The 282,979-nt window shown below is 41.4% G+C and overlaps 5 protein-coding genes, 1 long non-coding RNA gene and 4 pseudogenes across 7 annotated transcripts; 3 read left to right on the forward strand and 7 right to left on the reverse strand.

Annotated features, from left to right (window-relative positions):
* The first annotated feature begins 27,649 nt into the window (after positions 1-27,649).
* LOC130135839 (protein FAR1-RELATED SEQUENCE 7-like) lies at positions 27,650-140,935 on the forward strand (annotated as a pseudogene).
* On the reverse strand, positions 29,060-48,272 carry LOC115693019 (uncharacterized; annotated as a pseudogene).
* Positions 114,246-154,195, reverse strand: LOC115693022 (putative disease resistance protein RGA4). The gene is made up of 2 exons (XM_056305641.1): positions 153,782-154,195; positions 114,246-117,473 (listed from the first exon to the last, which is right to left on the reverse strand). Exon 2 carries the CDS (start codon positions 117,438-117,440, stop codon positions 114,246-114,248), a length of 3,195 nt encoding a protein of 1,064 aa, XP_056161616.1. The 5' UTR covers positions 117,441-117,473; positions 153,782-154,195.
* LOC130135880 (protein FAR1-RELATED SEQUENCE 12-like) lies at positions 141,514-142,618 on the forward strand. The gene has a single exon (XM_056305703.1). The coding sequence runs from the start codon at positions 141,646-141,648 to the stop codon at positions 142,564-142,566; it is 921 nt and encodes a 306-aa protein (XP_056161678.1). The 5' UTR covers positions 141,514-141,645; the 3' UTR covers positions 142,567-142,618.
* Positions 145,086-146,749, reverse strand: LOC115663903 (glutamine synthetase, chloroplastic-like). The gene is made up of 3 exons (XM_056305704.1): positions 146,448-146,749; positions 146,277-146,337; positions 145,086-145,471 (listed from the first exon to the last, which is right to left on the reverse strand). Exons 1-3 carry the CDS (start codon positions 146,571-146,573, stop codon positions 145,416-145,418), a joined length of 243 nt encoding a protein of 80 aa, XP_056161679.1. The 5' UTR covers positions 146,574-146,749; the 3' UTR covers positions 145,086-145,415.
* LOC130135879 (putative disease resistance protein RGA3) lies at positions 149,116-191,586 on the reverse strand (annotated as a pseudogene).
* On the reverse strand, positions 149,334-152,699 carry LOC130134385 (disease resistance protein RGA2-like). The gene has a single exon (XM_030620003.2). The coding sequence runs from the start codon at positions 152,697-152,699 to the stop codon at positions 149,334-149,336; it is 3,366 nt and encodes a 1,121-aa protein (XP_030475863.1).
* A 56,483-nt stretch (positions 191,587-248,069) lies between the features above and the next one.
* Positions 248,070-252,708, reverse strand: LOC115693444 (glutamine synthetase leaf isozyme, chloroplastic). Of its 2 annotated transcripts, none has more exons than XM_056305652.1 (14): positions 252,393-252,708; positions 250,972-251,227; positions 250,723-250,762; positions 250,548-250,651; positions 250,422-250,470; positions 250,189-250,295; positions 250,010-250,097; positions 249,777-249,905; positions 249,619-249,693; positions 249,450-249,503; positions 249,339-249,376; positions 249,092-249,251; positions 248,908-248,968; positions 248,070-248,528 (listed from the first exon to the last, which is right to left on the reverse strand). In XM_056305652.1, exons 2-14 carry the CDS (start codon positions 251,223-251,225, stop codon positions 248,389-248,391), a joined length of 1,299 nt encoding a protein of 432 aa, XP_056161627.1. In that variant the 5' UTR covers positions 251,226-251,227; positions 252,393-252,708; the 3' UTR covers positions 248,070-248,388. The 2 variants fall into 2 exon arrangements, with proteins under 2 accessions (XP_056161627.1, XP_030476294.1); XM_030620434.2 differs by having other exon boundaries at positions 250,972-251,236; positions 252,393-252,707.
* A 3,630-nt stretch (positions 252,709-256,338) lies between these two features.
* Positions 256,339-257,341, reverse strand: LOC130135852 (uncharacterized). Its single transcript, XR_008815040.1, has 2 exons — positions 256,875-257,341; positions 256,339-256,725 (listed from the first exon to the last, which is right to left on the reverse strand). It is a non-coding gene; the product is annotated as an uncharacterized LOC130135852 (long non-coding RNA).
* An 8,738-nt stretch (positions 257,342-266,079) lies between these two features.
* LOC130135851 (uncharacterized) lies at positions 266,080-280,210 on the forward strand (annotated as a pseudogene).
* Positions 280,211-282,979: the final 2,769 nt, after the last annotated feature.

The raw sequence follows: 282,979 nt of genomic DNA on the forward strand, positions 1-282,979 counted from the left end.
CTATTTTCAAAATACTTCCTTCACAAAACTTGTTGGAGACATTTTTCTCTATGACATATAAAAATTTCAAATCGTTCTAAGGAGATTTGGTTACTACTTGAAATGCATTTTGGAAGCCGGATGGCCAGTCCGAATGAAATGTTTTATGTCCGACTTTGGATGACAAAAAGAGGTGGTTCTAGACAGAAATGGATTTTGCGTTCTGCATGAAAAATGTTCATCAAGATGTTTTGTATAACATATGCAAATTTCAGAATTTTTGGAGTTGAATTACTATTTATTTCAAAGAGATTTCGGTTGTTGCGCAAACTGCCCAGAATAGCCCGAATGTGTGCAATTCCGGTTTTCTCTCTCTCGAGGACTATTCGATATTATCGTGGCGTTTGACGGATTTAGTTGACATTGGGCTAATTTACAAAGATAAGAATTGATAATGATTGCTGAGGTGTGTGCATGGTCACGACACGTTCCGTCTAGGCGGGAGTTCTAGACGATGCCGTTGGGTACCCGGCTTGCCGGGGGGTGTTCGATCCCCAACGTTGCCGTCTGGTAGCCGGCTTGCCGGGGGGTGTTCGATCCCAAACGATGCCGATCGCGGTGGAGGCCGGATCGATGCTCCTAAGTGGAATGCCGTTGGGTACCCGGCTTGCCGGGGGGTGTTCGATCCCCAACGTTGCCGTCGCCGACGTAGCGGGACGATGCCTGGTTACGCCAGAAGACCGGCGGGAGTTCGGTGGCCCGAGGGGTCGTTAATAATCTGGACATTTATAAACGTGTGCTATGCATTGGAGAATGCCATGATTGAATTTAATGTTGAGCACGTCTGGGTTATTAACCGTGTTATGCATGATTATGCCTTGAATTGCATTGTACAAGCTTGATGAGCAATTGGCCGTGTTATGGCGATATTCTAATGTGCAGGGCTTGTGTATGTGCCGAGGCGAGGTAAGGACGCCTGTGATTGTTTATGGCACGTCGATTGTTTGAATCGCATGTTTAGAATTGTTCGGAAGTACGCTTTGGCCTAAGCGAGGCTTAGGTAGTTGCTTATTGAGAAGTGTTCTCATGGTTGTATAACCAAACCATTTCGAGACCGCGACCGTGATTGATCCGGAGACGCCGCCGGAATACTACGGGGATTGAGGATAGGTCGAGTTAGCTCATCTTTTGAGTGCCCCTTTTTGTAGAGGAGTTAAGCTTACCAACCACCCGATCCTTGTTGTTGTGCGTGGTTCGTAGATAGTGGCCTCGTAGATGGCTTGCAAATGTATGTGTTGTAATCGATGTTATGTTTATAAAAGTGTCTTGTTAATGTGTATTCTTTGTCTCTCTACTATCCCGTTGTTTATATGTTGTTTGGAGAGTTCGAGGTTGCTTCCGCATGCGTTGCTCGTTAGTGTTTTGATTGGGTCGGCGACAAGTCCTGGGATGTCGCGTACATTACGACCACAAAGGGATGATCGCGCGCTCGTTCGGGTTCGGGGCGTGACATACGAGGTCAAGTTTGCAAGGTTGTCTAAGTACGCACCAAGGATGGTCAAAGACCATGTGGATAGGACAAGGAGGTTTCGGGATGGATTGAAATCGGAATTCCGCAGTTAGTTAGTACTTTTGAGTCTTAAGGGATTACAATGAGTTGTATGAGAGGGCTCGATGGTTGAAAGGGATATGAATGAGAGGGTTACCGTATATGGATCGCGGTACACACCAGCTAGGGACAATAGGAACTTTGGAAAGAAGTCTATGACAGAGAATCAGAGGATTTGTCTTGAAAGTTTGGATACGTTATGTGATGATAGTGGGTGCAATAAGAGAGGATTTTGAAATTATAACTTGAATGGTCATGTAAGACTTATAATCACTTATGGTGAATAAGCGCAATCATTTTGAGGATTTCTGAATTACTGATGACATTTTTGGATGGGTTTGGAACGATGAGTGTTGCTTAGAAATTTCAGATTTTGTAAAGAACCGATGTGATTTGTTTTGGGAGACTGTTAGATTGAAATTGGATGGATTGAGTTTTGTCTTTGAGGTATGGAAAGATAATTATTTTGTGATTGACTAGTTGGTTGAGGAACCCAGGCTAAAGGACATAGCCGAGGTGTGTAATCTTCCCGATGTTTTTCCTCAGGAATTGTCGGGATTGCCACCTGATAGTGAAGTGGAGTTTATGATTGAGTTGGCCCTAGGGATGGAACCAATTTCGAAAGCGCCCTATAGGATGTCGCTGTCAGAATTGAAGAAATTGAAGGTTCAAATGCAGGAGTTATTGGATAAAGGCTTCATTCGCCCGAGTGCGTCTTCATGGGGAGTGCCAATGTTATTCACGAGGAAAAAGGATAGATCATTGAGGTTGTGCATTGACTACAGACAATTGAACCAGGTGACCATTAAGAATAAGTACCCGTTGCCAAGGATTGATGACCTTTTTGATCAGTTACAAGGGGCGTCAATGTTTTCTAAGATCGATTTGAGGACTGGCTATCACCAATTGAGGATCGAGAAGGAGGATGTGCCGAAGTCGGTAGTTAGGACGAGGTATGGACACTACGAGTTCACGGTGATGCCGGTTGGACTGACGAACGCCCCTGCAGCCTTTATGGATTTAATGAATCGGGTATTTAAGGAATTTCTGGATCAGTTTGTAATCGTATTCGTAGACGATATCTTGGTATACTCAAAGAGTTCCGCCGAGTGTGAGTTACATTTAGAAAAAGGTTCTACGAACCACAAGGGGACACGCACTCTTCGCTAAGTTTAATAAGTGCGAATTTTGGCTTCATTGAGTGGCGTTCTTAGGACATGGGATACTCGGGGAATGAATTGCAGTGGACCCAATGAAGATTGAGGCCATCATGAATTAGCCAAAATCGACAATGGTAATCGAGGTTCAGAGTTTCTTGGGTCTGGTAGGTTATTACAGACGTTTGTGGAAAGGTTTTTAACGTTAGCGACACCGTGGACGCATTTGCTAAAGAAGGAAACGGAATTTGAATAGATGGATGAGTGCAAAAGGAGTTTCTAGGAGTTAAAACAGAGGTTGACGACCGCGTCAGTGTTAACGATCCCTTCATGACCGGGAGGATATGAGATTTATAGCGATACTTCGCTCAAGGGATTGAGATGCGTGCTAATGCAACATGGAAGGGTGGTTGCTTATGCATCGCGTCAGTTAAGGCCTCATGAGATGAACTACCCAACTCATGACTTGGAACTAGCAGCAATCGTTTTCGCACTTAAGATTTGGAGGCACTATTTATATGGAGAAAGGTTCCACATTTATACGGACCATCAGAGCCTCAAGTATTTATTTTCGCAGAAAGAATTGAATATGAGGCAAAGGCGTTGGATGGAACTCCTTAAGGACTATGACTATGAGATTATGTATCATCCCGAAAAAGCTAACAAAGTGATGGATGCACTGAGCTGGAAATCAAGCATTGCCATATGATGGTCAAGGAATGGACTCTGTTGGAGGGAGTTCGGGATTCAGAATTTAAATTTGAGGTGACTCAGATCTCAAGTTTGCTTGCAGCATTAGGGATTGAGTCAGAAATCCAGATTAAGATCAAGGCCTTACGGTCGATAGATCCAGAGATTCAAAAGATTCTGAGTATGGACACCACAAAAAGGAAACCGGACTTTCAGTTATCCGAGGATGGGATTATGAAGTTCCGCGGACAGCTATGTGTACCCAGTGATGCAGAACTTAAGGGAGAGATTTTGTTTGAAGCACATCGTAGTAATTACAGTATTCAGCCGGGTAGTACGAAAATGTATCAGAACTTGCGGCAATATTATTGGTGAAACGGCATGAAAGTGGACGTAGCTAAGCATGTGGCTAAGTGTTTAACATGCCAACAAGTGAAGCGCAACATTACAAGCCGGGTGGAATGTTGCAGCCATTGGGAATCCCCGAGTGGAAATGGGAACCCATCACGATAGACTTTGTCATGGGATTACCGAGGAGCCAGAGGGGCCATGATTCGACTTGGGTGATAGTGGATTGGTTGACAAAGTCAGCACATTTTCTGCTAGTGCGAAAGGACTTCGCTTTAGAAAGGTATGCCGAGATTTACATGCGACAAATAGTCTATTTGCACGGAGTGCCAGCGACGATTACCTCAGACCGTGATCCCAAATTCACTGCCGCTTTTTTTTTGGAAAAGTCTTCATACGGCGTTAGGGACAAAGTTACAATTTAGCACAGCCTATCACCCCCAAACAGATGGTCAATCTGAAAGGACAATTCAGACCTTGGAAGATATGCTACGGGCATGCGTATTGGATTTTAAAGGTAGCTAGGAGGAACAGTTGCATTTGGTTGAATTTGCCTACAATAATAGCTATCAATAGAGTATCGGAATGGCCCCGTTTGAAGCGTTGTATGGCAGAGCTTGCAGAACACCGGTGTGTTGGGACGAAGTTGGTGAGAGGAGCATCACGGGTCCAGAGTTGGTTCAGCAGTCAGTTGAGACGGTCAAAGTTATTCGGGACAGACTTGAAACTACTCAGAATCGCCAAAAGAATTATGCAGACCGGAGACGTAGGCCTTTGGAATTTCAAGTGGGGGACCACGTTTTCCTCAAAGTATCACTGATGAGAGGATTGGCACGGTTTGGCAAGAAAGGAAAATTGAGCCCGAGGTACGTGGGTCCATTCGAGGTCTTAGAGAGAATCGGCACTTTGGCCTATCGTCTCGCGTTACCGCCGAATTTATCTCAAGTGTATAATATATTCCACGTGTTGATGTTAAGGAAGTATAAACCGGACCCGACCCACGTGCTAAATTATGAAGAAATAGACATGGACGACAGAGTGTCATACGTGGAAAAGCCAGTAAGGATCGAGGACAGAATGGAATGAGTGTTGCAGAATAAGATAATTCCGATGGTCAAGGTGATTTGGGTGTACCATGGAACCGAAGGTGGGACGTGGGAAAGTGAAGAATTGATGCGACACCAATACCCCCATTTGTTTGAATAGTTGGGTTGGATTGTAAATTTTGAGGACGAAATTTTTGTAAGGGGAGAAGAGTTGTGACATTCCGAATTTCAGCCCATTTTTGGGATTTATAAAACGTGTAATTCGTCAGTGTGCTTATAGTAAAATCTCGCCCGAGAACTGATCACTCTCGGTTATTATTTTTAAATTAGAGATTTCGCTAGAATCGCACTCGATCGAATTTGGCCGTTATTTAGAGGCCAAACTTTGGTGTCGAATTTTTCGGAGTTCCGGGACGAATTTAATTAGACGGTGTCGATATTATTGTGGCCAGCGTCGCTATTGCCAAGAATATGTGAAAAGTAGATTTTTTACCGGGTGCGGATTTGGACTAGTAGACCTCCCTCGTAGTATGTTTTGGATTAATTTCTTTTGGCCCTTTTTCCTATAATATTAATTAGGACTTTTGTGGACAGTTAGATCGTTTTCGAGTTTGAGCGTAGGCTATTGGATCGCGATCATTAGATTTGACTTTATGGCTCTCTCTCTCTCTCTCTCTCTCTCTCTCTCTCTCTCTCTCTCTCTCTCTCTCTCTCCTCTGCCGCGCACATCCCTTCCCCCGTTTCCCGCGCGTCCCTTCTCCCCCTTCTCTCTCTCCTTCTTTCTCTCTTTCTTCTTCCTTCTCTCTCCTTCTTCTTTCTTCTTCCTTCCCCGACCCCGACTGGTTTTGCTTCGTTTCTACCCTGCTCACCGACCGCCGTTCGACCACCCCTCCACCTTCGCCCGACGCCGCGATCTTCCTCACGCTGCCGTCACGCCGACCGAGCCGCGTCGCCATTCATAGCCGAGACCGCCTGTCGCCGGCCTGCTCGCATGGCGCCCGAGCAGCAGCTCGTCACTGGGTCCGCCACGGCCCGACGCTGCCCAGCCGCCCGCCGGCCTGTCCTCAGTCGCCCGGCCACCCATGACGCCGCCGTGCCGCCTCCGGCCGCCGCGCGACCAGTCCCTCCCCCTGTTTCTCTCATCCTCGGTCTCTCCCCTGTTTTGGCTCTGCCCTGTCCAGCCACCGCTTGCCGCCGCGTCCGGCGAGTCCCAGCCGCCGCCCAGCCATCCGGTCAGCTCCCCAGCATCGCCCCGATGCCTGAACTCCTCCGTCGCCGCCGGTCCGCGCCCCTTCAGCTCCCATCTCCCTCTCTCTCTCGCCCTCACCACCCCGCTGAATTTCCCCTCCCCTCCACGCCGTCGCCGCCACGTCACCGTCGCCGCCGCAGCTCGCCGGCCAGCCAGCCCCGTCGGGTAGCCAGCCCAACCGAGCCATTGCCCGCTCGCCTAGGCCGCGTGCCCAGCGCCTTGCCTGTCCAGCCCGGCGCCTCGCCCATCCAGCCCGCCCATGCGCGCCAGGCACGCCGTTCAGCCACCGCGCCCGCACGCTAGGCACGCCGTTCGGCCACCGCGCCCGCACGCTCGGCACGCCGTTCGGCCACCGTGCCCGTGTTGGCCGGTCAGCGCTCCCGTTTGGCCCGCGCCCATGCCTAGTCTAGCACTGTTCACCCGGGCCATTTTAGACCCGAGCCCATTTTCTCCGGGCCAAAACCTAGTAAGTGACATTTTAACCCCTATTTAATACAATGGGTATTATTAGACTTGTTTAGAGATTAATTAGAATTAATTTAGTGACTAAGTTAGAAAATGAATTAGTTGGTTAGAATATGATTAGTACTTGAATTATGTGATAAGTGGTAGATTAAATTGTGATGATTGCATGGCAAATTGTGGCGTGCTAAATAACCATACTGTCGTGGCGTGTGTGGCTGAATTGGGATGGTTCGGAATGCTCATTAGTGGCTGATGTTTGTGGGCCAATGATTGGCTTGGTGTGGCGTTCGTGGGTGGATTTGATGTTTGAAAGTGATCAACTTGAAGGTCGGGTTGGTGGAATGTTGTGGCGAGCATGATTGAATTTGAATTGTACGACGTGTTGATTGGCGAGTTGTGATGTGTTGAGCTTGCCTTGAGTTTGATTGGTACGACTTGTGTGAATGGCGAATTGTGTTATGGTGCATGTGCATGAGAAAAGCCCGGATTGATCGGAGGGCTGCCAACCTGCGGCGTGGTTACGCGGGTGTGGCGAGAAAGGCATGACTAGACTTGAGGCGTAGGTTACGCGGGTCATTGGAAGGGGAAAAATGTCTTGAGGCGTGGTTACGCGGGACGGAGCCCGGCTTGATCTAAGGGCTGAGCCTAAGGCGCAGTAGCGTGGGCTGTGAGATTGGGCCTGAGGCGTAGTGGCGTGGGCAGTGTGAAAGGACCTGGGAGGTCATGGAAAGTTGTTCGGCCATGCATGCGAGTTGAGTGTGATTGAATTGATTGAACTGATTGGGCTGGCTGATTGAATGCGTGATTGAATTGGTTGGATTGATTGAGTGCTAGTGTGATTGGTGCTTGAGTGATTGTGATATGCAATTAGGCTATTAATATTGCATTATCACGTTTAACTAACGTGCAGAGCATGCGTTTGATGGGGAGGTAAGTACCATGACGTGAATTCTCTGTGTTGAGGGTTATATTGTTTGTACGACTTGTCTGGGTACGCATTGGCCTACGTAGGGTTTAGGGTGTTGCTTATTGAGACTCGTTCTCACGGTTATTATATAACCACTTTCAGATCCGAGACCATGATCGACTCGGAGATGCCGCCAGAATACTACAGGGATTGAAGGATAGATCAAATTTACCCTGTCTTTTGAGTATATTTTTGTAGAGGAGATAAGCTTGTCAACCACCGCCCCCTTTTGAAAAGTGTAGTTTGAAATTGGTAGCCTGGGTTATCGTTCTGTAATAGTGACTACTTTATAATGTTATGCAATTATTGTTTCCTGCTATCCTTTGGTCATCATGTTGGTTGTCTGGGTTGTTTTATTTCGCTTCCGCTTGCGTAGTTCATTTAGGTCGGCGACGCGTCCTGGGACGTCGCGTTCAATTCGACCATGGACGGGATGTCGCGGGCTCAGTAAGGTCCGGGGCGTGACACGTATTGTACCTCAATGGATTCCGAGTCTCGCGTGTATGCGGAAAATGGATTGACGAACGAAGCCTACATGATGTTGACAATCGAAATCAAATCCAGCAGAAATAAGTCAAGCGAGATCCGAGCACTTCGGTCTTCTCGATAGGGAAACAGAGCAAAACAAAGAGGCCACGGCATGGAGTTTAAGGCAACGAACAGCGATGGCACAAGTAGCTATTAGTCGCCTGAATTCGATGAATAAAGTCTGCGAAGTCAAATAAACCAGCGAGATCGTTTCCTCTATACTCCCCGCAGCTTCAAAAAAAAATGATTCTCTGTTTTCCGATCCTATTATGGCCGACCTCAAAGCAGTTGGAGATGGAGGTGCGACGGTCAACGGCGACGATCAGCAGCGGCAAACAGCATCCGGAGGGCGACGGTGGATGAAAATCGATGAAGGAGCCTCTGAAAATTCAGGAAGAGACCGAGAGACCAGTGTTACTGACTGTACCGAAATCGGAAACCAAAGGAAGGTAGAGAGAACTTAGCTTTTGCGGTGATTGGCCAAAGAAGAACTGAGTTCCGATCGTCTGAGCAGAACTGAGGAATGTCGGATTCGGGATTGGATATCGTCGGAGACTGGATCAACACGGAATAGTTGGAACTCGGTGCTTCCGGAGGAGCTATGGAGTTCTAGAGAGCTATCCGTGAACTCAGGGATAGATGGAATTGGCATTTTGTAATAGATCCTTGTTACGAAATTGTAGTATTACATGAGCTCTTACCAATTACTCAAAACTCGGTTGATTCGATCATTTTTAGAGTGAGAACCGAGCACATGAAGTTGGCACCTCTTGTAACGTCGCACAGATTCTTTTGGCGACTCGTGCGGTCCATCCAGAAGTCGAATTGCTGCCCTGTTTTCTCCGTTAAACCTGAAAAAAGAGAGTACTTTGTTCTGTGAAATTTTCATAATTTTCGAAAATATGAAAATTTTCTGTTGTTTATCGGAAATTAGGGAAATTGCGAAAATTATGGACGATGGTTTTCTCAAGATTCAAAAATTTTCAAGTCGATCTTGTGTGTTTGGATATAAATATTGGTGGTGGAAAATTCTAATTCATAGCCTTTGAAAAGTGCAATTGTTATAGGAAAAAGTTAGCACATGTAATATTTTTAAAAATCTAGTTACCGATTTTCTAAAAAGTGTATAAATTGTATTGTGCAAAGAATGATTGTTTCGGATGATTAACAGAGTTTAAGTAATTTTTGGGTCATTGCAGTGCATATCGGGGCTGTGACATTCCGAATTTTGACCCATTTTTGGGATTTATAAAACGTGTAATTCGTCAGTGCGCTTATAATAAAATCTCGCCCGGAACTGATCACTCTTGGGTTATTATTTTTAAATTAGAGATTTCGCTAGAATCGCACTCGATCGAATTTGACCGTTATTTAGAGCCCAAACTTTGGTGTCGAATTTATCAGAGTTCCGGGACGAATTTAATTGGACGGTGTCGATATTATTGTGGCTAGCGTCGGTATTACCCGGAGTATGTGAAAAGTGAATTTTTGACCGGGTGCGGATTCGGACTAGTAGACCTCCCTCGTAGTGTGTCTTGGCTTATTTTATTTTGATCTTTTTTCCTATATTATTAATTAGGATTATTGTGAACCATTAGATCGTTTTCGGGTTTGAACCGTATCCGTTGAATCGCACTCGAGTGAGAGGTTTGACTTTGAGTCTCTCTCTCTCTCTCTCTCTTCTGCACGCCGCGTCCCCTCCCCCCCTACGCGCACATCTCTTTCCCCTCCCCCCCCATGCAAACTTTCTCTCTCTCTTCTCTCTCCTCCCTTTTCTCTTCCTTCTTCTCTTTTCTTCTTCTTCCTCTTCCTTCTCCGTCGCGTCTGGTTCTACTTCGTCCCCGCTTCTGCTTGCCCAGCCGACGCCGCCCGAGCCCGCCTGACCACCGAGCGCCGCCGCTCGTCGCCACTAGCCTGATCGCCACCACGCCGTCCGTCGCCGCCGCCCGAACCAACTGTCCTCTCCCTACCCTCGCTCGCACAAGCGTGAGCTCGCCCCGTGACCGCCGCGTGCCCAATCCCCGTCGTCGTCGCGCTCGCCGGCCGCTCCGCTATCCGGCTACGCCGCCGTTGCCTGGTCGCTGTCGCCGGCCGCCAAGCCGTCGTCGCTTGTCGCCCATGCCAGCCGGCTCAGCGCCGCGTAGTAGCTTCGCTAGTCTTTGGCCGGCTCGGCCGGCCTCGCGTCGCTGGTCCACGCCGCCGCATCACCGTGCCGCCCTGCTCGCCCAGCTGCGCGCCGATGGTGCGCCCCCGGCCAGCTAGCCAACCCCAGGCCAGCCACCCGTGGCCGTGGCCGGCCCGTTGCCCAGCGACCGGGCCGCGCGTCCGCCGCCAGCCGTGGCCCATCGCCGTGCCCGTCGCTCGGGCACATCGCCCATTCAGCCAGGCTGTCGCCCGAGCACGTTGCCCATTCCCCACGGCCATGTGCCTCGGGCACGTCGTTCGGCCACCGCGCCGCGCGCCGGCACTGTGATCGGCCATTGTGCCCGCGTTGGCCGGCCACCGCGCCCGTTGGCCCGCGCCCGCGCCCGCGCCTAGTTCGGCACTGTTCACCCGGGCCATTTTAGGCCCAAGCCGACTTTTCCCGGGCCAAACTTAGGTAAGTGACTTCCTAAATCCTATTTAGTATAATGGGTATGTTTAGACTTGTTTAGGGTGTAATTTAGTACCGGCTTAGGAATTTGAATTAGGCGTGGATTAATTAGATTAATTGTTCTTGATTGGTATATTATTGTGGTGGTAATTGTGTGGCAAATTTAGGGATTGACTGAGATAAATAGCATGACTGAATTGTCATGGCGATTGTGGGTGAATTGGATTAATTGAATGTGTTGACTTGAATGTTGGGCCGGTGGGCCGATGTGGGGAGTATGAATTAAATTGGTTGTTAGAGTGTGCCAGATTGACATTGGTGTGAGCTTGATGATTTGATTGTGAAATGTACGACGTGTTAGAGGACAGATTGTGTGGTGGTGCATGTGCATGAGAGAAATGTCCTGAGGCGTGGTTACGCGGGACTGAGCCCGGCTTGATCTGAGGGCTGCCAACCTGAGGCGTGGTTACGCGGGTGTGGCTAGAAAGGCAAGAATGACCTGAGGCGTGGTTACGCGGGTCAAGAGAAATGTCCTGAGGCGTGGTTACGCGGGACTGAGCCCGGCTTGATCTGAGGGCTGGCCTGAGGCGTGTTGACGTGGGTCGTGTGAAAGGACTCGGGAGGTCGTGAGAAAGTTATTCGGCCACGCATGCGAGTTGAGTGTGATTGAATTGATTGAACTGATTGGACTGGCTGATTGAATGTGTGATTGAATTAGTTGGATTGATTGAGTGCAAGTGTGGTTGGAGTTTGAGCGATTGTGATGTGTTATTTAATTACTATTATTGTATTATCACGTTGTGATTAACGTGTAGAGTTGGCATGGGCTTGATGACGAGGTAAGTACAATGATGCGAATTTTATATGTTATGGGGTAGATTGCATGTACGACTTGTCTGTGCACGCATTGGCCTACGTGGGGTATAGGGGGTTGCTTATTGAGACTCGTTCTTACGGTTATTATATAACCATTTCAGATCCGCGACCATGATCGATTTGAAGATGCCACCAAAGCACCACAGGGATTGAAGGATAAATCATTTACCCTGTCTTTTGAGTACCCTTGGTAGAAGGGATAAGTTTGTCAACCACCGCCCCCTTTTGAAAATTGTGGTTTGAATTTGGTAGCCTGGGTTATCGTTTTGTAATAGTGATTGCTTTATGATGTTATGCAATTATTGTTTCGTGTTATCCTTTTTGTCATCGTATTCATTGTCTGGGTTGTTTTATTTTGCTTTCGCTTGTGTAGTTCGTTTGGGTCGGCGACGCGTCCTGGGACGTCACGTTCAATACGACCGTGGAAGGAGTGTCGCGAGCCCGTTGGGGTTCGAGGCGTGACATCCCCGTTGATTTGGTATCAGAGCAAGGTCAGCTTGATCCAAGTGGTCAAAACCTGGAGTGATAAGGAGCGATGACTTTGGGGTAGTCAGTTAGGGAGTCTTGTGTGCCATGCGTATCCCAGACTGTGTGATTGTGATTGCTGAGTGGTTTTTATGCAATATTATGTGAGGTGCAGGTGCGTCGGGATTTGAGGTAAGTGCACGAACTCTATTGGTTGTGATTGGGTGTTGTTGTGGTTGGCTGCCTGCTTAATGAATTGTGTTGTGATTCACTGCCTAGGGTTTAGACTGGTATAGTTGGCCTAGGTTTCTAATTCCTGCGTGGAATTTAGCAGGTGAGCCTTTGTGAGGACCGGTAAGATGAGCGGTCGAGGTCGAGGTAGAGGTCGAGGTCGTGTAGCCCCGCAAGCTGGAATGGTGGGAGATCCTAGATTGGATGAAATGTGGAGGGTACTGAGGAAGCGAGGATTATTATCGGGTAGACAGACGGGGGAAAGGAGCGCTACATCCATTGCTGCCGGTGCCGGTGAGATCATAGGAAATAATGGGAATCAGGGGAATGATGTGATTGGTGGAAATCCTGGTATAGTGCGAGTGAATGTGAACAGGCCTATGTCCAAGTTAGTCGAGCAGTTTTTGAGGTTGAAACTCCCGAAGTTTGATGGGAGAGGCGATCCCGAGGCTGCACCAAGATGGGTGGAAGAGCTAGAGAAAGCTTTTGAGGTACTGGGATGCAAGACTATCCAAATTTGCCCCCAGGATGGTGGAGGACCTGATGGACAAAGCTAGGAGGTTCCGGGATGGGCTGAAGCCGGACCTTCGTAGTCAGATGATTTCGTTGAACTTGAGAGGCTACAATGAGATATATGAAAGGGCTCAGGCCATTGAGCGAGATCAGACGGATCGGGCCGTCGCTTCTGGATCGCGGTATGCCCCGGCTAGGGACAATCGTCAATTTGGGAAAAGACCCATGATGGGAAATAGTCACTTTGTCCCGCCCGCTCGGAGGAATATCGAGAAGCCAAACCGTTACCAGAACGCCCCGTGTAGGCTGTGTGGTGGAAAACACGGGAATGGACCTTGCCCAAATAGGGGCGGAACATGTTTTACATGTGGTGGAAGGGGCCACCAGATGAGGGAATGTCCTAACAACAGGCAGGCTGGGTCACCTGCACTTTTGCCGCCGCCGCCGCCCCGGAATGGAAATCAAACTAGAGCTATCCAGCCGGCCAATCAGAATAGGCCGCCGGCCCAAGGACGGGTGTATGCAATGGCAAGGAGGGAGGCTCAGGACGCGCCTGGCATGGTCACAGGTACGGTCTCTCTCTGTGATCATGCTGCATATGCCTTGTTTGATCCGGGGGTGTCGCATTCTTTTATATCTGAGCAGTTCGTTGAATTATCTGGGATTGAGCCAAAATTGCTTGATGTTATGCTATGTGTGACTACTCTGCTGAATGATAAAGTGCTGATTGCGTTTGGATGTCCTGATTGTAAGATAGTGATTGGCGATAGAGAAGGAAGGATAGATTTGGCGGTATTATGTATGCATGACTTTGATGTGATTGTCGGTATGGACTGGCTAGTCAAACATCGAGCTGTTATGGACTGTAGTAGCAGGGTGATCCAATTTAATCCAATTGGACATCCTAGATTTGAGTTTGTGGGAAACCGAGGAGGAACCTCGATCCCTTGTATTTCATCGCTAGAGGTAACAAAGCTGTTGGATGAAGGGTGCCAAGGATTTCTGGCAAATGTAGTTGATTCGACGACTGGAGAGCCGAGGCTAGAAGACATAGCCGTGGTGTGCAACTTTCCCGATGTCTTTCCTCAGGAATTGCCGGGATTGCCACCTGATAGAGAAGTGGAGTTCGCGATTGAGTTAGCCCCAGGGACAGAACCGATCTCGAAAGCGCCTTATAGGATGTCACTGTCGGAATTGAAGGAATTGAAAGTCCAAATGCAAGAGTTATTGGATAAAGGCTTCATTCGCCCTAGTGCGTCTCCATGGGGAGCGCCAGTGTTATTCGTGAGGAAAAAGGATAGATCCTTGAGGTTGTGCATTGACTACAGACAACTGAACCAAGTGACCATTAAGAATAAGTATCCGTTGCCAAGGATTGATGACCTATTTGATCAGTTGCAAGGGGCGTCAGTATTTTCTAAAATCGATTTGAGGACTGACTATCACCAATTGAGGATCAAGAAGGAGGACGTGCCGAAGTCGGCATTTAGGACGAGGTATGGACACTATGAGTTTACGGTGATGCCGTTTGGATTGACGAACGCCCCGGCAGCCTTTATGGATTTAATGAATCGGGTATTCAAGGAATTTCTGGATCAATTTGTGATCGTGTTCATAAATGATATTCTGGTGTATTCGAAGAGTTCCGCCGAGCATGAGGTACATTTGGAAAAGGTTCTACGGACCTTAAGAGAACATGCACTCTACGCTAAGTTCAGTAAGTGCGAATTCTGGCTTCACCGAGTGGCGTTCTTAGGACATGTGATATCCGGAGAAGGAATTGCGGTGGACCCGACAAAGATTGAAGCCGTCACAAATTGGCCGAGACCAACAACAGAAACCGAGGTTCGGAGCTTCCTAGGACTAGCAGGTTATTATAGACGCTTCATGGAGAAGTTTTCGGCATTAGCGACGCCGTTGACACGGTTACTAAAGAAGGAGACGAGGTTTGAATGGACGGATAAGTGCGAGAGGAGTTTTCAAGAATTAAAACAGAGGTTGACGACCGCGCCAGTGTTAACGATCCCGTCAGGTCTAGGAGGATATGAGATTTACAGTGACGCGTCGTTAAGGGGATTGGGATGCGTGCTAATGCAACACGGAAAAGTAGTGGCATACGCATCGCGACAATTGAGGCCACACGAGCAGAATTATCCGACGCATGACTTAGAATTGGCCGCGATTATTTTCGCTCTTAAAATTTGGAGACAACTACCTGTGTGGGGAGAAATTTCAGATTTATACGGACCATCAAAGTTTAAGGTACTTGTTCTCCCAAAAGGAATTAAATATGAGACAGCGCCGTTGGATGGAGCTCCTTAAGGATTACGACTGCGAGATGTATCACCCTAAAAAAGCTAATAAGGTAGCGGATGCACTGAGTCGGAAATCGAGCATCGCGCATATGATGGTCAAGGAGTGGACTCTGTTGGAGGGAGTTCGGGATTCGGAATTTAAGTTTGAAGTGAGTCATGTCTCGAGTCTGCTTGCAGCATTGAGGATTGAACCAGAAATACAGACTAAGATTAAGGCTTTACAATCGACGGACCCGGAGATTCAAAAGATTTTAAGCATGGATGCCACAAAAAGGAAATTGGATTTTCAGGTATCTGAGGAGGGGATTTTAAAGTTCTGTGGTCGGTTATGTGTACCTGGTGATGCAGAACTGAAGGAAGAGATTTTGTCTGAAGCACACCGTAGCAATTACAGTATTCACCCGGGTAGTACGAAAATGTATCAGAACTTGCGACAACATTATTGGTGGAACGGCATGAAAGTGGACGTAGCCAAGCACGTGGCCAAGTGTTTAACATGTCAGCAAGTGAAGGCGCAACATTGCAAGCCGGGTGGAATGTTGTAGCCATTGGAAATTCCCGAGTGGAAATGGGAACACATCACGATGGACTTTGTAATGGGATTACCGAGAAGTCAAAGGGGTCATGATTCAATTTGGGTGATAGTGGACCGATTGACAAAGTTAGCGCATTTTCTGCCAGTACGAAAGGACTTCGCCTTGGAAAGGTATGCCGAGATTTACGTGCGACAAATAGTCTGTCTGCACGGAGTACCAGTGACAATCACTTCAGATCGGGATCCTAAATTTACTGCCGCCTTTTGGAAAAGTCTTCATGCGGCATTAGGAACGAAGTTACAGTTTAGCACGGCCTATCATCCCCAGACGGATGGCCAGTTTGAAAGGACAATTCAGACCTTGGAAGACATGCTGCGAGCATGTGTTTTGGATTTTAAGGGTGGTTGGGAGGAACAGCTACATTTGGTTGAATTCGCCTACAACAACAGCTACCAGCAGAGTATTAGAATGGCACCATTCGAGGCACTCTATGGCAGTGCTTACAGAACACCGGTTTGTTGGGATGAAGTTGGTGAGAGGAGCATCACGGGGCCCGAGTTGGTACAGCAGTCAGTAGAAACAGTCAAGGTGATTCGGGATAGGCTTAAGACCGCTCAAAGCCACCAAAAGAATTATGCGGACCGGAGACGTAGGCCTTTGGAATTTCAAGTGGGGGAGCACGTTTTACTCAAAGTATCGCCTATGAGAGGGTTATCTCGGTTTGGTAAGAAAGGGAAGTTGAGCCCGAGGTACGTGGGCCCATTCGAGGTCTTAGAGAGAATTGGCACCTTGGCTTATCGTCTCGCGCTACCGCCAAATTTGTCTCAAGTGCATAATGTATTCCATGTGTCAATGTTAAGAAAGTATGAACCGGACCCGACCCACATATTGAATTACGAAGAAATAGATGTGGACGACAGAGTATCGTACGTGGAAAAGCCAGTTCAGATCGAGGACAGAATAGAAAGAGTATTGCGGAACAAGAAAATTCTGATGGTCAAGGTGATTTGGGAGCACCATGGAACCGAAGGTGCAACGTGGGAAAGTGAAGAGTTGATGCGACACCAGTATCCCTATTTGTTTGAATAGTTGGGTTGGATTGTAAATTTCGAGGACGAAATTTTTGTAAGGGGGAAGAGTTGTGACATTCCGAATTTTGACCCATTTTTGGGATTTATAAAACGTGTAATTCGTCAGTGCGCTTATAATAAAATCTCGCCCGGAACTGATCACTCTTGGGTTATTATTTTTAAATTAGAGATTTCGCTAGAATCGCACTCGATCGAATTTGATCGTTATTTAGAGCCCAAACTTTTGTGTTGAATTTCTCGGAGTTTCGGGACAAATTTAATTGGACGGTGTCGATATTATTGTGGCCAGCGTCGGTATTACCCGGAGTATGTGAAAAGTGGATTTTTGACCGGGTGCGAATTCGGACTAGTAGACCTCCCTCGTAGTGTGTCTTGGCTTATTTTATTTTGATCTTTTTTCCTATATTATTAATTAGGATTATTGTGAACCGTTAGATCGTTTTCGGATTTGAACCGTGTCCGTTGAATCGCACTTGAGTGAGAGGTTTGACTTTGAGTCTCTCTCTCTCTCTCTCTCTCTCTCTCTCTCTCTCTCTCTCTCTCTCTCTCTCTCTCTCTCTCTCTCTCTCCTCTGCACGCCGTGTCCCCTCCCCCCCTGCGCGCACATCTCTTTCCCCTCCCCCCATGCAAACTTTCTCTCTCTCTTCTCTCTCCTCCCTTCTCTCTTCCTTCTTCTCTTTTCTTCTTCTTCCTCTTCCTTCTCCGTCGCGTCTGGTTCTGCTTCGTCCCCGCTTCTGCTCGCCCAGCCGACGCCGTGCCCGTTGGCCCGCGCCCGCACCTAGTTTGGCACTGTTCACCCGGGCCATTTTAGGCCCAAGTCGACTTTTCCCGGACCAAACTTAGGTAAGTGACTTCCTAAATCCTATTTAGTATAATGGGTATGTTTAGACTTGTTTAGGGTGTAATTTAGTACCGGCTTAGGAATTTGAATTAGGCGTGGATTAATTAGATTAATTGTGCTTGATTGGTATATTATTGTGGTGGTAATTGTGTGGCAAATTTAGGGATTGACTGAGATAAATAGCATGACTGAATTGTCATGGCGATTGTGGGTGAATTGGATTAATTGAATGTGTTGACTTGAATGTTGGGCCGGTGGGTTGATGTGGGGAGTATGAATTAAATTGGTTGTTAGAGTGTGCCAGATTGACATTGGTGTGAGCTTGATAATTTGATTGTGAAATGTACGACGTGTTAGAGGACAGATTGTGTGGTGGTGCATGTGCATGAGAGAAATGTCCTGAGGCGTGGTTACGCGGGACTGAGCCCAGCTTGATCTGAGGGCTGCCAACCTGAGGCGTGGTTACTCGGGTGTGGCTAGAAAGGCAAAAAATGACCTGAGGCATGGTTACGCGGGTCGAGAGAAATGTGCTGAGGCGTGGTTACGCGGGACTGAGCCCGGCTTGATCTGAGGGCTGCCAACCTGAGGCATGGTTACGCGGGTGTGGCTAGAAAGGCAAGAATGACCTGAGGCGTGGTTACACGGGTCGAGAGAAATGTCCTGAGGCGTGGTTACGCGGGACTAAGCCCGGCTTGATCTGAGGGCTGGCCTGAGGCGTGTTGACGCGGGCCGTGTGAAAGGACCTGGGAGGTCGTGAGAAAGTTGTTCGGCCACGCATGCGAGTTGAGTGTGATTGAATTGATTGAACTGGCTGATTGAATGTGTGATTGAATTAGTTGGATTGATTCAGTGCAAGTGTGGTTGGAGTTTGAGCGATTGTGATGTGTTATTTAATTACTATTATTGTATTATCACGTTGTGGTTAACGTGTAGAGTTGGCATGGGCTTGATGACGAGGTAAGTACAATGATGCGAATTTTATATGTTATGGGGTAGATTGCATGTACGCCTTGTCTGGGTACGTATTGGCCTACGTGGGGTATAGGGGGTTGCTTATTGAGACTCGTTCTCACGGTTATTATATAACCATTTCAGATCCGCGACCGTGATCGATTCGGAGAAGCCGCCAGAGCACCACAGGGATTGAAGGATAAATCATTTACCCTGTCTTTTGAGTACCCTTGGTAGAGGGGATAAGTTTGTCAACCACCGCCCCCTTTTGAAAATTGTGGTTTGAATTTGGTAGCCTGGGTTATCGTTTTGTAATAGTGACTACTTTATGATGTTATGCAATTATTGTTTCGTGTTATCCTTATTGTCATCGTATTCGTTGTCTGGGTTGTTTTATTTCGCTTTCGCTTGCGTAGTTCGTTTGGGTCGGTGACGCGTCCTGGGACGTCGCGTTCAATACGATCGTGGAAGGGGTGTCGCGAGCTCGTTGGGGTTCGGGGCGTGACAGGGGCCATGGACTTGGAATCAAGCTTCGGAGGGCATTCACATAATTTTACATCTGGAAGGGGTTTTTAGCCCAACTGCATTTAGCCATTGTTTAGAATTACTAATTTCTATTAACGGCATTAAATTACGTTTGGGGGCTGAGGAAATTTGAGATTGATTTGTGCGGCTTGAATTAGCGATTTATCGAGGTAAGTAATTTCTAAACACTTCTATATATTCTTAAAAATTACATGACACGATTTGCTAAGAAAAAGCTATATTGCGATATGGCGTGTATATTTTAAGTATAGAAATAAATATTATTTCATGGCATGCTCTTTTTGAATCAAGCATTGGATACTTTTGAACCTATCATGAATATTATTTGGAAATATTTTAAGCTGAAATGCTCTCTCTTTCTCTCTCTATTAAATATATATATTTATTTATATATATATACATATATATATTTGAGGCTTAATCAAGGCCGACATGATTTATGGGCTTATTCATAGCTGATGTGATTTTCAGGGCTTAACCAATAATACTTTTGGGCTTCGTCATGTGGCGGAGTGTGGCTGTAGGACTTTTTGACCTTGAGTTTGATATATATATATATTACATGGGTTTATCATATATTTTCGTAATTTATGATTCTTGATACATTGATGCATGCTTGTTTCCAAAGGTACACTATTCTTTGCTTGATCCCATAGAAGTGGTGTCTGTCACTTACTGAGCTGTGGTTTTCCTCTCTCATTTTTACTACCATTTCAGGTTTCGAACATGAGAAAGTTTAATCAAATGCACATGAAGAGTGATTCAGGAGCGGCATTGGAATTTGCTGAAGACTACTAGAGTAAAGTTTATCAAATTGGATTTATGCATTTCTTGTAATTGGTTAATTCATGATTCACTAGACTTTGTTATAGTTATCAAGGTTTTGCTTAGTCAATATATATTTCTTTAAAATCACTATTTTAGGTTGAAGGCTTGGTCCTTCATATTTTTTAAAAAGGATGGTCGGTCATTTCCTAAGTTCTCAGTATATATGTGGGTTATGACAACTATGAAGAGAAATGAAAAAGATAGTGAGTATTTTCTGGACTACATATGCAGATCGATGCGCTATGGGGACTATGAACGGACTCGACTCAGACATTTATAGTTCTCTATGTGTTATTCGCAAAGGAGACTGAACTTGGAGGTATGTCAAAAGTTTTTTGAATTGAAAATCCTCCAAATTATTGAATTCCTCTGATATAATAAGATAAAATGCAAGTTGGCCTTTGGAAGCGATGGTCTCTGTACGATACGGGATCTGGAGTGTCGCCCTCCTTTAATTCAAAAGGAAGTCGAAATTGCTAAATAAATCAGAATCCCTACAATTAGTAAATTCAAAGTTCGAAAACGTGCATGAGCCTTTGAAAAACAATTACAGAGAATTTCCAGACTATATTGTTTCAAACCTGCTAGTTTTTTTTTTTTTTTGGTGGGGGAGGGGGGGGTTCAAAAAACATTCCAGTTAAACACCCACGATTAATCTAAAAGAAGTCATTCTAGCGAATAATCTAGTAACTAATAAGAGATAACTGGCAAATGATAAAAATTACTAAGAAAGTGTTCATTAGGTAATGATTTCTATGAGAATAAATGAAGTTGTGCATCCTTTTGAGTGCACATAGTTATATTGACTTCTCACAGGACTTACCTGTTTTAGTTAAACTATCAAAATAGGTTTGATTAATTTTAGATTAGACTAACATTTTACATTGAGAATGTATCTAAGCTACCTTCTCCATCATTTGTGTAACACAACTCTAGTATATTAAAGCACATATTAATAGGTGAACTATTTGTATTATGAATTTGTGATAATAACTGTTTTCGATTATTTTATTACCAAATTGGATCTGTTAATAACAACTTTAAATCATGACAAGCCTTATATTTCTTTTGCTGTCTACTTTAACCTTCTATCACTTAGCTCATTATTTAAGAATGTAAAATTTGTACTCAATAGTATTCATATATCTACAGTTTGCCTGCGTGGCACAATAAATTACAATTAATAGAATTGTTTTTGTACTAGGGATAATACATGAATTTTGATTTGTTAGGCAACATTTGAAATGGGACAAATACACAACATTTAGAACCGCTTAGCTCCGCCGCTATTGCTGTGCTGGGGTTGGTGACTAGTTGAAGGCTAGGGTTTTTTGAAAAAAGGGTGAATTGGTTTTTAGAACTTCAGGTTTTGTCTAGAGATGGAAAGTGTAGATTTCAAAAAGTGGAGATGCAAATTGATATGGATGCAAAAGCAGAAGATGATTTTCCCTTCAAAATGTCCCTTTTATTGAAGAGTATAAACAAACTTTTGAATATAATTTGCTAATACCTTTGTAAATTATTAACTTCATTGGCAATATTTTTTTAAAATAGTAAAAATGAGTTGATAATCTACTTTTGAGTTTAACTTTCGTAAATTCCTACCTTGTTGCCAACTAACTACCATAAAAGTGGGTTTACATTGGTTGCTTTGCCAAACCTTGGTAATATTGAAGTGCATGTTGGTAAATGAATACAAATTGCTAAAACTTTTTGTATGTTACCAACGTAAGAATTTGGTATAATTCTAAATTTCTAAATTGGCTGATAACTTACTATTGATCTTTGCATGTTAAATTTCTTACATTGTTGGCAACTTATCGCCTACCTCGATAAGTTACTAATTTGACTAGTAAAATTTTGTTTTTAATGGTTAGTTTCTAAAGTGGTTGATAATTTACTACCCTTAAACTGGGCCAACTTTTGTAACTTTGTCAAATCCTAAGCATCTAGATGGCACATCTAGCAACTTGTAACCTAAATCTATGGGCGATGATAGAGTGGGAATGATATTAATGTGGAATAAACATGCTCCCTTTTTTATCATAATTTTTACATTATAACTATGAATTATCCATCCTAAATGCATGTCACGCCCCGAACCCCATCGACGCGCGACACCCCTTCAACGGTCATATTTAACGCGACGTCCCAGGACGCGTCGCCGACCCAAACGAACTACGCAAGCGGAAGCGAAATAAAACAACCCAGACAACTAACAAGATGACAAAAAGGATAGCACGAAACCATAAATGCATAATTTCATAAAGCAGTCGCTATTACAAAACAGTAATCCAGGCTACCAATTTAAAAACCACAATTTTTAAAAGGGGACGGTGGTTGACAAGCTTATCTCCTCTACAAAAAAAAATATACTCAAAAGACAGGGTAAATTGATCTATCCTTCAATCCCTGTAGTACTCTGGCGGCATCTCCAAGTAGATCATGGTCGCGGATCTGAAAGTGGTTATATAATAACCGTGAGAATACATCTCAATAAGCAAACAACCTAAACCCCACATAGGCCAATGCGTACCCAGACAAGTCTAAAAATGCAATCTAATTATTCACATAACAAATTTCATATAATGTACTTACCTTGCCTCAAATCACACGCTAGCTCTACACATTAGCCAAATCACTATAATACAATAACACTTCACGTACATATCACAATCACTCGAATGTCATTCACACGTACATTCACCAATTCCATTAGGTACAATACACCTGCGCATTCATCTAACTTTTTCATAACCCGGGTCAACACCCCCACAGGTCCTTTCTCGCCACCTGCGTCAACACGCTCCAGGCTGGCAGCCCTCCGATCAATCCGGGCTTTGTCCCGTGTCAACACGCTCCAGGACCATTCTCACGACCCGGGTCAACACTCTACAGGTCCTTTCTTACAACCCGGGTCAACACCCTACAGGTTGGCAGCCATCCGATCAATCCGGGCTTGTTCAAGCAACCACACACACCATACAATTCACTCAAACCAAGCGTCAGTCACATGTCAAGCTAACACAAGCACCACATCTATCATTGCAATTCAAGCTCACATAGAGTGTGTCAACCCAATCACAAGTGACCAACGCGAATGACAGCCAATCGAGCATTGAATCACACACAAACAACCAATGCTCTTGACATAGATTCCACCGTCAAATAAGTCATAAAATCAGTCATAACCCGCCACAAAATCAGCCACACCTAGCACATCAAACAACCGAGATTCTAACAACTAAAGATACAAATGCGCACCCACGACCGATCATCTCAAGGCAACAACAACCAGCCATAGAAACACCGAATATTATACACTAATCGTGTGTCAATTCAACCTACTAACCCGGCATTAATTCACCGCGACACGACTCGCCACTCCGACACATATTAATCCGCATTTCATTCAATAACCCAACCAACGTTACTTTTTCATCCCGCTAAAATCCAGCCATCAAAATAACCATCGACATATGCGATTCGGGCACCAAATCAGCCCACACATCTAGCAACGCTCAACCGAAACATAACTCACCATTCCAACACGATTTAACACACATTTCACTCGATAATCCAACCGATGTCACTCCACCAAACCAACCATCGAGGCCCGCCATAATCTATCACCGAATCAGCCATAAACAATTTAAATTCCAGCCATAATCAGTCCTCAATTTTAGCAACTCAATGAGTCCTCAAACAGCCCTCAAACCACCCTAATTAGTCCATAAATAAGTCTACTAGTACCCAATGTCCTAGATAAGGTTTAGGGTATCGCTTACCTCGATTTGAGCAATAAAATGAGGCTGGACAGCGGGGAAGTCGTCGGAACGGCGGCGGCGATTGGCGAGGTTCTCAGCCACAGCCGGGCGGCAAAGAGGTCCGGCTGAGGTGGCAGCAGCTCCGCGGCAGCAAGGGAGAACCGGGGCCTCGCCGGAACGGCAGCAGCTCCGGCGTTCGAGCGGTAGCCCACAGCGGCGACGGGAACAGGGGCGGTGAGGGCAGAACAAGGGAGGGGAGCGGTGGCCAGAACAGGGGAGGGGGTGGTGTCGGGTGGCCGGCCAGGCGGTGGGGTGGCGGTCGGTGGATGAAGCGCAGGCGTCAGCTGGCCGGCGGCGAGCAGCGCCGACACGGCCAGATCTAGCCCGAGCCGGAGGGAGAGAGAGAAGGGAAAGGAGTGACGGGAACGGTCTGCTCGGGACGATCGGCGGCACGGACAGCGGCTCCAGGTCGACGGGAACACCGGCCAGACGGGCGGTGAGGCGCTGGCGGCGCATGGGCAGCGGCGCAGTGGAAGACACGCGCGCGTAAGGGGTCGGGAAACGAGATCGGAACGAGGGGGAGACCCGCCCAATGGCTTGGGGCGGCGATCAGCGGACGGCGGCGCGGCGGTCGAGCTAGTTGGCGACGGCGGCACGCACGGCGGCTAAAGGCGAGCTCAAAGGCGGTCGGCGTCGGCGACAGACACACGAGCGAGAACCTAGTCGGGGGCGGGGGAGAAAGAAAGGAAGAAGAAGAAGAAGAAGAAGAAGAAAGGAGGAAGAAGGAGAGAGAAAGGAGGAGAGAGAGGAGAAGAGACGTGCAGGCAGAGGGGGAGAGAACGCGCGCGTAGGGGAGGGGCGCGGCAGAGGGAGGAGAGAGAGAGAGAGAGAGAAAAAATCCTAAGTAATGATCGCGATCGAACGGCTCTCGTTCAAACCCAAAAACGATCCAACGGCCCACAAAATCCTAATTAATATTATAGGATCAATGGCCAAAATAAAACAACTCAAAACACACTACGAGGGAGGTCTACTAGTCCAAATTCGCACCCGGTCCAAAATTCCACTTTTCCACTATTCCTGGCAATAGCGACGCTGGCCATAATAATATCGACACCGTCCAATTTATTTAGTCTCGAAACTCCCGAAAATCGACTGCCAAGTTCGGGGTCTTAAATAACGGCCAAATTCGATCGAGTGCGATTCTAGCGAAATCTCTAATTTAAAAAATAATAACCGAGAGTGATCAGTTCCCGGGCGAGATTTTACTATAAGCACACTGACGAATTACACGTTTTATAACTCCCAACTATGGGCCGAAATTCTGAATGTCACAATGTATGCTGTACATTACTAAAATAAACAAGATCAAATAGAAATCGACGGTCTTCAAATATCACGATAAGGGAAATGCCGCTGGAAACGAGCGATTCCGGCGATTTCGTAGCAAAAGAAATGTTAGCTCATGAAATACGATTATATAATAAATGCAAACATGATGCACCTTGACTTGAAGCGATTGGATGCGACCCGAATCATACAAGCAAAAGGACATACATTACGGATCGAACTTTTGAAACTAGCTCATCGTCCTAAGGCATTTTACTTCCGATGACAATGAAACGTACGATAGAAAAATCCACTCGAAGTTTCACTATCTCAAAGTAAAAATAAAAATCTTTATGCAAAGAGGTGAGAATTCACATTATCGCACGATTGCTATGAAAAAAATAAGAACGACTTCGCTAGAAACCTTCTTCGCACTGGACTATCATGAAATTGTCTTAGCATATATAACGTTTGAATGCTCCAATGTTGTCAACACAAAACATACATCATCCATTTGGATAATACCATTCTATAGGAAAATTTAGATCTTGTTACTGTGGACAAAAACAAACTGGGCTCAATTTGCTTCAATTTTTCTTTCTTTTTTGGGTTAATATCACAAAAAATCTCAAACTAGTACACTTATGCCAAATTTAACTCAAACTAATTGTTCTTTCACAAAAAATCCCAAACTGATACCCATGCCGCATTTATCTCGTATTAATTTTCGAATCACAAAAAATTTGATCCGGTACACTTATGCGATATTTACCCAAACTGGTTTGTGTATTACAAAAAATCTCAATGTTTAAGATCAACGTGGCACGAGTGTACTAGATTTGAAGTAAATATGACATGAGTATACCAATTTGACATAAAAATCAATTTGTCAGAAATATGTCATATGTATATCAGTTTAGGGTTTTTTGTAATACAAAAATTAATTTCCGTTTAGATTTTTAGTGGAATTAACCCTTTTTTTTGTGCTTTCCTTCCTTTCCTTTTCGGCCCCTCACCTCATATATACAAATACAATGAGTTTCTCACCTCTTCAGACCTACCTTGCTCTATTTATTTTTTTCGTTCTTTCTCAACCCTCTCTCTTTTGTCCTACTCTTCTCACCGATCTATTCCCCACACACAATGTTCACTTGCACGAACCTGTTCATTCTTTCTTTCTTTATTTTCTTTTTTTACTTCCTTTTCTGTTCTCGATTTCTTCCTTCTTTATTTACTTGTGCCTTCTTCTTCTTCTTCTTTTTCCTTTTGCACTCCCACGCATACATGAACGGCTCTCTGTTTTTATTCAATATCCACGGAATGCCTCACTATTCTCTGTTTTTGCTTTCTACCCGCACCTCCCAATGATTGTTGATTGTTGTTTTCATTTCGAAAGCTCAGCATTGTTAAGCACCATCACCAACCAAAAAAAATCCACTAAACTCGGCCCTTGATTTTTTAACAACACTTTCAATTGAACAAGAGCTCCTGCATCGTTGAGTAATTTGGACGATCGGTCCGGTAACGCAATGGGACGGCTTGGTTGGTCCTCGACGACGGCCTGGATGCATGTCCGCGATGACTTGGTATCAAGCAAGCTGGGCATCAGTCACAGATTGGGCTGCTCTTGAGGGTGATGACTGAATGAAGGGGCCAAACTCAACTCGGCTGAATGATGGAAGAACCGCCGGAGTGGGAGAGCTTGAGAAAGATCCGGAGAATAAGAGAGGAGCTCCTGATGGTGTATTGTGCCTTATTGGATTTAGAGTCTTTGTGTGTATGGGAGACTCTCTACAGAATATCAAGGGAAAAGACTTGCTTGTTAACAATTATGATGCCAACATTATACCTCTCAATTCGAAACTCTTCTTCATATTGTCACATGACATTGTTGCTATTATTTTTCTATGACTATGGAAGTTCACTCTCCTCGCTAATCTCTCGAATTTATATGCTTCCTATGAATAAATGCTGCTACATAATTTCTTGAATAAATGCTGCTACATAATTTCTTTCTTTCTTTATTTTTGCCAATTCTCTAAATAAATAAGAATTACCTCAAAAATCTCTCCACCCATTATGCAATACCAGAACTTGCACGTTTATGCACAAGTACAATCCTATATTTATGCATTTTATGCATGTCACTCATTTCTCGGAAATACCAAAAGGATTTCATGCTGGGGCAAAATGACGGACATACCCCTCAATTTTTTCTTGCATATTACAATTTGGACACAATCGTTTACTATTTCTATTTCCTATTGTAATGATATCGATTAGTTTGAAATATCCTTTAATTCAAAGTCATAAACTTTTCTTTGTCAATTTCTACAAGACAAATTATTTCCATTATCAAGTCTGAATCTCATTTTTATCTCCTAACGTATTCCTCTTCTAATTAAGCTCTATTCGATATATACAATCAAACTTTTCATGAATTTCCTATTTGATCATACTATTAACGGCTGCTAACTTTTAATCTAAAGTTTCTTTTTTGTTTTTACATTTTTTATTAATGGCTAATAGATGAACTCTCTATCGTATTTATTAGCCGTCTCTGTCATACTTTTTACATTCTCTATTAACCGTCACCAATAATCATTAGTCATGTAGGTCACATGTCTACTTTTTGTTAAATTGTTGAAATCTGAATTTTTACGGACTAATTGAATATGCATTTTAAAAAAAATTAATAAATAGAGAAGAGAGAGTAAAAGGCAAAAACAATAGAAACAATAATGACAATCCAATTCCAAATTCACCCCAAATTCACAAACGACAGCGCTCAACTTGGTGAAATCCAAATTCCGTTAAGAAGAGCTCGCTCAATGATCATCTTCTTCCATGGAAGCCTTCGATTTTCCTCAGAGAGATCAATCAAAACCAGAGCGGAGATGGTGGAGTTGTGCGAGAAGCGAGCGAGAGGCGACCCGATGCTGTCCGGACGCTGTGATCGTGAGCACTCGGCAGGAGAGTTGACGAGGGTCATCGCAAGAGTGATTGAAGCAGAGACGGATTCGCACAAATGGAGAGAGCCACTCGGCCGGAGAAGGAGGACTGAAACGTACCTCAAAACGCACAGCAATTGGAGCCGAAAAAGGCCTCTCTCTTTCAATCTTCTACGTGTTCCCGAAACTTCTCCGCCGCTGATCGGTGCCGGAATCCACCGCTCACCTCGCCACATCCGTTGCTCTTCCAATCACCATGTTCTCGCGCTTGAGCTTCGAATCTCTGTGCGCTCCATCAATGAACTCCAGTTTATTATTGAGCCCAAGGAGAATTTCTTCAACCTTCGACAACTTGCAGCCTTCGAGCTTTCCAATTTTCATTCGAGTGTGCAAGTTCAGAACATCATTCCATTTCCGCGTGTAAAAATAGAAACCGAGAGAGCTTTGTTGTTGCTAGCACTAAAATTGTTCACGTCTGAGATTATGTTAATAACTGCGATTCAGTATTGATGATCCCGTGCCGATTGGGTTGTGATCCTCCCTATCGCAGTGCTGCATTGTGCCATTTGATCGAATGCACATTAAGTGTTTGGTGAAATGCCTGAGTCGTATTAGTGAAAGTACGACTTCGAATCTGTTGCTGCACCATTGGAAAGGGTTTAAGCCACGCACAAGAAGTAATGATGATTAAGATTTGATATCCAAGGCAGCTCATTTTGATCAAATTTCAGAATCTTTATAATTCCATTTCGAGACATCTGGAAAAATTGAGACGGACTAGTCTTACTAATAAGTTGATGATGGAATCGATTCACAATTCGGAATTCGTATGTAAGCTCGTGTTTCGGATGAGATCAAGTATGCAACCTAATGTTTCGTGGCACATGTTATTTGTGGGCGCTTTGATCTCGTGGAATGAGCATAGGCTGTATTACTAAGTCAATCTTTTAGGGTTCGAGCAATAATGGAAGTAATGTAACGAAAAGTGAAATCTTTCCAATGTGCAATAATGGAGGCTCGAAACTCTATCGAAGAAACCTGTACAGGTAACGATTTTCATTTTCCTTCCCAAGCGCTTGATTCTCCATTGCACTCTCGAAGCTCTCTCGCGCACGACTCATCATTGTTCGTGTCAATCGGTTCAAACTTGTCTCGCTTGTGTGGAATGCTCGCTTGTTCTCCGGCTCTTCAGGTACTGAAGAAGAGCTCGAGCGTCGAAGGAACGTTGAAGAAGTCGATCAATCCAATCTCCGTCTCTGAAATTTCGGACATTAATCGCAATGATGAGACTGCCGAGGTAAGGATTTGCTTCTTCTTGGAAATTTCCGAATAGGTACATCGTTTGACTGATTAGGATGATCTGCGTGAACTTAGCCGCAGCGGATTTCAGCGACACCATTGTTCATTCACAAGGGAGACACGTCCAGTGAACATAACATTTTAAGCACTAGCTGAAAAAGATGACAAATCTAATCCAACAAGAAGAGTATATAACAAGTTTAATCCAACAACAAACATATGAACAGCACCAGCGGAATCAACACGGTTCCACTCGAATTTGGCGAACATACTTCGGTAATGATTTAGTTTCATATAGGACTCATGTGCAAGAATGGACGACGACCAATTCACCACCAATAAAACGAGGACTGATATTTTTACGATCTCAAAGCATAAATAGTAAACAGAGAAGATGTTAGCATGGCGCTGTGAAGATTTAGCTAAAAAAATACTCACTTCTCTACTCTTCACTCATTCACACACATATAAGCACAAGCACTCGCCAAACATCTCATTGCTCTCTGTTTTTATTCCTTCCTCATACTTTTCAATGTTAGTTCATGCAAAGAAGTAATCCATCTAAGGTAAGACCTTCCAGGCTCCCAATAGATTCAAGAGTAAGACATCTCTCCTCTTTACCCGGTCAGAATTCACCAGTCCATGTACTTTGCGCGATAAACGGTCAAAATAATAATATTAGGATATCTATTTGATTCTGTATATCTCTTGAGATTATGCATATATCTTTTTCGATATTGTAAATCCTTGATTGATTTAGATTTGATATTATGTTTATCCTGTTACCCTAATCGGTTATTTAATAAGCCTATAAATAAGCTCTTTATGTACTCTTTTCAATATATCGAAATATATACAATTTCTCACATTGCTCTGATGAAAGATTTTAGTGAAACTACAACCAACTGTTCTAAAAATTAAGCTTTTAAAACGGTTGGTTATGGTTCCATAAAATTTCACAGAGATTGTGATTGCGGAGAAGAAGACGGCTCCATAGGAAGGAACTTCGGTCCGCGTGGCTGATGAAACCCGGAGCTCGAGAGTCATCCTGGTGTGCTGCATGTGTTTTTTTTTTTGTACGTAAGCGTGTGCCCCCGTGACGTCCCCTCCCCGAAGGAAGAAAACCCAAAAAAATTTCCCTTTTAATACTCCCATATATATATATAAAGACGAAAATGCCCCTCTGATGAAAATCCGATCTTGCTCACGTGAGTATGCATGTGCGTGAGTTATTATTATTATTATTATTATTTTGGCCGCACGTATGTGGGTGAGTTAGTTATTGAAACAAACGAAAAATTTGTTACAAGAGAGAGAAACCTCAAGATTTCTAGAAGCTTCTAAAAATCTTAGAAAATATCATAATCCCTAATTTGGGAATTAATTTTTCACCAAAAAAAAATGTATTGCGATATTGGCTAGTTTAGAGGATTATGCTGTTATTGGCCTTCGTATCTGCGCCTTGCCCACCTTTACCAAAAATACCATTTCAAAGACTAGTTGAACATCTTTTTTCCCGGGAAAATTTTGGTGTCTTATTTATTAGTTTTAGCGTAGCGTTATTTTTAACATACAAATTTGTTATATTTGCCCCCAAAAAGAATACGAAGTAGTAGAACCTGAACGGAACTTACAGAGTAAATTGTCACTGTTGTGATTTTTAAATTAGATATGTTAGAATATTAAAATACAAACCGCGACTTCACATAATAGTTTAGGCTTTTACAACAATAGAATATAGGTAGTCCCACAAAATGTATAAGAAAATTTAAACTTTTAGAACAATCAGTAGTGATCCTACGAAACCTGCAAAGATATATTAAATTAGGTAGAGCCTACATTGTTAATAGAAAAGACGTAACACTTATCTACTTGGAGATTTTTGCTAGGGCAAATCCTTAAAGACGTTAGCCCAGGTTGACGAGTTTGGAGTTGGATGAGAAGGAATGCGAATTTTCATTGCTTGTCTTGCAGCTGTGGGGATATGGCGAGAACTTAGTTTAGGGCCATCGTGAAGAAACAACATGGATGGTGATGTTTCCACACCATGTAATTGCCTGCATCCATGATATCTGATCGTCTAGAGCTTTCGCCGATCTCTCCATACGTCCCCTGAAGACTAATACAAGATGAAGCCTAAATCAACAATTCAAACGGGATCCGCCACGGTTGTAACTCTCGTCCTTCGATCGAGTTTCCGAAAATCTTGTGTTTGAACTTGTTCTTCGGTTGCATGTGGCAAATTTAATTTGAATGAGTTGTTTGCCGCCCTCGGCGTCTTATCTTCTAAGGGAAGACTTCAGCTATTAAATGTGCTCGCAGTCGCAAAGATATATACACACACGTCGCCTCGCCTCGCCTCGCCGTCGCCTGGGTCGCGACGGTGAGGTCGAGCCTCGCCAGATCTGGGCGAGGCTCGACCTCGCCTCGCCTCACCTCGCCCAGCCAGGGGCCGGCGGGGCGAGCTGAGGCCTCGCCGGCCCTCCCCTCTGGCCGGCCGCCGGTCGCCGGACCGGCCAGGGGGGAGACAACAGAAAAAAAAAAGAAGAAAAAGAAAAAAAAAAGATTAAAAAATTGAAAAAAATAATTAAAAATTGCCACGTCAGCGTTGACCGGACGGCCGGCGGCCACGTCAGTGCCAGCCGGCCAAAATTGGCCGGAAGGACTGAACTGGCAAGAATTAAAAAGGTTTAGGACTGAATTGGCAAAATTAAAAGGTTTAGGACTGAATTGGCCGCCGTATAATAGGTTTAGGACTGATTTGATAATTTTCCCTAGGATGCTATGGACAATTAAACAGATGTGAGTCGGTCCCCATTGAACATCTTAGATTAGCCCTTTTCATTTGAAACAATCAAATGTTTAAAAGTCTCGGACTCTTTGAGTTTTCTTTATGCAAGTGTAATACTCTGTTGAGTGGTCTAGCTCTCGAGTATCATGAAATTCTTGTAACGATATTCCTATACACGAATATGACTAGAATAACTGTAGTTTGTTGAAAAGTAGTCATTAGAATCACTCATTCCAATTCTCTGTTCCATTTCTTGTTGTTCAGGTTGATTGGACAAGGATTCTCCCAAATTTCCAAACATTCTAGTTTTTGGTTAGTTCACGATTCACTAGACTTTGTTATAGTTATCATCCAAGGAAAGGTTTTGCTTCGTCAATATATTTTTTTTTTAAATCACTATTTTTGTTGAAAGCTTGATCCTTCGTTTTTTTTTCAAAAGGATGCCCGGCCATTCCCTAAGTTCTCGAAATGTATGTGGGTTTTGACAACTATCAAGAGAAATGAAAAAGATCGTGAGTATTTTCTTGGAATGCATATGCAGACTGATGCGCTAAGGGGAATATTACTTGAACGGACTCGACTAGTACATTTATACTTCTCTATGTGTTCTTAGAACGGCGGAAAGGAGATTGAACTTGGAGTTATGTCTAAGGTTCTTTGAATTGAAAATCCTTGCTAAAGAAATCAAAATCCCAACAATTAAAGCATTCAAAGTTCGAAAATGCGCATGAGCCTTTGAAAACATTTGCAGAGAATTTCCAAACTATGTCGGTTTCAAACGTGCCAGTTAAACACCCGTGATTAATCTAAAAGAAGCCATTTTAGCTAATAATCTAGTAACTAATAAGATAACTGGCAAGTGATAAAAATTACTAAGAAAGTGTTCATCAGCTAATGATTGTTGTAGTATCATATGAAGTTATGCATCCTTTTGAGTGCACAAAGTTATATTGACTTCACAGGACTTACATGTTTTAGTTAATTGAATATTTAACCATCTAAATATGCTTAATTAATTTTAGATTAGACTAACATTGTCACTGAGAATATATCTAAACTACCTCATCTATCATTCGTGTAATACATCTCCAGTATATTAAAGCACAAATTAATAGGTGAACTATTGGTATTATGATATGAATCTGTGCGGAAGATGATCGTTCTACAAAGATCTGTGAGTTACGAATTGCTGACCTCGACCCCCAATCGAACCTGTGATTGGTAATCTCGGTATGAACGTGACCTATTGACGAACCTGTGTAAACCAATCCACGCTATAACGCCACGAACAAGAGAATTCGCGATCTTGCTCGATAAGTTGAATTTGATCGCCACAAGGGAACCTTGATAAGATCTAATCCTCAAGAGAACTCAAGAAGAAAAATTCTCTATATAAAATTCTATCTCTTCTTAGAAATCTATAAGCAACCTTATATAGGGTGCTAACCCTAATCCTAATCCTACTAGTATTAAAATTACAAAAATAACCTTAATTACCAAAAATTCGTCCAAAAATGGAAAAAGGCCTAAAAGTTCATCTAAACGACTCCAAATCACTAAAAAACGTCATCAATCACTACTAAAGTAGTGTGTATTGATCAGCGGCCCGTTTCCAAGCATCCATCCAAATTTGAGCCAATTCGGAGTTTGTCAATTCTAAGCTCCTTCGGAATTCGCTGGACCAAGAGTAATCATGTTGCGCCAAGAAGCTTCAGAATCTTCAAGTTTCGAATCCAGATTGTCTCCATTCCAAATATCTTGAACCATGATGCCGATAGCTTGTTTGAATTCCTTCGCTCTCGCTCGAGTGATCGGGCCTAGCAGATAGAACAACGGGTCCCTAGCACCTCCTCCTCGATAGGGTTCGATATCCACATCATTCCCTCCTCCGTGCAAAGGATTTGCCCTCAAATCAGCGTCTGCATCAAAAAGAGTCAAATCAGAAATATTGAAAGTAGCACTAATACCATACTTACCTCGAAGGTCAAGCTTGTAAGCATTATCGTTGACTCTTTCCAACACCATAAATGGTCCATCCCCTCGCGGTAGCAATTTAGAGCGTCGCTGTTTGGGGAAACGCTCTGTGCGCATATGAACCCAAACTCAATCACCAGGCTCAAACACCACTTTCTTGCGCCCTTTGTTGGCTTGCTTTGCATACTGCTCTGTCTTAAGCTCAATATTCAGCCGCGTCTTCTCATGCAAAGTCTTCACAAATTCAGCTTTCTTAGTACCATCTAAATCCACACGCTCAGCAACAGGCAAAGGGGTTAAATCTAACGGAGTTAAGGGATTAAAACCATAGACAACCTCAAACGGTGTGAATTTAGTAGCAGAATGCACGCTCCTATTATAAGCAAACTCAACATGCGGTAAACAATCTTCCCAAGACTTAATGTTCTTTTTAATGATAGCACGCAATAATGTCCCTAAAGTCCTATTAACTACTTTAGTTTGACCATCAGTTTGTGGATGACAAGTAGTAGAGAATAAAAGTTGTGTACTTAACTTCTTCCACAATGTCTTCCAAAAGTAGCTTAGAAATTTAGTATCTCGATCAGAAACAATGGACCTAGGCATGCCATGCAAATGCGCAACCTCACGAAAGAACAATTCAGCAACATTCGATGCATCATCAGATTTATGACAAGGTATAGAATGAGCCATCTTTGAAAATCGATCAACAACCACAAAAATAGAATCATTGACATGCTTAGACCTAGGCAATCCTAACACAAAATCCATAGAGATATCAACCCAAGGATGCATCGGGATAGGCAAAGGTGTATACAAACCATGTGGTTTAATCGTAGACTTAGCCTGCTTACATGCGATACATCTCTCGCAAACTCGTGTGACATCTCGTTTCATGTATGGCCAAAAAAAATGTTCATGCAGCACTTCATAAGTCTTATTGATTCCAAAATGCCCCATTAAACCACCACTATGTGCCTCTCGCACTAATAACTCGCGCAAAGAGCATCTAGGCAAACACAACTTATTTTCACGAAAGAGATATCCATCATGCCTATAAAACTTTTCAAATGCAGCATGCTCACAAGCTTCAAATACTCTTCCAAAATCATCATCGTCAGCGTATAAACCTTTGATATGCTCGAAACCTAGACACTTTGCTCCTAGAGTAGTTAGAATTGCGTACCTTCGAGAAAGTGCATTAGCTACCACATTTTCCTTACCTTTTTTTGTACTTGATTAGATATGGAAAAGTCTCAATGAACTCCATCCATTTGGCATGTCTTTTGTTCAACTTTTGATGCCCCCTCAAGTACTTTAAGGTCTCGTGGTTGGTGTAGATCACAAACTCTTTTGGCCACAAGTAATGTTGCCAGGTCTCCAAAGCTCGCACCAAAGCATACATTTCCTTATCGTAAGTCGGATAATTCAATGTCGCTCCGCTTAACTTCTCACTGAAATACGCTATGGGACGTCCTCCTTGCATCAACACAGCTCCAATTCCTGTACCAGAAGCATCGCATTCTATCTCAAAAGTAGTACTGAAACTCGGTAAAAATAACAAAGGAGCATTAGTCAACTTATCCTTTAACAGATTGAATGCTCTCTCTTGCTCTTCTCCCCATGTGAAACCCACGTGCTTCTTGATAACCTCGGTTAAAGGTGCGGCGATGGTGCGGAAATCTTTTACAAATCTACGATAGAAACTGACTAAACCATGAAAGCTGCGCACCTCTCCTACTGTCTTAGGTGTCGGCCATTCACGGATTGCTTTCACCTTTTCTTCATCAACCTGTATTCCATCAGTACCAACAACAAAGCCTAGAAATACTAATTTGTCAATTACAAAACAGCACTTCTTTAGGTTAGCATATAATTGCTCAGCCCTTAAAACCTGCAAAACAGCTCGCACATGCTCAATATGGTCATCAATGCTTCGACTATATATCAGGATATCGTCAAAATAGACAACTACAAATCGACCAATAAAAGCACGCAGAACATGATTCATAAGTCGCATGAAAGTACTAGGTGCATTAGTTAAACCGAATGGCATGACTAACCACTCATATAACCCGTACTTGGTCTTAAATGCAGTTTTCCATTCATCCCCCTCTTTCATCCTAATTTGATGATAACCACTTTTCAGATCAATTTTAGTAAATATGCAAGCTCCATGCAATTCATCCAACATATCATCTAGCCTAGGAATAGGATGTCGATACTTTACCGTTATGTTATTGATTGCTCGGCAATCAATACACATTCGCTAAGACCCATCCTTCTTTGGCACTAACAAAACAGGAACAGCACATGGGCTAAGAGACTCTCTTATATATCCTTGCTTTAGTAATTCGCTAACTTGCTGCTGAAGTTCCTTTGTCTCTTCAGGATTGCTTCGATATGCGAGTCGGTTAGGCAATGGTGCACCAGGAATTAAATTGATTTGATGTTCTATGCCTCGAATCGGTGGTAAACCTCCAGGAAGCTCATCAGGAAAGACATCTTCAAATTCCTGCAACAAAGACACGACAGAACTTGGCAAATTCGGGTCAAGTTCGTTAGTAGTAAACAGTGCCTCCTTGTACAAAAGTACAAGTATCGGTCGGTCCAGAATCAAAGCTCTCCTCACTTCACTCGATTTTGCATAGAAATTATTTTCTCTCTTTTCTTTTCTCTCTCCTTTTCTCTCGATTTTTACCACTCTACTCTTATCTTCCTCTCCTTTTACTTGCGTCTCAGAGTTTCCACGCAGGCCCTCAGTTTTATCACTTTTTCTCTCTCTCTCAGCCTCACGTTGTAGTTTCAATTGATCTTCATACACCTCAGTAGGTGTCATTGGCACCAATGTGTATGTCTTCTGATTCATCACCAATGAATATCGGTTAGTGTACCCGTCATGATGTACTTTTCGATCATACTACCATGGCCTACCAAGTAAAAGATACCCTGCTTGCATAGGTATAACATCACACATCACCTCATCCTTATATCGCCCTATCTCAAATGGAACTCGGACTTGCTTCGATACTTTTACTTCACCACTATCATTCAACCACTGCAATCTATATGGTCTTGGATGCTTTGCAGTCTTCAATCCCAACTTCTCCACCATGGTACAACTTGCTACATTTGTACAACTACCTCCATCAACAATCAAGCTACAAATCTTACCATTCACCAAGCATCTTGTATGGAACAAGTTATCGTGTTGCTGGTGATGCTCCTCCTCTTTGACTTGAACACTAAGAGAACGCCTAACCACCATCAATTCACCCTTTGCTGGCATCTCAACATCACTACAATCCTCCAATGGTAGCATGTCATCATCCTCTTCCTCCCTCTCACTTTCTGATTCAACATCATTATGTCTAGTCATGATCATCACCCTCCTATTAGGGCACTGATTTGCCATATGACCCCTGCGCAAACACTTGAAACATTTAATATCACGAGTCTTAGTGTTAGGGTTTTCAGTTTTACCTGAAGCCGGATTCGAACCAACTTTGCCATCCTTCTCCTTCTCCTTCAAAGTTTCAATCTTGATATTGTTTCCCTTCCAATTCGGCTTCTCGTCTCTCTTCCAATTAGACTTCCAAATCGAGCTTGAACCTCCACCACTCTTGTAATTTCGATCCAACTTCAATTGCCGCTCAACTTTGATGGCTTTGTCCACTAATTCCTCCAATTCAACGTAGTGTTGTAGCTCTACCACCCTTGCTATATCTCGGCTTAAACCACACAAAAATCGTGACATTGTGGCCTCACGGTCTTCCACCACATTAGCACGGATCATAGCAATCTCCATCTCTTTATGGTATTCTTCCACACTCCTATTACCTTGTGTGAGATTTTGCAGCTCATGGAACAAGTCTCTGTGGTAATGACTAGGTATAAAGCGCCTCCTCATCACTGCTTTCATCTCATCCCACGTTTCTATTGATCTTTCACCATTGCGTCTCCTGCTAGTCACAAGTTGATCCCACCAAATTATAGCATAATTAGTGAATTCAACAGCTGCAATTTTTACCTTTTTGAGCTCCGAATATCGCTGGCAATCAAATACCATCTCCATCCGTTTCTCCCATTCTAGATACGCATTAGGATCATTCTTTCCTTGAAAAGATGGAATCTTCATCTTGATGTTGCCAAGCTCATCATCTTCTCGACGTCTAAATCCTCGGCGTCCGTTTCTCCTCTCAAACCTGCCATCTCTATCATCTTCTGTATCGGACACATATGCATCATCAAATTGCCGCTGCCATCTAGGTTGTGCCCTAGGCTCCTCTCGCTGATTTTGTGGCCTCCCTCGTGGTGGCTCTCTGTCATCTTCAAGTCTCGTCTCACATCTTGCAACTCGGCTGCTAAGTGCTTCAATTTGTAAACTCAATTGCTGGATGCCTGCTAGAATCGCATCATCCCTTGGATGAGTGCGATCCTCCCTTTGATTCACACTTCCCTGGCATGAGCCTAACATTTTTTTTTTAAACCTGCAAGAAAATGTTAGAGATAAAAAGAAATCTCACTAGTCACTCCCTCACGTTTTCTGCTCAAAGTGTTTGTCACTCCTCTCGTGTTTAACTCAATGTCGGCTTTTTCTTCCCTCAATTAAACTCACACACTCTTGCCTTTTACCTCTCGTTTCCTTCTAGCAAGCTCTTTTTTTTAGACTTGAATTCAGTCTCACAAGCTCCTCACAACAATCGATAAACCACCAAGCAAGATCAAATTCAGCAATATACCGCTCAACTCAGCGATTCAAGAAATTTTCGCTAGATTCGGATTCAGATTCAATTTCTGCTACTGAAATTATTTTTTTTCTATTCGGTCCAACTATCAATGATAAAAAAAAAAAACGAGTCGTCCTCTTGAATTTTTTTTTTTTGGCCGAAACTTTTTTTTTGGCTTTTTTTTTTTTGCCGATTTTTTTTTGGTTTTTTTTTGACGAACTCAAGTACAATATATAAAAAAACAACTAGGACCGAAAACCCTAAATCAAAATTGAAATCACAGCAAGAACAAATTCAGAACCCTAATTCGATTAATAACGAAACCCTAATTCTATAAACCCTAGTTTCTATAAACCCTAGATTGATGAATGAAAAACAATAAAAGTAGGATAACTAGACCTTGTAGAACTAGCTTTGATACTAGATGATATGAATATGTGCGGAAGATGATCGTTCTACGAAGATCTGTGAGTTACGAATTGCTGACCTCGACCCCCAATCGAACCTGTGATTGGTAATCTCGGTATGAACGCGACCTGTTGACGAACTTGTGTCAACCAATCCACGCTATAATGCCACGAACAAGAGAATTCGCGATCTTGCTCGATAAGTTGAATTTGATCGCCACAAGGGAACCTTGATAAGATATAGTCCTCAAGAGAACTCAAGAAGAAAACTTCTCTATATAAAATTCTATCTCTTCTTATAAATCTATAAGCAACCTTATATAGGGTGCTAACCCTAATCCTAATCCTACTAGGATTAAAATTACAAAAATAACCTTAATTACCAAAAATTCGTCCAAAAATGGAAAAAGGCCTAAAAGTTCATCTAAACGACTCCAAATCGCTAAAAAACGTCATCATTCACTACTAAGTAATGAGTATTGATCAGCGGCCCGTTTCCAAGCATCCATCCAAATTTGAGCCAATTCGGAGTTTGTCAATTCTAAGCTCCTTCGGAATTCGCTGGACCAAGAGTAATCATGTTGCGCCAAGGAGCTTCAGAATATTCAAGTTTCGAATCCAGATTGTCTCCATTCCAAATATCTTGAACCATGATGCCGACAGCTTGTTTGAATTCCTTCGCTCTCGCTCGAGTGATCGGGCCTAGCGAATAGAACAACGGGTCCCTAGCACCTCCTCCTCGATAGGGTTCGATATCCACATCATATTATGAATTTGTGATACAACCTTTTGTGATTAGTTTTATCACCAAATTGCGTCTGTAAATAAATAGTTTAAATTATGATGAGCCTAATATATCCATAGTTTGCCTGTGTGGCACAATAAAACAATTGTTTCTGTGCAAGGGGTAATACATGAATTTTTATTTGTTCGGCAACATATGGGACAAAGAATACACACCCATTATAGAGCAATCATAAGGGAAGAACAAAGTCAGATGGATCAAAGCTGGCCCCAAATTCATTCCCAGTTTTAGGACTGCTAGCTCCGTCGCTATTGCTGTGCTGGGGTTGGTGAGTAGTCGGAGGCTAGGGTTCTTGAAAGAAGGGTGAATTGGTATTTAGAGCTTGAGGTTTTGTTGGGAGATGGAAAGTGTAGATTTTCAAAAAGTGGGATGCAAATTGATGCGGGTGCAAAATTCGAAGATGATTTTCCCTTCAAAATTTTCCTTTTATTGAAGAGTATTTAAAAGCGATTGAATGCAAATTGCTAATACCTTTGTAAGTTATTAACTTCATTGGCAATATTTGTTTTAAATAGTAAAAATGAGTCGATAATCTACTTTTGAGTTTAACTTTAGTAAATTCCTTACCTTGTCACCAACTAACCACCGCGAAAGAGGGTCCACATTGGTTACTTTGCCAAACCTTCAGTAATATTGAAGTGCGTGTTTGTAAGCGAATACAAATTGCGAAACCACTTTCTATGTTGCCAAAAGTAAGAATTTGGTATAATGCCAAATTTCTAAGCCGGTTGATAACTTACTATTGAACTTTGCATGGCAAATTTCTTACATTGTTGGCAACTTATTTTCCCTAAAAGCGAGCCTACCTCGATAAGTTACTAGTTTGACTAGTAAAATTCTGTCTTAAATGGTTAGTATCTGAAGTGTTTGATAATTTAGTACCCTAAAACTGGGCCAACTTTTGTAACTTTGTCAAATCTTAGTATATAGGAATGAATCTGGATAAGCTGATTGCAAATTGCTAAATCTCTTTGTAAGTTATTAATTTCACTAGTAAGATTTTGTTTAGGTGGTAAATTTTCTGAACATATTGATAACTAATTATTGGATTGGACGATTATAATTTCCTTATATTGTTGGTAAAATTGCCAATAGCGGTTTACCAGTTATCTAAATCAATCAGTAGGACTTACAGCTTATCAACTATTAGTATTGAAATTCACTGCCCAAGAATGAAGTAGCACCAGAAAAGATATAGGTGTGTTGCACTGAATAAGCTAACTCATTTGTTGAGCTTGAATGTGACTAAACTCTCCTTACGAAAGTTCCCCCAAGCAGGTCCCACAAAGGGCATTTGAATGCTTGTACAGTTAACAAATTTGAATGTCAATTTGTATGAACCGAGCGGTTAAAAATATACACCCAAAGATTAAATTAAGAGCGGTGACAATTGAACATTAGAGGTGCATGAATCTATGTAGTTGCATGCAAATCAACAAAGGAGAGAGAAGCATGGAGATCAATTCTACAATAAACAAAGTACGGGAGACATCCAGCAAGCAGGGTTGAGGTACCTATGTATACGTACGCGAGATGAACATATTTGATTTCTTGTAAATTGTATTTGTTGGTTTGATTTGATCACTATATTTACTTACACGTAATACCATTAGCAAGACAAACTCTCTTTATCGCTCCAAATCGCTCCAACTTTAGCAAGCCTGAATAAATGATTCTACATAATTTCTTTCTTCCTATTATTTTTGCCTATTCTCTAGATAAATAAAAATTGCCTTAAAGATCTCTTTAGGCACTAGGCAATACCAGAACTTGCACATTTATGTAATGTACAATCCTATATCTAGGCATTTTATGCATGCCACTTCTTTCTCATAAATACCAAAAGGATTCCACGTAAGGGCAAAATGACTGACATACCCCTCAATTTTTTTGGCATATACAATTTGGACACAATCTTTTACTATTTCTGTTTCCTAGCGCAATGACATCGATTAGTTTGGAATACCCTTTATTTCAAATTCATTCTTTTTCTAATTCATCTCTATTCAATATACATAATCAAACATTTTCTAAATTTCCTATTTGATCATGTTTTTAGCTGCCTCTATCTTTTTAATCTAAAGTTTTTTTTTTGCATTCCCTATTAATGACTAATAGATAAGCTTTCTATCGTATTTATTAACTACCTCTATCGTACTTTTACATTCTTTGCTAGTCACCACCAATAATCATTAATCATGCACGTCACGCGTCTACTTTTGTTAAGTTTCAACACGCTCGCCATTTGTTGACACCTGAAATTTTTACAGACTAATTGAACATGTATTTTTTTTAATAAAAAAATAATAAATAGAGAATAGAGAATAAAAGAAGACAAAAACAATAAAAAAAAAACAATAATTGATCAATGAAAGATCCATCTATGGAGTCCGGCCCACATTCATTCCGTTTGTTGGCTCAACTCAAGGCAATCCAGCCCATCATCATCCAGCTCATGATATCGTCTTCTACAACCGTGGAAGCCTTTCAATTTCCTCAGAGAGATCAATCAAAACCAGAGCGGAGATGGAGTCGTGCGAGAAGCGAGCAAGAGGCGACCGGATGCTGCCGGACGCAGTGATCGTGAGCTCTCGAGAAGAATGACGGAGGTCATCGCACCAGCGACTGAAGCAGAGACGGATCCGCACAAATGGAGAGAGAGAGCAACTCGGCAGGAGGAAGGAGAACTGAACCGCGCCTCAAAACGCACAGGAATTGGAGCCAAAAAATCCCCTCTCTCTCTCGAGATCCTCTACGTGTTCCAGAAGCTTCTCCACCGCTGATCGGCGCCTGAATCCACCGCTCACCTCGCCGCATCCGTTGCTCTTCCAGTCACGATGTTCTCGCGCTTGAGCTTCGAATCTGTGTGCTCCATCGATGAACTCGAGCTTATTGAACCCAAGGAGAATTTATTCAAACCTTCGACAACTTGGAGCCTTCGAGCTTTCCAATTTTTCATGGAGCGTGGAAGTTCCGAGCATCATTCCATTTAATCGGGTGAACATTGTTCACGTCTGAGATTTTATTAGTAACTGCGATACAGTCTCGATGATCTCGTGCTGATTGGGTGAACATTTAATCGGGTGAACATTGCTCACTATCTCATTGCCGCATTGTGCCATTTAATCGGGTGCACATTGAGTGTTTGGTGAAATGCCTGAGTCGTATTAGCATAAATACGACTTTGAATCCGACGGAGATCATCTTTACCTGCTTGAATGATTCACCGTGCCAGTTGTATGGGTTAAGTGAATCTAAATTGATATTCAACTTTTGAGTCCATTCCAGAAGGTCTCGCTCTTGATAGAAATGTTGATGTGATGAATTGCAAATACTAAATACTCGGTCGACGGTCGCTGGTGCGTTCATTGAAGCATAGACTGATCATGTAGACTAATAATACATTGAAATGCAGATCCCATTTGCTGTACATATCTTTTTCTAATAGCGAATTCCTCCGGATCATGTTTTCTCTGTGAATGTATTCCGAATCTGCGTTGTGGTTCATTTCTGTGCAATTTATAGGCGAATGAAATTGCTCTGTCGCTAGGGTTGATGACTAAAGAATGCATGCCTCAGCAGATAAAAGCTCCGAAACAACTTGGGGGAAAAAGAAAAACGAAAGCGAGTTTGAAGTGGGGGTGATCACTCTGTTGCTGCACCATTGGAGAAGGTTTAAGCCACAGATGTTTCTTCTATTTCATTGAGCAATGAAAACAAATGTCCATTGAACGTTAACATAGGGACATAAAGTTAACCTTAATGGAAGTAAACAAGAAGCCGCTCTCCAAGGACGGATATTATCACTTCATGAAAGAGAGTTGGTCCTGTCAGCTTTCAGAGTTCGTTGGACTACTCAGATTTCACACTGAATTTACAGCATGAGTCACGAGCCCAGGTTGACGAGTTCGGAGTTGGATGAGAAGGAATGCGAATTTTCATTGCTTGTCTCGCAGCTGTGGGGATAAGGCGAGAACATAGTTTAGGGCCATCCTGAAGAAACAACATGGATGATGATGTTTCCACACCATGTAATTGCCTGCATCCCTGATATCCAAGTGTCCAGAGCTTTCGCTGAACTCTCCATATGTGCCCTGATCCAATCAAGTATGATCGCTCGTACTATCAATGAAGCAAAAGCTGTTGATATACAATTTGAAAGCAGATACTAATGTGACTATTGAAATGAAACGGTCCAGATACCATGAGAAGGAAAACTGGAGAATCTCTGGTCATTATTGATATCTTTCGCTCATAGCAAGTGAGCTCGTGAATGGTGTGGGACATGAGCAATCTTGTACTAGTTCTCCCTAGCATCAATTTTTGCGCCTCTCTTCCAAGTTTGGGCAAGCTGCGGTTTTTAGGTGACTAAGGGATGCAAATTCTCCTTTCTCTAGCATCATTGAGGAACCAGATTAGCAACGATCTTCCCAGCAATGCTTACGATGACAGCTTCCCCCATCCTTGTTCTCTCTATCTATCTATCTTTCTCTGTCTCTCCACGGATCAGAAGATATTAGTCCAGTCGTTCCAGAACTAGATGAAGACTGATACAAGATGAAATCTTACTCTCGTCCTCCGATCAAGTTTCCGAAATCTTGTGCTTGAACTTGTTCTTTGATTGCTAACCAATTGAAATCCTCTTCGTCTTTTTGCACTTGTTCGAATGTGGCAAATTCGAATAGAATGCACTTTTGCCGACTCAGTGTCTTAACTTCTAAGAGAAGTCTTCAACTATTAAACCAGCTCCAAATTGTAACAACCATCGCAAATATAAGCAAATTTCAGAAAACTAGACGCCTCATCTCTTTCCTCTAGCCTCTCGTCTAGCACAGTAGTGAAATTCCGGATAGAAGAAATAGAGACTCGTGCATTGCTTCAGTCATAGCGCTCAAGATCATTCTTAGCAGGTGAAACTTATATGTGAAATGTTAGAGAGAGCATACGTCTGCAGGATCAAGTTCTATGTTCATAACAACGCCTGTAGGATCATTATGGGATCAAGCATACAATTAAATTGATCGTATGTCTTTCCGTATGTTAGATCTCGAATAAAATTCTAGCAATATTGTAAACAAAGGTGTCAGACTCTCCGAGTTTCTTATTACAAGTGTAATACTCTATTGTGAGGTCTAGCTGTCGCCTATCATGAAATCCTTAAAACCATATAACTATACATGAGTAAGATAAAGATAACTGCTACACTTAAAAAGAAGAAGATAAAAATAACTGCAGTTCATTGAGAAGTAGTCATCAGAGTCACCCGTTCCAGTTCTCTGTACTATTTCTTTTTCTTCAGGTTTATCCCTAAGCAGTTTATAACTGTTAAAATGTTGATCCAATTTCTAGAGTCTAGAGAAGCCTAGAAAAATCCTGCAAAAAAAATCTTGTGCTGGGGCGGCAAAAGTAGTGACCAGAGTTCGCTAATTCGGTGTAGAAGTCTCTAGTCCTACACGTGGGAAGCAAGAAAAGCCAGCTGTAGAAGTCTTAGGCAAAGAAAAGTTACTAAATGCCTTCTTGTTGTCCAGCTGTCTAAGTCAGTCGAGAAGTGGCGGTGGAGAAGTAAAAAATATCATGCTTGTAGTCGGTTAAGCTTGCCCATAAATAGGCAAGAGTTCTCAGGCTTGTATGTATCAGATCAACTAAAAAACTTCTCCTCCTTCGATTGTTTTACCAATTAATAAAAGCCTTTTATTTTTCTTCCCTTGTGCTTCCTTGCGGCCACTCTCATGTAGCCTTAGTTCCTTGATATATTTCACACACACTTGCACACACGCTTCCGCAAATAATCAACACTAACAACCATTCCATAACTCAGCCTGATTGGATAGGGATCTCCCAAATTTTCAAACATTGGTGTAATCCTCAATTTTTACTCTTAATACACGTGGAGAGCGATCCGGAGTGTTTATTGAATTTCTAGTTTTTGATTTAAGTCGTGATTTACAGAATTTTGTTATAATTATTCTTTCAATGGAAAGATCAGCTTAGTCAATGCATTTTGCTAACAAACATTATGCCAACCTTTTACCTCTCAATTCGAAGTATTCTTCATATTGTCACATGACATTGTTGCTATTATTTTCCTATAACATTGCATTTCGACTAAGGAAGTTCACTCTCCTTGCTAATCTATCGAATTTATATGCTTCCTATGAATAAATGCTTCTCCATAATTTCTTTCTTTCTTTACTTATGCCTAATCACTAAATAAGTAAAAATTGCCTTTCAGATCACGCATCAGGCAATACCAAAACTTACACATTTATGAAATGTACAATCCTTTAATTAGGCATTTTATGCATGTCACTCCTTTTTCATAAATACCAAAAGGATTCCATGCAAGGGCAAAATGATGGACACACCTCTCAATTTTTCTGGCATATACAATTTGGATGCAATCTTTTACTATTTTTGTTCCCTATTGTAATGATATCGATTAGTTTGGAATATCCTTTATTTTAAATTCATAACTTTTCTTTATCAATTACTATGAGACCACTTATTTCTATTAGGGTTAATACCACGAAAAACCCTAAACTGGTACACTTGTGACACATTTACCCCAAACTATTTTTTTGACCATAAAAAACCCCAAACTGGTACACCTGTGACAATTTTACCCCGAACATACAACAAAAAAACCCCGAGTAACAGATTTGTGACAATTTTACCCCGAACTAATTTTTAATATTATTTTTGAATTTTTTCTTTTTTCTTTTTTTCTTCACCTTCAACCTTTGGCCAGGTCGCTTTGTCAGAGCGACCCGGCCAAGGGCGGAAGCCGGCATTAGCCGCCCTCGCGGCGTCGAGCAAAGGCTGCCCTCGCCGGCGTCGAGCGAGGGCCGCCCTCACCGGCGTCGGGCGGCCCTCGCTTGACGCAGCGAGGGTCGCCTTCATCGGATTTGGCGAGGGCGACCCTCGCTGCGTCGGCGAGGGCGACGCGGGCGAGGCATTGCCGCCGGCGCGCTGGCGGGCTGCCCGCCGGCGCGGCGAGGACGGCCTCGTCCGGCCGGCGAGGGCCGTCTTCGCCAGATTCGGCGAGGGTCACCCTCACCGGATCCGGCGAGGGCGGCCCTTGCCAGCTTCCGCCTCTGGCCGGTCGCCAGAACGGCGACCGGCCAGAGGTTGAAGATGAAAAAAATAAAAATAAAAATTCGAAGAAAATAAAAAAATAATATTAAACTTTTAATTCAAGGTAAACTTGTCACATATGTACCAGTTTGGGATTTTTTGTAGTAAGTTCAGGGTAAAATTGTCATAGGTGTACTAGTTTGGGGTTTTTGGTGGTCAAAAAAATTGTTCAGGGTAAAATTGTTACAGGTGTACCAGTTTGGGGTTTTTTATGATCAAAAAAATAGTTTAGGGTAAATGTGTCATAAGTGAACCAGTTTAGGGTTTTTCGTGGTATTAACCCTTTCTATTATCAAGTCTAGCTCTCGTTTCCATCCCCTGACATATCCCTCTTCTAATTTAGCTATATTCGATATACACAATCAAACCTTTCATGAATTTCCTATTTGATCATACTATTAGCTGCCTCTATCTTTTAATCTTAGTTATTTTTTTAAACATTCTGTATTAATGACTAGTATATAAGCTTTCTATCCTGTTTATAAGTTGTCTATATCATACTTTTACATTCTCTATTTGCCGCCACCAATAATCATTAATCATGCATATCACATGTCTACTTTTGTTAAATTGCAACATGTTCACCGTCCGTTGACACCTGAATTTTTTACCGACTAATCGAATATGCAATTTTTTTTAAAAAAATTAATAAATAGAGAATAGAGAATAAAAAACAAAAATGATCAATGAAAGATCCATCTATGGAGTCCGGCCCACATTCATTCCGTTTGTTGGCTCAACTCAAGGCAATCCAGCCCATCGTCATCCAGCCCATGATCATCTTCTTCCATGGAAGCCTTCGATTTTCCTCAGAGAGATCAATCAAAACCAGAGCCGAATCGGAATTCAAGGAAGCGGAGATGGTGGAGTTGTGCGAGAAGCGAGCAAGAGGCGACCGGATGCTGCCGGACGCAGTGATCGTAATCTCTCGAGAGAATGACGGAGGTCATCGCACAAGTGACTGACGCAGAGACGGATTCGCGCAAATGGAGAGAGAGAGAGCAACTCGGCAGGAGAAAGGAGAGCTGAACCGCGCCTCAAAACGCGCAGCAACTGGAGCCAAAAAATCCCCTCTCTCTCTCTCTCGATGTTCCGGAAGCTTCTCCACCGCTTACCTTGCCACGTCCGTGCTCTTCCAATCACGATGTTCTCGCGCTTGAGCTTCGAATCTGTGTGCTCCATCATTGAACTCGAATTTCTTGAACCTAGAAATTCCTTCAACCTTCGACAACTTGGAGCCTTCGAGCTTTCCAGTTTTCATCGAGCGTGCAAGTTGAGAACATCATTCCATTTACGCGTGCAAAATAGAAACTCAGAGCTTTGTTGTTGCTAGCACTAGGGGTGTCAAAAAAACCCGGGTCGGCCCTGCGCGATCCGGCCCGGCCCGACCCTACTCAGAAATTTGGGGTATTTTAGGGTCGGGCCTTGATCTTCTTTGGATAGGGCCTTTTAGGAGTGGGTAATGTTAGGATTGGGCCGGGTCGGGCTGGCGCGGGTTTTTTTACACCGCTGCCCAAAAACACCTCTGTCCCTTTTTGAGCCCTAATTTCCACCCTCCTTCTCGTCCGTTCCTTCTCGCGCCTCGCTTGCTGTCATCCTCTCCTCTTCCTCGTCCATTGCATTCACTCAAACACCATCTCTGCATTTGAAGGCCTCGACTGATGTGGTTCCTCAGGGGGAGATCTTCGGCGAAGACGACGGCCACGACGGAGACGAGGGGGCAGCGAGCTTCTAGAAGAAGGGGTGAGGTGGGGTGAGGCGAGGCGAGGCGAGGCGAGGAGATAAGAGAGGGGCGCGTGCGCAGGGGGGACGGGGTGGGGGGGTGGGGGCGGAGATCCACGGCAAGGCGGACCGGGAGGATCCCAAGGCCCTCCTCGATGGGGTCGCCGTCGCCGGCCTCGTCGGGATCTTGCGCCAGCTTGGCGATCCCGCCGAGTACGTCTCTCCCTCTCTCTGTCTCTCACTCTCTCTGGTTGTTTCTTTTTTTTCTTTTGATGCTTCGTCGGGATCTTACGCCAGCTTCGGAGGTCGTCATGTCGGCGCTCTTGATGACGGCAGACCACCTCCGGGGCGGTGTCGGCTGGGGTCCCGCAAGCCGTGTGGAGGAGCCCGTCCCGGAGCTGCTCAAGAAGTGCCGAGAGGCTGAAGTCAGAGACCTTGAGCGCGCCTGCAGCATCTGGGAGTAGGTTCTGTGGCTTGATGTCGCGGTGGAGAAGAGCTCGCCGCGGCCAGTGAGCTCCATGATGAGGTGGATCTTGGGCCGATCACCGTGGTAGCGCCGGGGGTCGGAGGAGGGGGAGCCGGCGGCGGGGGACTTAGCTGGCCACCGTCCAGTTCATGCCCTCCCGGAAGTTGGGAGCTGCTGGAAACGGCGGCGCGAGGCGGAGGAGCCGCCCCGTCCATAGACCCTTCAAGCCAGAGAAAGGGGTGCTGGCGCCGGACAGAGACTGAGCAGGAGGATGTTTTGGCGTTGTGGCACTGGCACTGACCCGACCCTACCCGACCCATCTCCTGAGCTAAATGCTGAATAGGGTTTTGGGTAGGGACGGGGCGGGTCAAGCACGACCCTCTACGTTTCGGGTCGGGTCGGGTATCAGGAAAGCCCGACCCAACCCGACCCATTGACACCCCTAGCTAGCACGAATATTGCTCGCGTCTGAGATTTATTTTAGTAACTGCGATTCAGTCTTGATGATCTCGTCCTGATTGGGTCGGGATTCTTGCTATCTGATTGCTGCATTTGGACATTTAATCGAATGCACAGCAAGTGTTTGGTTAAATGCCTGAGTCGTGTTAAACATGACTTCGAATCTGACTGACATCATCTTTGTCCGCTTGAATGATTCACACTGTACCAGTTGTACAGGTTAAGTCAATCTGATTGATATTCACTTTTGAGTCCATTAACGAAGGTCTTGGTCTTGATAGGCTTCCAGTGTCCTATGGCGATAAACTCGACTCTGTGAAATTAGCTAAAAATGTTAGAACTGCTGAATTGTAAATACTCGTCGATTCGTGAAGAGTAGACTGATCATGTATACTAATACATTGGAGTGCAGATCCCATTTGCTGTACATATGTTTTCTAATAGTGAATTCCTCCGGATCATGTCTTCTCGATGAATGTATTCCGAATCTTTACTCGGTGTGTGATGGCATTGTGGTTCGTTTCTGTGCAATTTATAGGCTAATGAAATTGATCTGTCGCTAGGGTTGGTAACTAAAGAATGCATGCCTCAGCAGATAAAAGCTCCGAGACAACTTGGGGAAAAGAAAAACAAAAGCTTTAGGAATTGATCCGTCAGTTTTGGCCATTCAATGCCAAACATATAGAAGAGGGTGGTTTATTGTTTAAGCCATTCAATGGTCATATCGATCCACATAAAGGGCTAGTTCTCATCTGCTGTGCCCTGTGCCTTCACTATATTTCACAAATAACGAAACAGAAAGCTTTAGGAATTGATTTGCCAGTTTTGGCAAATTCTTGTGTGATGTTGTGTAGGGAAAGAAACTATTAAGCGACTCTTCTTTTCTATCAACTAGCACAATTATGAGTTTTCGGTATATATTGTGGCCCGTGGGGTTGCAAATCAATAATGAAGTCGTGTTTAGACTTTCAACTGGTCCTTCTTTGTCTTGTTTAATTTAGGCGGGTCTTCCGGTACGTGGAGATGACTAGTGCTTATTGTCTGAACATGTCCAGATATGCTGCAGAACCAAAATTTCCAGTGCTCTTGGAGCTAGGCATCCCGGACTTCCGACAGAATCCGAAACTCATGGGAAAAGAGGAGCGTGTGTCGCCATGCACAGTCGGAATATAGAGAGATGATGAGTTCCTCGCAGATCAACGAAACACGAACAACAAGCGTTGCCAGTGGTGGATTTGGATCCTTTCCGGAATTCTTTCACTTGGGAAAAGGGTTCAAACTTGAGAGATGTTCTGACAAATTCATTTGCATGCATAAGTGGGGGTCACCTTCTTCCCCGTCCCAGACCGATGAGAAAGTTGAAATTCGAGTTAATTGCCGACCGATGACCGACGTTTTTTTTTTCTCTTCCAGAAACGAGATTCGACCCGGAGATATTGACATGCCCGGCGCTGCATTCATTGGAGCGGCGAAGGTACTTCTACCTTGCCGAGAAGGGATTTCGGTTACAATTTCTGGTTACCCTAACACCAAGAGCTCCTGGGCGCCTCGCCGATGATGATGAAAGCTAGGAATGGAACCTTTACTGAGAATGCATCACTTCGAGTCCTCTCGGTTGAATTATAGAGTGAAACAGGGGAGATTTGGGGTTGTAAGGTAATGGAGAAAAACGGCATCGGATGGTGTTCAATGGGCACCGTAACAACTCCAACTAGACTCAAATTGGCGATGAGGAGTGTTGTGATAGCAAAGACGAGTGAGAAAGAAGAGTCAAAGATCGTTGAAGGGCTGGACACACCAAGAAGCAGACCTTGGCAGCAGCATTGTCCTTGAGAGACCTGATTTGATGCTGCTGCAGAAAAATGAGGGTTCGAGGATGTTTTGTTACGACCAGGACAGAAGACGAAGCCGTCGGATGCGATGCTGATTGGAGAGGATTAGCGGGATCCAGCGACCGAAGCTCAACGCTGTGATTGAGAGCGATGGAAGGACGAGCAAGGAGGAGGAGATAGGCTTCTCAGTTTTTAATAAAAAAAAATATGACGTGGACTCGTTTTTAATATAAAAAATGCTAAGTCAGAAAAAATTTAATTATAAAAGCCATGTAATCACTTTGATCAGAATTCCTCGTCGGTGGCACTTAATGATTGTTTTTTGTCCGATTTGGTAAAGTGGTCCGAAGAAAACTTTTAGCACTAAAATGAGTGCCGTACACAACTTTTGACACTTCTGATGTCCTTCTGCCCTTTGTCTCGGTGCTGGCTTGGCAGCTTGCATCGGCCATCTTTGAGAAAGGTATTGCCTGCTTGTCCAAATTTGTTCGGGGTTAGGATAGTTTAAGACTTTGGAGTGATTTGTCCGTGCTTCATTTTCTCTTTATATTTTTACCTTTTTATAATGTGAGTAGCACATAAAATGCTTCTAAGTTCAGTTGTTATAATTTTAGTTCATACTTCTAAAGGAATTTGTAGGAGTTATCGGCCCTGTCCATCTTAGAGTAATTGAATAGGCAACACATGATCTTAGGTGGTTGTCAAGATGACTACGATAACTACTTGTCGGAAGGAAATGGCCTCAGTCCGACTAAATGGCGCTCTTTGGCGTCATGCCCAGTCACCTCTTACCATGGAAATTGTTTGGTTGTGCTCAATGGGGGCACTATCGTGAGCCTGTTGGATTTGTTGTGTGCACTAGAATGCCTAACCCAATTGGCAAATTTTTTAAGGTTTAGGACTTTGGCAATTCATCAAAATGTTTAGGATTAGATTGGCATAATTGAAAGGTTTAGAACTACGTTAGTAAGTTGTCAAAAAGTTTAGGATTGAATTGACACAATTGAAAAGTTTAGAACTGAATTGGCTATCTTATAATAGGTTTAAAAAATTTTGGACAAATTTTCTCGTGAAATCATATTTGGATGTATTGTTATAAATATATTGTTCTGGCTCTATAAGCTGTTGGGATTTTGGAACCAAAATCCCATAGAATTGAATGAGAAGTGTGTGGTTGAAAGTGTCCCACATAGGATAGAAGAGAGATGGGAGATGGGTTCAAATAGTTGAGCCTCTCAAATGGGTTTGGGCCTCAAGGGGTACCCTACTTTTGTGGAAGAGAGAGGACCTACGTTAGGTCGGTCCCCCCCCCACCCCCCGCCCGCGCCGCCTGCTCGGTTCGGTTCCGGTCTACTCTCTATCGGTTTTTTTTTATTTTTTCCGAACAGACACGTTTAGAAATTATTTATTTATTTATTTGGACAAACAAACAAGTCTGTTCGTGAGGTTCGGTTTACCCGAACGAAAAACCGAAGCCCCTTCGCGCCTGTTCACGAACCAAACCAAACGAAATTGTCCGGTTGGTGACTCTTTAGTTTCATCCTTCTATATCCGAAATTCCTTGGTGACTATTCATTTTTTACATCTGACCGAAAGAAGCTTGCTTTTTCCAAAATTCCGAAAGTCATATTGCTGTGCTGCACTCTCATTCATCGTCGTTGTCATTTTCTTGTGCGATTATTCTGCAAAATTGCGTTCGAAGGAGTCCTCTGAATACGTACCGCTTCGGAGGAACGAGATCCGTTCTATTCTGGGAAACGATTGTCCAATATCCTCGGGTACTAATTGAGGGGCCAAATTCGTCTTAAGGACACGACGTTATTTCGTTGGGCTCGGATCAATATTCTGCTTATTTGGTTGTACTGCTTTCAGGTTCGTTTTTCCTAACGTTTGATTTTAATTTATGGTATACGAACTTAGCCGACAACAATCTTAAGACGAATTTGCTTCGGTTCTGTTCGTATATTCTTATGTGTTGTTCGTTGAGTTTTTCTGTCAAATATCGGTTTGCCGTTCCTTTAAGTCGAACCTTTGTTGTTTGTATGTTCGCTTAGTTTTTGCCGAATTTCTATCACATCGTTCAATTCTGCTTGTGTCGAAATTCTATTACAATATTCGGAAATTTTCGTATTCAGAATACGATTCTCTTCATACAATTTTTCGTTATAATTTTTCGATTCTATTCGTGAACAGATTTTTCGTTTCTCTTTATATTAAAATTTTCAATTCTGTTCATGAACAAACGATTCTGTTCGTAGTCATATATTTCCGATTCTGGTCGTGAATATGTTTTGTTTTTATATTTCAGAAATGGCTTCAGCTTCGACTCCGGTTAACCCTATTCCGAATCATGGAGAAAAGCCAGAAAAGTTCAATGGTACAGATTTCAAGAGATGGCAACAAAAGATGTTGTTCTATCTCACGACCTTGAACTTGGCTAGATTCCTCAATGAGGATGGTCCTAAATTGGATGTTGGAGAGACAAATAAAGAAAAGGTTGCTGCTGTGGATGCATGGAATCATTCTGATTTCCTGTGTCGCAACTATGTCCTCAATGGTCTGGACAATACTCTCTATAACGTCTATAGTCCGCTAAAACGGCTAAGGAGTTATGAGATAGTCTGGACAAGAAATACAAAATCGAAGATGCCAGATTGAAGAAATTCATTGTCGGTAAATTTCTGGACTTCAAGATGGTTGATTCAAAGACCGTCTTAAGTCGGGTTCAAGAGCTTCAAGTGATTATGCATGATATTCATCTTGAAGGAATGACTCTAAGTGAGACATTTCAAGTAGTCTGCCTTCATTGAAAAACTGCCACCATCCTGGAGAGATTTCAAGAATTATCTCAAACACAAGAGAAAGGAGTTGTCACTTGAAGACTTGATTGTTCGGTTGAGGATAGAGGAAGACAATAGAAATTCCGAGAAGAAAGTTGGCAGCAATTTGGCGGTCTCAAGAGCCAATGTTGTTGAAGAAGGATCAAAACCCAACAAGAAGAGGAAAATGCCTAGCAAGTCTGGAGAGGGATTCACCCAAGGCCTGAAGAAGTTCGTTGGCAAGTGCTTCAACTGTGGCAAGTCTGGACATCGAGCCAAAGACTGCAGAGCCAAGAAAAGACAGAAAACTCAGGCTAATGTGGTGGAAGAAATTTCCAATGGTGTTGATGATATCAATCTAACTGCCATGATATCCGAGTGTAATATGGTGGGAAACCCCAAGGAGTGGTGGATTGATACTGGAGCAACTCGTCATATCTGTGCAAACAGATCGATGTTCTCGTCCTACACAAGTGTGGGGGGTGATGAAAAACTTTATATGGGTAATTCATCAACCTCTAAGGTTGAAGGTGTTGGAAAGGTTGCTCTAAAGATGACATCTGGGAAAGTTGTGACACTAAATAATGTGCTACATGTGCCAGACATACGCAAGAATTTAGTGTCCGGATCTCTTCTTAGCAAGAATGGCTTCAAGTTGATTTTTGTATCCGATAAATTTGTACTCTCCAAGAATAAGATGTATGTAGGAAAGTGTTACCTCAGTGATGGTCTTTTCAAGTTGAATGTAATGACTGTTGTACCCAATGATGTTATGAATAAAGTTGTTTCTGCTTATGTGCTTGAGTCTCCTAATTTATGGCATGCTAGAGTAGGACACGTTAACTATAAGTCGATAAAGAAATTAATGAACATGGGGTTATTGCCAAAATTTGATTGTTCAAGTGAGAAATGCCAAGTGTGTGTTGAATCTAAATTTTCTAAGCCTCCCTTTCATTCTGTAGACAATAGAGTCTCAGAACCTTTAGATTTAATACATACAGATATATGCGATATGAAATCAATACCGTCAAGAGGTGGTAATAAGTATTTTATTACTTTTATAGATGACTGCTCGAGGTATTATTATGTTTATTTGCTTAGTAGCAAAGATGAGGCTGTGAATACTTTTAGAACTTATAAGTCCGAAGTTGAAACTCAGTTGAATAAGAAAATTAAAATCATAAGGAGTGACAGAGGAGGTGAATATGAATTTCCTTTTGAGGAAATTTGTACCGAGTTTGGTATCGTTCACCAAATGACTGCTCCTTATACACCACAATCTAATGGAGTGGCGGAAAGGAAAAACCGGTCTTTAAAGGAAACAATGAATGCATTGTTGAATAGTTCCGGTTTACCACAGAATTTATGGGGGGAAGCTGTTTTGACGGCGAATTTTATTTTTAAATAGAGTGCCCCACGAGAAAAACAGAACAAACTCCCTATGAGAAATGGAAAGGCAGAATGCCTAACTTGAATTATCTCAAAGTGTGGGGGTGTTTGGCTAAGGTTGCGGTTCCTAAGCCTAAAAAGGTTAAGATAGGACCAAAGACTGTTGACTGTATTTCTATCGGATATGCTCAAAATAGCAATGCATATCGTTTTCTTGTTCACAAGTCAGAGATCCCAGATATACATGTTAATACGATCATTGAATCAAGGGATGCTTCGTTCTTTGAAAATATATTTCCGTATAACATAGTATATGAGCCAATTGATAATAATAAGAGGTCTCGAGATACTATATCTAGAAGTGATCCAATGGAGGATGAACCTAGACGTAGTAAAAGACAAAGGACTTTCACGTTTTTTGGACCTGATTTCTTAACGTATCTGTTAGAGAATGAGCCTCGGACATTCAAAGAAGCTGTGACTTCGCCAGAAGCCCTGTTCTGGAAAGAAGCTATCAATAGTGAAGTTGAATCCATCTTATCAAACCATACATGGGAATTGGTTGACCTTCCTCCTAGTAATAAACCACTACAATGTAAGTGGATTTTCAAGAGGAAAATGAAAGCAGATGGTGCTATTGATAAATATAAGGCTAGGCTTGTAGTAAAAGGATACAAGCAACGAGAAGGTTTTGATTATTTTGATACTTATTCACCTGTTACTAGAATTACATCTATAAGGATGCTAATTGCCATAGCAGCGGTGTATAGGCTAGAAATCCATCAAATGGATGTTAAAACGGCCTTCTTAAACGGGGATTTGGAAGAAGAAATATATTTGGAACAACCCGAAGGGTTCATTGTTCCAGGACAAGAGAAGAAAGTATGTCGGCTTATCAAGTCACTCTATGGATTGAAACAAGCACCAAAACAATGGCATGCTAAATTCGACCAAGTCATGTTGTCGAATGGTTTTAAAATTAATGAGTGTGATAAATGTGTATATGTTAAGAACACTCATAATGGTTTTGCCATTTTGTGCTTATATGTAGACGACATGCTTATAATGGGCAGCGATAGCGATGTTGTTAAGGCGACCAAACGCATGCTCACAAGTAAATTTGATATGAAAGATATGGGGGTTGCAGATGTTATTTTAGGAGTTAAAATCCATAAGACATCTGGAGGATTAGCTCTATCACAATCCCATTATATTGAGACGATTCTTGGAAAGTGCAAAAATCTAGATATTGTACCAGTAAAGACTCCGATATATGTTAATTTACATCTTTCAAAGAATACTAGTGAAAGTAAGGCTCAAAATGAGTATGCTAATATACTAGGCAGTTTAATGTATGTCATGAACTGTACTAGGCCGGACATAGCTTGTGCTGTGAGCAAGCTCAGTCGATTCTGATTAGTCCAAATGAAAATCATTGGAAAGCAATGAAACGTTTATTGGGCTACTTAAAGCATACTCAAGATTATGCTTTGCATTACACAGAATATCCAGCGGTACTTGAAGGATATTGTGATGCAAATTGGATAACCGGCACTAAAGACACAAAATCGACAAGTGGATATGTATTCACACTTGGGGGGAGCAGCAGTGTCTTGGAAATCATCCAAACAAACTTGTATTACTAGATCCACTATGGAATCAGAATTCATTGCTTTGGATAAAGTCGGTGAAGAAGCAGAGTGGCTTCGAAATTTCTTGGAAGATATTCCTAATTGGCCTAAACTAGTGCCCGCTGTATGTATACATTGTGACAGTCAAGCGGCAATAGGAAGAGCAAGGAATGTCATGTATAACGGTAAGTCTTGACACATACGTCGAAGACATGACACAGTAAGACAACTTCTCTCTAGTGGAATTATCACCATTGACTATGTGAAGTCAAAAGATAATATTGCGGATCCATTGACAAAAGGCCTAACTAGAGAGATGGTTATGAAAACATCAAGGGGAATGGGTTTAAGGCCTATAAACAAGTCATCATAGCGGAAACCCTACCTAGTTGACTGGAGATCCCAAGATCTAGGTTCAAAGGGACAACTAAGTTATGAAGACAGTGTAAAGTACTGTCAAAATTTTTTTTTTTTACTCATTCCCGGATGAAGATAGTACTAATATGTGAAGGTTAAGCAAAAGCTTTTAATGATTCTGAATTGAGTATGTAATATACTATACCTTCAGAAATCACCTATGTGAGTGTGAAGTGAGGGCCGCTTCTGTGAGAATTGAAAATGCCGAATTCTCTAAAACACTCATGAGACTAGGCGGTGTTCATGGCCAAAATGAACACAATAGTGAGAACCAATTTTGTTCGAGAAACAGTTGTGTGATTTCTATTGTCTAGGCTTACACCAAAGGTCGACAGTTCAAAGACATCAAGTCTACTGATTGACCGAGTAAGTCCGATAGGTTTCACTAAGGAAAGTTCAAAGTCTCAGACTACTTATCCTGATGCAACGTTTTCTCATGGAATAATCGCACATTGCATCTCATGCATACACGAAGAGTCATGATATCTGAACTTCTCATTCATGTGGGGGATTATTGGGATTTTGGCACCCAAATCCCATATAATTGAATGAGAAGTGTGTGGTTGAAAATGTCCCACATAGGATAGAAGAGAGATGGGAGATGGGTTCAAATAGTTGAGCCTCTTAAATGGGTTTGGGCCCCAAGGGGTACCCCACTTTTGTGGAAGAGAGAGGACCTACGTTAGGTCGGTCCCCCCCCGCGCGCCCCGCCGCCGCCGGCCGGCTCGGCTCGGTTCCGGTCCACTCTCTATCGGTTTTTTTTTTCCGAACAGACACGTTGTTTAGAAATTATTTATTTATTTATTTGGACAAACAAACATGTCTGTTCGTGAGGTTCGGTTTACCCGAACGAAAAACCGAAGCCCCTTCGCGCCTGTTCACGAACCGAACCGGTTCAAGGCTCGGGTCATGACTGGTCATGAACCAACCGAACCAAACGAAATTGTCCGGTTGGTGACTCTTCAGTTTCATCCTTCTGTATCCGAAATTCCTTGGTGACTATTCATTTTTTACATCTGACCGAAAGAAGCTTGCTCTTTCCAAAATTTCGAAAGTCATATTGCTGTGCTGCACTCTCATTCATCGTTGTTGTCATTTCTTGTGCGATTATTCTGCAAAATTCGTTCGAAGGAGTCCTCTGAATACGTACCGCTTCGGAGGAATGAGATCCGTTCTATCCTGGGAGACGATTGTCCAATATCCTCGGGTACTGATTGAGGGGCCAAATTCGTCTTAAGGACACGACGTTATATCGTTGGGCTCGGATCAATATTCTGCTTATTTGGTTGTACTGCTTTCAGGTTAGTTTTTCCTAACGTTTGATTTTAATTTCTGGTATACGAACTTAGCCGACAACATAAGCTTCGTTAAACATTTTTTAGCAAAAGTTATTGTCATAAATTGTGCATAGTTGGTGTTCGATCCCACAGCAGATAAGTGTCACTCCCTCCTTACCCTGTCCCACTTAGGCGGGGCGGTTTGACATGGGGATTTTTGGGTCATATACTTTTGGTATTAGTTATTGGCCGAGATATACATGTTTTTGGTGTAGTTGGTTTTTTTTTCGAGAGATAGCTGGTTTAGGGACATATTTTTGTGTAGATTCTGTACCCTGAGACCTTGTAACCAGTTTTTGTTGGCCTTCTGTTATTTACGTTTACTTTGAGGCTATGTTCTTATCTTAATGGAGAGCCATGTCAACTCTTTCCCTTGCTTGGCTTTAGGGTATGACATGTTATGTTATTTGATTAAGTAGTTTTCTTTGGTGTTGTTCTGTTCTTATGTGTAGGTGTTGAATGGGTTTACATGGATTATGTGGAGGTGACAGAAAGCAAGAAACCACTCTTAGGTGCAAAGGATAAGGAAACAGGCACATGGAGACGAAAGAAAATCTTCCCCGAAGTAAATCTGTTTACTAATTGAGAATGCAAACAGGGAAACTAACAATCGTCCCTGCCATGGACGTTTATCTCATGTACCCACTTGGGACATCCTTCTAGCTTCCCTATAAGCCGACACGAAGGGGACGCATCGGTTGTCAGCTTCGGAACGCGGTAAAAAAACACGTCCCTGGGTTTGAAGCAGCGACGAGAAATGAACGTTCCCAGGGAAAGTACAGGGTTGCTACTTAAATGTCCCACAACAGTGGCATTTTTCGCAACTCACTGTTTGATTCTCGCCAACATCAGAAATGGAGACAGTTGTGGGAGACCTCGGAAAACGTCCTCAGAAGCACAGGGATGTTTAAAATACATCTCCGCCCTGCATAACAAATGCCCCAATATACAACTTTCCCTGTAGTGAACGTCGACGTCGTTCAAGGGAGAGGACTTTTCCATTTCTACGACTCAGTCGCTCAGGAAACAAAGAGTATGAAGAAAGGATATGTCAGAATATTTCTCTTTTTCAAAATAGACGAAGCAAATGGAAGAGTCGGGTTGCACTATTTAGACAAGCTTCAGGACGTTATTTCACTCTTTGAAAGTTTCAAGCTTTGATTGCGATAAATAGCAAAGTAATACCAGAAATATGGATTAAGGTCTGGTGCGGCCTCCTTAAAATTTTCCAGGGATCTAATAGACCTGCTTTATTGAACAGCTCATTCATGACCATTAATTGCAACTTCATTATTATTCTGTAAATGGGTAAAGCTCATATCTAATTCTACAATCCTTCAGCTGACAAGTAGCCCCAATGCTTGAAGGGCAAACATTTCTAATTACAACGACTGCAGCAATCAAACAATCGCCACAATTGTCTATCGCAATCTCTCCGTTGCACTCTACATGGCCGTAAATGCAATCATGGATTCGAGGAGTATCATCTTCTACCAGAAATTGCCGGTAGAGATTGTAACCTGAAAATGGAGTTTGTGCAATCAATTCATGGAAAACTTCTTCCAAGGCGTTGTGGTAGTATGACTCATCACTTGACCCACCGAACCCCTGGGTATTGCATTACGGGGTCACCACCTGAACTCCTGCGACCTAGTTGTAAAGATAGAATAACACAAGCCCCAGAGTTGCAATCCTCTTGAAAAAACTCATCTTTTCGTTTCTCTTTTTCTCAGTTCTCTTTCTTTGGAGAGAAGTAGCGGAATGTTGAAAGCTTGATCCATGTTATATGCGAGATGTTCCTTTGCCCAGTGGTAACAATTGCCATTAGAAAAGACGGAGGAATCTACACTATCTAGTTTTTGTCGCACAATCCCAAATCTCGGGAATTTTTTTACTTTGTATAAGCATATGTTTTTGTCCATTCGGTCGGCAGATTCTTCTTGTTTGTGTAAAACTTACTTTGTAGTCTTCACTCTTCCAAATTCCTTCAACCGGTAACAATTAGGATTTTCTCACACAAGTGAAAACTAGGGAAATCTGCAAGTGACCCTCTTTTGACAATTGGTGCCAATTCATAAAATTACTTCTCTCTCCACCATAGCTTCCCTTTTTCAAAGTGCAAAAAAAGCGACCTCTCCTAGAATCGGATCAGATTAAAGGTCGTCAAATGGGTGGGGTTGGGTCGAAAATGATCTGACCCAAATTGACCTATTTAACCCGTTTTAACCCATTTATATACCGTGCAAATTTAGTGATCGTACCCGATCTGACCCGACCCATATTACTAAAATATTTTCATATTTAATTTAACCTATAAAAATGCATATCCATCTAGTTAACCCACTTTAAGCTCTTCGTGTATATATGTTATTTGGATAAAATCACTATTTCGACTATAAGATACTAAAGACATTGCTTTCAACACTGCATAGAATTTTCAATTTTTGTATTGATTCACAATGAATAATAATAGAAAGTTAGTACTTGGCAGTGAATTTATAAAATTACAGCAACAAATAACATGGAAGAATTGAAATTTTAATTAAATAGAAGTAAGATATTGAATAAGATGATTTGTGCTTACCATGGATTGCAATGATAAGAACAAAGATTATAATATTACATAAATATAACAATGTCAAATGCAATCAAGGAAAGATATACTCCAATAAGTAACGGAAGAAACTTACAAGATTAATAAAAGTAAAAAATAATGGGGCCGTCTTGGTATTTTTAATAAGGTGAAGTCAGATCCATCTTGCAGGCCCATCAAGACTTTTCTGAGCTTGGAACAGTCCGATGAGTCTAATATTTTCTCAGGATGAAGAAAAGTCACAGAGATGGATTGGGTTTAGTAAACCGTGAACCCATTTAATACCAATATTTTTTTGCCTTTGCTATTCTAAACCAATTTATAACCCATTTACTAAACATAACTAATTCATTTAATGAATCGGATCATCATATATGAGTTAAGAAATGAATCTATGACCCATTTTGATAGGTCTAAATGGCAATATCGGACTTTTCACTCTCGGCAACTATCAGCCTTGGCTTTTCATTGAGCCATATATAGTTTGAATAGTTTTCCCTTCTTATATTCCCCTTCACCGTTTCTCTTTAGCTAGAACCTTGTCTAAACCTTTTTCTTTATCCATTCTCTCTCTCTCTCTCTCTCTCTCTCTCTCTCTCTCTCTCTCTCTCTCTCTCTCAATTTGCATATTGCATATTCAAGCAGATCATTCAGTAACCGCATGTTGCATCTTTAGGATGAAACTAATGGGTTCTACATTGTTACTCAGAATTGCTACCCATCTCCACCTCTTTTGATTTCTTCCAACGTATCCAACTCTCTTGGGATTTGGCAAATTTTCCGCTTACCCTCATCATTTCCTACCAAAATTTCTTTTTCCTTTTCTATATCTACCGCAAGGATTAGTAGTAATGAGTAATGGCCAAGGCAATGATTAGTAGCTACTTCAACAAGATGATCAACCATGTTTGGGGGAGCTTTTGGGAAATGCAATGCATTTCCTAAATCCTCCAAAGGCCCTGACCCAATGCAAGTCCTACTAGCTTTGAGCTTTGAGCATTTTCGAAATGGTATTGTTATTTTTTTTTTCAATTTGCCCTTGCTAAACTATCAAATTCCAATTTTACTTTAACCATTTTCACTGTGCAGCCTTGTGTGACGTTGCTGGCAAGCCTCACCTAGGGTGGTGGGGCACTAAGCGAGGGCCACTTGAGGTCATGCGACCTCAAGCTAGGGTGTCACTTGGGGTCGCACGACCTCGGTGAGGGCCACCAGCACCAGTTTGCCTCGATGGCATCCAACTATCGCATTGCTGATTGTTGGGCTTCAATGTTCTTTTTTTTATTTGAAAATTATTGCTCAAGTCCTTTACAAATGTAGTTTTTTCCAAACAAGATTTAAACCAAAGTTGTCTTCTAATGTACATTTAAATTATATTTTATTAAACACTATTTATATTCTGAGAAAAACTCTTTAACCTAAAATGTTTTGCATTTCCGCGTAAGCCGAACCAAAAGCAGCCTACAGCACTGTTATGATCACTAGAGACTTGTGGACAATATATATATATATATATAAAATTTTAAAGCAATGCTAACAATGGCGCGGACACAACTGCTAATCAATATCTTAAGTGATAGTCAACGCTTTCAATGTATATCTAGACATATAGTGTAATTTTGACTCTTCGCACTGGTTATTTTACTGTTTATTTTTGCTCAACTTGAGAGTTTGTGTACTTCCCCATGCTTCGAGTTCACGCCATGTACGAGGAAAAATTGATGGGCTAATAATCCTTTGAAAATTATAAGTTAAGTTGGTCTATTTTGAAGATTATATGACAATATAGCTAGAAAGCCCTTCTAATGAAAATCTAAAAGTTGACGTGGAAAAGAATATTCGTCACTTTTTTAAATAATAGAAATATAAAAATGTCTAGACTCTACAAAAACAAAAGCAAAAAATGGACCAAGCAACAAAATATTACTTTTGGCTCACTAGTCCTACATTTTGTCTCTGTAGATGGAGGAGAAAAGGATAGGAAGAGGATTGTATTACGAGAGAAATAAGGAGATCAACCTTTTTCCAAACATAAATTTATAACGTGAATTTTGGCAATGAATTTGACTCTCGTGTTGATACGATGGATATCCTTTCTGTAGATGATCTTTGCGTGCTAGGCAAGAGGATTGCAAGTTGCAAATTCTGTTTCGGTAGGACATATATTTCTCTTACTATGAAATTCATGAATGTAGTTGATGCCTTAGGTCCAAATTTTGTCGTCTTAGGCAAAGACGATCAAATTCTTTTGTTTTGGACAGTTCGTTGTGTTTGCTTTATAGCCTTTGCCTAAAATGGAATTTTCATTTTAATTTTGTCGCTTTTGACATAAAGACGACCAAAGGCAATATGATACACCACGTTTGTCGAGTCCATAGACCAAATTGTTGCCTTTGGTAAACGTTCGGTCTCGTTGGGATTATTTTTCGGGGTAGGCACGGCCGCGCTTTGTTTTATTTTCATCACCATAGAAATCGTTCGTTTTTTCAATTGAGATTTGATTACTGTTATTTTTTTATCATTTTGGATTTGAATATCATATTATATATTCATAATTTCACTATATCAAATATGAATAAGTTCAGACAACAAATTCCACATTATCAAATCAAATATAGATGATTTGTTCGAAAACATAGATACAAAGTCAACAAAAATAAAAAATTGACCATTAAATCCTCCGAGAGTCCTTCCGACGTGCTTGTTTCTCCCACTCTGATGTAGAAGGCATGAACTAAAATTAAAAGTTTTTGATAATTGATTCTATATGCTTACATATTAAACCAAACATGTTTAAAATTTTAAGTTTTTGAACGCGCCATATGACGCCGTGAATGGGGGGAGGAGACGTCTGGATCACGGCATTTCGTGGCATTTCGAAGAAGATGATACTCGACGTGGTTGATGAATATTAGACCTGTCAAAGTGGGTCATAGACCCATTTGTTAACCCATATATGATGGGCTAAGTTGTTATATGAGTTAGTTATATTTAGTAAATGGGTCATAAATAGATTTGTAACTTATTTAGACCCAACTCACCTCTGTAGCTCTTTCTTCATTCTCTCTCATCCTCATTCGATCTCTCGCTCACTTACTCCGCAATCTCATCTCAGTTTAAGTATGAGTTTTCTTATAGCAATATAGGTTGGGTCGGGTAAGAGTCACTAAAATTGCATTGCATGGAAATGGGTAAAAACAGGTTAAATGGATGATTTGTGTCGGACCATTTTCAATCCTAGCCAACACACCCGTTTGACAGGTCTAAGGAATACGAAGAGAGTTAAAATTTGTGAGGAGCTAGAAGTGTTCAAATTTTTGTTTGGAGTTTCCGATTCGCAATCAGCTGAGAGTAATGCAAAAATACTTGAACCTCCGGTGGACGAGTTCTTGATTTAATAATGGCGGTGATGACGACGACCACAACGATCACGATGATGATGGTGCATTTGATGCTTTGAAGGAAAAGTTGCAGGAGAATCAAGTGCACAAAATTTTCCAGGAAAAGGAAGCGATGCGAGCACCCAATATTGCCTAAATGAATTCCAGAGAAAAGAAAACCGGAAAGAAAAGACAAAAAAAATTAAAAAAGAAAGAAAGAAGTCATAATAATCAAAAACAAAATGCGTCGTTTCATGCACGTCAGATCGTCGGCCGCGACACGTAGCATGGCCACAATGACCGGACCGCCACATCAATAATTTTAGGAAATAATTTTAGGCAAGACTTGACTGGACGACTTGATTGTATTTTGACTCAAAAGTTTAAGACTGTATTGATTCAATTGAAAGATTTAGTATTGAGTTCAAAATAATTGATTTATGGTTGGAATTGCAATTTTCCCTTTTGAAGAATATAAAGTTACGACAATGAACTTGTGATTTTGACCTGGTGATTAGTCCCTGAGTTCAGTCCTTGTTCTATTTAATTATATTTCCAGTAAAATCCTTTTTAACTATAGAGATATTTAATTCTATTTCCTATAAGGGAAAAGACACTAAAAATCTCAAATTATATCCATCATGACACATTTACCCAGAACTTTTTATTGTGACATCAAAAGCCTCAAACTATGTCACTGTGATACATTTATCTTAAATTTTTTCTTGTGACATAAAAAACTATAAATTTATACATATGTAACATATTTACCATCCGTCAAGGTTATGTCAAGTTTCATTGGTGCTATGAGTCCTTCTTCACTATCATATTTCTGGTCTCGTTTTGGTCATAGGCATTATTTTCACCAATCACTTTACCTTTAATACGAATTTCAGCTATCTAAAAAGGAATTTCTCCAAAAAAAAAAAAAGATCGATCGGTTAGTCAACACCTTATATTACGTTTTTTGCAATAATTGGATGTCCCCCATTTTAATTTTACTAGATTAATCAACTGAAAGACGTTAACGGTGATTTTTATTATATTTTATGATATATTAAAAAGGCTATTTATCATTTTGTAATAACCAAGTACGGAACCATTGGTGTATAAGTCCACTGTACACAAGACTTCTTCAATTAATGAGGAAGTAGGAAGACAACAGTTGAAACAATATGTGGTCAAATGATGAAGCTTTTTCGGTCATGGTTCGATCGAAGGATCGTCCATGGATCGGCTAAGGGATCGCCAATGAAATGACTTCCTGATCATGCAAGTCGATTAGAGTGATTCAACTATGGATCGACCATAAGGGTCGACAGTGGGACGATTCCGGGCAGCCGTGGATCAACGTCGTGCGGATATGTGTCGGTCGCGGGTGATTCCGCTCGGCCATGCACCGGTCACGAGCATCCATGGATCGACTTCGTGGTACTCAATTTCACGCGGCTATATGACAACCGAGGGTCGACCATGGATCGTTGCATTGAATTGGGTAGGCCATGGATAGGCCATGTGCCAGGCCTTGCACCCGGCCATGGACTAGCCATGTGCCCGTCAGTCAGGCCACGGGCCGATCCTGTACTTGTCCGTGTATCGGCCATTGTGTCCTACCTTTATGCCGGGCTTTGTGCCTATGGGTTCCGGTCCAAACCAGTTTTGTGCCTGCCAGACTTGGTCACAGGCCATGCATTATGCTGCCCTTGGGCCAATGCGTGTGTTCGACCCATGAATCGATCCCTCGTTCATGCGTCTCGTCCATATGCACGGCACGCTGGTCATGTGGCCCGGCCTTGCACCGGCATGCCGTCCGTGCAGCTCGGTGTTGTGCCCATGCACTCGGCTCAATGCCCGTGCAGCAAGCCTAGTGCCCATATGGACCGACTGTGAGCCTGATTTTGTGCCCGAGTGGCTCGGCCTCGTACCAGGCCTTGCGCTTGGTCAGGCTTGACGGACCAAGCCACATACTGTGCAGCACCCTGCACAACGCCCATCCAGGCTAATTTGTGCTCGGTCAAGCTTGTCCAAAGAAGTTCAGCACTTGGTCATTTTAGATTTTGGTTCAATATCACTAGGACATTATTTGGCCCCGAACCTCGAATTTCTAATGAGAGGGTCAATCGTTTAAGGAATCTGAAACCTTGATTCTCTTAGTTCTTTGTCGAGCCAAGTTTAGTGAAATCTTGGTGTCCACAGAAGGAAGTCCCATTAGAACTAAGCAAGTACCCAATTATTGAGTGTTTCTTGATATAGTCATATGATTCAAGCCTAGCATGCTTCTTAGACAATAAGACATGATGACTTGACTATTTGTGCATTATTGCTAACTTCTTGGATAAGTTGGTCAATAATGAAGACCAACCCCCAATAATAGAGCTTGGGTCAATAATGAAGTTGTCTTACATGAGCCAATAATTGTGGCCTCTAAAAAGTGATTCTTGCCCAAGGAAGAAGCTATGGACTAGAGGACAAATTAGCAACTTCTTTTAGAAGTTGTCTACTAATTGAAATATAGCACCAATAATTGAAAACTTCCTTAGAAAGTTGTCGATGATAAAGCTTGACCAAGAAGACCCCTAATAATAGAGATAGGAATCTTATGGAAGACTTCAATAATTGAGTCTTGAAGACCAAGACTACCATTCACGCTCAATTTATAGGCTCACAACCAAAGTGAGGAAAAGAGAGAGAGAGAGAAACCATGCTGATTTACTTAGGCCTTAAATGAATTAGTAGGGCCTAATGACCATAAGGTAGAAACTTGGAGACCAAGTTGGAGATGAATGGCCCCAATTAAAGGCTTGCATAAGAAGTTTAATTATGACCAAAGACTTTCAAGGTCTCATCATAATGAAGCTTACACTTTAGGGCCCCTTCATTAATGGATTTCGGCCTTAGCTCATTAGGACTATGAGTGGACCATACTATAAATAGGCTTGGGTCCCCCTTAGTCTCCTTTTTCCTCACACCATCACCATCCACGCCTACCCCACCAACCGATTCTCTCTTGTTCACGCCACCTTCCTCTTGCTCACGCCAATCACTACTTCATTCTCACGTCACCATTTGGTCCCCACAAAATCTCGCTTTGTCGAGTAGAGTAAGTAATCTTGGGATAGGAAGTTATGATATGTTGTTGGCATGTGCTCTCACCCGAGCCTTTATTGGGATTCACTCGTTGTTGTTTGTCTTAATGTTCACGCATGGCTTGATGCCGTGCTTGATGTTCTCTCGTTGTGTGAGCCGCGATTTGAATTTAGACAAGGTATTTGTACCTTTGCTATTGATATGCTAGTGATACCGAGACGGAAAGGTTAGACTCGTGTTCGACAATGATTATTCCTTCCTAATTTGAAATCATAGGATTTACTTATTGAGTCAATGACTCACTCCCCGTTGTTTTTCCAGACTTATAGGATAGCGGCTCATCCCGTCCGTTTTGGAACCCCCATGGAATTGCTAGTAGATGTGATCGATGCGGCCAGAGGTAGAGCCTATCGCAAGGTCATCTCTCAAGTCATGGTTAATGAAGGCCTTGAGCAAAACATCCCATATGTGTTCGAGGCTTGGTATGAGTGGACCGAGGATGGCGGACTAATTGAACCCCTTGTGGCTTTAATGGCCCATTCGGTGGTGCCAATGGACCGGCAGCCGGGACCGCCGCAAACGGGGTCTAGATGGCCAATCGGACTTGGGGATGACTGAGCGAGTTTTTGGGGAGAAACTTTTTGTGGAAGGACCTTTTGAAGGAACAACGGTAGCGGGGCTAGGTGTAAACCAACCGTTTTGTTATAGTGGCTACAAAGTATGTGTGAAATCGGCCCGTAAGAAAAGAAAAAGGGCATGTAAATAGGCTTGCCATGTAAAATGTCTTAGCTATCATGTAAATATATGGTTTGCTCTTAACGTTCGTCTTGACCCCGTTGTTGTCGAATTGTAGTTGTCTCAATGTTCGCTTCCGCTTGTTCGTAATGAAAGATAATAAGAACGGGATGACACAAATTGAGCCACGGGTCATGGCCTTGGCCGGGACGTGACAGAGACTGAAGAAACATCAGGTGACCAGCGACGCGAAGATAATGATGACCAGGTATTAAAAAACTTTGAACCCATTGAAAGTTTTCCTCTTGATCCCTCTTTTGATTCCGAACAGTTTCTGAGTCAAGATCACAAGGAAGCATTTGAATCTTTTCCAAAATGTGGTCCTATTCTACATTGCTTCACGAATTTTGACTATCTTGATGCCCATGGCATTTTTCTCTCAGAACTTTTTAAAGATCTCAAGCTAAAATTTTTCTGCACTGTGAAAGACGAAGTTCATCCTATTCTCGCGGCACTAATTTATTCCAATCTTCATCTTTCATCTTTTATTTTGCCAAGAAAAATTACACTATAACTTTGGATGATTTGGTTGAGATCATCAAAACTGAGTATAATGTTTTCAAAAAGATTCCTATTGAACCTAATGAGACCTACAGTTTTGTCTTGGAAACTCTAAATTTTACTCAAGGTTTCAGAGAAAGCATCCCCTTGAACTTACTGCCCTCAAAGTAAATTTCATCCAAAAGATTTTGACCTTTGCCTTCGTCTAAAATCATCTTCGACAAATGATGTATCTCGTTATGAGGTAAGAGTCATCTAAGCCATTCTCACCAAATTTACTTATTTTTCCCCGGCACACATGATCTTTATCCATATGTACCGCACTACAATGAGGAAGATCGGGAAGCTACCTTATGGTGCTCTCATCACTCGCATCTTCAAGCACAATAATATTGACTTCTATGATGTTGCTCCTTAAAGCTTGCCCCATGTGGAGATCAGCAAAAAGACCCTAGACAAGATGATACTGAGAATGATGCCTGATGGTTGGGTAAATCAGAAGGATGAAGTGATCCTCATACGACAAGGAGATGATGAAAAAACAAAGAACCGTTCTCCGTGAAAAGCTAACAGCACAGGCTGAGTAAAAAAAGAAGATGAAGGCCCAGGCACCCGTACAGCGGCAGTCCACTCGGCCACCTAGACCTGAGAGATCTTCATCTCCAGTGGAAACATCTGCTACTCCCACTGTTGGACCTGCTAAGCTACAGGCCGAAGTTCAGGAAATCAAAAACACTCTAGCCTCTCTCACTCGATATTTGGTGAAAATCAAACACACTTTGCTGAGCCTAGATTGCTACAATCCCGTCCACCCTAAACTTGAGGAATCTAAACCTCAACTTCCTGCCACCACCTAGTAAAGAAAACGCCTTCGCACCTGAAAGTTTTTTTGGTCCTATTTTTTTTTTTTTGCTGATGTCTACTGCTCGTTCTATGTATCCCGAATGCTTTTAGTATCAATGCAAGTTATTCATCTCCGAAAGTTGATTGATTGCATTTTCTCTTTTGCTAATAACAAAAAGGGGGAGAGAACCTTGACGTGAGTAGATGATGAATTAATATGCTCTTAGAATTTCATAGCAACAAGACAAGGGAGCAATGCACCGTATTAAAAACTAATATCCTAAGATATCATGTTGTCTCTTATAGCCTGTATTCTAATGAATCTTTACTGCATTATTCGTCATTTCTACAAAAACATCATGTCTAGCAATTCTGCGATACTTCATTCTTGTTACTAAAGATCGCCTAGACATAATCTCCGAAATTCCTTACAAATTCTATGGAGATAATCAATGTGTATATTCTCTAAAACATTATCACCTGATCAGATTTTTTACTTTTACTGCAACCTTATCAAAATTATTCTTCACATCTGCGGGATAGTTTTGCTATCATCAAAAGGGGGAGATTATTGGAGAAACATCTCAAGGAAATTTTAATGATCCCTAAACTATCATTAGTAAAATGTTTACTATGATGTCAGTAGATGTTCGTGATAATGTATAAACAACAGAAGTAATATCCGTAAAGGAAAAAGATCACGTATTTGTTCTATTTGTAAACAGCACCAATGGATTTCTAAAGATCAGCTACATGAAGATATTTCATTGAAGCTGAAGAGATCAAGTCGTTTATGTTGTCATAGCAATACATTGCTAAGTATGACCGTTGGTTCACTATTATAGCTGTTGTGGACTAGATATGCGCAGCAGAAGAATCGAAAGATTAGAGAACATGATGTTTGACAATATGTCAGAGGCACAACAATAGGACGACAACAGAGGCTATTTCAAGTATCCTGCAAATGTTCAAGATAAAGCTGTATAGGTAATTCCATCCTCAGACAGCAGCACAAACGAACTCCTAAAGACTCTCTTGCTTCTCCAAGACATCTCCAATGGTCTACTTAAGGGTGCCTATAAAAGGAAAGATCATTAAAGCCAAGATGTTAGAGACTTGCATATACAAATCCAGAAATCTACTACAAGATGTATTCTTAACAAAAAGCTCTTATCTGTCTATAAATCTTGCTACATTGTAATTGTACTAAAAGATCAAGTGTATTGAGTGATAGCTGCACCAAATTCCTGATAGTGCGATCTATCTTATGAAAGGATTGGTGTGTGCTAATTGCAACTTATTTAGCAAATTACTAGTGTATTCCAGCCTGACTTGTGGTTATTAATGGTGAGAATGGACGTAGGCTTGTGGATAAAGCCAAACCACTATATATCTTTATGTGCTACTGTTTCACTCTCTTTTAATTACATAAGCATACAATTAGCTCACGGTTTCTGAAACTTCATATGAACCTGATCTTTACTTAGCACCTATTGTTTTTCGCAAAAGTTGTTAAAAATCTTGAAACAACCTATTCAACCCCCCCTCTAGGTTGTATTGTTAGCCCCAACAGAACTTCCTATCCTTCTTATCGAGCAGGAGCATGAGCAGGTATGACTAGACTGTTTTCAATCACTTCCCACATTGCAAGATCTATTGCCTCAATGTAGGATTGCATCATTTGCTTTTGGTAGCCATAATTACTTCCATCAAAATAAGGCAGCTTGTTTGAAGCTTGTGCGTCATTTGTATAGAAACCACCAAAATTAGCCATAAGAGAAGATCTTTATACTCATAAGAAATACACTTCAACTAACAAGCAACAAGGCTCGGATACCAATTGTTGGGGCTAATAATACAACCTAAAGAGGAGTGAATAGGTTGTTTTAAAAAACTTTGAAAGTTTTGCGAAAATTGGCAGTTACTACGCAAAGATCAAGTCAAGTAGATATTTCAAATAATGTGAACAAGTTGAGTGCTAGTGTAAGTAAGAGTGAGAGAAACAAGGGCACACAACGATGTATAGTGGTTCGGCTTCATCTCTAAGCCTACGTCCACTGTCCACATTAACAACCACAAATCAGACTTGATTGCACTAGTAATCTATTAGACAAATTACAACTAGCAAACACCAATCCTATCATATGATAAATTGCACTAATAGGAATCAAGTGTTGCTATCACTCGTGTATACTTGATTATTCACACAATTACAAGCCAACAAGAATGCTACAGTGAAGATCATAAGAAAATGAAATGCTTTAAGCTAAGAACACAGCTTTCAGCAGATTTCTGGATTTCTATATTTGTGCATCTAACATATGGCCTTCATGATCTTCTCTTTTATTGAAGCATCTTCAATCTTTCCGTTAAAGATATCTTAGAGAAGTAACACTACAAAAAAAGTTGGTTTTAGCAATGAATTTTGCCACGAAAAATTTGGCAAAATTCGTCGCTAAACAAATTTGCGACGGAAAAAAATTTGTCGCTAATAGGCCGTTGCAAAACTTTGCGACAGAAAATTTCAATTTTCATCGCTAATTTGCCACGAACTTTATTTGTCACAAATTTCGTCACTAATTATTCGTAGCAAAATTCGTCGCTAAATATTCGTGGCAAAATTCGTCGCTAATTAATTGCGGCAAAATTCGTCGCTAGTTTGCCACGAATAGTTTTCGTGGCAAAATTCGTCGCTAAATATTCATGGCAAAATTCGTCGCTAATTTGCCACTAACTGTATTCGTGGCAAAATTTGTCGCTATTTTTTTCGAAATTTTTTTTTGTTGGTCGCGAAATTGCGACGAAATCTATTCGTGGCAAAATTCGTCGCTAATTATTCGTGGCAAAATTTATCGCTAATTTGCCACGAACACTTTTCGTTGCAAAATTCGTGGCTATTTGCCACCAATTTTTTTTTTGGTCAATATTTTGCGACGAACTTATTCGTGGCAAAATTCGTCACTAATTTGCCACGAAAATTTTTTACTTTTGCCACGAACATTGTTCCGAAACGAATTTGGCGATGAATTTTTATGAATTATTTAGCGACGACGTCTGCGACGAATGCTGTTTAGGGACGATTTCGATTTTAAATCTAATTAACAGCAATTATAGAATTTATATTTAACATTGATAGAATCACAGTCAAGACAAGAACAAACACAAGAAAGAAAGAAATGGAACAAAGCACTAAATTTGTATGAACAATCCTTGAGAGGATCCAACACATTCAACTGCTTCAAATCCAGTTCGCTCTCTTGTTGCAAACTATTGATCTTGCCAAGAAGTTCTTTCACATAGTCTATAGTGTCTCCAAGAATCGATGTCCTGTCCATCTGTAGAGCAAACAGAAGCCATCACAATATCAAACTCCTAACCCCTCTTAATTTTTTCACATCAATTCAACAGCAGAAAGAGGGGTGTTCAAAAAAGAATATATTAGGCTATGCTCACACAAAAGACCAATTCACGAAAGAGAAAGCGAGGCAATGGACGGTGTTCTCCTCCGCAGAAAGGACCTTCCAAGCAATCGCTTGTTCATACGAGACATGTTTCCCCATCGTCGACATGCAAATTCCAGAGGGCATGTATGCAAACCGAACGCTTATCGTGATGTAGTATAAAGAATGATAGAAGTATCTCTTGCATTAACTTAGTGAACCCAGGGCACAATTCTTTGCGGACTGACTCGTCAAATATCTTATCCAAAGTGATATCTTGTAGACCCACCAAAGTGGTCTCTAACATGTCAAGTCCTGCCTGATTTGCAAAGATGAAAACTGTAATAGACTGCCAAACCAAAAGGAAGACTGTCATTAATCATTCCTAACTACATGGCAAAATTCACTTTTAACAATTTCGAGTAATACAAATAACATATATTTGATACCTTCAATGAACAACACAATATGGCATCCTGATGAGTCCAAAGATTCTTCAAAGAATCAGTGCCAAGTAATTATCCCAGCAACTCTGTTCCTAGATAGAAGCTGCCAGAGAACAAAATCCTATCAGTTAGAAACGGATAACAATTGAGTGTCTCATGTTCTATACTTTCTACAGAAGGCAAGTCAGCTATTATGATAGTCCACTGATCTCTCTATTCCCTTGAATGCACGTGCGTGCGTGAACAAGGGAGAGAGATAGCCGAGCATCATCTTGATTAGTCCATTGTCTCTCGTGTACATGTGCAAAAACTCAACATGAACAGTTGTTGAACTTTAAACAGAGTCGATACATATGCATTGAACAAATGCAACAACTAATAACTTGTCCTATAAATAGATAACGCTGAAGCAAGCTTACCCTCGAGTTTGGAAATTTTAACTAGCAAGGACTGACAAAATCATCATCATCATCATCAACAATCTCATCATCATTGTGTCGCTCATCATTGTGCCCATCACCTACTGGATTAGTGGGAGGTATAGGAGGAACCTCATCGTGATCGAGGTTGAGGTGTCGCAAGATCAATTGCATTTGTTGTTTCATTTCTCTTATTTCTTCGTCCTTCTGTACAAGTAAATGTTTCAGCTGGCTCAATTCTTGGGTCATTTGCTCCTCATGTTGTGTCCTCCTTGAAACAGCCGCATTGGAGAATGAAGTTGCAGCAGCCTGCGTTGTGTATATCCTTGACAAGGATCCCATCCCAAATATTTGTCCTCTTCTCATTCCACCCGATACCTCCACCCATAATGCCATACTGTCAATGATGGCTCGGACGCAGCAACACTATCACCACCACTAGCAGCAGTGCTTATTAAAAGTTTATCATATTTTTTCCTACATTAACAATATAGATGAAAATAAAATAACTTTATATATATAACTACCATAAATATTAAAAGCATTCATGATTTTCATTCTAGTTTCCAAAAAATCCAAAGTATAACCTTACATACCTTAATAGCTTTTGCTCGATCACCAGTCCATGTCTTATCTTTTTTTTTTTTCTGAAATGTGCGTTCAAATGTCTATAAATGTCGATTCCGTCTCCAATTCATCTGCCTACAAAATATAAACATAAATGAGTAATCATTAAATTAAATCAACTTACAACATATTTAACAGACTTACCATTCTTTTTCTATGCTCCCCGATGTTGATAGAGCCCCCAGCATATGTGGCAGACCCTTCACTAGAACTAGAAGCTCAATTCTTCTTATTTTGTTCACTAATTTGCTTATGCTTTTCGGTGTCCCAAGTTCTCTTAATTTCCGTCCAATTGTCAGCTGTAATAAAATCCTGCTTTTCTTGACTTCTCTTTGCTCTATTCATCACATTTCGCATGTGATCACCAGCTTTCTTCTTAAAAATTCTTCTAACTTCTTTCTCTTCCGCTTCATCCCACCTAAACTTCCGCTGCAATCAATAGAAAAACAACTGTACACCTATTATGAGGGTCACATATCCATTCATGCACCATCAGTATGCTATATTGAACTTAGTTTGTGAGAAAATAGAAGGACAAAACTTACCTTGAACTCATTCCACCACAAGTCCTTTACTTCTTTTGGAGCGGTGCTCCAACTAATATACTGCCCCATCCAATAGTTATTGACTATTTTATTAAGTTCCCTCACAACATACGTAGCATCTGTGAATCTGCAAACAGGTTATAACGATATGAACAATGAAGCATACGGATAAGTTGCAACATGGACAATTCAGTTGACATCCATAATAATTTACATATACTTTAAAAAATGAAGTACTTATAAATCTCCACATGGGCATATCATGAATCGGCTATCTTCTTCATCATTCGAGTGTTGCACTGAAGAAGAAGGTGGAACCGAAGGTGATGGAACTGAAGGAGATGGAACTGAAGTAGATTCAGTTCGTATGTCTCCAAGTTGTCCCCTAATATGTTCTTGAGGGTCGGAGGAAGGGCCAATATGTCCATGTTGTCCATCAGCATGTAGTGGTTAAGGGTTAGATGAAAGGGCAGGGAAAGAGAAAAGGGACAGGGACGGGGACGAGGACGAGGAAGGGGAAGGGCCTGGTCTTCTTTGTGAAGCTACACCACGCATGTGACCTCTACGTTTATACTAACAAGTTGGAAGATTAGACAAATATCTTAAAAATATGAACATATATTAGGGACACATAATGACATACGTCGTGAAGCTTACCATTTTGTTTTAAAGAGCAAGAGATAAACTTGAGAAAATGAAACAAACTTGCTATCGCCTCTGATAAAAAGCATGCTGTCCGAAAATGTCTACGAGCTTCTTTAGCTCTTTTTTGCCACAAATAACAGTTGTTACCTCTGTCTACAAAAACATTCAACAAGCACTTAAATATTAGCTCTTTTCTGGTGATTATTATCTAAGAAGAAAACATGAGTGAAGCAACATGATGTTGAGAAGAAAACTCATGTGCACTAATGTTGATTTTAAACATCAACAAGCTTATGTACATTGACAACATTCGTCATCACATTATTCTAATCGCCATAAAGAAATTACAGCTTTACAAATAGCTATATGTTGCTATCTCTGACATCTATTGAAATCTTACATTAGATTCCACGAAAAATGATGGTTTCAATTTTTAGTAGCCTACATGACATGATCTCAGTAGCCTATTTTTGATTGGTTTCAATTTTCAAACCTAGATATAAATAAAACAAATCAAACGACTCCGAAACGCCAAAAAAAACTCAAACCGAATCGAAATTACTGTTTTCACAGAATGGTTTTTTGCTCAAAAACTCATCTAAACTACTCTGAAACGCCAGAAAATGACATGCATCATAGCCTAAGGCAGTGAGTATTGATCAACGGGCCATTTCCACTTTGCCGACCAAATTTCAACCCAAATCCGACCAAATTTCAGCCCGTTTCCACTCGGCGAACAGAACAAATTCGCCGGAAATTCCAGTTATGGCTAACAGAACAATTTCAGTTACCACAAACAGAACAATACATTCAACCCGAGGTAAGTCGAATCAAATCAGCCGCAAATTGAAAGCTAATTCCAGTTACCACGAACAAAACAATACTTAAGAAGAACCAAAATAGAAGCAAAAGCAGAAGCAGCAGACCCAACATAAAAGAAGCAACAGCAAACGTCCACATAATTCAAAACTGAACAATCTCCGCCCTACCCATCTAAAAACAGCTCTCGCCTGAGACCAAAAGTGCAAAAAATTTAGAGAATGTACCTCCTCTAAAACTCTCGGATGACGATCCTCGTTAGATGGATCCTTGCGGTTGTGCTGGGTCCTCGTGCTTGCGCTGGGTCGTCGCGGTTGCGCTGGGTCTAGGTCCTCATGCTTATGCTGGGTTCTCGCGCTGGGTCCTCGCGCTTGTGCCGGGTCCTTGCACTTCCCAGCGTCCGCCGAAGGTTCCTCTATCCAAGAAAAAATCGTGCTGAAGAACACAGAATCCGAAGGTCGCCGACTCGTCAGAATCCGTCGAGAATCGATCGATCGAGAGAGAGAGACAGAGAAGAGAAAACCCTAAATTTTTTTATCGAGAGAGAGAGAGAGATAGAAAAGAAAAAAGAAAACCCTACTTGTACCCGCAAATGAAGACGACGCCGTTTTGCTAATTTCTGCCGAAATTAGCCACGGATTCAAATCCGTGGCTAATATCATCGGAAATTAGCCACGAATTTTATTCCGTGGCTAATTTACGACGATATTAGCCACGAATTTTAAATTTGTCGCGGCAAATTAGAATCGAACTATAAAATTGTCACGACAAACCCTAATTTTTTTTCCGTGGCTAATTTGCCACGGATTTAGCCACGAATTTAAGTCTTTTGGCACCTTACCCGACTAATTTTTTTTCCGTGACTAAATCCATAGCTAATTTGCCACGGATTTAGCCACGGAAATGAAGTCTCCCCGCACACCAGACTAATTTTTTTTTTCCGTGGCTAAATCAATGGCTAATTTGCCACGAATTTAAGTCTTTCGGCACCTTACCCGACTAATTTTTTTTCCATGGCTAATTAGCCACGGATTTAGCCACGGAAAGGAAGTTTTACTCGACTAATTTTTTTTCCGTGGCTAATTTGTCATGGATTTAGCCATGAATTTGAGTCTTTCGGCACCTTACCCAACTAATTTTTTCCCATGGCTAAATCCGTGGCTAATTAGCCATGGATTTGAAGTCTCCCCGCACACCCGAATATTTTTTTTAATCCATGGCTAATTAGCCACGGAAAGGAAGTCTTACCCGACTAATTTTTTTTCCGTGGCTAATTTGCCACGGATTTAGCCACGAATTTGAGTCTTTCGGCACCTTACCCGACTAATTTTTTTCTGTGGCTAAATCCGTGGCTAATTAGCCACGAATTTAGCCACGGATTTGAAGTCTCCCCGCACACCCGAATTTTTTTTTAATCCGTAGCCACGGAAATGAAGTCTCCCCGCACACCCGACTAATTTCTTTTTCGTGGCTAAATCCATGGCTAATTTGCCACGGATTTAGCCACGAATTTGAGTCTTTCGGCACCTTACCCGACTAATTTTTTTTCCGTGGCTAATTAGCCACGGAAATGAAGTCTCCCCCGCACACCCGAATTTTTTTTTTCCGTAGCTAATTTGCCACGGATTTAGCCACGAATTTGAAGTCTCCGCGCATACCCGAAATTTTTTTAATCCGTGGCTAATTTGCCACGGATTAAAATTTAATCGTGTAGTGTGCCGAAAGACTTAAATTCGTGGCTAAATCTGTGGAAATTTAGCCATGTATTAAAAAAAAAATTCAGGTGTGCATGGAGACTTCAAATTCATGGCTAAATTCGTGGCAAATTAGCCAAGGATTTAGCCACGAAAAAAAAAATTAGTTGGGTGTGTGGGGAGACTTCATTTCCGTGGCTAAATCCTAGTCACGGAAAAAAGATTAGTCGGGTAAGGTGCCGGAAAGACTCAAATTCGTGGCTAAATCCGTGGCAAATTAGCGACGGATTTAGCCACGGAAAAAACTTCCTTTCCGTGGCTAATTAGCGATGGAAATAAATGAAATTATTCGGGTGAATAGGGAGAACTCATTTTCGTGGCTAAATCCGTCGCTAATTAACCACGGAAATAAAAATAGTCAAGCAAATGCCACGAGACTTTATTTTCGTCGCTAATTCCGTTGCAAATTAGCGACGAATTCAAATCCGTCACTAATTTACGACGGAATAGCGATGGCGACGATCTTTCATATTAACAATTCATCAAATAAAATAATTTCCGACGAAATTAGTGACGACATTTTAACAATTCAACAAATAAAAATGTCGCAAATGTCGTCGCTAATTTTGTCAATTAGCGACGATCCAAATCTAATGGAAAAAAAAATATCGCAAATGTCATCGCACGGATAGTATTTGACTTGTTGCCATTTAGCGACGAATTTCCCGACAATAACTTTTCATTAACAAAAATAACAATAATAGCAATAATAATAATCAACAACAACAATAATAATAATGATAATAATAATAATAATAATAATAATAATAATAATAATAATAATAATAATAATAATTATTATTATTATTATAATAACAACAACAACAACAATACTAATAATTACGACAACAACAATAATAATAAATATGACAACAACAATAAACTCATGTCGCAATAATAATAATAATAATAATAATTACGACATAATTAGTAAAAAGTCTCAAAAATCATAATCTTCATGTTTATGTTCATGTTCATCTTCACCTTCGTCTTCGTCTTGATGTTCATCTTCTTCATGAGCATCATCATCATCATCATCATCTTCATTATTTGTCTCAAAATTAGATTCTGCAACACCTTCTAAATTTGATTCGCGAATTTCAGTTAGATCTACATCTATCAGTGCTCCACATGGATTTCGTAAAGTTGGAATGTTATATTCCTCAGTTTTAACCGTGTTACAAACTTCCTCTTGTTGATATGTTGTATCTTTTCGGTGTTCCTCGATTTTTCTTCGTGCTTTGGTTTTACATATAGCCCACCAATCAGCTTTGTTATGTTTCAAACTAGGATATGATGCATAATATACTTGAATTGCTTGTTGTGCCAACACAAATTATTCATATTTCATATACCTTTTCTTGTGATTTATTTCAACCAAATTAAACTTCGTATGCACCTTTATTCCTTTGACGGGGTCGAACCGCATGCACTTAAATAACACAGCCCGTATTAATGGTCCATGGTGGCTATCTCTATGATTTCATCCAACAAGCCATAAAAATCATCTTTTGAACTGCTACCATTGGATGACCGAACACACACACCACTATTCATTGTTGCTTTTCCCATTCCATATTCTTGAGTGTGAAAATTATACCCGTTTATGAAATATGCTAGCCAAATTCGTACTCTTGACTTTGGATCCCATGACAAATGATATAACAATCCTTGCTCTTCAACTTGATCATGATTAATGTGAACCTAAGGTCACACACACATAGTCAATAATATATATTTTAATAAATAATGTATAAAATATTAATAACTTGGTTTTGGTCCATAGGCAACTTACATATGTTTTGAACCATACTGCAAATTATTCATCGCACAAACGGTCAAATTTATTTGGTGGTAGTCCATACATTGAAGTTTGAAAAATCCTATTAACAATTTGCATTTATATATTAGCAAATATTTGACACGCGATATATATATTTGTAAATGTACACTTATTTGAAGTATGGCTCTACTTATGGACAGTTCAGTAAAATATATGTATGGGCTGCCTGCCATTCTTCGCCTGTTAAGCAATGAAACTTACATACGACACTTGGTCGATCGAGATAATTGAAAATAGAGAATGATTTGCAATTAGGATCAATGGGACCTTAATCATTTCTTCCTGCTCTCCGTCTCTTGCACTGCACGTGCGGCTCAAAATAGTATGTGTAAATGTTGTCACTTCTTTCACAATATATGCATTACAAATTGAAGTTTCAACACATGCCTTATTCTTCACTTTTTTCTTCAAATGATATAAGAACCTAGTTGCAATAGAAAGAAGTTTATCAGAACATAATATATAATAAAATATTTTGAAATTTATTTACAAAAATATTTTACCTCTCAAATGGATACATCCATCGAAATTGGACGGGACTTGCAACTTTGGCCTCATAAGGCAAGCGAACTAAGAGATGCTCTATTGAATCAAAAAACGATGGAGAAAATATCCTTTCTAAGTTGCAAAGAATAATTGGAATGTCTCTCTCTAGTTTCTCCATGTGTGATGCTTTTAACACTATTGAGCAAATATCATGAAGGAAATTACTTAACTATGTACTGGCGCCCCATACAAAGTTTGGTAGAAGTTCCTTGAAAGCTATTGGAATTAGTCTTTCTATAAATATGTGACAATCATGACTCATTAAACCTGTCAACTTGCATTCATTCAAGTCAACATATCTCCCGACGTTCGAAGCATATCCATCAGGAAACCGCACAGATTTCAACCATTGACAAACGACTCGTCTCTGCTTCTTATCCAATGTATAAACTGCTTTTGGTTTTGGTCCCCTGCTACTTGCATCCACATCTAGTGTTGGCCGATCATAAATATCTCTCATATCTTTTCTTGCATTCAAGTTGTCTTTTATTTTTCCAGTGACATCTATCACAGTATTTATGACATTGTCGAAAATATCCTTTTCAATGTGCATGACATCAAGATTATGATGAATAAGATGGGCCTTTCAATATGGTAGATCCCAAAATATACTGCGTTTAGTTCACTTATATGTACTTCCGTATGTAATAGTTGTGCCATGAGGGTTTTCAACAACAGTTGGAAAGTCCTGCACTCGCTCTCAAATTTGATCACTGGTCAACCTCAATGGTGGATGTGTTCTTTCAATCGTATTCTTGATGAACTCTTTTTTATTCCTTTTGAATGTATGATTTGTCGGCAAAAATTGTCTGTGACAGTCAAAATAGCTAGGCTTCTTATCATGTCTTAATCTGAATGACTTTGATCTCTCCAAACATATCGGACATCCTAAGATTCCAGCTGTACTCCATCTAGATAACATTCCATAAGCTGGAAAGTCATTTATCATCCAAAAAAGAGTAGCTTTCATTACAAATATTTGATCAGTAAAAACATCATACGTAACGACACATTCATCCCATAGCCGTTGTAACTCTTCAATCAATGGTTGCATATAAACATCTATCAATTTTTTCGGATTTTGCAGGCCAGTCACGATCAATGTTAAAAACATATAAGGTGTCTTCATGCACATACCGGGTGGAAGATTATACGGAGTTAAGATAACTAGCCAACATGAATAACTTTTTCCTGATTTCCCAAATGGGGCAAATCCATCAATATAGAGACTTAACCTGATGTTTCGAGGCTCTATCGCAAACTTAGGGTATGTTCAATCAAAATATTTCCATGCCTCTACATTTGAAGGATGACACATTAGACCCTCTTCTGTTTCATGATTTGCATGTCAAGTCATGTGTTCAGCAGTGGCTTGAGACGCATAAAGCCTTTGCAATCTGGGGATTAAGAGCAGATAAAACATTTGCTTGCATGGTCTACACTTCTGATTACGACCTTGCCTCATGTTAATCTTGTACCTAGGTTGGCAACAGAATTTACAAGATTCTGTATTTTCATCATCTCTCCAATATAACATACAACCCCTACTATATACATCAATCCTTTCAACTGGAAGACCTAAGTTATCCACTAACTTCTTCATATCGTAAAAATCACTTGGCATGATGTTATCACGAGGCATTGTTTCCCGCATTACTTCAACAAAAGAGTTGAAGCAATTCTCTAACACATTATGCTCTGCCTTGATATTTAACAGTCTTGCTATCACTGATAACTGAGTGTGGTTGTCACAACCTACCCATAAAGGTTCATCTGCTGCTTTTAACACTTCCTAGAACTGATTAGATGGAAAAGTTCCATTATACACATTCTCATCAAAAATCCGTTACTCCTATCTCTTCCAATTGTGATGCATGACTAGTGGGTACTTGTTCAAGTGTAGGAGTAAAACTAGTACTTGCATGGTTCGATTCTGAAATAAAATTCTGACCAGCTGCATCAATCACCATCCTCTGGTATGGGTTCAATTGGTCATAATAGCTACATTCTTCCCTAACTGAAAATTGATCACTTCTTCAATATCCTTCATCAGATATAAATGGTTCACCATGACAAGTCCGATTATAATAGTTCGGAGTAAACCCAAATCTACAAAGATGTTCTCTAATTTTATCACATACATGAAATTTATCATTACTGTATTTTTTACACGGACATCTTAATTTATTTCCATCAATTAACTCATATTTACTACTAGCAAAGTTCAAAAATAGTTCCAACCCAATGAAACTCATCGGTCAATCATCGACGTCCAGGTAAGTTCTTATTATACATCCAAGCCCTGTCTCTTTGCATTGTGTCTATATCAAAATAAAAAAATCTCGTAAAATATTAAAAATATTATATCTACTGTTTAATATTCTTAATTAAAACCATAAAATTCTAAACATTAAAATTTTGTTTTTGACGAAATAATTACTTTGAAATTGAAAAAAATGAAAAAATTACCATGTCAAAAAGACTTACCCAAGCATTTGACTGAAATCTTTGTAGTAGAAAGTGCTCAATTTGATGAGAATTACAACGTTCACTTCATCTATGAGACCTTCAAATGGACACGTACATAAAAAAAAGTTACTTAAGATTTTTTTTAAATAATTTTTTTTTCGAATTTGTTTTCCTTATATTCTTCGCCAGTCGCTGGTCGCCGGTTTTCCTTATATTCTTCGCCAGTCGCCGGTCGCCGGTCCGGCGACCGGCTGAGGCCGGCGAAATCGACCTTGCCGGCCATGGTCGAGATCCAGCAACCTCGCTATGGCCATGGGTGAGGTCACCTCGTCAGCCATGGGCGAGGCCGCTCAGCCTCGCCCAGATCTGGAGAGGTGCAGCGGTGTAACGACCTGGGTCCCACTCGCAAGATATTGTTCGCTTTGGACACCAAATCCTCACGGTTTTGTTCCTCCGAAGGCAGCTCATACTACCCCAAGAAAAGGCCTCTCGCAAGTTAAGGCTTCCCAAGCCTTTATAAGTTGCCTAGGACTCCCCCCCTCAAGTGATGTGGGACAGGAGAGACGTGCCCCATTCGCCATCCTAGAAGCCTACCAGGAGCCGCTCCTTGTCTAGGTCCTCGGACCCCGGCGGCCACTCCCCGCCCTCATCAGACTGGGTTGTCACACTCTCCCCCTTCGAGTACAGCGTCCTCGCTATGGCCCCACACGCGGTTGGGAGTCGGCTCTGATACCACCTGTAACACCCCAGGTTTACACTGTGTAATATCGTCCGCTTTAGACCCACTGACCCTCACGGCTTTAAAACACATTACACAGATATAGAACCTCGAACCTTATAAGCTTGTCCAGGACTCCCCCTAGGCGATATGGTGTCACGCCCCGTACCCCACGAAAGGTGAGCATCCCACCTTCAGTCGTTTGACTGCGACGTCCCAGGAAGCGTCGCCGACTCATACCCATACAGAGATCAAACACAAGCGAAAGCATAAAATAAACAAACCCAGACAACTACAATATGAGCCAAGGATAGCCATACATAAAAAAAAAACATCGAAGAAAATAATTACACATTTATATTACTATTAAAAACCATTTGTACAATATTTACAAGTACAAACCAAAAAGGCACATAAGATCAGTAGCCACTTGGTCAAAAAGTGGTAAGCGGCTAGGGAGGTTAGGCTCAAACTTGGGAAGAGGGCTACAGTCCAAAAAGTATCGGCCCTCATTACTAGCTAAGGACACGGGGCGACTTTATGGCTCCTAGTCAGGATCAGACGACTCAGTAGAATCATCTGACAGCTCCTCGAAGGCATCCTCGCTAGTCCCCGACTCCTCCGAATCCATGGCTCGAGCTCGCTCGTCCCTCGAGTCCAGCTCCAACCCGGTCCAGTACATCTCGAACCCCTCCTCGTCTCGATCCCGCCTCCGCAACTTCTCCGTCCTCCTCTATGTCCTGCTCCATGGCCTCGGGTTCGTCATCCTCCTCCTCATCCATAGGCTCGGGGTCCTCCGCTAGTACTTCAGGCTCCTCATCCATCTCTTCCTCCTGCCTCATCCACTCGGGCGTGGCCTCAGGGTCTATCACCTCACCAGCAGCTATAATTGGCTGCATCAACCCAGTATCATCGATCGGGATATCAAAGGTCCTAAGGGGCTCTCCCTCATTTCCGTTGGCATCCCGGTGGCACCATGCCACGTACTCTTATTTCTGGTAAAAGTACTCGCCTATATTCACAACTACTTCAGATCGATATCTCACAAAAGCCTCCCCATTTCCTGAGGGGTAGGTAGTAGTATACTGCCGGATCTGCAGAGGGATCCCGAGGCGGTGGTCTCTCCATCCTTACGGTCGGGGTTCTAAAAAGTTTCGGTTTACACAACTGTGAGACGAATCTCAGTAAGTTCAACCCCTAAACCTAGGCTGGGCTAGCATGCAATCTCCTTATCGGAAATAAATATTTGAAACCATAATGCAACAACAATCAAATAATTCTCTGACCCTGCAGGTTAGGCAGTTCAATAAATAATAATCACGGCACGTACGTGGCACATATTATCACACGTACGCCAATCACATGCTCATGCACCGAGTCTCACACACTCGCATGCCAGTCCATGCATGTTCATGCATGCAAATGTCATCGACAGGTCACGCACATTTCCCGGCCCACTGGTCCACACTGGCAATCGCCCAATTTATTATTTATTACGACGACTCGAGTCAACAACATTCACGGCCCGGTACGTCTAGCCTACTTCAAAGTGCATGAGGCGCAGCAACCGATCTGGTCCAGTGTCTCTAGCCTGCTTCAAAGTGCATGAGACGCAACACTGATCTCCTTACGAACCAGAGCCTGCTTCAAAGTGCATGAGGATGGTCATCTTCCGGACGTACCGGGCATCGTCATGCTTCAAAGTACATGAGGACGGTATCGACTCGAAGGTCACGATACGAAGGCCCTTAGGTGATCACACAACCCATTATTATCTGAACCCCGCGTAACACGCATCAGGATATTTTAGGTGATCACATGCTCATGACAGGCACGTAGTCTCACACAATTTCATCACAAGCCTCATTCTCGGCATTCATAATGCGTGCCATGAAATGCAACATGAGCATCCACATAACATATGCACATGCACACAGTTCAATCAGAGTCATTCCACAGTGCCTAATTCACAAGCCACGTGCTTACTTGACTAATTAATACCGTGCAGCCCAATTCCAAATACATAATTCAAGCCATCAATCAATTAAACACAATTGATCACCAATCACACTATGCACGATTCAGCCACACAAGCGCGCAATATGGCATTTCATAATTAAACACAATTGATCACCAATCAATCAACAGCCAATCATTCTGGATAATCCCAGCCATTCAGCTAATAATTCTTGCTGTCCATTATAATCTGGTACATTCCTCAAAATATGGACAGCCGCTATTTCCTCAATCCGGGCCCAACAATTATCCGTAATAATCCCACTAATTTCCTCGGATTTTATTTCCATCAAACCATCCTCAATACAGTTCGAATTACAGACTGATACTACCCAAGCCTGTCCAAAATACACCGATAATACCTAAGCCAGTCCAGAAAATTGCACTATCAGTCCTAATTCGGGTTTAGAAATTTTACTCACCTAATCCAAGGTCACGACGACGGGGAACGGCGGCCGATCACTGGTGAACAGTGAAACAGGCGGCGGAATTCCCGGCGATGGCGTACGGACGGCGTAAACAGTGACCGTACGGACGCGGTGAACAGTACCCCCCTTTACGGACACTGTACAGACAGGCTGGGACGGTGGCCGGCGCGACGGCCGTACGAACGTCGATCGTACGGCGCTACAGTACCGTCCGTACGGACCATCGTACGGGGGGACAGTGCGGTCGGCTTGTCGTCAGGCGTGGTGGCCGGACGGGCGACGGCGATTTAACAGTGACGGAGCTCGTGGCGAAGCTCCCGGCGAGGCTCACGCGGCGGCGGTGCTAACCCGGGAGAGAAAAAGAGAGAAAAAGAGAGGGAAAGAGAGAGAGAAATGGGTCGGATAGGGACAAGGCCGAGGTTGGGGGCTGTGGTGGTCAACGGCGGGGCACGGTGGCCGGCGGCGGCGCTCAGGTGGCCGGCGGTGTGCTCCTGCGAAGCTTGGCCGTGGAGAGAAAATGAGAGAAATAGAGAGAGAGTTGTTCTGGTGGTCTTGACCGAGAGTGAGGGTGAGAGGAGAGAGAGAGGGTATTATCTTGGTCAAACATGGCAGCCTAGGGGCGACACTTGTCGCAAATCCGGCGATTTTGACCAAAACGCCCTTAATCTAATGGTTCTAATTTAATCTTATCCAAAAAGTGAGGGGCAAAAGGGTCAATAAGGCCAATAATGCAGCTGATAACCTCTTGTAATTATCCCAAAATTATCTCAAAAATTCGGACCAAAAATTAGCCCAAGGGCAAAATCGTCATTTTTCGGGTCCCGGGGCGAAATTCCAATTTTCGCACATACGTGTTCCATATCTGCGTGGCCAACATAATATGGCGTCGGAATCGCGAAATTCACTTTTTAAGCCCTCGAAAATCGACTGCAAAGTTTCGGGAATAAAATAATATTATTTTCCAATTTTTTGTCGAAATTCCAATTTTTGGCCATAACGACTCCTGGTATGTGTGGCCACCCAAAAATGGCGTCGGCCTCGAAAAATAACCTCATTTGTCCTCGAAAAGCAACGCGAGCGTCCCGAGGGGCAAAATCGTAATTTTTCACCCCGGACCGAAATTCCAATTTTTACTCGTACTAACTCCAAACGTGTGTGGCCAGCGTAATATGACATCAAATTCCCAAAAATAGTCTCTTAAGCCTTCGAAAATCGACACCGAAATCCGGGCCCAATTCCGTGAACAAAACTCGCTAAACTTTCAATTTCAGGGTCTCTCACTAACGGGCGGCTATTTAGAGGTTACGCGTATCGACCTAAGGCTATCAGTATCGTAATGGTCTCGATCATTGAGAGAACGAGAAATTATCACTAGTTCCAGAGGTCACGATCGTTCGGTTCAAGTTTAGGACTGGTTGGCCATGTGTACTTTCGGTCTTGCAGAATCACATGCGTCTCTATTGTACATCGTAGGCCTTGGCCAAACCCAATCCATTACCCTTTCCTACGATCGGCACACGTGGGCCCAAAATATTCCCTCAGCGTCTCTCATGATCAGTGTCCGTTTCATGATAGGGTCCCCGGTCCACGTACCGTTTTCTAGTTAGCCATACCCTATTGGTTAGTATTCCCAAGAGTGATCAGCTCTGGGCGAGACTTACTAAAATGAAATGCGAAATAATATCAGTTTTATTGATCCCAGAATTACATCGAAATTTGGGCTGTTACAATTCTTCCCCCCTTACAAAAATTTCGTCCTCGAAATTTGTGATCTATCCTTATCTTCTCAAATAACTGGGGGTGTTGACGTCTCATGGCTTCTTCACTTTCCCACTTGGCACCTTCTGTTCCGTGATGCTCTCAGACAACTTTGACCATCGGAATCATTTTGTTTCTCAACACACGCTCTTTTCTATCTTCAATCCTGACTGGTTTTTCCACGTACAACACTTTATCGTCCACTTCTATCTCCTCATGCCTTAAGACATGAGTTTGGTCTGGTTCATACTTTCTTAACATCGACACGTGGAAAACACTGTGTCCTTGGGACAAATTGGGCGGCAAGGCAAGTCGGTAAGCCATATTTCCAATCTTTTCCAAAATCTCAAATGACCCGACATACCTAGGACTCAGTTTTCCCTTCTTGCCGAATCTAGATAATCCCTTCATAGGCGACACCTTAAGAAACACGTGATCTCCAATCTGAAACTCTAAAGGTCGATGTCTTCGATCGGCATAACTTTTCTGATGACTCTACTTATCTATCCGACTCAAAGTCCGTTCGTATTGTCAAGAAGTGCACTGACTTAGTTAGTTTATCAACTATTATTCCGATGGAATCGGGTCTTCTCTGGCTTCACGTTAATCCCGTTACAACATCCTTGGGATCATGTCACATTTCCATTCAGAAATGGTCATAATAGCCCTCTAGGCTTACCGTGTTGTGTCCTCACTTATAGGCACGTCAAACACCTGCCCACACACTTGGCCACATTTACCTTCATTCTATTCCACCGGTAATATTGCCGCAAGTCCTAACACACCTTAGTGCTACTCGGGTGGACACTATACTTACTGCGGAAATTTCTATTCAAATTTTTCCTCCTCGAGTTTCGCCTCATCAGGTACACACAATCATTCCTAGAACCTCAAGATTTCTATCCCCGAATATAGGGAAATCCGACTTCCGCTTATCGGTATCCATCTCAACGACTTTTTTGAATCTCGTGATCCATAGATTGCCATTCCTTGTTCTGGGCCTAGATTTCCAAACTAATCCTCAAGACGGTCAACAGATTCAACATTCGGTTCACCTTAAATTTAACTTCCAAGTCTCTGAGCCTGTCCGACAAGGCTCACTCTCTAACCATCATACACGCCATCACTGGCTCACGACTTAACACATCAATTACTCGTCTAGCCCTTCCATGGCGACACCAGTCATCGCAATCAATTCTTCGTCGTGCATCAGATAAATCATCTCGTACGACCTCAAATGGCGCGACGCGTATGCTACAACTCTACCGTGTTGCATCAACACACACTCAAGTCTTCTTAATGAAGCGTCACTATAGACCTCGGATCCTCCTGTTCCGGGTTGAATATTCAATACCGGGGCAATTATCAGCCTACGCTTCAGCTCTTGGGAACTCCATTCACAGTAATCATTCCATTCAAACGGATTTCCTTCCCAATCAGTCGTGCCCGTAGCACGGCTATCGACAAGAATCTTCCACAAAACGTCGATAATCGTCAGCCAAATCTAAGACACTGCTAACCTCCGTTATTGGCATCAGTCTTGGCCACTTAGTCATCACCTCGACCTTAGTTGGGTTCACTGCAATTCCATTTCACTTACATTATATATCCAAGGAACGTTATTCTATTAAGCCAAAATTCGAACTTGCCATACTTGGCGTGGAGTGCGTGTTCTCTCAAGGTTCGCAATTCCTCAGTCAAACTTGCTTCTTGCTTCCAGGCTCCTCGAGTCTCCCAATACATCGTCAACGAAAACCGTTACGAACTAATCCCATAATTCTTGGAACACTCGGTTCATTAGGTCCACAGAAGCAGCGAGGCATCCCTTAGACCAATGGGCATTACTATGAATGCATAGTGCCCATACCTCGTCTATTAAGCAGTCGTAATTACATCCTCTTTTTCATATCCTTAACGGAAAATTTCCGGTCCATAACACAATCTTAGGAACATTCTCGTTATGAATTCTTTGCCGGTGACATCCGTCCATAATTCAACCTCAAAGGACACTAAAGTTCCTTGCAATTGATCGAACAGGCTATCGATCCTCGGTAATGGTTACTCATTCCTTTTTGTCACCTGGTTCAATTGCCAGTAATTTACGTACCATCTCAAAGCCCTGTCCTTTTTCCTCATACCAAATACAGGAGCTCCCCATAGAAATATACTAGGGCGAATAAAATTTTTGTCCATGAGTTCTTACATCTGAACTTTCAATTCTTTTGATTTCCAGCAAGGACACTCAATACAACGCCCTCGAAATCAGTTCAACTCCTAGGCAAATCTGTCACGATTTCACTTCTCGTTCTAGTGGCAATCCCAAAATTTCTAAGGAAAGACCTCGAAAGGTTACACACCTCGTTAATTTTTCCGACTTTAGTTCCGTCACGATCGGGTTAACCACGCCCACTAAGCGTCCTTCACAACCTTCATCTGACATCTAATCACCTCAAGTAAGGGCATCCGAGGAATCGATATTCCTCCTCGACTTTCCTGAAATCCAAACCCAAGACGTCCATTCAGACAAAACTGGATTACCCTATTGTCAGAATTCATTGCAGCTTTCTGCCTTACAAATCACTCCGTATCAATTTCCACGACAAAATCGTACATGACCAATACTGCCAAGTCGACACTCCTTTCTCTACTATCAATTACTGTCTCACAGTTAAGACACCTCAACGACACCATCACCTTATCATTCGAGGAATCGTCACACCAAACGTGACTCAAGCACAACAGACTCAATCCCATCCAGTTTAACTAGTTGTTCTGACTCCCACTTTCAATGCAAGCCTCAGAACGGCTCGTTTGACGGTTCGGCTTTCTAATATCCTTCCTAACCAGTGGGACGAATCACCTGTTTCCCCGCCATCTGCCTCTTCCCGAAGCGGCGATTATCCTTAATTTGAGCAAACCACTATCCAGAAGTAGTTGCACTTTCCAACTGATCTCGCTCTATTACTTGAGCTCATTCATACACTTCCCCATCATTCCTGATTTTCCGAACCTTGTCCTGTAGATTCTCAACCAGTCAAGCAAACTCCATTTCATATCATTCCACAGTCATCTGCCCTCGGTGAAGTCACAAAAACTCCATCGATTCCCTTTTCTTGGCACTCTCCGGGAAATATTTTCCCATAGGAACTCTTAACAATCATGGCCCAAATTTGGGCTATACTCATTGGGAATATCCTATCCCTGGTGGAAAGCCATCTATAACTGGCATGATTCTGTAACTGATACGCCGCCAAATTTACTTTCTCAATCTCGGTGCACTCCGATGTTTCAAAGGCTTTCTCAAATTCTGCTATCAATCTCGGTGTAGCCTCGGGGTCACCCTTACCATTGAACTTAAGAGAGTTCAACTCGAAAAATTATTCCATCAATCGGTGCACTTGTCTATTGGCTACTACTTGCACTTGGCCTAACTGGCATCATTCGCATTCATTGCAATAATCACTGCAACCTCAGCAGCCTAGGCAATAACAGCGGCCCCTTTCCCGAGCTTGCAATCCCATAACATGCCCTATCTCCCGTAGGGTATTCATCATATCATCAAACCTTGGGTCTCTAGCCTCACGGGCTCCCTCGCTAGTCTAGGCTTGGGGCTCCTTCCCCCTTCTCTTACTTGGGGTTTGAATAATGTCCTCTAGCCGACAGTCTCGGGCCTCCTGGCCTCCTGAACTAGGCTGACCCTAGGGTTTCTTACCCTTTCTTCTATTCATTCTCACCACTCGCTACCCCACTACCTGCTATAATTCCATTAAGGAATTAAAGACTTAAACCAACCTATCCCAGTCTAAGTCATAGGCAGGTATCAAACAACAATCAACACTCAGCATGCGGCCTAACATTTATCCAACACATCACCCAAGGGATTTGCATACTCATCTCGGGTCCTGCCGCACCTGCATTGCAAGGGTCACGCTGGTAAACACACAATCAATACACAACTGTCAGGAGATGCATGTAGCACACGAGGTCACCCTACTGGCTACCCAGGTTTCATCGCTCCTTATCACTCCAGGCTTCGACCTAAATGGACCGAGCTGACCTTGCTTTGATACCAAAACAAGAGGGGATGTCACGCCCCGTACCCCACGAAACGCGAGCATCCCACCTTCGGTCGTTTGACTGCGACGTCCCAGGAAGCGTCGCCGACCCACACCCATACAGAGATCAAACACAAGCGGAAGCATAAAATAAACAAACCCAAACAACTACAATATGAGCCAAGGATAGACATACATAAAAAAAAACATCGAAGAAAATAATTACACATTTATATTACTATTAAAAACCATTTGTACAATATTTACAAGTACAAACCAAAAAGGCACATAAGATCAGTAGCCACTTGGTCAAAAAGTGGTAAGCGGCTAGGGAGGTTAGGCTCAAACTTGGGAAGAGGATTACAGTCCAAAAAGTATTGGCCCTCATTACTAGATAAGGACACGGGGCGACTCTATGGCTCCCAGTCAGGATCAAACGACTCAGTAGAATCATCTGACAGCTCCTCTGAGGCATCCTCGCTAGTCCCCGACTCCTCCGAATCCATGGCCTGAACTCACTCGTCCTCGGAGTCCAGCTCCAATTCCGGGTCCAGGTACATCTCGAACCCCTCCTCGTCTGATCCCAGCTCTGCAACCTCTCCGTCCTCCTCTATGTCCTGCTCCATGGCCTCGGGTTCGTCATCCTTCTCCTCATCCATAGGCTCGGGGTCCTCGGCTAGTACTTCAGGCTCCTCATCCATCTCTTCCTCCTGCCTCATCCACTCGGGCGTGGCCTCGGGGTCTATCACCTCACCAGCAACTATAATTGGCTGCATCAACCCAATATCATCGATCGGGATATCAAAGGTCCTAAGGGGTTCTCCCTCATTTCCGTTGGCATCCCAGTGGCACCATGCCTCGTACTCTTGTTTCTGGTAAAAGTACTCGCCTATATTCACAACTACTTCAGATCGATATCTCACAAAAGCCTCCCCATTTCCTAAGGGGTAGGTAGTAGTATACTGCCGGATCTGCAGAGGGATCCCAAAAAGAGGCGGTGGTCTCTCTATCCTTACGGTCAGGGGTCTGAAAAGTTTCGGTTTACACAACCGTGAGACGAATCTCAGTGAGTTCAACCCCTAAACCTAGGCTAGGCTAGCATGCAATCTCCTGACCGGAAATAAATATTTGAAACCATAATGCAACAACAATGAAATAATTCTCTGACCCTGCAGGTTAGGCAGTTCAATAAATAATAATCACGGCACGTACGTGGCACACATTATCACACGTACGCCAATCACATGCTCATGCACCGAGTCTCACACACTCGCATGCCAGTCCATGCATGTTCATGCATGCAAATGTCGTCGATAGGTCACGCACATTTCCCGGCCCACTGGCCCACACTGGCAATCACCCAATTTATTATTTATTACGACGACTCGAGTTAACAACATTCACGACCCGGTGCGTCTAGCCTGCTTCAAAGTGCATGAGGCGCAGCAACCGATCTGGCCCAGTGTCTCTAGCCTGCTTCAAAGTGCATGAGACGCAACACTGATCTCCATATGAACCAGAGTCTGCTTCAAAATGCATGAGGATGGTCGTCTTCCGGACGTACCGGGCATCGTCCTGCTTCAAAGTGCATGAGGACGGTATCGACCCGAAGGTCACGATCCGAAGGCCCTTAGGTGATCACACAACCCATTATTATCTGAACCCCGCGTAACACGCATCAGGGTATTTTAGGTGATCACATGCTCATGACAGGCACACAGTCTCACACAATTTCATCACAAGCCTCATTCTCGGCATTCATAATGCGTGCCATGAAATGCAACATGAGCATCCACATAACATAGGCACATGCACACAGTTCAATCAGAGTCATTCCACAGTGCCTAATTCACAAGCCACGTGCTTACTTGGCCTATTAATACCGTGCGGCCCAATTCCAAATACACAATTCAAGCCATCAATTGGCCAATCACACTCCACACGATTCAGCCACACAAGCACGCAATATGGCATTTCACAATTAAACACAATTGATCACCAATCAATCAACAGCCAATCATTCTGGATAATCCCGGCCATTCAGCTAATAATTCTTGCTGTCCATTATAATCCGGTACATTCCTCAAAAATATAGACAGTCGCTATTTCCTCAATCCGGGCCCAACAATTATCCGTAATAATCTCACTAATTTCCTCAGATTTTATTTCCACCAAACCATCCTCAATACAGTTCGAATTACAGACTGATACTACCCAACCCTGTCCAAAATACATCGATAATACCTAAGCCAGTCCAGAAAATCGCACTATCAGTCCTAATCCAGGTTTAGGAATTTTACTCACCTAATCCAAGGTCACGACGACGGGGAACGGCGACCGATCACTGGTGAACAGTGAAACCGGCGGCGGAATTCCCGGCGATGGCGTACGGACGGCGTGAACAGCGACCGTATGGACGCGGTGAACAGTACCCATGTACGGACACTATACGGACAGGTTGAGACGATGGCCGGCGAGGTGCCGGTGGCCGGCGCGACGGCTGTACGAATGGCGACCGTACGGCGGTACAGTACGTCCGTACGGACGCTGTACGGGGACGGGTATGGTCGGCGTCGTACAGCGTGGCTGGACAGCTGGGTGGCGACGGAACAGCGATCGGAGCTCCGACGAAGCTCCGGCGAGGCTCCGACGCGGCGGCGGTGCTAACCCGGGAGAGAAAAAGAGAGAAAAAGAGAGGGAAAGAGAGAGAGAAATGGGTCGGACAGGGACAAGGCCGAGGTTGGGGGCTTTGGTGGTTGACGGCGGGGCACGGCAGCCGGCGGCGGGGCACGGCGGCGCTCCGGTGGCCGGCGGTGTGCTCCGGCGAAGCTTGGCCGGGAGAGAAAATGAGAGAAATAGAGAGAGAGAGAGAGAGAGAGAGAGAGAGAGCTGTTCTGGTGGTCTTGGCCGAGAGTGAGGGTGAGAGGAGAGAGAGAGGGTATTATCTTGGTCAAACATGGCAGCCTAGGGGCGACACTTGTCGCAAATCTGGTGGTTTTGACCAAAACGCCCCTAATCTAACGGTTCTAATTTAATCTTATCCAAAAAGTGAGGGGAAAAAGGGTCAATAAGGCCAATAATGCAACTGATAACCTCTGATAATTATCCCAAAATTATCCCAAAAATTCGGACCAAAAATTAGCCCAGGGGCAAAACCGTCATTTTTCCGGTCCCGGGGCGAAATTCCAATTTTCGCACATACGTGTTCCATATCTACGTGGCCAACATAATATGGCGTCGGAATCGCGAAATTCACTTTTTAAGCCCTAGAAAATCGACTGCAAAGTTTCGAGAATAAAATAATATTATTTTCCAAATTTTTGTCGAAATCCCAATTTTTGGCCATAACGACTCCCGGTATGCGTGGCCACCCAAAAATGCCATCGGCCTCGAAAAATAACCTCATTTGGCCTCGAAAAGCAGCACCGGTGTCCCGAGGGGCAAAATCGTAATTTTTCACCCCCGGACCGAAATTCCAATTTTTACTCGTACTAACTCCTAACGTGTGTGGCCAGCGTAATATGACGTCAAATTCCCAAAAATTGTCTCTTAAGCCTTCGAAAATTGACATCGAAATCCGGGCCCAATTCCGTGAACAAAACTCGCTAAACTTTCAATTTCAGGGTCTCTCACTAATGGGCGGCTGTTTAGAGGTTACGCGTATCGACCTAAGGCTATCAGTATCATAATGGTCTCGATCATTGAGAGAATGAGAAATTATCACTAGTTCCAGAGATCACGATCGTTCGGTTCAAGTTCAGGACTGGTTGGCCACGTGTACTTTCGGTCTTGCAGAATCACCTGCGTCCCTATTGTACATCCTAGGCCTTGGCCAAACCCAATCCATTACCCTTTCCTACGATCGGCACACGTGGGCCCAAATTATTCTCTCAGCGTCTCTCATGATCGGTGTCCGTTTCACGATAGGGTCCCCGGTCCACGTACTATTTTCTAGTTAGCCATACCCCATTGGTTAGTATTTCCGAGAGTGATCAGCTCTGGGCGAGACTTACTAAAATGAGATGCGAAATAATATCAGTTTTATTGATCCCAGAATTACATCGAAATTCGGGCTGTTACATATGGGACAAGAGAGGCTCCCCCTTCCCTGCGCACATCCGAGGACTAAGGCGTAGATGCACCGCCATCCCTCCTCCTCACGCTCCGCCGCTTGGCTTGGGCCGTCACACTCTCTACCCCTTACGGGCACAGTGCCTTCGCTGTGGGCCTACACCCGATCGGGAGTCGGCTCTGATACCACCTGTAACACCCCAGGTCTACACTGTATAATATTGTCCGCTTTAGGCCCACTGACCCTCACTTCTTTAAAATGCGTTACACAGATACAGAACCCCCTAGGCGATGTGGGACAAGAGAGGCTCCCCCTTCCCTACGCACGTCCGAGGACTGAGGCGCGGACGCACCGCCATCCCTCCTCCTCGCGCTCCACCGCTTGGCTTGGGCCGTCACAAGCGGCCTTGCCCGTGGCCACCGCTCGACCTCACCCAGATCTGGGGGACGAGGTCGAGCGGCGGCCTCGCCCATGGCCGGCGAGGTCTCGCCGATCGCCGGACCGGCAACCGGGGACGAAGTTAGAAGTTAGGAAAAAAAAAGAGAAAAAAAAAAGTCAATAAAATAAAAAAAATTCGAATCCAGCAATGAATAGTTTTGCGACGAACCGTCTTCGTCGCCAATTAGCCACGAAATTAGCCATGATACTTACCGGCGGAAAAGCTTTACCGAGAATGATTTGCGCATGCGCAGAGAGGTTTATCGAGAGAAATAAAAGAGGGAGAGGGAGGGAGAACAGCGAGGAGGGATATGAGGAATTAGCAGGGAGAGAGAGAAATTGGGGGTGGGGGTATATTACAAATAGCGAGGGGGACAATTAGCGACGAATTTATTTTCTGTTGCAAATTAGCGACGAATTTATTTTTCGTCGCAAATTCCGTTGTAAAATTAGCGACAAAAAAAAAATTCGTCGCTAACTCCGTCGCAAATTAGCAACGAATAATTTTTCGTTGCAAATTAGCAATAAAAATATTCGTCGCTAAATCCATCGCAAATTAGTGACGGATTTTTTTTCGTCGCAAATTAGTGACGAAATTTTTTCCGTTGCAAATTAGCGACGGAAAAAAAATTCGTTGCCAATTCCGTCGCAAATTAGCGACAAATAATTTTTCGTGGCAAATTCCGTCGCAAATTAGCGATGAATTTTTTTCCGTCGCAAATTATCGACGGAATTTAGTTTTCGTCGCAAATTCCGTGGCAAATTAGCGATAAATAATTCTTCGTCGCTAATTTTCCGTTGCTAAATCCTTGTTCTTTTTTGTAGTGTAAAGAGTCGTTAGAGATTCGTTGGTGTTGATGTCCACAAATAGAACTGTCCATACAGTCCTTTATCCTGAACATTTGCAAGCTATCCCGATATAGGGTATGCTAGTGTCCTTTCATTGATGGCTCTGATAGGTCTGTCGGACTTCCTATTTCCGTTAATCTGACGCCTTTCGGTTCTTTTGGTGCGCATCTCCAGGCGACAATAGCTATATTGGACTTTTGCAACAATCATCTAAATGGTCATTGCTCTAACATCAGCAATAACATGATATCTCCAGTTTTGATACAAACATTGTCTTCAGCTAATCTTTAAGTTCGTTGTCGCTTTTTATGAACAGTAACAGATTTGTGATCTTTTTCCTTCCCGGATATCACTGTATCTTTTATATGCTATCATGACCATCTACAAATATCATGGTAATATAGTAAGGATAGTTTTGATCTCTCCAACAAATGTGCCATAACAATAGAATATATACATCGTAACAAGTTTTCAACCCTATTAGCTTGCTTTGTAACTAACATCAATAGGTCGGTGCAAGAAAATAAAGAATATGACGTATGAAATTATTTTTGCAGTATGAGGAAGAAGTAAAATCATTTGTTAATAAAAAATGTGAAATTTCAGGCAGAATTGTTGGGAACGCAAAATATATAAATCATTAAAACATGACGACATGAAATAAAGAATCGAAGTTCAAAAAAAATAATATAGAATCGAACAACACATACGGTTGGTACCTACAGTTCTCCAAATAGCAAAATTGTGCGCTCATTTCCTATTTTCAATAAGGGAAAATGACACAAACAGTTCCTAAACTTTCACTCAATGTGCAATTTGATCTCTCAACTTTTAATTTGTTCAATATAGTCCCTGAACTTTAACTCAATGTTCAATATGATCCATGAACTTTCAATTTGTTCAATGTGGTCCCTGAATTTTTGGTACATGTTCAATATAATCCCTGAACTTTATAAAAATATTCAATGTAGTCCTTCAATTAATTCAAGTTCAGGGACTATATTGTACATTTTCATATAGTTCAAGGACTAAATTGAATATGTACCAAAAGTTCAGGGACCACATTGAATATTAGGCTAAAGTTCAGAGACTACATTGAACAAACTAAAAGTTCATGGACCAAATTACACATTGAACCAAAGTTCATGGACTGTTTGTGTCATTATCCCTTTTAATAAAGCTTTACGTGTTCTATTTGAGAGGGTTAGTTTTAGATTAAAATGTTTAATGGATCTTTAACTTTGCAGCTCTTTATTATTGTGTAATGGGCTTTTTAAACTAGCATGTATGACTTCTTATTCAAGAGTTAATTCCAAAAGCTTGAGGTTGAGTGACAATTCTGGCCCGAACTTTTTTTTGTCTTATAAAATAGCACAAACTTTAGGTCTAGTGACAATTATAGCCCCAACTTTTTTTTGTCTCATAAAAAATCACCAACTTTCACCCTGATCCTAAATCTGGCCCCCCATTGACTTTATGTCTAAAATCACTCTTGTTTGGAAAAAAGGTTATGGTGGTGAGCTTGGCGAATCTGGTCCATGGCATCTATCGACGGGCGGTGGTCTATAGTTTCCGATTACGACAAAATAATGAAATCTGGCTAGAGAGATTCAATCTGGAGATATTTTTTACTTACCGGTGAAGTGAAGGAGATGAACAATTTCACCATTATTCTTTAAGCTGTGGCTCAGAGAATAAGATAATGAATAATGCTTTAAATCCAGTTAGCAAGTCATGTGGATTTATTACTAAGATGAAATAGTCAAGTTGGATAATCAATGGTTCTAAGTCAATGGGGGCAGATTTAGGATTTAAGTGAAAGTTTGTGTTTTTTTACAAGACAAAAAAATTGGGACTAGAATTGTCACTCAACCTAAAGTTTGTACTTTTTTACGGGACAAAAAAAAAATTCGGGCCAGAATTTTCCCCTCGATGTAAAGTTAGTGCTTTTTTTTGGAATTAGGCCTCTTATTCAATGAGACGTTAGTAAATTCCTTATAGGCATGGTATTTTACCAACCATACATGTAAACTCTCTAAGAAGTTGGACTGATTTAATGGGATGTGAGTAAGTCCCTTAGATATTGGTAGTTTTACTAACCACACACTTGTAAAATGTGAAAGAACTTGCTAACTTACTAAGTTATTGGGATGTTTGGTAGATTTGTTATACAATCGGTATTTTACTAACCACACTTGTAAAATTTAATAGAAATTTATAATTTTACTAATTTATTAAAATGTCGGTAAATTCACTATGGTGTTGGTAGCTTACTACTCAATCTTGTAAAATTTTAAAGAAATTGGTAAATAATGGAATGTTGGCAAATTCCTTATAGGGTTGCTATTTTGTGCAAATTTTAAAGAATGCGATAATTTACTAATTTATTAAGTGTTAGTAAATTCCTTATAGCGCAAGTATTTTACTAGCAACAATGGCAGAATTTAAAAGAGGTTGGTAGCTTTCTGATTTGTTGGAATATTGGTAAATTTCTTGTAGGGTTGATACTTTAGTAAATACAATTGCACCAGTTCAAAAAAGTTGATAAATTACTAACTTATTGCAATATTGGTAAATTTATTACAGTGTTGGAAATTTAGTTGTGATACCGATAAGATTTAAGAAGAATTGGTGCATTTCACGTTTACTGAATCAGAAGTCAAACTGCCTTTCATTCAAAAGAAAGTCGGACATGCCAAATTGAATGAGTTTACCTAATGATGACACTGAAAATTTGGATGAATTGCGCCGAAATATCGACGTAAGTGACAATTCTAACACAGGAATATGTCCATGACGCTAAAGGGTTTTGGTGAACTCAAATGCCTGAAACATTGAGACTACTTGCAAATGCAAGATGAAAGAAATGTAAAGGAGACCAGGTCCAAGCTTGGACGCCTAATTCTCTCTCTCTCTCTCTCTCTCTCTCTCTCTCTCTCTCTCTCTCTCTCTAAAGCTTTATTTACATGCGGATCTTCTCTCAATGACCAACATCTAAAGGAAAAGGGGTTCACAATCTCTCAGCTTGTAGGTCCTCCCGGATCTGATTAATGCATTTGGCCTTTCTTAACCAGCAACTTCAATGCTAGCTTCTGAGCAGCAAGAGCTTCAGCCTCATGAGTGGGCTCCCAAAAAATTGTAGTTTCAGCAAGTAACAAGGTCACGATGTATGGGTTCATGATTGAGGCAAGACGCCTGTCTTCCAAGTAACTTGTATATCAGTTTAAGCCATTAATTGACTGAGCAAGGAAGGTGAACATTATATGTTTTATCAATATTAAAAAATAATGGAGCATTCCAGAAATTTTTCTGAGGCGCTAAAAGAACTAAGATGTCCAAGTCTTAACTTCAATAAAGTTAAATAAATATTGGATTAATAAGGACTTATATGAAGATTTACATTTGTTAAGTAAGCAAAACATGGGGAATGCTTTACGAGTGTTAACAATTAAAATTTCTTTCATATGTACTAAAATTTTATGGTAGCGTTCTTTGAATCATCCATGAAAGTTAAGGGTCTCCAATTGATACTTAGAAGAGCACAAAAGGAAACTGGCATGGTCATCGTTATAGTACTTTTTCCTTGCTTCTCAGTGTCATGGTCCACACAGAATGAGCAACCACAATTGGCAACTACCTACATAACTTAATTCAAGTAATTCAGGCATCACAAAATTCAATTTAATGTTCAATCTTCAAATTTGACTAGTGGCTGGTGTGCTTCTTCTAAACATTACCCAAGAAATGTCGCTATTTCGTGCTTTCCCATTGTCGCTACCTACCCGTCCCGATCGGGGGGAAAACATATGATGGAATAGGTCAAGAGTTATTTATCGATGGATGAGAACATCGGTTGGTTTTGTTTGAAGGACAAACCAAATAGTTCATTAATCCAAGGACTGAGGCGCTCTCAAGCCTCATACCTTACGCGACGTGATTTTTCTAATCTACGCATTCAATTAGAGTCGCCACTAGCAATAATCAAGGGTTGCTAGAAACCTTATTTGAGACGCGGGAATGTCGTCTCGATACGTGCAAAAATCAAAGATTATAAGGATCGGGGACTTGATTATACTAGTGATCTAACTAGTGCCCTTTCGGTACCTAAACTTGATCACTCGCTAACTAACGCACCAGGGCAGTCTATCGAGAAGCCTAAAACTCGTCATAATCATGTTAAAAATAGAAAATAACAACCAATGTATTAAAGATGCACAACCAAATAAACGGCATGAAAATAAACAACCAATGACCTAACATCGTCTCTAAAAAGAAAATGCAATCATAAGCCCTAAGGTAAAGCCCTAAAGGCTTATTCAAATTTTTGGAGCAATTTTCAAAGGTTTTCACATTTTATCCAAGTTTTTAAACTAAATCTAGAATGAAATTAACACTAAGATCTAATGAAATTAACCCAAAAACTAATGTCTAAACCTTTCCTAATTTTTTTCTGAATTTTTCGGAATTTTTTGGAATTTTTTATTTTTAAAAAAAATTTTTATTAATAAAATAAGAATTCCGGACCAGGTCCCCCAACCCGGCTCTCCGACCCGTCCGAATTTTCAAAATTTGACTTTTTTCTATTATTATTAATTTTCTATTTTCTTTTCCTTTTTCTCACGTGTGTTTTTTCTCTTTTGTCTTTTAGTCTCCCCAACCAGGGCACCCGTGCCCAGTTGACGGGCACTCGCCGGGGCCACGCCAGGCGCTAGGCCAGGCACCGTGCCCAGCCGTGCCGGGCCGAGGGCCTGGCTGTGCTCGGCCAGGCCAGGCACCGCGCCGGGGATAACTGGGTTGTGCCTGGGGAAGCCTCGGCATGGCCCGCACACCAGGGCAGTGCCTGGCTGCGTTGGGCCATGCCCGGCCGCTCCGGAGAGACTTGGCTGCGCCCGGCCAGGCCCGGGTACTGAGGCAGTACCTGGTTGCGCCGGGCCATGTTCGGCCGCTCCAGGCCATGCCCAGGCGCCTGGGCCGTGCCGGGTCACGATTGGGGTCCCGGTTTCGCATCATTTCACCCCCAACTTAGGCGACCACAAAATCAACATCCACACATACATTCAAGAAGAAAGATGAAACCTTGGGATTTTGGCTCAAAGGTTGCCACCAAAGGACACACAACGGCTCCGTTCAATGCTCGGGGTCAGACCGGTGTTCGAAATGTCACAAAGATGCACGAAACACAAAGCAAACTTAAATTCAGTGACTGTATGACAACTAATACAGCGCATAATGAAGTTTCAAGGCATTGTTTTCATGAAAACCAATCCAGAACCTCACTCGGGCATTTTGTCGGGGCAAGTTCAAAATTGTGCCTAACGTCTAAACTGAAGGTGGTTTTTGGTTCAAATGCGGTACATAAAGTTTCAAAGGGTCATGTTTTGCAATAGAATTGTCTCGATCCACAATAGAATGCGAGAAAAGCGCACAACCAGGTTCGGGGCTCTAATCTTATTCTGCTTCATTGAATGACATTTTAACAAACATATGGGGTGCGACTGAAAAGGAGAGCTCCTAAGCTGATTTCCGTGACATTCAAAGGTTGTTTCTTGCGAAAATTCATTCAAGAACATTCTTTGGAGAAGGAAGATAACGTTTGCCTCGTTTTGTGATGCCGGGCAAGCATCGAAGGAGCTCGGTGAGCGCGGCACCCGAGAGGCAGAGTATGGGGAATGAAAACAGAGCACAAAGAAGCCCACATGTTTCTCGGCTGGCCGGGGCGAAGCGTGGCAATCGGAGGCGATTGCGTCCAGCGACGGTGAACGGCTGACTGGGGAGGGGGAAGAGATTTGCCGGCGATCCTCACTAGTAGAGGAACCGAAGCACTCTCCTCTTCACAAACCCCTCTTCTTTTTCTATTTTTTCTCTCTTGCTCCTTCTCTCCTTTTTTTTTTCAGGGAAATCCCCCCTCTGTTCTGAATGCCCCCAAAAAACCTGCCCTCTCACTCGGGCAGCCGATTATTGTCCAAAAGCCGCGCCTCCCAGCTGTCCTTGCCGTCCTTGCCTCAAGGACGAGCATCCTCGAGTTACTCCCCCAGATTCCTCGGCTGTTATTCCCCTTTTGTCACTTCCTACCTTTGTCGTTCTTGTGGGACGTGGAGGGGGGATCGCAGGGCCGGCGCGGGGCCGAATGGCTGAGCGCCAGGCCAAGCATTCAAGGCGCACGCGGGCCACAACTGGGCACGCGCGGGCCAAAACTGGGCACACGCGGGTCCAAGTGGAAAAATAAAGAAAAATAAAGAAAAAAGGAGGGTTCGGGTTGATGTAAAAATAAAAGGGAGATAGAATAGGGATCAGGGTTGCCACGACGAGGTGAGCCGGCCTTTTCTCTAATTTTTATTTTTTTAAAATTTATTTCCTAATAACTTTATCTCTCCTAATTTGGCCCATTTACTATTTAAGCGCCGATTTAATGAGGTAGGCAAAATTAGGTGTCAACACCCATCAACCTTCTCCCATTTCCTTCTCCATAGGTGCTAATGTGCTCCTCGTAGCGCAATGAGGGATTCAGAATTGCCTTCTTTTATCACTTCAAAGCCTCCCTCTTCTACCATGCTTTTAGTATTGCAAAATAGATGAGGAGCACACGCTTAAAGTCCTTCAATGAACAAAAATACTTAATCAAGTAAATGTTATTTCGATGGTGTGAACCTGTGGTTAGTGTGGCATCCTGCACCATTCCAGTCACCCTGAGAAGGAAGATAATATTTTTATCAACTTGCGATAATATGTTGCTTAAATGGTGATAGCAAAGTCAGCTACCTCTATCGGCTTCAGATCTAACGTGCGGAGAACACCAGCTTGCTCAGTTATTCTCTGTTATATAAGCAACATAAACAATTAAGTATTGAATACTATATAACATATATGGATGCACTTATTCAGTTTGCCGTTAATGGCATTCCATTATTTTCTTGAGTAAGTAATTGAAATTTCACCTCAAGAAGGTATCATGAACACCATATATGATGTATAGCTTCAATGCCCATGCTTGGTCCCACTTGGTACTCTTTACGGCACGATAGAAGCTAGTGTTGATGGTTTCTTTCTTGTTTTTTTTCCTTTTCAAAAAAACAGGCAAGATGGAAGGCAAATATTACCTGGCTCGGCATCACCTCTCCATTGGTGCCACTAATTTGATACCGCCATATAAGCAAGCCTTGTAGTGAGCATTGGATATGTCTCAGCTGAATGACTTATCAGCCCTAACGCCACAATAATAAGGCCCCTATATGGACACAAAGCCTTGTATCATTACAAATTTTGTCATCAACTTAGTCTATATCCATCAATATAAAGGAAATTCATTGTGAAACAATCTCACTTGGGGACCCGGATATCCTCCGACAGGCCAACCCAATGGCCATTGAACATTTGTCTGCAGCAGGGTGTTTTCTTGCCCAATTTATACCTACTGTGAACATTTATCCAAAAGTCGTGAACCTATCCATTTCAAAACATTCTAATTCACGATAGAAAACTGACGTAGCCCAAAGTCGACTACTCCAACAATAGGATCGGGAGAGTGACTAGCACACACGGAAACTCCGTCGCGAAATCGAGCAGAAATTTCAGTTCTGTGCTAGTTTGGGAAAATGGGCATAACTCTGTTGAATCAGATTGGAATGACCTGATTCCAAATCCAAAAGAACAAGGACTCCTTGATCTACAACTTTCATGTTTTGAGTTTTCTCGAATAGCTCTGTAGAGTTGTCAAATTCAGAAGGAAGTGGATGGTCGTGACTGGTCAGAATCCGGGAAAGAAAAGGAACTTCAAAGATGCTCTTCTAGGCCTCCAAGGAAGTTGAAAGGACATCAATTCTTCTAGAATGATGGCTGCAACTCTTTAAGGATGTAGACTTGAAAAGCTCCGACTCTTCAAGGACGGAGTGAAAACTCTTCTAGGTTTTCAATGGGTTGGAACTCTTCGAGGTTCAAGGGAATTGCACTGGGCAAATTTCATTAATCAAAATCAGTCTCCTTTGGTTACATGGACTTGAGGCCCTTTTATACAAAAATAGAAGAAGAGCAAAAGACTAAACCTAGAAACCATAAGCTATTAAAGTACATAGAAACTAGAAGCACTTAGAAACTAGGAACTATCAAATGTACAATATTTCCAATGCTAGCGGCCATCTCAAGGAGTCTTGATGCAAGCTTCGATGCATGGAAAATGACAAAGTCAAAGATGAGGCTTTTCTCTTATCGATCTTATCGGTAAGACTCTTGTCGATTTGTCTATCTTGAATACGAGCTGATGTTCTTGACTAAACGAGTTGATCTTGAAGCCGGGCTGCATCATTCCCCCCTTCTTTAAAAGAATTCGACCCCGAATTCGAATCATCATCATAGGAAGAATCACCCACATAAGTGTTAAATGCCGAACATTGAACACGTCATGTATCTTCATATGAGAAGGCAACTTTAATCGATATGCATTAGGATTGATACGCTCAAGAACTTCGAGTGGACCAAGCTTTCGATCACTAAGCTTGTTGTAGCTTCCAACGGGATGACGCTCCGGTGGCAAATAAGCCCAAACAAAGTCTCCTGGTTCAAAGATGATTTCGCATTGATGCTTATCGACATCCTTTTTATAGGACTTGACCTTGTTCTCCAACCTTTGGCGCACATCTTCATGAACTAGTCTCAGTTGAGAAACAATAGCATCCACCTCATTGATCACTTTTTAAGCAAAAGGAATAGGTGCAAGATCAAGAGCAGTCTTTAGTTGTCGACTATACACAATCACAAAGGGACTATATCCAGTGGTACGGTTCACCAAACAATTATAGGCAAATTCTCCAAGTGACAACCGTGTCTCCCAGGAGCGGAGATTATCATCAATCAAAGTCCTTAACAGATTTCGCAAAAATCGATGGACAACTTCAGTTTGTCCCTCCATTTGGGAGTGAAACACAGTACTATATTGTAGCTTAGTACCAATGTTCTTCCATAATTGTCACCAAAAGTGACTAAGAAATTTGGTGTCCTGATCAGAAGTAATTATTTTTGGAAGGCCATGCAACTTCTAGACTTCTGTGAAGAATAATTCAGCAATTCGTGAAGCATCCATAGTTTTGTGACAAGGAATGAAATGTGTCATCTTTGAAAATCTATCTACAACCATAAAGATTGAATCCATACCTCTAAGTGTACGCGGTAATCCAAGGACAAAGTCCATAGAGATATCTTCCCAAGGGGCTTGTGGTATTGGCAAAGGCAAATAGAGACTAGCATTAGTAGCTTGTCCCTTTCCTACTTGGCAACATCGACACCTCATCACATGTTGATATAGATCTCATTTCATGTGGGGCCAAAAGTATTTGGCTGAAACAAGTTGCATAGTCTTATCACGCCCACAATGTCCATCATGATGAATTTCATCGATCACCCTTTGTCGTAGAGAACAATTCGGCACATATAGACGATTTCCTTTGAAAAGAAAGCCATCACATAGAGTGAAATCATCAAGCTTCTTGTCATGTGCATCTAGAATGATTTTGGAAAAATAAGGATCTTCTGGATACAACTCTTGAAAAGAGTTAAATCCAAGAACAGTGAATGCATAGTATGGAGTAAACTCTTCTTTCGACTAAGAGCATTAGCAACTTGATTTTGAACTCCCGCCTTATGCTTGATAATGAACGTGAATTCTTGAACATATGTAGTCCATTTGGCACGCCTGGAATTAAGCTTTCGCTGTCCTGAAATATACTTGAGAGCTTCATGTTCAGTGTATAAAATAAACTCTCGATGAATAAGATATTGCCTCCAATGCTCCAAGTGTCCAAAATTCCAAATCATAAGTGCTATATCGAAGTTTTGCACCGTTTAATTTCTCACTAATGAAGGCAATGGGTCGACCTCCTTGACTTAGAACTCCTCCTATGCCAGTTCTTGATGCATCGCAATGCACCTCAAAGACAAGATCAAAGTTAGGCAATGCAAGTACTGGGGCCATGCATAACTTTTCTTTGAGATGTTCAAAACTACTTTGGGCTGCACTTGTCCACTCAAAAAATCCTTTCTTCATGCAAGAGGTGAGTGGGGCTGCAATGGTGCTAAAATTGACAATGAACCGCCGATAGAAAGAAGCCAAACCATGAAAGCTTCGAACTTCATGCACATTCATTGGAGTTGGCCATTCTCTAATCACCTTGATCTTAGCATCATCAACCAAAATCCCTTCTTTTGAGATATGAAATCCCAAGAATAGGATTTGTGACATCATGAAGTAGCACTTGTCAGGGGCTGTATCTAAGCGCTCTTGCCTTAACACTTGTATTACTTCTCGAAGGTGCTGCAAGTGCTCATCAGCAAACTTACTAAAAATCATAATATCATCAAAATAAACCACAACAAATTTCCCAAGAAATGGCTTCAAAACGTGAGTCATAAACCTCATGAATGTCGATGGTGCATTAGACAATCCGATTGGCATGACTAGCCACTCAAACAATCCATCATTGGTTTTAAATGCGGCCTTCCATTCATCTCCAGGTTTGATTCTGATTTGATGATAACCGCTCTTTAAATCTAGCTTAGAGAAGATGGTTATACCAGAAAGTTGATCCAAAAGATCATCAAGACGAGAAATAGGAAAGTGATACTTGATGGTGATCTTGTTGATCGCCCTACTGTCGACACAGATTCTCCAAGTGCCATTTTTCTTAGGCACCAAGAGGGCTGGAATGGCACATGGACTGAGGCTCTGCCTTATAAAACCCTTGTTCAAGAGTTCTATAACTTGTCGCTGCAATTCTTCATGTTCAGCTGGACTCATTCGATAATGAGAGAGATTGGGTAGTGAAGCTGCGGGCATCAAGTCAATTTGATGCTGAATATCTCTCATAGGAGGAAGACCAGGTGGTTAATCTAATGGAAATACATCTTTAAATTCTTCCAACAAAGACTGAGCTTGATGGGGGAATGGAAGGTACAATTACATTCTCCACGCCCGTTTTGTTAAACAAAACATACACAATACTAACATCTTTCATGGCACCCTTTACATCTTTCATTGTGAGCAAAGTAGGGAATAAGGAATTCTCAACTAAAGGAGTCTTGAGAGGTTCCTTACTAGGCGCCAAAGTAATTTTCTTTCCTCCATACATAAAATAATACATATTATGATAGCCATCATGAGTAGTCCTCCTATCAAATTTCCATGGTCGGCCAAGAATAATATGACTAGCATCCATAGGAAGAACATCGCACCATATTTTATCAAAATAGATAGAGCCGATGGAGAGATTGACAAGGCATCGGTTGGAAACGGTTACCTCGGAACCTTTTTTCAACCACGACATTTTGTAAGGCTTGGGGTGCGCTTTCAACTTCAATTTTAGCTTGCTTGCCACCACGTCAGAAATCACATTTTCACAACAACCAGAGTCCATAATTAATTGACATACCTTCCCTGAAATGGTGCAAGCTAAATGAAATATATTGGTGCGTAGCCACCTATCTCCGGTGTCATCTTTAGGAGTGAGAAAAATCTTTCTCACATGAGAAGCTCTCCTGAATCAGCATGTATTATTTGTTCATCATCCGCAGCAACTTCATCATCTTTTGATTCTTCATCACGTGGTTCTTCCAAATTTTCATCAGATTCATTATCCACCAATAAAGCTTTACCGGCTAGTCGATTCTTATTGATTCGACAATTACTAGCACAATGACCTATCTCCCCATAGGAATAACAACGCATACCAGTTGTAGATGGTTGTTTTGAAATGTTGGGTTGAGAAGAATGCTTACTAGTAGATTATGCCGTAGGTTCAGCAACTTTGGCGATGCCAGTGGTAGTCCTAGTTGTCATGTTCGGTAAGGGAGAAGGTTGTTGCCTCCTAGAGCGAAAACGCTCCACTTTGAGTGCCCATTGATGTGCATCTCCTAAATCCCAAATGTCAAGAACTTATATGAAGTTAAAGACCATTCAAGTACTTGTTTACAAGCACCTCTTCTGGATCTTGAATGTTGTTGCGAATCACCAACTCATTGAATTTGTTGGTGTATTGGTCTACCGTTCGCATACCTTGTCTCAGATTTTGGTACCTTTGGTAGAGCTCTCTCTTGTATCCTTTAGGGAGGATGTACTTTCTAATCTTGTCCTCCATTTTTCTCCATGAAGTGATTGGAGCCTTGCCAATAGATTGCCGGGTTTGCTTCTCACGTCTCCACCAAGCTATAGCCTTGCCACGGGCATAGCAATGATGCCAACTTGACGATTATCTGGCACATTCCTATGCTCGAAAACTTTATTCACAAGTATCAAACAATCAACAATTTCATCAGCAGAATCGATACCTGAAAATTCTGGAAGATCTCTCTTGATTTCCTTTTCCCAATCCGATTCACGAACTTCTTGTGCGCGATATGGAGCATTCCTCCTTCGGGAAAAAGATTGCACACTTTCTGAAGAAGAAGAATCACCTTTGGATTCTCCGGTTCTGGAACGGGGCGAAGTATTGTTTGCTTTAGCCCTCAGACGCTGAACTTCTCGGGTTAAGTCATCAATTTGTTGTTGCATACATTGCTGCAAGTTCTCCGCAAGTGCGTGCACTTTGTCTAATGGAATGGTCCTGCCACCTCGACATCTTGCTTGTCTTGGAGGCATTGTCGTCTCCTCCAAGGCTCTGATACCAAATGACGTAGCCCAAAGTCAACTACTCGAACAATAGGATCGGGAGAGTGATTAGCACACACGAAAACTCCATTGCGAAATCGAGCAGATTCAGTTCTGCGCTAGTTTGGGAAAATGGGTATAACTCTGTTGAATCAGATTGGAATGACCTGATTCCAAAGCCAAAAGAACAAGGACTCCTGGATCTACAACTTTCGTGTTTTGAATTTTCTTGAATAAGCACTATGGAGCTATCGAATTCAGAAGGAAGTGGATGATCGTGATTGATCAAAATGCGGGAAAGAAAAGGAACTTCAAGGATGCTCTTCTAGGTCTCCAAGGAAGTTGAAAGGGCATCAATTGTTCTAGATTGATGGCTGCAACTCTTCAAGGATGCAAACTTGAAAAGCTCTGACTCTTCAAGGACGAAGTGAAAACTCTTCTAGGTTTTCAAGGGGTTGAAACTCTTCGAGCTTCAAGGGAATTGCACTAGGCAAATTTCATTAATCAAAATCAGTCTCCTTTTTTTACATGGACTTGAGGCCCTTTTATACAAAAACAGAAGAAGAGCAAAAGACTAAACCTAGAAACCATAAGCTATTAAAGTACATAGAAACTAGAAGCACTTAGAAATTAGGAACTATTAAATGTACAATATTTCCAATGCTAGTGGCCGTCTCGAGGAGTCTTGACGCAAGCTTCGATGCATGGAAAATGACAAAGTCAGTGGCCGTCTTGAGGAGTCTTGATGCAAGCTTCGATGCATAGAAAATGACAAAGTCAAAGATAAGGCTTTTCTCTTATCGAACTTATCAGTAAGACTCTTGTCAATTTGTCTATCTTGAATACGAGCCAATCTTCTTGGCTGAACAAGTTGATCTTGAAGCTGGGCTACATCAAAAACTCATGTTTTTTTATCTCCTACCATGAAACTTCATTGATAACATTTGAATCATGAAACTTCATTGATAACCTTTAGGTTATTGAAAATTTCAGCATCCCTAGCACGTATCTTGATTGGAATCGGCTTGCCAGCTGGTGCATATGAATCACAAATAACCTGCAAACGAACAATAATTCATTGTAAACTAACTGAAACGTTCTTTCTCATTTAATTAATCTGTTCAGATGATCTGATGGATGAACAATTTTTGTTAACATAATACTTGTTTCGGGGGATTATTACCAAGATATTGTTGCCATCTCGGAAATAATCCTTGAAAATTACTTGATGGAATGATGTGAAGGTAAATATAATAAGATAGTTTTGGGTTTATGTCATCTTACTATAAGATCACTTCATTATCCTCCCTTGGAGCTTGACCAGTACTTGATCCATCGTAATTCATATGGGTGCTCAACAAGTCAACATATCTAGGGATCATCTGATTATTCAGGAATCAACAGATAGGTAGCATGTAGCACGTAAAAGGAAAAACGCTACATTTGTTATTGTCGCCATTCATACCCTTTATTTGCTGCGTAGATCTAGGCCAAGACATCCAATCCTGTCTCATTGTTAGACTAACATCAAAATGTGAAACAAGATTTGCTAATGTGGAAATTGAAAAAAAAAATGGTGTCACTTGTTGAATGTGCATAAAACATATGACATACATTTTCTGACAGAGATTGAAGAAAATTGCAAACTTACAATCTCAGTACATATTAGTTCTAGTATTGTTCATCCTTTTGTGCACCGGATTTACAAGTTTTAGGCATTAAAACATACCAAATGTATTATGCAATTATTGTATTGGTGTAGGGCATGATGTCCAAGTGAAGAAACTCTCTAGTCTGTAATGGTTTTTTTTTTTTTTGGACTCAAAGCATACACCTAGAATTTAGAAAAGCTTTCGGTGTTTCCACTCTTCTTTTGTTTTAGCAAGAGAGAAATCCTTGTGTCTACTGTCATGGAACTGGTGGTCAGTGAGCTCTTTGTGGTCCTCACCTGGCATTGTGCCGTATGTGCCAAAATCAACACCATTTCTGCCTAGTCTAAAAGTAAAGCAATGTGAGTGATAGACATATCTACTAAAACAAAAAAACCTAGGAGCTTAATCTCAGAGAAGATAGTTCAAACAACGAGCTCTATTTGTATGACTTGGCCTACTCGTGTGCACGAGAGTTTAGTTTTGAAAAGATAAAAGAATGGACTGGGTACTTCAAAGAAATGGTCTCTTTAGCAAGAGCCAGCACCAGAAAGTAGAAAGCTGCATTTTGAAGACTAATTTCAGGTAGGAAAACTTACATTTTGAAGCGCAAATAGCTGAGTTGCCCCAAGGACGCTACCACATTCTCCTTGAAAGTAAACTAAAATCAGTATCATAACTATAATTCTCCTTTTAGAACCATTTCAAGGTTATTCTCAAGCCTCATTCCACCTTACCAAGGATCAATCAGCAAACATGTTATTATGATATTTCTTATAGATCTAATGGAGGATCAACTGGTGAATCTTGACGGTGCACCTAATTCTTTCCTCTCGCAATCAAAAGGTAATCACATTGAAGTACTTTATTCTTTCACAAACTTGGCAAAATTGCTAATTACTCTTGCCAACAGCTTTGGCAAAAATATCCATCAGATATGCCATGGCAGAGCAAGACTACGGAAGAGAGCAATTATCAATATGACCAATTGAAGTCACATAACAGGAAAAATCTTAGACAAGAGTGGATACAAGAGAACTCGATTCCACATGAGGTCCACAACATAGACTTAAAATTGATAGTGATTGAGTTACTCATCAAAAGAAACAACTAAGACTACTGCTTCGTTTATTCTTTCTGCCTCACACAAACACATTTCTTTTGTAGACATTGTGGTAACAAAGAGATGAAGATCACTTCTCTGTCCTCCCTTGGAGCCTGATTGATACTTGATCCACGGTAATTCCACTTGGGAAGTTCGGATGGGTGCTCAACAGGTCTAGGGATCGCCTATCAAGAATTACTAGATCAGTAGCATGTAGCATGTGAAAAGAAAAACGCTATAAATTTGATTGTCGCCTCATACCCTTGATTTGCTATCTCTGCCAGAACCTCCGATTCTGCGGGTACACATTGAGATAAAAGTTAATTTTTAAGGGAAGCAAACCAGAAGCCATTCTCTAGAGAAACATTTCATCACTTCATCTGTGAGAGTCTTCCAGAATCATCAGACTGTGTAGGCATTTCACTCCTTGTGAAATCAAATAAGCAGATTGCACGCTATATCCACAACATGATTTACAAGCCAGATTTAACGAGCTCGGAGTTGGATGATGAGGAGTATGAATTTTCTTGTTTGAGAATAAAGCGATGTTTCCACATTCTGTACATACCAGCATCCAAGGATATGTCCTAACCTTTCATCGATCTGTCCCTATCCCCCAATCGAATCAAGTATCAAAACACAATTTAAGAATTATTACTCAAGTAAAATCTGGGAAAAAAAGGTCCACATACCTTCAGAAATCAAAGAAGGTCTGGTGAGTTATGAGCGAGATATGAGCAATCTTGTACCAGTCCACGCCTCCATCTTTTTTGCACTTCTCCTCCAATTTTCGGCAACCGTAGATGTTTAGGTGATTAAGAGATGCCATCCTTCGAATTCCATCAGGTAATGACGTCAACGAGGGGCAATCGGTGATTTCAAGCCGTTGAAGTGATTGAAAGGTCTCGATCTGCTCTAGTAGAGCCTTCAAATTGGAGCAATAAGAAATTTTGAGACGCTCGAGATTGGTGAGCTGTAGAAGCCACTGTGGGAGAGATTCTAGTTTGGGAAGGCGAAAAATTTCCATGGAGCGGAGACTCTCAAGTCCTTGGAAATCCAAGATGTTGCCGCTTATGAAATTGGATAAATCGAGGGATGCACATTGCCCAATAGAGAGACGCACGAGGTTGGATAGAGGTCGCGTACCGAGTGAGAGGGAAGTTAACTGATGACATCCAATGATGCGAAGTTTTTCAAGTGAAGTGAGACTTTCCAAAGACAAACATTCTAGAGACAGCATCCGCCTGATATCCAGAGTCTTCAATTTATTAAGGCCGAACGTCTGATTTATCAACGTTGGGTGGGACTCACTCAGAATTAAGTCCTCAAGATGTGGAGTAGGTGGCATGGTTTTCAAGTTCCTGCAGTTTTCGATCATCAACTTCGATAGACAAGGAAATGACCCTGTTAAAGTGCACGAAGGGTTCGACTTGATGTATTCCAATTCAGTCATGTCTCGAATCTCTAAATACTTTAGGCGAGGTAGTTGGCCCAGTGGAGGGAGATGTTTACATCTTTGGCAACGGTAGAAGCGTATCTCAACTAAATTTGGCAAGGAAAGCACAATGTCATCCATCATCCACCTCGGAAAGCTCTCACTATTATATACAGAGATTTCCAACTTTTGCAGATTTGAGTGCGGCCTCAATCCATCTAATAAGGCTTCATCTCTATCCCCAATTACTTCATCATCAGCATGGAGATAGCCCCATCGAAGTTCCAAGGATTCCAAGGAATCCTTCCCTATTAAGTTCGCATCCTTGGATTGTGCTGCCGCATCTGTTATGTATCCCAAATTTTCAATGCTGAGGCTACCCCGGATGTTATTAAGCCCATTTAGCTCCCCAAGTCCACAATAATTCTCAGTAAGAACTTTACGTTTGGGCAAAATAAAGCGCGTTAACCTATGCAAAGAACTCAATTGCCCTAGTCCGTGTGGCATATAACTAAGTTCTTGACAACCGTCTATGTCTAGATTTCGTAGGCTGACTAACTCCCTTATACCCATCGGCAATTCCACAAGGTATGCACATTGGTAGAGATTAAGTGTTTGTAAACTATGCAATCTCGTAATGGAGTCAGGAAGCCTTATGATTCTATGGTTGTGAGAGAGATCGAGATAGGTGAGAAACTTCAACTTACAAATGGACCTTGGCACCTCCACGACACACGAGTCATGCAGATCTAAGATGTTCAACCTTTTGAAACTTTGCATGAGGTGGCATATATCTGCTTCACTTCTTGGCCGTGGCACAGCAGAAAGAAATGTTCTCAAGGGACTTGCTTTCAAGCATGGGATTGGAAAGTCACCCACAGATAAATGACGAGTTCTTTCATGTATGGATTTTTTGTCATCCCATGCCACCCCACACCCGGTCCCAGCAACCAAGCAAGATAGATCATGCATCAAATCATGCATCTGGCAAGTCTCCTCGTCTTTCTTATAATTTTGGAAGAAGTTACTCCGAAGTAGATCTATGAAATATTCATGAGCAACATCTTCTAAATGTTCATTTGATGGCTCGATAAATCCTCCTGCCACCCAAAGATCAACCAAAGTCTGCTTTTTTATCTTGTAATCTTTGGGGAACAATGAACAGAACGCGAAACATTGTTTCAAATGTGAAGGAAGATGATTGTAACTTAGCTCAAGAACTGATCTTATGCTGTCTTCGCTTTGATTCACTTGTGGGAGCTTGTCATCTTTGAAACGTAACCATTCAAGTTTAGTTTCCTTAAAGGACAGTAAATGCCCAACGGTTCGAACAACCAATGGAACCCCAGAGCACTTTCTAGCTATCTCTTTGGCGATAACTAGCATTTCAGGATCTTGTATCTCCTCTTCTTTTCGACAAGCCATTTGCATTAATAAATCGATAGATGCACTTTCAGATAAGTCCCCGAGAAGATGAGGCGAAGCAGTGCCGGTGATCTTCGCAACCGAAGGAAGGCATGTAGTTATAAGGATCTTGCTTCCTCTAGCACATCCCACCAATAATTTTTTCAAGCTCAGCCATTTTTCTGGTTTTTCATTCCACAAGTCATCTAAAACTAAGAGATATCTCTTTTCATCAATTGTTGCCCTTAGTTCACTTTGCAACCGCTCCAACGCACCCTTGGTTGGTTCTTTCTTTGTTGCACAAGCTATGATATTTGTGACTATTTTATTCATGTCAAAGTTATCAGAGACACAAACCCACATTTTTAAGTGAAAGTGTTTACTTACCATCTCATCATTATATACATATTGAGCAAGAGCCGTTTTTCCAAGCCCACCAATACCAACAATTGGAAGGATGGAAACGTTCTCTTTCACATTTGTATCCAATAAAAATTTCAAAACCGTCTTCTTATCATCATCTCTCCCTCTAATATCTCCCTCAAGTGTAAACGAATCCGTCTCTTGTCTCTTCCTCCACTCTCTCTCCACTTGAGGACCCACGGGGCGTTCAACCAAGTGCAATCCCTTATCAGCCTTAATGGCTTCTATTCTCACCCTCACTGCTCTTACTTTGTAAATCATCTTCAGTTTAAAAGCAAGCTGGTTTGAACTTGAGAAAAATGCCCTTACCTCATTGAGCATTTTATTGTGGCCGCTCAATTCTCGTCCACTCAATTCTCGTTGCATAGCTTCTATACTGAATTCTTCAAGCACGTCCTGTGCGTCATAGAAAGCGTCTTTCAATCGCTCAAGCCAAACTTGGATTTGGCGATTATGGTAGTATTGCTCCTCTGCATCATACACTACAGCCTGAAGCGTGGAGACAGTGTCCCCCAGCGCCTTGAGTTCACGATGGACGAACCATAACTGTCCAACCTGTTCTATTGCTTGAGGAACCAGATAATCAACGATCTTTTTGGCAATGCTACCAAGGACAGCTTCTGCCATTTTTGTTCTCTATATCTCTCTTTCTTCGTCTCTCTGTGGATCAAAAGAAATTAGTACAGTCGTTCCAAGACTATAGGCTTCTCGGAATGTGTATAAGAAGTTTATGTTGACGCTCACGTAAGACTGGCAAATCAAAATCCTGACAAATCTAATTTTCAACTTCTTTGACCGACTCAAGTTGTCGAAGATAGGAATTCTCATCATCCAAGCAAGCCTAAATCGGTAATGCATATGGGACCCACCGAGGTCGGGGCTGAGGTCCACGATTGAAGCCTAATTGTACACTGTTATTAAGAATTAAATCTAGGTGTAGTTATTGGTGCATGATTTCCTGATTAAATTTACTTTCCCCATATATGAATCTTTTCAAAAGAAGCTGGCCTTTTTCATTTATATTTTTTATAGGATTATCTCGAAACAGTTTCAAATACCATTTCGCAACTCTAGCTTGATTGGATGGGACTCTCCCAAATTTTCAAGAATTGCATTGATCATGTTAAGAGCGATTCGGAGAGGGTTAAAGAATTTCTAGATTTTGGTTAATTCATGATTTACTGGATTATGTTACGATTATCATTCAATGAAAGGTTTTGCTTAGTCAATATATTTATTTAAAATTACTATTCTTAGTTTAAGGCTTCATTATTTATTTTTCAAAGGATGGCCAGTCATTCTCTCAATTCTTGGGATGGATTTGATGCATGACAAAATTAGTATCAAGAGCTTACGTTATGAACCAAGGGAATATTAGTTAGCTTTAATTGGGACATTGTGAGGTGTGAGCTGTTATTAATTAGTGTATATGTACATACATACGCAATCTACATTAGGATAGAGCTTCTTTCCATGAAAATAGAAAGTTTTGTATGCGTGGGTAACATGATCGATCTGTTAACATTATGATATGAACACTATACCTCTAAGTTCAAAACTCTTCTTCCAATTGCCACATGACATTATTACTATTATTCTACTTAAACATTGCATTTTGATTAGGGAAGTTCCTCTCTTTGCGAATCTCTCAAATTTATTTGCTTCCTATGAATAAATGCTTCTACATTTTTTCATTCTTTCTTTTTTTTTTTCCTATTCTGTAAACAAATTGCTTTAAAGATCTCTTCCCATGCTAGGCAATACCAAAACTTGCACATTCATGCAACGTGAAATCCTATATTTAGGCATTTTATGGATGTCATTCCTTTTTCATGAATTTTAGTAATCCCATCATTTTCTGATGGTGCCCATTTTCGTAGTTGCATCACATGCTTTCCTTAGAAAACCATGCATGTTCACATGCTTTCCTTAGAAATCGATGCACCTTCACATGCATGCCCCAATTTTTTAGTAATAGCATCGAGTATTAAAATCAACTGGATCTGGTTCTTGATAAGATAGAAAAGTATTATAGCTGCCTGGGCAACTTCAGCATCTAACTTCACATGGCAAAAAACTTTATGTTCATGCTTTTTCCCAAATAAAGAAAAAAGAAAAATATTATGAAGTATCATTGTGAAAACAAATAAGCCCAACTTTTTTTTTCTAATGATGCCCATTTTTATGGTTTTGTCATAGGCTTTCCTTTGAAAACGTTGCACGTTTACATGCTTTCCTCGGAAAACCATGCACATTCACATGCATACCCGAATTGTTTAGTAGTAACATCAGAGTATTAAGTTAACAGGATTTGGATATTGAGAAGGTAGAATATTGTTATAGCTGGCTGGGCAACTTCAGTATATAACTTCACATAGTAAAAGAATTTATGTTCATAAATCTCTGCTTTTGCCCGAAAAAAAAAAAGAGAAGAAAAAAGATTATGAAGTTCATGTGAATGAAGTAGTATGAAACATTTTGTTTGCAAAAAAGAAATTATATGTTGGTATTGAATTACCAATGTGCTGTGGGCTCAGAAAAGTAAGCTGTGATGTTTTTTTACTTTTAATTTTAATATGTGCAACGGCAAAACAGCTCTTGAAGTTGGCTAATCTTCTTTATTGAATTCTATTTAGAATTGGAAGTTGGGACATATTATATGTTTTTATATGTCCATTTTGGAGAAGGCTAATAGCCTAAATACGTAAATCTTGAGGGCCATGTTTTCACCATATATGTCATATCTCCAAATCCATATAAAAGACGCTGAAAATTTCCCCAAGCATTCTTTGTTTCGTTCGAAGATGAGCAATCTTGAGTGATGTAAGAGGATTTTTTTCTTAAATTTCAAATGTTACAGTTAATTTGAGCCCTATCATAATAAGTGAAAGATCAATGTGAATCAATTGATATAAAACTAATCACTCAATTAGCAGAAGGGGAAGTACCATCAAGAAGCACAGAGTTCCATTTGGACTAAATAAAGTAGATAGCCCCATTCCAAGCAAAGTTCCAGTAGAGTTTTTTACAAAAAATTAAAAGAGATTTAACATTTAAAAATAAGAAACCTTGTCACGTTTGAAGAAGATCATAAGATCACAAGAAGCCCAAACAAATTAACTTAGATCTGGATAACAAATTAGGTCCAATGGAAAGTCTGGGTCAGACCCGAGATTGTCCATTGATCACCTCTACTCCGTAATTTACCTCATAACCACAAAAACTCTTCTAGACCAACACATGGAGAAAAGATGATATTTAGTTAGGATTGATTCTCTCACAATAAATACCCTATCAATTCACTCATTAAGGGGACCTTTTTTAACTTCTAAACATTTGGACTTATACACTGCGATTGACCTCAACAGCGAACAACCAAGAAAACTCTTCAACAAGTGAATTGACATTCCTCACCTGCTAGTTGGCATCCAAGTCCACTAGAATTCCCGCTCCTCCTCTTACACCCTCTCTATTTCATCCCGCCCACAATATTACTTCTAAGTGACGCTAACGCTTCCACAAAGCTAGGGGATATCAGGAACAAACCTCCTCAACAACACGTATGTATTGGAAATTAAAATAGTAACTTGCTAATTGTATCTCATTAATAGTGTAACATGTTATAGTACCAAACCCTCTTTATGAGTATCTAACCTCAATTATCATATAGAAACCTCTGAATGAGACATATTATCCTTAAAATGTACTTTCATGAAGTGAAAAGCCAATCACTCGGATATGTTTGATCAATTGAAGTCATTTAGTATATCACATCAATTATCAAACCTAATATTATTTATATTAGAGTAGATTAGATTAGAATGGACATTTTCTATACTATATATTAAAAATCATATATAAATTTATTAATTGTCCCTTCATTAATGGCCAATCACCTCATTTATTACGTAAAACTTAATATGGCACCCTACCTCAATTATTGTACAAACACATAATGTAAGTGTATAATGATAATAGATAATAAAGAATATTTAAATGACAACACTAGTTGCAAAACTTTTCATGTCACATATATAAATATATATATTCTGACAAAAAAATCAATGTATATATGTGGGTTTTAAATAAGTTTCACTTTGCATTTGAAATTTGAAAAGAAAAAAAAAAGGAGAGACACTTTCGTACCATTTACATGTTTAACTTATTATTATTAGTTTATGTCACTTTCTTCCCAATTTTTATTTGTGGTCCTATCTCCTAACTCAGCTCTTACAATTTCCCGGAAATGTAAAAGATTGCATCCAATTTAATAAATAAGGCAAGTTGATGTTGATATATTGTCTAGAAAATTTATAGTAGACTATATTAGATTATTAAGTTTTTTCTACATTATTGTAAGGTAAATATGTCTAATTTTTATGTGAAAGGAAGTGGGAGGGAATTGAGTTTTGTGATGATGTGGTGCAACCATTAAGCTCCATTCTACATAACTTTCTTAATATTGATGGATTTATATGTATACATACTTTGTTTTCACAAATGACACATAATAAAATAGAATGAAAGAAGGTAATCTTGACTATCAGAGTTAGCCAACTTCTAAAGACTTGTTTGTTTTGGCCTTTTTAAAATTTAAAATGTTATTCAAATATAAAAAGGTTACGAGAAAATTGCATATAAATTAGTATCAATCGTTGCGTGAAAATTTCATATGTTCTAGGCAAAAAAAAAACGTAAAAATGTGTTCTGGACAAGATTAAATTACTCAAAAGCAAAATGTAAAAATCTATCGGGAGAAGTACTTTTTTGATTGGGAACCGAACTGGTTCCCTAGGAACTAGTCTGGAAAGCTTCCCTTTTTTTTCAATTTTCATTTTCTTTTGGTTTCAATTTTTTGGGTGAATGCCCCACTGGCAGGATGAAACAAAAACTATCTCAGCAGCGAGCGGACAAATTCTTTGGTGGTAGTTGTCATTCTACTATTCGCATTGTTTCAAATTTCCCATCCTCCTTGCTTTCGTGGAATTCCGCAAAAGAAAAAGGGAAAACGCATCGTACAAAGCTCAGGCTATTCATCTTCAGAAAAGTACAGAGCTTCTCTCTAATTAATTGCTATAAGAAAGAACGAACCTGGCTAACAGTGGGGCTGATGGACGGTCGACCAACAAAAGCGAGCCCACAACCCACGAGATGGCGAGAGTAGGAGATGAGACGGCGTTGGCGAGACCGAGACAGAGAAGAGATTGAGGGTGTGTCACTGGAGAAAGTTGAGGGACTAGAGAAGAGAGAGAGAGAGAGAGAGAGAGAGAGAGAGAGAGAGGGGCCAAATCTGAGCGTGAGAACTAGAAAAGAACTAGGGTTTAAATAGAAAAAAAAAATTAGGATTGGGTTTGAACAGGTTCGAAACGAGTTCTACCTAAGAATTAACCTTACAAGGTCGCGGTTTCCCGACAGAACTAACCCATTCAAGATATAAAATCAAACTGACAAAGTAGATCATGTGAACATGTGAACGTGCATTCTTTTTGCTTTGTCGGCGGTAATCAAGCTGACACATTTGCTAATGAAAGAAAACTAGACATATTTTGCATTTTAAGGGGCCTTTAAAAAAAAAAACAATTCAAGCCACCAACCCTGCCGAACCTCGAAAGTCGTGACGTCCCATGAAGGAGTCCTTAGGTCTTGAATCAAAAAGTTCAAATCTCAGTTATTTAGTGAAATTTTTTGGACCGTTGGTACATTATACAATTTATATTGGAAAGAAAATGTTTATCGCATAATGCGTAACATAGTTCTTGACAAGGCTGTATGTCATTTCTCAGTCTACTCAAGTTCAATTCATTTGGACACTTTAGAGGTTCTAATTAGGGAGCATGCTAAATCATTCTCCTTAAACAATGTCACAATCAATGCCCCTATCTGATGCGGATGCCTAACTAATCATTTTAAAGGTGCAAATATATTTTGTATAATGTGGCCGGTGCACTTTGGATTTGAAATTTGGAAGAGAGAGAGAGAGAAAGAGGCACTTTGGGGTTCTTTTGTGAAGATGCAGGCATATCATTTACATGTTTAACTTATTATTATGAGTTTATGTCACTTCTGCCCCAACTTAATTGTGGTCTTAACTCCTAACTTTAGGTCTTACAAAATCCCCGGATATGTAAAAGAGTACATCAAAATTAATAATTAAGGCAAGTTTTTTTTTTATCTAATTAAGGCAAGTTGATGGTGATATATTTTTGTATAAAATTATATCAGATTAAATTAGATGATTAAGTTTTTTTTTTAATTTATTGTAAATTTATATGTCCAATTAATGGTATGGGAAGGGAGAGGGAATTGAGTTTTGCGATGATGTGGCTCAATTATTAAGTTTCATTCTACTTACCTATCATATATATTTATTTGAATTCACAAAAAAGACGTTATTAAATAGAACGAAAGAAGGTAATCATGGTCAGAGTTAGCTAAATTATATATAAATTACATATTAATATTTACGTATTGTGAAAGTTTCACATGTTTCAAGCAAAAAACAAAACGTAAAAATGTGTCCGAGATAATATTAGATTAAACAAAAGCAAAATGTAAAAATCTATAAAAGACATACCCTTAGGTATTTTTTTTTTTTGACATCTGTGAAAGCGTCGAGCCTGAAATCCACTTGAGGTGGTGGACCATCATTGTCCTTCGGATTGAAATGTCTTCTTTTCCCCTTTTCCTTTTTTCCTTATTTTTTCCTTATTTTTTCCTTTCCAAAATGGCGAGAAGAAAACAAACAGGGTGGTGCTAGCATAACAACATCGTTAGATAGAATTTCTAAAGGCGCCGTTTACACCACATATTTCCTTCCAAAACAAGTTTTGTCAATTGAGAGTGAAAACAAGTTTCCTTCCAAACAAGTTTTCTTGAACAAATTTGTGGCAGGGAGTGGACCGTTACTCTCACCGCTAGATATGGACGGTCATTTCAGCATTTCCCAAACAAAAGTTTCTCCACTCGCCGACGTCGCTATGCTATCGCAAAACAAACTTATAGAAGAAAGTTTCTCCTTTAGTCGACAAATGAGAATCAACATTCACTTACAAAGGCTACACTACATCTAGCACAATCAACTCAGCCCAGTAACCTCGTTTAATAATTAAATACTCTAACGCTCCCCTTTACATATAGGTTGGACTTAATCCTAATGTTAAAGCATGCAAATATATCATGGGGTGGCAAATAAGGGGCTAGCAAAATTTGAATTCATGACCTCCTATTATAATACTATGTAAAATTTTGTGTGATGATTGTCAAACTGTTTTAATAGTTTAAATACTCTATCATATGAAATGCCTCAATGGCTGCCCAATGTTCAGTGGACAATATCAGCTTATAGTCGATAAAATTTATAACACCAAATTGGATATTGGTTGTTTGTCCATATGAAGACATGGGTTTGAAATTGGACGTCGACCTTTCCTACCTTTTCTGATTCTAATTTTTGCCTAGTCAAATAGCATATATCTTTGTTTTGAACACTAACCGCATTCAAACAAGGACAACTATATAATTATATATGCGTATATATACTTCCTTTGTAAGACCGTACGTGTCAAAGATTAGAAGACAAATAAAAAAACATATACTTCCTCTGCTTTAAAAAAAAAACTTTCTGATTTCTTATGACGCCCATTTTAATAGTTTCGTCACATGCTTTCCTTTGAGAACAGTGTGCGATCACATGCTTTCCATAGAAAACAATGCACGTTCACATGCCTTCCTTGGAAAAGGATGCGCGTTCACATGCATGCCCCAATTGTTTAGTAGTAAACATCGGAGTATTAAAATTAACAGGACTTAAATCTCGAGAAGAGAGAAATTATTATAGCTGTTTGGGCAAAAAGAAAAAATAAAAACTTTATATCCATGAATCTCTGCTTCTGCCAGAAATTAAAATGAAAAGAAAATGGTTATTAAGTATCATTGTGAAAACGATGATACTTTCCTAGAAAACAATGCTCCTGCATCCCCCAATTGTTTAGTAGTAAACATCGGAGCATTAACATTAACGGGATTTCGATCTTGAGTAGATAGAAAACTATTAAAGCTGTCTGGGCAACTTCAACATCTAACTTCGCATGGTAAAAAAACTTAAGTTCATGAACCTCTGCTTTTGCCCTAACAAAAATATAGAAGAAAAAGATTATGAAGTATCATGAAATCTTTTGTGTGCAAAAAGGAAAAAAAATTACCTTTCGGTACTGCTGTACCAATGTGTGGTGGGCACATAAAAGCAATCTGATGAGGATGGAATGGTAAGACAGCTCTTGAAGTCGGCTAATCATCTCTTGTGAATTCCATTTAGAAATGGAAATTGGGACATGTTATATGTTCTTATATGCCCAATTTGAAGAAGGTTAAATTGCTTTAATATGTAAATCTTTGACGGCATGTTTACACCATATAAGTCATAACTCTAAATCCAAATAAATGGCTTTTATAGTTTCCCTGATCATTCTTTGTCTCGTGCGGAGGTGAGTAATCTTGAGTGATGTAAAATGATTTTTTTTTATATAATTTCGAAGATGCTATGGTTAATTCGAGCCGTATCGTAATAATTATTGATTGTACATTGAAAATTACAATCTAGAAATTAAGGGCGGAGAACTGCACTTGTTTATGGACGCAGTTAACTTCAAAACAGAGACTAGCATCTTCAAGTTTAGGATCCACGAATTAACCTTGATGATTTAATAATGCCACTGACATCTTAAAGTATCTTTATCCAGCATCATGCCCACAAATTTATATATAGCCATTTCAATTAATCAATACATAAAAAAAAAATTCATGAAAAATTTCCAGCACGTGCATTCCAACTAATCTAGCTGGAAACAGACAATGACCGGGTAGTTAACTCTAGCTTTGTTCACATGTATGGTGTCTCAATTTTGTCTCTTAACTCACCTAATCTTTGGCACACGTATCGAGCAATTAATACAAAAAAGTAACAAAGCACTCTGCCAGAGGAATAATTTATTTGTCGAAAAATAATTGGCTAGATTCGATTTGGTGAATTACACAATCACATGGTAAAAGACTGATGAGATTCATGTTAGGTCTCACCCAAAAAAAAATCCTTTGGGATGGTGCAGCGAAAATACAATCCATACTCAAGTATCAAACTACCATCAAACCATGGACATTCCATCTCATTAAGAACAAGTAAATTTTATTTGGTATAGTCTCTTCTGAAGCTTCGTCAGAGACAGTTAATTTACAAAATTAATACTGTATAAGATGTGAACGCTTAATATGTGACATCCCGAATTTCGACCCATAGTTGGGATTTATAAAACGTGTAATTCGTCAGTGTGCTTATAGTAAAAATCTCGCCCGGGAACTAATCACTCCCGGTTATTATTTTAAAATTGAGATTTCGCTAGAATCGCACTCGATCGAATTTGGCCGTTATTTAGAGCCCAAACTTTTGTGTCGAATTTCTTGGAGTTTCGGGACGAATTTAATTGGACGGTATCGATATTATTGTGGCCAGCCTCGATATTGCCCAGAATATGTGAAAAGTAGATTTTTGACCGGGTGCGAATTTGGACTAGTAAACCTCCCTCGTAGTGTGTTTTGGGTTATTTCTTTTGGCCCTTTTTTCTATATTATTAATTAGGATTTTCGTGGGCCGTTGGATCGCGACGATGATGTTTGACTTTCTCTCTCTCTCTCTCCGGTCACCTTTTCCCAATGCGCACGTTTGCCCCTCCCTTGTCAGACCCATCCACTTCTCTCTCTCTTCCTTTTCTTTCTTTCTTTTTCCTTTTTCTTTTCTTTTCTTCCTCTCTTCTTCCTTTCCTTCGCTGGTCTTCTCTTCCGCCGAGACAGTTCTGGCCTCCTACTTGCTGCTCACCGGGACCAGCCCAGCCCACTGCTCCCACCGTTCGTCGTTCGCCTTGCAGCTTTGTCGCTACGCGACCGAGCCGTGCCGTCGCTCATCGCCCGCGACCGCCGCTCACCGGCCCTGTCTGCACTGTCGCCGGCCCTGTCATGCCTGCCACGAGAGCAACAGCCACATTGCGTCCGCCGCGGCCGTGCGTTGCCTGTCCGTCCGTGCGGCTTTGTCTCCCGTCGCCCGGCCACCCGAGACGCCGCCAGTGCCGCCTCGGCCGCCGCCCGACCTCCCCTTTCCCCCGTTTTCTTTCCAGGCACCTTCCCTCGTTTCGAGCTCCCGGCTTCGCGCCGCCGCTCCGCCTCGCCACCCGGCCTCTCCCCTCAACCACCTTCGCCGCCCTGTGCCCCCTTGGTCGCGACCACCGCCCTTCCCCGATTTTTGTCTTCCTCCCGACGCCTCCCCTGTTTTTCTCTTCCTCGGCGCCGCCTCATCCGATCGCCGCGCACCGCTCTTTCCGGCCTCACGCCGCCTGCTCCGTCCGCCACCACCCGGCCCGGCGACCTTGCTCGGCCACTTGCATCCGCCGTGCTTGCCGGAACGGACTCAACCGCCGCCGTATCGTCGCCGTTGGCCGGTTGTGGCCGAGCAGCCCAAGCCGTGGCCGAGCCTCGCCCGAGCCACCGCCCGGCACCTCGCCCGTTCGGCCGGCGCCTTGCCCGTCCGGCTCGGCCGTGCGCCCGGGCACGCCGTTCGGCCACCGCGCCCGCACGCCAGGCACGCCGATCGGCCACCGTGCCCGTGTTGGTCGGTCAGCGCGCCCGTTGGCCCGCGCCTAGTCCGGTACTGTTCACCCGGGCCATTTTAGGCCCGAGCCGATTTTCTCCGAGCCAAAACCAAGTAAGTGACTTTCTAAACCCTATTTAGTACTTTGGGTATTTTATGACTTGTCTCGGGTTTAGAACGGTTATAGCGTGATTTAATTTAATTATATTATGATATAATTGTGCTAATTGGATTGGATAAAATAATGTACATGATTTGGGTGATCGTACGTGGCCGACTTGAACGTCGGGTTTGTGGATTGACGTGGCGAATTGTGAATTGGATTGAGATGTGAATATGGATGGTTTAATGCAAATGGCGTGAAATTGATTGAATTGAATGGCGTGTGCATGCCTATCGATTATAAGCCCGGATTGATCGGAGGGCTACGGACTTGGGACGTGTTGACGGCGGTCCGTGTGAAGGCATAAATGGCCGGTGTGCCAAATGGATGCGGGCTTGAGACGTGTTGACGGTGGCCCGTTAGAGGTGTGTTGGACCGGGACGTATTTACGTCGGTCATTGGAAATTGAGCCCGGATTGATCGGAGGGCTACGAACTTGGGACGTGTTGACGGCGGTCCGTGTGAAAGCATGAATGGCCGGTGTGCCAAGTGGGCCTGAGGCGCAGTGGCGCGGGCAGTGAGAATGGACCTGAGGCGCAGTGGCGCGGGTCGTGAGAAAGATGTTCGGCCACGCATGCGATTTGAGTGTGATTGAAATGTCTGGTTGAGTGTGACTGAATTGGCTGGTCGAGTGTGATTGAATTGGCTGGTTGAGCGTGTGATTGAATTGGCTGGTTGAATGTGTGGTCGAATTAGTAAGATTAATTGCGTGCAAGTGTGGTTGGCGTTTGAGCAATTGCGATGTGCTATTTAGTTACTATTACTGCATTACCATGTTATGACTAACGTGCAGTGTTAGCATGGGTTCGATGGTGAGGTAAGTATAAGGATGCGATTTTATTTTATATGTTATGGGGTAGATTGCATGTACGACTTGTCTGGGTACGCATTGGCCTATGTGGGGTATAGGGGGTTGCTTATTGAGACTCGTTCTCACGGTTATTATATAACTATTTTCATATCTGTGACAGTGATTAATTGGAGACGCCACCAGGGTATCTCGGGAGTGGAGGACGGGTCAAGTTGCCCCATATTTTTGTGTGCCCCTCTTTTGTATAGTGAAGTAGGATATCCAAATCACTACTCCGTTTTGATGTTGTGTATTTGGAATTATTGTTTTGTGCTATCCCTTCGTCATATTTTATTGTCCGGGTTGTTTTATTTCGCTTCCGCTTGCGTAGTTTGTTTGGGTCGGCGACGCGTCCTGGGACGTCGCGTTCAATGATCGACCATCGAGGGGTGATCGCGCGCTCGTAGGGTGCGGGGCGTGACATCCCGGTTGATTTGGTATCAGAGCAAGGTCAGCTCGATCCAAGTTAGTCGAAACCTGGAGTGATAAGGAGCGATGACTTTGGGGTAGCCAGTTAGGGAGACTTGTGTGACATGCGTACCCCAGACTGTGTGATTGTGATTGATGAGTGGTATTATGTGATAATCCGTGAAATGCAGGTACGTTAGGACTTGAGGTAAGTGCGCGAAACCTGTTGGTTGTGATTGGTTGTCGGTTGTGATTGGCTGCCTGCTTAGTGAATTGTGTTGTGATTCACTACCTAGGGCTTTAGACTGGTATAGTTGGCCTAGGTCTTTAATTCTCGAGGGGAATTATAGCAGGTAAGTGGGTGGTGTGAATCCTATGAGTAAGAGTAGCCGAGGAAGAGGTCAAGGTTGAGGTTGTGTAGGTCCGCAAGTTGGAGTTGTGGGGGATCCCAGATGGGATGAGATTTTGAGGGCACTCGAGGAAGTTGGAATTTTAATGGGAAGACAGACTGAGGAGCGAAATGCTACTGTTGCTATTGATGCTGAGGCCACTGTTGCTGCCGCCAATGGAAATAACGAGAATCGTGGGCATAATGGGAATTATGGGAATCAAGGTCAAGGGCAAGTTAATGCAATCAGATAGATGCGTCAGCTGGTTGGAAAATATTTGAAATTGAAATCTCTAAAGTTCGATGGTAAATGTGACCCTGAGGCTACATTACTTTGGATAGAGGACTTGAAAAGGGGGCTTTTGAGGTAATTGGGTGTACTGATGAGGAGAAAGTGACATTAAATTGATACTAAAATCAATGTGCGCGCCAGATGCACTTTGTGCATGTCATGTATGATTAACCTTAGTAGACAAATGTATCTTTGAGTAGGAATACCACATACATTTGTCCACGTTGCAAGTGTACGTGAAAAGTGTTTGTGTTTTGTGTTAGGTATATTAGGACTGATCGACTAAATTATATGTAAAAAGTATTTGTGTTCGGTATATTACGACTGATCTACTAGGTATTGTTTTCAGCTGTAAATAGCCTTCTAAATAAATGGGTCGTACACTAGATTTATTACGAGCTCTCACATCACTTAATATATACATTAATGTAGTGAACTTGTCTCGGTATAATTAACATTGTTGTAAGTATTAACACAGTATATTGTCACTGCAAGAAGCGTTTCGCGATTGTGATTTTGTGCCCAGCAAATAATAGCCCAATTGTCTATTGACAGAGTAGGCAAAAGATGACAAGCGCACTAAGCTTTTTTTCCCAATAAAGATCACAATCATATATGTTGTGGTAAAATCAAGAAATACCATTTTCTATGTTAACTGTGAAAAATCTGTTAGTTGCGAATTACTTCGCACATTTTTTGCATATTTTCCACCATGAAACCAGGAAATAAAAGAAAAAACATGAGAAGAGGAAGGAAAAAAAAGAAAGATTATTTCACAACATACAAAATATCAAAATTGAGTGAATGGTTGTTTTAAACTTATGTTATTAAAGGACCACCTAAAATATGGCTCTAATACTGTAGTAAAGTCAAACGGACAGCCGTCTTCTCTTAAGCTCTTGTAGTACAGCTTTAAGTTCATGGATAATTGTTGGGTCCACTACCCGTATAACAAAGTATTTACGCACTCACCATTGGATGTTTCACATGTGTATTTGAAGATAATAATATAAACAAATTTTTCGACATGTCAATCATCCAATGGTGAATGCAAAAATTCTGACAAAAAAAAAAGGTGAATGGGAAAATAAAATTCATACACTGGCTGTTGAACTATTAAAAATCCTAAGTTTATATGTGTTATCTTAATGCTGGCAAATTGAAAGAATTTTCACAAACAATCTAGATCTCCGTACGGATCAGCAAAAAGCATGAAAGTATGTCTTGTACCCAGCTTCTAATCACTATTTATTTTTTCGACAAAAAAAAAAAAGACAGCACTTATTTCGTAAAAGCCGTGTTAAGTATGTCATTGGTATGCAATTATGTATCCTCTTTTTCTCATTTGCTACCAACATCACCTTTGATATTGATATTTATTTTTCAGAGCTTAACTCCCAATCCAATTTAACGGCATGAAGAAAAGACTCATGGTAAAGGCAAAGTACAAATGTGAGATCATCTAGATGGTTGGTCGAGTTGGATAAAATTTACTTGCATGTGGTTAAAAACCATCTTGATCATAAGTTTGAATTCCCTTGTCAATCATCAATCTCAGGAAATCTCGGTTCGTTTTTTACGTAGGTTTGGTTTGTACAACAGGCATAAGATAACTCCAGCTTTAATGCAACTTGTATTTGGTGGTGTGATAAAATTTACAGCTAAAGCCGAACCTTTTGACTGTACTTGTGGGACTTCTATAATAATGCATAAAAGATTCGCCATATCAAATGTTACTTCCAATCCTTTTTACCCTTGAAAAAGATGTGTTGCTATTTTCACCTCTGTTTGACTAATCCACCCAATTTTTATTTAAAAGATAAAATTGCATTCAATGGTTCAATTGCAATTAAAATTGTTGGCCCCAAATTTCTTTACTTGTTGTAAAAGTAAACGGCGATCTTTGGAATCAACTCAGAAATCAACATAAACGGCGATCTTCGGAATCAACGCGGAGACCAACTTGAAGTACAATATGAGAGGAAAAAGAGATATGAGAGAAGTAGGGAGCAAATGTTAAGTCTTCTTCATTCTTCATCATCATCCTCAACAAGTTTACAAAAGTCTCTATTTATAGACTAGATGATATAATGAACATGAATATGTGTGTTCATGTATACAATTAATGAGGATCTGATCGTGTACATTAAAAGAGGGGATCATTCATTGAACGAGGAAAAGTGATACATTCACATCATTCAATGCATTTATAACATTACTTTCCTTTTTTTAATAGTTTTTTCTTTTAAATTATAACTAAAATTAGTTATGGTAATTAAGAATTTCACATAATTTATTTTTGTGTATCGTGTGTGTCTCATTGCTTAGTTAATGTTTTTCATAGTTTTGTGCGATTGTGATCGCGTGGTCGATTGAGAAATCGGTAGTGGATCTCGAGAACTAGGACTGTCAAAGAAGTGACAATTCAGAGCAGCAGGAAGCGAATTAGAGACGACAGGTTCGACGAGTTGGAATTCCAATCGGAGGTGAAGAAGCTCGAGGACGATCTCCTAAACTTCCATGACGACTCCGATCCCAAGCCGGGGGCTCCGTATCTGGACTCTCATGCGTTGTGAGAAAAAATGAGATGGGTTGGATCCGAGGACCGCGATTGGTTCGTCTAAAGACTTTTCGTGCTTCTAGTGTTGAATAGTCTAGCAAGCTTGCAAGGGCAACGAAAATGCTGGCGTTGAAAGTGACGTCGATATTTACGTAGCAGCAGCTTGTTTTCCATCTTGAGAGTTCTCGAGGCCCCAGAAGCAAAAGGAGAATGGGGGGACCTAGTTGTGAAAGCAAATTGCGTCTCCAAGGGCAAACCCTTCAATTTTTCTGGTGGGGCCGCGATCGCATTTTGGGGCGGAGATACTGTTGGTACGTGGCAAAACTGGATTGGGCATTGTCTAGAAGTTGGATTGGGTCCCACGGCTATTCACTGAGACCTAAACTTGGGTCTGCGTCTCTGAAGCTGTGCTGCATTGACATAAGACATGGCCAAAAGGTAACTTAACTCGACCATTGTTAACTATCAAATATCACTTTGCTCTTTTGTTTTGTTTTCTTTCTTTTTTCCGTGCCACGTCTGTCTTCTTCCTCCTCTCCGCATTGGAGACCATGCGCTTTTAAAACTCTAGAAATTAATAATCAAATGTTGACTTATTTAATTTTTGCTCATTAATAGATGGGCTTTCTTTTAGTCGATTCCAGTACGATGATACAAAAATTGTAAAGATCAATAGATGGGCTTTAGCAACCGAAGCAAATGTGATCTCGGTAAAGAGTTTTGGGTCCTCTGAGACTAAATCATGACCATCAATCTCATTCTTCATCTTGGTCCTTCCCCCTTTATCGCATAGCGCAATCGTCACGCTCTAATTTCCGCTCAAGAAAAGGGAGAGTGAGAAGGACGAATCCTCAAACCAATCTTGCCAAAAACATACATATCTGGGCCAAAAGCTAATACCTTGTGTGAAGTGAAGGTGCAATGACAAAATCACATCGGAAGAGAAGTGATTTGGGACTTGAGAAAGATATGAAACAAAGTATCTGCACTCAATCAAACGTTCAGATATAGCAATTTTCGATGATGAAATTCTCTTAGGGGGTAGATTTTAATATTCCAAACCAAAAAGGAAATTTCGTAATATTGAAAAACAAGAAAAAGATTAGACATCCAGATTTTTTCTGAGAAGGCAAGAAGCGATTTTGAGAGATAATTATGGAACTTGTCTTGCATAGCTTGGCTTGTTGCCTTCTTATCCTCCTAAGATTGGCATTTGCCGTTATCACCCAAAACCAAAGAGAGAGGCAAGAGGGCAGAGAGGACCGCGACACCAGAGGCCCAAGGCTCGCTGGGGAGTGTCCTTCGTCGCCGGAAAACCACTCTAAATGGTGACATCCATGGGTTGAAGTTTGAACTGATATTTCCTTTGACCTCGAACCCCTGTGATTTGGCATCGCATGATAGCCACGTTTCGTCTGGAAATTAAACCTTCCAAAGTACCGATCGCAGACTGGTAAAAGTGCAACTTTCTTGTATAAACACATTCTATTTGGATTACTTTCAGGATCAATCCTTGTTACGAAATTGTAATATCGCATGAGGTCTTTCCAATGACACAAAAGCCACTTGATTCGATTATCCGTAGAGTGAGAATTGAGAGCACAAAGCCAGCACCTCTCGTAATTTGGGTTCCGGCGGCTCGTGCGGTCCATCCAAAAGTCGTATTGTGACACTGTTTTCTCCTTAAACTCAAACACAGAGACTATTATGTTAGGTGAAATTTTCATGATTTTTGAAAATATAGAAATTTCTTTTATTACTCAGAAATTGTGAAAATTGTGCAAATCATGGAACATGATTTCTAGACATCCAAAAATTTTCAACTCGATCCAGTTAGTTCGAATATAGATATTGGTAGTGGAAAATTCTAACTCCTTTGAAAAGTTCGGTGCGATTATTGAAGAAAAAAGGTTAGCGAGCGCAATATTGGAAATATCTAATTTGTTTCAATTTTCTAAAAAATAATATAAGCTATTTTCCCAAAGAACGATTATTTCATATGACTCATATGACTCACAGAGTTAGATAATTTTTTGGGTCATTTGGTGCGTGTCAGGGCCATGGACATGAAATTGAGTCTCGGAGGGCATTTGCGTAATTTTGGTCTAAATGGGCTTTTCAGCCCAAGTGCATTCGGCTGTTGTTTAGGGACGGAGGAAATCTGAGATTGTGTTGTGTAGTTTGAATTAGCGATTTATCGCGGTAAGTAATTTCTACCGCTTTCCATTTTTTGTCAAGATTTCATGACATTATTTACAGAGAAAAAGCTATATTGTGATGTGACATGGCATGTAATTTTAAGGTATATAAATAAATATTATCCTATGGCATGCTGTTTTGGAAAACTTGATCAAGTATCGGATACTTTTGAGCCTCTCGTGAATGTTTTCTGGAAATATTTTAGATTGAAATGCTATTTATATATATTTTGTGTGTGTGTGGGCACACGGACCAATATTATTTTGAGGCCTAATCACGACCAACGTTATTTACAGGGTTTATTCATAATTGATGTGATTTTTGGAGCCTAACCATAGCCGATAATATTTTTGGGCCTTGTCAAGGGCGTAGTGCCACCGCGAGGTGAGCGAACGGAACACTAAGGGAGCGTGGATGGTTCCTCTTATAAGGTGACGCTCACAATTGGTTTAGGTTTTCCCAAACCCTACTAATTGCGATTTTGATTGACTCGGTTGATTATGCAAGTTTTGTTTTTTTTTTAGGAGTCGCAACTAACTTATTTGAGGCTAGTTAGAAGTCAAGTGAAACTTGGGAGATCACTTCGCTTTCGCAAACTAGAGATTCGGGAACAGTTACTTGTTTACGCTAAAATCTATTGAGCGCCCAATTTTGGTACATTTTCTCATTATTTCGTAAATGTTTAATCATGCGATCTTATCCAATTTTAGTCTCTAAGTGCACCCATCTAAATGATCATGCATTCGCAAAATCGTGCAATTATATCCATCAATCACTTAATCACATAACAACGTAATTACGCAACATTGAAAAAAAAAGTAAATGATGTACGGAAAAATAAAGAACCGAGCCATATGGGGCAAAATTAAATAAAGCCTCGTTATTATGCCCCAGGATAGGAACCCCATGAGTGGTACCCTAAGCTAAGCATGCGATTACCCTATTATATGGAATACAAATTCTCGCAAAATGCCTAAGTCGGATTAAGCCCTAAATTTCACGAATGTGTTTTATATCCTTTGTAATATTATTATAAAAAAAGACTTTTAAACATGTAGATGGCACATCTAGCAACTCGTAACCTAAATCTATGTGCGATGATATGGTGTAATGATCCTGAATATGATAACAATGTGGAATAAACATGCTCCTCTTTTATCATCATTTTTATTTATAACCATAAATTATCCATCCTAAATGCATGCTGGACATTACTAAAATAAACAAAACGAATCAGAAATTGACGATCCTCGAAGATCGCGGTAGCAGAAATGCCGCTCGAAAATGAGCGGTTCCGACGATTTCGTTGCGAAAGAAATGTCAACCCAAGAAATTAGATAATATAATAGTGCTAACACGATGACCTCTCGACGGGAAGCGATTGGATGCAACTTGAATCGTACAAGCAAGAGGACGTAATATTATGGATCGAATTTTTGAAACGTAGCCCTTCATCCTAAGGCATTTTACTTCCGATGACAACAGAACGTGCAATAGAAATACGCAAGAATAAATGCTTCCTATGAATAAATGCTTCTACATAATTTCTTTCTTTATTTATTTTTGCCTATTCTCTAAATCAATATATAGCCTTAAAGATCTCTTCACACACTAGGCAATACCAGAACTTGCAAGTTTATGCAATGCACAATCCTATATCTAGGCATTTTATGCAAGTCACTCCTTTCTCATAAATATCAATAGGATTTCATGCAGGGGCAAAATGACGGACATGCCTCTCAATTTTTCTGGCATATACAATTTGGACACAATCTTTTAGTAGTTATGTTTCCTATTGCAATGATATCGATTAATTTGGAATATCCTTTAATTCAAATTCGTAACTTTTCTTTAACAATTACCACGAGACAACTTATTTCTATTATCAAGGCTGGCACTCATTGCTATCCCCTAATGTATTCCTCTTCTAATTCAGCTCTATTCAACATACACGTTCAAACATTTCCTCTACGTAAGCTCTCGTGAGGATGACGGAGGTCATCGCACGAGCGACTGAAGCAGAGACGGATTCGCTTACGCACAGGAATTGGAGCCAAAAAAGCCTCTCTCTCTCGATCCTCTACGTGTTCCAGAAGCTTCTCCGCCGCTGATCGGCGCCGGAATCCGCCGCTTACCTCGCCACATCCGTTGCTCTTCAAATCACGATGTTCTCGCGCTTGAGCTTCGAATCTGTGTGCTCCATCGATGAACTCGAGTTTATTGAACCCAAGGAGAATTTATTCAAACCTTCCACAACTTGGAGCCTTCAACCTTTCCAGTTTTCGTTGAGCGTGCAAGTTCAGAAAATCATTCGATCGCTCTTTGTTGTTGCTAGCACGAAAATTGTCCTCGTCTGAGATTATATTAATAACTGTTCATTCAGCCTTGATGATCTCGTGCTGATTTATTGGGTTGTGATTCTCACTGTCTCATTGCTGCAATGCTGCCATTTAAGCGAATGCACATTAAGTGTTTGTTAAAATGCCTGAGTCGTATTAGTATAAATACGAATCTGACCGAGATAGGCTTGCGGCGTTCTGAGGCGATGAACTTGACTCTTGTGAAATTAGCTGAAAATGCTTGATGTGCTGAATTGTAAATACTCGTCGATGGTCGCTGGTGCGTCCATTGAAGCGTAGACTGATTTGCTTTACATATCTTTTCTGACAGTGAATTCCTTTGGACCATGTCTTCTCTGCGAGTGAATGTGAATATGTGTTTAGCGGATGTAATATGCGATGCGAACTTGTGTTTGCGTTCGTACCGGATTGTGGTTGTTGCTTGCTGGTTATACGATATCTAATGATGCTGAGTTATCACTTGCAGCTCTTGCATAAATTTTCTTGTTGGTTGCTAGATTGGTTTATGTTCGATTGAAGCTTCGTTAAGGACCCGGTTTAATGGGTAAGAGTGGAAAATGGAGACGATCGATGAGTAGGTTTGATGATGTATTTCCGCTGAGTATGAACGAATTGGGTTTGGTGCCTGAGGAAGGTTAGCCTGGCCATGAGCAAGAAAAAGGAAGAAGACGAAATTGATTCACCTAGACAACTAACTTGAATTTGTGTTTGGGCGTGAGAGTAAGATAAATAAAAGGTTCAAAAAGAAAGGGAAAAAAATTGAACTTCGTGGTGGTCTGAAAAATGAAAAATAAATATATATAAGATAAAATAAAAAATTAAATAAATGATTAGGAAAATAGGTCTTGATTAGGTTGTTTTGTCTAACATGCACGCGTACTATTTACATGTTTAACTTATTATTATTAGTTTGTCACTTTCTTCCCAATTTAATTGTGGTCCTAACTCCTAACTTCAGCTCTTACAATCCATTGGATATGTAAAAGATTGCATCCAATTTAATAATTAAGGCAAGTTGATGTTGATATATTGCTCTAGTATGTAAAGAAAGATTAAATTAAATGATTATTTTTTTGCTCTACTTTATTGCAAAGTAGCATTTTTAATTCGTGTTAAGGGAAGTGGGAGGGAATCCAGTTTTGTAACTATGTGGCTCAATCATTACAAGACTGATTCGCTTACGCACAGGAATTGGAACCACGAAGCCTCTCTCTCGATCCTCTACGTGTTCCAGAAGCTTCTCCACCGCTGATCGGCGCCGGAATCCACCGCTTACCTTGCCATATCCGTGCTCTTCAAATCACGATGTTCTCGTGCTTGACCTTCGAATCTGTGCACTCCATCGATGAACTCGAGTTTATTGAACGTAGGAGAATTTCTTTAACCTTCGACAACTTGGAGCCTTCGAACTTTCCAATTTTCGTTGAGCGTGGAAGTTCAGAACATCATTCCATTTCCGTATGTAAAATAGAAACCCAGAGCTTCGTTGTTGCTAGCGCGAAAATTGTTCGCGCCTGAGATTATATTAATAAGTGCGATTCAGTCTTGATGATCTCCTGCTGATTTGGGTTGTGATCCTCACTATCTCATTGCTGCATTGCGCCATTAAGTGTTTGGTGAAATGCCTGAGACGATAAACTCGACTCTGTGAAATTAGGTTAAGTTAAATATGTCTTCGAATCTGACTGACATCATCTTTGTCTGCTTGAATGATTCCCTGTACCAGCTGTATAGGTTAAGTTAATCTAAATTGATATTCACTGTTGAGTCCATTCCCGAAGTGTCTCGCTCTTGATAGGCTTCCGGTGTTCTAAGGTGATAAACTCGACTCCGTGAAATTGGCTAAAAATGTTGATGTGCTGAATTGTGAATACTCTGTCGACGGTCGCTGGTGCGTTCATTGAAGCATAGACTGATCATGTAGACTAATAATACATTGAAATGCAGATCCCATTTGCTGTACATATCTTTTTCTAATAGTGAATTCCTCCGGATCATGTCTTCTTGCGAGTGAATGCGAATATGTGTTTTAGCGGATGTAAAAATGCAATGCGAATTTGTTTTTGCGCTCATGCTGGATTGTGGTTGTTGCTTGCTGGTTATATGTTGTCTAATGATGCTGAGGTATATTACTTGGAGCTCTGGCATAAATAACTGGGAAATTCCGCCATGTACGGTTTATAACTTTATTCGTACAATGTTATGAAGATAATCGCCCCATTTTCTTGTTATAATAAGCAACTTAATTAGAACGCGTGAATTTTTCATTGTCAAAGAGTTTAAAAAAATGTTATTTCTACTATTTAAATAATTTAACTAGTTTCGTAGGGGCACATGCTAACAAGGTTCATTTCAATTTTTAGAATGCTAGTTGGCCATCAGCTAACCCACGACGATTGTTGCCAGAAATAACATCCAACTGATGGAGCTACAATTGATATAAAATGAAGATACTCACGATTACAATCTCTTATTATCTTATGTCTTCACATTTATTATGAGAGAGAGAGAGAGGTGCCAGGGCCACTCCATAACATCTTTTTATATGAAAAGTAATCTTACTATCATTAATAATTTAAGAGAAATTAAAATAAAGAAAGAAAATAAAAAAGAACAGAGGCCGTGTAGAGAGAGGATGGCTGGTTGAGCTGCCACCACCCTTCGAGACGTTGTTAAATGTTAAAACTGTTCTTGATTGGTGTGCTTCAATAGAGCCTAATGGGTTTCAAGATCCTTAGTCAGTTTGCGAGGATGATTGTCTGTAGTATATGCACGTGCGTTCGCAATACAATGTGATGTGCTTGGTCGACATTTGACGAATGGTGCATTTCCTGTTGCGAAATCAGGAACGCGAGACCTCTTGCGAAATCTCGTCATGGATACACCCGACCATTGGGCTACCGTGCCTGTGGTCGCTTTGCTTAGAATTGATTCGATTGGATTTGGTTTTGACTCTTATTCAGAGTAGAAGAGCAAATTAGTATTCTATCTGTTCTATTGTCCTCACGGATTTTTTGGTTTTAGTGTAGAATATGTAACAATGCAACAAAGACTACTGATATTCACTGCTTTCATTTGGGCCTGGTGACTGAACTAAATCAGGAGATGGTCAATGATAGATTAGAATGTCTAAATTGAGTTTTTGGCTATATAAGAATAATGCTAGGTCTACTTACAAAAATTGGTATACTACGACATACTCCTATTGAGCGTTGACTATGATCCATTTATTTAAAACACCACTTGTAGTTGGCCGTATCACTTTGTATACAATTTCTGTAGACAAGTTTAAGTAAATCTAGTATGACTGTTTCTATATTCACAATGCTAGCCATATTTTAAGTGATGTTGCTTATGTCTTGAGTCCTTGATTCTCCTGATATTTAGCTATAGTTACAATGAGCTGATTTATTGAGGTTTCAATGTTATCTCGCTTACTTTATTTTCTTATTTCAGGAACAGTTTTAAAGACTGAGGAATGGTTGGTGCTATATGTGAGAGGGATTTCAATGGGGGTGGGGGAAGAAGAGTTTGAACAGGAGCCATATGTGGGGTTGGAGTTTGATACCGCAGATGATGCTCGTATATTCTAAGCAATTACGCATCACGAGTGGGTTTTAGAATACGATCTGGTCAATTGTATCGATCGTGAGTTGATGGGTCGGTTTGTAATAGGAGATTTGTGTGCTGGAAAGAAGGGTTTCAGATTAATTCAAGGACAGGATGCCCTGCATCCATAAGGGTGAAAAAATCTGATTCTGGCAAAGTGGGTCCTTGACCAATTTGCGAAAGATCATAATCATGATCTTGACGCTTGTGAGGAGAATCATCCTGCTAATTCCCGGTGCAAAAGTTCAGCAACTACTGCTAAAGTAGTTGATTTGTGCCGTAAGCCATGGATAAAACAGCTTTGATGTTGTTGATAATGGATGCTCATCTTCTTCAAGTATTGTCAGTGCCAAACGCATCAAACCGGGGGTGAATGAAGGACAAGTGAAACTTGAGCCCTATGCGGGTCTAAAGTTTGATTCAGCTAACGAAGCATACCAGTATTATGATACATATGCCGGGAATGTGGTATTTAGAGTTCGTATCAGTCAGTTGTTTCGATCAAAGAACGATGGTTCGATTACTTCTCGGAGATATGTCTGCTCGAAGGAAGGATTTCAACATCCTTCTAGGGTTGGGTGTGGTGCATTTATGAGGATTAAGAGGCATGATAATGGAAGATGGATTGTTGATCGTTATCAACTAGAGCATAAGGCATGATAATGGAAGATGGATTGTTGATCGTTATCAACTAGAGCATAACCATGAGCTTGGGATGCAAATGAAAGCCAAGAGAGGTTCAGCTTCTTGAAATTTTTAGATGAGATTAATGAAACACGGAAAAACTAGACATTGCTAAAAAGCACAATGGGAGCTCATAAAGAAACATCGTGCGAACAACATAGGAAGTGATTGGTATACCGTGCTTCATAATTACTTTCAGAACCGACAAGCTGAGGACATTGGATTCTTTTATGCTGTTGATGTACAGTTGGGTTGTTGTAGGAGTCTTTTCCGGGTTGTTGGCAGGTCTAGGTTTTCCTGCAGCCAGTTTGGTGATGCCATCATTTTTTTTTTTTTTTGGTAACCGAGGATTCGCCACCATTCCCCGGGGATGAGCCCGCATCATGACATTAATGTCGGGCGCCTATATCTCGGGAGACTAGCCTTAAAGAACTCCATCGCTGCGCCCCACTTAAATTACGGAACCGAGCGGGATTCGAACCCAGAACCTCTCTGAGGGAAGGAAAGCGCCCACCAGTGATGCCATCATTTTGATACCTCCTATAAGCAAAACAATTATGTGGTGCCATTTGCTACTTTTGTTGGTGTTAATTACCACAAGCAGCTGGTTCTTCTTGGATGTGCTCTAGTTGCATGATGAATCGAAGGAGTCGTTCATATGGTTGTTTGAGACATGGCTCAGGGCAATGTCTGAGTGCCATCCCAAGTCGATAATAGCTGATCATGATGATTCCATTCTGCAAGTGATTGCACAGGTTTTTCCTTTGAGTCATCATCGATTCTCCATGTGGCAAATTAAGACAAAAGAACGAGAACATTTGAGTCCACTGAGTAGTGATTGTAAATATGAATATGAGAAGTGCGTTTATCAAAGTCATACAGTTGGTGAATTTGATGCTGCACGGGATGCTCTTCTCAGCAAATATAGCTTGAGGGAAAATTCTTGGCTGAAGAAAATGTATGAAAAGCGTGAAAACCGGGTTCCACTGTGCTTACGTCGAACATTTTTTGCTGGAATTCCCATCGATGGAAGTCTAGATGCCTTTTTTGACCCATATTTAATTTCTCAAATGCCACTTGAAGAATTTGTTGTGAGATATGAGCAAGGTTTGGAGCAAAGTCGTGGCAATGAAAGGAAAGAAGATTATAACTCATTCAACTTGCAGGCATTTTTGCAGACAAATGAACCGATGGAAGAGCAATGTAGGAGGCTTTATACCCTTTCCGTTTTCAAAGTTTTCCAGAGGGAACTTTTACAAAGCTACAGTTATCTGGGTGCCAAGATTCATGAACAAGGGGCCATCAGTAGATATTTGATCCGTAAGTGCAGCAATGAGAATGAGAAACATATCGTTACCTTTTGTTCATCCAATCTCGATGTGAGTTGTGGTTGTCAAATGTTTGAATCAGAGGGTGTATTGTGTAGACATGCTTTGAGATTGTTCCAGATTCTAGATATTAGGGAGCTTCCATCTCGCTACCTCTTGCATAGGTGGACAAGGAGTGCTGAGTATGGCACTGTACGTGATTCTGAGTCAGGAGGTAGCTCCCACGAAATTAAGGCAAGATGGTCTGGAGTCTTCGTGAAATTGCTGCCAAATATGTAGAGTTTGGTGCCACGTCTTTTGAGAAATACAAACTTGTATATGAAATTATGCATGAGGGTGGGAGGAAACTATGCTGGCAGTTCTTACCAAAAAAAAAAAAAAAACTATGCTGGCAGAGGTAAGTTTAGGGAAAATTTGTAGTTTGGAGTGCGTCTATGGTTTCTTTTCCAGCAGGCCTGACTTTTGTAACTAGAGGGCATCAACTTGTTTTATACAGTATAAAGCTTTCTCAATCAGAAGTGAAATTATGTGGATATGAAAATATGCATTCTGCTCGTTCTTTTTGTTGGTTTCTTTTGTTTATCTCACCTCAGAGGCTAGGGGTAAGGGAGGGGATAGATTGAGGAGAGCGAACGAGGAACTGTGCTCAAAATATTCTTCCAATAAAATTGTACCTGAAGTTTCAAAAGGCAAATTTCAACAAACGTCCAGCGGGAGGAAGCCACAACAAGCCCCCTGACTGTCTGTCTTTGAGAAGCTGACGTGATATTTGAAGAACTTTTAGACCTGTGCTCTGGTGTAATTTCCTCCAAGATATACAATCTCGCTCTCTTTGGTGTAACTTTGGCAAAAGGAATGGGAGACATGGATGACTCTTAGTTTTGGTGCAGAAGTTAGCACGAGACACCTGCTTGTCTAACCTTTTAATGAGCTACTCATAGTGAAGTTAATGATATACATGAGTTGTGGTGATTTGCTTTTCAATTTTTCCTCACCCTGAATAATCTTACATGAACATAAAAGGAAAAGTGAAGTTCGTCTAATAGAAACGCCTGATTCAACAATCAATTACACTTCACCACCTCAGTTGTAGTTGCAGAAAGTTACTCAGTGGATTTGATTTTCTATGTGGCAATGATTTTTCCAGCAATATTTGGAAATGCCATATGACATTCCATGATGTGGCTGATCTCTTGTATCATGTTTCCTATTTCATCTTATTTCTTGACCATACATTTGCTTTCCCTATGCGGCTTTAATAGGACATATCATAGCCGACAAACTTCCGTTATTCAACGATGTTGAAATGTTCCACTATATTGGAGTGTGCTGAATAACTCTCCTACTACAATTTAGTTACGAAGAGCAATACTGATGAAGACAATGCAAAATGAAATATCTCACAGAATTACATCAGAAACTCTCAATTGTATATGTGATACTAGCTCACGAAGCAGCATAATTTGTTTTTTAAGATGCACGAGGAGCTCTTTAATGGATATCTGTCCATTAGCACTTCAATATATGAGAAAACTAGGGCAATCACTATTGTGCTGGCAGATACATTTGTCCTTATGGCAGCAACAATGAGCTTCTTCTTGTTATAGCAAGTTAGGCTACTCTCACCAGGAGAAACCATAAGAGAATATTTGGCCGTGGGACCAAGTGGCGTATATAGCTAGCTTAGAGTTGAACTTGCTTGTGGGTAGATAAGTAGCTCAAGACTGCCATTGACATATAGCTTAGACTAATAAGGCTGAAGCTGATGTACAACACCTGTAATGAGACAAGATTCAGAAATGCATGAATTGAGATTTGCCTGATCGAGTGCTTCATAGAGTCCATGTTCATATCATATATGACAACCTAGAAAATTTTTAGGAACACTCTGGTATGGTACGATATGTTAACATTGGTTCCTGATGCCTCGACTTGAAACCTGAGCTTGAATATTATTTGAGATTTGAACATGCCTAGTGCTTAGTAAAATTATAGATCAAGAATAAATCATGATCTCCCCTAGTGAAATTCAAGTTACATTTTCTTTTCAGTTGTATACTCTTAACTAGGGTTGATACACTTCAACTGAAACTTGCTGAAATCATGCAAAGAGAACAGAATTCTTATTATTTTCGTGAATTTTTCTTTCAAGTCGATGTTAGAGTATTTTTTTTTTATCAACCTTATTAGAAATTTACCAGCAGTTTCATAAATATATGAACTACAGAAAACTTTGCAATTTCTTCCCTTAACCGGACTTGGGAATCGCCTGAGAAGTCCAATCCGCGTGTCTTCTCATCTATATTTCCATAGAAACAGCTATCCTACTTCACAAACTTTCTATCTACTAGACACGGCAAGATAGATAAGTTAGCATCAATATCATTGTTAATTATTTGCTCTATTGTTGAATAAGACAATCGAATTGGTTTGAGGAGAAGAGTTAACTTTTAGTTCTGTAGAAGCAAAATGTTAGGTATTGCCAAATTGCTGTTTTTATGTATATATTGCACTTTCCATGTGAATGAGAACATTTCTTTGCCTCGCAAAGAAAAAAGATTTGCTGAGTTGGACAGACAAACTTGCGCGACCCCAAAAATTACGGTCTGTTTATACTTCCCAAAGATCTCTTGATGAGACATTGGAAGAGATGAAGCAAACTAGTGCATCTCATGTTTACTGAATCAGAAGTCAATATGCCTCTCATTCAAAAGAAAGTTGAATATGACAAATTGGATGAGTTTAGCATATGATTAAAATTTGGATGAGTTGCGCTAAAATATCTAAGTATATGACCATTTGAACACGGTAAGATGTCCATGATGCTAAAGGGTAATGGTGAACTCAAATCCCGAAACATTGAGACTACTTGCGAATGTAGGATGAAACCAATGTAAAAGAGACTAGGTGTGAGCTTGGACACCTAATTTTCTTTCTCTAGGAAGTATTTACATGAGGATCTTCTCTCAATGTCCTAAATCCAGAGGAAAAGGGGATCACAATCTCTCAGCTTGTAGATCCTCACCGATTTGATTAATGCATTTGGCCTTTTTTAAACAGCAGACCGTCAATGCTAGCTTTTGAGCAGAGCTTCAGCCTCATGGGTGGGCTCCCATAAAATTGTTGTTTCAGCAAGTAACGAGGTCATGGGTCCATGTTTGAGGCAGGGAGTCTTCCAAGTAACCTGCATATCATTTTAAGTCATTAATTGACTGAGCAAGGAAGGTGAACTTTCTATGTTTTATCTATATTCAGAAATATTTAAGCATTCCATAAAGTTTTTTGAGACACTATAAGAACTGAGATGTCCAAGTCTTAACTTCAATAAAGTTCTGTAAATATCGCATTAGTAAGGACTGATGTGAAGATTTACATTTGTTTAGGAAGCAAAACTGGGGAATGCTTTATGAGGGTTAACGGCTTCTTTCACAGTAACAATCATAGAATCAACTGAGACCAAAAAGAACAATAAGTACTTTCTATGTACTATTTTTTTATGGTAGCTTTTCTTGAATCATCCATGAAAGTTAAGGGTCTTTTTTTTTTTTTTTGGTCGAAGTTTTACTTTCCATTCAAACACTAGGAAACATATCACAAGAGAGAATATGACTAGAGTCAATACAAAATAAATCCCATAGAGGTAGGGGTGGTCTAGACATCCAGTTGGATGGTAGAAATCCTTTCTGATGATTTTTGGCTATCCAGTCTGCTGCTTGATTGCTGTTTCGTGGACAGTGGACCAGGGAAACCTCCTTTAATTGGGAGAGCAGTACATTACAATCAACAAAAAGGCTTCTCAAGGCCCATGGGCTTTCTTTCGGATTATAAGTGAGACTTACTGAAGCTTCGTTGTCTGATTGTAAGCAAATCTTCTCTGCTAATTGATACTCAGACAGAGCACAAAAAGGGTCTTTAATTAAAGTTAAGGGTCTTTAATTGATACTCAGACAGAGCACAAAAAGGGACTGGTGGGGTCATTGTTACGGTACCTTTTCCTTGCTTCTCAAGGTCTCCACCCACAAAGATTGAGCAACCACGGTTGGCAAGTCCCTGCATAACAGAATTCAAATAATCCAGGCATCATAACAATATTTGAGTTCAATTTAACGGGCAATCTTTGAAATTTGACTCGCAGCTGGTGTGCTTCTTCTGAGCATTACCCTAGAAAATATGTCGACGTTGGCTGTTTCATGCTTTCCTGTCAACCTTCTCTCATTTCTTTCTCCGTAGGCGCTAATGTGCTGCTCGTGGCGAAGTGAGAGATTCAGAATTTCCTTCTTTATCATTTCAAAGCCTCCCTCTCACTCATGCTTTTGGTACTGCAGAAATCACGGAGAAAAAACACTATTAAAGTCCTTTAATGAAAAGAAATACTTAATCAAGTCCATGTTATTTTTATGGTGTAACCTGTAGTTAGTGTGGCATCCTGCATCATTCCATTCACCCTGAGAAGGAAGAGAATATTTTTAACTTATGGATATGTTGCGTAAATGGTGATAAAGAAGTCAGCGACCTCCATTGGCTACGGATCTAACACGAGGACAACACCAGCTTGCTCAGTTATTCTATGCCATATAAGCAACATAAACAATTAAGTATTTGAAACTGTAGGACATGTCTGTATGCACTTAATTCTGTTTGTCGTTAATGGCATTCGGTTATTTTCTTGAGCAAGTAATTGTAATTTCACCTTGAGAAAGTATCTCAAACACCATATATAATCTCCCGCTTCAATTCCCACGCTTGGTCCCTCTTGGTACTCCCATTGCACGATAGAAGCCAGAGCTCATGGCAACAATTTTGTGCTTTGTTTTTTTTTTCGTAAAAACAGGCGAGATGGCGATATATCTTATTGTCGCCATTCATACCCTTGATTTGCCGCCCATATCAATGCCAGAACCTCCGATCCTATCTCATAGTTGACTTACATCAAAACGTTAAACAAGATTTGCTAGTGTAGAAATTGAAATACAAAAAAAAGGTGTCACTTATTGAACGTGCATAAAACATGACATATTTATTCTGATGGTAGATTGAAGAAAAATTCTAACTTCTAATCTCAGTACAGAATAGTTCAAGTATTATTCATCTTTTTGTGCACCGCACGTAAAGGTTTTAGGCATTAGAACATACCAAATGTGATTTGCAACTATCGGATCGGTGTAGGGCGTGACGTTCAAGTTGAGAAGACTCTTAAGCCTGTGACAGTAGTGTTCTCAGACTTCAAAGCATACACCCTAAACTTAGAAAAGCTCTTGGTGCTTCCACTCTTCTTCTGTTTTAGCAAGAGAGAAATCCATGTGTTTGCTGTCATGGGACTGTCGCTCTGTGATTCCTTCGTGATTCTCAACTGGCATTGTGTCATTGGTGCCAAAATCTGCGCCATTTCTGCCTAGTCTAAAAATTAAAGCACTGTGAGTAATAGACATATCTACTGAACCAAAAATCCTGGAAGCTTAATCTCATGGAAGATAGTTAAACGATAAGCTCTGTTTGTATGACTTGGCCTTCTGGTATGCATGAGAAATTAGTTTTGAAAAGACAAAAAAATGGACTGGGTACTTCGAAGAAAGGGTCTCTTTAGCAAGTGCTAGCGCCAAAAAGTAGAAAACCACTCTTTGAAGACCAGTTTCAAATAGGAAAAACTTACATTTTGCAGCATAACTAGCGAGTTTTATCAATTGCCCTAAGGACGCTACCACATTCTCCTTTGAAAATAAACTAAAAAAATAGTGGAAAAACTACACTTATCCTTTTAGAACCATTTCAAGGTTATTCTCAGGCCTCATTCCCGAAAGAGAGCTTGAGAACAAATAAAAAACTGAGGGCAGTTACATAGTTGAAGGAAGCATACCGCAGAGTGCAACAGTTTAAGAGATTAATGGAATTCCACCTTACCAAGGATCAATCAGCAAACATGTTATTATGATATTTCATTAGATCTAATGGATGATCAACTCGTGAATCTTGACTGTGCACCTAATTCTTTCCTCTCACAATGAAAAGGCAATCACATTGAAGTACTTTCTTCTTTCACAAACTTTGCATAATTGCAAATTACCCTTGCCAACGGCTTTGGCGAAAATATCCATCAGATATCTTTGTGGCAGAGTAAGACTACTGAACACAGCAAAACAGGAGTGAATACAAGAGAAATCAATTCCACACGAGGTCCACAACAGAGACTTAACATTGGTAGTGATTGATTTAGTCATCAAAAGAAACGACAACAATGACTACTGCTCTGTTCATTCATTCTACCTTGCACAGCACACATTTCTTTTGCAAACATTGTTTTGAACAAGAGATCAAAAACACGTCAATTGTCAACCAAACAAAACGAATAGGACAACCTTGCAGTGATCAAAATGGAGAAGTAATAGATTAGACTTCCAGTCCAATTGTCATAAGGCCTCTTCTAATTTCAAACATTTACTCAATTGTTTAAGATGGTGCTCAAAATTGGCAGAGGATTTACCTGAGAATCTCTACAGAATGGTTGAACAGCAAGACAAGAATGTGCATTTCCCTTCTCTCTCTCTGTCTCTCTCTCCCCACCATTGCATTTCTCTTCAAACTCTTCACAGAGAGACCTCAGAAACTCTACTATAATGCAAAACAGTTTGTAGCTTTTAGTTTACACAACATTGCTCTCAAATGCTAACAATAACATCGCTTCATGTACGAGAGTCCTCCCAGAATCATCGGACCGTGTAGGCAACTTCGCTCCTTGTGGAAATCAAATGAGCAAATTGCACACCATATCTGCAGCATGAGTCACGAGCCAGATTCAATGAGCTCGGAGTTGGATGAGAAAGGGTATCAAAATTTTTCTATGTGTTTTTTCTCTCGCGCTTCTAGGAATAAAGCGATGTTTCCACACACCCTAATCGCCAATCGAATCAAGCATCCAAGGGGATATGCCCAGGCCCCAAAACTTTCACCGATCTGTCCATATGCCCCCAAAATCGAATCAAGTATCGAAACAGAATTTGAAAAATCATTATTCATGTAAAAATCTGGGGAAGAAAAGGTCCCACGTACCTTTAAAGAAAAATTAGGGCTTCATCTACCACCCGTAGAAGTTGTATGTCGGGGATATGAGCGATCTTGTCCCAGTCCTCGCCTCCATCTCTCTTGCACCTCCTCTCCAATTCTGGGCAATCTCTAATTCTCAGGTGAGTAAGGGACGCAAGCCTTCGCATTCCTTCGGGTAATGACGTCAACGAGGGGCAATCGAGGATGACAAGCCGTTGAAGTGATTGAAGGGCCTCGATCTGCTCTGGTAATGCCTTCAAATTGGAGCAACCCTCAATTATGAGATCCTCGAGATTGCTGGCCTGTAGAAGCCACTGTGGGAGAGATGCTAGTTTTGGAAGTCCAATGATTTCCACGAAGCGGAGACTCTGAAGTCCTCCATGGAAATCCAAGATGAGGTTGTTGTTGTTGCCGCTTTCGTCTTTGCATAATAAATCCAGCTCCTCACAATCCCGAATATAGAGACGCTCGAGATTGCTGAGCTGGAGAAGCCACTGTGGGAGATATGCTAGTTTTGGAAGTATCCAGAGACTCACGGAGCGGAGATTCTGGAGTCCTCCATGGGAATCCGAAGAATCGAGATCCACCAGGTTGGATTGACGTCGCGTACCCAGTGATGGTGGTGGTGCTTTTGAGAGGGAAGTTAACCTAGGACAAACCCAAATGCGAAGAGATTCGAGTGAGGTGAGACTTTTCCAGCACTCTTCGGACACACATTCTAGAGACTCCATATACCAGATTTGCAGATGCTTCAACTTATTAAGGCCATATATCATATTTATTAACGCTGGGTGGGCCCTAGTCAGCGTTAACTCCTCAAGATGCGGAGTTGGTGGCATGGCTTTCAATTTCATACAGCTAGAGATCTCCAATACAGATAGATTAGGAAATGATTCTGTTGAAGTGGATGAATGGTCTGACATGATGTATTCCAATTTAGTCATATTCCGAATCTCTAAAGTCTTGAGGTGATGTAGTTGGCCTAATGGAGGGAGATGTTTACATCTTCTGCAATCATAGAAGCGTAACTTAACTAAATTGGGCAAGGAAGACACGAGGCTCCACCTTGAAAAGCTCTCACCGTTATATCTATTGATCGTCAACTTCTGCAGACTTGAGTGCGGCTTCAGTCCACCTAATAGAGCTTCATCTCTATTTGCGACATCATCGGTATTGAAATAACCCCATTCAAGTGCCAAAGATTCCAGAAAATGCTTCCCTGTCAAGTTCGCAGCCTTGGATTCTGCTTCGGCATCTGTCACACTTCCCAAATTCTCAATTCTAAGGCTTCCCCGAATGTCATTAAGCCCATTTAGCTCCCCAAGTTCACAACAATCCTTAGCAAGAGCTTTATCTTTGGGCAAAATGAAGCGTGTTAGCCTATGCAGAGAACTCAATTGCCCTAGTCCGCGTGGCACATAACTAAGTTCCCAACAACCATCTATGTCTAGATTTCGAAGGCTGACTAACTTCCTTATACCCCTTGGCAATTCTTCAAGGGCACTACAACCGCAGAGATTTAGTGTTTGCAAATTCTGCAATTTTGTAATGGAGTTAGGAAGCCTTTTGAGTGCTTCATTGTGAGAGAGATCGAGATACGTAAGATACTTCAACTTACAAATGGACTTTAACACTGTCCCGACATATGTGGTATGCAGATTCAAGACACGCAACCTCTTGAAACTTTGAATGAGTTGTAGATCTACTTCACTCGTTGGTTCCATTTTCCTATCACTAGCAACACGCATAAATGTTCTCAGTGCACTTGCTTGCACGCGTGTGATTTGAAGTTCACCCTTCAAATTGAAAGTTGAACCATATGATATGTGATGAGTTCTTTTGGATATGGATTTTTTGTCATCCCATGCCGCCCAACACTCGGTCCCTGCAACTAAGCAGGCTAGATCATGCATCAAATCATGCATCTTGCAAGTCCCCTTCTCTTCCCGATAATCTTGAAAGAAGTTACTCCATAGTAGATCCATGAAATATCCATGAGCAATGTCTTCTAAATGCTGACTTGTATTTGATTCCCGAATAAATCCTTCTGCCAGCCAAAGATTGACTAAAGTCTGCTTCTTTAACTCATAATCTTTGGGAAACAATGAACAGAATGCGAAACATTGTTTCAAATGTGAAGGAAGATGGTCATAACTAAGCTGAAGAACTGATTTTATGCTATCTTCCCTTTGAAACACACTTGGGAGCTCATTATCTTTGAATTGTGACCATTCAAGTACACTTTTTTTAAGGAATAGTAAACTCCCAACAATTCGAACAACTAATGGAACCCCGGAGCACTTTTTAATTATCTCTTTGCCAACGGCTAGCATGTCAGAATTTTGTATCTCCTCTATTTTTCGACCAGCCATTTGCATTAATAATTCAAGAGACGCACTTTCAGATAAGCCCCCGAGAAAATGAGGCGGAGTAGTGCCGGTGATCTCCGCAACCAAAGGAATGCGTGTCGTTATAAGGATCTTGCTTCCTCTAGCACCTCCCCCCAATAAAGTTTTCAAGCTCAACCATGTTTCTTGTTCTATATGCCACACATCATCTAAAACTAAGAGATATTTCTTTCCATCAATTTCTGCCCTAAGTTTGCTTTGCAACAATTCCATCGCAACCTCGGTTGATTCTTCCTTCTTTGCACAAGCTATCATGTCTTTCACTATTTTTGTCTCATTAAAGTCGGTAGAGACACAAACCCACATTTTCAAGTCAAATTGACTATCTTCATACACATATTTAGCAAGAGCCGTTTTTCCAAGCCCACCAATACCAACTATTGGAAGGATGGAAACGTGCTCTTTCACATTTGAATCTTGTAAAAATTTCATAACCGCCTTCTTATCATCATCTCTCCCTATAACATCTCCCTTAGGTATAAATGAATGCGTCTCTTTTCTCTTCCTCCGCTCTCTCTCCGCTTCCGAATCCACTAGGCGCTGATCCAAGTGGAATTCCTTTTCAGTCTTAATGGCTTGTATTCTCTCTCTTGCCGCTCTTACTTTGCCGCTCATCTTCAATTTAAAAGCAAGCTGGTTTGAACTTGAGAAAAATGTCCTTACCTCCTTCATCTTTTCATTGTGACCCCTCAGTTCTCTTCGCATAGCTTCTATATTGAATTCTTCAAGCAGGTCCTGCGCGTCATAGAAAGCGTCTTTTAGTTTCTCAACCCAAACTTGGATTTGGGAAATCTTGTGGTATTGTTCTTCTGCATGGTCCAGTACGGGCTGAAGCATGGAGACAGTGTCCCGAAGCACCTCGAGTTCATCCTTGATGCCCCATAACTTTCCAACTGTTTCTATTGCTTGAGGACCCAGTACAGCAACGATCTTTGCGGCAATGCTACCAATGACAGCTTCCGCCATTTTTGTTCTCGGGTATCTCTCTTTCTTTGTCTCTTCTCTATGGATCAAAAGATATTAGTACAGTCCTCCAAGGCTATAGGCTTCTCAGAACATGTATAAGAAGTTTATGTTGACACTCACGTGAGACTGGCAAATCAGAATCCTGACAATTCTAATTTTCAACTTCTTTGACCGACTCAAGTTGTTGAAGATAGGAATTATCATCATCCACCCAAGCCTAAATCAATAACGCATATACAGACCCAAAAAAAAAATCAATAATGCATATGGGACCCACCAAGGTCGGGTCCAAGGTCCACGATTGTTTTGTCTAAATCAAGCCTAATTATAAGCTGTTACTAAGAATTAAATCTAGTGTAGTTATTGGTGCATAATTTTCTGATGAAATTGACTTTCCCCATATATCAATCTTTTTCAAAAGAAGCTGGCCTTTTTCATCTATTTTTTTTCAGGATTATCTCAAAACAGTTTCGAAAACCATTCCACAACTCAACTTTGATTGCATAGGGACTCTCCCAAATTTTAAAAAATGCATTAATCTCGTTAAGAGCAATTCGGAGAGGGTTAAAGAATTTCTAGATTTTGGTTAATTCACGATTTACTGGATTTTGTCATAATTATCATTCAATGAAAGGTTTTGCCTAGTTAATATATTGGTTTAAAATTACTATTCTTAGTTTAAGGCTTCGTTCTTTATCTTTTCCAGAGGATGGCCAGTCATTCTCTAAATTTTTGGGTTGGATTTGATGTATGACAAAGTTGGTATTAGAGCTTAATCGAACAGACCTCAAACCAGTCTACTTTTTTATGTTTCATTTTTCATTTTGTGAAGGCCCAATTGCACGATGAGTTTTACTGGCTTAGCAGTTCATAGTTCATGACCAAAACAAAATTATTTTTGCAGTGAGCAGAGAAATTCTTTGGTGGTAATTGTCATTCTGTCATTCCTATTGCTTCAAATTTCCTATTTTTCCTTGCTTTCTTGGAATTTTGCCAAAGAAAAAGGAAAACGCATAGTACTGTGCTCAGGCTATTCATCTTCAGAAGAGCTTACAGATTAGTTGCTATAATAAAGAACGAACCTGGCTATTAGTGGGCTGATCGACGGCCGACCAACAAAGGCGAGGCCACAACCGGCGAGATCAAGAGAGGAAGGACAGGAGACGGGGTCGGCAAGACCAAGAGAGAGAGATGAGATGAGATGAAACGGCGGGGGCAAGACTCCAGAGAGAGAGAGAGAGAGAGAGAGAGAGAGAGATCAAGGGCACTGTTGGGGGAAAGTCAAGAGACTAGAGAGTTTATGAGCAAGGCTAGCTATGAGAGTGAGAATTAAAAGAAAGTAGTAAGGGTCTTAAATATAAAAGATTTAGCTTTGTTTTGAACTGTTCCAAACCAGTTGTCCCCAAAAGCTGGTTCCCAACAAACCCAAAAACATAAAAAGCCTCGTTCCCATAATTTTTACATGAGAGCCGACCGCAACTTGTGTGAACTAGTGTAGAATCGGGCGAGTTTAGTTCTGTTTAGAATTTAACCGACCCGGTTGCTCACCCTTAAAAAAAATGTTACATTTGAGTTCTAACAAACATTACAAGGCTAATCCCACGATTAGCGGAAGGGAAGGACTATCATCATAAAGTATAGAGTTCATTTCATCTAAATAAATTAGATAGCCCCTTATATGAAATGAAAAGCCAATCATGCAATACTTTTAGTCAATTGAAATCATTTACTATCGGGTCAGTTATCAGACCTAATATTATTTATATTAGATAAGCTTAGAATGGAGATTTACATACTATATATTAAAAGTCAAAAGTGAAAGACTTGTGGTCATTATTTTTCATAGAGGATGTCGTAGGAGAAGTTACTCTTCTTTTCAACTCTTCCAGAAAGATGCAATTCTCCTTTTCCCTTACCGATAATGTGTTTCACGACAATCACTTTAAGTATGGTGGTGTTGTTGTTCATCCACGTGTGATGTCTCTCTAATGCATTTCTTCTTTTCAGGCCATTTTGACTCTTGTGTCGTCGTTTTGCTTTAAAGAAACAAGAAAGTTACACGAAAGTTCAACAAAAAATCTTGAGCAACCGGTCAGCCAGCAGATGCTTAAGGTGATTCGCCAATTCCCACAAAACTAATTGATTACTGAAATTGTAGCCAAAAACCAACCTCGCCTATTGAAAGATATTCTTGGCGGGTGGGTAAGTTTCCTTTGTCGAGACACGCCATGAAATTTATATCTTTGCACTGTTATTTAAAGCATGACTTTTTGTCTATAGGTATTGAGCGCTTCTTATTCGCACAATTTTCATAATATATAAATATTTATACGTACTTTCTTATATAATTTTTTTTATAATTTTTGTTATGATGGAAAAGTAAAAAGTTGTATGCTTCTACTGAACACATGCCCTTACTTTTCATATGTTATTATCATATAAAGCATCTAAGTAAAAGAAAAAAACGGTATGCATATATCAACTATTCAAATAAATAATAAGAAAACCAAAAAAGTTGCAACAATACGATTATTATACAAAGTCCTTCGCAAAAGCGTCTTTCAGGTGGGGCCGAGGCCTTAGATCACACAATTCGGGCTGGAGATAATGTTGGTACGTGGCGAATCTGGAGCGGACAATGTGTACAAAGACAGATAGGACGAGTACGGTGGGATCGACGTGTATGAAGTCGTACTGCTACGTAACTGACACGGCCAAAAAGCAACTTAACTCCACGGGTCACCTATTAACATCACTTTCTGCTTTTTTATTTTTTTGGTTCTACGCTACTTCTGTCTCCTTCCTACTCCTTTGTATTCTAGAAACAGAGAGACCAGCCGCTTTCGAAACTCCGGATATAAAAAATCAAATATTAATTGGCCAATTGTCGCTCATTAAGCTCCATTATATATATATTAGCTTAGCAATGATCTCTTTAGCAATGGTCCCGATGATAGCTTCCGCCATTTTTGTTCTCCCTGTCTCCCTCTCCCTTTGGATTAGAAGATAATCAGTCCAATGATTTCGAGGCTGGAGACCTCTCAGGACATGTATCGAAAGTTTATGTTGAAGATGGGAATTCTCCTCAGCCACGCATACGAGAAGATGAAGCCCTAGTCAATAATGCATATGGGACCCACCGAGGTTGGGTCCAAGGTCCTCGATTGGTTTTGTCTAAAGACTTTTCCTGCTTCTACTGTACAGTAATCCAGCATGCTCGCAAGGGCAATGAAGATGCTGGTGTTGAAAGTGACAGAGATATTTATTTAGCCGCTTGTTTTCATCTGACAGATTCCAAGGCCCAGAAGCAAAGGAGAATAGGAGGACCAAGTTGGGAAAGCAAATTGCGTATCCAAGGACATACACTTCGTTTTTTCCCCAAGGCTTCGTTCTATATTATTATTTTTTAAATGATGAAGGTCATGGTCTAATTTCTTGAGATGGATTTGCGGTATGATAAAGATGGTCTAATTTCTTATTTATTAAATCAGATGGAATCTTTCATAATATACATATGTATACATTTTTCATTTAAATATTTTTTATTATCTACTATTATTGTGCACTCAAAAGATAACTCATTTGTCATTTGTCTAATTAGTACATATATATGTATATTTTTCTCTTTCTTTTATTTTTTCTTGGTTCCGTGCGACGTCTGTCTCCTTCCTCCTCCTTTGCATTTTAGAGATAGAGAGCAGGTGCTTTTGGAACTCTAGATATTAAAAATCAAATGTTAATCAGTCAATTATCGCTCATTATTGGCCCACCACCTCATTTTTTATATAAAACTTAATATGGGCACCTACCTCATTCATTGTAACCCCCCGCAACTTCTTTGACTGACTCGAGTTGTTGAAGGTAGGAATTCTCATCATCCACGCAAGCCTAAATCAATAATGCATATGGGACCCACCGAGGTAAGGTCCAAGGTCCGCAATTGGTTTGTCTAAATCAAGCCTAATTGTAAGCTGTTATTAAGAATTAAATCTAGTGTAGTTATTGGTGCATAATTTCTTGATGAAATTGACTTTCCCCATATTTCAATCTTTTTCAAAAGAAGCTGGCCTTTTTCATCTATTTTTTAGGATTATCTCAAAACAGTTTCAAAAACCATTCCACAACTCAGCTTTGATTGGATAGGGACTTTCCCAAATTTTCAAAAATTGCATTAATCACGTTAAGAGTGATTCCGAGAGGGTTAAATAAATTCTAGAATTTGGTCAATTCATGATTACTGGATTTTGTTTTAATTATCATTCAATGAAAGGTTTTGCTTAGTCAATATATTTGTTTAATTAGTTTAAGGCTTCGTTCTTTATTTTTTTTCAAAGGATGGCCAATCATTCTCTAAATTCTTGGGATGGATTTGTTGTATATCAGAACTTACATTATGAACCTAGGAAATATTAGTTAGCTTTAATCGGGGCACTGTGAGGTGTGAGCTGTTATTAATTAGTGTATATGTACATACATACGCAATATACATTAGGATAGAGATTCTTTCCGAAAAAATAGAAAGTTTTGTATCCGTGGGTAACATGATCGATCTGTTAACATTCTAATATGAACACTATACCTCTCGGTTCAAAACTCTTCTTCCTATTGTCACATGACATTATTACTATTATTTTACTAAAACATTATAGTTTGATTAGGGAAGTTCTCTCTCCTTGCGAATCTCTAAAATTTATTTTTTTTCCTATGAATAAATGCTTCTATATTTTTTCATTCTTTCTTTATTTTTTCCTATTCTCTGAATAAATTGCTTTAAAGATCTCTTCCCACGCTAGGCAATACCAAAACTTGCACATTTATGCAACATGAAATCCTATATTTAGGGTTTGTTTCATATTTAATAATATGTTATTCCTTTATACAATTACCCAAATTTACTAACAAATGCCATTATCAGGGACTTGTTATACGTTATTTCTCATGAGCATTGCTCCATGCAAGAATGACTTTGAGAAAGGTGGCACGATCTTAGGTAATTCTTATTTGTTTGATCTGTTTTGGAGAGCGTAAACTTAGTGAGCTCAGAGCAGGACTCATTAGAGATGTCATGGCCTATTCCCTACACCGTTTTATTGGGCTTGGTGTTGGCCTGTGTCCTCTTTACACTTGGCTGTATATAATTGGCTTGAGACCCCCTTGGCACGTAGCAGCCTATCCTTATGACATAATCCTAGTAAGCAATCATTTTGATCCTCTTACTATAATACCCTATCAATTTACTCGTTACGGTAGGTTGTAATCTTTAACATATCAAGTGGATTGTGAGAGCAGAGGTTGGAGTTAGGACCACAATTAAATTTGGACGAAAGTGACACAAATTCTTTGGATATGTAATAAGTAAGGCAAGTCGATGTTGTTGTTCTTGTATGTAAAAGATTAAATGGGATGATTAAGTTCTTTCCCACTTTATCGTAAAGTATGTATATACATTGGAGTTTTGCAATCAATCTTTGTCATTTAAATATTTTCTATTATCTATAATTATTGTATACTTATATAATCTAATTCAATATGTAAGGCAAGTAAATATTGATATATTGTTCTAGAAAAATTATATTAGATTAAATTAGATGATTGAGTTTTTCTCTACTTTATTGTATAGTAATATGTCTAATTGATGTTAAGGGGAAGGGATGGAGCTTTGTGATGATGTGGGTCAACCATTTAACTCCATTTTACCGAAGTTTTTTTATTATTGATTGATGTGTGTGTATATACTTAGTTTGGTTTCACAAACGAGACATAATAAAATAGAATGAAAGAAAATAATCATGATGATAAGAGTTAGCTGAGGTTTCTTATGACTTGTTTGTTTGTGCTTTTTAAAAAGCAAAAGTAATTTCTTGCTTTCTTGCTAAAATTCAAAATATTATTCAAGTATAAAAAATTTATGAACTGATTGATGTAGATTATGTGAAAATTTCATATGTTTCAGACCCAAAAAAAATGTTAACATGCATCCGAAGTGAGATCAGGTTAAAAAAAAAAACAGGCCTCTAGCTGTTTTGCCGATGCTTGTGAGAGCATAGAGCTTCAGGAGGTGGACAAACTTGAGTTGTTGAAGACAGGAATTCTCATCCTTTACGCACATTACAAGATGAGGCCTAAATCAATATGTGTATGGTCGGGTCCCAGGTCCAAGATTGGTTTGTCTAAGATTTTATGTGCTTCAAGTGTTTAGTAGTCTAACATGCTTGCAAAGGCAATGAAAATGCTGGTGAAAACAAACCATTGATCTTATAGTTCTTAAAACAAAAAACAGGTGCATCCATGGTGAAAATAACCGAGAGCGAAATTACCAGGAGTACGGGTGATACCGAAGGACCGAATTAGATAGCAGCGAGCCTGAATGAAATGCAAGCAACAAGTTACGAAGCAGTGAAGAAATGGTTCTTGAGTGCTGCCTGCATTTATCTTCGTCGCACATCTTATAAAGAAAGAAAAGAGGACCATTCCTTTCTTATGTCGACACAACAAGGAAACTTGGGAATTGATCCCTTTCTTTGCCTCCTCAGTTACCGTTAGCACAAGAAAGGGATTTCTTTGCATTTCATTCTTGCAAAAGGGGTCACGTCTGATTACTTTCTTTTGTTCGACAGAATGGTTCTTTCATATCCAATAATCATATTTTCGCATGAACAATTTTAGTGCTAAAAGTGAAATGTTCAATTTACAACCCAAAACATCATCAAGTATTTGATCTTCCAAGTAATCTCGCAACAGTTAAATTCATTTCAAAAGGGTTGAAACCGCTATATCTTTCATATTGGATGTTCTCCCCTGTTCCTTTTTTCTTTAACCACCATGGAAATATTATCTAATCAAAGTTTTTTCCTTTGCTTTTTTATGTTATAAACATAGATATATTAATTTTAAAAATCAGGTACTCTTTATAGTATTATTTTTTTCTTACAATTCGATTGAGTATTACTTGTATATTCTTTTTTAGATATTTTGTTAATGCATTTCCTAAATTTATGAAATTAGACACTGCCTTTCTTTTTCCTTTGTTTGGGTATACTTATGCGCTAGTCTCAATACCCGTTGGCAGGCAAAGGCTATACCTTACTGTTTACTATGGTATTAAATTTTTTGCTGAACATTGTGAGATTATAATTTCAACAAGTAATATGACTATAATATCGAACATAATGTTAAATATGCATCTCAATTAACAATTTGTTTTAGGTGATGTGGCTAGAGAATTCTAGTCATCAAGAAATTTTTTTTTTTTAACTATTGGAGTCTTGCTTATCTTTCTGGAGATTATTGTGTTAGAATTTTAGTACACTCTGGGTTGTTGACCTCATGAATTTGAGCATCGTGGTTCTATGTCAGTAAATGCACATTTTTTTTCTAATCTATATTAATTGCGTAACTGCAACGTTATGCCTGGATTTTACTTTGATTTTTGTTGATTATACGTCTCTAATTGAATTTACATTAAACTATCAAGATTTAAGATAAGTGAAACTTTCTACTGTACTTGTAGATTTTACGTAAATTATTTTCTTTTTGGTAATAATCGTATGGTATCAAATTGTATTGTCACGCCCCGAACCCCAACGAGCACGCAACATCCCTCCGAGGTTGTCAAGTACGCGACGTCTCAGGACTTGTCGCCGACCCAAACCGAAATGCTAACGAATATCATAAGCGGAAGCAAATACAAACTCACCATACAACATACAATTTAACGGGATAGTCAGGAAAACACTTCACATAAAAACCAGCAAGTCATTATAAGCTCACAAAGATAACCCAATGAGGTTTACACAATTACAAGCCTCACACAATGCCACTTCCTAACGAAGCCACGGATACAAAAGGGAGGTTAACTTAAACTCCTCTACAACAAGGCATTCAAAATGATGATACATCCAATGCCCAGCATCACCCCAGAACTCCGAACCGCATGTGACGACTACTCGTCATTCCAAGCCTGAAAATGTTTAACAACGGGGGATGAGATAAATCTCAATAAGTAACTACCTAAGCCTCGCTTAGGCTAACGCGTACCTCCGAACAATCCTAATCATGCAATACCGACATCCAACATGTCATAATAATCACAGATGCCCTTACCTCACCTCGGCACATACACAAGCCCTGCACGTTAGAATATCGCCATAACATGGCCAATTGCTCATCAAACAAGCATACTTCAAATCATGGCACAATCATAAGAAACATACTCAATATTCCGGATTTCGAGCATTCACCAATGCATGGCATACATTCACATGTATCCAGATTATTAACGACCCCTCAGGCCACCGAACTCCCGCCGGTCTTCTGGCGTAACCAGGCATCGTCCCGCTACGTTAGTGACGGCAACGTTGGGGATCGAACACCCCTCGGCAAGCCGGGTACCCAACGGCATTCCACTTAGGAGCATGGATCCGGCTTCCACCGCGATTGGCATCGTCTGGGATCAAACACCCCCCGGCAACCCCGGGTACCAGACGGCAACGTTGGGGATCGAAGACCCCCCGGCAAGCCGGGTACCCAATGGCATTCCACTTAGGAGCATTGATCCGGCCTCCACCGCGATCGGCATCGTCTGGGATCGAACACCCCTCGGCAACCCCGGGTACCAGACGGCATCCGAACTCCCGACGGGCATCGTCTAAAACTCCCGCTTAGACGGAACGTGACGTGATCATGCACACACATTATCCACTCAATGCCAATTTTTCTCTTTGAGAATTGGTCACATGCCAATCGAATGCTTACTCGGCCAATAAAATGCCACACTTTTCATTGATAACCCCGCCTTTAAATAATTGCCTGAAAATGAGAAAATCGAGTATACACAAAAGTGGGTGATTCTCGGCAATTCCGGGCAGTAACACAGTCACTGAATTTCCTTTAAAATAAATAGTAAATCAACTTCAAAAATTCTGAAATTTAGATATGTTGTACAAAAAATCTTGATAAACATTTTTCATGTAGGACATGAAATCAAATTCTGACTGTAAACGCCTTGTTTTGACACTCAAAGCCGAACGGAACCCGGTTTGCTCGGACAGCCCCTCAGACCATCAAAAATACAACTCATTCAGTACCCAAATCACTTTGGAAAGCTCTAAAATTTTTATATGTCATAGACACGGATGTTATTACAAATTTTTTTTAAGAAAGTTTGTTGAAAAGAGGTCTGGAAAAATTTATAGAAAATCGGAAAGACAAGAAGGTCGGGTAAACAGTAAATCCGGTAGACTGAATTCGGTCTAAAAATGGACTTACGAATGACCCTAAATGATATAAAAAAATTCCAGATTTAATCTATGTCAAACTTCAAGATGTTATGAACAACTTTCACGAGAACACTTCCTCAAATTCGGCCCACACAAGTCATAGTAAAAATAGAAAAATCCAGCGACGCAGCAGCAACTCTACTGGAAATCAACCAACAAGCACCACCAAGCAAACCAAGTATAACCAGCCACTAAACCAACTATCCACAGCCCTTAAATCATCCCTAACATGTCCATTAGTCACCCCTCAGCCTAGTCAAGGGTTAGGAAGCCACTTACTCAAGGCCTAAGCAAGATTTTCAAGCTAGGGAGCCTAACGAATCCAAGCCAAGCAAGCAGCAGCTGTTCTGGCGGACGTACGGGTGGCTCAGCGGCGGCGCTGGTCACCGGCGGACCACGGCTGGGACGGGCACAGGGTGGTGGTGACAAGATGGACGAATGGAAGGGGAGGGAGAGAGTGAGCTCGGTGGTGGTGTGTGGCTGAGATGAGTGGCGGCGGGTGGCGGTGCTCACGGCGGTGAGGGTGGCCGAGCAAGGGAGCCGGGTCGGCCTCGGTGAGCAAGAAGAAGAAAAAGCAAGAAGCAACGAAGCAAAATGAAGACGAAAACAGCAGCAACAGAAGTGAAGAAGCAGCAAAAGAGAAGAAGAAGCAGCGGCAACAGCAATGAACGACAGAAACAGCACGTGAGGCAGCATGGGTTAACAGTCAGCAAAGCAACACGTGAAGGTGCAGCAAGAAGTCAGCAGCAAGAGCAAAAACAACGTGAGGGAGTCAGCGGGCATGAAGGAAGAGAGGAAGTCAGCGGGAAAGTAGGTCGGCGGCGTGGGGGGAGCAGCAGCGACGTGTGGGAAGAGAGCGAGAGGAGAGAGACAAAAGTCAAACACTCGAGTGCGATCCAACGGTCCACGTTCAAACTCGACGATTGATCCAACGGCCACTAAAAATCCTAATTATAAATTAAGAAAAGGCCAAAAGATACTAAATAAAATAAACCAAGAGGAAGGTTTACTGTTCAAAATCCGCACTCGGTCCAAATTTCACTTTTTATCAATTCCGGGCAATATCGACGCTGGCCACAATAATATCGACACCGTCCAATTAAATTCGTCACAAAACCCCGAGAAATTCGACACCAAAGTTCGGGCTCTAAATAACGGCCAAATTCGATCGAGTGCGATTTTAGCGAAACCTCAAATTTAAAAATAACCCAAGAGTAATCAGTTCTTGGCGAGATTTAACTTTAAGAGCACCAATGAAATACACATTTTATAAATCCCAAAAATTGGTCAAAATTCGAAATGTCTCAGTATAGTTGATTACATTTTTATGATTCAATGGTATAAAGCATTACCATAAAGGTTTTATTCATGGTCTCATCCTTGACATCGCCAAGGCTACGTGGAATAGTAGAAACTTCTGTATGTGACAGCTTAAGAATACACAATTATTTGCATATTTTTATTCAAATTTTCAGAAAACTATATTTCAAAATTGAAAATTAAATTTCAATCTAATCGATCATGATCTTGTGGGTCCTTTGCCGGAATAAATTTGTAGGTTTCTATAGTTAAAAGATTGCTTATTTGTGCTTTCCTTTGAGTTTTTATACACATTTCTTTGTCTAAATTGCAAAATGGAGGTTGAAAACTCTAGTTACGTCTTCTTCACTTTCAAACTCACATCTCATTATTAACATGAAACTTTTGAGCATTTCTTAATTTTTGGGTCCACATGGTATGAGATATGAATGTATGATCGATATCAATTACTTTCTTCATGGTAGAAGTAGAATGGAAAAATATTCCGCTTTACTTGTTTTTTTTAAGTTTATCTTTCGTTAATATTGATATATGATCAAAAGATAAGCATAAATAACGTTTGACCATGCTTCTAGCAAAATAAACTTTTTCCATCTTTTGATCTGAGTTTTTTTTTCCATTTTAAATGAAAAAGACAAGTGTACTTCTTACCATGCAAAGAAGAAACAAAAAGGGAGGCATGGAGTAATAGATTCAAATAGAAAAACACTCTCGTCTATGTTGACGAGAAAACCAAAATATGCATAATTCTATTAAAGAATTATGAGCAAGAATATATGAAAATATATCGATTAGATATTTATTAGATAATTATGTAAAATCAAAGATTTGCTAAGTAACCATAAAAAAAATTAGTTATTGTGGAACGCTTGCTCGTGAGCATCCACGTGACTTAACCTTGCACGAGATTTAACCACTAGTTATTAGGATGACCGTGCGTTGTACGGGTCTAAAATTATGTTTTAAATAATTTTAGACGTCGGTTGTTAATCTATTTTCTATTTATTGATACTTCAAGGTTAATTATGTTTCTTAATTTTGTGAAGTTCATTTTGGTGTCGTGATTATCAACTAAAATTCACCACTTACTTTAAGTGTTTGAATATCTGTATCTGCATTATTTTCACTGCATAGACAATACTGATAAAGATGAGAGGTTTTTTAATGTTCGCACCAAGATGGTTATAAGTGGAAAAAAAGTATTCACATAATCTATGCTGGAAAAGAACCCGTCTACGTCAGATATATGACGGTTTAAATATATCTTAGTAGATCTTGAAGTATCGAGGGTCTCAACACCTAGAAGATCAATAGAAATTTAATTCCCCATTAATATGACTAACCAATGAAATCTCTTATGGTAGACCCGTTCCAACTGAACCTGTCAACCCTAAAATCGTACTATCCACTTGTCTATTTCAACTTGAAACTCGTCCTTTGATGATTTTTTTTCCTTCAAATTTCAAGTCATCTAATTGTGAATACCTTTTATCTTTCTAGGCTAAACGGCTACTACAAATTAACAAGTTCGAACAAAATTTGAATTTGGCTGTCACCTCTTCGTCTAAAGCATGGAATAGGAACGAAGATTCATGGTTTGTAAAATAGGCGCTCTTCAAATGAATGGTTTGATAATCGAGAAAATCACATATATAAAAATTACCGGCGATAGGAATTATACAAAAAATAAAATCTGTGTATACATAAACAATTAACTTTTAAGCATTAAACACCAAAATATGCGCATTCATGGAATATAAATTTTTGTGGTTTATTATCTACCGCTAATTAAACATTGAAGTAAATGTCAAGTCTGGATTGTAATGTCGCCGGTCACTATTGCTTGTTATTCTCTCTAATCTAATCTAAGGATCCAATCCTCATCCCGATCGGCCGACGCCCATGACGTACGCACCGAAGAAATTCGATATGTTCCTGCATATATACTTTGCTTACCAAGAGAGCAAGAGATGAGAATCTATTGTCGGTGAAGCATGGGACATTTCGAATTTTGGCCCATTTTTGGGATTTACAAAGCGTGTATTTCGTCAGTGTGCTTATAGTAAAATCTCATCCGGAACTAATCACTCTTGGGTAATTTTTAAATTAGAGATTTCGTTAGAATCGCATTCGATCGAATTTGGCCGTTATTTAGAGCCTGAACTTTGGTGTCGAATTTCTTGGAGTTTCTTGACGAATTTAATTGGACAGTGTCGATATTATTGTGGCCAGCGTCGATATTGCCCGGGATTAATAAAAAGTGAAATTTGTACCGAGTACGTATTTGGACTAGTAGACCTCTCTCGTAGTGTGTTTTAATAAGTGCCTTTTGGCCCTTTTTCGTAATTTATAAATAGGATTTTCGTGGGCCGTAGGAACGATTTCGGATTTGAATGAGGGCCGTTGGATTGCACTTGAGTGCGTTGACTCTCTCTCTCTCTCTCTCTCTCTCTCTCTCTCTCTCTCTCTCTCTCTCTCCCACGCCCACACTACGTGCGTCTCCCCTCCCCCCAATCTCCCCATGCACGTCCCCTCTCTCTCTCCTCCTTCTTTTCTCTTCTTCCTTTTTCTTTCTTCTTCTCTTCTTCTTCTTCCTTCCTCACCGCTGCTCTTGCCCCCCCTCTGCTGACCGCCGCTTGCCGCGCCTGACCGTCGCTAGCCGTCTGCCTGGCGCTGCCGCTTGCCCAGTCGCCGTGGCGTCCATGTCACGCCCCGCACCCTACGAGCGCGCGATCATCCCTCGATGGTCGATCATTGAACGCGACGTCCCAGGCACGTCGCCGACCCAACCCAAACATTAGAGATTAGGCACGTGCGGAAACAAATAGAAACAACCCAGATAATTAATAATGACAAGGGGTAGCAGTAGCACGAAACAATAACTGTAATTCCTACTCTTGGCAGATACATACGACGCTCACAAAAAGACAATCCCAAGCTAGGCCACAACAACAAAACCACATTCCTCAAAAGAGACAATAGTTCACAAACTTAACTCCTCTACAAAAAAGGGAACTCAAAATACCGGGTACTTAACCCGTCCTCGATCTCCGAAATACCCTTGCAGCGTCTCCAATCACTCATGGTCGCGGATCTAAAATGGTTATATAATAACCGTGAGAACGAGTCTCAATAAGCAACCCCCTATACCCCACATAGGCCAATGCGTACCCAGACAAGTCATACATGCAATCTACCCCATAATATGTAAAATTCGCATCATTATACTTACATTGCCATCAAGCCCATGTAAACTCTGCACGTTAGTCGTCAAGTGATAATGCAATAATAGTAATTAAATAACACATCACAATCGCTCAAACACTAACTACACTTGCACTCAATCAATCCAACTAATTCAACCAGCCAATTCAATCACATGCTCAACCAGCCAATTCAATCACACTCAATTCGCATGCGTGGCCGAACATCTTTCTCACGACCCGCGCCACTGCGCCTCAGGTCCATTCTCACTGCTCGCGCTTCTGCACCTCAGGCCCATTTGGCACACCGGCCATTCATGCTTTCACACGGACTGCTGTCAACACGTCCCAAGTCCGTAGCCCTCCAATCAATCCGGGCTCAATTCTAATGACCGACGTAAACACGTCCTGGTCCAACACACCTTTAACGGGCCACCGTCAACACGTCTCAAGCCCGCATCCATTTGGCACACCGGCCATTCATGCCTTCACGCGAACCGCCGTCAACACGTCCCAAGTCTGTAGCCCTCCGATCAATCCGGGCTTGTCTCATGCACATGCACCACAACACAATTCGAAATTCTCACAAGTCGTACCAATCAAACTCAAGGCATGCTCACCACAATATTCCACCAACCCGACCTTCAAGTCGGTCACATTCAACTATCAATTCCACTCACAATCGCCACGATAAGCCAATCATTGACTCACCACAATAGCCACAAATATGCACCCACAATCATCCCAATTTCAAATCACAAGCTCACGATTCCGACATTCAAGTCAACACATTCAATTAATCCAATTCACCCACAAGCGCCACGACAATTCAGTCATGCTATTTATCTCAGTCAATCACTAAATTAGCCACACAATTACCGCCACAATAATTCACAAATTGAGCACAATCAATCAAATTAGCCCACGCCTAATTTAATTCCTAACCCAGTACCAAGCACACTCTAAACAAGTCTAAAAATACCCATAGTCCTAAATAAGGAATAGGAGGTCACTTACTTGGTTTTGGCCCGGAGAAAATCTGCTCGGGCCTAAAATGGCCCGGGTGGACAGTGCTGGACTAGGCACGGGCGTTGGCCAATGGGCGCGTTGGCCGGCCAACACGGGCACAGTGGCCGAATGGCGTGCCTAGCGCACGGGCGCGGTGGCCGAACGGTGTGCCCGGGGCGCACGGCCGAACAGAATGGACGACGGGCCAGGGCGACGGGCCGGCTGAATGGGCAATGCGCCTGGACGACGGGCAAGGCGCCGGGTCGGATGAGCAAGGTGCCGAGCAGCGGTCGAGCAGCTTGGTCGGGTGGGCAACGGGCCGGCCACGGCCTGGGCAAGCCCGCACGGCTAGGGCCGGGCCTGGCCGGGGCTGGGCCGGGTTTGGTTGTCCGGGCGGCGATCGGCGGCGACGCAATGGCGATGGCGACGGGCAAGGCGACAGTGACGCGGCGGCGACGAGACTGACGGAGAGGGGTGAAGGTCGGCCGGCGGCGAGGGTGAGAGAGGAATAGGGGCTGAGTGAGGCGACTGGCGACGAGCTTCGTTGGGCAACGGCGGCACGACGGTGGCTGGGACGACGACGGCGACGGCCAAGCGTAGCTTGGATAATGAGCAGCTGCCCGGCGGCGGCGGCGGCAAGCGGCGGTTTCGCCAAACGAGGAGGCGTCGGGCTTAAGAGAGAAACAGAGGAGAGGAGGTCACGCGGTGGCCGGCGGCGGCACGGCGGCGTTGCGGACGGCCCGGTGACGGAGGATGGGCCGACGAGCGGCTGGGCAACACTGGACCGCGGCGGGCACGCCGGCGACTTGCTGTTGCGCGCAACAGGAAGAAGAAGAACAGCCAAGCCGGAGGAGGGGGAAACGGCAAGATGGGCGGCGCGGCGCGGCGAAGCCAGTTGCCGAAACAGGGGAGGGCATCGGGGAAGAGAGAAACAGGGGGAGGGGAGGTCGCGCGGTGGCCGGCGTCGGCATGGCGGCGTTGCGGGCGGCCGGGCGACGGAGGACGGGTCGACGAGCGGCTGGGCAACACCGGACCGCGGCGGGCACGGCGGCGACTTGCTGCTGCGCGCGATAGGAAGAAGAAGAACAGCCAAGCCGGAGGAGGGGGAAACGGCCGGACGGGCGGCGCGGTGGCCTGGGTGGTCGGGCGATCTGCCGGAACTGACTAGCGCGCACGGGGCGGCGACGAGCATTGGTCGAGCGGCAGAAGAAGAAGAAGCAAAAGCCATGCCGTCGTGGAAGAGAAGGAAGAGAAGAAGAAGAAGAAGGAAAAGAGGAAAGGAAGAGAGAGAGGGGGCAAGGTCTGAGCATGTAGAGGGTGTGGACGGGCGTAGAGGAGAGAGAGAAAGAGGGGGGCCAAAAGTCAAACGTCATCATCGCGATCCAACGGCCCACGATTCTAACCCACAAACGATCCAATGGTCCTAAATTAATCCTAGAATATAATAAGGGACAAAGTCCAAATTAAGTAAATCACACTACCCTGAGGGAGGTCTACTAGTCCAAATCCGCACCCGGTCAAAAATTTACTTTTCACATATTCCGGGCAATATCGAGGCTGGCCACAATAATATCGACACCGTCCAATTAAATTCGTCCCGAAACTCTGAGAAATTCGACACCAAAGTTTGGGCTCTAAATTACGGCCAAATTCGATTGAGTGCGATTCTAGCGAAATCTCTAATTTAAAAATAACAACCGAGAGTGATCAGTTCCTGGGCAAGATTTTACTATAAGCACACTAACGAATTACACGTTTTATAAATCTCAAAAATAGGCCGAAATTCGGAATGTCATAACTCTTCCCCCCTTACAAAAATTTCGTCCTCGAAATTTACAATCCAACCCAACTATTCAAACAAATGGGGGTATTGGTGTCGCATCAACTCTTCATTTTCCCCTATCGCACCTTCGGTTCCATAACGTTCCCAAATCACTTTCACCATCGGAATCGTCTTGTTCCGCAAAAGTCGCACTATCTTGTCATCGATCCTTACTGGCCTTTTTACGTACGACACCCCGTTGTCCACGTCTATTTCTTCATAATTCAGCACGTGGGTCGGATCTGGTTTGTACTTCTTTAGCATGGACATATGGAACACATTATGAACATGAGATAAATTTGGCGGTAACGCGAGACAGTAGGCCAGAGTGTCGATTCTCTCTAAAACTTCGAATGGACCCACATACCTCGAGCTCAATTTTCCTTTCTTGCCGAACCGTGACAATCCTCTCATAGGTGACACTTTGAGGAAAACGTGGTCCCCCACTTGAAACTCCAAAGGCCTACGTCTCCGGTCCGCATAACTCTTCTGACAGCTCTGAGCTGTCCTTAGTCTTTCCCGGATAATCTTTACCGTTTCCATCGACTGTTGAACCAACTCGGGACCCGTGATGCTCCTCTCACCAACTTCGTCCCAACAAATCGGTGTTCTGCAAACTCTGCCATATAACGCTTCCAACGGTGCCATTTTGATACTTTGCTGATAACTATTGTTATAGGCAAACTCAACCAAAGGTAACTGTTCTTCCCAACTGCCCCTAAAATCCAAAACATATGCTCGCAGCATATCTTCTAAAGTCCGAATCGTCCTCTCAGACTGGCCATCCGTTTGTGGATGGTAGGCCGTGCTAACTGTAACTCCGTCCCTAATGCCGTCTGAAGACTTTTCCACAAAGTGACGGTAAACTTAGGATCATAGTCCGAAGTGATCGTCACTACTACTCCATGTAGACGAACTATCTGTTGCACGTACAGCTCTGCATACCTCTCTAACGCGAAGTCCTTTCACGCTGCCAGAAAATGTGCTGATTTTGTCAACCGATCCACTATCACCCAAATCGAATCATGGCCCCTCTGGCTCCTCGGTAATCCCATGACGAAGTCCATCGTGATGTATTCTCATTTCTACTCGAGGATTTCCAATGGCTGCAACATTTCACCCGGCTTGCAATGTTGCGCCTTCACTTATTGGCATGTTAAACACTTAGCTACATGCTTGGCCATGTCCACTTTCATGCCGTTCCACCAATAATGCTGTCGTAAGTTCTGATACATCTTCGTACTACCCGGGTGAATACTGTAATTACTATGGTGGGCTTATGATAAAATCTCCTCCTTAAGCTCTGCATCATCAGGCACACACAACCTTCCACGGAACTTCATAATCCCACCTTTGGATACCTGAAAGTTCGGTTTTTTTTTTTTGGGTGATGTCCAATTCCAGAATCTTCTGGATCTTTGGGCCCGTCGACTGTAAAGCCTTAATCTTAATTTGGATTTTCGGTTCAATCCTTAATGCGGCAAATAGACTTGAAACATAGCTCACTTCAAACTTAAACTCTGAATCCCAGACTCCCTCCAACAGAGTCCATTCTTTGACCATCATATGCACGATGCTCGATTTCCAACTCAGTGCATCCACTACCTTATTAGCCTTTTCGGGGTGATATAAAATATCGCAGTCGTAGTCATTAAGGAGTTTCATCCAATGACGCTGTCTCATGTTAAGGTCTTTTTGGGAAAACAGATACCTTAAACTTTGGTGGTCCATATAAACCTGAAATTTTTCTCCACACAGGTAGTGTCTCCAAATCTTAAGGGCGAAAATAATCGCGGCCAGTTCCAAATCGTGTGTAGAATAATTTAGCTCGTGCGGTCTCAATTGTCGCGATGCGTATGCCACTACTCTTTCGTATTGCATTAGCACGCATTCTAATCCTCTTAGCGACGCATCACTGTAGATCGCATAACATCTCGGTCTTGACGGGATTGTCAATACTGGCGCGGCTGTCAACCCCTGCTTTAACTCTTGAAAACTCCTTTCGCACTTATCCGTCCATTCACATTCCATTTCCTTTTTTAGCAAACGCGTCCACGGTGTAGCTAACGCTAAAAAAAAAACCCTTTTCACGAAACGTCTGTAATAACCTGCCAGACCTAAGAAGCTCCGAACCTCGATTACTGTTGTCGGTCTTGGCCAATTCACGACGGCCTCAATCTTCATCGGGTTCACTGCAATTCCTTCCCCGGGTATCTCATGTCCTAAGAACGCCACTCGATGAAGCCAGAATTCGCACTTATTAAACTTAGCGTAGAGTGCGTGTTCCCTTGAGGTCCGTAGAACATTTTTCCAAATGTAACTCACACTCGGCGGAACTCTTTGAGTATACTAAGATATCGTCTATGAATACGATTACAAACTGATCCAAAAATTCCTTAAATACCCGATTCATTAAATCCATAAATGTAGCAGGGGCGTTAGTCAATCCAAATGGCATCACCGTAAACTCGTAGTGTCTATATCTCGTCGTAAATGCCGACTTCGGTACGTCATCCTTCTTCATCTTTAATTGGTGATAGCCAGTCCTCAAATCGATCTTAGAAAACACTGACGCCCCTTGTAACTGGTCAAACAGGTCATCAATCTTGGTAGTGAGTACTTATTCTTAATGGCCACCTGATTTAGTTGTCTGTAATCAATGCACAACATCAATGATCCATCCTTTTTCCTCACGAACAACACTGGCGCTCCCCATGGAGACGCACTCGGCGGATAAAACCTTTATCCAATAACTCCTGCGTTTGGACCTTCAATTCCTTCAATTCCGACAATGACATCCTATAGGGCACTTTCAAGATCGGTTCTATCCCTGGGGCTAATTCAACCACAAACTCCACTTCTCTATTAGGTGGCAATCCCAGCATTTCCTGAGGAAAGACATCGGGAAGATTACACACCTCGGCTATGTCCTCGAGCCTTGGTTCCTTAACTAACGAGTTAATCACAAGATAGTTATCTTTCCACACCTCAAAGACAAAGCTCAATTCATCCAATTTCAATCTAACAGTCTCCCAAAAACAACTCACATCGGTTCTTTACAAAATCTGTAATTCCTAAGCAACACTCATCCTTCCCAACCCGTCCACGAATATCGTCAGTAATCCATAAATCCTTAAACCGATTGCGCTTATTCACCAAAAAAAATTGATTATAAGTCTTACATGACCACTCGAGCGATAACTTCAAAATCATCTCCTATTGCACCCAATATCACATCTAGACTTTCGCGGCACATCCTCTGATTCCTTCCCCACCACAGCGTACATCTTTCCTTACGTCAGTAGTCAATTCTGATTATTTTGCGGGACAGCTCCCGCTTAATGTCCTAAATGCGATCTCTGCGATTGCATCAGTGGTCTAACCTATCGGTTCAGCAATTTCTCACTTGGTGACCTTACTGTCCACATCCATAACACGTTCCACTTCTACCTCGGCCATAGTCATTCCTATGCCCCTTTCCACAAGACCGACATGCAGCATTGGAGTAGTAGCTCGGCTTTCCAAAGTTTTTTTCTTACTAGAGGGACAAATCTCTTGTTCTCGGTCATAAGCTTCTTCCCAAAGTTCCCATTGTCCCTAGCTGGCGTGTACCGCGATCCATATACGATAACCCTCTCATTCATATCCCTTTCAACCGTTTAAGCCTTGTCATACAGCTCATTACAATCCCTTAAGTTCATTAGCATCAACTGACTGCGGAGATTCGATTTCAGTCCATCCCAGAACCTCCTTGTCCTATCCACACGATCATTGACTATCCTTGGTGCGTACTTAGACAACCTTACAAACTTGACATCGTACTGATCGATTGACATTAGCAAAGCCGAAGAAACTCTGTCATTTTCTGTCCTCGCCCACTCTCTGAAAGTACCTCACATTGAAGGCCTCGATAACGACACCCCAGCTTGGAAATATGCCCTCTGAAATATCCTACTTCGGGGGCCCTCTTACCAATCCTTTGCATTTCCTTAGAGTTGATATATAGCCAGGGTCACTTTCTCCTCATCAGTGCACCCGAATACCTCAAAAGCAATGTAGCCTCAGGGTCACATTTACCATCGAACTTCAGAGGTTTCAATTTCAAATATTTTTCCAACCAGCTGACGCATCTATCTGATTGCATTAACTTGCCCTTGACCTTGATTCCCAACATTTCTATTATGCCCATGATTCCCGTTATTTCCATTGGCGGCGACAACAGCGGCCTCAGCATTAGTAGCAACAGTCGCATTTTACTGCTCAGTCTGCCTTCCCATTAAAACTCCAACTTCCTCGAGTGCCCTCAAAATCTCATCCTATCTGGGATCCCCCACAACTCCAACTTGCAGACCTACACGACCTTGACCTCGACCTCTTCCTCGGCTACTCTTACTCACAGGATTCACACCACCCACTTACCTGCTATAATTCCCCTCGGGAATTAAAGACCTAGGCCAACTATACCAGTCTAAAGCCCTAGACAGTGAATCACAACAATAATTCACTAAGCAGACATCCAATCATAAACAACACCTAATCACAACCAACAAAGTTCGTGCACTTACCTCAAGTCCTGACGCACCTGCATCTCACGTAATATTGCATAAAAATCACTCAACAATCACAATCACACAGTCTGGGGTACGCATGGCACACGAGTCTCCCTAATTGGCTACGCCAAAGTCATCGCTCCTTATCACTCCAGGCTTCGACCATCTTGGTTCGAGCTAACCTGGCTCTGATACCAAATCAACCGGAATGTCACGCCACGCACCCTACGAGCGCGCGATCATCCCTCGATGGTCGATCATTGAACACGACGTCCCAGGCACGTCGCCGACCCAACCCAAACATCAGAGATTAGGCACGTGCGGAAACAAATAGAAACAACCCAGACAATTAATAATGACAAGGGGTAGCAGTAGAACGAAACAATAACTGTAATTCCTACTCTTGGCAGATACATACGACGCTCACAAAAAGACAATCCCAAGCTAGGCCACAACAACAGAACCACATTCCTCAAAAGAGACAATAGTTCACAAACTTAACTCCTCTACAAAAAGGGGAACTCAAAATACCGGGTACTTAACCCGTCCTCGATCTCCGAGATACCTTTGCAGCGTCTCCAATCACTCATGGTCGCGGATCTGAAATGGTTATATAATAACTGTGAGAACGAGTCTCAATAAGCAACCCCCTATACCCCACATAGGCCAATGCGTACCCAGACAAGTCATACATGCAATCTACCCCATAATATGTAAAATTCGCATCATTATACTTACATTGCCATCAAGCCCATGTAAACTCTGCACGTTAGTCGTCAAGTGATAATGCAATAATAGTAATTAAATAACACATCACAATCGCTCAAACACCAACTACACTTGCACTCAATCAATCCAACTAATTCAACCAGCCAATTCAATCACACGCTCAACCAGCCAATTCAATCACACTCAATTCGCATGCGTGGCCGAACATCTTTCTCACGACCCGCGCCACTGTGCCTCAGGTCCATTCTTACTGCTCGCGCTACTGCGCCTCAGGCCCATTTGGCACATCGTCCATTCATGCTTTCACACGGACCGCCGTCAACACATCCCAAGTCCGTAGCCTTCCGATCAATTCGGGCTCAATTCTAATGACCGACATAAACACGTCCCGGTTCAACACACCTTTAATGGGCCACCGTCAACACGTCTCAAGCTCGCATCCATTTGGCACACCGGCCATTCATGCCTTCACACGGACCGCCGTCAACGCGTCCCAAGTCTGTAGCCCTCCGATCAATCCGGGCTTGTCTCATGCATATGCACCACAACATTATTCGAAATTCTCACAAGTCGTACCAATCAAACTCAAGGCATGCTCACCACAATATTCCACCAACCCGACCTTCAAGTCGGTCACATTCAGCTATTAATTCCACTCACAACCGCCACGATAAGCCAATCATTGACTCACCACAATAGCCACAAATATGCACCCACAATCATCCCAATTTCAAATCACAAGCTCACGATTTCGACATTCAAGTCAACACATTCAATTAATCCAATTCACCCACAAGCGCCACGACAATTCAGTCATGTTATTTATCTCAGTCAATCACTAAATTAGCCACACAATTACCGCCACAATAATTCACAAGTTGAGCACAATCAATCAAATTAGCCCACGCCTAATTTAATTCCTAACCCGGTACCAAGCACATCCTAAACAAGTCTAAAAATATCCATAGTCCTAAATAAGGAATAGGAGGTCACTTACTTGGTTTTGGCCCGGAGAAAATCTGCTCGGGCCTAAAATGGCCCGGGTGGACAGTGCTGGACTAGGCACGGGCGCTGGCCAATGGGCGCGTTGGCCGGCCAACACGGGCACAGTGGCCGAATGATGTGCCTGGCCCACGGGCGCGGTGGCCGAACGGTGTGCCCGGGGCGCATGGCCGAACGGAATGGACGATGGGCCCGGGCGACGGGCCGGCTGAATGGGCAATGCGCCTGGACGACGGGCAAGGCGCCGGGTCGGATGAGCAAGGCGCCGAGCAGCGGTCGAGCGGCTTGGTCGCGTGGGCAACGGGCCGGCCACGATCGGGTGTTTCAATTTGGGCCGGGCCGGGTGGCCGGCTGGTGGCGGCTGGTGGCGACGCGGCGGCAACGAGCGGACGGAGAGGTTAAGGTCGGCCGGCGGCGAGGTGAGGAAGAAGAGTGGAAATTGAGGAAGCGGACGCGACGAGCTTGCCGGGCGGCCACAAGTTGGCCGGACGACCGGCAGCGGCATGCCCAATCGTGGCTGGGACAAAGACGGGTGCGACGGGGGCATGCGGTGGCAGGGCGGCAATGGGCTGATTGCCAAACAGTGGGAGGGCGTCGGGGAAGAGACAAAGGGACGGAGGTCGCGTGGTGGCCGGGCAGTGGCACGGCATCGCTTGGCGGCCGGCGTAAGGACGGGCCGACGAGCGGGCTGGGCAACACTCGGACCGCGCGGGCATGGCGGCGACTTGGCTGTTGCGCACGACGCCAAAGAAAAAAAGAATAAGCCCAATAGGAGGAGGGAAATGGCCGGACGGTGAAGGCGGCAGCAACGGCCGCTGCTGGCGAAACAAGAAGGAGGCATCGAGGAAGAGAGAAACAGCGGAGGGGAGGTCGCGCGGCACCGGCGGCGGCACGGGCAAGGCTGCGGGCGGCCGGCGACGGAGGACGGGCCGACGAGCGGGCCGGGTAACACCAGAGCTTGCGGGCGAGCACGGCGGCGACTTGCTGCTACGCGCGACAAGAAGAAGAAGAACAGCCAAGCCGGAGGAGGGGGAAAAGGCCGGACGGGCGGCGTGGCGCGGCGAAGCCAGTTGCCGAAATAGGGGAGAGCGTCGGGGAAGAGAGAAACAGGGGGAGAGGAGATCGCGCGGTGGCTGGCAGCGGCATCGCGGCGTCGCGGGCGGCCGGGCGACGGAGGACGGGCCGACGAGCGGCTGGGCAACACCAGACCGCGGCGGACACGGCGGTGACTTGCTGCTGCGCGCGACAAGAAGAAGAAGAACAACCAAGCCAGAGGAGGGGGAAACGGCCGGACGGGCGGCGCGGCGCGGCGGTCGGGCTGGTTGGCGGCTGCGGACGGCAGCGTAAGCGGCTGGCAGCGGCGAGCAGCAGGTGGTCGAGCGGGGAAGAAGAAGAAGCAAAAGCCATGCCGTCGGGGAAGAGAAGGAAGAGAAGAAGAAGAAGAAGAAGAAGGAAAAGAGGAAAGGAAGAGAGAGAGGGGGCAAGGTCTGAGCATGCAGGGGGGAGTGGACAGGCGTAGAGGATAGAGAGAGAGAGAGGGGGCCAAAAGTCAAACGTCATCATCGCGATCCAACGGCCCACGATTCGAACCCACAAACGATCCAACGGTCCAAAATTAATCCTAGAATATAATAAGAGACAAATGCCAAATTAATTAAATCACACTACTCCGAGGGAGATCTACTTGTCCAAATCTGCACCTGGTCAAAAATTCACTTTACACATATTCCGAGCAATATCGAGGTTGGCCACAATAATATCGACACCGTCCAATTAAATTCGTCCCGGAACTCCGAAAAATTTGACACCAAAGTTTAGGTTCTAAATAACGACCAAATTCGATCGAGTGTGATTTTAGCGAAATCTCTAATTTAAAAATAACAACCGAGAGTGATCAGTTCCCGGGCGAGATTTTACTATAAGCACACTAACGAATTACACGTTTTATAAATCCCAAAAATGGGCCGAAATTCGGCATGTCACAGTCCATCCAGCCGGTTCCCTCGACCCGACTTCCCTTCTCCTCCCTCCCCCCCTTCTCCTTCGCCGCGAACAACAGCTCATCACCGCGTCCGCCGTAACCAGTCTGGCCTCACCCCACTGCCCGTGACACCGCCGTGCCGCCTCGACCGCCTCCGGCTTGCCACCACCACCCCAGCCTTTCCCCTGTGCTACCGTCACTCCCCGTCGCCCAGCAGACGACGCGGCCGCTCGCTGCACGCTCTCGCCGAGCCTTTCGCTCGCCGCCTAGCCCGGCTTGCTCATTGCATTGTCGCCCCAAAGATCTCTTTCGCCCTGTCGCAGCTGCTTGTCGCCACCACTGCCGCCCAGCTAGCCGCCCAGCTCTCCAGCCAGCCAGTTCAACCGCTCGCCGAGCGCCAGACCGCCTGCCCAAGCCATGGCCAAGCTCGCCCAACCGTGCCGGGCCGTCCCAGCCGCTTGCTTGCTCGCTCGCCCGTCGCCTGGCCGAGTACCCTCCATGGCCGAGCACCTCGCCCTTGGCCGAGGGTTGTGCCGAGCGCCCCGGCCATGGCCAAACGCCTTGCCGGCCACCGTACCCGTTGCGCCCTCTCCCGCGCCGAGCCGCCACTATTCCCCTGGGCCATTTTGGGCCCTTTACCAGTTTTTCCAGGGCCAAACTTAGATAAGTGACTCCCTAAATCCTACTAAGTACTTTTTGTATTATTAGACTTGTTTAGGGGTTAATTAGTATAGATTTAGTGGCTAATTGGTGGATTAAATTGTGGTGGTTGTGTGGCTTAATTAGTAGCTGAATTATGTGGGTTCAATGACCGGATTGTCGTGGCGTTTGTGGGTGAAATTGACATTTGAATGTGCCAACTTGAATGTCGGATTGGTAGGCTAGTGTGGTAAATTCGCGATTTGAATTTGATTAGTACGACGTGTTAGAATGGCGAATTGTGTTGTGGTGTATGTGCATGAGGAATGTCCTGAGGCGTGGTTACGCGGGACTAAGCCCGGATTGATCGGAGGGTTGCTAACCTGAGGCGTGGTTATGTGGGTGTGGCGAGAAAGGCAAGAATAGACCTGAGGCGTAGTTACGCGGGTCAAGGGAAAAATGTCCTAAGGCATGGTTACGCGGGACCGAGCCCGGATTGATCGGAGGGCTGCCAACCTGAGGCGTGGTTACGCAGGTGTAGCTAGAAAGGCAAGAAATGACCTGAGACGTGGTTACGCGGGTCAAGAGAAATGTCCTGAGGCGTGGTTATGCGGGACTGAGCCCGGATTGATCGGAGGGTTGAGCCTAAGGCGTGTTGACGCGGGTTGTGGATAGTTGCTTGGCCACGCATGCGAAATGTGTTTGGTTAAATTGAGTGAATGTACGTGGTTATGGTGCTTGAGTGTTTGTGTTACATTCTTGAGTTACTATCGCACTATGGTGATTTAACTAATATGCAGAGTTGACGCTTGATTTAAGGCGAGGTAAGTTTGTTTGTGTGGATTCGAATGTATTGGCTGATAGATCGCATGTTAGACTCGTCTGGGTATGCATTGGCCTAGGTGGGGTATAGGTTGTCTGCTTATTGAGATTTATTCTCATTGCTGTAATGCAAACCATTTCAGATCCCCACCCTTGAGTATGCCGCCAGCTAGGCGTTTTGGGATCCCCATGCATACGGTACATGAGGAGATTGAGTATCCGGTAGGTCCCAACTAGGCTTACATTAGGCACCTTACAACAGTCTGGGTAGACGTGGGGTTAGAGGGCTTATAGCGCCACACCTACTTGGCCTGGTTTCATCGTGTCGAGTTGGAGACTACTGGGCCAATTCGTGGTTTTGAGAGGCTACAGCATGGTAGTGAGGATGCGGTGAATTGGGAGCCCTGGGACAAGTATACTCCCGATGGCGAGGTGACGGACCCCGACGATCCACCGGAGAACCCTGGCCCAGAACCCGAGCCCGAGCCCGAGGAGGAGCCTATGGAGCTCGAGCCCGAGCATTCGGACGAACCGATCAAGATCAACTTCGATATTGAGTCGGAGTCTTCAGGGTCTAATTCGGATTGGGCACCGTAGGAGTGTTGGGTGCTAGGCTTAGAATCTTTTGGTGGAGCCCTTTTTGTGTATTCCGTAGTCTACCCTGCCACCTGTCTCTTTTTTATGATGAAGGTGGATGCTAACCCTAGAAACTTAATGTATGAATTTTATGGTCTCAAGCTAATGATATGGGTTTATTGATTTGTACAAGTACTACCCTTTTGTCATTGTTTATTGTCTGGGTTATTTGATTTCGGCTTCCGCTTGCGTTTGGGTCGGCGACGCGTCCTGGGACGTCGCGTTCAATACGACCGCAATAGGGGTATCGCAAGCCCGTTGGGGTTCGGGGCCTGACAAAGCAGGCATTAGCTTTCGAAAAAACAAAAAAAAGGCAGGTGTTAGCTTGCCAGCTTTGGCTTTATGTATCACATTTTTCAGACATAAATGCTGAAAAATTTCCGTGTTGGTAAAGTTTTAATGTTGCCGGTAATCCTCGATTACTATTGGTAAAGAAATATCACCGTTTACTTGTCAATTCACCCTTTAGTAAATTACCAATATTGTCGGGATTTTACCAATGTCCAAACAAAGTAGCAAGTCATCAACTCCTGTAAAATTCTACAAGTATCATTAGTAATTTACCGACATTATAGTAAATTTACTAACGGTCCACAAAATTAGTAACTCGCGATATTATTTTGAAATTTTGCAAGTTTGATTAGTAAATTACCGACTCTATAAAGAATTTGCCAACCTGCCGCTAACTTAGTAAGTCACCAACCTTTTCAACTTTTACAAGCTTGTTTTTTAAACTGCCAACACTATAAAAAAAAATTATCAACATTCCAAAACGTCCAAATGAATTAGTGAATTTACCAACTCTTCCGGAATTATACAATCAACTTACTAATACTTTAATAAATTTACCAACATTCCACTAAATTAGTAACTTACTGTCTTCTTTGTAATTTTGCAAGTGGGATTAGTGGAATACCAACCGTATAGGAAATTTCCGAAAAAAAAACAGTAAGCTACCAACTTCTTCAAATTTTACAACCATGGTTCATAAACTACCAAAACTTTTAAGGAATTTACCGATGATTTAGTGAATTACCAACTTCATTGAAATTTCGCAATTAACATTATTAGATTACCCATATTGTAAGGAAGTTACCAAAGTCCAAATAAATTAGTAAATTCCTTAACTTTTTAAATTTTACAAGTGTTGTTCGAAAGTTACCAATAATCTAATTAATTTACCAAATGCCAAATTAATTTGTATGAATTTGTTTCGAGGAAGAACGCTTTCTCCTTTTTGGGGTATTGAAAGAGAAAAAAGGGGCACTTGGCGAACTTTGTGCATGGTTTGTTTAACCTGGTCAAAGTTAAGCTTTGATGTTACGGGTTTGACCCTGTCTAGTTCCAAACCAACTGGCTGGTTCAGATCCAACACTTCGAAGAGGCCCACATGTTTTCTTTTGTTTGCCTTCGAGGAGAGCGAGAGGATCGTGTGGATAGTGGAGATCGCGAACTCTGTCTCGCGGTAGACTAATCGTGTCAAGCAGGGGCTCCCCTTTGACGAGAACGAAGATCAAGTTCGAAGCCGCGAAGTCCAGCGTGACGCCGAGGTAATCGAAGATATGCACAAGTAGATTATTGAATTGGGCACGAATGGAAAGCTGTACAACCATCGCACCTGAACAGAGCCAAAACCAGGAGCATCAGAAGCAGATTGGACACCAGTAGTGACCGTGCAACTCAGCGGACGACGACATTCGTCGAGGCCACAAAGAGGAGGTACCGCTCCTCGATGGTGATTTCGATGGCCGGCGTTGAACTGATGACCGGGTTTTGCAGGAACTGGACCATCTCCTTGTAACGCGGCCTACTTGGCAAAATTTTGTGGGACCACAGCTATTATAAACTCGAACTGTGAGATGAATATGTAGTTTAATATTTAAATATTCTAACACTTACCTTCACGCGTAGACTAGATTTTGACCTAAAACTAAAGCGTGAATATATAATTGAGGTAGCAAATAGCGACTTGAAAGATTGGAACTAAGGAACACTTGCTCTGATACCACGTGAGTTGGGATCATGATTTTGTTGCCATGATCAAATCACATAAACATGCAAAAAAAAATTTAGGCTTTATTCTTATCTTGGTAAAAGTACACATACACGTACTGTTCCAAAATGAGCGTGAGTCTATCCTCTGCCGAGCTTTGTGCGTGAGGTGTGTGAGGAAGAGAGCCCGACTGAGGCCCGAGACTAGAAAGAAGCATGGATTGGACGAAGATACCGACCGGAACTAAAGGCGGCTGGGCTATGGGCTTTGTTGGGCTGGGTCCAACTCTCAAGCTTCATGGGCTTCATGAATTGGATTTAATGAATTGAAGTTTGATTGGCCCTGGTTTTAATCCATTGTTTTTTTATTTGTTATCAATTTTTTCTTTATCTTTATTTTTTTTTAATAAATGCATACTCAACTTGCTGGCAAAAATTCAGTTGTCAACATACATAATTTAGCATTTGTGTTATTGCTAATTATTTGTTCTGCTGTTGAATAGTGTTGGCCAGACATTCGCCCAACATCGTACAATCTCACCTGAGAAGCGAATGATCAACCTCCGAAAGAGAGTTCCAATAATCAGTCTCATCCGAGTCAAGTCTAAGGATCAAGTTTTGAAATAACTGATATATGTTCCAATAGTTTTCATCAAAATCTTACATTACCAGCAGGCTCTACTGGAGATAGAATATAAGTAAATCCAAAAAGTTATACTAAAACAACATTTACAGAACGGGGCGTTACCTTCAAGAAGTGACTTTTCCATCTCATGGATGAGGATAAGCTACAAGGAAAAAAAGAGCAAGCCGAGCTCCATAGCAGGAGCAGAGAAGCCAAGAGTTGCGCGAATCACCTGAATCAAAGCCATTTCTCCCCTACACTTGATTCCAATCCCATCAACTGCTCAAATGGGAACCACAAAAAATGTGTATTTTATACAAGGGTTTGCATGCACTGTTCCTCACAGTACTTTTCGAGCTCTCTCTTCGCTAACTTATGTTTCGCTCTCTCTTCGCTAACTTATGTTTCTGTTTAATTTCTCCAAAAAAATGCACATTCTATCATCACACTGTCGAGACAGCTTTTTCCGCGATGCGGTCAGGGAAAAGACTAGTTTAGATGTAACGCCCAAAAGGCTTGCCGAAGGCCATCGATTACGCGTGGGCTCTCTTAAGCCCTTATCTTGCACGAGGTTGAGTTTCATTTTAAGTTTGATTTAGCCCATGAATATTCTATATGAAACGGGAGTCGCCATTAGCCTATTGGGGTCGGCTAGAAGCCAAGTGAGGTACGGGAATATACCTCAATCATAGCAATTGGAAACAAATATGCCCAATGATTAAGAAATCATTAATATACAAACACCACATCACGGGTAATTAGAGCAACACTTGGATGGGCTTCGGATCAATTCAATCTACACCCCAAAGAGAGTGACCAGCAAAGGAATGGTGATGACAGCCCACATCCAGCAAGTTCAAGGCACAGCAACATGGTTATTTGTTCATAAAATTATCACCAATTCACTATAACATTCTCCTAAATCATCATACATGTTCACATGAGAAAAATGGCATCACAACAAGTCGAAACTGAACTCCAGTTAGATAAGCCAGCAAGTCCAAATTTCATTCCAGCATGATTAAACATGACGATGGTTCTATTTCTTTCAAAATTGACTTGTATTCTTTACACCCATTCATTGCCCAGTCATTTTATGAAAAAGTATATGCAAGTATCAGCTATATATGAATAAACGTTCAGGTTGCAAAACAGAAACAAAACAGACACTCCAATCATGATTTAATATCAAATCAAAAGTTTGGTTTAATCCCTGGCTATCCATAAAAATGCTGAGGTAAGAGATCGTATTTATCTTCATCACATGCCAGAGGGGTATTGGTAGGAGGACCGAAGAAAAGCAAATGTTAAGCAAAGCCTACTGAAAACTCGGTTTCACAAATCGCAAGACATCAATTCCCCTAAAGCAATCAATAATTCCCCAAAGAGTTGCAGCTACTACAAATTTTTTTGGGCAAAAGAACACTACAAGTGCCATAACTTGTATACGGCGCTCACTTTAGTGCCATAACTTTTTTTTGGATCACTTTAGTGCTAAAATTTTTGAAAAACGATCACTTAAGTGCTAAATTTTTTGAAAACGATCACTTAAGTGCCAACTCCGGTGCCGTACATAATTTTTCGCCGGAAATCGACGTGGCATTTTTTTATTAATTTCTGCTCGACGTGGCTCACCGGAGATTGGCACTTAAATGATCGTTTTTCAAAAATTTTAACACTTAAATGATCGTTTTTCAAAAATTTTAGCACTTAAGTGATCGTTTTTCAAAAATTTTAGCACTGAAGTGATCCAAAAAAAAGTTATGACACTTAAGTGATCGTTTTTCCTCCGACTTGGCACCAAAGTGATCCGAAAAAAAGTTATGGCACCAAAGTGAGCGCCGTACACAAGTTATGGCACTTATAGTGTTCTTTTGCCAATTTTTTTGGGACTTCAAATATTCAAGACCTCAAGCTTTCCAAATACGATCACAACATAATACCAACTCAGGATAGCAAGATGAAAACGAAGAAAAAGAGAGAATAGGCAAGGAAGGATTCGCCTGCAGTGAATTGATCTTTCCTTACCAAATTTACATGCATATACCCGTACTCAAACCTTTCAAGTTGCGAGCAATGCGGATGCGGAAACAGCAGGAGTTTCACCCAGTGCTGTACAACTTCGACTTCATCCTCGTGGGGCCTTGAAACAGAGCAATAACAAAAATGTGAATGACGGACAGAAAAGAAGAAACACATGTACTGAAGGCAACAAAATGTAGAGAGAAGGATAGAGAGTCCACAGTTACGATCGTGGCCTTGTCAAGCGCAGTTGGCGAGCTTCTCCGAGCTTCCATTTCGAGAGACAAGCTCTCGGCAGCGTACTCAGCGGATTTCAGCAGACACCATTGTTCATTCACAAGTGAGGCATGTCCAGTAAACAAAACATTTTAAGCACTAGCAGAGAAAGATGACAAATCTAATCCAACAAGAGTATATAACAAGTTTAATCCGACAATAAGCATATGACCAGCAGAATCAACACCGTTATACTCGAATTTTGGCAAACATAATTCAGTATTGATTTAGTTTCATATAGGACTCGTGTGCAAGAATGGACAATGACCAATTCACCACCTATAAAACGAGGACTGATATTTTTACGATGTCAAAGCATGAATACTAAACAGAGAAGATGTTAGCATGGCGCTGTGAAGATTTACCTAAAAAATACACACTTCTCTAATCTTCACTCATTTACACACATATATGCAAAAGCACTCACCAAACACCTCATTGCACTCTGTTTTTATTCTTTCCTCATACTTTTTAATGTTAGTTCATGGCAAAGAAGTAATCCATCTAAGGCAAGACCCTCTAGGCTCTCGATAGATTCAAGAGTAAGACATCACTCCTCTTTACCCCGGTCAGAATTCACCAGTCCATGTATTTTGCACCTCAAACGGTTCTACCTTCATATTATTTTCGGACAAAATCACATTATAATGCATGCCAATAGGCGCATCTGCCTCTCGAGAAATTTGCTATCCTATCATATCAATATGAAAGCTTCCCTGGCCACTATGGCGAATAGCAATCAGTGCAATTGAGAAATCCTCCAAATGGCAGCTCAAAGGAAATTGACGAGTGTAATCAAATTCGGATGCGCAAAATTATCAAGCATCGCTATAGCAATAACAAAGTAAGACCACAATACCAATCAGCAGAGCAAGAGAATAAACAACCAGCAAGCATAATCTCAACCCAGCGAAGCGAATATAATTCGTCAGAAGCCGAAACGAACTCATGATTCCCCTTGGGTATACATTGCTTGCGGCGTAAGTTGACATGCTTTGCTCATCTAGATATTTGATTAACATGAATCAATACCTGGCAGAATATCAGAAGCAGAGACAACATATAAGGATGGATTTGAACAACAAATGAAGTAGTCATGGCATATGGAGATCTCGGCCACAGTCTAAAATCACTGGAAATAGAGACGCCGTAAGTGAGTCGAACATGTATATATTACACAACGATCATTCCAGACACTAAAGCATAAGAATGCTTCTCAAAATTGTATTCCGATTTCGTTCGGGCATTATAACGAACATTTGGTGATCAGTTCAAAAAAAGAACACATTGCAAGCGGGAGGAGGAATGAGACATTGTAGCACGATGAAGCCTTGGAGGCCGTGAACGACGACGGTTCCCGTCATCAAAACATGCCAGGATGAGAGTGATTTCATCGACTACTTCGTCGATGAAGATGATCCTAGTAGAGTATTGGTCGCGCGATGACCTCCTCTCTCCCTCTGTGTCCAGAAGCAAGCGAGAGCCAACCCGTGCCTGCAAAATCGTGCTGGTTTTTCATCCAAGGGTTAATTCGTGTTCCCCGATCGAATCAATTAATCGAAACACGCAATTCGAAACACACGATTCGAGACTTGTTCTTCAAGTAAAAAACCTGGGGGAACAAGGTGCCCCCCACATACGTACCTTCAGTAAAGAAAATTAGGGGGTCGATCAACCCTCATCCGAGTTGTATGCGGGGGATATGAGCGATCTTGTCCCAGTCCTCGCCTCCATCTCTCTTGCACCTCCTCTCCAATTCTGGGCAATCGAAGATACCCAGGTAAGTAAGGGATGCGAGCCTTCGCATTCCTTCGAGTAATGACGTCAGCGAGGGGCACGCGAGGATTGTGAGCCGCTGAAGTGATTGGAGGGCCTCGAGCTCTTGTAAATCCTTGAAATTGTCGCACCTGCCAATATGGAGGCGCTCGACATTGCGGACCCGTAGAAGCCACCGCGGGAGAGACGCCAGTTTTGGAAGGAGACTGAGATCCACGGAGCGGAGATTCTGAAGTCCTCCATGAAAATCCAAGTCGTTGTTGATGTTGCCGCTTTCGTCTTTGCATAAATCCAACTCCTCACAATCCCAAATATAGAGATGCACGAGGTTCGATAGATGCTGCAGTGAGAGGGAAGTTAACCGATGACATCTAATGATGTGAAGAGATTCGAGGGAGGTGAGGCTTTTCAAACACTCCTCAAGCAAACATTCTGGATGCTCCGTATCGCTGATTTCCAGGCTCTTCAACTTATTGAGCTCAAATATCATATTTATCAATGCTGGGTTGGACGCAACCAGCGCCAATTTCTCAAGACGTGGAGTTTGTGGCATGGCTTTCAATTTCGTACAGCCATTGATCTCTAATTCCAATAGGCTAGGAAATGGTGGTGTTGAAGTGGATGAATGGCTTGGCTCGATGTCTTCCAATTCAGGCAGACTCCCAATCGATAAAGTCTTGAGGCGAGGTAGTTGGCCTAGTGGAGGTAGACGTTTACATCTTCCGCAAGAGAAGATGCATACCTCGACTAAATTTGGCAAGGAAGCCGTAAGGTTTTCCGTCATCCACTTTGGAAAGCTCTCACCTTTATATTCCCAGATCGTCAACTTCTGCAGATTTGAGTGCGGCTGCGGTCCACCTAACAGCGCTTCATCTCTATTCCCGATTACTGCATTATCGGTATCGAAATCCCCCATTTAAGTTGCAATGATTCCAGAGAATGCTTTCCTATCAAGTTCGCGCCTTGGATTCTCGCTACCACATCCGTCACGCTTCCCAAATTTTCAATGCTAAGGCTTCCTCGGATGTCATTAAGTCCATTTAGCTCCTCAAGTTCACAACAATCCTTAGCAAGAGCTTTATCTTTGGGCAAAATGAAGCGTGTTAGCCTATGCAGAGAACTCAATTGCCCTAGTCCGCGTGGCATATATCCAAGTTCACGACAACCATCTATGTCTAGATTTCGAAGGTTGACTAACTTCCTTATATCCTTCGGCAATTCTTTAAGGAATTGACAACCCTTGAGATTAAGTGTCTGCAAATTCTGCAATCTCGTAATGGAGTTAGGAAGCCTTTCGAGTTCTAAATTGTAAGAGAGATCGAGATACGTGAGATGCTTCAACTTACCAATGGACCTTGGCACCTTCCCGACATATGTGTAATACAGACCCAATATGCGTAACTTTTTGAAACTTTGAATGAGTAGGCGTAGATCTGCTTCACTTGTTGGTCCTCTTGATCCAATTTCCCGATATCTAGCGACAGACAGAAATGTTCTCAGGGGACTTGCTTTCAAGCGTGAGATTGGAAGTTCACCCATAATATTGGAATTTAAACGAGGAGATAAATGACGAGCTCTTTCATGTATGGATTTTGTGTCGTCCAATGCCACCCAATACTCGGTCCCCGCAACTAAGCAAGCTAGATCATGCATCAAATCGTGCATCTTGCAAGTCCCCTCGTTCGTGAAAGGTTCTTTTTTAAAATCTTGGAAGAAGTTGCTCCAAAGTAGATCCATGAAATATCCATGAGCAATGTCTTCTAAATGCTGACTTCTATTTGATGGCTGGATAAATCCTCCTGCCATCCAAAGATTGACCAAAGTCCGCTTCTTTATCTCATAATCTTTGGGAAACAATGAACAAAACACGAAACATTGTTTCAAATGTGAAGGAAGATGGTCATAACTAAGCTTAAGAACTAATTTTATGTTGTCTTCCCTTTGAGACACATCTGGGAGCTCATTTTCTTTGAATTTCAACCATTCGTGCTTACTTTTCTTAGAGAGTAAACTCCCAACAGTTCGAACAACCAACGGAACCCCAGAGCACTTTCTAACTATATCTTTACCAATAGCTCGCATGTCAGGATCTTGTAATTCCTCTTCTTTACAACAAGCCATGTGCATTAGTAAATCAAAAGACATACTTTCGGATAAGCCCCCAAGAAGATGAGGCGGAGCAGTGCCGGTGATCTTCGCAACCGAAGGAAGGCGTGTAGTTATAAGGATCTTGCTTCCTTTAGCTCCTCCAACCAATAAAGTTTTCAGGCTTGACCATCTTTCTCCTTCCTCATTCCACAAATCATCTAAAACTAAGAGATATCTCTTTCCATCAATTGTGGTCCTCAGTTCACTTTGCAACCGTTCCATCGAAACCTCGGTTGGTTCTTTCTCCTTTGCACAAGCAATGATATTTTTCACTATATTTTTCGTGTCAAATTCATTAGAGACACAAACCCACATTTTCAAGTTAAATTGTTTACTGACCATCTCATCATTATACACACATTGAGCAAGAGCTGTTTTTCCAAGCCCACCAATACCAACTATCGGAAGGATGGAAACATTCTCATTCACGTTTGAATCCAATAAGAATTCTATGATCGTCTTCTTATCATCATCTCTCCCTCTAATATCTCCCTCACGTATAAACGAATGTGTCTCTTCTCTCTTCTGCCACTCTCTCTCTACTCGCGAATCCACGGAGCGCTCAGCCAAGTGGAATCTCCTACCGGCATTAATGACTTCTATTCTCTCCCTCACTACTCTTATTTTGTAACTCATCTTCAATTTAAAAGCAAGCTGGTTTGAACTTGAGAAAAATGCCTTTACCTCCTTGATCATTGCATTGTGGTCCCTCAATTCTCGTCGTGTAGCTTCAATATTGAATTCTTCAAGCACATCTTGCGCATCATAGAATGCTTCTTTCAATTTCTCAAGCCAAACTCGGATTTGGCGACTTTGGTTGGATTGCTCCTCTGCATCGTCCAATACAGCCCGAAGAGTGGAGACAGTGTCCTCGAGCACCTCGAGTTCATGCTTGATGCCCCATAACTTTCCAACCTTATCTAGTGATTGAGTAATCAGATTAGTAATGATCTCTCCAGCAATGCTGATGATGACAGCTTCCGCCATTTTTGTTCTCTCTCTTTGTTTGTCTTCTCTGTGCATCAGAAGATATTAATCTAGTCAGTTCGAAGGCTAGAGACTTCTAGGGAAAATTACGAAATTTAGTCACAAACCATTTTTACGGATTCTAACAAGTCTTACACTTTTCAATTTTATCAATATAGTCATAAATCTTTACGTAAAATTTCAATATAATCCTTCATACTAATTATCACTTGAAATTGGTGACTTCATACTAATTATCACCTGAAATTAGTAACGTGGTGGTCCACTTATTGTTGGCCATCCTACATGTTACGGTTGACGATTTAACGTGGACAAAACAACGCCGTCTTTTTATTTATTTATTTATTTTTATGTTCTCCTTTTCTTTCTTTCTTTTTTTTCTTCACAATTGTTTATCGTCATCCATCTCGCCATCGCTTGGCCAAAGCTCCTCCAATGGTCCTCCATCGATGCCCACTACTGCCTAGACCTTTGGTGGCATTCATTGACCCATGGTCGTCCACCACTATTACCTTGATCGTCCGATCTAATGGCTCGAGCTCCTCTATGGCATGGAGTTGCACATTCTATTCATACCTAATAATGATTAGCTGATGGATCTCATAACTCCCCTTTCACATTAGTTGCATGTTCAACATTTATGGATGCCAAGTTAATTTTATGTCATTTCATTTCCTTCTAATTCCTCCTTTTCTCACTGGGATTTCCGAAAGAAATTATGTGACTTGTAAGTATGTAAGTAACTAACAAAATTTCATGTGATTAGTAACTTTCTACAAGAAATTCGGCTTTCAGCTAATGAAAAAGTACTGACCTGTTTTCATGATTACTAACGTTTTATATAAAAGGCAACCTTTCTAGGTTGATTCTTATCGTCCCATATATATATAAAGACAACTTTGAACAAAATCGATGGTTTTTGCGATGTAATAGTAAATCTTATATAACATGTGGTTTGTAACTTATTCATGGGATGAGTAAGTGTTTGCCTTATAAAAAGTAATTACCACCAACCCTGTTTAATTAAAAAAAATGTTAGGTATTGGCAAACCATAGTTAACCCTCCCACGTGGTCCAGAAAATGAAAATTAAAGTTTATTTTTCTCAGCAGATGCAAATAAAAATTTCGCCTGAAGGGGGCTAAAGAACAAAGCCTAGCTTTTTTCTGATGATGCCCATTTTTCCTAGTTTCATCACAAGCTTTCCATAGAAGACAGTGCACGTTCACGTGTATGCCCAACTTGTTTACCAGAGACATCGAGTATTAAGTGTAATAAGATTTGGATCTTGAAAAGGATGGAAAATTATTATAGCTGTCTGGGCAACTTCAACATCTAACTTCAAGTGGTAAAGAAAATTTATCTTCATGAATCTCTGCTTTTGCCCGAATAAAAAAGAAAGAAAAAGATTACTAAGTATCATCGTGAATGAAGGAGTATGAAACCTTTTCTGTGCAAAAAAGAAATTATACTTTGGTACTGAAGTCCCAATGAGCGGGGGGCTAATAAAAGCAAGCTGATGAGGATGTCTTTCAACTTTAAATTTTCATACGTAGAAAGGTAAAACAGCTCTTGAAGTTGGCTAATCTTCCCTTTTGAACTCTATTTAGAATTTTTGGAAATCGGGACATGTTATATGTTTTCATGTGCCCAATTTGGAAAAGGCTAAATAGCTTAAATATGCAGATCTTGAGGGCCATGTTTACACCATAGAAGTCATATCTCTAAATCCAAATAAAAGACGTTGATAGTTTCCCTAAGCATTCTTTGCTTCATCGGGCTATTCATCTTCAGAAAAGCTCTCTGATTAGTTGCTATGAGAAAGAACGAACCTGGCTAATCGTGGGCTGATCGACGGCTGACCAACAAAGGCGAGGCCACAACCGGCGAGATCAAGAGAGGAGGACAGGAGACGGTGTCGGCAAGACCAAGAGAGAGAAATGAGATGAGACAGCGTCGGCAAGACTCCAGAAAGAGAGAAATCGAGGGCACTGCTGGGGAAAGTTGAGAGACTAGAGAGTCTAAGAGAGATGCTAGCGATGAGAGTGAGAACCAAAAGAAAGTAGCGAGGGTCTTAGATATAAAAGATTTAGCATCGTTCTGAACTGTTTCAAACCGGTTCTTCCTAAGGCTGGCTCCCAGAATTTTTACATGAGAGTTGAGCGGTTCTCGTGTGAACAAGTGTAAAGTTGGGCAAGTTCAGTTCGGTTCCGGATTGAACCGACCCGGTTGCTCACCCTTAATAAAAATGTTACATTTGAGTTCTAACAACAAACATTATAAGGCTAATCCCTCGATTAGCGAAAGGGAAGGACCATCATGAAGCATAGAGTTCCTTTTGTGTAAATAAATTAGATAGCCCATTATATAAAATAAAAAATCAATCATACAATACGTTTGATCAATTAAAATCATTTAATATCACGACTATTATCAAACATAATATTATTTATATTTGATGAGATTACAATGGAGATTTTACCTACTGCATATTAAAAGTCAAATGTGAAAGACTTGTAGTAGTCATTGTATTACATAAAGGATGCGGTAGGAGAGGTAACTCTTCTTTGCAACTCTTCCGACAAGATGTAATTCTCCTTTTACCTTACCGACAATACGTTTCAAGACAATCACTTCAATTATTGCGATGTTACTGTTCATCCACGTATGGTGTCTCTCTTGTGCATTCTTCTTTTCATGCCTTTTAACTCTGTGTGTCGTCGTTTTGCTTTAGAAAAACAAGAGAGTCACGGGAAGGTTCAGCGAAAGATCCTGACCAACCGGTCAACTATGTTGCACCGACACGTTAAAATGGCCAACGTGTCGGTGTCCGACACCGACATGCGTGTCGGACACGTCGACACGCGTGGACACGCCTCCGACACTCGGTCAACACGGTGTCGGATTTCCGACACGAAATCAACCCTCCGGACACGCCTCCGACACGCGAGTCCGGCGTGTCCGAAGAGTAAATTTGTAAAAAAATAAAAACAGAGAACAATAAATGGCGTCGACCTCCAAATTAGGGCTAAAACACGATTACCTCTTTACTTCTCTGTTCGACCGACGAACTCCCGTCCTCCGCGCCGCTCGCCGGTCGTGCTCGCAGCTCGCGCTCGCCGCTCGCCGCTCCCTCTCCCGCTCACGCTCGCCGGTCGCTGCAGGTACACCTCTCTGTTTCGAAAGAAATTGTGGTGGCTGGGAACTGGGAAGAAGGGAGAAGTCGGGGAAGGGGGCGTGTGTGGGTGGGTTGGGGGAAAAGGAAAAAGTGGTGGGGTAGGTCAGATGGGTGGGGCTGCGTCTTTTTTTCTTATGGGGAGGTCAGATGGATGGGGAAAAGAAATTGCGGTGGGCTGCGTCTTTTTTTCTTATGTATTGGAATATGAGAACATGAATTTTGAGGAGAAGTTTACATATCGCATATACTCTATTTCCCTAATTGAATTTGTAAATGTGCTTTTTTCGATGGATGAGTTTACGGAACCTAAATTAGTCAAGTTCATCTTTTTATTGGAACTTAATGATTTTATGGGTTATAATAAACCAATTGTTTTTGGTCATTATGGTATATTTAATTATTAAAAATATATACTTAATATATGTGTCCCAACGTGTCGGAAAATGATATTTTTTGAGAATTGATGTGTCGCGTGTCGTGTCGTATCGTATCACTTGTCGCGTGTCGGTATCGGTGCAACATAGCCGGTCAATCCGCTGGTGGCGACGGTGATTCGACAGTTCTCACAAAAACAATACCAACTGGTTGCTAAAGTTGCAGCCCAAAACCAACCTCGCCTATGCACTGTTCACTAAAGTAAGCCTGACTTTTTGTCTACAAGTGTTTGGCGCTACTTTTTTTTTTTTTTTGGCGAAATAAGTGTTTGGCGCTACTTAGTTCGCACAATTTACGTAATATGTATAATTTTTTTTATAATTTTTTTCATGATAGGAAAGTGAAAATGTTGTGTGGGCTTATGCTATACGAATGCCCTCACTTTTCACATCTAAGTAAAAGAAAGAACGACATGCATATACCAATTATTCAAATTAATAAAAGAAAAAAAACCGAAAAAGTGGCACACAACGAGTATTATACAAAGTCCTCGGCAAAAGTATCTTTAAGGTGGGGCCGAGGCCCGAGATCACAATTTAGGGTGGAGATTTCGCTGGTACTTGGTGAATTTAGATTAGATAGCGTGTACAAAGACGGATAGGATGAGTTCGGTGGTGTAAAAAGTCATATTGCTACACATGACTGAAATGGCCAGAAAGAAACATAACTCCACCATGGTCACCTATTAACATCACTTTGCGCTTTTTTTTTTGTATTTTTCTTTGATTTTGTGCCTCTTCTGTCTCCTTCCTCCTACTTTGGATTTTAGAGATAGGGAGACCAGGCGCTTTCGGGAATCCAGATATTAAAAATCACATATTAATCTGTCAATTGTTACTCATTAACAGACCACCCCCTCATTTATTACATAAAACTTAATATAGGCACCCACCTGATTTATTGTCCAAAAACCCTCTTAAAGATAATATAAGAGTACAATAATAGTTGATAATACAAAATATTTAAATGACAAATACCAATTGCAAAACCTATGTATATATGTATATTCACGAAAGATTACATCCAATTTAATAGATAAGGTAAGTTGATGTATTATTATAAAAACAATATCTTAGATTAAATGCGATGATTAAGTTTTTTTCTACTTTATTTTAAAGTAATATATCTAATTAATGTTACGAAAAGTGGTAAGGAATGAAGTTTTGTAATGATATAGCTCAACCATTAAGCTCCGTTCTAACTTACTTTCTCTTTATCGCATATATATACATGATACAAATACAAAATTTGGTTTACCAAATGACATACAATAAAGTAGAACGAAACAATCTAATCATGATGATCAGAGTTTTCGTTGGACTTGCTTTTTATGCTTTTTAAAAAGGCAAAAACAAAAATTTTAAAACATTATTTAAATATTAAAAGATTTTGAAGAAATCATGCATAAATTTGACCGCCAAAAAAAATGTAAAAACAAAAATTTTAAAACATTATTTAAATATTAAAAGATTTTGAAGAAATCATGCACAAATTTGACCGCCAAAAAAAATGTAAAAACTTGTCCAAGACAAGATTAGATTTAAAATATATAAATAAAAATCTATTAACACAACCCTTAGATATCTTGTTGAGGCTTGTGAGAGCGCAAAGATTGAAATTCACTACAGGCGGTATTGTGAGCCTCCGATTTGCCGTGTCTCCTTTTTCCTTACGTCTCCTTTCTCCCAAAGGCAACCATAAAAAAGGGTAAAAAAAAACATATTTGGCAACGCGAAGCAAAACAAGAAGGCAGGGAGTAAAATGCGTTGGGGCCAAGTGATTTGAGATTTCGTATAGATTTCACTTGGAGATGCTGTTGGTACGTGGCGAAGCCGGATTGGACAACGTCTTCAAATTACACTGGAGTTGGGTCCCACGGCTATTCACTGAGGCATAGTACTAGGGTCCATGTGTATGAAGTTGTACTGCCATCTAAAGCATGAGGTTAACTGAAGACGAAACATAATAATTGCCACGTGACTAACATGGTCAAAAAGTAACTTAACTCGATCATAGTTAATTATTAACCATCACTTTTTCTTCTTCTTTTTTTAACTTGGTTCAGCACCACGTCTATCTTTTCCCTCCTTCTCTGCGTTTTTTGGTTTTTTTTTTGGTCAGTCTCCTCTGCATTTTAGAAGAGAGAAACCAGACGCTTTTGAAACTCTAGACATAAAAAATCAAATGTTGATTTATTAATTATCCCTCATTAATGGCCAATCACCCAATTTATTTCATGAAACTTAATGTAGGCACCCTACCTCAATCATAGTAAAAAAAACCCTCATAAACATAATATTAATGTATAATAACAATGGACAATAAAAAATAATTTAAATGACGAATACTAATTACAATATATATATACACATGAAGGATTGCATCCGATTTAATGAATAAGGCAAATTGATATTGATATATTGCTTTAGAAACATTGTATTAGATTAAATGATATGATTAAATTTTTTTCTACTTTATTATGATGTAATATGTCTAATTAATGTTATGGAAAGTGAAAAGGAATTGAGTTTTGTAATGATAAGGCTTAATTATTATCTCCCAATTATCTTTCCTGTATCGTAGTTGTTTTAGATATCTCGTTATTGATTAAATTCTAGCAAGTATCTTAGACTCTTAGTTGCAGTTTTTAGATTTTCGTCGTCGATTAAATTCCGATTTTGTATCTTCATATCACTACGCTTGTCATTAATTACATTTCGGCAAAGTTTCATGTACTTTGACATTGATTAAATTTTGTTGAAATATATTTGTCGGTTTCCTTGTGCGTGGAATCACCATAAAACTTGTCTCATCTTATAAAAAAATCGAAAAACAACTTTTGGTAAAAAATATTTCATCATTGAATCCAATTCCAGTGAAACAATTAGTTACTAACATATATGTGCATGTATGGTCATATGTAAGGGATAGAGATTTTTTCTGTGAAAATAGGAAGTTGTATATGTGTAGGTAACATAATGTACTTATTGACATTATGACGTGAACACAGTTCCACTTCAAAACTCTCCTTCATATTATCACGTGACACTATTGCTAGTACTTTACCAAAACATTACAGTTTGATTAAGGAAGTTCACTCTCCTTGCCCACCTTATTTATTGTACAAAAACTCTCTTGGAGATTATACAAGTGCACAATAATAATACATAATAAAAAATATTTGAATGACAAATACCAATTGCAAAGCCACGTATATATGTATGTTTATGAAAGATTACATCCAATTAAGTAAATAAGGTAAGTTGATGTATTGTTTAAAAAACATTATCTTAGATTAAATGAGATGATTACTTTTTTTCTGCTTTATTTTAAAGCAATTTGTCTAATTAATGTTAAGAAAAGTGGGAAGAACTGAAGTTTTGTAATTATATGGCTCAACCATTAAGCTCCATTTTATCTTACTTTCTCATTATTCATATCTTACGTATATATGCGTAGTTTGGTTTCACAAATGACACATAATAAAATAGAACGAAAGAAGGTAATCACGATAATCAGTCTTAGCTGAGTTTTCTTAGGATTTGTTTGTTTATGCTTTTTAAAATGCAAAAACTAAATATTAAAAGATTTTGAAAAAATTATGCATAAATTATGTGTCACGCCCCGAACCCCAACGGGCTCGCGACACCCCTTCGACGGTCGTATTGAACGCGACGTCCCAGGACGCGTCGCCGACCCAAACGAACTACGCAAGCGGAAGCGAAATAAAACAACCCGGACAATAAAATATGACGAAGGGATAGCACAAAACAATAATTCCAAATACACAACATCAAAACGGAGTAGTGATTGGATATCCTACTTCACTATACAAAAGAGGGGCACACAAAAATATGGGGCAACTTGACCCGTCCTTGATCTCCGAGATACCCTTGCAGTATCTCCAGTCACTCATGGTCGCGGATCTGAAATGGTTATATAATAACCGTGAGAACGAGTCTCAATAAGCAACCCCCTATATCCCACGTAGGCCAATGCGTACCCAGACAAGTCGTACACGCAATCTACCCCATAACATATAGAGTTCACATCATTATACTTACCTTGCCCTCGAATCACGAGCCAACCCTGCATACTAGTCCAAACATGACAATGCAAGAATAGTTCACCACCTTATCACAATCACCCGGTACACACGTTCCCACTCACATTCAACCAATTCAACCAAGCAACCACACGTACATTTAACCAATCTAATCAATCACATTGCACACACGTGTTCAACCAACTTTCCTCTCACGGACCACCGTCAACACGTCTCAAGTCCGGTCTCACAGGCATACAAGCCACACAATTCGATCAATTTCAATGGCCGCCGTCAACACGTCCCAAGCCATACCATTCAATCAATTCCACCAATTCAATCACACATTCAATCAGTCAGTCCAATCAGTTCAATCAATTCAATCACACACAATTCGCATGCGTGGTCGAACAACTTTCCACGACCTCCCAGGTCCTTTCACACTGCCCGCGCCACTGCGCCTCGGGCCCAATCTCACGGCCCGCGCCCTGCGCTACAGCCTCAGCTCGCCTCGGATCAAAGGGCCTCAGGGCTTCGGTCCGTAACCGGCGCCTCGGGACATTTTCCCTTCCATTGACCCGCGTAACCTACGCCTCAGGTCTGGTCATGCCTTTCTCGCCACACCCGCGTAACCACGCCTCAGGTTGGCAGCCCTCCGATCAATCCGGGCTTTTCTCATGCACATGCACCACAACACAATTCGCAATTCTCACAAATCGTACCAATCAAACTCAAGGCATGTTCACCACAATATTCCACCAATCTGACCTTCAAGTCGGTCACATTCAGCTATCAACTCCACTCACAAACGCCACGACAATTCAGTCATGCTATTTATCTCAGTCAATCACTAAATTAGCCACACAATTACCGCCACAATAATTCACAAATTAAGCACAATCAGTCAAATTAGCCAACGCCTAATTTAATTCCTAACCCGGTACCAAGCATATCCTAAACAAGTCTAAAAATACCCATAGTCCTAAATAAGGAATAGGAGGTCACTTACTTGATTTTGGCCCGGAGAAAATCGGCTCAGGCCTAAAATGGCCCGGGTGAACAGTGTCTCACTCGGCACGGGCAAGGGCGCGACGGGCGCGGGGCTCGGCCATGGCGCTCGGCCATGGGCACATGTACCTCGGCCACGAGGCACAAGGCGCGGCGCGGCACGGGCACGGGCACGGCGCGCGGCGCAAATGGCACGGGCACGGGCGCGGCGGCGGCGCGGGCGTGGGCAACGGGCGCGGGTGTGGGCACGCTGGCTTGGTCACGGTCCGAGCTGGTCGGTTTGGGAGCTAGGCTGGCTGGTCGGGGCGGCGACCCGGCGGCGGCGGTGGACGCGGCGGCGACGCCAGGGGCGTGGCGGCAGTGGCTGGGAGGAGACGGTCGGGTGAGAAAGAGAGACGAAGAGAACGAGAGGAGGGAGAGGAAGAGGAGGGAGAGGGAGACGAGAGGGCGAGGGGAGGCGGGCCGGCAGCGGCGCGGCGACGGTCGGCTAGCTGCAGACGGCTGACGGGCTGTGCAGGCGTAAGGATGCGGCTGGCTTGGCGAGCTTGCTCGGCTCGGGCGAACCGGACGGGGAGGAGACCGGGGGAGGGAGAGGCAAGGGTTGGCGCCTGGTCTCGCTAAGGCGTCGACGGGGCGGAGCGGTGGTTTGGGAGACGACGCTACGGCCAGGGCCGGGCGGGCGCCGGTGACGAGTGGGGCGGCGGCAAGCTCGCTGCAAGGCCGTTGGCGCGCGCCGCGGCAAGCCGGCGAGGGGCGATCGGGGCGGGCGCTGACGAACGGGCGCGACGGCGGCGGAGCTTGCGGGCGACGGTGGCGTGGCGGCACGACGCGCGGCAAGCCTCGAGCGGCGGTCGGCGAGCGTAACCGGAACGGACGGGAGACGGTCTGGGCCGAAAAGGAAGAAGAAGAAGAAGAAGAAGAAGAAGAGAAAGAAGAAGAGAAAGGAAGAGGAGAGAGGAGAGAGAGAGTGTGTCAGAAGGGGGGGGAAGGGGTTGGTCTGCTTAGGGAATGGGCGTGGACGGGACGCATGCAGAGGAGACGTGCGGCCAGAAGAAAAAGAAAGGAGAGAGAGAGAGAGAGAGAGAGAGAGAGAGAGAGAGAGAGAGAGAGAGAGAGAGAGCGTGCGCGGGGGAGGGACGGGCGGCGGAGAGAGAGAGGAGAGAGAAAGAGAGAGAAAAAGTTAATATTTATCCTCGAGCGCGAACCAACGGACACGGTTCAAACTAAATATTATTCTAACTGTCGCGATTCAAACCCGGAAAAGATCTAACTGTCCCCGAAAAAAAAATCCAAACAAGAATATAAGATAACGGGCCAAAATGAAATAACTCAAGACTCACTACGAGGGAGGTCTACCAGTCCAAATTCGCACCCGGTCCAAAAATCCACTTTCTCACTATTCCTAATCACCTCGACGCTGGCCACAATAATATCGACACCGTCCAATTTATTTCGTCCCGAAACTCTCGAAAATCGACTGCCAAGGTCAGGGTCTAAATAACGGCCAAATTCGATCGAATGCGATTCTAGCGAAATCTCAAGATTTAAAAATAATAACCGGGAGTGATCAGTTCCCGGGCGAGATTTTTACTATAAGCGCACTGACGAAATACCCGTTTTATAAATCCCAAAAATGGGCCAAAATTCGGAATGTCACAACTCTTCCCCCTTACAAAAATTTCGTCCTCGAAATTTACAATTCAACCCAACTATTCAAACAAATGAGGGTACTGGTGTCGCATCAACTCTTCACTTTCCCACATCGCATCTTTGGTTCCATGGTGTTCCCAAATCACCTCGATCGTTTCAATTGATCTTGAACCAACTTGGGACCCGTGATGCTCCTCTCACCCACTCATCCCAACAAACCGGTGTTCTCGCAAACCCCGCCATACCATGCTCCAAACGGTGCCATTCTAAAACTCTACTGATAGCTATTGTTATAGGCAAACTCAACCAAGGGCAATTATTCTTTCCAACTTCCCCTAAAATCCAATGCACATGGTCGCAGTATATCTTCCAAAGTCTGAATCTTCCTCTCAGACTAGCCATTCGTCTGCGACTAATAGGCCGTGCTAAACTGTAACCTTGTTCCTAATGCCGTATGAAGACTTTTCCAATAAGCGGCAGTAAACTTAGGATCACGGTCTGAAGTGATCGTCACTAGTACTCCATGAAGATGAACTATCTGTTGCACGTACCATCTTGCGTACCTTCCTAACGCGAAGTCCTTTCGCATTGCCAGAAAATGTGCTGATCTTATCAGCCGATCTACTATAACCCAAATTGAATCATGGCCCCTTTGGCTTCTTGGTAGTTTCATAACAAAGTCCATCGCGTTATGCTCTCATTTCTATTCGGTGATTTCCAATAACTGCAACAATCCACCCGGCTTACAATGCCGTGCCTTCACTTGTTGGCATGTTAGATACTCGGTCACGTGCTTGGCTACATCTACTTTCATGCCTTCCATCAACAATGCTGCCATAGGTCCTGATACATTTTCGCGCTACCCGGGTAAATACTGTAATTACTATGGTGAGCTTTTGACAAAATCCCCTCCTTAAGCTCGGCATCACAGGGTACACTCAATCGTCTACGGAACTTCAGTATTCCATCCTCGGATACCTGAAAATCCAATTTCCTTTTTGTGGCATCCTTACTCAGAATCTTTTGAATCTCTGGGTCCGTCGACTGTAAAGCATTAATCTTAGTTTGGATCTCCGGTTCAATCCTCAATACGACAAGTAGACTTGAAAACATGGCTCACTTCAAACTTAAACTCTGAATCTCGGACTCATTCCAACAAGGTTCATTCTTTGACCATCATATGCGCAACGCTCGATTTCCAACTCAGTGCATCCGCTACCTTATTAGCCTTTCCGGGTGATATAAAATATCGCCGTAGTCTTTAAGGAGTTCCATCCAACGACGCCTGTCTCAGGTTAAGTTCTTTTTGAGAAAACCGATACCTTTAAACTCTGATAATCTGTATAAATCTAAAATTTCTCCCTACACGAGTAATGCCTCCAAATCTTAAGGACAAATATAATTACGATCAAATTCCAAGTCATGCATCGGATAGTTCAGCTCATACGGTCTCAATTGACGCGATGCATATACCACTACTTTCCCGTGTTGCATTAGCACGCATCCCAATCCTCCTAACGACGCGTCACATCGTAATTCTCAAATCCTCCCGGACTTGACGAGATCGCTAACATCGGCGCGGTCGCCAACCTCTCATTTCAATTCTTGGAAGCACCTTTCGCACTCATCCGTCTATTCAAACCTCGTCTCCTTCTTTAACAACCGTGCCAACGACGTAGCTAGTGCCGAAAACCCTTCCATGAAGCGCCTATAATAGCCTGCTAGACCCAAGAAGCTCCGAACCTCGGTTACTGACGTCGGCCTCGGCCAATTCGTGACGGCTTCAATCTTTGTCGAATCCACTACAATCCCTTCCCAAGATCGCATGTCCTAAGAACGCCACTCAATGAAGCCGAATTCGCACTTATTAAACTTAGAATAGAGTGCGTGTTCCTTAAAGTCCATAGATCTCTTTTCCAAATGTAACTTATGCTTAGCGGGACTCATGAGTATACCAAGATATCGTCTATGAACACGATTACAAACTAATCCAGAAATTCCTTAAATACCCGATTCATTAAATCCATAAAGGCTGCGAGGGCATTCGTCACCCAAACGGCATCACCAGTAAACTCATAGCGTCCATACCTCGCCCTAAATGCCGACTTGCACGTCCTCCTTCTTGATCCTCAATTGGTAGAAACCAGTCCTCAAGTCAATCTTAGAAAATATTGATGTCCCTTATAACCGGTCGAACAGGTCATTTACCCTTGGCAACAGGCGTTTATCCTTAATAGTCACCTGATTCAACTGTTTGTAGTCACTACATAACCTTAACGATCTGTCCTTCTTCATCACGAATAAAACTGGCACTCCCCATGGAGACTTACATAGACGAATAAAACCTTCATCCAATAACTCCCGCATTTGGACTTTCGATTACTTCAATTCCGACAGTGACATCTTGTAGAGTACTCCCAAAGTCGGTTTTGTCCCTGGGGCCAACTCAACCACAACCTCGACTCTCCTATTAGGTGGCAATCCCAGCAATTTCCTAAGGAAAGACATCGAGAAGATTACACACCTCGGCTATGTCCCTTTAGCCTTGATTCCTCAACCAACTAATCAGCCACAATTTAATTATCTTTATACACCTCAAAGACAAGCTCAATCCATCCAATTTCAATCCCGCTAGCCTCCCAAAACAAATCACCCCTTGGTTCTTTATAAAATCTGAAATTTCCAAGCATTACTCATCCTTCCAAGCTTGTCCAAGAATGTCATTAGTAAATCAGAAGTCCATAAATCGATTGCGCCTATCCACCATAAGTAATTATAAGTCGTACATGACCATTAGAGTTATAACTTCAAAATCATTGCCTATTGCACCCAATATCAACACGTAACGCCTTTAGACTTTCGCGGCACATCCTCTGATTCCTTCCCCACCACAGCGTACATCTTTCCTTACGTCAATGGTCAATTCTGATTATTCTGCGAGGAAGCTCCCGCTTAATATCCTACTTGCGATCGCTATGATTGCATTAGTGGTCTAACCCGTCGGCTCCGCAATTTCTCACTTAATGACCTTGCTGACCACATCCACAACATGTTCCACTTCTACCTCGGCAATAGTCATTCCTATGCCCCTTTCCACAAGACCGACATGTGGCGTTGGAGTAGTAGTTCGGCTTTCTAAAGTTCTTTCTTAACGAAGGGACAAGTTTCTTGTTCTCGGTCATAAGCTTCTTCCCAAAGTTTCCATTGTCCCTAGCTGGCGTGTACCGCGATCCATATACGTTAACCCTCTCATTCATATCCCTTTCAACCGTTTAAACCTTGTCATATAGCTTATTACCATCCCTTAAGACTCAAAAGTACTAACGATTGCGGAATTGGCCCAATCCATCCCGAAACCTCCTTGTCCTATCCACATGGTCCTTGACCATCCTTGGTTCGTACTTAGGCAACCTTATAAACTCGACCTCGTATTGATCGATTACATCCGAATCTAGCGAAGCCAAAGAAACTATATCATTTTCTGTCATCGCGCACTCTCTGAATGTACTCCTCATTGAAGACCTCGACAATGACTCCCCAGCTTGGAGTTATGCCCTTCTAAATATCCTACTTTGGGGGTCCTTTTACCAGTCACTTGCATTTCCTTAGAGTTGATATACACACAGGGTCACTTTCTCATCATCAGTGCACCCGAATACCTCAAAGCCCTCCGTCCAAAGTAATGTAGCCTCCGGGTCACCTCTTCCCATCGAACCTCACAAGTTTAAATTTCAAAAAAAATATTCCAACCAACTGATGCATCTGTCTAACTGCATTAACTTACCCTTGACCTTGATTCCCAACATTTCCATTATGCCCACGATTCCGTTACTTTTATTGGTGGCGGCAACATGCCTCTCGAATCGTAGTAATAGTCGCATTTCGCTCCTCAGTTTGCCTTCGCATTAAAATTCCAACTTCCTCGAGTGCCATCAAAATCTCGTTCCATCTGGGATCCCCCCACAACTCCAACTTGCGGACCTACACGACCTCGACCTCGACCTCGACCTCGGCTACTCATACTCACAGGGTTCACACCACCCACTTACCTGCTATAATTCCCCTCGGGAATTAAAGACCTAGGCCAACTATACCAGTCTAAGCCCTAGGCAGTGAATCACAACAATTCACTAAGCAGGCAGTCAATCACAACACCACTCAATCACAAAGAACAGCGATCGTGCACTAACCTCAAGTCCTGTCGCACCTGCATTTCACGTGTCATTGCATATAATCACTCAGCAATCACAATCACACGGTCTGGGGTACGCATGGCACACAAGACTCCTTAACTGACTACCCCAAAGTCATCGCTCCTTATCACTCCAGGCTTCGACCAACTTGGATCGAGCTAATCTTGCTTTGATACCAAATCAAACGGGAGCGTCACGCCCCGAACCTCGACGGCTCGCGACACCCCTTCGACGGTCGTAATGAACGCGACGTCCCAGGACGCGTCGCCGACCCAAACGAACTACGCAAGCGGAAGCGAAATAAAACAACCCGGACAATAAAATATGACGAAGAGATAGCACAAAACAATAATTCCAAATACACAACATCAAAACGGAGTAGTGATTGGATATCCTACTTCACTATACAAAAGAGGGGCACACAAAAATATGAGGCAACTTGACCCGTCCTTGATCTCCGAGATACCCTTGCAGTGTCTCCAGTCACTCATGGTCGCGGATCTGAAATGGTTATATAATAACCGTGAGAACGAGTCTCAATAAGCAACCCCCTATACCCCACGTAGGCCAATGCGTACCATACAAGTCGTACACGCAATCTACCCCATAACATATAGAGTTCACATCATTATACTTACCTTGCCCTCGAATCACGAGCCAACCCTGCATACTAGTCCAAACATGACAATGCAAGAATAGTTCACCACCCTATCACAATCACCCGGTACACACGTTCCCACTCACATTCAACCAATTCAACCAAGCAACCACACGTACATTTAACCAATCTAATCAATCACATTGCACACACGTGTCCAACCAACTTTCCTCTCACGGACCACCGTCAACACGTCTCAAGTCCGGTCTCACAGGCATACAAGCCACACAATTCGATCAATTTCAATGGCCGCCGTCAACACGTCCCAAGCCATACCATTCAATGAATTCCACCAATTCAATCACACATTCAATCAGTCAGTCCAATCAGTTCAATCAATTCAATCACACACAATTCGCATGCGTGGTCGAACAACTTTCCACGACCTCCTGTGTCCTTTCACACGCCGCGCCATCACGCGCCTCAAGCCCAATCTCACGCCGCCATCGCGCCTCAGGCTCAGCCCTCAGATCAAGCCGGGCTCGGTCCCGCGTAACCACGCCTCAGGACATTTTTCCCTTTCCATTGACCCGCGTAACCTACGCCTCAGGTCTGGTCATGCCTTTCTCGCCACACCCGCGTAACCACGCCTCAGGTTGGCAGCCCTCCGATCAATCCGGGCTTTTCTCATGCACATGCACCACAACACAATTCGCAATTCTCATAAATCGTACCAATCAAACTCAAGGCATGCTCACCACAATATTCCACCAATCCGACCTTCAAGTCGGTCACATTCAGCTATCAACTCCACTCACAAACGCCACGACAATTCGGCCATGCTATTTATCTCGACTCAATCACTAAATTAGCCACACAATTACCGCCACAATAATTCACAAATTAAGCACAATCGATCAAATTAGCCAACGCCTAATTTAATTCCTAACCCGTACCAAGCATATCCTAAACAAGTCTAAAAATACCCATAGTCCTAAATAAGGAATAGGAGGTCACTTACTTGGTTTTGGCCCTGAGAAAATCGGCTCGGGCCTAAAATGGCCCGGGTGAACAATGGTGTCTCACTCGGCACGGGCAAGGGCGCGACGGGCGCGGGGCTCGGCCATAGCGCTCGGCCATGGGCACGGCCACTCGGCCACGGCACAAGGCGCGGCACGGGCATGGGCATGGCACAGGCTGCGGCCGCAGCGGCACGGGCACTGGGCGCGCGCAAAGACGGCAAGGCAACGGGCGCGGGTGTGGGGCACGCGGCTTGGTCACGGTCGAGCTGGTCGGCCGGGGCTAGGCCACTGGCTTGTCGGGCGGCGACCGGCGCGCGGTGATGCGCTGACGGTGACAGCGGCGGCGGCGGCCGGGGCGCTGGCGGCGTTTTGGGAGGAGGCGGCCTCGGGTGAGAGAAAGAGAGACAGAGAACGAGAGGGAGGGAGAGGAAGAGGAGGAGAGGGAGACGAGAGGCCGAGGGGAGCGGCGGGCCGCGGCGGCGGCGACGGTCGGCTAGCAGCACGGCGGAGCTGGGCGTGAGCGAAGGCGGGGCGAGCTGCGCAAGGCGCGAGCAGCTCGGCTCTGGGCGAACCTGGACAGGGAGGAGACCGGGGAGGGAAAGGCAAAGGGGGGTTGGCGGGCTGGTCTCGCGGCGTCGACGGGGCGGAGGCGGTGGGCAGGCGACGCGGCCGCGAGCCGGGCAGGCGCCGGGGTGACGAATACGGCGGCAAGCTGCTCACGGCTAGCTGCGCGCGCCCGCGGGCAAGCGCGAGGGGCGACGGGGCGGGCGCGAACGGCGCTGACTGGCGGCGGAGCTTGCGGGCGACGGTGGCGGGGGCGGCACGACGCGACGGCAGGCTCGAGCGGCGGTCGGCGAGCAGAACCGGAACGGACGGAGACAGTCGGGCCGAAAAGGAAGAAGAAGAAGAAGAAGAAGAAGAAGAGAAAGAAGAAGAGAAAGGAAGAGGAGAGAGGAGAGAGAGAGAGTGTCAGAAGGGGGGAAAGGGGTTGGTCTGCTTGGGGAGTGGGCGTGGACGGGACTCATGCAGAGGAGACGTGCGGCCAGAAGAAAAAGAAAGGAGAGAGAGAGAGAGAGAGAGAGAGAGAGAGAAACGTGCGCGGGGGAGGGGACGGGCGGCGCGGCAGAGGAGAGAGGAGAGAGAAAGAGAGAGAAAAAGTTAATATTTATCCTCGAGCGCGAACCAACGGACACGGTTCAAACTAAATATTATTCTAACTGTCGCGATTCAAACCCGGAAAAGATCTAACTGTCCCCGAAAAAAAAAATCCAAACAAGAATATAAGACAACGGGCCAAAATAAAATAACTCAAGACTCACTACGAGGGAGGTCTACCAGTCCAAATTCGCACCCGGTCCAAAAATCCACTTTCTCACTATTCCTAATCACCTCGACGCTGGCCACAATAATATCGACACCGTCCAATTTATTTCGTCCCGAAACTCTCGAAAATCAACTGCCAAGGTCAGGGTCTAAATAACGGCCAAATTCGATCGAATGCGATTCTAGCGAAATCTCAAGATTTAAAAATAATAACCGGGAGTGATCAGTTCCCGGGCGAGATTTTTACTATAAGCGCACTGACGAAATACCCGTTTTATAAATCCCAAAAATGGGCCAAAATTCGGAATGTCACATTATGTGTCCATATATAGCGGTTGTGAAAATTTCACATGTTTCAACCAAAAAAAAGTGTTAATACCATGAAAAATCTAAACTAATACACATGTGATAAATTTACCCCGAACTAATTTTTTATCATCAAAACCCCTAAGCTGGCACACCTGCGATAAATTTATCCTCAACTAATTTTTTGACCACAAAAAACCCTCAAATTGGTATATTTGCGATAAATTTATCTTTCGTTAAATTAGATTAATGACATGAAAAATCATAAATTGGTATACCCGTGACAAACAGAGAATAAAACCCCAAATTGAAATACTTATTAACTATCATGTATTATCCAACTCAGAAATTTAATAGTGAAATTTAACAAAAATTATAATTTGGGATTTTTGGCTTTTAAAAAATTAGTTTGGGATAAATTTATCACAGATGTACCAGTTTAAAGTTTTTCGTGATATCAACTCAAAAAAAATATAAAATCTTGTTCAAGGCAAGATTAGATTAATATATATAGATAGATGGATAGAACGATGATCAACACAGCCCATAGATATTTTGTTGAGGTTTGTGAGAGCGCGAAGCCTGAAATTCACTACGGATAATATCATTTTCCTACGATTTGATGTGTCTCCTTTTTCTCTTTGTCCTTTTTTTCCTGACTTTTCCCCTTTTTTTCCAGAGGCAACCATAAAAAGGGTAACAAGATAACGTGTTTGGTAAAAAGCAAGGCAAAACAAAAAACAGCGTAAAAGCGTCTTTTAGGTGGGGCTACCATTAGACTTCGGGGGTGTGGGGGTGGAGGTTCCGTTGGTACGTGGCGAATTTGGATTGGACAATGCGTACAAAGACAGATAGGACGAGTTGGGCCCCACGGCTATACACGTCTGAGGCCACCTTAATAGGGTGAAACTTAATATAGACACCCTGCATCAATCACTTTCCAACGATATGTTTCCCGATAATCACTTCAACTTCAGTGACGTTGTTTATCCACCTCTGGTGTCTCTCTAATGCACTTCCTCTTCTTTCTTTTTTTCATTATGGAAACAAGAGTGTTACAGGAAGGTTATTTGCCAGTTCCCACAAAATCAATCGGTTGCTGAAATTGCATCTCAAAACAAATCTCGTCTCTCAAAAGATACCAATTTCTTTTGTCAAGAGACACCAGTGGCAGTAGATGTATATCTTTGCACTGTTCTTTGAAGCCCGACATTTTTGTCCGCAAGTGTTCGCCCGCTTCTTAGTCACGCAGTTTTCATAATATATGTTTTGTCGCGTACTTTCGTATATGACTTCTTTTATAATTTAATGTATGCTTTTGTTGAATACGTGCCCCGATGTTTCACGCATCATTATCACATAGAGCATCTAAGTAAAAGAAAGAACAATTTGTATAAATCGACTATTCAATTTAACAAAATAAAGAGAAAAAAAAAACCAAAAAGGTTACATAATACAAAGAGAGATGGGACGAGTACGGTGGAGCTGAGCCCCACGGATATTCATTGAGGCTTTGTATGAAGACGTGCTGGGATCTACATCATGAAGCGTAATAATTGCCATGCGACCGGCTTGGCCAAAAAGCAAACTAACTCAACCATGGTTAATTATTGACCGTCACTTTGCTCTTCTTTTATTTTTTTTATTGGCTCCGTGTCACGTCTGTCTACTTCGAAGACCATGCCCTTTGGAAACTCTAGAAATTAATAATCGGATGTTGACTTATTAATTGTCCCTCACTAATGGCCAATCACCTCATTCACGGCCTAAAACTTAAAGATAATGCAAGTGTGTGGTCATAATAAATAATAGAAAGTATTTAAATGATAAATACTAATAATAGCAAAACATCCCACTTCATCGTAGCTCCCCGTTTGTGAACACAAGAAAGATTCAGGCTCATTCATATATGTACGGCAAGTTGATGTTCATATCTTGTTCTAGAAATATCACATTAGATTTTATGAAAAATGAATTATAAATAATCACTTATATGATTTGAAATAATTAATAAGTGAAAAATATTTCAATTATCAACAATAATATATATCAAATATTTTCATAGATGTTAAAAATATTTTCGTTTTTTTATTTTTATAAGCGATATAAGCAATCATTTTTTCTTTAAATTCTTTCTGACATAAAAAAACTTCAAATTATACTCACTATGACATATTTACTATAAAAAAAATTTTTAGACATCGAGACCTTGTAGCCATGTATGTGAAACATTTACTTTCCGTCAAGATTTCGTCATATGATTTTCCAATTAAGACGATATCATTTTTATATAACTCAAATCATGTTGGTGCCATGTTAACACCATTTGTCTTTCGTCGTATATGTAGGTCGATTTTTTAATGGTGCTCATTGAAAGAACCTTAATGGAGGGTAAATATAACGTACACGTACAAATTTGAGATTGTTGGTGTCACAAAAAATGCTTAGGGTAAATATGTCACAGTGCTCATAATTGGAGATTTTTAATGGCTTTTCCCCTAGATCAAACGAGATGATTGAGTTTTATTCTACTTTATCGTTAGTAAAATGTCTAATTAATTTAAGAAAAGTGAAAGAACGGAGTTTTGTGATAACGTGACTCAGCCATTTAACTACATTCTACCTGACTTTCCTATCATTGATAGATGTGCGTGTATATATAAATTCATAGTTTTGGTTTCACAAATGATACATAATAGCTGAATTTTCTTAGCTCTCATTTGTTTGTGTTTCTTAAAACTCAAAAACAGTGTTTACTTTTCTGTTAAAATTCAAAATAATATTCAAATACAGAATATGTACATAATTTGGTTTTACAAATAACACACGATAAAATAAAACGAAAGAAGGTAATCCTGATAATCAAAGTTAATGAAGTTTTCTTAGGACTTGTTTGCTTTTTAAATTGGAAAAACTAAATTTTAAAATGTTATTTAAATATTAAAAGATTTTGAAAAAAATGCATAAATTCCATATCAAGATCTAACGGTTGTGAAAATTCGACAAGTTTCAAGCCAAAAAATAAAAGTGTAAAAACTTGTTCAAGAATATATTAGATTAAATATATTATCTATGAACACAACTGTTAGATATTTTGCTGAGGTTAGCGAGAGCGCAAAGCTTGAAATTCACTGACTACATTGGGTAGCATTATCCCCCAATTTTCCTTGTCCTTTTTTCCTTACTTGTATTTTTTCCGAACATAACCATGAGAAGGGTAAAGATCACGTGCTGCTGATTCCATTGGTTGGTACATGACGATTCTATATTGGACAACATGTACTGACACATATAGGATAGGAAAGGTGGACTTGATTCCCACGACTATTCACTAAAGGCCTAACAAGCGGGGTCCACGCCTATGGTGCCACACTGCCATCTACAACAAAAGTCTGACGGAAGAGGAAGCATAATAATTGTTATAACTAAAAAGTAACTTAACTTGATCATGATTAATTATCGACCATCATCTTGTTTTTTTGTTTTTTGTTTTTTGTTTTTTGTGCCATGTCTTTCTCCCTCCTATGCGTTTTAGAGAGATATTATGCGCTTTTTGAAACTCTAGAAATTAATAATCAAATCGTGACTTATTAATCGTCCTCATTAATAAATGAGCTTTCTTTTAGTCGATTCCAATTCCGATGATACAAAATTTGTAAAGATGAATATATGGGCTTCAACAACTGAAGAACATATGATTTGGGTAATCAGTTCTGGGTACTCCAAGACTAAATCATGACCGTTAATCTCATTCTTCGTGTTGGTCCTCTCCCCTTATCCCGTAGTGTAGCAATTGTGACCAGCTAATTTCCACACGAGAAAAAGGAAGTGACATGGTCTGTCTTTCAAGAGAAGGACAAAGCCTTAAACCAATCTCGTAGTGTACTAATATTATGGGAAAATTTCAAATAAGGCCCCGAAATGGATGAGTTTTCTCAAAAGAGGATCCGAAGTTAACGTTGTCTCAAATAAGGATCCGAGGTGACCATTTAGTCTCAAATAAGGACCTCAAATCTTCCGGCGACACAACTAGGGGCATAATCGTCCAAAGATATTTCTTTTTTTATCTGTTCACTGTTCATCTTCTTCATGCTTGTGCTTGGAGGAAAGTTGCAGCTCTTGAGTTCACCTCCATCTTCTTCTTCAACAACAATGGCGTCCTCAAGCTCACCAACGAGGCGAGTCGTCTGATGGGCTGTCACGTCCCGAACCCCATTGAGCATGCGACATCCCTCTTCGGTCGAATTAGTGCGACATCCCAGGAAACATCGCCAACCCAAACGAACCCATCAGAGTTTAATCGCGGTAGAAACATCAAACACCCAAACCATAATTTACCTGGGGTGCTAGGGAGAATAAATTGTTAAACCACTAAATCATATACTATACCTCAATTTAAGCACAATATCAATTTACAACATAAACTTATGCCACAACCGCCAATTCTGAAACCACAAAGCAAATATACATATTGAACTACTAAACTGCAAACCACCGATATCATAAAAGATTAGTAGCCTGGGTAACGCTACACCAAAATGGGATACTTCCAGATTCTTCCTCAGCTCCAACTAATCCCTACGCCATCTAGATGGCGTCCGCTCTGACTCACTCCCTTCGGAATCCTCGTCCGAATCCTCATCAGGCACAGCTTCATCCGACGACTCCAAATCGGCCTCAACTCGATCGGGAATTCTACCACATCATGATAAGTATGCATAACAATCCCAAATACGCGGTAGCGGCGGCTGCAGAAGGTTCATGGCTCAGGCGGTTGATCTGAAATAGTTTGGTTGATACAACCATGAGACACTTCTCAATAAGTACACAACCTAACCCTTATCTAGGCTACCACGTATTCCAGACAAGTCCAGACACCGAATCAAGCAACACACAAACAACATCCACACATTCGTACTAACAATCACATGCGATCCTACCTTGGATCCATCATGCACATCCCTGCATGTCAAATAATAATACAGCCAATTCATTTATATCCATACTCATCCAGCACCATATCACGCGAGGCAATCCACACTCACACACTAACTCACGCCATGCGTCAACTTTCACAAACCTCACGCGTCAAACCAAATCCGGCTCACTCTCAACTTTTCCACCACTACCGCGCCCGTGTAAAACGCATCAGGCCAACGGTCTTCTGACCTCGTCAGGCATCGTCACCCCGTCGGGCCGGGCATCGTCACCTCGTCAGGGACGGCATCGTCCCGCATAAACGAACACGCCTCAGGGTATCACTTTTCCAACCAATCCTACATTCCCGTACCTTCGTTCCACTCATTTCACACGTATCACACGGCCACACGTACACACGGCCACACACAATCTCACGCCTCACACTCACTTCGCAAATGCACATCCTTGCCACACAAACACCACACAATCACACATGCTTGACACGTGAGCTCATTTCGCAATCACACCACGCACCTCACGGCCATACACACAGGGCACACGGCCACTCAATATTCAGCCCAACAATCATTCAGAAATCAACCAACAACTACAACCACTTTACAAACACACCATCCACATACAAACACACATTCAGGATCAATTCCCGTCACAAGGACAGCAACTATTCAACCTCGACACCCCCACTATTCCGCTCATAAAAACGAACATCCAAAGAATCGGGGTAAAATTGGGCAGTTTACATAGTGACCGAAATCCCATTCAAATAAATAGTAAACGAACTCCAAAAATTCTGAAATTCGGATATGTTGCGTAAAACATCTTGATAAACATTTTCCGTGAAAACTCGAAACCCAGTTCCAACTGTAAACATCTCTTTTGGTCACTTGAATTCAGATGAAAATCAACCCGTCCGGTCAGGCCACCTGACCATAAAAATGCATCTCATCCAGTACCCAAATCACCTTGGAAAGCCTTGAAATTTTTATATGTCATAGTCACAAATGTCCCCAACAAGTTTTGTCAAGGAAGTATTTTGAAAATAGGTCTGGAAAAATTTATAAAAATTCGAACAGACCCGGAGGTCGGGAGGAATAGTATTTCCGGCACACTAATTTCGGTCCAAAGATGGACTTCCGAATAGCCTCCAATGATTTCCAAAAATTCTCAAATTAAATTATGTCATACTTCAAGATGTTAGGAGAAAATTTCATGAAGAAAACTTCCTCAAATTCGGCCCACAAAATTCTCCACAAAAATAGCAAACCGGACGAGTACAGTAGTCACGAATCCGAGAATCACCCCAAACAACCAAGATTCAAGTTCTAGCTCACACCCATGGATCTCCAACCCACAAAACTCATTCCCAAATGTCTAATCCAACACGCAACTGCCACTAACAGCCATGATCAGCCACCAACAATCACGATCAACACCCTAATCAACCCATAAACTACCCTTAACCGCGTCTAAACGAGTCCGATAATACCCGATGTCCTAGGCAAGGGTTAGATTGCGACTGACCGGACTCTAGACTAACTCGACTAGAGTGGAACGGGGCGGCGATCGGCGCCGCGGCACGGCTCGGCGGTGGCGACGGCAAGAGACGGTGGCGAGCGGTGGCGATCCGGTCGGGCGGTGACCGGCGTGCGGCGGTGCGGCGAGGGGAGGGAGAGTGTGATCGGAGGGGGGGGCTCTCGGTGGGTGAGGGGGGGCCGAATGGGGAGAGAGAAGAGAGAGGGAGAGAGATAAGGCTTGGTCAATCTTGGTGACCAAGTTTTGACCCAAATGCAAAAATGACCAAAATGCCCCTCTCTAACCTTTTTAATCCAACGGTCGAGATTCGATCTAATCTTGAAATCAATGGCCCGGATCGAATCTTACTTTAAAATATCCAAGGGTATTGTGCTTTTTCCAACTTTGGGGGCAAAATGACCAAAACACCCTTGCCTCATAAGACTAACCCTTTAAAAAGCCTTAGGAGCAAAACGGTCACTTCCTCATTTCACACCGAAATCGAATTTTTCTGAAGGAATCGAGACAATCCAAGACTGAACATGCTAATAACAACATCGTCCAAATGTCCTATCGTGACTTCCTAAATTTTCCATGCCCAAATTGGTCTCTAATTTAATAACTGAATTTTAAATAACGTAACTTGAGCGTGTCTCGAACTGACGGGCGGCTTTTGAGAAAATTCGCATATTCGACCCGTGACTGATACTAAATCAAGTCACGTGCAAGTTCGTTTGGATCGTGACGACCTCGGTTGTCAATGTAATCGCGAGGATCGATCGCTAGTTCCAACGGGCGTGATCGTTCGGTATAGGTTCTGGATCGTTCGTCAACTCACCTCGTGGTCAAACGGAATCACCCGTGATCCACTCGTATGACAATGACGAACTGGCCCATAACTATCCTAAAATCGGCCTACATTGGCTTAAAATGTCACCTCGACGATTCTATGGTCGAAAGTTAGTTCACGACCGAATTTCTTTAGTCGCACAAATTTTAAATCTCTAATTAGCCCTTTCCTAACGGTTAGTATCCCAGGAATGGCCAATTCCGAGCGAGACCTAGCTATAAGTACGTTCATAAAACCACTCATTTCATAAATCCCAAATGGGCAAATTTCAGGATGTCACATGGGCCACGCTTTCTACTACTCCCGTTCCAGTTCAAAAACCCAAAGGGTGGCGACGTCTCCTCCTTCGTCTTCATCGCAGTCACCGAGCACTCGAATCTCAATGGTCATGGCCCCACCTTCGCCGTCTCTGCTACCATGGACCTCTGAGCCCTGCCCAGCCAATATCTGGGCCTCCTCAACGCCAGCAACGTCATTTCTTCAGCTACCTCCTCGCTAACGAGCTCGACGCCGTCAGAACTTCAAGTTCTAGATCTGAATCTGAAGAGTGGGAAGGCGATTTAGGTGTGGATTGATTACGAATCGGGATGACATCGGATCTCCCCGTACCTGATTCAACCCATTTTCTGCGTTCCCCTTGTTTTCCTTGCCTCCATAAGTGTTTGCCTTCCTCGAAGAACCAATCTGGTTCATGAACTTGAGTGGAGTCTTCGCGTCGATGCTCGCGAGACCTCGGAGCAGTCCCCACAGCCTCGGGCTCGAAGTCTTCCGATTTTGGTTCGTCGGCGTCGAGGCCTTCCATGGGCTCCCACACATTGATGACTTCAGGGCTTCCTCGCCGCGAACCTGCGACCCTCCCTTCAATCTTCTGCTCTGTACGGTGATTTCTTGTTGCTACGGGGGCGTCGGTGGCGAAGGCAACCCTCGCTCGTCGCTGTCCAGCCGGAGCATGCCGTAAGTGCTGGAGGTGAGGGAGACCACATGGACAGGATGGGTCGTGTGGTCGCCATTGATGACCTGACCATGACCATGACGAGGATGATGCTCACGATCTTGCTCCCAGCATGAAGAAGATGAACAGTAAAAAAAGGAAAAGAAAAAGAAACAAAAAAAAAAAGAAATGGCTTTGGACAAAAATACCCTTGTTCGTGCCACCGGAATAAGCACATGCTCGCCGACCGGCAAAGATTTGACCGGTCGGTAAGCTCAGACCCCTGTTTGAGACCAAATGATCACTTCAGACCCCTATTTGAAACTCAATAACCACTTTAGACCCTTATTTGAGATAACGTTCACTTTGAGTCCTTTTTTTGAGAAAACTCATCCACTTTGAGGCCTTATTTGAAATTTTCCCTAATATTATTTATATTTGATGAGAATAGAATGGAGATTTTACATACTACATATTAAAAGTCATTATATTTCATAGAGGATGTGATACTCTTTCTTGCAACTCTTCTAGAAAGATGTAATTCTCCTTTTCGTTTTTTTTACAGACAATATGTTTTGCGACAATCACTTCAACTATGGCAGCGTTGCCGTTTGTCCACATATGGTGTCTCTCTGGTGCATTTTTTCTTTTCATGCCTTTTGACTCTGTGTATCGTCATTTTGCTTTACAGAAACAAGAGAGTCACGGGAAGGTCTAGCAAACAGTTTTGAGCAACCAGTCAACAAACGGGTGGTGAAGGTGATTCGCCAGTTTTGCAAAACCAACGGGTTGCCGAAATTGTAGCCCAAAACCAACCTCACCTAATCCAAAGATACTCTTGGCTGGTGGGTAAATTTACTTTGTCGAGATATCTCATAGATGTGCATATGTTTGCGATGTTATTTAAAGCACCGTAGGTGTTGGGCGTTTCTTAGTCGCACAACTTTCGTAATATATAAATATTAGTATAATTTTTTTTATAAATTTTGTTATGGTGGAAAGTAAAAAAGCCGTATACTTCCGTTGAACACATGCCCTCGCTTTTCGCACGCGTCTAAGTAAAAGAAAGAAACGATATTGCATATATCAACTATTTAAATAAATAAATACATAAAAAACCAAAAAAGTTGCACAAAGCGAGTATAATACAAAGTCCTTCGCAAAAGTATTTTTGGGTTCTACGCCACTTCTGTCTCCCTCCTCCTCCTTGTATTTTAGAGATAGAAAGACCAGGTGGTTTTGGAACTTTAGATATTAAAAATCAAATATAAATCAATCAACCATCACTCGTTAATGGCCTACCACCTCATTTGTTACATAAAACTTAATAGAGACACCCACCCCATTTATTTCAAAAAAAGAAAACCCTTAAAGATAATATATGTGCACGATAATAGTGAGTAATAAAAAGATATTTAAATGACAAATACCAATTGCAAAACCTATGTATATATGTATATATTTTAAAAAAATTATCTAAAGCAATATGTCTAATTAATGTTAAGGAAGATGGGAAGGAACGAAGTTTTGTAGTGAATACAGCTCGACCATTAAGCTGCTTTCTATCTTACTTTTTCATTATTTGTATATATAATCAAATATATTATTAGCTTAGCAATGATCTCTTCAGCCATGCTTCCGATGACAGCTTTCGCCATTTTTGTTCTCTTTGTCCCCCCCCACCTCTCTCTCTCTCTCTCCGTGAATTAAAAGATAAATTTGTCCAGTGGTTCCACAAGGCCAGAGACTATTCAGGACATGCATCGCAAGTCTATGTTCAAGATGAGAATTCTCCTCAGCCACGCATAATAGAAGACAGAGTCTTTGCCACCCACCGAGGTTGGGTTTGCCTAAAGACTTTTCGTGCGTCAATAATGTTGTCGGGTAAGTTCGTATACTAGAAATTAAAATCAAACGTTAGGAAAACTAACCTGAAAGCAGTCCAACCAAATAAGCAGAATGTTGATCCGAGCCCAACGAAATAACGTCGTGTCCTTAAGACGAATTTGGCCCCTCAATTAGTACCCGAGGATATTGGACAATCGTCTCCCAGGATAGAACGGATCTCGTTCCTCCGAAGCGGTACGTATTCGGAGGATTCCTACGAACGCAATTTTGCAGAATAATCGCACAAAATGACAATGATGAAGTGAATATGCGTAGAGTGCGTCGGAAAAATGTCTCGCGGGAATGCCGATGTCACGAAGTGTCACGCTATTCCGAACTAACTGTTCGGTCATGTTTTAGTGGCGAAAATGAAGAGTTACCAGGGTTCTTGAACAGCAACGAAGGGCTTCGGTTTTCGTTCGGGCGAACCGAACCTCACGAACAGACATGTTTGTTTGTCCAAAAAAAAAAAATAAATAAATTCTAAACATTGTGTATGTTCGGAAAAAAATAAAAACCGATAGAGAGTGGACCCGGAACCGAGCCGGACGGACGGCGGCGGCGCGCGCGCGGGGGGAACCGACCTAACTTTGCGTAGGTCTTCTCCCTTCCACAAAAGTGGGGTACCCCTTGGGACCCAAACCCATTTGAGAGGCTCCTCAAAATAAACCATCTCCCATCACCTCTTCTATCCTATGTGGGACACTTTCATCCACACACTTCTCATTCAATTCTATGGGATTTGGTGCCAAAATCCCAACAATCCCCCACATGAATGAGAAGTTCAGATATCATGACTCTTCGTGTATGCATGAGATGCAATGTGCGATTATTCCATGAGAAAACGTTGCATCAGGATAAGTAGTCTGAGACTTTGAACTTTCCTTAGCGAAACCTATCGGACTTACTCGGTCAATCAGTAGACTTGATGTCTTTGAACTGTCGACCTTTGGTGTAAGCCTAGACAATAGAAATCACACAACTGTTTCTCGAACAAAATTGGTTCTCACTGTTGTGTTCGTTTTGGCCATGAACACCGCCTGATCTCATGAGTGTTTTAGAGAATTCGGCCTTTTCAATTCTCACAGAAGCGGCCCTCACTTCACACTCACATAGGTGATTTCTGAACATATAGTATATCACATACTCAATTCAGAATCATTAAAAGCTTTTGCTTAACCTTCACATATTAGTACTGTCTTCATCCGGGAATGAGTAAAAAATTTGACAGTACTCTACACTGTCTTCATAACTTAGTTGTCCCTTTGAATCTAGATCTTGGGATCTCCAGTCAACTAGGTAGGGTTTTCGCTATGATGACTTGTTTATAGGCCTTAAACCCATTCCCCTTGATGTTTTCGCAACCATCTCTCTAGTTAGGCCTTTTGTCAATGGATCCGCAATATTATCTTTTGACTTCACATAGTCAATGGTGATAATTCCACTAGAAAGAAGTTGTCTTACTGTGTCATGTCTTCAACGTATGTGTCGAGACTTACCGTTATACATGACATTCCTTGCCCTTCCTATTGCCGCTTGACTGTCACAATGTATACAAACAGCGGGTACTGGTTTAGGCCAATTAGGAATATCTTTCAAGAAATTTCGAAGCCACTCTGCTTCTTCACCGGCTTTATCCAAAGCAATAAATTCTGATTCCATAGTGGATCTAGCAATACAAGTTTGTTTGGATGATTTCCAAGACACTGCCGCCCCACCAAGTGTGAATACATATCCACTTGTCGATTTTGTGTCTTTAGTGCCGGTTATCCAATTTGCATCACAGTATCCTTCAAGTACCGCTGGATATTCTGTGTAATGCAAAGCATAATCTTGAGTATGCTTTAAGTAGCCCAATAAACGTTTCATAGCTTTCCAATGATTTTCATTTGGACTAACTGTAAATCGACTTAGCTTGCTAACCGCACAAGCTATGTCCGGCCTAGTACAGGTCATAACATACATTAAACTGCCTAGTATACTAGCATACTCATTTTGAGCCTTACCTTCACCAGTATTATTTGAAAGATGTAAATTAACATCTATCGGAGTCTTTACTGGTATAATATCTAGATTCTTGCACTTTCCAAGAATCGTCTCAATATAATGGGATTGTGATAGAGCTAATCCTCCATATGTCTTATGGATTTTAACTCCTAAAATAACATCTGCAACCCCCATATCTTTCATATCAAATTTACTTGTGACATCCCGAATTTCGGCCCATTTTTGGGATTTATAAAACGTGTAATTTGTCAGTGTGCTTATAGTAAAATCTCACCCGGGAACTGATCACTCTCGGTTATTATTTTTAAATTAGAGATTTCGCTAGAATCGCACTCGATCGAATTTTGCCATTATTTAGACCCCAAACTTGGCAGTCGATTTTCGGGAGTTTCGGGACGAAATAAATTGGACGGTGTCGATATTATTGTGGCCAGCGTCGAGATTGTCAGGAATAATGGAAAAAGGGAAGTTTTTGACCGGGTGCGAATTTGGACTAGTAGACCTCCTTCGGGGTAATTTGACTTAATTGATTTGGCCTTTGTCCCTTATTATATTCGAGGTTTAATTTGGACCGGTAGATCGTTATCGATTTTAATTATGGGCCGTTTAATTTGACTTAATTGATTTGACCTCTTTCTTTCTCTCTCCTCTGCCCGCGCACGCACTCCCCCCCAATCATCACGTCTGTCCTGCTCTCTCTCTCTCTCTCTCTCTCTCTCTCTCTCTCTCTCTCTCTCTCTCTCTCTCCTCTGCGCCGCGTCACCTCCCCCACCTGTGCACGTCTGCCCCTCCCCTTCCCCATGCACGTCTCTCTCTCTCTCTCTCCTCTCTCCTTCTTCTCTTTTCTTTTTCTTCTCTCTTTCTCCTTCTCCTTCCTTCTTCCTCCTTGGCCGACCGGGTTCCGCCTGCGTTCGCCCGCCCAACTGGGCCACCGCCGACCGCCCCGCCATCCGCCTCGCCGCCGTAGCCCGACCGAGCCGCACCACTGCTTTCGCCCCGCCCTTTAGCCCTCCGTCGGCCGCCCCATCACCTGGGTCACACCCTCTCTCCCTCGACTTCCGTCCGTCTCCGCAGCTCCTTTGCCCCGCCCTTGCTCGCCCAGCCGACGTCGCCCGAGCCCGCCCTGATCGCCGAAGCGCCAGCTGTCGCCGGCCTGGCCCAGGCCGCCGCATTGTCCGTCGCCCGCCCCCTACCGGCCTGTCCTCTCTCCTCCCTTGTTCGCACGAGCCGTGAGCTCGCCTCCGTGACCGCCGCGGCCTGGGCCCGCCCCGTCGTCGCCGCTCGCCGGCCCGCTCCGCCGTCCAGCTCGCCGCCGTGCTGCCTCATCGCCGACGGTCCGCCATCTCTCCTCCTCAGCCCCGATCCCTCTCTCTCCCTCACCCTCACCCTCACCCTCACCCTCACCCTCACCCCCCGGTTCACTCTTTTTCTCCCTGTCCAGCTCGCTGCCGTCACGTCGCAGTCGCAGTCGCTGTCGCCATCACCGCCGCGTTGCCGCCGCCACCCGTCCGCCGCCGGCCAGCTAGCCGGCCCCGGCCCGGCCAGGCTGAGGCCGTGGGCGGCTCGCCGCCTACGCGACCAAGCCGCGCGCCCGTCGCCGTGCCCACGCCCGTGCCCGTGCCCGCGCCCGCGCCCGTCGCCCAGGCACGTTGCCCGTTCTCGCCCGGCCCGTCGCCGGGCGCGTCGCCCATCCGCTCGCTCGTGCGCCGGCACGCCGTTCGGCCACCGTGCCGCGCGCTGTGCACGCCGATCGGCCACCGTGCCCGCGCGCCAGGCACGCCGATCGGCCATTGTGCTCGCATTGGTCGGCCACCGCGCCCGTGTGGCCCGCGCCCGCGCCTAGTCCGCATTGTTCACCCGGGCCATTTTAGGCCCGAGCCGACTTTTCCCGGGCCAGAATCTAATAAGTGACTTCCTAAACCCTACCTAGTATTTTGGGTACTTTATTGACTTGTCTCAGGTTTAGAACGGCTAGGGCATGTTTTAATTTAATTATATTATGTTACAATTATGCTATTTGAATTGGATTAAATGATGTGCTTGATTTGGGTAATTGTGCGTGGCCGACTTGAATGTCTGGTTTGTGGATTGAGGTGGCGAATTGTGAATTGGACTGAGTGGTGATTATGGGTTTGATGCAATTGGCATTAAATTGATTTAATTGAGTGGCGTGTGCTTGCCTGTCGATTCTAAGCCCGGATTGATCGGAGGGCTACGGACTTGGGACGTGTTGACGGCGGTCCGTGTGAAGGCATGAATGGCCGATGTGCCAAATGGACGCGGGCTTGAGACGTGTTGACGGTGGCCCGTTAAAGGTGTGTTAGACCGGGACGTGTTTACGTCGGTCATTGGTAGTGAGCCCGGATCGATCGGAGGGCTGAGCCTGAGGCGTATTTACGCGGGCTGTGAGATTGGGCCTGAGGCGCAGTGGCTCGGGCAATGAGAATGGACCTGAGGCGCAGTGGCGCGGGTCGTGAGAAAGATGTTCGGCCATGCATGCGAATTGAGTGTGATTGAATTGGCTGGTTGTGTGTGACTGAATTGGCTGGTTGAGTGTGTGATTGAATTGACTGGTTGAATGTGTGGTTGAATTAGTAAGATGGATTGCGTGCAAGTGTGGTTGGCGTTTGAGCAATTGCGATGTGTTATTTAATTACTATTATTGCATTATCACGTGACGACTAACGTGCAGAGTTTACATGGGCTTGATGGCAAGGTAAGTATAATGATGCGAATTTTACATGTTATGGGGTAGATTGCATGTACTACTTGTCTGGGTACGCATTGGCCTACGTGGGGTATAGGGGGTTGCTTATTGAGAATCGTTCTCACGGTTATTATATAACCATTTCAGATCCGCGACCATGAGTGACTGGAGACGCTGCAAGGGTATCTCGGAGATCGAGAATGGGTCAAGTACTCGGTATTTTGGGTTCCCCCCTTTGTAGAGGAGTTAAGTTTGCGAACCATTGCCCCTTTTGAGGAATGTGATTCTGTTGTTGTGGCCTAGCTTGGGGATTGTCTTTTGTGGGCATCGTAAGTATCTGCCAAGTGTAGGAATTACAATTATTGTTTCGTGCTATTATTACCCCGTATCATTATTAATTGTCCGGGTTGTTTCTATTTGTTTCCGCGCGTGCCTAATCTATGATGTTTGGGTTGGGTCGGCGACGTGTCTGGGACGTCGCATTCAATGATCGACCATCGAGGGATGATCGCGCGCTCGTAGGGTGCGGGGCGCGACATCCCCGTTGATTTGGTATCAGAGCAAGGTCAGCTCGAACCAAGATGGTCGAAGCTTGGAGTGATAAGGAGCGATGACTTTGGGGTAGCCAGTTAGGGAGATTTGTTGGCCATGCGTTACCCAGACTGCTTGGTTGTGATTGCTGAGTGATATTATGCACTAATACGTGAAATGTAGGTGCGCCAGGACATGAGGTTAGTGCACGATCCCTGTTCTTTGTGATTGAGTGGTGTTGCGATTGGTTTCCTGCTTAATGAATTGTGTTGTGATTCATTGCCTAGGACTTTAGACTGATATAGTTGGCCTAGGTCTTTAATTCTCAAGGGGAATTATAGCAGGTAAGTGGGTGGTGTGAATCCTGTGAGTATGAGTAGTCGAGAAAGAGGTCGAGGTCGAGGTCGCGTAGGTCCGCAAGTTGGAGCTGTGGGGGATCCCAGATGGGATGAGATTTTGAGGGCATTCGAGGAAGTTAGAATTTTAATGGGAAGGCAAACTGAGGAGCGAAATGCTATTGTTGCTACTAATGTTGAGGCCACTATTGTCGTCGTCAAAGGAAATAACAAGAATCATAGGTATAATGGAAATGTTGGGAATCAAGATCAAGGGTAAGTTAATGCAGTCAGACAGATGCGTCAGTTGGTTGGAAAAATTCTGAAATTTGAACTTGCAAGATTCGATGGAAAGCGGTGACCCTGAGACTACATTATTTTGGATAGAGGACTTAGAAAAAGGCTTTTGAGGTATTCAGGTGCACTGATAAGGAGAAAGTGACCCTGGCTATATATTAACTCTAAGGAAATACAAGTGATTAGTAGAACCCCCCGAAGTAGGATATTTCAGAGGGCATATTTCCAAGCTGGGGTGTCGTTATCGAGGCCTTCAATGGGAGGTACTTTCAGAGACTATGCAAGAATAGAAAATGACAGAGTTTCTTCGGCTTCGCTAAAATTGAATGTCAGTTGATCAGTGCGAGGTCGAGTTTGTAAGGTTGTCTAAGTACGCACCAAGGATAGCCAATGATCGTGTGGATAGGACAAAGAGGTTTCATGATGGATTGAAATCGAATCTCCGCAGTCAGTTGATGCTAATGAACTTAAGGGATTGTAATGAGCTATATGACGGGGCTCAAACGGTTGAAAGGGATATGAATGAGAGGGTTACTGTATATGGACCGCGGTACACGCCGGCTAGGGACAATAGGAACTTTGGAAAGAAGCCTATGATAGAGAAACAAAGATTTGTCCCTCTAGTAAGAAAGAATTTTGAAAAGCCGAACTACTACTCCAACGCGGCATGTCGGTCTTGTGGAAAGGGGTATAGGAATAACTATTGCCAAGTTAGAAATGGAGCATGTTGTGGATGTGAACAGTAAGGTCACCAGATGAGAAACTGTTGAATCGATAGGTTATGTCACTAATGCAATCGCAGCGACCGCAGGTAGGACATTAAGCGAGAGCTGCCCCGCAGATTAATCAGAATTGGCTAAGGACGTAAGGAAAAGTGTATGTTGTGGTTGAGAAGGAAGTGAAGGATGTGCCTTGAAAGTCTATATGCATTATGTGATGATATTGGGTACAATAGGAGATGATTTTGAAGCTATTACTTGAATGATCATGTATGACGTATTATCACTTATGGTGAATAGGCGTAATCGATCTATGGATTTCTGATTTACTAATGACATTCTTGGACGAGTTTGGAAGGATAAGTTATGCTTGAAAATTTCAGATTTTATAAAGAATCGGGGTGATTTGTTTTGGGAGACTGTTGGATTGAAATTGGATGGGTTGAGCTTGTCCTTGAGATGTATATAGATAACTATCTTGTGAATAACTCGTTGGTTAAGGGGTCAAGGCTAGAGGACGTAGTCGAGGTCTGTAATCTTCCCAATGTCTTTCCTCAGGAATTGCCAGGATTGCCACCTGATAGAGAAGTGGAGTTTGTGGTGGAATTAACCCTAGGGATAAAATCGATATTGAAAGTGCCCTATAGGATGTCGCTGTCAGAATTAAAGGAATTGAAGGTCCAAATGCAAGAGTTATTGGATAAAGGTTTTATTCGCCCGAGTGCGCCTCCATGGAGAGCGCTAGTATTATTCGTGAGGAAAAAGGATGGATTGTTGAGGTTGTGCATTGACTACATATAACTGAACCAGGTGACCGTTAAGAATAAGTACCAATTGCCAAGGATTGATGACCTTTTTGATCAGTTACAAGGGGCGTCAGTATTTTCTAAGATCGATTTGAGGACTGGCTATCACTAATTGAGGATCAAGAAGGAGAACGTGTCGAAGTCGGCAGTCAGGACGAGGTTTGGACACTATGAGTTTACGGTGATGCCGTTTGGACTGACGAACGCCCCTGCAGCCTTTATGGATTTAATGAATCGGGTATTCAAGGAATTTTTGGATCAGTTTGTGATCGTATTTATAGATGATATTCTGGTGTATTCGAAGAGTTCCGCCGAACACGAGGTACATTTGGAAAAGGTTCTACAGACCCTAAGGGAACATGCGCTCCACGCTAAGTTCAGCAAGTGTGAATTCTGGCTTCATCGAGTGGCATTCTTAGGACATGTGGTATCCGGAGAAGGAATTGCAGTGGACCCGGCGAAAATTGAAACCGTTGTGAACTGACCAAGGCCGACAACAGTAACCGAGGTTCGGAGCTTTTTGGGTTTAGCAGGGTATGACAGACGCTTCGTGGAGAAGTTTTCGGCATTAGCGATGCCGTTGACGCGGTTAGTAAAGAAGGAGACGAGGTTTGAATGGACGGATAAGTGCGAAAGGAGTTTCCAAGAATTAAAACAGAGGTTGACAACCGCGCCAGTGTTGACGGTCCCGTTAGGTCTGGGAGGATATGAAATCTACAGTGACGCGTCGCTAAGAGGACCCGGATGTGTATTGACACAACGTGGAAGAGTAGTGCCATACGCATCGTGACAAATGAGACCGCATAAGCTGAATTATCCAACTCATGATTTGGAATTAGCCGCGATTATTTTCGCTCTTAAGATTTGGAGACACTACCTGTGTGGGGAGAAATTTCAGATTTTTACGGATCATCAGAGTTTAAAGGTATCTGTTTTCCCAAAAAGAACTTAGCATGAGTCAGCGCCATTAGATGGAACTTCTTAAGGACTACGACTGCGATATTTTATATCACCCCGAAAATGCTAATAAGGTAGCGGATGCACTGAGTTGGAAATCGAGTATCGCGCATATGATGGTTAAAGAGTGGACCCTGTTGGAAGGAGTCCAACATTCAGAATTTAAGTTTGAAGTGAGTCGTGTCTCAAGTCTGCTTGCCGCATTGAGGATTGAATCAGAAATACAGATTAAGATTAAGGCTCTACAATCGATGGACCCAGAAATTCAAAAAATTTTGAGTATGGATGCCACAAAAAGGAAATCGTATTTTCAGGTATCCGAGGATGGAATACTGAAGTTCCGTGGACGGTTGAGTGTACCCTGAGATGCCGAGCTTAAGGAGGGGATTTTGTCAAAAGCTCACTGTAGTAATTACAGTATTTACCCAGGTAGCGCGAAAATGTATCAGAATTTACGGCAGCATTATTGGTGAAACGGCATGAAAGTGGACGTGGCCAAGCATGTGGCTAAGTGTTTAACATGCCAACAAGTGAAGGCGCAATATTGCAAGCCGGGTGGAATGTTGCAGCCATTGGAAATCCCTGAGTGGAAATGGGAACACATCACAATGGACTTTGTAATGGGATTATCGAGAAGTAAAAGGGGTCATGATTCGATTTGGGTGGTGGTCGACCGATTGACAAAGTCAGCGCATTTTCTACCAGTACGAAAGGATTTCGCCTTGGAAAGGCATGCCGAGATTTACGTGCGACAAATAGTCCGTCTGCATGAAGTACCAGTGACGATCATTTCGGACCGTTATCCTAAGTTTACTGCTGCCTTTTGGAAAAGTCTTCATACGGCATTAGGAACGAAGGTATAGTTTAGCACGGCCTATCATCCCCAGATGGATGGCCAGTCTGAAAGGATGATTCAGACTTTGGAGGTCATGCTGCGAGTATGTGTTTTGGATTTTAAGGGTGGCTGGGAGGAACAGCTGCATTTGGTCGAATTCGCCTAAAACAATAGCTACCAGCAGAGTATCAGAATGGCACCATTCAAAACACTATATGGCATGGCTTGCAGAACACCGTTGTGTTGGGATGAGGTAGGAGAAAGAAGTATAATGGGTCCAGAGTTGGTTCAGCAATCGGTGAAAACGGTAAAGACTATCCGGGAAAGGTTGAGAACAGCTCTGAGCCGTTAGAAAAGTTACGCGGACCAAAGGCGTAGACCGTTGGGGTTTCAAGTTGGCGACCATGTATTTCTGAAGGTCTCGCCGATGAGAGGACTATCTCGGTTTGGCAAAAAAAAAAAAAAAGGGGAAACTAAGTCCAAGGTATATAAGCCCGTTCGAGATTTTGGAAAGGATTGGGACGTTGGACTATTGTCTCGCCTTGCCGCCGAATTTGTCGCAGGTTCACAATGTCTTCCACGTGTCGATGTTGGGGATATACGAACCGGATCCGACCCACATGTTGAATCATGAGGTAATATACGTGGATGACAGGGTGTCGTACGTGGAAAAGCCAGTTCAGATCGAGGATAGAATAGAAAGAGTGTTGCGAAACAAGAAAATTCCGATGATCAAGGTAGTTGGGAGCACCATGGGACCGAAGGTGCGACGTGGGAAAGTGAAGAATTGATGCGACACCAGTACCCCCATTTGTTTGAATAGCTGGGTTGGATTGTAAATTTCGAGGACGAAATTTTTGTAAGGGGGGAAGAGTTGTGACATTCCGAATTTCGGCCCATTTTTGGGATTTATAAAACGTGTAATTTGTCAGTGTGCTTATAGTAAAATCTCACCCGGGAACTGATCACTCTCGGTTATTATTTTTAAATTAGAGATTTCGCTAGAATCGCACTCGATCGAATTTTGCTGTTATTTAGACCCCAAACTTGGCAGTCGATTTTCGGGAGTTTCGGGACGAAATAAATTGGACGGTGTCAATATTATTGTGGCCAGCGTCGAGATTGTCAGGAATAATGGAAAAATGGAAGTTTTTAACCGGGTGCGAATTTGGACTAGTAGACCTCCTTCGGGGTAACTTGATTTAATTGATTTGGCCTTTGTCCCTTATTATATTCGAGGTTTAATTTGGACCGGTAGATCGTTATCGGTTTTAATTATGGGCCGTTTAATTGCATTATTTATTTGATTGAACATTTAAATTTTTCTCTCTCTTTCTTTCTCTCTCCTCTCTCTCCTCTGTCCGTGCACGCACTCCCCCCCTCAATCATCACGTCTGTCCTGCTCTCTCCTCTGCGCCGCGTCACCTCCCCCACCTGCGCACGTCTGCCCCTCCCCTTCCCCATGCACGTCTCTCTCTCTCTCTCCTCTCTCCTTCTTCTCTTTTCTTTTTCTTCTCTCTTTCTCCTTCTCCTTCCTTCTTCCTCCTTGGCCGACTGGTTCTGCCTCTGTTCTGCCCGCCCAACCAGTCACCGCCGACCGCCCCCGCCGTCCGCCTCGCACCGCCGTAGCCCGACCGAGCTGCACCACCGCTCGCCAGCCGCCTGCAGTCCCGTCGGCCGCCCCGTCACCTGGTCACACCCCTCTCTCCCTCGACTTCCGTCCGTCTCCGCAGCTCCTTTGCCCCGCCCTTGCTCGCCCAGCCGACGCCGCCCGAGCCCGCCTGATCGCCGAGCGCCGCCGCTGTCGCCAGCCAGCCCGGCCGCCGCGCCGCTGTCCGTCAGCCGCTGCCCCCTACCGGCTGTCCTCTCTCCTCCCCTTGTTCGCACGAACCGTGAGCTCGCCTCCGTGACCGCCGTGGGCCCAGCCGTCCCCGTCGTCGCCGCTCGCCGGCCCGCTCCGCCGTCCAGCTCGCCGCCGTTCTGCCTCGTCGCCGCCGGTCCGCCATCTCTCCCCCTCAACCCCGATCCCTCCCTCACCCTCACCCTCACCCCCCCGGTTCACTCTTTTTCTCCCTGTCCAGCTCGCTGCCGCCGCGTCGCCATCGCCGTCGCCGTCACCGTCACCGTCACCGCCGCGTTGCCGCCGCCACCCGTCGCTGCCCCGGCCAGCTAGCCGGGCCCAACCCGGCCAAGCCCGGCCAGCCAGGAGCCGTGGCCGGCTCGTCGCCTACGCGACCAAGCCGCGCGCCCGTCGCCGTGCCCACGCCCGTGCCCGCGCCGCGCCCTGTCGCCCAGCGCGTTGCCCGTTCAGCCGGGCCCGTCGCCGGGCGCGTCGACCATCCGCTCGCTCGTGCGCCCCGGGCACGCCGTTCGGCCACCGCGCCCGTGCGCCAGGTACGCCGATCGGCCATTGTGCTCGCATTGGTCGGCCACCGCGCCCGTGTGGCCCGCGCCCGCGCCTAGTCCGCATTGTTCACCCGGGCCATTTTAGGCCCGAGCCGACTTTTCCCGGGCCAGAATCTAGTAAGTGACTTCCTAAACCCTACTTAGTATTTTGGGTACTTTATTGACTTGTCTCTGGTTTAGAACGGCTAGGGCGTGTTTTAATTTAATTATATTATGTTACAATTATGCTATTTGAATTGGATTAAATGATGTGCTTGATTTGGGTAATTGTGCGTGGCCGACTTGAATGTCTGGTTTGTGGATTGAGGTAGCGAATTGTGAATTGGACTGAGTGGTGATTATGGGTTTGATGCAATTGGCATGAAATTGATTTAATTGAGTGGCATGTGCTTGCCTGTTGATTCTAAGCCTGGATTGATCGGAGGGCTACGGACTTGGGACGTGTTGACGGCGGTCCGTGTGAAGGCATGAATGGCCGATGTGCCAAATGGACGCGGGCTTGAGACATGTTGACGGTGGCCCGTTAAAGGTGTGTTAGACCGGGACGTGTTTACGTCGGTCATTGGTAGTGAGCCCGGATCGATCGGAGGGCTGAGCTTGAGGCGTATTTACGCGGGCTGTGAGATTGGGCCTGAGGCGCAGTGGCGCGGGCAATGAGAATAGACCTGAGGCGCAGTGGCACGGGTCGTGAGAAAGATGTTCGGCCATGCATGCGAATTGAGTGTGATTGAATTGGCTGGTTGTGTGTGACTGAATTGGCTGGTTGAGTGTGTGATTGAATTGACTGGTTGAATGTGTGGTTGAATTAGTAAGATGGATTGCGTGCAAGTGTGGTTGGCGTTTGAGCAATTGCGATGTGTTATTTAATTACTATTATTGCATTATCACATGACGACTAACGTGCAGAGTTTACATGGGCTTGATGGCAAGGTAAGTATAATGATGCGAATTTTACATGTTATGAGGTAGATTGCATGTACGACTTGTCTGGGTACGCATTGGCTTACGTGGGGTACAGGGGGTTGCTTATTGAGACTCGTTCTCACGGTTATTATATAACCATTTCAGATCCGCGACCATGAGTGACTGGAGACGCTGCAAGGGTATCTCGGAGATCGAGAATGGGTCAAGTACTCGGTATTTTGGGTTCCCCCCTTTGTAGAGGAGTTAAGTTTGCGAACCATTGCCCCTTTTGAGGAATGTGATTCTGTTGTTGTGGCCTAGCTTGGGGACTGTCTTTTTGTGGGCGTCGTATGTATCTGCCAAGTGTAGGAATTACAATTATTGTTTCGTGCTATTATTACCCCGTATCATTATTAATTGTCCGGGTTGTTTCTATTTGTTTCTGCGCGTGCCTAATCTCTGATGTTTGGGTTGGGTCGGCGACGTGTCTGGGACGTCGCATTCAATGATCGACCATCGAGGGATGATCGCGCGCTCGTAGGGTGCGGGGCGTGACATTTACTTGTGAGCATGCGTTTGGTCGCCTTAACAACCTCACTATCGCTGACCATTATAAGCATGTCGTCTACATATAAGCATAAAATGGCAAAATCATTATGAGTGTTCTTAACATATACACATTTATCACACTCATTAATCTTAAAACCATTCGACAGCATGACTTGGTCGAATTTAGCATGCCATTGTTTCGGTGCTTGTTTCAATCCATAGAGTGACTTAATAAGCCAACATACTTTCTTTTCTTGTCCTGGAACAATGAACCCTTCGGGTTGTTCCAAATATATTTCTTCTTCCAAATCCCCGTGTAAGAAGGCCGTTTTAACATCCATTTGATGGATTTCAAGCTTATACACTGCTGCTATGGCAATTAGCATCGTTATAGATGTAATTCTAGTAACAGGTGAATAAGTATCAAAATAATCAAGACCTTCTCGTTGCTTGTATCCTTTTACTACAAGCCTAGCCTTATATTTATCAATAGTACCATCCGCTTTCATTTTCCTCTTGAAAATCCACTTACATTATAGTGGTTTATTACCAGGAGGAAGGTCAACCAATTTCCATGTATGGTTTGACAGGATGGATTCAACTTCACTATTGATAGCTTCTTTCCAGAACGGGGCTTCTGGCGATGTCACAGCCTCTTTGAATGTCCGAGGCTCATTCTCTAACAGGTACGTTAAGAAATCAGGTCCAAAAGACGTGGAAGTCCTTTGTCTTTTACTACGTCAAGGTTCATCCTCCATTGGATCACTTCTAGATATAGTATCTCGAGACCTCTTATTATTATCAATTGGCTCATATACTATGTTATACGGAAATATATTTTCAAAGAACGAAGCGTCCCTTGATTCAATGATCGTATTAACATGTATATCTGGGATCTCTGACTTGTGAACAAGAAAATGATATGCATTGCTATTCTGAGCATATCCGATAAAAACACAGTCAACAGTCTTTGGTCCTATCTTAACCTTTTTAGGCTTAGAAACCGCAACTTTAGCCAAACACCCCCACACCTTGAGATAATTCAAGTTAGGCATTCTGCCTTTCCATTTCTCATAGGGAGTTTGTTGTGTCTTTCTATGGGGTACTCTATTTAAACTAAAATTCGCCATCAAAACAGCTTCCCCCCACAAATTCTGTGGTAAACCGGAACTATTCAACAATGCATTCATTGTTTCCTTTAAAAAGACCGGTTTTTCCTTTCCGCCACTCCATTAGATTGTGGTGTATAAGGAGTAGTCATTTGGTGAACGATACCAAAATCAGTACAAATTTCCTCAAAAGGAAATTTATATTCACCTCCTCTGTCACTCCTTATTATCTTAATTTTCTTATTCAACTAAGTTTCAACTTCGGACTTATAAATTCTAAAAGCATTCACAGCCTCATCTTTGCTACTAAGCAAATAAACATAATAATACCTCGAGCAGTCATCTATAAATGTGAGAAAATACTTATTACCACCTCTTGACGGTATTGATTTCATATCGCATATATCTGTGTGTATTAAATCTAAAGGTTCTGAGACTCTATTGTCTACAGAATGAAAAGGAGGCTTAGAAAATTTAGATTCAACACACACTTGGCATTTCTCACTTGAACAATCGAATTTTGGCAATAACCCCATGTTCATTAATTTCTTTATTGACTTATAGTTAACGTGTCCTAATCTAGCATGCCATAAATTAGGAGACTCAAGCACATAAGCAGAAACAACTTTATTCATAACATCATTGGGTACAACAGTCATTACATTCAACTTGAAAAGACCATCACTAAGGTAATCCTTTCCTACATACATCTCATTCTTGGAGAGTACAAACTTATCAGATACAAAAACCAACTTGAAGCCATTCTTGCTAAGAAGAGATCCGGACACTAAATTCTTGCGTATGTCTGGCACATGTAGCACATTGTTTAGTGTCACAACTTTCCCAAATGTCATCTTTAGAGCAACCTTTCCAACACCTTCAACCTTAGAAGTCGATGAATTACCCATATAGAGTTTTTCATCACCTTCCATAGGCATGTAAGATGAGAACATTGATTTATTGGCGCAAATATGACGAGTTGCTCCGGTATCAATTCACCATTCTTTGGGATTTCCCACCATGTTGCACTCGGATATCATAGCAGTAAGATTGATATCATCAACACCATTAGAAATCTGTTCCACCACATTCGCCTGAGTCACCTTCCTTTTCTTGGCTCTACAGTCTTTGGCACGATGTCCAGACTTTCCACAATTATAGCATTTGCCAATGAATTTTTTCAAGCCTTGGGTGGATCCCTGTCCATAGTTTTTCCTCTTCTTGTTGGGTTTTGATCCTTCTTCAACAACATTGGCTCTTAAGAGCGCCAGATTGCTGCCAACTTTCTTTTCGGAATTCCTATTGTCTTCCTCTATCCTCAACCGAACAATCAAGTCTTCAAGTGACAACTCATTTATCTTGTGTTTGAGATAATTTTTGAAATCTCTCCAGGATGGTGGCAGTTTTTCAATGAAGGCAGCCACTTGAAATGACTCACTTAGAGTCATTCCTTCAGCATGAATATCATGCATAATCACTTGAAGCTCTTGAACCTGACTATCCATTAATCACCTCTATTTCGTAACTTTTTTTTTCTTTACCTCTACTCCGTAACTTATCCATAACTACTGAAAACTCCTCCAACGCATGGAGCGATAATCATATTTAGTTAGTATCGTTGATATTAAGATAGGATTCTAATATAGCTAAGACTCTTTCCAGATAAAAAAAGAAAGAAAGAAAAACGTTTTGCCAAATTTCCATATATAAATTTTCTAGTAGTACTTGCAAGACCTTAGTAATTCCTAGTTGTGTACTAGTGACTAATCAGTAACACCAAGCCAAGCAGACCTCGTCACTACTACGAATACATTTCAAAGGTCTAACAGTGGATACCGGCACTGATTCTTGAGACATGGCTAGAGTACGCAAAACATCTTTTAACATCCTCAAAAAATTGGGAGTATTAAAAAATCGATACTATTTTCTTGTAAGATAATGTGTTGGTGAAGCAAAGCCACAATTTTCCACTCGCCGACGTCATGGTGCTGTCGCAAAAGGATCTTTTTATAAAAAAAGGTTTTCCATTGGCCGACAACTCAGAGTCACCATCCACTTACAAAGGCTACAGCTACATTACATAGAGCACAATCATCTACATCCCAGCAACCATCATTTTGCAGCCTAGAGAGCAGCAATAGGAGAGGGAATGCCCCGATGGCTGCACAATCTCCGGTGTGCCGTGGACAAAATCAGCTTAGGCTTGATGCTAAAATATTATTTGAGCTCTAACCGCAACTTGGGCATGGTTTTTTTGTCCATAAAAGGACATGGCTTTGAAATTGGACATGGACCTTTACTACCTTTATGGTTCTAATTCGGGCCTAGTCAGATAGAATGTTTTTTTATTTCAAACACTAACTGCATTCAAACAAGGACAACCTTATTTTTGAAATAGGTGTAAAGATATTGAATCTGAGGTTCATTGTTCTTGTCAATTGATAGACACGTTGCTTTAAACTCTTTATCAAACCACTTTTCTGTTTAGCATTAAACTCACGTTCTATTCTAAATCACACCGAGCAAGTAAGATAAATGTAATCCAGTATACATCCTATTGCGCACGAAGAACTGAGCTCTCAAAAGTATATAAGGTAGTAACCAAGTCTCTCTTGTTCAACATGAGATTAAAGATTTCACTAAACATTGGACAAGATACCAGAGATTCGGAATAAGGATAGCATAAGTTGCACATTCTTATTCCCAACTAATCACAGTTTGCTGTTATATCTCATAACTTCCCCTTCCGCATTAGTTGCATGTTCAACACTTCTATGGATGCCACTTTAATTATATGTCATTCCATTTCTTTCTAACCCCTCCTTGCTCTATTGGGATTTCCGAAAGAATTTACGTTACTTGTAACCGTGCATGTAACTAATGATTTTTCATATGATTAGGAACTTTTTATTCAGTGTATGAACAATCACTAACTTGTTTACATAACTAGTAACGTTTCATATAAAAAGTAATTATTCTATGTTGATTCTTATCGTCCAAATAACAAAAACGACAACTTTGAACATAACTAGTGATAATATGCATGTCCAATAATAATAGAAAAAATGTATTTAAATGACAACAACTAATTGAAACCTCCACTGTCATTAATGCTCAAACCCCTACATATACTTATGTTCTATATATTACTTTATAATAAAGTTAGAAAAAAGCTTAATCATCTCATTTAATCTTTTACATATCTGAACAATATATCAACAACAACTCGCCTTACTTACTAAGTTGGATATGATCTCTCACATACTAGAACAATATGTCAACATCTTGCTTTACTTATCAAATTGGATGTAACCTTCTACCCATGAATCATTTTCCTTATACAATGTTACAACCAAGGCCCACATTAGATGCGGATGTCTTCCAAATCTTCTTGGTCAATAAAGCAAAATTTTTATATAATCTGGCCAGTTAACTTAATGCTTCAATTTTTTTTTAAAAAAGAAGCACTTTGGGATTCTTTTGTCAAGATGCATGCGCACAATTAATAATATATTAACTTCAATTCGCTTAACTTATGAAATTTGATTAAATCTTTTACTCATGAATCATGCTCCTTAAAAAATGCCATAACCAAGGACCACATCTGATGCGGATGTCTTACTAATCTTCTTGGTCATGGTGCAAATTCTTTACATAATTTGGCCGGTTCACTTTGCGTCTGAAATTTGAAAAGAGGCACCATGGGGTTATTGTTACTAGTTTGTGTCACTTTCATCCCGATTTAATTGTGGTCCTAACTTCTAACTCAGCTCTCATGATCCACAAGATATGTAAAAGATTACATACAATTTAATATTAAGGCAAGCTGATTTGATGTATTGTTCCAGAAAAACTACATTATATAAAGTTAGATGATTGGTTTTTTCCTACGTTATAGTAAAGTAACAATCTAATTAATGTTAAGGGAAGTGAGAGGGAATGGACGTCTGTGATGATGTCGGTCCACCATCAAACTCCTTTTTACGTAACTTTCTTAATATTGAGAGATGTATCTGTATATACATAGTTTGGTTTTACAGATGACACATAATAAAAAAGAATGAAAGAAGGCAATCATGAGCTTTCTTAAGACTTGTTCCTTTGTGCTTTTTAAAGAGCAAACCCGATTTTTTTGCTTTCCTATTAGAACATAAGATGCTATGCAAATATAAAATGGTTAGGAAGAAATTACATGTAAATCACGTATCAATATTTACATGTTGTGAAAATTTCTTATGTTTCGGGTCAAAAAAATGTAAAAAAGTGTCCGAGACAAGATTAAATTAAACAAAACAAAATGCAAACGCATGGCAAGCCCTTCCTATTTTGTTGACGTTTATGAAAGCGTTACAGCTTGAAATCCACTGCAAGTGGTGGACCATAGCAGTGTCCTTCGGTTTTGATGTGCCATCTTTTCCGCCGGGTCCTCTTTTCCTTAATTTTCCCTTTGTCCAAAAGGCGACCAGAAAAGGTTTAAGATAACGAGTAGAATGAGCAAATTTGTCCGTGGGCCAACAAATGAGAATCACCATCACCTTACAAAGGCTCCACTACATCCAGCACAATCAACTCAAACCCGGCGACCATCTCATTGCAGATTAGACAACAACAGCAGCACAGGGAATGCCCCAATGGCTGCACAATCTTTGGTGTTCAGTGGACAATATCAGTTTATGCTTGAAGATAAAATGTTTCATTTGAGTTCTAACAGCAAACATCATAAAACTAGTCACTCAATTAGTAGAAGGGAAAGGACCATCATGAAGCACAGAGAATGTTTCATTTGAGTTCTAACAGCAAACATCACAAAACTAATCACTCAATTAGCAGAAGGGGAAGAACCATCATGAAGCACAGAGTTTCTTTCGGTTTAAATAAAGTAGATTGCCTCCCATTCCAAGCAAAACTCTAGTAGAGTTCTCAAAAAAGTTTTACACTTGCCAGCGATATGTTTGAAATGAGGCTTAAGTAGGCTGCTCACATTCAAAAGCTCTCACCAAATGTAAGTAGAGTCACTCTTAGGTGCAACAGACCAAGTTCTTGGTCCTTTAACAAATAAAGCCAGCTCTCATTACCAATCTCCGGAGGCAATTCCACGCAAGTAATTGTCTCCACCCCATTCACCCTTTTACATTAAGAAGGCATATATCTTTCCAAGCTGCTTTTGCTCCCTTAGCATCGTCAGGCTTGCCTCTCTAAAGAATAGCGGTGCGCTTAATTTCCACTAGCTTCAATATTGGCAGCACAAAATTTGCATAATTGTAGAAAAAAGTACTAACCAAAATAAACACAAGTTTCCAACTGAGTTTATTTAGCTACTACACATGAATCATATTTTTTTAATTATATTCGCAAGATGCCCGGGCATTGCATGGGTAAAATTATAATTGGTATTTTATTCTATATGTCATTGTCAATGTGAATTTTCGCAATAGAAGTAAAACACAAAAAGTTGTAATAAAATAAATATTCACATAAATTAAATTCTCCGCTAGACGTTACGTGGAGTTTTACTTAAAGTGGATCCACCATCATGCAAATGTATCCTTAATTAAAAGAAAACAAAAGACATAAAATTGTACTATTAATTGAATCATAATATAATTCCTGGTAATGTTTCAAGCATGTAAAATGTTATCAATCAATAAACAAGTAAGCATAAAGTAAGATCATAAATTTCCCTCTCTTGATAGCTTTCCTCCATTTGTTGGAATGTTCAAGGTTGTGCTATCATCGACCAAAAAAAAAAATGTTGTGCTATCAACTTGGTGTGTAAAAGGCGAGCAAGCCATTCATGTAAAATCTTCTTCAGAGGAAAATGGTTTATTTTCTCTTCTCCATTTGCTATTAATAGAGAGTTGGATGCTAAATTTTGAGATTATCTTCCAATTTCATATAATTGACTTTCCTTTTAAATGGAAAATGTCCCTTGTATTTTTGCTCATCATTTGATGTTTATCTTTTTCTTTTGGCAAGAGTTGACAGATAGCTCATCATCTATCGCAAAGTCTTGGCAATGTATCATAAAAAGAATGTTGGCTATCTTGCCAAAAAATGCAATATTCGTTTGTATTTTCAAAGAAACTTGCAAATTTTCCCCAAAGGACATATTTAAAATTCACCTGACTGATTTTTGTCACAACCCTCCCAACAAGGCGAAGACGAGTTTGGAGATAATGTTGAGTTGGGGAATAACAGTCCCCAATCGGTGCACTCTCCCAAACCCTTATCTTCACGACATTGGGATTTTCATTTTATCTTCCCAACAAGGCCTTACGATATCTGTTGTTTCGTTGTCACCGACTACCTAACTGTAGCTGTGTTCTTTATACATGTCTTCCAAATCTTCTTGGTCAATAAAGCAAAATTTTTATATAATCTGGCCAGTTAACTTTATGCTTGAAATTTTTTTTTTTAAAAGAAGCACTTTGGGATTCTTTTGTGGTCGTGAGCTATTTTAGCCTATTTGTTAGGCTTTTTTATTGTATAGATTTCTTCCTAGTATAGAATCCTTCCTATTGTATATCTCCTAATTAGGGTTGACATATGTCCTATATATACATTGTAAATGTACAGAAAACAAATTTATTGAATAGAAAAAGGAGAGTCTTTTCCTACATGGTATCAGAGCCCTAGGGTTTGATCCTTGGGGTACTGTACGTCAATCATCGACTACGGCGGTCCCGCACGATTCTGGCACCGTCGGTTAGGTCACCCATCTTTTGGGTATTTACGGCATTTGTTTCCCAAGTTATTTCATGGTCTATCGAACTCTAGTTTTCAGTGTGATACATGTATTTTGGCAAAGAGCCATCGTACTTGTTTTCCTCCCAGTTTGAATATAAGTTCTGCTCCTTTTTCCTTAATTCATTCTGATGTATGGGGTGCGTCTCCTATTACTACTGTATCTGGGTTTAGATGGTTTATCATCTTTGTTGATGATTGCACACGTATGACTTGGCTATATTTGATGAAACATAAGAATGAGGCTGAAGCTATCTTTCGGACTTTCCACCGTATGATTCAAACTCAGTTTGGGGCCAAACTTCAGGTTCTCAGGTCTGATAATGGTGGCGAATACTTAAGTAAACCTCTTGCAGCTTATTTTCAAGAACATGGTTTGATACATGAAACTTCTTGCCCTCAGACTCCTCAGCAGAATGGTGTTGCTGAGCGCAAGAATCGCCATCTTCTTGAAACCACTCGAGCACTCTTGGAGGGTAGCCATGTTCCCCATCGTTTTTGGGATTCTGTCGTAGTCACAGCTGCTTATTTGTTAAATCGCATGCCTTCCCGCATTCTGAGCTATCGCACGCCAATGCCAGCACTTGCTGCCCATGTGTCTCTTCCTTCGGTTCTTACATTGCCTCCTAAGGTGTTTGGTTGTGTCGCTTATGTCCATCTTCACAAAAATCAGCGGACCAAACTTGACCCTTGTGCAGTCAAATGTGTGTTTCTTGGTTATGGCCCTTCTCAGAAAGGGTATCGGTGTTATGATCTTGCCGAGAAGCGTATGTATGTCACCATGGATGTAACATTTATTGAGACGGAGTCCTATTTTCCTTCCCCCCAGTGTCCTGTTCAGGGGGAGACTAGTTGTAGAACCAGACATTGGTGGGAGGTGGGAATTGCAGGAGCGACGGATGGGTGCGCACGTGATCTTGAGGTTGCACGTGATTCTGAGGCTACTGAGACTGAAGATTTTGATCTACTGCCGCACGATTCTGAGGATGCACGACCAGACAACACTGAATTACGGCATGGGTCCGAACAGGTGTCAACAGATGCACAGCTGCAATTGTCAACAGATGCACAACTGCAACAGCCCTCCTTGTCTTCGCAGCTGCAATTGTCAACAGAGGCACAACTGCAACAGCCCTCCTTGTCTTTGCCCTCTTTAGTACCACTCCAAGCTCCTGAGAATGTACCTGAGGTAAGTACTTCTACTGTACTTGATTCTTTTGAAGATACTGATGTGCTTACTGGTTATAAGCTACCCGATAGGCATAATAGGGGTAAACCACCGAATCGATATTCTCCAGATGTAGAGGACCACCGGTCTCGATACCCTATTGCAGACTATGTGTCTGCCAAGAGGCTGTCCACACCACTACAAGCCTTCATGTTTACGATTTCCTCAGTTCAAGTTCCAAACAGGGTTGAAGAAGCCATGAAGGATCCGAAATGGCTTCAAGCGATGGAGGCAGAGATGGAGGCGTTGGAGAAAAATCGAACTTGGAAACTTATGGAACTACCAAAGGATAAAAAGCCGGTTGGATGTAGGTGGGTGTTCACAGTCAAACATAAGGCAGACGGCACTATTGAGAGGTATAAGGCGCGACTGGTAGCTAAAGGGTATACACAGACTTATGGGGTGGATTATCAGGAAACATTCTCTCCAGTTGCAAAGTTAGACACTATAAGAGTGTTGTTATCTCTGGCTGCAAACTTGGACTGGCCTTTGCATCAATTTGATGTGAAGAATGCATTTCTTCATGGAGATTTAGAGGAGGAGATCTATATGGAGCTTCCACCTGGATACAGATGCGCAGATAAGCCGAACATGGTCCTGTAAGCTGGAAAGATCATTGTATGGGTTGAAGCAGGTCCTCTCGTGCATGGTTTGGTCGCTTTAGCTCGCTATGAAAGGGTATGGATACTCCCAAAGTAACTCAGATCATACTTTGTTCTTAAAAGGTGCTCAAGGAAGAATGACAGCTCTTATCATATATGTAAACGACATGATTATTACAGGCAATGATAGTGCAGAGATTATGAGACTGCAGGGATTATTATCAAGCGAGTTTGAGATGAAGAACTTGGGAGGTTTGAAATATTTCCTGGGAATCGAGGTTGCTAGGTCGAAGGAAGGGATTTACTTGTCTCAGCGGAAGTATGTTCTTGATCTTTTGACCGAAGTTGGCATGCTAGATTGCAAGCCTGCAGACACTCCTATGGTACAAAACTGTAAGCTTGGAGAGTACCCTGATCAAACGCCTACTAATAAAGAGAAATACCAAAGGTTAGTAGGTCGATTGATTTACTTATCACATACACGTCCTGATATTGCTCATGCAGTAAGTGTGGTGAGTCAGTTCATGCATGCACCTAGTGAGGATCATATGAGTGCTGTGTGGCGCATCATTCGATATTTGAAGTCAGCCCTAGGAAAGGGGTTGCTATTTGCAAAGAATGGCCACCTTGAAATAGAAGGTTACACAGATGCAGATTGGGCTGGAAGTGTGACAGACAGGAGGTCTACATCAGGGTATCTTACATTTGTGGGAGGCAACCTTGTTACGTGGAGAAGTAAGAAACAAAAGGTTGTAGCTCGGTCTAGTGCAGAAGCTGAATTCAGAGGTGTAGCAAAGGGGTTATGCGAACTTCTATGGCTTCGAAAGCTGCTAACTGAGCTCGGGTATCCACCAGGTTTGGAAATCAAATTGTTTTGTGATAATAAAGCAGCCATAAATATTGCTCATAATCCAGTTCAGCATGATAAAACCAAACATGTAGAGATTGACAGACATTTCATCAAAGAGAATTTGGAGGCAAAAGTGATCCAGTTACCATTTGTCAAGTCTGAAGACCAGTTAGCTGATATATTGACAAAGGCTCTGTCAAGTAGAGAATTTCATTGCTCACTTATCAAGTTGGGTATCAAAGACATCTTTGCACCTACTTGAGGGGGAGTGTGGTTGTGAGCTATTTTAGCCTATTTGTTAGGCTTTTTTATTGTATAGATTTCTTCCTAGTATAGAATCCTTCCTATTGTATATCTCCTAATTAGGGTTGACATATGTCCTATATATACATTGTAAATGTACAGAAAACAAATTTATTGAATAGAAAAAGGAGAGTCTTTTCCTACATCTTTTGTCAAGATGCATGTGCACAATTAATAATATATCAACTTCAATTCGCTTAACTTATGAAATTTGATTAAATCTTTTACGTGTGAATCATGCTCCTTAAACAATGCCATAACCAAGGCCCACATCTGATGCCGATGTCTTACTAATCTTCTTGGTCATGGTGCAAATTCTTTACATAATTTGGCCGGTTCACTTTGTGTCTGAAATTTGAAAAGAGGCACTATGGGGTTATTGTTACTAGTTTGTGTCACTTTCATCCCGATTTAATTGTGGTCCTAACTTTTAACTTAGCTCTCATGATCCACCAGATATGTAAAAGATTACATACAATTTAATATTAAGGCAAGCTGATTTGATGTATTGTTCCAGAAAAACTATATTATATAAAGTTAGATAATTGATTTTTCTCTACTTTATTGTAAAGTAACAATCTAATTAATGTTAAGGGAAGTGAGAGGGAATGGACGCTTGTGATGATGTCGGTCCACCATCAATAAAGCATTAGATGGGAATGGACGTTTTTTTTTTGGTCTGTACAAAGGCCCACATTAGATGCGCATGTCTTCCAAATCTTCTTGGTCAATAAAGCAGAACTTTTATATAAAGCAAATATTCTTGCTTTACTTATCAAATTGGAAGGAACCGTTTACAAATGAATCATTCACCTTATACAATGTCACAACCAAGGCCCACCTAAGATGCGGATGTCTTCCAAATCTTCTTGGTTACTAAAGCAAAATTTTTATGTAATCTGGCCGGTTCACTTTATCCTTGAAATCAAAAAAGAAAAAGAAAAAAAGAAGCACTTAGGGTTCTTTTGTCAAGATGCATGCGTACTATTAATAATATATCGACTTCAATTCGCTCAACTTACGAAATTTGATTAAATTTTTACGCATGAATCATGCTCCTTAAACAATGCCATAACCAAGGCCCACATCTGATGCGGACGTCTTACTAATCTTCTTGGTCATGGTGCAAATTCTTTACATAATTTGGCCGGTTCACTTTGTGTCTGAAATTTGAAAAGAGGCACTATGGGGTTATTGTTACTAGTTTGTGTCACTTTCATCCCAATTTAATTGTGGTCCTAACTTTTTACTTAGCTCTCACGATCCACCAGATATGTAAACAATCACATATTATTTAATATTAAGGCAAGCTGATTTGATTGTTCAAGAAAAACTATATTATATAAAGTTAGATGATTAATTTTTTTTCTACTTCATTGTAAAGTAACAATCTAATTAATGTTAAGGGAGGTGAGAGGGAATGGACGTTTGTGATGATGTCGGTCCGCCATTAAATTCCTTTCTATGTAACTTTCTTACTATTGAGAGATGTATCTGTATATACATAGTTTGGTTTTACAAATGACACATAATAGAAAAGAATGAGAGAAGGCAATCATGAGCTTTCTTAAGTCTTGCTCCTTTGTGCTTTTTAAAGATCAAACACGATTTTGTTGCTTTCCTTTTAGAACATAAAATGCTATGCAAATATAAAATGGTTAGGAAAAAATTATATGTAAATCACGTATCAATATATACATGTTGTGAAAATTTCTTAGGTTTCGGGTCAAAAAAATGTAAAAATGTGTCCGAGACAAGATTAAATTAAACAAAACAAAATGTAAACGCATGGCAAGCCCTACCTATTTTGTTGACGTTTAAGAAAGCGTTACAGCTTGAAATCCACTGCAAGTGATGGAGTCCGGGACCATATCAGTGTCCTTCGGTTTGAAGTGTCGTCTTTTTTCTAGGTCCTCTTTTCCTTAATTTTCCCTTTTCCAAAAGGCGACCAGAAAAAGTTTAAGATAATGTGTTGATTGAGCAAATTTGTCCGTGGGCCAACAAATGAGAATCACCATCAACTTACAAAGGCTCCACTACATCCAGCACAATCAACTCAAGCCCAGTAACCATCTCATTGCAGATTAGACAACAACAGCAGCACAGGGAATGCCCCCAATGGCTGCACAATCTCTGTGGTTTATTGGACAATATCAACTTAAGCTCGATGATAAAATGTTTCATTTGAGTTCTAACAGCAAACATCATAAAACTAACCACTTGATTAGCATAAGCGGAAGGACCATCGTGAAGCACAGAGTTCCCTTCGGTCTAAAGAAAGTAGATTGCCTTTCATTCCAAGCAAAGCTCTATCACAGTTTTCGAAAAGTTTTGTACTTCCCAGCTATGTGTTTGACACGAGGCTTAAGGATGCTGCTCACATTCAAAAGCTTACCAAATGTAAGTAGAGTCACTCTTTGGTTCAACGGGCCAAATTCTTTGGTCCTTTAACAAATAAAGCTGCACCTAAGCATTCCAAATGAAGCCAGCTCTCACTACCAATCTCCGGAGGCAATTCCACGCAAGTAGTTGTCTCAACTCCATTCCCCGTTTACATAGTAGAAGGCGTATATCTTTCCAAGCCGCTCTTGCTCCCTTAGCATCATCGGGCTTGCAACATGAGAATTATCCAAAAAGTTTTAAACTTATTTCACTTTTACTAATTATGTACTAAAACTTTCAATTTTATCAATTGAATCCCATACACTTTTATGTTTTGCCGATTGAGTCTATCCAGACAATTTTAGCAAGAAACCGTTGATATGGACGCCGGTCATCCTATGTAGCACAATCAATACTGATGTGTACAATTTTTTTAATAATGTTTTATTATTTTTTTGAATTTTTAATCAATTTTTATTTATTTTTTATTTTTCCTTTTCTTTTCTCTTCTTTTCTTTTTTTATTTTCTTTTTCTTTGTTTTTTCCTTTTTCCCTCCGCCTACCACCGCTGGGCCTCGTCAATGGCCATCGGCCTCGAGCGAGGGACGCCCAGGCACTGGGCTAGCAAGGCCCACCCTCGCTAGCTTGGATAGGACACCCTCGCTGGTCTCGAGCAAGGGTCACCCTCGCCAAATGTTGAGACAAGGAAAAGTGGAGACCTTGCAAATGCACAAGGCACGTGGAGAAGGTCTGGAGATAGTTCGAGGATACAGGAGATGCAGATAAATCATCGCTGCCATTTTCGTTTTGCGGTTGCTTCGCTGCCTCTCTAAACTGAGTTGAAGCTTTAAGTGTGCTACATAACTCTTTTCTATTTCAAGGATATTGCAAATCTGGCGAGGGCAGCCTCGCCAAGCCAGCAAGGGCAACCCTTACCCATCTAGCATGGGCAGACCTCACCAGCCAGGCCCGAGCTACCCTTGCCGAGGTTGTCCTTCACCCAAGGCCAATGGGGACAGACCTCGCCTGAGGTTGGCAAACGTCATCAGCCATTGACGAGGCCCAATGGTGGTCGGCGGAGGGAAAAAGAAAAAGAAAAAAAAAAGAAATTTTTTTAAAAATATTAAAATATTATTAAAAATTATACATGTCAGCATTGCCCGTATCACGTAGGACAGTTGACATCCACATCAACAATTTCCAATCAAAATTGATCAGATGGACTCAATCGACAAAACGTGAAAAGTTTTAGAACTCAATTAGCAAAATTGAAAGGTTTAGGACTGAATTGGCAAAAGTACAATAGGTTTATGAATTTTTGGACTATTTTTCTATAGCGGTGCGCTTACTTTCCACTAGCTTGAATATTTTCTTTGGCAGCAAAAAAATTTGGCTCCTATAAGTAATAAGCTACATATGACAGCTTTAATGAGTTGTAGTCTGCCTGTAAAAGTCAAATGCTCAACATTCTTCCCGTTATCCTTTCACTATTGGTTTGCAATCTTTGTCACTAAGCTTTGCTAGATATTGAAGGAAGTTCAAGGTGGGAAAATTACCACAAAAGTTATAAATATATTGTAATTATGCTAGTTCAATACTAAACCTTTTTATTTTGCTAATTTAGTATTAAACCTTTTGAAAATTTGCCAATATAGTCCATCGGGCTAATTTTCATCGGAAATTACTGACATGGATGCTAGTAATCCTACTTGACACCGCCAGCACTAACATGGACATTTTTTTATAATTTTTTTGTTTTCTTTTTTTTCCTTCATCCTTTGCGGTTGCCAGCCTCCTTGATGGCCAGTGAGGGCCGACCTCACCCATTGAGCGAGGCTCGCCCTCACCTAAGGCCAATGAGGGTCAGCCTTGCCTGCTTCAGCAAGCCTTGCCAAATACCAGCGAGGTGACCTCTATTGAGGTGACGACAATGGCGAGCCTCACTAGATACCCAATAGAATTTTGATAGGCCTTTGCCAAGTCTCACCTGAAGTTGGTGAGGCCGACCCTTGCTAGCCTTGGGTGACCCTCGCTTAGCGAGAGAGGTCGGCCCTCACCAGATTCCAGCGAGTGTGAGCCTCGCCGGCCCTCGTTTGTGGCCAGTCGTTGGCCATCAAGGAGGCCATCAACCACAAAGGATGAAGGAAAAAGAAAGAAAAGAAAAGAAACAATACATTTATTTAAAAAAGTCAAAAAAATAATTACAAAATTGTCCACATCAATGTCGGCTGTGCTACGTAGGATAGCTGGCGTCCACATTAGTGATTTTTGGCCAAAATTGGCAAAATGGACTGAATTAGTGAATTTTCAAAAGGTTTAAGACTAAATTGACCAAATTGAAAGGTTTATAATTGAATTGACACAATTGCAATAGGTTTGAGACTTTTTTGGTAATTATCCCTAATGAGGCATCTCGATATTGTTTGGTAAGCACTTCATGGATGAAATTTATTTATGTCAATAAAATTTTTACTGATATTTTTTTTAAAAGATCATTTTATGTAATGTTTTTCATTGATATTTTAAAAAAATTCAATTTATGTAATGTTTTGGATTACTTAAATTTCATCCTTTAAAGTTTCAAGTTGGAGATTGTAACTATGATTTCATTTTGGAAAATCTTCAAAGAGCGCTTTTTTTTGTTTCATCTTATTATCCAATTATATGTATATGTATATAAAAGACAACTGATATGAAAAATAATTGATGACAAAATTTTGAGCTTGTTTCCTATTTATAAAAGAGTATTAGGTGTTCTATTATAGAGGGCTAGTTATAGATCAAGATGGTTTATGGATACTCAAATTTGCACCTCTTTATTAATGTGCCGCGGACTTTTTCTAACAGGCATCTCAGATTACTTACTTAATGAGATGTTGGTTTATTCATTCCGAGATGGTATTTCACCAGCCATACATGTTTCAAAGTTGACTTATTTAATGGGATGTTAGTAAGTCCCTTATATGTTGGTAGTTAACTAACCACACTTATAAAATGTGAAAGAATTTCCTGACTCACTAATTTATTGGGATGTTTGGTAAATTTGTTATAGGATTGATATTTTACCAAACAGACAGGTAAAATTTGAAAGAAATTGATAATTTTGCAAATTTAATAAAATATTGCTAAATTCTCTAAAGTGTTGGTAGTTTAATACGCAATCTTGTAAAATTTCAGAAAATTTGGTAAGTCGGTGATTTCATAGAGGGTTGGTAAGTTCCTTATATGGTTGGTATTTTGTGTAAGTTTTAAAGAAGTTGAAAATTTATTAATTCCTTATAGGGCCGATATTTTACCAGAAACAATTGTGGACTTTAAGGCTCCGTTTGTTTCGCAGAAAATAAATAATTTGAAAAATATTTTCCTAAAAATGATCGCTTATATCGCTTACAAAAATCAATAAATGAAAAACATTTTCACCATCCACGAATATATTTAAATATAAATTGTTATCGATAATGAAATATTATTCATTTTAAGTGATACAAGCAATCATTTCTAGGAAAGTAGTTTCCAAATCAATCATTTTTTGTGAAACAAACGTAGCCTAAAAGAAGTTATTAACTTACTAATTTATTGGAATATTGACAAATTTCTTGTAGGATTGATGCTTGACAAAATACACTTGTAAAGATTCAAAGAAGTTGATAAGTTTCAAACTGACTGGAATGTCGTTGAGTTTATTATAGTGTTGGTAATTTACTAATGGTTTACCTGACATTCGAGTTACCACGGTCATACTTTTTTTACCAGTGTCATTAGAAATATACCAACAACTTCAGAATTCTACTAAATAAGGAAAATTTTCCAGCTTTTCCCTTAACCGGACCTTGGAATCGTCTAAGAAGTCCAATTAGCGTGTCTTCTCATCCATAATTCGAGAGAAACACCAATCCTAATTCCCAAATTTTTCAATATGCTGAATACGGCATGCTAGATAAGTCCCGCATTAGTGTCATTGCCAATTGTTTGTCCAATTGTTGAATAGAACGGTTGAATTGGCGTGAGAAGAACATGAAAAAAAAGGACCTGAGAAACTTTCCGTTCTGTGATAGACCAAAAAAAAAACAAAAACTTTCCGTTCTGTAGAAGCAAAATGGTAGGTAATGGTGTTGCCAAATTTCTGTTTTTATGATTGTGTTGCATTTTCCATGTTCATGAGAACAATTCTTTGCGTCAAAAAGAAAAAGGAATTGCCGAGTTACACGGACAAACTTGCGCGGGCCTGAGGATCGCTGTCTGTTTATACTTCCCAAAGTTCTCTTAATAAGGCATTGGAAGAGATGAAACGAACTCGTGCATCTCATGTTTAATGAATCAAAAGTCAAACTGTCAAAATGCCTTTTATTCAAAAGAAAGTCGGACATGCCAAATTGAATGAGCTTAGCATATGAGGACACTGAATATGTGAATGAATTGCGCTGAAAATATTGAAGTAACTGAAAATTGGAAGACAGGAAGATATCCATGACACTAAAGGGTAGGGGTGAACTCAAATGCTCAGAACGTTGAAACTACTTGCAAATGCGGATGAAACCAATGTAAAGGAGACCAGGTCTGAGCTTGGACACCTAATTCTCTCTCCCTCTGGGAAGCTTTATTTACATGAGGATCTTCTCTCAATGACCTAAATCTAAAGGAAAAGGGGTTCACAGTCTCTCAGCTTGTTGGTCCTCACTGATTTTAATTTAAGCATTTGGCCTTTCTTAACCAGCAGCTCGAATTTTAGACCTTCAATGCTAGCTTCTGAGCAGCAAGAGCTTCAGCCTCAAGGGTGGGCTCCCATAAAATGGTAGTTTCAGCAAGTAACGAGGTCACGACGTATGGGTCCATGTTTGAGGCAGGACGCCTGTCTTCCAAGTAACCTGTTTATCATTTTAAGCCATTAAGTGATTGAGCAAGGAAGGTCAACTTTGTTTTATCGATGTGCAAAAACAGTGAGATGTCCAACTGAGATGTCAAAGTCTTAAACTTCGATCATGTTCTGTATATGTTGGATGAGTAAGGACTGATATGAAGATATACATTTGTCGAGGAAGCAAAACTCTGGGAGTGCTCTATGATTATTAAAAGTTAAAAAAAATTTGCAAAGTAGAATTCATGAACTGAGATCAAAAGACAGTACTATCTGTATATTATTTTCTTAGGGTAGCATTTCTTGATCACTCTATGAAATTTAAGCATCTCCAATTTGATATTCAGACAGAGCACAAAAGGGAAGTGGTATGGTCATTGTTATAGTACCTTTTCTTTGCTTCTCGGTGTCACGGCCCACACGGATTGAGCAACCACGATTGGCAACTCCCTGCATAACAGAATTTTAGTAAAGGAATTTTAGTAATTCAGGCATCACAACAAAATTTGAGTTCAATTTAACTGGTAATCTTCAAATTTGACTAGCAGCTGGTAAGATTCTTCCCAGCATTACCCAAGAAAATGTGTCGATGCTGGCTGTTTCATGCTTTCCCGTCAACCTTCTCTCATTTCCTTCTCCATAGGCACTAATGTGCTCCTTGTGGCGAAGTGAGAGATTCAGAATTGCCTTCTTTATCACTTCAAAGCCTCCCTCTTCTCTCATGCTTTTTGTACTGCAGAAAAGGAGTTTAGCATACCCTTAAAGTCCTTTGATGAACAAAAATACTCAATAAAGTCCATGTTATTTCTATGGTGTGAACCTGTAGTTAGTGTGGCATCCTGCACCATTCCAGTCACCCTAAGAAGGAAGAGAATATTTAATCAACTTTGGAATGATATGTTGCGTAAATGGTGATAGTGAAGTCAGCTACCTCTATCGGCTTTGGATCTAACGTGAGGACAACACCAGCTTGCTCAGTTATTCTCTGTTATATAAGCAACATAAACAATCAAGTATTGAATATTGTAGAACGTCTGTATGCACCTATTTTGTTTGCAGTTAATTCGTATATTTTCTAGAGCAAGTAATTGTAATTTCACCTCGAGAAGGTATCTTGAGCACCACATATGATCTCCCGCTTCAATTCCCACACTCGGTCCCACTTGGTATTCCCACTGCATAATAGAAGCCAGTGTTTTGGCAACAGTCCTGTGCTTCTAATTCCATAAAAACAGGGAAGATGGAGGTGAGAAATTACCTGGCCCGGCATCACCTCTCCATTGGTGCCACTAATGTTGATACCAGCATATAAGCAAGCCTTGTAGTGAGCATCGGATATGTCTCGGCCGAATGACTTATCAGCCCCAACACCACAGTAATAAGGCCCCTAAATGAACATAAAATCTCACATCACAATACAAGTTTTCTCATCAACTTAAAGCCTATTATCCAACGATATATAGGAAAATTCATTGTGAAACAAGTTCTCACCTGGGGACCTGGATATCCTCCAACAGGCCAGCCCAGTGGCCATTGAACATTTGTCTGCATTAGGGTGTACTCTTGCTCAATCCCAAACCTGATGTGAACATTTAGCCAAAAGTTATAAACTTGTCCATCTCAAAACTTTCTAATTCACAACAGAAAAACCGTGTGTTTGGATCTCCTACCATGGAACTTCATTGATAACCTTTTGCTTACTGAAAATTTCAGCAGCCCTGGCACGTTTGTTCGTTGGGATTGGCTCACCAGCTGGTGTGTATGTATCGCAAATAACCTGCACACGAACAATAATTATCCGTACACTGATTCGTATGTCCTTTCTCATTTGATCAACCTGTTCAGATGATCTAGATGGACGCAAAAGTTTTGACAACATAATACTGGTTTGGTGGATGATTACCAAGATATTGTTGCCGCCTCGGAAAGGATCCTTGAAAATTGCTTGAGGGCTGTTAAAAAATCAAGAACTTGATCGCATGATGTGAAGGAAATATAGTAAGACAGTTTCGGGTTTATGTCATCTTACTATAAGATCACTTCACTATCCTCCCCTGGAGCTTGACCGGTACTTGATCCATCATAGTTCCACTTCGGAAGTTCAGATGGGTGCTCAACAGGTCGAGCGATCGTCTGATTATTCAGAAACCATTAGATCAGTAGCATGTAAAAACAAAAACTCAACATATTGTCGCCATTCATACCTTTGATTTGCTGCGCAGATCTGTGCCAGATCCTCCGATCCTGTCTCATAGTTAGACCAATATCAAAATGTGAAACAAGATATGCCAATGCAGAAATTGAAAGAAAAATGGTGCCGCTTGTTGAATGTTGCTTAAAACGTATGACATACTTATTCTCATGGTAGATTGAAGAAAAAAGCGAACAGAGTAGTTCTAGTATTTCCATCTTTTTGTGCACCGCACTTAAAGGTTTCGGGCATTAAAACATACCAAATGTATTCTGCAATTATCTTATCAGTGTAGGGCCGGACGTCCAAGTTGAGAAGATTCTCGAGCCTGTTAATAGTATCGTTCTCAGACTTCAAAGCATACACCCTGAACTTAGAAAGGATCTTGGTGTTCCCACTCTTCTTCTGTTTTAGCAAGAGAGAACTCCATGTTTTTGCTGTCATGGGACTGGCAGTCAGCGAGTTCTTTGTGATCCTCATCTGGCATTGTGTCATCGGTGCCAAAATCTGCGCCATTGCTGCCTAGTCTGAAAAAAAAAAAAAAGTGTGAGTAATAGACATATCTACTGACAACAAAAAACCTGGGAGCTTATGACATGGAAGACAGTTCAAAGGACGAGCTCTATTTGTATGACTTGCCTTTCGACATGCTCAAGAGTTTTAGTTTTGAAAAGATATGGACTAGGTACTTCAAAGAAAGGGTCTCTTTTGCATGTGGCAGCGCCAGAAAACAGAAATGCGCTTCTTGATACACAGAAAATTGAAAAGCTACACATTTGTTTTCTCTAAAAACAAGACTACTTTCATGTAGGAAAAACTTGCATTTTTTAAGCATAAATAGTGAGTCATATCAATGGCCCTAAGGATGCTACCAAATTCTCCTTTACAAGAAAAATAAAAAAGGTAGCATAACTATACTTCTTTCAGAACCGTTTCAAGATTATTCTCAGGCCTCTTCCCAAAAGAGAGATTGTGGGTAAGTAATATACTGAGGGCAGTTACATAGTTGAAGGAAGCAGACTGCAGAGCGCAACTATTTAAAGAGATTAATGGAATCCCAACTTACAAGGGTCAACCAACAAACATGTTATTCTAACATTTCATTAGATATAACGAATGATCAACTCCTGAATCTTGACAGTGCACCTAATTCCTTCCTCTAGCAACCCAAAAGGCAATCTCATTGAAGTAGTTACTTCTTTTACAAACTTGGCATAATTGCAAATTACTCTTGCCAACCGCTTTGGCGAAAATATCCATAAGATATCACCATGGCAGAGCAAGACTAATGAACACAGCAATAATTAGTATGACCAATTGAAGTAATAGAACAAGAAAAATCTGAGACTCGAGTCAATACTAGAGCAATTGATTCCAGATGAGGTCCACAACATTCACTTTATAATTGCCAACGATTGATTTAGTTATCAAAATAAAAGAATACAATGACTAATACTCCGTTCATTGCAACACACACAACTTCTTTTGCAGACATTATCGTCACAAAGAGATGAAGTCCATGTCAATTGTCAACCAAACAAAATGTGGCAGGACAACCTTCAAGTGATCAAAATGGAGACGTCATGGATCAGACCTTCAGTCCAACAGTCAAAAGACCTATTTTAATGCCAAAGATGTACTCAATTGCTTAAGATGGTGCTCAAAATTGGCAAAGGATTTTACCTGAGAACCTCTGCAGAATGGCTGACCAGCAAACCAAGAATGTGAGAGAGAGACAGAGAGACAGAGAGAGAGACAGAGAGAGAGAGAGAGAGACAGATGTAATTTGTATGAGGTGCAGCTTCTTGTATAGACTACAGAGTAATTTGGAGGGCGCAAAAATGTTAGTGGCTTTTCCTTAGCAGATAGGGCTATGTTTTGAGTGGCGGAAAAAAGTTGGTGGTGTCTCTTTGGAAGCTCCAAAAGAAAGTGTAGATCACCTTCACCACGACAATAAGATAAGGGTTTTTTCTTTTTTAAAGAACTCTCTCTCTCTCTCCACCATTGCATTTCCCTTCAAACTCTTCATAGAGAGACTCTAGAAACTCCAATATAGGACAAAACAACTTGCAGCTTTTAGTTCATAGAATGCTGCTGTCAAATGCTACCAAAAGGTCTCCAGATTCTCATAATAAACGCTTCTCTTTTGAGCTGAAACAGTATTAAATCCTTCTTCGATCAAGATCGATCATGGGTCAATGTGAAATCTTTTGCAGTTGAGTCCCCAAAGAAAGTCTTCAAGAATTTGCCCTTTTCTTCAGCTCTGCTGAGCGTGCCGCTGTAGATTCCCAGGGAAGAAATAAAAAAGATTATATTTATTGTTTATATCTCCACAAGTTGCATTGCATGTACATCAAAAGAGTTGACTAGCGTCATTTTTTATGCCCCTCCTAAATTCAATTTTGTTTTTTTATGAGCGGCTATAGAGTCGTGCTATCGTATTAAGCGACCCAATAGAAAAGTGTCCCGTCATAGATATGAAATCGGGTTCGATCCGATCGTCCAATTAATTATTAATTAAAGCATGGAGAAATCAATCGCTATGCCGTATGGGTTCATGCGCGATTTTTCTTCTCCGCATAGGAGTTTATGCATTAATATTGAATTCTCTAGGGTCAATATCGAAACGTACTATTGTTAGGTGAATATTTCTTGTTTTGGCCAGATTTGTTAGGTGAGCTAGAGTGCAATATATGATTAGGTGAATCTTTACCAGCTGCAATTTGAAAAGACTGCAATATATGATTAAGATGCACCCAATCTTGAACTAGAAAAGATCAATTAAAGCAAGCAAGACAATCAACAACCAGATAAGACAACACTGATTGTGAAGGAAGATAACAAGGTCATGGCTTTAAGAAATTTAAAAGATAGAAAATATCGCATCTCGATTCGAGAAATCGAATTCGAGAAGCTCGGGATTGTCCTATCAAGTAGGGAGAATTTCCTCGAAAAAAAACCAAAAGAAGACGAATCTTTTAATTGGTGACAGAACGACAGAGGTTGCTTGGTTGCTGCTAAACCAGTCCTCATCAAGATCACAACACGACCAAGTCACCTTAGACCAGTAACCCTTCACCACGCAGGATGTCTGATTAAGAAGGACCTAATCAAAATTCAAGATGCAAAAAGAAAATTGGAAGGAGAAAAAAATTAAGACAAAAGACAAAATCAAGAACCGAAACGAGAAGCGTTTGAGTCCAACGGTTTTCGCTCCTTTGTTGCCTCTTTCTTTAATCATAATTATCGTAATGAATTGAAACGTGCAGAAGTGGGGACGATTGCAAACAAGCGAGAGATGGCAACGATTTCGTACTCGCCTTCCGCTTTTGGGACCAGCGGATAAAGCAAAGTTTCGAATCTGATCCACACGACAAGGGCCAGTTTTAGCCGTTGCTGGTCCTGATCCGACGGCTCATCCTTTTGCACCAGAGATCGGAGCCACCAAAATCATAAATTATGCGCAATGTAATATCAATATTTTAAACTTTTTCATGTCACGAAAATCCTAAAACCTTTACTGGCATGACATATCAATACAAATTTGGGCATTGGCGACACGAAGAAATTTTTTTGAGTATCGGTATCACCATGAGCAAAGTTTAGAATTTTTTGTGGTAGGCAAAGAGTATTTTTGTCGTATTAGTATAAATTAGGGGTACAAGTGACCTAAACAAGTTTGGGGTATCAGTGTTACAATAGACATAGTTTAAAGTTTTTTGTGGATATTTTTTCCTTTTTTTTAAATATTCTTTTCCTTTTTTCGTCTGAGCATATTAGTCGGATATGATAAGTTTTGAATGAAAAGTTTATACGCGAAATGGTGATAGATTTTTAATTAGTAGTTTCATAGGATAAGGTTACTTAAAGTTTATTCACCAATGCTTAAACACATTGCTTTTTTAGTCCAATTCCAAGTGCTCAATTCATTTTAATTTTTTGCTAAAAGTTTATTTTCTGTTTAATTTAGCGACCAACTTAAAGAACGAAAAAATTATTGCCTAAAAAGAGTAATTCCTAACTAAAGAAAGCAATAAGACGCTTTCTACTTTCTTTATGAAAAAAAAAATTAAAATAGTAATCAAGATCTTTTACAACACTAATTTAAAATACTCGCATTTTATCACATAAAATAAATGCACATACATATTTTCAATAAACCCTCCTTCTCCCATGTAATTTTGCTTTTTATGATAAAATACTCGTTCTTGTTAAGTAAATGAATGGTAAGTGTATAAAACACGTCTTTCTATACTCCACTTTTTATTGACGTAACATCTCAATTGTCATTTATACTCGTTCATCTTTTAATTTCTCGCTAGATAGCAAAAATAGTACTTAAATCCATTATTAGTTGCAATACTTTAAAAATATAACTTTTAAATAATATATATAATTTTAAATGAGAATAACATCATTTTTAGATTCTCATTTTTTAACGGACTTTAAAAAAAAGCCGGTATTTACCCGTCCATACGGTGTCTTGTAATTTCCATCCCATATAGTAGTATATGGCATATACTACTAACTAGACTGAGTTTGGCCAGTTAAGGAAATTTTCTTCAATTAATAAATTGTCGCCCCGAGAAAGAAATATTATAAGGAATATTTCTCAAGTTCTTTGACATAGAGATCTTCTTTGCCCATATATATCTATTCTGATGATTTTCGTATGTCAAATGACGATGCGCAATTACAAGATACATGGGGACGTTTTGGGTCATAGGAATATTTTAAGGAAATATATAGTACCCTAGGAATCCTTCACTTCTAATAGTACAAGAGAAATTTAGAGATAAATGTATCAGAATTCTTAAAACTTGTCGTGAAAAGTATAATTGAGTTCCAAAATTTATCAAATTGATGCAATCAAATTTCTTCATTAACTCATCCAATTTACCTAAGGGGAAAAGCTAATGTAGTGTTTTTTATTATTTTTCGGGAAAATTCCAAAAAAATGTCTGAAATAAACATTGTTTCAAATAAGAGCATGAAGTGGTTATGTCAGTTTCAAAGAAGAGCATAACTTTCTAGATGGTCAAGAGCATTTTTGTACTTTACCTTTTTTTGAATTTTTTACCTTCTTTTCTTTTTTCCTTTTTCTTTATTTTTTCCTTTTTCTCGTTTTTTCTTTCTGTTTTGCCGGTCGCCGGCCACCGGCAATGCCCAAAGAGCGCTAGGCAAGGGTCACCCTCGCCCGATCTGGTGAGAGCCGGCGTTTAGCTATGGCTGACAAGGGCGACCTCACCCAGCCTTCTTCGAGCATCGCGGGTGACCAAAAGAAAGAAAAAATTAGAGGAAAAAAGAAAGAAAAAGGAAAAAAAAGAAAAAATAATTTAAAATTAATATTGTCTTTGGACAAAAATATAATTGAACTGTCGAAATATTTAACCAGCCGATAACAGAAGAAAAAAGAAAGAAAAAGGAAAAAAAGAAAAAATAATTTAAAATTAATATTGTCTTTGGACGAAAATATCCTTGAACTGTCGAAATATTTAACCAGCCGGTGACCGGCGAGATCAGGCCCTTATTTAAAAAAGTCATGGCCACTTCAGGTCCTTATTTGACACAAAGTCCACTTCAAATCCTATTTGAAAAAATGAAAGCATTTTGGACTCTTATTTACAAATTTCCCTAATTTTCCTAAGGGAGGTGCTGATGTGATTATCATGTCAGCTATTTCAAGAAAAAAAGCACTGAAAAACTAAAAGCAAAACTGGAAGCGTTGGTCCTCCACGAAGCAAGCGTTCCAAGATCCAGAGACGTCCTGCTTCTCAACCGAAATCGGTGCGAACCGGGTCCCCTCGCGGCCGCAGTTCGTGCAATCAAGAAAACCCCGCAAAAAGACAGATGAAAACTTTCTACAGATTTCTTTGAAAAGATCGAATTTTTACAGTTTACCTTCATCTGGGTGCGACGATTCCGGAACCTCTTCTGGTCCCCCAAGCAAAAGGCCTCTCTGCTCAGCTCCAACCTTTACTTCTGCTCCTCAGGATGCAGACACTGATTGAAGAACCTAAAGCCAGCCACAAATAACTAAGAAAATGCCTCTGAGATTGAACGAATCATAGTCAAAATACAATCCAAAAGAAGAATCTTTATATGGTAATCCTTTTCTTTTCATCTGGGTACTGTGAATGTGAAGCAAGAGATGGGGAGCCGTACGCTCTGAGTTCTTGGATTTGCTGGGGAGCGTGTGCGGCGGTGGCAGCGCTTCCTCCTCCTCCTCCTGGGGGTTTGTCGGAGGAGGAGGCGCCCTGGCCATCGTCGCCTGGGGCTCCGCCTGCCGCCGAGGTTGTCGCTGCCGGGATTTACTCTCTTGCTCTTTGCTACTCCTCCTGCGGAGGTGGTGAATAGAAAGAGAGAGAGAGAGAGAGAGACGATGGTGAGGATGTGGGATCGTGCAGAGAGCGAGAGAGAGAGGGAGTGCAGGGGAGTTGTTGAACATGGAGTCGGACGGAGAAGGGCTCGAGAGGGGCTGGCCGCACGATTGCGCCGGCGGCGGCGGGTACGGAATACCAGCGGCGACCCTTGCCCCTCCTTCCGCCGCCGCCGCCGCCGCCTCAGCCGGTGTCAAGTAATCCCCAGGGTCATGAGCGGCACCTTCGAGTTTCTCTTTTAATTTCTTTTCATTATTTTTCTAAAATAGCTTACATGACAACCACATCAGCATTATTCTTTTAAGAAAAATAAAAAATGTCTCCTCAGCCTTTTCCTTTTAACTTAATTAGACGAAACTAACGAAAGTACTCGATTACGCATTAATTTGATAATTTCTAGGATCTAATTATATTTTTTGAAAGTTTTTAGAATTTGATTGTACTTTAAGAGTAAGTATTAAGATTTTTAGTACACTTGTCCCAAAAAATTTTAAGATTGTATTTATTGGTTGAATCTAAAATCCGATCTATTTAGAAAATCGGACAATATGCTAAACTAATATACCTACAAGTTCTTAATTTCAAATTGTTCTTATGATTTTAATAGTAGAGATTTGCATATAAACACGATGGAGAATTACTTCCATATTGGAATACCAAAGCACTTATATAAGTTCACAAGAAATACCAGCCTCTTCATACCTCAGTGCTTATGTAAGGGTTGAAGTATTTAATTTATTATCCGTTTGTTTCGCGAAAAATGAATAATTTGAAAAATATTTTCCTAAAAATGATTAGTTATATCGTTTGAAATAATTGGCCAACAAAAGAATATTTTCATTATCGATAATAATTTATGCCTAAATTTTTTTATAGACGATAGAAATATTTTTCCTTCCTTAAATTTTTATAAGATCATTTTATAGGAAAATATCTTTCAAAACGTGAGTCTTTCGTGTAACAAACTGACCATTAATGTCAATTTTTCCTCTAACATGAAAGGCAGGTGACATTGGTTATTAATAGTGTTTAGGGTCCAACGAGATGGAGTTTTGTGAAGAGAAAATTGATAAAGTGAGTAGAATAAGACACGGGTTTTAAAAGTCTTATATATTATAAGATCATGTGTTTGCTTCTATAATGAGATCAAGAAGCCGCAAATTTGTGAGATCGCTTAGAGCCTACATATGAGTCTCTGAGAATTTTGCATTTGTGAAATCTCTATGCTTAAGGCACAGAGAGATATGGTAGAAACATGTGGAGAAATCCTAAAACTTGTGTCAATAGTGTATTTGAGTTTTAAAATTTTCATTTCATTAATTTGATTCCTGAAAATTCCATTAAATCACAAAGTCCAATTGACTGAAAAAAAGGCATTTTTTAATGGGTTTATACCACTAAAAATCCTAAACCAATATCCTATGATATATTTACCCCAAAGTAATTTCTGTCTCATAAAAAATCACAAAATGGTACTGTTGACTCAAATCTACCCTACGTTAGCATTCCGTTTAATATCCCATTATAATGTATATGTGTTAATACACGTCTGCAAGACGAATTTAACATGGAGAATGACAATTTCAATGTGGAAAATCATGCATGTATTCTAAAAGAGGGTGGATTTAGATTAGGTTTACTGATTTGGAATTTTTTGTTAGATGAAGATTAGTTTGGATAAATGTGTTTGGTGATACCAGTGTGGGATTTTGCGTAAGATCAAAGTTAGTTTGGGCGTAAATGAGCCATGAGGGTATCGATTTGGGTTTTTCGGTGAGATGAAAATTAGTTTTGGATAAATGTGTCATATGTCCCAATTTGAGATTTTTAATGGTGTTAACCTCTTTTTTATTAGTTTTAAGTGAATGGAAATCCTAGAAGACCTCGAGTATTTCCATAATTTGGTGAAATATTGATCCACGTACCTCCGTGGCAATATGTACCAACATCAAGATCAAAAGTGAATGTTTTTTAGCTATCAAAGTTGATAATTTGTCAATCCTTTCGGTTTTTCCACATCTTACCCTAATTACTACACGTATCGTGAGCACTTTTCCATGCGAAAAGTTTGGCCAAAAAAGGACATGAGAGTCCGTCTATGTTATTAGCCAAAGGGTGTCTATTCTTAGTTTATATTAAATCTAAAATTAGCTTATACTAAAGATAATAATCATTATTATTACTAGAATTTAGCAACTGATTGAGCAAGCTCTTATTTGGAAGGCGATCATTTTGTGCATGGTTCCACTTTTTCTTCACATCCAACTTAATTTTTAATGTTGTCTGGACTAAAAATTTAGAGGGTCAATACTACAAAAAACCCTAAACTGGTACACTTGTGATAAATTTATCCTCTATTAAATTAGATTAATACCACGAAACCACAAATTAGTACACATATGACAAATTTACCCTCCGTTAATTTCCATTAAATTTTACTGTCAAATTACTAAGTTAGATAACACAAGACAGTTGACAGGTGTATCGGTTTGGGATTTTACCCCTCTGTTTGTCACAGACGTACCAATTTATGATTTCGTGGTATTAATCTAGTTTAATGGAGGGTAAATTTGTCACAAGTGTACCGATTTTTTTATTTTTTATGGTTAAAAAATTAATTTGGGGTAAATTTATCGCAAGTGTTCCAGTTTGGAATTTTTTGTGGTCAAAAAATTGGTTTAGGGTAAATTTGTCACAAATGTACAAGTTTAGGATTTTTGGTGGTATTAACCCAAATTTAGAAGAGCAATAACTTTAAAACCTAAACTTGGGCCACTATTGACCAAGTAATGTGAGTAGTTAGATTTAACAGGTTCTATATGGGATCCACATGATTGACGATTCACGTCATTAAGTCCACGGCGGATCTAAGACAAGGCAAGAATTTGCCATATGTACCGTATCATATGTAAATTTTATCTTGTTATTACGGTACGGGATTTAAAGGTACTTGCGTCAAAGTGTTGAAGAAATTACGTTATAAGCCCGCCCATGAAAAAACTATGTTAAAATATCAAATAAGAAAAATTTAGAGTTTCTAATGCATCAACCTTTTCACAATGTTGGTTATTAAAAATATTTTACGGGTGAACCGTTATAATTTCATACTCTTATTCGATGAATTTCAATTATGACTTTTCCACTTCTAGGTCAACACGAAGAGTTCAACTTTTCTCGATTACACGTCAATATCTGGACAATTGAATATTTGTCTTGTTATTCTAGTCTTCGACTTTTTCTTTTCTTTTCTTTTTTCTGCCAATTGCTATACTCTACATAACGAATCTATTTTCCCAAAAAGTGTTGACGAAATATCTTTCGAATCATGGATCACTGCGATAAAAGGTGTGAAAGGACTTTTGTTGGTTCTTGGATAGGAATCGTATGACGAGGAATTAAAAGTACTAAGACCGTAAACAATCATATCAAGCCATGTAAAGGTATTGAAATGTAAAGATGAATTGAAGATAAAACTAATTTGTGTTCTTTGATTGATTGGTAGACCCTTTTACAAACTACAATTCAAGTTTTTTTTACTGCCAACGACAATTAACAACGGTTCAAAGAGAAATTAAGCGCAATGCTCATGTATCCTACAATTCAGTGACTTCTACGTACAAACAATTATTCACAAATCACCAACTCCACCATTCCGACGGCTGTGCTTCCACTACTTCACCGGTCGTGTCATTTCTTCTACTCTGACAATTATATTTTCTCCACTTCTTCGCATCAATTGCTCACGAGCTTCTTGTCTCCACAATCTTCTCGGCTCAACTACTCGACAATTATGTAAATTTCTCCCTTTGCGAGGGTTTCTCCTACAGTTACGCCTAGGGTCGCTGACTTCACCATTTATACGGTTACCTCATCTTGCCGATGGTTGTATCAACCGTGGCTTTTATCATTTGAGTAAATCTTGGTTTGTCAACATTTCCTGTTGAACTTAGCCATTTTCATTTATATCTTCTGTCGGCTAAATTGGTTTTCTAATAAACTGAATTTGCCGGCTATCCTTATAAACACTTGGCCAATCTTTCCTCCATCGCATCTTGCTCGGTCTCATCTAGTCTGGGTCGACAATCAAGAACTAAGTTTTTTTTTTTTATATTCACATATGCTTCTTTTAAAAGAATCAAATGGTTTTTTATTCTTTTAATATCCAGGCATAATTGTTCTGTAAATCGAAGAGACGTGCATTTAATCACCCTACCTTTTCTCACTCCTTTTCACCCGCTACTGTGCACGTCTCTTGTCACGTCTTTCATGGAAAAAAACCCCATGTTATACGGCCCAATTCCAAAAAAAACCCTCAACTTTATACTTTATCCCAATTATATCTTGAACTTTTTTTTGTCTCAAGAAAAACTACAAACTTTTATCTAAGTCCCAAATCTACCCAACCGTTACAAATCCGTCCATTTAACGTCAGAAAAAAAAAACAAAAAAACAAAAAAAAACAAAAACAAACAGAGAACCGGGAAGGAGCGGCGGCCAAGCCTTCGCCGGTGGCCGCCGGGAAGGAGCGGCTGCCCTCGCCTGGGCCTTCCCGAGGGCCGGCAACCCTCGCCGGCCCCGGGCGAGTCGTCGGCGAGGGTGTGCAGCCCTCGATCGGGGCGAGGGTCGCGCCTCCCCGAGATCGGGGCCGCACGCCCTCGCTGTAGACTCGCCGGCTCGGCGAGGGTCGCCGGCCCCGGAAGGCCCAGCCGAAGGCCGGCGGCCCTCGCCGCCCCGGGCGAGTAGTTGGCGAGGGCGTGCGGCCCCAATCCGGGCGAGGGCGACCCTCCCCGAGATCGGGGCCGCACGCCCTCGCCGGCGACTCGCCTCGGCTCGGCGACCCTCGCCCGTAGATCGGGGCCGCACGCTCTCGCCGGCGACTCCCCGGGCCGGCGACCTCGCCCAGATTGGGGGCTGCACGCCCTCGCCGGCTACTCGCCCGGGGCCGGCGAGGGTCGCCGGCCCTCGGGAAGGCCCAGGCGAGGGCCGCCGCTCCTTCCCGGCGGCTGTGGCGGCGGCCACCGGCGAAGGCTTGGCCGCCGCTCCTTCCCGGTTCTCTGTTTGTTTTTGTTTTTTTTTTTTTTTCTGACGTTAAATGGACGGATTTGTAACGGTTGGGTAGATTTGGTACTTGGATAAAAGTTTGTGGTTTTTCTTGAGACAAAAAAAAGTTCAAGATATAATTGGGACAAAGTATAAAGTTGAGGGTTTTTTTTGGAATTGGACCCATGTTATACTCATTTAAGAAGCCTATTCATTGAGGCGACATGCATCTAGCCAAAAAACTGCACCTTTTCATTTGCTCCTTTTCCCTTTGATTTTGGGAGCCAGGTCGAAGATGATATTTGATCAAATCATTCTTTGTCCTGATTTAAGTCGCTTCCATTTTCATCTGTTTTTGAAGAAATGCTTCCCTCGCCATCATAAAGAGATCCTCTCTATTCATCGGAATTTTATCTCTGAACGAACCTGATCAAATATAAATAATCACTGCATTTCCAATCTTTGATGAGATATTTTTGCAGTGGTATCTAAGGTTAAGACCTTATATATTGTCCACTTGGAAACAAATGCGAATTGGTTTGGCTTTAGAAATCTGCTGGCTTAATCTAGACTTGCAAATGCCATACTTTAACATACATTAACATAACAATTTGAAAGGAAAATATACTTTTATGATGACATAAATGAAACTAATTATAGATTTAGGATTTGTTTGTTTTACTGAAAATTTCTTGTTGCTGAAAAGTTAATTCAAATTTATAATAAGCAAACTACTTTTGGAGTTTGATTGAACTAAAAATGAGTTGAAAAAAATTGATTTTATGGTATTTGATAATAAGTGAATCAATTAAATGCATCTTGTATATTAAATATGACATATAATGACTGAAAACTGGAATCAACATCTTCTCTGTGTATTATGTAATCCATAAAAAAATAAAACAAAATTGCAAAGAAATTAAGTAAAAAATTATGAAATCATATTCGTTGACGATTTTATGTATTCAAGATAACACGGGCATTAATGAATTATATTCAAGAGATGGTAGACAAGATTTATGAAAAAAATAGATGAGACTTAACGAAATAAAGAATCGATGAGAGATAGAAAAGAGAAATAAGGGATCCATTCATCTCACTCGGATGTGCAACGAGAAACCAAGAATAACGATTTCCTCCTTTTCAGAAGACGAGTCTCTTTCTCCGATTTAAACTGGTCATTGTTTGTCCATGGAAAACACTTTTCGTAGATCGGCTAGTTTCCCGTCATTCAAACACCGGAAAGTCCAAAAACAATTTTTGATAAATGATTTTTCCATCGAGCAAACCTACCCTCAAGATCAATCGGCAAGATGCCCGCGAGAGATGACCAACTCGGTACCAAGGTGGGGAAGAAAGGAGGATGGAGCAGTTATGTGGTCTATTTCGAATTTGGAATGGGACGTGGTTGAAACCAAAGAGAAACGCCGGATTTTAAGACTTGGCGGCTGAAGGCAGTCGTGCAAAAGCGCCGTTCATCTCCTTCAGATTCCTAAGAAAAAGTGCTCCCTCCCTCATTAGATTACTACTGTAGCCACTAATTGCCATGAAGGAGACACTAATATTTCAAAAGTTGACGGCATAGATGATGTAGATGCAGTGAATTCATCATGACCATAAGCCTATTTTACTTAGAGCTTGTGATTTTCACTTTTACTGCGCTGAAAAAGTCTACGGTAAACATGAAGAGAACAGATAGAACATCAATGATTTATCCGTGGACACAAATTCGACACTGTTCCCATCAATGTCAGCAATCCTGAAATCCACCAACCGGGTGATTGCAATCATGGAAAAAGCGCCCAACTTTTCACGAGCATAACATACCCCTCTTGATCCTTCCGCTTTTGGGTTTTGCTTGCGATGGATAGGGGTGATTCAATGGAGAATTATCCCTTTTGCGTTAACATCAATTTTTGTGCTATTGTACAGTACACTTTGCTATTCACAGAGGGAGAATATGAGAGGGAATTACTTCTTTTTTTCGCTAATGTTCCCTTCTTCAATGGGAACAATACAATTTTGTGGATCGGGTTTGGTCTAGCTCATCAAGAGGCGGTCCATACCCGATCTATATATAGTCTTGCCATGGGATAAGAATACTACGAATGTCATGATTTCTTAAAAAACTTTCATTTAAGTATCGTAATTTTCAATCAATCACTTCCGCGCGCATAAACAAGTGGTTATAAAAGGAAGTAGTTGAAAGTAGGAAACGGGTAACCATTTCTTTATGTTTTTCCATTCAGGGTAATTTTAGAAAGTTAAAAAAATGAGACCAAATTCACTGTTTTGTGAATTATAACCATTTATTTGGTGAAACATGAATAATTTAAAATATATTTTTCTAAAAATGATCGCTTGTATCTCTTGAAATAATTAACCAATAACAAGTGTTCTCATTATTGACAATAATATATGTCTAAATATTTTCGTGGACGATGAAAATTTTTTTGCTCATTCATTTTGTAAGAGATATAAGTGACCATTTTTTGAAAAACATTTTTCAAATCATTCATTTTTCGCCAAACAATCGAAGGTCTAATTTCTAAAGAAATCGATTACTTTTTCTTTTCAAATTTCCAAAGGAGAAGAAACCTTTCTTATTGCCAAATTTCCTTAACTCCTTTTCTTCTTTTTTTCCCCTTAGTTTCTTCTTTTAAGGTCTTTTTTGAATATAGATAGTGTTAAGACTAAGGGGGACCCTATACCTCATAACATTGGTGAAACTGGTGTTATTCACGTGGGAGCGCTCACTATAACGCTTATTGACTTTTACTTCAACGAGTTCGATTTTCACTTTCAAAAGAGTGAATATTTCTATAATAGGGTGGGTTTTGATCTTTTCATTGGTATTCCTATAAATAGCCTTGAAAACTCAAGTGTTGATATCATTCAACACTCAGTTGAGAACTATATAAAGGATTCATTAGCGAAAATCAATATTACACCCGATATTGTTTCTTGCAATTTCTTTACAGAGGGTGAATGTATATCCCTATTCGGCGGTGAATTAAGGCTATTGAATAATCAATTTCACTTTGGTAGGAAAAATACGAATAACCATGAATTATAGAAAAGGCGGCATTTCCTTTGATAAGGATGATTTCCTTTATTATTGGTCTCGATTAATACCTAGGATAGATAAAGAGATTTGCAAGGCCCCTTATTTGGGATTTAGGGATGCCTCTGTTAGCTTTACAGCTTACGTGCGATGATGCGAAAATAACACATATGGTCCTTGAATTTTGACCAAATGTATAATGTCATTCCTAATTTTTAATTTGTTCATTGTGGTCCCTGAATTTTCACCCAATGTGCAATGTTACCTTGAACTTTTAATTTTTTCAATATGATTCATAAACTTTTGATACATATTCAATTGAGCCCCCTGAACTATATAAAAATGTTCAATATTGTCCTTGAATTTGAATCAATGGAATGATAACGTTAGATATTTTCATATAGTTTATGGACTAGATTGAACATTTACTAAAAGTTCAGGACCATATCGAATAAATTAAAACTTCAGAAACGATATTGTACATTAGGCTCAAGTTCAGAGACCGCATTGAACAAACTAGAAGTTTAGAAACAACGTCACATATTGGGTTAAAGTTCATGGACCATATTGAACACATTAAAAATTCAGAGGCGACATTATATGTTGGGCTAAAGTTCAGCGACCGTTTATGTAATTATCACCGCGACGATAGGCTCACTTCACCAGCTTCGAACACGTGCAAGCAAACCAAGGAGTGAGAAACCAGAAAACCAATAACTTCGATTGTTGTTTGCAAGGGACAACGAGTCACTCAGGACCCAAAAATTAACAATTAACAAACGGCAAAAATAAAAATAAAAAATAAAAAATTAATAAAAATAATACACAAAACAATCAACGAGGCGGTCGTCGTCTTCTTCTTCTTCCTCCTTCCTCTCTCTTTCGTTTCTCTCCTTTACGACCGCCATCCCTCTCTCTCTCTCTCTCTCTCTCACGAGCTCCGCCGTCTCCCCAGATTCGTCCCCGTTTCTTTCCCCTAAATCAGAGGCGAGAGCAGCTACCGTAGCGAAGGAGGAGGGACGGAGACATCGTCCGCCGCCGCCGCCGCCGTGCGAATCCATGGAACAGCTCATCAACTTCATAATTCGGCCTCCCAGGTGACGGATTTGCGACATCCCCCCGGCTCTTGATTCCTCGTGTCTTGATGCTCTGCTTGCTCGGTTTCGAGTTCAATCCGATTGGTGGGGTTGGTGGGTTTGTGTTCTTTTCGCTGCCCGTGAGCTGTGATGGCGAGAATTTGACGAATCTTGCGGATCGTCTAGCTATAGTCGGAACAATCTGGCCATGTATAGAGTAGTTGTCGTTAACTGGTTTCGCGGCAAATAGAAAATCTGGGGCTATATATATTGTTTTCCTCCTTTGTATTTAATGCCTTTGTATTTGGGGGTCAGCTGTAATGCCTATCCTCAAGTGTCAGCCGTTTTCAGGATCTTCAGATCGTTTAATGTTGAAAGTGTATGATAGCTCAGCCTGTGAAGCTTGTGTCCGCAATTTCGCGAAAGTATTGCTAGATATGTTATTTGAGAGTTCTTTTGGTAGTCTCTGCCGCGACGCGGAAACCACATCGTCCCATCAGAAGCACGTGAATATTTGTCTGACGGGCGTAAATTAGTACCTTTTCTTATCTTTTTGAAAGGAAATTGCTGCTGAGATTCGTTTTCAAAATCTGTTGCTGCTTTTGTTCAGTTTTACAGTTACCGAAAAGTTCCTTGGCATATGCTTCTGCTAGAAAATCTATTGCATTACACTTGTTCTGAACATATTACTTATCAAAAAGATAGCCACCAGCTTTAATGCATCGGAGCTAGTAAATCCTTGTTATGATGTTTGGTATCATTGAAAGTTGATATATCCGTACTCTGGTCTGTCTGATTGTTTAAACGTCAACGTTCCATGACACTGAACATGAAGAGAAGTATTTGAAGGAGGAGGATGTTCACACATAAAATCCTTTTGAGTTCTGAAAGTAACAATCTAGTCCTTAAGCCTACACTGTAGTAAGGCATTCTAACATTTTTAATGTGACTTTAACGTTTAATTACCCGTCATTCATTAATGTACATGGACAAAGATGAGGAATCTAAACAATGTCAATTATTGAGTTTCATTAATTAATTGGCCCCGGACCTCCATTATGCAGTGTCCTATCTTCTGTTGAGTATTTTTCTCATAGATTGGTTAATTTAAGATTGTCAATGTCCTCATTGCTGACCTGCAGGGCTGAGTATACTGCCAAATATGATTTGTTAGATGACGAATTCATGCTGAAGGGAAAATTGTACCATAGGAAGGATCTGGAGGTAAGATATTGTTTTCCGCATTCTCTTTCTGAGAGGTACATAACAGAAGCTCTTCCTTTGACATATTGGGCCTTCCACCACTTTGACTAGTTAACAATACCCCTTCTTAAATTTCAATGCCGTTTTGATTAAATCGTGTCTGAATATCTCAATCGCCCTTGCAAATGGAGAGTTTTCCTCCCTACTCTTATGGTGCTTTCTTCAAATTATTGGAAAAGTTTGAATCATTGGCTGAAGCTTCTTGTTCAGCAGTATAAACCAAAGTTTATGACTGCTTAAAATGCATAAACAAAAGAAGCCTTTTGCCATTTGTTATCTGTGCATGTTTACCATCAAGGCTGCTTTAATATTGGATTAGTAAAGATAATTCTTCTTATTTGATGACTAGAGGCGTTAGAGGAGGAATATTTCGTTAATCGCTTGAGTAAGTTTTTTTCCTTTTATGATGAGAGATTGATAGTTTGAATGTAGTTGGGAACTCACAGGAAAGGAGTCGAGGCCTGTTATGGGTGTAAGTGATGCATCGATGTACTTCCTGAAAGTTAAAAAAAATTAGAAATCACCAAAATGGAAGACTAAAGAAGTGTTGGAGATGGTGAATTCGATGAATCTTTTAGTGCCCCTCCTTTTTTGCTTTCATTCTGCTTATTTGTAGAAGTAAGAAAATAAAAGGAAAGGTCTCATACATAGCTTCCAATTTGAGACATCTAGAGCCCATGCAAGATTTACTTTAGAGTTCAATAATGGACACTAGGTTCTATACACGTTTTGTGGTGGTGCTTTTGCTGATACTCTATTCTTCTCCATATTATGGTTAGTAAGCTGGCTTTATGGTTTATTAGTGCTCATAAAAGCTGGTTGTCAAGCCCTCTTCTTGTCAATGGCAAATCTTAGTTTACCCTGATAGTTATGGGGAAATGAGGTCTTTATATATGTTAAGTAAATTGAGATTCTCTTTTTAATATGGATTGTATTGAATTTTATGCAGGTTGAGAACAGTCGAGGATATATCCTTCAGTGTAGTCATTACACGCCAGTTATAAGTCCTGAAGGAAAACCTCTGCCATGTGTAATATATTGCCACGGAAATAGGTTAGCTCTCTAGTGGAATTTTTTTTTTTTTTTTGGTAAAGAACAGAAAGTTGAAGAGCAGGCTTTTTTTTTTTTTTAAATATTGTCATTGTTAGGTCTTTTCTACTGTCACTTACTCTTTTTCCAGACATTTTGAATGTTCTTCTTACTGTGTTGATACTTGGAGAGAAAATATATGGTCTCTTGCTTGTCATATGCTAAAAAGGTTCCATTTGTAAGTTCTTAAGAGGAATAGTTTTGTAGTTGCGCTCATATGGTTAGACAGCATGGTCGTCTGTTTTTCTTAACATTTTTCTGCGAGCTGTTTTCATTCTCACAAGTCAGTCATTAGCATAACAACATTGACTTTAAGTAGATTTATCTGATTAGTGATATCATAACTGTGATTGAGGGAAAATAGCATAAACAATGCTGAGCCTTTTCTTATCCTACACTTCTATTCTCTGCTTTCCTAGTGTACACTTTACACTCTGAGGTTTTGAATAACCATACTCTATACCTGGAGTCTAAGAAACTTTGTAAATAGAGGCTGCAGAGTGAAGTTGATTTGGAACTAAAAGGTGCAAAGTAAGGTTTTGAAGTACAGGATGAAAAGTGTAACCAAGGGAAAATTTGAGGATGGTTTTTGTTGTTTTTCCCTTTTGATTATTTTAGTAGAGGGACATAGATTTATAGTTCCAGATAACGACGGATTGGAAATTTCATTGTCTAGTGGATCTCTTTTTGACCTTGATAAGGTTTTCATTCCTACTCATTCAAGTTTTATTTTTGGCTCTAATTTTCATTACATAGCAGGCGAAAGAATTTCTTCACACATGTCTTGTTGTTATGACAGTGGATGCAGAGCTGATGCCAGTGAAGCTGCCATAGTTTTACTTCCATCCAACATTACAGTTTTCACGCTTGATTTTTCTGGATCTGGACTTTCTGGAGGAGAGCATGTCACTTTGGGCTGGAATGAAGTGAGTGTTTGTCTTTACCCAGAGGAATGGTCAGAGTCTCGTTTAAGAAATTCTGGTCTTTTGTTTTGTTTTTTTTTCCCAAATAACCTTCTTTCTTATTTTTGCCTAGAGATAACATCCAAAGGTAGATTTCTTAATGGCAACACCTGTATGAATCTCTCTCTCTTTGATTAAGTTTTTCCCCAGCATCCTACATTGCGTTGCCATACGTGTATTTTGCAAGTCCTTCCACAAAAGTTACATATAGTGGTAGATATTCTTTGGCTTACATTTCTGCATTTCATCAGGATTTAGAGGACATAACTAAATGAATGGTAGTTTGAGGAGCTCATACCTCTTGGTGGAATCTTGTAAGCTGCTAGTTTGATTCTATATCTGTATCTTGGGTTCAAATTCATCATGTTTATTTTGGGTTTCAGAAAGATGATCTGAAGGCTGTGGTCGAATACTTGCGGGCCGATGGAAATGTTTCTTTAATTGGCTTGTGGGGCCGCTCAATGGGTGCTGTCACAAGGTATTCCTAATTTATTATTGGTTTTGATTTTCATTACTTTACAGTAAGAACTACAGGATATGTTTTCCTTTATCCTGATGATTGGAGCTAACATTCCAACAGACTTGTTGTCCTCGAGGATAATTGCTGATTAGAATCTGATTTAGCATATGGCTTCACGTTTTCAACTTGCTACCTTTGTCAAAACTCTTTTTGTACTCTTATATGTCCCTTTTCTTCTACTTCTTTTGTCCACGAGCCCTTTTAGGGTGTGCTTGGTTTGCAATAGCTGATGTTGAATGTTATCATGCTTTGGACTGTATGGATTCATTGCTTCAATAGAGTTTGTCACACCGCTGCTAAAGGAAAAGACAATGATCAAACTGTTGAGGTCAGAGATTTGGTTAGTGAGTGCATCCATTAGTAGATGTCTCCTTTCCTTTGGACCATGACGTTATATGATGAGTTGTTAGTTCAAATTCACTTGTGGTGAACTTGGAACAATAAAATACGTTTGGCATAGTTTTTTCTTTTTTGTGCATATTGGGAGAAACACAGATTACGCACATCTGAGGATGGGCCTTATGTTCTTTTGGACGTTGACTCAACTGAAGTTTCTGACATGTTGTGTTGACAAATTTATTGACATAAAATAGTTTAGAAAAAATTCGTTGACTGTACGATCAATCCCTTCCTTTTCTATTCAAGCCAATTTTTTTATTCCAGCATTTACTACAATAACTAATTTCATCTCAGCACAATATGCTTCTTTATTTGGCGGTAGAGAACAATGTATTTGTTTGCTTTTTTATTTTGTGAACTAGACAGCTTTGGAATGTGATTAGGACACCATGATTCTGTTTTGTTTATATATATTAAAGGAAAACAGTCTAGTACATTTTTTTTCCATTTTAACCTTGAAGCATTAAACAACTTTCTTAAATGTGATGCACCATTTACATAATTTAGTTGGTAATTTATTGTAGGAGTGGTTTTCAGGTGAACAGTATAACAAGCTTGGGAATAATCGTCAACATTCATTGTGTTTTCGAGTCCCTTATTAGAAGTGGTTGGGCACAAAATGATTAAGATATGCTCAAGATGGTCTTTCTGAGTTCAATTAGATCTGGAATTGTTAATCTGATGTGTAATTTGTGCAATTTAGATGTGTCACAAATGGATTACTGTGGTCCCAAGTAGGCTGGGATTATGAATAGTCCATGTAAATATCATCTTATTAGAGTATTAAACAAAAACAGAAAGTTGTCATTTGGACTTGAAAAGCTTAATTAAGGCAATGTCAGGATAATCTTTTGGATCCAGCACCAGCATTATCATTTGTATTAGTTGAAATTGGCAAATTTTATGTTTTGATCTCCTACTCCGTTACTCCTTCTGTCTCATTATCTGTATTAACCGGATTACTTAGCTAGTAACTGTTATTCATATAGAATTTCCTGTATGTCTTGTTTGAAACATGTAAATGACAAGATTTTACTGTATATTTTCAACTGCCTTTGTATATTAGTATTCCACTAAAACATAAGGAAGTTGTATGATTTTCTAAACATATGTTACTTGGTTCAGCACATAATCGGTGGGTCTGCTCATTGGTCTTATATCTCTCTGTTGCTTCCGATGTTAAAAATGATGAATAAAAATGAGAGTTCTCAATAATATTCTTGGTTTGGATTGAGTGCTGTAGTTGTTACATTGCAGTGGTCCCTATAAATTTTTTTACAGACTATGTACACAATCTCCATAAAAAGGATCTTCTGCTTGTTTAGTGGTAATTTATCTGTTTCTTGTTTGAAACATGTAAATGACGAGATTTTACTGTATATCTTCAACCGCCTCTGTATAAGTTTCTAAACATATGTTACTTGGTTCAGCACAAAATCAGTCTGTCTGCTCATGGGTCTTATAGCTTTCTGTTGTTTCTGATGTTAAAAGTGATGGATAATAATGAGAGTTCTCAATAATACTTGGTTTGGATTTAATGCTGTAGTTTTTACATTGCAGTGGTCCCTATAAAATCTTTTACAAACTATGTGCACAATTTCCATAAAAAGGCTCTTCTGCTTGTTTAATGGTAATTATCTATTTCTTGCAGCCTAATGTATGGTGCTGATGATCCTTCAATTGCTGGAATGGTTCTTGACAGTCCCTTTTCCGATTTGGTTGACTTAATGATGGAACTAGCAGATACACACGCCTTTCGCTTACCTAAGTTCACTGTGAGTTGCTAAATTCATTGTATCCTCACTGACAGTCTTTGTAATTCTAGATTTGGTAAAAACAAAAGAAACAGAGATAATAAGACAAAGATTTGTTCTATCTAAGTTTAAAGTTTATGCTCATAATTTGGTCAAGATTTATTGTATGGGGGGAGAGATAGACAGGGAGACAGAGAGACAGAGAGTAAGAGCATCATACTTATACTTTGGAAAAAAAAAATTAACAAAAAATAACAATTTTGAATAGTAGAAATGCACAAAACTTGGTCTTTGTTAACTTATCGACAGATAAATGAAGAATATATGAAAATGATCACTTCTACGAGCTAAATAAGTCCATTCTTGATAAATTGTTTGAGGAATTTTGATTTTCCTTGTACATAGGAAATCCTGAATTTTCGATATCAGAAGTGTATTTGCTGAAAATAATTTAATGAAGCTTAGTGAGGAAAAAAAGGACTTCTCATGGTTGATACGTTAGTGAAATTTGGAACTTAAAAATTTGAGAAGTATTCTTGATGGAAATTATATAAGAGACATAGTAACAGTAAAGTTGAAGGACGTAGATTGTTGAGCAGCAGAGTTTTCCACAAAGTTGATATGTGTCCCACTAAAGGATTCCACTTGAATAGAAAACGAAAATTGAAATGTATATATGTCATGAAAGCAACATAAAAAAAATTATTGAAAATGAAGGATTCTACTGTTCTGGGTTGCATTGGATTTAGTGAGAACATGTCCACCTTTAATGTTTATCCTTATATGATATAGGTGGATGTAGAAATTTAGATTTCTCAATTGTGACTAGTGGAAAAGTAGTGATCACCACCCTTAATGTTTTTTCTTATATGATATAGGTGGATGTAGAAATTTAGATTTCACAATTGTGACTGGTGGAAAAGTAGTGATGGTCATCATTCTAGTTAATGTTAACTGTTGTAACTTTGATGCTGCTTCTCAGTGTTATTGCAGCGAAATGCGCAATTTGATTGTCTATTCTGTTTCTGTATGTTCAATACAATACTGAAGAGATTGCACTTATTAGAAGGTCATAACAAGGTAAATGGCATTTACGTGGCTTTAGTGTTTAGGCTTTAGGGTATGTGACCTTTTTCCAGTTTTATTTCGTATTTTTCTTTCTTGCGGAACATTCTCGGTCACAGTCTTAAGGACATGACATAAACATGCTGGTCCATTGGGCTCTGTGGTTTATGAAGGGTAATCTATTGTTTCCAATAATGTATGTAAATTCCGATGTTCACATATACACACTTAACAAGGAGGTTGACGGGACCTCATAAAATGAGAGTTAGAAATGTTAATATGATTCTCTTGATGAGGAGATCGCAGAAGGGAAACATCAATGTTCTTCATTCTTTTGCAAGGTGTAGCTTTAAAAGGACTTTATTCTTTTGGCAGTATTTCTTGTCATTAGTATCTTTATGTTATAGGGGTTTAATTTCATAATTTCCATTAAGAAGTCTAGATTTACCACTGACTATATATGCCAAACTACGCAAAGATTACTTGGACATGATGACAATGTCGACTTCCTAGGTCCTTTTCATGTTCAAACTCAGACCATCATTCAGTTGTTGAGGCGTGTTTTTCAGTGAATTCTAGGCATGACTTTTCAACCAGTATTCTTTGTCTCTTGACCTCTAGCTCTCATCTGGCTTATCTTAGGTCAAGCTTGCTGTCCAGTACATGCGAAGACAAATCCAGAAAAAGGCGAAATTCGATATTGTGGATCTCAACACCATAAAGGTTCTAATCTGCTGTTATTAATGGTTGTCTTTTCCAGTGGTCATTTGCCTATTTCATCATATTTAGCTTATCCAAGGTTTCTCTACTTACCCGGCCTTTTCTCCTTCACATATATATTTGTTTTTTGGGTTTTCATATTGCTTTTCCTTATATTCAACACTTCCTGAGTTTATCAATGGTGGAGAATATGCCGCCTGATAAGTTTATAAAATTTTTGGGCCTCATACTAGGGCCTAAGTTGAAAACTTTCATAAATTCACTTATAGAAATTACCAGCGAATGGCCGACTTTGTTTATGTGACTATCTTTAACAAAACACTTATTATGAGACTTTATCTTTTGCTTTCTGCCTATGAGAATGGATTGCCACTAACAGATTTTATGATGCATAGGGTAGATCTATTTGAGTGGACGTGGCTCGATTCTTATCACGTGCTTTACATGTCTCCCGCACAATGTTCACCCTCCCATTTGGGAAGGAAATAGTAATTGAGATCTCTGTTCAGATGTAGTTGATTAACTCGGAATGATATCTACTAGTTCATTCTATAGTCAATGTGCAAAAATGCTGGGTTTTTTTTTTTTTTGGCATGGAGAAAGAACTCTTTGATGAGAAAACTATTCGCATATTGTCCCTGTCAAAAGCTTTTGAGGTTCTTTTTGTAACCAAAAAAGAATAAGTTAGTGTTAGTCCTGCGCATAACTTAGAACTCTTATTGTAATACAAATAAGTCCTGCACAAAACTTAGGACTCTTATAGTAATACAAAACTGCAGTGGCAGTTGCATGGATTTTCATCTTGGAGTTTCTTCTACTTCCTTCACAAATTATCTATTAGATATTCTAGTTATTAATGTTGCCTACATGGAAGCTGCTAGTGACACCTCTTTGTTCTCTTACTTGATCAAACCTTTCTGATGGACATGGTTCCAAAATAGTCAAGGATCTAAACTGACTGGAAACTACTTTAAGTAATGAAATTTGTGTGGAAAATATAGCGACATATATTCTTTGACACAATAGAAGTAAACATGATCTTACTTAATCACTTGTTATAACGAAATGTTCTTCATGCAATACGTTTGCACTGAATGATTTTTTCATGGGTTTGCTTATGTTAGGTTGCCAAGTCTTGCTTTGTACCGGCTTTATTGGGACATGCCATTGAAGATGATTTTATATGTCCCCATCACTCAGATCGAATATTCGAAGCTTATATGGTAATGCCATTTCATATCGGAATTAAGAATATCCTCTTTGAGCAAAGGATGCAATGATATCTTTAACAATCACAATGCAAGCACTTTTAATTATCCTCAGAAAGCACTTCATATTAACTTCAGCATAAAGTGGAGCGAACTTTACGGAAGTCCATTCTTGTTAGGATTTGGTTAGAAACACTCGTCTGTTATGTGAATTGAAAGTGGATGGGAGGGTGTTGACTGAGAGAATAGCATGCATTCTAATCTAATGTCAAGAATTCAGTTCCCACCTTCTTTGGTTTTTCTGGACATATAGTTCCCACCTTAAAATGTCAGTTACTGAATATTCTCGGCACATTAAACCATGAATAAGTAGAAATAACAGAATTACTTGAAGCAATATGTAAGATAAACTTGTAAAAAAATAGCTAATAGTATTTTTGGGTCAGAATCGTAATGAAATATAAACTGCCCAATAATGCAAAATAGAGTTAGAAGAAATGGTCTCTTCACTGCTGCTGCCTAATAAGGTTATCTTATTCTGGTTAAATAAGGCTGGACCATAAATGCTATCGATTGGATGAAGTCTTCACAACTGATTAAAATGTTGAAATTGATAGGACTCTCACAAACTGGATAATTGTTTTACCAAAGTTTACACGCTAGAGAATCTTGTGCGAGGATAAATTCAGGGACTTTCTGGGAACCCAAGCCTTTAGCTGCAGCTCATTCGGTCATGTTGTTTCTCTCCAGATATAATTCTTTCCACTGTGACACTACTGAATGATATGTTATTTGAATTCGCCTCTTGGATTTCCAATTGCTTTTTTCTAGGTGTTTATTTAAGCACAAAAACTTGAATGCCTCCCATGTTGCCACTCGCTTGCTATTGTTATCGTTTATCCAGCCCTTATGTGTGTACCACCTTTGGCTTGCCTTTTAACATGGTCTTTTCAGGGAGACAAGAATATCATCAAATTTGAGGGTGACCACAACTCCCCCCGTCCACAATTTTACTTTGATTCTATAAATATATTTTTCCACAATGTTCTGCAACCTCCAGAGGATGAGGTGGCAGGAACATATTTTGAACCTATGCTTGATTACTTTGGTAAGGTAAATTGAAATGCAAACAATCTCTTCTTAGTTTCCTTTGGTCAAGGTTGCAATTCTTGTCCACCCAGATCTTTACCAATGGTTCAATCATTTTCTTCAGGGAGATTGGAGTGGTGCGCATGAAGTCAGTCATGCCCTTGAACCTTCATCTGTAGCTCAAGGTAGGTTTCAGTACCGCTTCTGTTGTTGATGATTTTATTGATAGTGACTTTCAGCACTTTGTGCTCTCTCTCTCTCTCTCTCTAGCTGGAAAATTGTGGGCCCTCTAAATTCTCTGATTCTGTGAAATTATTATTGTAGGATCGAATGCTAGTACAGCTGATGCCATCAGACAATTGCGTACTAGGAGGCCTATGAGTCGGATGGAGGTCAGTAATTACTTGTATCATTTTGCTCTCATGTTTAGAGATGATAATTAATGAATGGAAAGTAGTGTACTCGATAAACATGTGCAGTTCTTGTGTAAAATATGCAATCTTATTGCCTGTTGTTTGTCCTTGATAGTCCATGAAAGAGGCTACCTACTCCTGTTCCTGTCTCTCCCTATGAAAACAATTTGTAGCCAAATCCAACTTTATATTATTTCAATGTTGCTGCGGTGTTATCAAAATCACTATAACCCCTGACAAACCACGATTCACTTACATCGTTCCTAGTTCGGGTGGATTTATATTCCATACATAAATTGGCAATCCAATCGGCCCAATGTAGTTCAAAAATATTGACAAAAATTAGATGGTGCTAGCTTTATTCTAAAAACTTGTTCCACAGCTTTAACCTAATGTAGGCCTTTGGAATCATAGATGTTGAAGTATATCTAGTGGTGTTTGTCAGTAGTTAGCAGGTGAATCTTAATTAAGGTTCTTAGGGTTTTGGGTGTCTCTTATGTTCTATAAATAAAGCCTATCTTATGTACTCTTTCATTAAGCCACTGTTTCATTAAACAATTCAGTAAAGATGTAGCCTTCTAATCTTTTCTCTCTTCCTCTCTCTTGAAGATCCTAGAACATTACATGTTATGAGAGCCACCTAGAGAGAGGTGCCCAAAGTAAAACCTTAGCTTTTGTTTCTTCTTGCGGTCAGTAAAAAAGAAAAAGGTTTATTCTTCATCAATGTCGCGCTCCTGGTTCCACCTTCCTCATTTGACGCCATCAAAACTGTGCTCCCTGTCTCCTGCTCTCTGAGGTCGTGGCTCATTGTCCGCTGTGATCTGCCTTGCCAGCTAGGAGGTTTGGATCAAGTCAAATTCAGCAATCATCTTCTCTGTCAGTCACGAGCTCTCTCCACTGTGGGTCTGTCCACTTCTTTCTCCCCTGCCATTATTCTCTGTCATCTCTGTCAGCCTTCTGGCATCATAGCAAGCCTATCCTCCACCTTTGTTATTGGCAAGCACATCCCCTCTGTTTTCAATGTCTGTTTCTGTCAAGGTTCTGTTGTCCTTGTCGAGCCCAATCCATGCCTCATTGTTCGTCATCCTCAGCCTTTCTCCAGCATGGTCAGTGACATATCCTTGATTGCCATCAAGGAGTCGTTTGTTCAGCCTCTCTGTTCATGACTCCTCTGCTGGTCAGGCTCCTTTCTGTTGCACATCTCATTGTTATTCATCAAATTCCTTTGCTGTCCTCAATCCTTCTCCTGTGTAAACATCATTTTGCTAGTCCATATCAGTGAAGCTCTCTGTTTTCATGTGCTTTCTGGTTTGATTTTAGGCTTGTGTGGTTTTTCAATTCACCATAAACAAAGAAAAGAAAGGCTTCTGGAAGTGGTCTTCAGCAAAATTTCCCAATTTTGGTCCTTTAAAACTTTTACAACCTCTATTGTAAATGTCATCCGTTGTGAGACTCATCTTCAATTGCAAGCGTCATTGACAAGCGAAGTCGCTGTCAAGATTCCAGGCTACTGTGAGCGCCATAGTTCAGCACACCTTTGTCGAGCTGCTAGAGTCTAGCGCCGTGGGTTGATGCAATTCAATTTGCCACAATTCTTGAAGTCAGGTTCTCACACGATTTTATCCTTGTTGTTTGAGGAAGAGAAGGTGTCAACTTTCCAATTCAATTTGTCACTTCAGCGCTATAATCAAATCCAGTGTTGATGTGGATTACATTCAATTTGTCGCGTAAGGTCTAGCTTACACAATCGTCATGATGTCAAATCGGGTTTGATGTATCTATATTCATTATATAGTGTCAGGTTCGGCTTACATGGCACTTGAGTCATAAACTGTCGAAGAAAATTGTATCCAGTTGCAAGCTAAATGTTCAAGCTTGGGGGGGAGTGTTGAAGTAACTTTAGTAGTGATAGTCAGTAGTTAGTAGGTGAGTTTTAATTAAGGTAATTAGGGTTTTTGGGTGTCTCTAAGGCTCTATAAATAGAGCCATCTTATGTACACTTTCATTAAGCCATCAAGTAAAAATGTAGCCTTTGAACAATCTCTCTTGAAGATCATAGAATATTTACAATAGAAATTAACTTGGAATTCAAAGTTTTCCATATCGGACTTTGCTTTGCAATTTCAAACCAAAAACAAACGAGTACATTCATATATTACATAGTGAATGACCTCAAACAAGTACTTAAAAGAGTAACACGACCATAGCAGCCAACCGACCAACCGTACCCATATTTTTCAGGACAAGTAGCTCACTGCATATCCATCTGCGTGTTTCGACCTGTAATAAATCCTGATCCTGATCCAGATAACTGTATCAACTATCCAGTTGGACCGGGACATTTGCTTCTAAGGTTGCATAAGTCTCGAAAGTTTGATTGTATTTGTAGCATGAGTTAATATCAGTATCTGTGCTTTGCCTTATCTTCCTTTTTTGTGCTCAGGTTCCTTCCGATATCCCAGAAGCGGACCACCAGTCTATGACAGAGGTATGTTGTTGCCTTTTGTTGTTTCCATCTCAAAAGCTTATGCATCCCGAGTCAATTATACGGGCAACCTGCTATTCTAATCCTTCAGTAATAATCCAAGGACCAGTCAATGGAAAATAGTTCTACGAGAGAGAAGAAATAATTGTACGACAAAAAAGATTTATTAGGTTCTATGTACAAAACTACTGGTCATCTTCACACGAAGTAATATTTTGCTGTAGGATGCAAAGGCTGAGGAGGATCCTCGTTCCTCGTCTTCCAAAATGATCAATTTTGAGCTGTCCAATGGTCATCCCTATGGTCCTCATGTTCCGGCAACATTAGAAGATGACGAATATGTGGAATACCAGCTTGATGACCCGACAGGCTTTCCATGCACTGTGGAAGAGGAAGAAAAGGTGTCTTAACATGTTCTCTCGCGTTATTTCCAACTTCAGAATTAGATTTACTGACCACATATATTGGATATTCAGATGTTGATGGAAGCTGTCATGATGTCATTAAAGGACCTGGAGATGAGACATTACAGTGAAAATGATCCTCTGCCCGACACGAGCACTGAATCTTTTGGGTCTTCACAGAAAGATGGTCAGGCCACTTCTTCCTCTACGGAGCTGTCTGAGGCTTCAAAAACTGATTCCATTTCCACCTCTGCGTCAGAAATCAATGGTCAAAATCAGACTTTTGACGCATTTCGTGATGCAAATACACCATCGAGCAGTCCGTCATGTGACAACCCACCCGCTGCAACTCAATCTGATACAAATTCATTGTCTAAAAGTCCGCTCGAAAATGCTCAACAAGTGACAGAATTAGGCGTCGAGAAAGCTTCTTCTGTTGGTACTGAAGGTCCAACAAGCATCCAGAGTCCCTTAGATACAGATATGTCGGGCAACACGAGAGCTACTCTGACTGTTGTACGGAATCCTTCCAGCAACATAATGGATGGTTTGATGCGTCGTTGGGACTTCGGCCTCTTCAGGAACAATAGGTGAAGTGAGTCAAACCTTTTTTTTTTAATGTTTTTTGATTGGGTTTGTGCACGTCCTCTTGATTGTTGGCATTGTTTTGTAACTACCATATATCAGAGAATGTAGGGTTGTAAAGATTCATAGAAAAGGAAAAAGGAACAAGAAAAAAGGTGGGGAAGAAAGTGTTGTACATACATATATGATGTTGCATTCCGTCAATTGACTAGTGATTTTTCGATAGAGAGAGTGAGAAACTTTGTATTTGCTTATTAATTGGATTCCTTAGGGGACGAATTCACACACCTTGACAATGCTTGACATTCGAGCAGGGTGTGGTACAATTAACCCTCCTTTCTAATATTTTCATTGAATGCCAACAACCAGATGAGATAAATGATTACAGTGCAGATGCATGATGGCTCATGTTTGAAATTATGAGATCAATTCTAGTCTGTTTCTTCTCTGGATGATGCTGCACTTACGGTACTTGGTTTTCCAGAACAAGAATCAGTTTTGAGTGGCAAACAATTGCCGAGATCTGGGTCCTTGTGGATCAGGTTAATAGCAGTGATTGATTATGTGAGTTCGACAAGCATTCCATAAAATCCTATTGCTGCGATTGCACCTGATCCATTGACCATGATTAAGGGTGATATTTGCCCTTTCGAATTTGCCAGGCTTCTGAATTTGTGAACCTCCATTGAGACCTACCAATTTACGAGCGCCTACGGTGCATGAAATGTAATGCAGCAAATGCCAGGAGCTTGCCCAGTTAGGCCTCGAACGCACAATGCTCTGGTCCGTGGATCATTCTGCTGCATTATGGGAGTAGAAATTACAATGTTTACTTCGGCCCCGTTTGGTTCAGCATTCCCAATGCTCATTTGACCTCTAAAGTCCCTTGGCCAAATGTAAATAGTGTTTGGCAATTTTTTTTACTCATTTTGGGAAAATGAAATTGCATTTGGAATGCTCTCCAAGTGACTTTTGGCCAATGCACCACCAGAGGGCTTTGGGAAGGTTCATTTTCGGAATGCAACTTGTACTATTCATCGACACTGTTCATCTTCCCTAAACCGAGGTCCGGCGGCCGGCGACCGCCGCTTGAGGGCTAGCCCGACTCCGGCGGGCGGCGGTCACCGGGGTCGCGCGACCCCAGGCAGTGGTGGCCGGAGACCAGATCTGGCCATCGGCGGTTGGTCGGCGATCAGATCTGGCCGGCGGTGTAGCTCCACCGGAGCCTTTTTTAAAAAAAAAAAATTAGCGAAAGTCCTTTAGCCTAAGTTGATTTTAAAAAACACTTACCAAATACTACTTGCATTTCGGAAAACCCCTTTAGTCCAAAGGTATTTGTATTCTCCCAAATGCATTCCCCCAAAGTCGAACCAAACGGGCCCTTCATAAGGAATGCTCATACGGAACTTTTCCTGGACGTACTGTGCTATGCGATACGAAGCTACTACAAACCGGACCATAGACGAAAAGACCGGCAATGCCCAGCGCAGAAATATGTCTGTGACATAATTGAAGACAAGCTCCTTGACACTGGCCCAGTAAGGTTGATCGATCAGGCCTCGTTTTAACTGCTTGCAAAGATAGGCCAGTGTACATGAGGCAGCATTTTTGTAATATGGAATCTGCAATAGTTCTCGGAGAATACGGCTTCCTTACATTGGTTGACACTCCCTGGTTATTTTATAAAGACTACATATCTTTGGTCGTGTCTTATCAAGTCCCAGTCTCTTTCCAGAAACTACATTTCACCATCAGAGACCGCGAGTTCATAATTCAAATGCATCATTCCCAAAGTTGAGCATTGTTTGGCCACTCATAGTCATGCTTTACAATATTTACAGCAAGCGATCCAAGCGGCGAAAGTTGGAAGAGATGAGCACAAGCCTCAACCTTGAGGAAGCTCGGAATTGACAAAAATCTTGCAGCCGCAAGTCTGACCTAGAGAAATAAAAACTAGCTCAGATAATATGGTTATACCACAAGATCCATTCAACAAAGAAAAGACATAAGAAAATAATACCAACTCGAGTAGAGGTGTACAGCTGAAGAAAAGTTGAAATTCAAGGGCAGATCCAATCTTTTGAATCAAGAATTAGACTTCTTGCAGCCATTGATTAAGCTAGCATGGGCAATGAAAAGTTGGTGGTCTTTAAGCATGTCCTTCAAGGGATCATGTGCTAATCATGAGTTGTCGCGTATCAGAAGGACACGGGCTAACACCAAGCCCGCTACAAAAGGGTTAGGGAATAGGCCAAGCCAACTGCGTGCCCGGTTACGTGTTTACTTTTGGAGGGGCAGCCGTGCCATGGCCAATCCAAGCTTAGAAAGCAGCGCGTTCACTCATCTACCCAAAACCGAGTATATAGCATCTACCAAAGCTTGCAAAGAGATGATATGGCGTATGAGATCCAGGAAGGAGTTGGGTCTGAAGCAAGATGTATATCTGGTGCGTCGTGATTGTCAAAGTGCAATCCATGAATTCCACTTATCATGCTGGAGCAAAGTACATCGATTATCCATATCATCGGATTCAGGAAGCTCTCTGAGTAAAAAAATCGATGAAACTTGTGAAGATTGCGAAGAGCGGAAATCCATAGGACATGATGACAAGCAAGAAACTCGTAGGAGCTTGGTTGGTATGCATGCCTGTTGAGACGGTTGGCTTCTTTTTCCAAAAAAATGCTCATGTCCCACCCACATTCAAATTGAAGGCACAAAACCTAAACACCAGCTCAGTCACGACAGCTCCGCCGC

The sequence above is a fragment of the Syzygium oleosum genome, unplaced genomic scaffold (assembly GCF_021117445.2).
Source record: "Syzygium oleosum isolate NSW1041296 unplaced genomic scaffold, Sole_v2.1 Sole_v2.38, whole genome shotgun sequence".
In the NCBI taxonomy this organism is placed as follows: domain Eukaryota; kingdom Viridiplantae; phylum Streptophyta; class Magnoliopsida; order Myrtales; family Myrtaceae; genus Syzygium; species Syzygium oleosum.

What these genes read in the sequence shown, in the direction of transcription:
- LOC130134385 (XM_030620003.2), bottom strand. Translation starts at nt 152,699, where the DNA reads ATGGCGGAAGCTGTCATTGGTAGCATTGCCGCAAAGATCGTTGCTGTA.
- LOC130135880 (XM_056305703.1), top strand. Translation starts at nt 141,646, where the DNA reads ATGTCTGAGTGCCATCCCAAGTCGATAATAGCTGATCATGATGATTCC.
- LOC115663903 (XM_056305704.1), bottom strand. Translation starts at nt 146,573, where the DNA reads ATGATAAAGAAGGAAATTCTGAATCTCTCACTTCGCCACGAGCAGCAC. An exon ending in ACGTCGACATATTTTCTAGG is followed by an intron (nt 146,338 to 146,447) that starts GTAATGCTCAGA and finishes TCTGTTATGCAG; the next exon opens with GGACTTGCCAACCGTGGTTG. An exon ending in CCTTGAGAAGCAAGGAAAAG is followed by an intron (nt 145,472 to 146,276) that starts GTACCGTAACAA and finishes AATGATATGCAG; the next exon opens with GTTACTTGGAAGACTCCCTG.
- LOC115693022 (XM_056305641.1), bottom strand. Translation starts at nt 117,440, where the DNA reads ATGGCAGAAGCTGTCCTTGGTAGCATTGCCAAAAAGATCGTTGATTAT.
- LOC115693444 (XM_056305652.1), bottom strand. Translation starts at nt 251,225, where the DNA reads ATGGCGCAGATTTTGGCACCGATGACACAATGCCAGATGAGGATCACA. An exon ending in ATAATTGCAGAATACATTTG is followed by an intron (nt 250,763 to 250,971) that starts GTATGTTTTAAT and finishes ACTATGAGACAG; the next exon opens with GATCGGAGGATCTGGCACAG. An exon ending in GCATCGACACATTTTCTTGG is followed by an intron (nt 248,969 to 249,091) that starts GTAATGCTGGGA and finishes TCTGTTATGCAG; the next exon opens with GGAGTTGCCAATCGTGGTTG.